The sequence below is a fragment of the Sminthopsis crassicaudata genome, chromosome 2 (assembly GCF_048593235.1).
Source record: "Sminthopsis crassicaudata isolate SCR6 chromosome 2, ASM4859323v1, whole genome shotgun sequence".
Classification (NCBI taxonomy): domain Eukaryota; kingdom Metazoa; phylum Chordata; class Mammalia; order Dasyuromorphia; family Dasyuridae; genus Sminthopsis; species Sminthopsis crassicaudata.
In genome coordinates, this window is record NC_133618.1 from 418,625,901 (window position 1) to 418,914,258 (window position 288,358).

Below are 288,358 nucleotides of genomic sequence, written 5' to 3' on the forward strand. Positions count from 1 at the left end.
TTTAGTCCACCAAAGACTTTTTCCTTTTTATGACTAATTCCTTTTTAGTCCATACTCCCATCTCATGGCATCTTTCTCCTTATTATAACTCATTCCTTTTGGGGTTAGTCTGCTTGCTAAACATCATAAGAGCCAACACCTATTAGGACCCTAAAATCCTTTCAGAGTTAGTTAGGCCCATAATCCCCCACTTACCATGCTTTAATGGTGTCTAACTCTTGGTTAATTGTGAGTTTTACTAGGGAACTTCTCTTAACCCCTGTTAATTGCTAAAACCCCTTTCCTTGCTAACTTCTCTTGGAAGCAAGCTCTTATAGTGTAATAAAATCTTTGTTCCTTGTTTGAAGTTCTATGTTTCCAAATTCTTTCAGGATGATGTATACTTTTGGGGTCTCACTTTGCATCCTATCATTTTAGGAATTATTTAGAGAGAATCTGATTATACTCCATAACATCAATAAATCCATTGCTCAAATGTAAGCAAAATATAACTACAGTATTCCTTAGATTACCAGTTTAAGAATGCTTATCATATGAGAAAGTCTCATGAGTGAGAGAAAGACACACACAGAAAGGAGAGACAGAAAACACACACAGAGAGAGAGAGAGAGAGAGAGAGAGAGAGAGAGAGAGAGAGAGAGAGACAGAGAGAGAGAGAGAGAGAAGAGAGAGGGCATAATCTATTCTTGATAGACTGATGCTGATTTTGGGAATAGCCATTTTCTTTTGAAATGTTCACTCACATGATCTCTTCTAGAAGCTCCCCAGAAAACAATTTTACAGTCTCAAGTCCTTCCTTCCTTCCTTCCTTCTTCTTTCCTTCCTTCCTTCCTTTTTTTTTTCCTCTGAGGCAATTGGGGTTAAGTTACTTGCCCAAGGTCACACAGTAGGAAGTGTTAAGTGTCTGAGGCCAGAATTGAAGTTATGTCCATCTTACTTCCGGGCTAGTGTTCTATCCACTGCACCACCTAGCTGCCCTTTCTCTCCTTAAAAAATAAATAAATAAATAAATAAATATTGAGGCATCCTTTGCCCTCATGCAATCTTGTGTTGCTTCTCCCATTTTTTACAGTCTTATGGATTTCACAAAATATTGATCAACAATCACATTTACCTTTTTAGTACCTAATGACATACTTTATGTGAATCTATCACTGTTTCATTTCTTTTCTTCTAGGGCCATTGACATACTTAGAGAAAAGGAGATGAATAAGAACTGGCTAAATGATTTCATTAGAACAGGAAATTCCTAAGTGAGGAAACACTCTCTTCAATTGCAGTATTCTCTAGAACTTATCTATATAGTCTTGGAAAGTTGCCTAGAGCATTGAGAAATAAAGTGGCTTTATCAGGGTCACACACCCAGTATGTACCAGAGATAGAACTCAAACTCAGATCTTCCTAGCCTCAGCACCAGCTCCCTATCCATCACACTAGGGAAAAAAACAAAAATAAAAACAAAAACAAAAACTCTGAAGCATTTAATTCCTTATATTGCCTATATCCTAGGTTCTTAAACTGTGGGTTGCACCCTCATATGAGGTTTTACAACTGAATGTGGCAGTCATGAAATAATAATTTGTTATCAGCAAATGTTTGATTTGCATACCTGTGCATATATATCAATCTTTTCTGATAATTCTATTTTTTCTTCCTCATTGGAATTATTTCTATATCCCTTTAGAGTTCCCTTCTTGCATATTTTCCATCTCTCCTACACTGATTTTCACTCAGGAATTTTAGTTCATGGGGTCATAACTATCCTTATTCTGAATCCTTTGATTTCCTCCTCCCCCCACCTAAATCTGGGGTTCTTGTCAGATTTAGCTTTATTTTTCTTCTCTATCACAAACTCTATGAAGATGTAATCTCTTTCCAAAAAAAAAAAAAGTCATATTTCTTGTTATTCTGTTCTAGTTCTTCCTTATGATAATCAAACTAAGAATGATTATGGAAAGGAAAGAGTCAGTAGACAAGCATTTAAGTGCCTTAGGTGGTACCATGAATAGAGCAGCAGTCCTGAAGTCAAGAAGACTCTTTCATGAGTTCAAATCCAACATGACACATGTACTACTGAGCAAGTTACTTAGCCCTAACTGCTTCAGTTTCCTCATGTGTAAAATGAATTGTAGAGGAAAATGGAAAACCAGTTCAGTACTCTTGTCAAGAAAATCCCCAACTAAAAGTCAGACATAACTGAAAAATGACTCAGAAACAACTATATGCTAGGCACTATACTAAGAGTGTTTTAAATACTATGCTATTTGATTCTCATAGCAAACCTGGGAAGTAGATATAATTGTTATACCAGTTTTATAGTTGAGGAAATTGAAATTGACAAAAGTGATTTGTCCAGGATCATACTACTAGTAAAAATCTGAGGGCCACATTTGAATTCATGCCTTCCTGATCTCAGGCTGACACTCTGCTATAGAGAAAGCCAGAGGGAGACTTTTACCAAAGCACATATCAACACCCAAGGCCCTGTGATCTAGCCACAACAGACTAGTACAGTAAGACACCTGTGAGATTTCTAGCCCCAATGCAGAAGTGGAACTTTAACATAATAAGTATGTCTAAGATGGGCCATCCTGATACAGGGAACAAGCTACAAGCCTCATAAGCTCTGTTACAGAATCTACTGTTACAGATCTACTGATCCTAACCCCCAAGTCAAAAATCTTGGGACAATGCCCCTTATGCACAGGAGCAGAGCTCAACTTAAAAAAGAAAAGTTTAAAAAAGTGTTTGAAAAATCAAATAAGAGAGGTAGAAGAAAGATTAGAAAAAAAAATGAGAGTTTATGCGCAAAAGTTATGGAAGAAAGAGTCAACAACTTAGGAAAGGGAAGCAAAAATTGAAGAAAACAACTCCTAAAAAAATAGAATTGGTCAAAAAAGGGGTGAGAAATCCATTTTGGAAAACAACTCCTTTAAAAGTAGAATTGGCCAAATAGAAAGGCTGTGTACAAAAGCTAACTGAGTAAATAATTTTTTAAAGAAATATAATTAGCAGGTTTTGGGCATTGATAAAAATACAAGTGCCAATTTCAATGCAGATCATGAAATTTTTGTTGTTGTTTTGTTGATTAGTCCTCTCCAATTTTTCATGATCCTATTTGGATTCACTTGGCAAAGATATTAAGAGTGGTCTTATCAATTTGATTTCCACAGTATATTTTGAACTATTCCTTTGGCTCTATTCACAAGTGTACTGTCTTAATTCAGAACTTTTTGCCTTCTTAGATAGCTTTTGCACAACGTCTTGATTAGTTTCAGGTTCCAATATTTTTCCTTCTGCTTCAGTCTTCCAGATGGTTAATAAAGTAATCTTTAAAGAATTTCTAAGTAAGTTACTCCAAGACTTCGGGATTTTTTTTTTGTTTTTTTGTTTTTTTTATTACTGAATCAATTTTCTTTCAATATAATAATGATAATAAAGAATCATATAAATATTATCTCTTTATTATCCCAATAATCCTAGGAGGAAGATGCTATTATAATTATCCCCATTTTATAGATGAAGAAATTGAGGCAGAAAGTAATTAAATCACATACAGAGTCACACATCAAGTACGTGTCTGAACCAAACTTTAATTTCTGATTCTATTCCTTATGCCTTTCAGATGCATAAAGTTGTCATTTAAAGTATCTAGCTCTAATTTTCCTTTCTAAAATTATTTTTTATTACTTCTTTTTATATATTCTATCCTGTTGATAATCTCCAATTTTGAGATTACATCTCTCACAGACTTGTCTTTGCATAGTTTGGCAGCACTCACTGCCTGGAATGTACCTTCAATTCTACCTTTTACAATCTATGGTTTCTCTCATGAGCCACTTCCTACAAGAAGCATTTCCTAATCCCCCTCACTATTAGAATTCTCTATTTTCTCAAATAATAATTTGTATAATTTTCTATGTAGATATTGTGCCCCCTTATAGAATTAAGCTCTTTAGGGTCAAGGACTTTTTTTTTCCCTCTTTTTGTTCACAATGCCCTACAAAGAGCTTTGTATATATTACACAATTAACAGATTGTTTGATTGGATAAATCTAGGAGTTTTTTATGTTTCTCTCATCTTAATATTTACCTTCTTAGTAGAATTGCTAGATTAAAGAATATGAACAGTGTAATTTTTCTTGTAAAATTCTAAATTGTTATCCAGAATAATTATATTATTTCATTTCTCTAGCAATAGTGAATTAGAGTGTTTATCTTTCCATAGCCTTTATATCTGTATTTATGTTTCTTTTTTTTTTTTTTTGGTCAGGTTGATAGTTAAGGGAATAAAGCCCCAGAGCTGTTTTAATTTATATTTATTTTATTAATATTTTGGAATTAAAAAAAAACAATTGTTAAAAGTCCACAATTCTTTTGAAAATGTCTATTTAATGCTTTTATTTTTGTTAGAAGATTAAGACTAATAACATTATTGCAATGAGTAAACCTCTAGTGAAATTTACTTAGCCCTGCCCAAGAAGGATGTTCAATAAGGTTAAGCATTGAGATCACCTTGAGTTGATTCAGCAAGAGGAAAAATGATTGACAAAAAAAAACAAAAACAAAAAAAAAACAGTTGATTCATTAGTTATTATATCAGTATTCAAGATAACTTTTTCAACAGAAAACAAAAATATGCATTTCAAATGCTAGTTAACAGTCCTAATGATCAATGTTCATCTGGCTACTTCTTAGGTTTTATAGATAGCAAGTAACAGTTAATAAGCCAATTTTCCTTTCCTAGAGGTACATATCATAATTCACCAACCAAGTATGCTGCCCTTCTGGCTTCTTATGACTGGTTTTATTTAAGCAATGAGGAAACGGTGTCAATTAGTTCCTTGAGCCACTGAGTCTCAAGAAAGGTTTCAATATCTTTAAAGAAAAAAAAAAAAAAACTAATCTAATTTGTATGACATGTACTTTACTTTATTCCAAGAACAAACCTAAACTACCAGAGAGAGAGAGAGTTGACTTAGGGTTAGCCCAAAATAACTACTTTAATCCTCTAAGATTAGAACATGTTGAACTCTATGAAATAGGGGATGGGTAGTCAGAGGAAATGAGTCTGTACTGACTTTTATGCTTTTGATGATGCCTTCAAAAAAACTTGGTGGAGGATCACATTACCAGACTGAAAACCCAACACACTTGGAGGGCTTAAAACATAGTTTATTACAACTACCTTTAAAGTACAGTTTATACAGACAGAAAGCATATATACATCAGTTTCTCTGTATTGAATCACCACAAGAAACTCACTTCTAATCTGTAGAAGTTGGAGAACACCTCACAATAAGCCACAACTATATTTAAAGGCAAAAGCATAAAGGGCACACTACAGGCTTTTATCTTCCTCTGACTACCTATCTCCTATTTCAAAGAGTTCAACATATTCTAATCATAAAGAATTAAGGTAGTTATTTTGGGTTATGCCTAAGTCCAACCTTTCTCTGGTAGTTCAGTTGTACTCTTGGAACAAAATGAAGCACAAGTCATATGCCATTTAGCAGTAAGCAAAGAGAGTTACTTAAGCCCTAGTAGGAAGTTTACTCAACAAGGATAGACATTAAGGATATTTAATTGACTCAGCTTGGTAAAGCTTCCTTGTTGGAGTTACTTATTGTGATTCACCACTCAATCATTAAGTGACATTACAATTTCAAGGAAGTTCTCAATTCCCTTAAAAAATTAGCCCAATTTGCAAAGGAGAAGGGATTAGGATATTGCTCTTAACTGTAGATGATATTGCAAACATCTATTTTCATAATTATTATAACATCTCAAATTAAAAGTCTTCCATTTTGCAGATGAGGAAACTGAGGTACAAAAACTTTAAATGATTTCCCCAAGAATGGTTAGTAAATAAAGGTAGATTATGAACAATGATCATTTGACTCAAAAGTCTATTCACTCGCCTATGCTATTTTCATTAAAACATTTTCAGCAACTTTTAGTTTAAAAGGGAGTAATTACCCTATAAGGAGGCAGCTAAGTGGCTCAGTAGAAGAAGCATCAAGCCTAGAGTCAGGAAGACCTGACTCCAAATCCAGCCTGAGATACTGTTTGATTCTGGAAAAGTCACTTAATTTCTGTCTGCCTCAGTTTCCTCATCTATAAAATAGGATTATTAATAGCACTTACATCCCACAGTTGTTGTGAGAATCAGGAGATAACTGTAAAGAACTTAGCATAGTGTAAGGGTTATAAAAATGTTAGCTATCATCATCATCATCACCCATTTTTTTGTTCTCAGCTTTATGTCTGATAGAATTCAAATAGAAAAAGTTCTGATATAAATTATTATACTATTATATGTAACCATATCCTATAATTAATATTTGACAAGATTTTGAGCAAGTGAGGAAAGTGGTTATTTTTTGTTTTAACCTGAATTGGAATATTGAGATTAAGGTTTATTTACTATAGACTATTCAAAGCATTTTTGGGACAATTTGTGTAGTAGATAGAATATTAAGGAAGATAAGTATTTTTTCCTCTTTCAATATGGCTTTGATCATTTCACAAAGCCTGCATATTTTTAAATACTTTATATATATATGTATATATATGCACATATATGTATATTATGTTAACTAACACATGAATTTATTTTGTTTGCCTATATATATTTGATACAATCATTTGATTTGGCTTTCCATTAGGAAGAACAGGCAAGAGAGAGAAGATAGATTTTTATTCACTTAAAAAATTAAATTGGAAAAGAAAGGATACTATTTATTCTACGTAGCTGGGAAATTATGTGTTCAGCTTTGACAACAGCTATTAAAATATTGTATTTTAATTTTTATGAGTCACTGTAACATCTAAGCAATATTGAGCAAAGATTTGTTGTTAGATTGTGAAGAATAGGGAGCTTTTAAAATAAAATTCTGGATGTTTGCTATATCTTTCTGTTATTTCAATAATTGCTAGATTTTGCAAAACAGTAGTATTTTGCACAAGTTATACTCTTTACTTTGAAAATCTGTATTAGTTACTAATCTAGACTCCTTTTGAATGAGTCTTCTGTAGTATCTGATAGTAATGTCCTAATTTTACATTAAGCCCCTCAATTCTGTAAACAAAATCACTATACTGAGTCATCTTTTTGTTTCTTTGACAAGATATTAAGGTTTGAATAAATGGTAATGTTGCCTCTGAAGAGCTTTTTTCATTTTATTCTTAGATCTCAGATATTCCATAGGCTCCTTCTGTGGTGAAACGATATCAGTTGCTCAGTAATTCCCATGGTGTATAGCTACTATTAGCCATTACTATTATTGCCTTTGAAATAGTGTTTGTTTGGTGTTTTGTTAAAATTTGTCATGTATTTTGAAAACATCTGTCATTCTTTTTTGTTGAGGGAGAGTTATTCTTTCTGAATTCATTCTGGATGGTGATATCTGAGTTTTTTATATTACATTTTTGTTTTTGAGTATTTTCTCAATCTATTTTGATATAGCAAAGATTTACTTACTATTAACAATTCATTCTCATCGTTTTTTATTATTACCATTCTTTTAATTATTGTTATTACTAAAATCCTTGTAATGTATTGCATATATATGTGCATATATATTTGTGTGTATGTGTGTGTATGTATACATACACTTTTTTTTTTTTTTACAGAAAAGGAAAATGATATTTGGTTAAACATAGATAGATCTGAGGAATTGAGAAAAAAAAAAAGCCCTTCAGATAAATGTACTGAAAGGACCTATTTAAAAGCAGCTCAATAGCAAGAGCACTGACTGATGTAAAGAAAGCTGCAATTCATTGTGTCCCAAGAGCTAATTTTAATATGACTGTTTTTAGGACTTTGGAATTTATTAAAAGTAAACTCTACATTTAAAAGTCCCTACTTTGGGACTATGGGATTATCATATGATAATCATTTGTATCACACCTGAAAGAAATATGGATTTGGTGTTTCTCATCATAAGGAAGAGATGAATCACTTCACAGCAAGAGAGACTACTTTGGAACAGGCGAGTCAGAAAACAGAACTGTGAGGATAAGCCAACTGGCGAGAGAAGACAAGAGAAGATGCTACAACAAGCAGAGACAGAGACAGAGGCAGAGTGGAAGAGTGGCTGCACTGAGACTTGAGAAAGAAAAACTGTACTGCCTGTACTTTTCCCCTGATAAACTGAAAGGATTGGGAAGACCAGCTTTGTTATCAGAAAGTGATGGAAGAAAAATCTCTGATGCTGTGATATGATTAGATGAAAACAAGTGTGGGGTAAGAGGACTCGGAATTATCTACCTTCATCTTTAGAGATATCTACAACTACAGTGCGTGGTCTGGAAGCTGATTTGATTGGAGGACAACTTTGATGCTGGGAATTGATTGGAGGAAATCAGAATCCTCTATATTCTAATTTTTAGAACTGATTGGGCTTGCCAGCCCTGCTTCTAAATGTCATCTGTAGATTAAAAAAAAAAAAAAAAAAAAAAAAGGAAACCCCCCTCAGAGGTGTGATTACATTGTCTTCTACTCTATGGTGTGAAACAGAGATACTCACAACCAAGAGAACTGGTCTGCATTATTCTGAAAGTTTAAGGGAATAGCTTGTCTATAAAAGAGTGTAAAATTACCTTTTTTATTAAAAGGAAGAAGAAAAAAGAAAAGAAGAAGAAGAAGAAATATGAAAAAGAAAGAAGATGAAAAAAAAAGAAAGAAGATGAAGAAGGAAGAAGATCAAGAAGAAGAAATAGGAGGAGAAGAAATAGGAGGAAGAGGAGGAGGAAGAAGAGCATGAGGGAGAGGATGGGAAGGGAGAAGAAAGAGAGAAGGAGAGGGAGAGAGAGCAGGGGGAGAGGAGAAGGAGGAGGAGGAAGAAACTGCTGCTTAATATGGCTTCCATGACCCAAGAGTATCAGTGAAGCAGTTTCATCCAGCAATAAAGTTTAGTGATTTAGTAGAGGGCTGGTCCCAACTACTATGTGACACTTGGTACACACTGTTCTTTAAAAACCAAGAACACAAAAATTTACAATTCACAGTTATGAATTAAAATAAAAAAATGTATTTTCCTATTCACACACCTCACCTTTAAGTTTCTTCTCCAAACCCTTGGGTCACTTATAAATTGGAAAAACAGTGTAACAATTATAATATATTGACAATTCCTACCTTTGCCATCTGCCAAGTGAATATTATGATTGTTCTTGCTGAGGCCTTCTTATTTAGTAAATTGTTGTTGGTCTTCCTTCATTTTTGAAGAGGACCAGTGACATCACAGGTAATATCTTGAATTCCATGTGAACTAAACTTAAGTGAGGCAGAATTGTTCAAAGTCATCCACTCACCCTCTCTTCCAAAGTCATCAAAGTCCAGTGTCAGGACAAACGTCAAAATGCCTGGTGATGGCCTAGGATAAAATAAAGTTGGCATCTTCAGGGACTTACCAAACCCTAAGCACTCCATAACATCTGCTTCAGCCATCTTCAGGACCTTTGGAACAAATTGTTCTCATCTTTGCATGCTGCTGGGAAAATCCTCACACGCTTGGATAGATTCCCCCCTAACTTACTGTTAAATCATGTTTAAGAGTCAATGGCATCATTGTGACTAATTTGTATAAATGGAAAGCACCTTAATGGGAACTGCTTACCTCTTGGCTATATTAGGTTTAGCCCTAGAATTTTGAGACTGAGTCATAACAACATTGAAGCCCTGATTGACCCCCTTCCATAATTTTCTGTTAAAATCTCTCTCAGATCTGCTAATATCAGTATAGTTTGTCACATATGCAACATTGTTAGATCCTTTTTTATAACATTTATTATTATTATTATTATTATTATTATTATTATTAGCATTTCTTTATCATTTCTATGCAGTTCACATAAAAATAATGATTATACAGGTCACTATTCTGCTATGATTTATGTTTCATGTCCTACTGTTGCACTGAAAGATAAAATAATTGCTTTTTGTAATTGAATAATGAATAACTGTTAGCTCATCTTGTATAGGCTTACTGAAATTATCTTAAGGACAAGGTCAATAACAGACAAGACAAATGGGCTAATATATACTTCGTTCTTTTGCCACATGTTGATTTTTTTCTATTGTTTCTTTATAAATTTAAAGTTTTTTATTACATGTACTCTAGAGATAGTCTTTCTCACATGATGACATAAATTTAAAATGTTCTCATTTTTTTATGAACCAATGTAATGTTCAAGCAGTTGTGGAAAATAATCACTATTTGAATCATACATTAAAATAATGTGGACTCAATATTTTTTCATAAGGTGGAAGTGAATCTGTTTTCCCTCTATCTAATGATATGATGCTGGTGATTATAGTTTATTTATTGAATTTTCAGAGGTATTCTGACATTGGTATTTGTAGCATAGAAATTTGCTATCTATTAATTTGTGAAAGATTTGTATGCTTCTTGCAGTATAATTCTAATCCCGAGATCATGTCCTGGTAGGAATAATAAGTACTAATTTTTTGTAACTAAAAATAATGTATATTCTCTTTCTTTTACCATTTCTTTGCAGAATCTTCATTTCTCATTAAGTCTGGGTTTCTTAAGAATAATTCATCTATAAGTTTTTGTGGTGATGTTTCTGAATTGCCATTTTTAACTCTTTGTTTTACATAAAGTTATATGTATGTTTTTGTCACCTTATTGAAATGTCTTTATTGAGTATTATTGAGTAATTCATGTGGATGTTATCTACATAGGGAATTTTAATTCCAGTTATGGGTCTTATTTATTTTACTATCTACATCTAAACATGAAGCACTTCCAGTTACACCTGGATAAATTGTTAGTTTGTACCTATTTTTAGCCTTCATTACTGCTCAAAGAAGTGACTTTCTCTTCTTATGAAAGTGTTTATGCAAATTTTTTTCATTTGTTCTTAGAATGTATATTAATAATTCTTCTCCTTTTAGGCAAAAAAGTACTAATCTTTCCAAAGCTAGCTTAGCAGTATGATCTCTGTATTTCATTATTATTGTATAACTTTTTTGCTATAGGGTCATTTTTTGTGATCCATTTTACATTTCTAAAACATGACAATGAGACTGCTATTGCATAGGTCCCAGTCACTTTAAAAGTGACTTTCCTATTGATCTTTGATTCAAAGATACAAGTAATTCTCTTGATATAACCAGCCATGGCTTTCTCCTTGAAAATTTTAGGGGCAGCTAGGTGGTACAGTGGATAGAGCACAAGCCTTGAATTCAGGAAGACCTGAGTTCAAATCTGGTCTCAGACACTTAACACTTCCTAGCTGTGTGACCCTGGGCAAGTCACTTAACCCCAGCCTCAGGGGGAAAAAAAAGAAAATTTTATATGTGATGTGTCATGTCCGGAAGATCCAAAGTATCTGTAATTATCACTTTCATCCATTGATTCAATTTTACCTTTGAATTCAAGTGTGAAACCTTTATTCTCTATTTATTCTTGATGTATATTAAGAATTTTACATTTATCAAATTTAAGTGATATTTTACAATTAGAGAAAAGTTACATGTAAAGATGAATATATTTAATATGACTTTCACTGGAGCTATATTACTCTATACTATACATGTACATGAAACAATTCATAAGATATTTTGTTATGAATAATTCATTAACTTGGTAGCTATAATCAGTTATATTTAGGAGGGATAAAAAAGTAGTTTTAAAGGTAGGCAGAACTATGAGGGCTTTAAGCTGTCCCCCTGAAAAGTAGCATATTTTATATAAATTATTCTTGATGTTATTATGTTAGTGACATGTTTTAAATAGAGAAAAGTATCCCATATGCAGATCAAATAATCCAATAGTCTCATTATACTTGGATCACCTTTATAAATTTGCAGTATGCATGATTGAATTCATGAGTGAAGAATTGGGTCAAAGGCTTTGCAATAACCAATAGAGGCAATTTAAGTGTTATTGTACATTGGGGCAACTTTTTCAATAATTATTGAGTAGATAATAAGTTACTCTTTGTACCTATAGGACTTTTTGATCCCCAGTCAACATATTTCCTAGTAAGCATTTTTTTTAGATACAAGCTGTGAAATCTTTGTATGAAATACATAAACAAATAACTGGTTTATATTTATAGGAATCGTTGGTGTCCTTATTTACTGGAAGATATATAATTCTTCCTGTTAAGAATCAAGCTTGTTTCTGAGAGGAAGCTGATAAAGTACTTTACTGGTAATTTATGAACCACTATGAAGTATTTTAACCACTATTTATGGTCATATTTACATGGGCCTGCTACTTTCCAATATTACAGAGAAAGCAGTTTCTCTCTGGGAAGTTAGGTGACACAGTGGATAGAGTGGGGTTGTGCTTGAAGTCAGGAAGGCTTGTATTCCTGAGTTCAAATCTGACCTTAGATAATTACCAGTTGTGTTAACCTGGGCAAGTCAATTATCCCCTTTTGCCTCAATTTCCTCATCTGTAAAATAAGTGGAAAAGGGAAATCACCTCTCTCTTGGAGCTTGACACTTATTTTTAATGGTATTTTTTATATGTACATCTTTTTATAATTCTTCTCTGACCTTGACCTTCATAGCTACTGTTTCTTTAGGTACCAAAATGTTTTTATATTCTCTGTCAAATGTTAGAGATAATGTGTTCCTCCATGAAACTTAAAACAAATGCCAATTTAAAAAATTTCTGTCTGTTTCTCTGTTTCTGTCTCTGTGTCTCTGTCTCTGAGTTTCTGTCTCAGTCTCTCTGTGTCTGTGTGGTGTGTATGTGTGTCTATGTCTTTCTGTCTCTGTGTCTATGTGTGTGTTTCTCTCAAAATTCCTGTCTAAGTATGCTCATCTCCTCTTCAAAATTCTTTGAGATTAAATATTATGTTTGTTACCAATTTTTTTGACAAGGTATAATTTCTGAAGTTCCATGTTAAAATTTGAAAACATCTTGTGTTCTTAATTTTCCCTCCTTTTAAAATTTTAGTAGTGCTGTTATTTTACCTTTTTATTTCCTCTAATCTAGAAGACAAAATTACATCTTATGCTTGCCATTCATTGGTCTGTAATATATTACTGGGATAATTATAGCTAATAATTTTCAAAAAGCCCTTGCCTATAATTGGTATGATGATCACAATTTTGTTATGATATAATACTAGTAAATAATGAAAGTATTCATATCCTTTGTCCATTTCATGCACACCCATGGTTTGCTTGCTATGTGACCAGAGTCATCTATCTGAAGCATTTCCAGAAAAATAGATATTAATATATTTTTTATTTGTTCCAGTAAATCTTTTCTTCTTCTCATATCAGAAAATTAAGGAGTACCATTTGTTCTACTGTTTTCTTGGTCATGCTGATCATCCCAATGCTTTCAATTAGGGTTTATCTGCAGCTTTTTCCAACCTTATTACTTTGAGGTGCAATTTCTTCCTTTTGGCTAGAGTAGTGTCTCAATCAATGGTATTGTTCCAGCCCAATTCTCAACATTTCAAGATTCCTCCTAGGAAGTCATATCTTTTAAGACAGTCTAAAGGTAGGTGAATTCTTCTGGCCAGTATTCCACTTCTTTTCCACTGTGTCTCATTCACAACATTCATAAAAATATTTGCTGCTATTTTATTCAGATCTGTGATTTAATAGGTATAGGAAACTCAGTATGTAGTCACTCTTCACTGATGAGAAGCTAGAATTTCATTGTCTATAACTTAGTCCTAGAAAGTTGCCCAGAAGTACTCAGAAGTTAAATGAATTAATTTCTCATGATTCCATAGCTGTATGTGTCAGAGACAGGACTTAAACTCAAGTCTTGATGAATCCAAGGCCAATGCTCTATACTGTGTGCTTTATCATTTAGCACATCATAATTACAAAGTATGTTTTAGTTGTTCTAAGTAGTTTTACAGTAAGTTACTGAAAATTGGTTCTTTGTCAGTTCTCTGAGCAAAAGTTAGGCCTATTTCATTTTAGCTAACCATTTTCAAAAGATTGAGTTTAGTGTATCTGAGGTCAGTTGCCCTTATTCCAGGTGCATGTGCTTTTAAGTGTATAAACCTTCCTGCTACAAAATTCTAGTTTATACCTTATATTCTTGTTGCCAAATATTTACAATATAAGAACAGACTAGTTTATTGTTAGTATTCAGGAAATGACATAATCATGCATGTTGATTTTATGGTTGAAGATTATTAGGAAATAATATAATTCATTATTGGTTAATTCTAGTTTTCAATTCTGTTTATACCTTTTCATATGACAGTTGAGACTGATTTAATTGAAACTCAAAGACTTGGTCACTTAATAAAATCAAGAAATTCTTGGTTTCTGGCAAAAAAAGTGAACAAAGGACAACTTTGGTAAAAATTAAAATTATAAGAACTTTATTTTAGCAAGTAGTGTGTTCTTTTGAATGCAATAGTAAATCTTCAGATAGCTTATAGAGGTGAAATCTTAGAAAAATACAATTTTTTTATTGCATTATATGATCTATATGAACATCCTCTACTATCATGAAATCATGCTGAGCTCTTTTTGTAGTGAGAAATCCTAGCAGATAATAAACAGATGCTAGAAGATTAGCAGCTTGATTCAAGAATCCCTGTCTCTACCTTTAAGCAAGCCCCAGGATTTTTAATCCAGTAAGACTTAATGGCCTTCACATGCTTATGTTTGACTACTGTCCCAGAAGAGGGGATTTTGAAAAGTTGAGTCTCTTGATTCAATAGGGGAATGAGAATTATTCAAGTCTTTCTTGCTGTCCTTGAATCTGAAGCCTCTTTCATTAAGCAACTGCATCTTTAACCTCCTTCTCACCTTTTCTTTGCCTTTTAAAAAGGACACCAAGTGTTTGGACAGTCAGAGAGGAAAGGAATAGGATGATCCACATTCCACCTTTGCCCTCCTCAACTAGTGGTTTCCAAGCAGTTTCCCTCTCTGTTTGGAAACATAGCGTAGTAACAGGGGAAGAGAGGCAGCTGTGCTTTGGCCCACAAGAGGTAATTTGCAGACACATTTTAATTGCCTTTTAGGGAGCATGAAGGAGTTCCAAATGGTCTAATGAGTTCCAGCAAACACCTGTGAAATGCTTTTAGAAGGCCATGCAAAACTGAAATTAAGAATGAAATGGAATACATAGACAGCATGGTTTGCTCACTAAAAGGAACATGACTGTTCTTGCCAGTTTTAAGGCTGGTACTTCTCTCTGTTGCCTTTTCCCCCAAATCAAGACTTCTGCTCAGAATATTGAAAAATAAGTTTAAAAAGTAAGAAGGAGTGTAATATATAGTATATATGCACTAAAACTAAAGGTTTCAACTTCTTGAAAGGTCATAGAACCTTTATGTTAAAAATCCAATATCACATGGTGAAGTTTTAATGGAATGCTACAAGATTTTATATCTTGAGGGCAATGTAGTGATGTTTTGATCTAGCATGTCTATGTTACAGATAAAGAAACTAAAATTATGAGGAAAGAAAATGATTAGCCCACACTTAATCATTTAATTGTTGACAGCCATAACTAGAACCTAGGTTTCCTGACTCCTGAGCTATAGATCTTTCCCCATTGTTTCAAAAGGCAAATACATCCAGCTCCTAAAAAATAAAATCTATTGTAGCATGCTTTCACAGTTACATTATGGTATGGCTCCATCAGTCTCACTTTGATTTTTCTTATCTTTTAAGCTTTCAACCCCCCACCTAGAATGCTGAGGATTTTTGTTGCTAAAACATCAATAAAACAGCAAAACAAAATAAACAAAACAAAAATATCAAATGAAAATTCAAGCTTCTCCCACTCCAGTCCACCCTAAAGGATTTTTCTACCTAATCTTTAATGAATGGCAGCTGCATTAGCTTTTAATAATGTAGAGCAAATGAGGCATTGCCAATGAACTCAGGACAGACTGACAGCCTCGTTCAGTAAGCCATAATTCAGATAGGGATGTGGGGCATTAATAACAACATGTGTCTACAATCCAGTTTTGCAATAACAACAAAATTCTTCTTTGAAAAGAAAAAAAAATTATATAGGTAGTAATCCCAGTTTAGAAGCTCTTCTGAAATGATAATAAAATATGAGCAGATTTTTTTATTAATTTGATAAACAATGGAAATTTTAGGGATTATAATTAAATTTATTTTTCATCTTTCTATTTTTCCTTATCAAGGTCTGAATCCAATAAATATAATCAAATATTTACCTATGGACACGGGAGACTATGCCATCATACAAAGAAAGCTGGCCCTAAGGTCAGGAGGATCTGCATTCCAGTCCTACCTTTCCCATGCTGGCTATGTGATCATGAATTGACTCAATGCAGGACCCCCAATTAGCTTATCAGCTTAGCTTGTGGTTCCAACCTGCCAAAACATCAGCTTCCTAGTAGCAGGGCTTATGTCACCATTCCAGGGCTGTACATCTTTCCTACAAAAGCCTATGAAAGATCATCTCTTTTTGGCCCTTAGAGCACACTACTAATTTATATTGAGTTTGTTCTCTAACCCCTGAATTTTTCTATAAGTACTGTGTAGCTATACATCTTCCATCTAATATCTTGAAAGTTTGTGCAAGTCCTCCTAATACATTATTTCAGTTACATTTTATCCTAACAGCTGACTCATTATTATAGCTAATATAAATCATTTTGAGTTCTGAGCTTGTCATCTGCTATCTTTGCTAACTCGAACTCCTGGGTTTAGAGCATTGATAGGCATTCTTTATTTGCTTTCATACAAACCATTGATGAAATAGTTGTGCAAGGATCAATCCCTAGTACACTATTAGAATTTCCTTCCAGAGTGATTTCAATAATTGGGATCTTTGAATCTAGTCAATCAATCATTATCTATCTTGTAATCCTATCACTTCAGGAAATGAGTTTAACATCATTAATAAAGCTATGTTAACTATTAGCAGTTACTGCTTCCCTTTCTAAATGGACACAAACCATCAATTTTTCATAATGTGTTCTAGATTTTTACAAAAGTAGAAGTCAAGTTCATTGTCTTTATTTTGCATCTTTATTCCTCATAGTCTCTCAGTGCTCTAGAATGAAGTTTTCCAAGTCAAGTGACTTAATTCAGAGAACAACTAACTAGATTTCTTTTTTGTCATATCTACATCACCAATATCCAGTTTCATTACTGCTCAAAATATTTGCCCTCTGTTTCCTAATCCAAAGATCATTCTTCAACAAATATAATAGCATATTTAAAAGCTGAGTAGTTTAGCCTTTTCACTGTCCATTATTGTAATTCTATCTCCTTCAAGCATCAGTTTTTTCCCTTCCTTGATCCAAGTGTAGCCCTGTACATAAATAAAAATCTCTTTGAGTTGGGTTTGGATTTCATTGTCAGACTCAATTCTTTATTTAGTATTTCTGAAACTATTCTTCTGGGATCATTTTTCACTTTTGTTTTAATCTTCATTGTTTTGTAGTTTCTCTGCAAATCTTCTAAAAGTCTGAAGTGATAGAAATTATCTTTGTGCCCAGATAGCTTGTATGTGCATGTGTGTGTGTGTATGTGTGTGTGCAGTAGGGAAAGTACACACTGTCGCCTGTTGCTTGTAGCATATAAAGTACCAAACTAGATGGTACTTATTAGGTTTTAATAAAAATTGAATGGAGGAGAATATCCTTTCCAATCTCAACATAGCAGTTTCCCAAATCCATGTTGTTAAAGATTTTTATCCTAAATTATGATTTAATAAAAATCTAGGAAATGAAGGGAGAGAATATTTAGATGGTCAAAAGGATTTATATGTATATGTGTGTGTGTGTATATATATATATATATATATATATATATATATATATATATATATATATATATATATACTATATATGTGTGTGTGTGTGTGTGTGTGTGTAGTTAGGTATTCTGCTTGGACAAGGGAACTGGGGGATATTATGTGGTTACTCTCCATGACATTTTCTTTGAAGGTTAGCCAAGTACCCTGAATATCCTAATTTCCCTTTAATAACAAATTATTATTTTAGAAATCAAGAAGTCATGATAATTAAATCTGCCCCTTATATTGGGCAAAGATGATTGTATTCCAATCCATTACATAAGGTACACCTGAGGTGTTTGAAATATTTTATTACCAATAGTAGTCTACATAGACAGAAGTAAATAATTTTAGGGTAATGAAAAATGGTTACACAATTCCCATGAAGGACCCTATCTCTAAAAAGAAGCTTTCTTTGTAAACTGTTCTCTCTCAGCACAAAGCACTGTTGCCTGTTGCTTGTAGCATATAAAGATGTACATTAAATATACAGTGAATAATACCATTTTGACAGACAAAAGTATGTGTTTGACAGTTTGTATTTTGTCATTTGAACTTGTGGATTGATTGATGACAGGCAATAATGTTGTTGAAGGCCTTTTTGGGAGGGGGAGGGGACAATGTTAGAGTTCTCAAATGATGAGAACACTGAATGTTTTGCTTTACAGGGAGAGAGCAAGGGAAGGTAGCTCTTTGAATGACAAGAATGAAATGACAGATCATCTCCAGAATAAGACGCTGTGCCATGAAGCTGTGGTATCATTACTTCCTCAGCAATGAAAAATTCCATTAAAAATCATCTCTATCATACATTTTGTCATAATGTGTAGTCAGCTTGGCTACCATGGACAAAGCTGTTTAGAAAATGAAAGTTGAAGGAAAGATTGCACACTACACAGATTGTCCCATAAAAAGAGCTATTGCCCTTGTAGAAAGGAAGATTTAAAACAACTCATTTCTCTGCTCTGAATAATCTCCTCAGAACATTGTTTTACTTTATTTTCATGTGTCTTAGACATATTCGGAAAGCAAGCCACTTCATTTGCTTCCCCTGAATAGTGAGGCTATCAAGCAAGATAGAAGGTTTATCTCTGCCATGTATAAAGAAAATCCTGATAAGATTCCAGTTTGCCAGTGATTTCTTGCCAATATCAGAGCTTTCCATTATTACAGGAACAGGTGATATCAATGCAGCCATTAGGAAGACTCAGGACAGCATCATAACCAGCAGACAAGCCAATAGGCTGAAGGTACAAAAGACAGAAGATGCCAGAGGCAGGCAGCATCTTGGGCCCTGAAGGCTGAGATACAGAGAGCACAACAGAGGGAGAAGGTGTTTAGTATAGTGGCTAAAAGTTCCTTAATAGGAATCAATTCAACTTGAATTGAATTGAAGAATTAACTTCTTAAGTCAAATCCCAAGCTACTATTGAAAAAAAAAAAAAAAAGGAGAAAGCAGAGGATACTCTATGGACTAAATATTTCCTTAATGTAGTATACTTTCTCCAATAAAGAAAAGAAATTTTCAACCAAATCACAGAGAAAGGGTCATTTCCCACTGAGCAAGAAGAATTTTTTTTTTTTTTTTTTACCAAATAACATCTGAAAAAAAGCCAAATAGCATCTTCCACATCTTTATTGCCTTGTGGTTTATTCATCTTTTGGACAGTATATCAAGGACAAGGCCGAAGCAAACTAGAGAGAGACTATCTCTAGTGATCAAACATCTGGCCCCTTTCTTACCTTTCCAGTCTTCTTAAGTCTTCCCCCTTTCCACATATTTTATGATCCATTGACCCTGGGTTTTTTCTATCCTTCACATAAGAACTTTCTCCTGACTTCATATATGCTCACTGGCTGTCTCAGTCCTGAAATTCCCTTCCTCATTCTCTCTACTTCTGGATTCCCTGGCTTTTTTCAAGGCTTAGCTAAAATCCAATCTTCTGCAAGAACCCTTTTTCAATCCTCTTTAATAGCAGTCAGTTCTTTCCCTGTGAAATTATCTCTACTTTTATCTGTATAGATTTTGTTCATACATAATTATTTGCATATGTCTCCCTCTTTAGACTGAGCAACTTGAGGACAGGAGTTATTTTTGCCTTTCCTTTATATCTCTTTATCACAAGGTCCAGCACCTGGCAACTGCTTAATAAATACATGTTAATTGACTGACTCAAAGGCTAAACAAAATCCCCACTTCTAAATTAAAAACACTATATTTTGTTTCTATAATCCAAAGATAAAATGTATGTGAGAAATGAGAAACAATTGATAAGCCAGTTTTTATGTTAAAATATTTTTTCTTTTATATGAACTTATAAAACACAAGCTTTGAAACCCACCAGAAAGAGGCTCAATGAGAAATGTTGAACTTTTGTTATATACTGTTTGTTTTTGGGGAAGAATGTTATTTATATTTCATTTAATAAGGTAGCATGGAAAATGATATCTATAAAAGTACAAGAATTAGCAGATTTCTTAAAGAGTTATTGGTATATTGTTATTGTAATAAAACCAATGCCATAGTCCAACAATGAGAAGCAACATGCTTAGTGTCTAAGACTCTGTCTTATGTCTGGGGTACTTACAAACTGTGTAACTCCGAGCAGGTCACTTAAGTTCAATAAATCTGAGTTTTCTCAGATATAAAATGAAAGGACTGTGCCCACCAACCTCTGATATTGCTTTTAGTTCTAAATCTGTGCTGTTGTGAATGGAATTAGCCAATAAGTAGCAATTAGACCATGAATTCAGAAAAGACATCTTGGATATGGTAGATGAGCTTTGTTCCCATCTAGAAGTTCAGTCTCATTAAAGTGCAATTATGATGATGGTGATGATGATGATGATGATGATGATGATGATTGTTATCCTAAGTCATATGTATGTAACATTTTGGGAAAAAAAACACTGAGGTTATATGGACTTTCCTGTTTGACTCTCACAACCACTCTTTGTAGTAGATAGTGCAGTTATTAGCATCCTCATTTAAACAAATTAGGAAACTCAAGCTCAGAAAGGCTCAGTGATTCATCACAGTAAGTAACAAAAGTGGGACTCCAATCTATGACCTCAAGTTCAGTGCCCTTTGCTTTATTCTACATGGCTCCTTTAGATTAAAAAAAATCTTTGGATCTTGATCACCCTGGCATATGGGAAGAAAAAAAAATTCCATGACACCTTCTGAAATGACAGGCTATGGAAGTACTAATTTCTCTAACCTGGCCAGTTCCACCTTGGTAATTACATTCTGCCCACCTAAATTTCCTCCTGTAGCTTTCAGAGGAGATGGTGTCCTTCCTCATTTAAACAAAACTCTGTACTGTCTCAGCCCATTATTGCATTGTATTTGGGTTTCATCTACAACTGGCTCAGTTTCAGTGAAGGCTTAAGTTACAACTGCATAGAGTGCAGATCATTTGCTTATTACAACATTTAGTTTGCAAAGAGTCTGAGATAGAACCTTGCATTCTGAAAGATGTCATCATAGAAGTTAAGAAAAGTACTTCTCTCGGCATAAAATAGTTACTACGATAAGATGTTAACATTTGCTTCAAAATTAGACAAGTATACATGACATATAACAAGGAGAACCATGAATTGTAGTGATTTGAGAATTAGTAGTGGTTATAGGAAAATTCAGTTTAAGTCCTATCTGTGACAAATGTTGGCCATGTCACCTTATTCAAGTCACTTTAAGCCCTTAGTGTCCTAGAGTCTGAGAACGGAGTAGGTTTCAGTCTATATTGGTATAGGGAGAGGGGGAAGGGAACAAACTCAAAATTCCTAATATGTATCACACCTTGTGCTAATTATTTTATGAATACTAGCTTATTTGACTGTCATAAAAGAGAATATCTTTACTAGGAATTTTTTGCACTGACAAAACAAAAAGTCCTGCCCAAAAACTGTAATCATCATTTATCTATTGTTATAACATGTATAATATGGTAGCATAAAGAGAGCTAAGATCTAAGTATTTCTTATGAAAATCTAAGCAAATGAAACACACACAACTCAAATGTTTTTCTTACTGTCATTATTCTATCCTGCCCCTGACTCCATTCTATCCCACATTACTCCATCCCAATTCTATTTCTATTCTACTTTTTATTTTGCAATGCTTATTAAGGGCTTACTAAAAACTTTGAGCTAGGGTATGAACAAGAGATGAAGGTGAGTAACACACGGTCCCTTACAGTCAAGGAGCTTAGAGTGCACTAGAGTAGTAACATGCACACAAACATAAGTAGAATAAAATAGGGCAGACACATTAGAGGCAATATGTTAGATGGAAATGGAGGTAGGAAAGAATTTTTCAAACTGGCATCATAAGAATTTTTTTTTTTTTGTTACAGAGGAGGTAACAGTTGAATTGTGCCTTAAAGGATTTCAGGAAGCAGAAATGGGGGAGGCATTTTAAGCATTAGAAATAGCATGAACAGAGGCATAAAAGCAGTAGAGTACAGGAAATGTATAAGAGATTCTGAGTAATCTAGTTTGTCTAGAACATACAGAATGAAGGGTATGGGGAAGCAGCCAGAGATCAGACTGAAACAGTAGGATGATGCAAGATTTTGATGGGACTTGAATTCTAGGCTCGTTTGAATTTCATTCAGTGATTAATAGAGGTAAGGAACTAAGGAAAGGTTTGGAGCAAAATGAGCTGATCAGGTGTCTATTTAAAGAAGATTACTCTGATCATAGTGTCAAGGATGGATAAGAGCAGGAAAAAGCTAGGACAAAGAGAATGGTTAGGATGCTACTGAAGTGTACTAGGGAAAGGAAATTGTTTAGCAGCACATAAAATTAGGGTTGTTTTGGAGAATGATCCAGCTACCAGGGGTTTGAGTGAGTCTAATACCTTATGATATCCATAGAGAATAATGAAAACACTTGTAGCCTAAGTGGAGTCTTCAGACTGATAGAGTTTTGGGTAAATTGGAAGAATGAAGTTAGCGCTGCACAGTTTCATTTAAAACTTACTGCACCAGTGCTGTCTTTGAGAATGATAATTGCATGCCTCCAAATTCTTGTAGCCTGAAATCTAGATTATATCTCTTATTACCCCTCTCTTTAACCTTGCCTCTAATCATCTCTCCCTCTTTCTTTCCCTCTTTCCCTCTCTCTTTCCCCCTCCCTGCCCCTCCTCCCCCCCTCCAGATCTTGTGGAACTGTAGTTTTGACTACCATTTCTGACATCACCTTCTGTCTCTCTTTGTCCTACAAGTTTGTCTGTCCAAATTAGAATGCCCCAGTTTTTCCCCTCACAAAGTAAACTCAACTGAAATTGGAATCTTGGCTCTTTTGGGGTCCCTCATGATCTTGTGGCTCTGAGTTCTTAATCCTGTTTCAATAAACTTTATCTGGTTTTTCCTTTCTCAGCCCCAGCTTAGATCCCTCCCAAGAATCAGACATGCCAAATGATACCATAATTAGAAAAATGTCAAAAGACTCTGATCATTTCAGAGTACTGAGGACCTAGCAACTGATGGGACATTAGAAGTAATGATCTAAAGGGAAATTTCATATCTGGGTCACTGTGTAAATCATAGATTCATAGATTTAGATCTATAAGGATTTTGGAGGCCATTTAGTCCAACTCCTTTGTTTCATTAATGAAGAAACTGAGACCTAGAGAAGTTAATTAACTTGTCCAGTTAGGAAGTATATGAGCTGGGGGACTTGAACCCAAACCTTCAGCTGAGTCTTCTTTCCATTCCACCATACTACATAAATTCTATACTTTCAAGAAGATTGCCTAAAACACATACAATTGTGGTTATAGTTTATCAATAACTCAATGAAATTCAGCAAACCTCTTATATGTCAGGAGCTATGCTAGATGCAGAAGATACAAAAACAGAAATAAAAACTCTGCATGTATTTTGTGAGCTTATATTTTCCTAGCAGTAAATTAGCTTACCTTTGATAGTCCTCCATTCTCATATTGGTTTTCACTCTTTTGCCAAAACTTTTTTTTTTTTTTTCAGACATGTTTTCTTTATTGTGGAAATTCTAAGAGTTAGAAATAGTATTGTGACTTTGAAGTCATCGTGTTTTATAACCCAGCTCTTTGAATAAACCAAGCACAAAATGTCAGGATTGGACCAAAGAACTCATATTTAAAATAAGATACCATTGAATTTTTATCATAGAAGCAGATGAATGCTTGGGATAAGTATACCTTGTATGTAATTGAGTGGATTCACAGGGTTGCCCTGTGGTTAAAATATGGGTGCCTAAGCAAATGTCACTGTGGGAAATGGACTTTACAAGAGGAAATGTTATAGAGAATTGGTTTATGAAAAGGCCTTCAGATATTCTGAGAAAGGAATAAGTCATCTAATTTTGGGTAGAACCTGATAAGTTTTCATAGCCCCTACAATGCAGTTCAACAATCAGGAAAATCCTTTTCTCATTATGTTCTACTGGAAGGAGAGAGTCACAATAATACCCCAAATCCAGGCATTTCTCCTCCTCTGGCACCACAAGGTCCTGGACTAGGACAGAAATGTGCTTGGTGAAGGAAATGGGAACAAAAGTTCAGGACTAAGTATTTTCATCCTGCTGTCATTGAGTCTTGTTAGGCTGGTAAGTCCCTCTGCCCTATACTATTCGCCTTGTACTGGTCAAGAACTTCTACAGGCATAATCCAAAGCAAAGCATAGCCCTCCCAAATTATGTTGAATAAATGGTGAACCTATCCACTCATGGAGTCCTCATATTTGCCGACCGAGCCGCCCACAAACAGTGCTGTACCCGTCATTGATTACCTAATTACACAATCACTCCATCAGTAAATCAGCGCAACATCTGTGACCCTATATGTCACCGCGGCAGCCTCCTCCTCCTATTCCCCTGGAGCTTCACTGAGGCGGTTCTACTGACATAATATATTCATTATCCATTAGATCTGGCAACCGCTCTGCGGTGCTCAATTACAATACAATCGAGCGAAGGGTCTGGTGTCAGCCAATGTAATGACTTTCTGATTATCTGTCTTTAAATGATGAATGAAATGAAAATGCACTGCTCAAACCAAATCTGAGATGGTTAGGATGCCAAATGAAAATTGTACATAGGCCTCCTTCATGGGGAGGGTAGAGAAGTGTGGCTAATACATAACAATAATTCAGTAGGGATTTTTTCCAAACCTCTTCCAACCCAACGCACTATCTTTCAGACATATAATTATTATGTGTCCATTAACTCTAAGCTCTTAATTGGTAATTGGGGTGGGGGAAGGGGAAAGGGGTATTTTTATAACTCTGACTAAAGATTTAATTTAGGAGGACTTTCAATTACTTTTGTCTTTTCCTACTTTATTAGCTCTAGCAACTTAAACTGACCTCTTCATGATATTATTCTTTCCTCGAGTTCATCACTTGACTCTGATTATTTTCTAAATGTGATTTTTTTTTTGCCTGTGTTTTTGTGTTTTGGGGTTTGGGGTTTTCTTTTCTTTTCTTTTTTTATGTTTTTTTTTCTTTTTCTATTTTCTTTTGGTATGGAGGAGAGCTGTAAAATAATTAAGCAGATTGATACATAGACAGGCATTTGGGAGGAAAAAAAAAACATGCCAGGATTATAAATAAGTAGGAGACTCAAAAAACATTTTGTTGTTCAAATAATTATGAAGCAGGTGTTTGATAGTACAGTCATTTCTGTTTCTGTTTACATCTTTAGTTATTATTCTGTTAATTATAATTGAAAATCCAATAAAGCTTCATATTGGAGCACTCATGAAACTGACTTAAATTACAGCTTCTCACTTTACTCCCTTAAATAGAACACATTGGGCTTTTGATTGTTGGATAATTTTTAAAATTTCTTCCTCTCTCCAACTCTTCAATCTCTGAAAATGTTTTCACTTGATGGAAGAAGAAAGAGGAAAAAAAGCAAAGGACTATGACAATGACCAAGGAAAAGACTCTGTGTGGTCAAAAGAGTAATGGGCCTGAGTTTTAGTTCTTATTCTGACACTGACTAATCTAGACTTTAAATTAATTCACACCACCTCTCTGGGCCTTGTGCTTTCTTAATCCATAAAAGAGGGACTCAGAATACATGATTTTAGGGTAACTTCGAATTCTATGATTATATTAATTTGTTTTTTTCTATTATCACCCTGGGCTTTATATTTCAGATTAAAGTGTTCTTTTGTTTGATTAGGTTTATTCAAAATTAGACAGGAGATAAATCTGGTATTCAGAGTAATAGGGAAAGAACCTTAAGAATTAGGAAAACTGGTTTTACAATCTCTGGAGATATAAAAGAAATATTTCCCATATTTAAGAGCTAAGATTTAGAGATGCAGAAGAGAGCAGAAGAAAGAGATCTAGATCTGGAGTCAGAGATCAAATACCGGTTATTCCTTTCAATAGCTGTAACCTTAGGTAAATCCCTTTATGTATTTGAGCCTGTTTCTTCCTCTGTAAAAGGAGAGAGTTGGACTATTTGACATTTAATGTCTCTTCCTGTGCTAAATATATAATTGTAAATTTCTCATGTATGCTTTCCTTCACAGGAAAAGGTAGTTTGTTGTGAGGAAGATTAGATAGAATTCTTTTGCTTAGAACATGCTTTGTAACATCTTTTTTTTCTGTTTAATTTTTTTAAATTTTTAAAATATTTTTCAAAAGGATGACTTTTTTGACATCACCAAAATTGTCCCTATGATCCCTAACTCCACCTCAACAAATAGCCATCCTAATAAATAATTTTATAAAGATGTTTTAAAAGGAGAAAAAGAGGGGAAAGTGGAAAAATTACATTTAGAAGTTTGAAAAAAGTTAAAAATTTGAAAAAAAATATGCAGTGTACCAAACTTATAGACTTCAAACCTCTACAAAGAGATAGGTATGTCTTCTCAGATTTCTTCTTTGGAGTCATACTTGACCTTATAATTTTGTGGTATTTCACTTTTAATTTATATTTGTAATTTTTCTTCAGTTTGCATTGTTGTAATAAGTCATTATCTGTATCATTTTCTGATTAGTTCACAATGTATCAATTCATATTTCTCTGCATTTTTTATTTTTTTTACTGCAGAATAATATTCTATTATATTCGTGTACCATAACTTTTTTGACCTTTCTTCAATTGATGGGTATCTACTTTGTTTGCAATTCTTTGCTGTCCCCAAAACTGCTGTCATAAATATTTTAGTGTACATGGAAATTTTCCTCTTGTCAATAGCCTCTTGTATAAGCCTATTTGTGTAGTATCTGTCTCAACAGATATGGCCATTTATTTTATTCACATAATTCCTAAATGCTTTCCAGAATAGTCATATTAACGCAAAAATGCTCTAAGTTACTAATGATAAGAGAAAAGCAAATTAAAACAACTCTGAGATAACATCTCATACTGATCATATTGGCTAAGATAGCAAATGCTGAAGGGGATGTATGAAAGTAAGTTCACTAAATCATTGTTGCTATAGCTGTGAAATAGTCCAAACATTTTGGTAGAAGAATGATGCAATGCCTAACTACCAAGTCTTTACACCAAGGAGATTAAAAAAAAAAAAAACTCATCTGTGCAAAAACATTAATTGCAATCTTTTTTGTAGAAACAAAGAATTGGAAATTGAAAGGATGTGTTGGGATGTTATGGTTCTGTAAGAACTGATGAATAGATTGTTTCAGAAAAATCTGGAAAGACCTATACTAACTGTTGCAAAGTAAAGTGAACAGAACCAGGAGAACAATCTATATAGTTACTATAATATAAGAATAATCAACCATGAAATTCTTAGTAATTTTTATCAATGAGGAATCATAACTCCAAAGGACTCATGATATAAAATGTCATATTTTCGCACCCAGAGAATTAATAAACTTTATTTTTATTGATTTTTTTGTAAAACACGGCTAACACACTCACAAAAAATACATTTTGCATACCTGTGCATAGATAAAGATATTGTATTTCCTGCATTCTCAATAGATAGTGGCAGAATAAAGAGAGGAAAAGAATGTAGAACTGAAAATATTTTTAAAATGACTATTTTACTATATAAACAAAGCAGTAGCATACTTATCTTCTCACAAACCATCTAAAATTCATTTTCCCCAGCTTTCTCCATTTTTGTCAAGTTGTAGGATGTAAAGTGAAACCTAAGGGGTGTTTTGATTTTTATTTCTCTGATTAGTGACTTGGAGCATTTTTTCAAGTGATTGCAAATCATTTCTAATTATTTTGTTGAGAATTGTTTGTTCCTGTCCTTTGACCATTTATGAGAGAATGCTCTACCAACTCATCTTCCAGTCATTTTAATTGAAGAAAAAATTGTAAAATCCTTGTTGTAGGCTGTGCATATTACTGGAAAAGATCCTTCAGGGGACATTGTATGAGGAAATGTGGTATAATGGAGTGAAAGTCAACCTTCAAGTTAAGAAAATTTAAGGTTCCAATTCTGCTAAGACTTACTTGCTGTGAGACCCTTTTTGAAATCAAAAAGCAATAAATAAAAACAAAGTTATTCAGTTTCTCAGGATCCATAGGCAACAAAGATTATTTTCATGCTGCCACACTAATGAAACCACAAGTATGGTCAAAAAATGATTACAAACAAAAAGAAAAAAAAATATGGCCCCACAGGAGTTGGTGGTGCAAAGGATAAAACACTGGACTTAGAATCAAGAATTCTAATCTAGCCATTGATACTCCCTAGCTATATGATCCTAGAAAAATTACCTACCTTCTCTTTGCTTCAGTTTCTTTAAATAAAATAATAATAATAACACCTATCTCTCAGAAGCATTGCAAGGATTAAATGAGATCATATATATTCAAAGTACTTAACACAATGCCTGCTATGTAAAATGTGTTATATACATAATTTTTCTCTTTTCTTCCCTTCTCTACTCTAATGAAGCATACAATTAAATATAGAGAAAGGACACATATTAAAATACTCTGGTGCAAAATATAATATAATTCTTATATATAATAAAAATTGTTTTACTAGATCTTTAGTAAGGCATAATAAAAGAGTAATGTGACACTTATTAGGACATCTGAAATTCTCTTTCTGCCTAGAACTGAGCAGCTAAGAATTTTTAGACTTGATTTAAGGTAGATTTCACCCTTCAGAAGACTAAGGAACTAATACAAAGAGATAGCATTCTTGGGTGATAAGTGAACACCTAGGAAAACACAGTGGTAATCACAGAGTCAGTATGGCTTTATCAAGAATAAATTTTACAGATTGACTTTATTTTGTTTGAGTTATTGACAAAACCTTTTTTTTTTTTTTTTTTTTTTTTTTTTTTTTTTTTTTGGTGGGACAATTGGGGTTACCTTGCCCAAGGTAACACAACTAATAAATGTTAAATGTCTGAAGGCAGATTTGAACTCAGATACTATTGACCAGAGCTGGCATTCTATCTACTGTGACATATGTATTGTATAGTGTTAGGGTTACTTAACTGGAAGATCACAAAAATGTTAGAATTTATCTGCATTTTAGCAAAATATTTGATAAGGTCTCTCATACTATTCTTATTAATTGTCTAGAGGAAGGAAAGTAAAGTTAAATGATTTCATATTTTGTTGTAATCTCACACCAAAATTTCAATCTTACCTTGGAGAATTATTTCTAGTAGAGTATCATAAAGATCTGTACATTGCTCTGATCATTTCCTATTTTTATCAGTAATATATAAACTCCGAGAAGGCATATTTATCAAATTATCAGATGGCACAAAGCTGGTAGGGACATCTTACACAATGAATAAAAGAATCAGAATCCAAAAAGATCAGAACAGAGTAGAACAATTGATCCAAATTAAAAAACAAAACAAACAAACAAACAAAAAAAAAAGACAAGGTCATATTCAATAAGAGTAAATACATTCTTACACTTGAAATACATTTTTAATTTTACAAGTCCACAATGAGGGAAGTTAAGTTGCAAATGCTGCTGAGTTTTTAGGGGCCACAATGATCATTAGGAATCAAACGTGTGTCATGGCAGCCCAACAAGCAAATGGAATCTTAGGCTACATTAAGCAAAGGCACAACAGCCAGGCATTAGGAAGTGGCAATAATCCTATTGCTGCCTGTTCAAGTCAGGCCATATCTGAAACATTGTTTCCATTTCTGATCTGCTGGCAAGAGAGAAGAGCAGATATGGTAATATAAAGCCTGGAGATCATTCTGATAATTGTCTTCAAATATTTGAAGGGAAGTTACAAAGAAAAGAGATTGTGTTTTTTGTTTATTTTTTTTTTTCCTGTATGTCCCAGAACAATGAGTAGAAACTTTTCTTCTCTTGTCTACACAATAAAAACAGTAACAAAGAACAGCAGTTACAACTAGACAAATTTAGATTTGATGGAAGGAAAAACCCACTAATTAGAAGCTACCTAAGGAGTTGGTAGATTGCCTCTTATCAGAATGCTTCAAGCAAAGTCTGGATGACCACTTGTCATATGTTGTAAAGAAGAGTCTTTTTTGATTTTATATAGATGATCACTGAAGTCCCTTCTCATTATGAAATTCTGAGCTTCTATTATATAATTTTTAGCAATAAAAAGATATTGAGTGATTGAATGAAAATTCTGGGTGAAATGTTAAGGGGAAAAAGGAGAAGAAATGGGGTGTTTTGTGATATGCCTCCTAGAATTTGAGAGATAATTCATAGTGTTCAAGGAAATGGATAAGTAGGATCCCATGGATTTAATTCTACAGGGGAAGTATGCCCAGGGAGAACTTCTTATTGAAATTCTGATGACCCAAAGAGAACCAGTTCTATTGAGGAGGAAAAAGAGAAGTAGTTGAATGTGGATTCATAGGGAACATAGCAATTGGCTGATATTTTTTACATTTATAAAAGACATGTATAAAAGTTGGAAGTAAGGTTAAGAGGACAAATACCAAATTTTGGAAAAGTCTTTTAAAAATAGTACGAGAGATGCTAAATTTTAGAATGAATAATTTTGGACAATGCTAAAGACCATTAAAAAGTCAGATTTTAATTTTTTTTTATTGTTGGTATTAGATATATTGGGAAAAGAAGAGAATACCATTTCTGAGAATTTAAGAAACTTTTAAGTTGATGATAATAATAGAAAGTTCAATTCATTTTGCTTTGGTAAGGAAAGTGATATTTAACCTAAAAAAGATACAACCTTTTTAGATCTGTTTCCCTATCTCTAATATGAATGGGTTGAACTAGTCAGCTTCTGAGATTCCTTCTAGTTCTAAATATCTTATTTTAGCCACCCCTGCCAAGGGATATCACAAATAATCTAAAAGCATCAAATACATAGCAGGTGCTTCATAATTACTTATTGACATGCCTGGTTTAATTGTTAGTTTTTTGGTGTCACCATCATTCCTCTTAACAAGAATTTCTTTCATAATCTTAATTGTTATTCTCTATGTACTACAAATAAATTCAGATATATTCATTGTTATGTTGGTCTCAGTTCTGCCAGTACCACCTATGTGGCCATAGGTGCATCATCTAATTTCTCTGAATGCCTTCAATTTCTCATTTTAAAATAAATAAGTTGAATTAGATAGTCTCTGAGATCCCTTTGAGCTCTAACTGCAATTGTTTAAACAAATTTGACAATGCCTGTCTTGACTTGGGGAAGAGGAAATTAGGGAGGAAGTTTGTGGGTGAATTGTCACATAGCTTTTAGTATTGATTGGGAAAAGTTGTACTGTCAGTCTTAGAGCACTACATAGACATGAACAATTCTTGTTGTTTCAGTTTTCAGAAACAATGTGGTATACAAATTAAGATTTTTTTAAAAAAGAAAGTAAATCCCTACCACCACATTTTCCCTGATGATTAATGTGATCAAATATTTCCAACATTTGCTCATGCAATTGAATAGCTGAATTGATTTATTTTTGGCCATAGCTTCAAAAACACTGATGAGTCAACCCTAGGAAATGTTCATTTGGCTGGGATGCCCCAGATGTGGTGCCTGAAAATATATGATCTGCCCTGTTGTTTTCTTTGGTGTTTTCATTTTCACCCCATGCATTCTTTTCTCCCTCCTTCTCTTTGAAAACAAAGTCCAGTGGTCCTGGAGACAGCACCAATTTGCAGGCTTAGGTAGTAGCCCTGGGATCAGGGGAGTTGCTCTGAAACTAAGGCTCTTTCTGAGACAAGAAACACTAGTGAGGATTTCTCAGTGGAAAAGGTTTACAGCTCTAACTCTGCACTGCTGCCCTGGGCTTGTTAAGACTCCACAACGTATGCTCGTTAGAAGGAACTGCCACTGGACCTGATCTCAAAGGTGATAGACCCTAGAATGACAAGGGCCACCAGAAACTATTCTGTGTTGGACAGAGACCTCTGTGCAAGGCTACACAGTCACTGCCATCAAGGACAGATTAAGGAATAAAACTGCTGAAACCTCAGGATTTTTCCTAATTGCCTAATCACCTAATTAGTGCTAGCAGTTGAATAACATAATTGCTCTGAGAAACTTGACATTTGGAGACAGAGCATGCCATGCCATTCAGGTGTTAGAGGTGGGAGGGGGTAACAGTGGAGGGAAGACAAGCAGGAAAATACTTGCCAACCACTATGTGCCAGGGAAGACAAAGAATTAGTCCCTGGCTGATCAACACCAGATAGTCAAAGCTTGCTTTTCACTCCCCTTTCAGCTGAGGAGAATGATGCCCATTCTAGGTTGCTCTTCATTGAGAATGTAGAAAGGGTAACAGTTTTGAGTGTGGGGTCTCTCTATAAGATAATTCAGTAAGCAGAATCATAGAACTAAGCCTAAAAGAAATCTCAAAGAGCATTTAGTCTAATAGACCACATCTAATATGGGTTTTTAAAATCTTTTTTAAATCAACCTTTATACATGATTATAAACTAGCTTTCTAAGTTACCCTAAGATGGTTACCTAACACTATGCCTGCCTGAGGTTCCAACTATAAAATGGGTATAATAGTAGTACCTACTTTCTGAATTTATTGTGAAGATCAAATAATATAATAGTTGTAAAACATTCAGCACAGTGTTTGGCACATAGTAGATATATAATAAACTCTTGTTTTCTTTTTTTTTTCCCTTTTCCCTTTCTTCCTTCTTTCCTCCCTCTCTCCCTTCCTTCTTTCATTCTTTTCTGCCATCCTTTCTTCCCTCCCTCCCTCTTTTCTTCCTTCATTCTCTCTTTTCTTCCTTCCTATCTATGCATCTTCTTTCCTTCTTTCCTTCCCTCTCTCCCACCCTCCCTCCTTTTGTCCTTTCCTCCCTCTCTTCTTCCCTCTCTCCTTTCCTTCCTTCCTTCCTCCCTCCCTCCATCCCTTCTTTCTTTTCTCCCCTTCAGAAGTCTGATAAAGCCTATAGACTCTTTCTCAGAATATTTTAAAGACATAAAATATATGACATTATAAATAAAAATAATTACACTGAAATAGTTATCTAAATATAAATCCAATTTAAAAAACAAAGAAAAAAGAATGCAAAAAGAAATATTGTGTATAGAATCATTTCTTATTTGGTGATGATCTAGCTTTGTACCTATGTGAAGTGATTAGATAGAATTAGCCATGGTGGAAGAGTTCCTGACTCATCAGTCTATTAGATACAGTTTAAGTTTCAGTATTATATGACCAATGTATTGTGAGGGCTGTCCTTCATATGTATCATGGGGGTATTTTTTGTGTAAATGAATGGAAGAGAGACTAGATATCTTTGGCCTTTTCTCTCACCTTTCTCCAAATGAGACTCTAATTTTATCAAGGAGGGAAAATAGAAAGTTGAGGCCAGAGGCCATTTTGCTTTCCTCAAAAATATAATTATATATCTATTTTCTTCCTTAAACATTATTAGTCTACTCTAGGGGATATGATTTTCGTGTTCAATCTAACTTCTGACTACTATTTCATATGGGAGTAAGTTGGAAAAGAAGGTCCCAAGCTCTGAAACCAATGCTTGACCCTTTTCCCACCAAATACCAATTCCAGAACAAATACACATAGGACTTAGCCAAGAAACCCATTATTCTGAATCAGTAGCAAAACAGAAATCAGAGAAAGAATACATAAAAGAATACATAGCAGACAATTAAAAATGAAGAAATTCTCTTATTTGAAGCAAATTAATGCAGCTCAACAAAAAGAGAATATGCTAGATCTCAGCCAAAAGGAAAATTGCCCAAAATCTTTAATGTAGCAAGTGACTAGAAACTTTAAGAAACAGAGAAGACTAAAGATCTCCCTCTCTCACCAATCCCTACCTGTTCCATAAACAATTAAGTTCCACCAAAAAAGGAGATTCCATGGGCTTTGAAACTGGGATCACAGATACACACACACACACACACACACACACACACACACACACACACACACACACACATTTACAAATGTGTGTGTTTTAAAACAATGCCATAGACCCGAGATTAAGAACTCTCCATCTAGTTCCATTTTGTTATCTTACAAACAAGGAAACTGAGCCTATATTGGAGACTAGATTTAAAAATCAGTTCTCTGACTCCACAGTCAGTGTTCCTTTTGTTGTTCCAAGATATGTGAATTTAACAAAAATTGTAGCAGCAGTCACATAAATATGAATAGTGTGTGCCAGGTATGTGCTAGGCACTTGTGAGGAAAAAAATAAAAATTGAAAGTAGGTCTCTACTCAAAGAGTCTGGCTGGAACAGGAGAAGATCTAAAAGGCAATAGTAATGTGGAAATTCTCAACTACTATAAAAGAGATAGTAGTCATGGGAAGCATATCATAAATGTGAAGTCCTTAACATTTTAGGTGCTTTGGGAATTCCATTTGTGGCAAATCCTATCTTTTTTTTAATCCTATTTTTTTTTTTACTGCTTTATTACTTTTTAGTCATTCTCCTTTCCATTAATCAAGGCCTGAGAAAGACCTTCATCATCTTGAAATATCTTTGATCATCTTGAGTTTTATCACCATTAAACTTCAGTGTCTCTGGAGGAGAACATGAAGCTGATAACTTTGTACAACTCTGCTTCACTTAAATCCAACTCATACACCAGGAATTGTTAGGATTACTAGGTGAGAACTCAGGTTGTCTGGACAGTGACAAGGTGAGAATTCAGGTTGTCTGGACAATTACAAGGTGAGAACTCAGGTTGACTTGATAGAAGGAGCAAGATCATTGGTTGAAGTGGTTCTTCCCAGAAGCCCTTGCATTATCCCACGCCCATTCTCTGGGAGGATAAAAGAGGACTGCACTCCAGAAATAGGAGAGGTCTCTGCATTACATCAGGCCTGACGGGGCTCTCTGCAGGAAGGGAAGTCACTTCTCTGGACAAGAGTTAACAGCAACTGCCTGGAGACAACGGTTCACTACAGGAAGAAGAATCTGTCTGAGAGATTTGAGTAGACACAGCAGATCTCTTCCCAGAGAGCGATCCAGCAGCTTCTGGAGACGACAGCTAGCTACAAGGAATGATGTCACTGATTGTCTTTGAGAACAAAGGAATTTTACAACAACAACTTAATTTAGCTACAGACCTTATTTGTTGCACTGGCAAGAGTAAAAGTTCTGGAGTCAAATGACTCAAGTTCAAATCTTACCATGAACAAGCCACTTCTCTTTGATTGTGTCCTTATCTACAAAATAAAAGGGTTATACAACATGACTTATCAAATTATTTCCAACTCTAAATCTGTATGCCTATGAAAGTAAACTCCAGAGTTTTGAAAATACCAGAGGCAGCGAGGTGGAACAATGGATAAATAATTGGCCTGGACTCAAGAAGTTAATATCCAGTCTTGTATGCTTACTAAACTATATGACCTTATACAAGTCACTTAATCTCTACCTGCCTCAGTTTCTTTAACTATAAAATGGGAATGATAATAGCACTTATCTCTCAAATAAACTGAGGAAATATTTGTAAAATAATTTGCATAGTTGCTGGCACATAGTAGATACTTAATAAATGCTTATTCCATTTCCTGAAAGCCAACTACTTTTCCAAAAGGTTCTTTAGCTTTCATAATTGTGCACCCTTTCTAAATTAAGGAAATTTGATGACTTTATACAGAGTTTATTTTGACATTTCAACTTTACCAGAGAAATGCTAAATCTTCTATAGACAGTGATACATTATTATATTCTGTCTTCCTTCTTCTCCAGGTTTACTTAAAGGCTTGTTTGTTACCAAATGTATCTCTTGGGATGAGAATTCCTTCTTTGGGCTTATCTCCCATGTGATCAGGGGTATGAAGGGGAGATATGTGGCTCTTTTAGCAGTATTTAGTTTTGACTGTTGGACAGTATGTATTGTAAATTTATTTTTCCTTATATTTCTGCATTTTGCACGCATCCAGAAGCTATTGTTTTCATAACCATTTTTATAGATCCAATGAATAATCAATAGGGCATAGCCAACATATTCTAGGGGAACTTTAAACCAATTGGTCTCTGAAGAGAGAATCATGGGACATTTTTAACATGCAAGAGAGTGACCTAACCCTTCATGTGCTTCCAGCTGCAACATTTCTCTATACTTATGATAAAAGCATAATAAAGATAGAAAAAAATGAAGTGTAAGGGATTTATCAATAAGTACCCCCAAAGGAAGGGATTTTATTTCATTTTCAGCTTTGGTCCTAGTCTAACTACTCTTACCACTCAGATGAATTGTTCTATGTAGAGAACTTGTTTCCATTGGGAATCTCATCATATGGAAGTCTAAGCTGGCTGAGCAGATTTAAAAATTATCTAAAACTCCCTGAAAGTCAGGTAAACTGAGTTTTCTAAGCAGCATTATGAAAATACATCTGTGGGGAAGTGTATTTTTGTGCATATTTGTTCATGAACATTGGGAAGCTATGTGGTATCATTAAAAGAAGAATGGAAGGTAAAAAAATCTGAAATCTGAGATTCTTTCTCTAGTTATATGAACAAATCAAATAATTGCTTTGAGTTGGGTTTCAGTTTCTTCATTTATAAATTGATAAGTAAGAACTATCCTGACTAGGTAAAAGCTACCTGACAAAAGAACAGACTACTTTTTGAAATATTGAGTTCTCATCGTTCAAATTTACTTAACTATCTTTGAGGGGCATTGTCAAAAATCATCTGAACTGATCCTGTTGAAGAAATGGCTACTGTTACTCTTCTAACTTCAAGACAAAAGGATATTTGTTTTACATATATTAATTCTTATATCAAAGATACTCATTGAAGTAGCTCCATGGCAGAGAGAGAGATAGCAAGAATATTTCAATATGGTTGAACAAAGCAAAATGTTTTATAACCATGAGGAAACAGAATCAAAGGATGAGAGGAGCAGAATCAAACAAGAAGTGGCAGAGTACAGGTGAGAGAGGGAATAGATCAGTCGATCTTTAGAACTGTTCACAAAGTCAATGGACATCTTTAAAGATAAACTACCAAGACCTAACAAGTTCTGTGGGAACATCAGACTATTCAGAAAAAAGATAAAAGATTACATATACATGTAGCATAAATCTTTCATTGCTTTGCCTATCAGGAAGGACCTTTCCCAAAGTTCTCTATGGTTGAAGTGCCTAGACCACACAGCGCCCTTTGCATTAATGTTAAGCATGAAGCAGTTCAATAGTAAGATTGGAATCTAATGAGCAAAAAAGTCCTGCTCTAGGGCTAGCTACCTCATCCAACATTAGAGATGAGCCTAGCCCTAGGAAGTTAGATCATAGAATATCAGAAATCTCTCCAATTTCATAATTCCATGTCTTTTTTGACTGAAATTGATAATTTATTCTGGCCTTATTATCAAGACATGATTAAATTCCCTGAATAAAGAATGTGGAGAGTCAGTGAAGCCTCAGTTTCTGGAATAGAAATATAAGGATCCTCTCCAGATGAATGCATCCATAGTTTCAAGGCCCAGAGACAAAGGTTCACATTTGTTTGACCTAAACTGTGTGGTTTAATGGAATACAAAATCATTGACTGAATAAACAATAGTGTTATTTCATATCTCCAAATAATTTTTTCCACTACTTAAATCTTGATATTGATTCTAATACTGATAGTTTTATTGAAAGAATTCCCCTCTGAGTTTTCCAGGTTGATCCTCAGTTGCCCTACAAAGTTAAGGCCTAGATAATGCTAAATTAAGATAGACAAAGCCTTTTATAAATATACCAAACTAGTATAAGTAAATCCGTCATTACAGCTATTATGAACTGGCCAAAAAAAGGATAAATACAGTAGGTAATTTAAAGGCATATTTTAATAGAATAAGTTCAGAGTCTTTTAGGGTCAAGGACTATATTTAATGAGCTTGTCTGTTTTTCTAGCTGTTTATAGATAAAACTTCACTTACTACCCACATTTTTTATCCTCAAACCCAATTCCCTCTGGGCGAAGAGTATAGTCCAAGTTTATATCTTGAGGGGATATGGTCACTACATCTTATTAATTATATTAGAGAAGAGAAAAGATGAGCATCGTCTGACACCATAAACTTTAAGTGAAATTTCAAAGGATTCAGAGAAAACATAGATAGGGTCACAGAGACTAAAATTCTACAGGAAATATTAGTCCAGAAGAGATGGGAAGCTCTCAGTGATGAAGAGAAATAATTCTGCAAAAAGAAATAATTCTGCTGGAGAGGAAAAAAAGGATACATCTAGAGAGACCAATGTGAAAGTATAGGGAACTCATCAGCCAACTTAGTTTTTTTTCTTTTTTAAAAAAAGACACGTATTAATGATGGAAGCTAGAGTAGGTAACAAAGGATGAATACAAAAGAATCAAGTATCCTGTAAGAATAGTGTCAGGAGTGGTAAAACTCCAAATGAGCTGAGGTTGTTGGGGAAAGCTAAGGCCAATAAAAAGGATTTTTAAAAAAGTAATGTTGAGAAAAAAGGATGATCAAAGAAGGGATAAGATAGATCACTGCTTTAAATGGGTGAAACATAAAGGATATTGAAAACACAAAGTTTGCTCTATTAATTGAGCTTCTGCTTCTCTGCAAAAGGAATTATATTTGGACTAGAAAGAAAAACACAAAAGGCCAACAGGATGTTGGTAAGGTAAGTAAAGATATGGTACGGCATTATCTAGGTTCACTTAACAAGTTCAAGTCATAGTCCTAAATGAACTTCATCCTCAGTCACTGAAAGGCATATTGTTAAAGCCTCTATCAGTTTTATTTGAAAAATCACCAAAAAATGCCTGTGAGAGCTATTTCAGGATCTGAGAAGAAATAATGTCTTAATTTTTTAAGTGGAGGGAGTAGATAAAAAGAGTCTACAAACTATATACCTTTGAATTTAATTCTGGTTCCTACAAAATTATAAAATGTAATACTAAAGGTATATAATTAATAAGCATTTATGTAAGGGAGTAACTACTCACTTGTCTAGAGCATAAGCATGTTTCTACTTAATATGCAGAAACAATAAGCACTTATTTACTTAAGTCTAAGGTGATCACAAGGTTTTGCATGGGTGAATATGAAAACTATCATTCCATGCATTTTGAAAATAAAAAAGTTATTTTTTATAAAAAGACTAACATGACAGTTCATTTGTCTGGGGCATAGTCTTAAGAGAAGAAATTAATTTCAATCATAGTTATGAAACACCAAATGTTCAATTTTGAATGTTATAAACAGAAATATTCTAATTTCTAAGTGATATGTCTATATGTATGTTTATATATATGAGCAATTTGAGGAGTTTTGAGTTAATTACTAGGAAAGTGTGGGTAACTCAAATATTTGCACCTTATTTATACCTTAAACATTCATGGGAAAATTTAATTTACCTGGTAATAAACAGAAAGTGAGAATTTGGTTACTAACTATAAGATTAGGTCTTTGGCAGAGACTCCACAGAATATGAACCCATAAAGATAAGAAAGAGGAAAGGATAAATTTCAGAGTTGCATCAGCTAAGCTTGAAGATGGAAGTGACAGATATTAGAGTAGCTGTTGAGAAATAAGTTCAGCTAAGCAACTAAATTTCTTGAAGATGAAGAATCAGAGAAGTCACTGAGCAGATTGAGTACTTTGTTTCAGATGACATGCTCAATAATAATTTTAGTCAAGTACAACTTAGATCAACTCATTTCAGCAGTAGAAGCATCTGTTTAACACAGAAGTTTCATTTATCAAGAATGTATGGACAATTTTGATGAAAGTAGACATTAAAGTTTACCATTTCAGAATTATAAGTTACTCTAAATCAAATGTTTACTGTTGTTGTTGTTTTGTGAACTCGTGGATTTCCTTTTTGGAAGGTTTTTACACATTCCTACTTTGTCCCATAGATACCAAGAGCATTGTTGGGTTGGTGTGGATCATTATGTATTTATTATTTGTGCTTTATTCATAATGAATATCTGCAAGATATATACATATATATATATACCTTATTATTAAGTAGATTATTATATTTACAATATAAATATGTCATCATTTTGAATGGCTCATTTTGTGTAAATTAATTTATATTGGTTGGGGCTCAAAAGGTGAATAGGAAATTTGTATAAACTGAACAATTTTGTTACTCCTAGGACACTGAAAGAGTTTAATTGTAGCTATATAATAATGGTTGTCCTCTGATGGGAAACAAGATCTAGTATATAAAATTGGAATAAATAAGAGTACCTAGAGAGTAAGGAGGTATTCACATACAACTCTTTGTGAGAAATGTGGGATGCAAAAGTATAAGTAGTTATCCTATATACCTGTTACATCTAGAAGAGGAAGGAATGGTCATACAGAACTATCATAATTTCCTTAAGAAAAGTCCATAGCAGACTCACAGGGCACATTTACCTCATTTCCCTTTTCTATATGTCCAGTAGGTTGGTTGTTAGGATTACTAAGTGAGAACTCAGGTTTTCTGGACAATTACAAGGTGAGAACTCAGGTTGACTTGATAGAGGGGACAAGCTCATTGGCTGAGGTGGTTCTTCCCAGAAGCCCTTGCATTATCCCACGCCCATTCTCTGGGAGAATAAAAGAGAGGACAGCACTGGGCGCAGAGAGCAGATTGGCCTGGAGAGGATAAGAGCTGGAGAGATTCAATAAGAAGACTCTGCATTGCATCAGGCTTGACGGGGCTCTCTGCAGGAAGGGAAGTCACTTCTTTGGACAAGAGTTAACAGCAACTGCCTGGAGACAACGGTTCGTTACAGGAAGAAGAATCTGTCTGAAGATTTGAGTAGACACAGCATCTCTTCCCAGAGAGCGATCCAGCAGCTTCTGGAGACGACAGCTAGCTACAATTGGCGTCCACACGTGGGGCAAGGACTTTTGCTTATCCTGACAAGAGGAGCTAGACCAGACCTTCGCAGTTGGTAAGTCAGAAAAATGTGTTAGATATAATTTATCTCAATTTCAACAAATATTTCGCAAGTTATCCCTCTGGGAAAGATGGAGAAATGTAAACAATAGGCTAAGCAATAGTATAAATATCATATGTAGATTTAGAATGGATTCAGTGGTGAGACTCAAGGGGGAGCCATTAATACTTTGTCACTGATTTGAATAAAGTCATGAATAGTATAATTATCTTCAATTCTGTTCTAGTCTCTCATCCTCAAAAACCCCTCATCAGTCTGCTTTGTTGAGTCTTTATTCAGGTTATATCCCCTAGGTGTGTGGTTGTCTCATAGGAATCTATTATATGTTCTTTTCTCTATGTCATATTGTTTGGTGATCTCATTAGCCCCCTGGGATTCAATTATCATTTCTATGTTGATGATTTTCCAGTTTGTCCAGCTCTAATCTCAGATAACCTCTAGTTTTACATTTCCAATTATCTATTTCTTAAACTCAACAAAATGGAATCCATCATCTATCTCTAACAAATTATATCCTCTTCCTAACTTCCTTATGTTTTAGGGTACTTCTATCTTCCCAGTCCCTGAAGTGTTTACCCTAGATGTTATCCTTTATTCCTCATTTTTTCATACCTTATATCTAATCTTTCATCATCACTTGTAGATTTTATCTTTTCAACACCTCTCATACAATCTCTTCATCCTTCCTTTTCTAATCACTACACTAGTATAGGCCTTCCTCACCTCACATTAGACTAGTGAAAAAGCTGGCTGGTTCCTTTCCCTTCACAAGTCTCTCCCCATTCCAGTAAATACTTCACTGACTTGATGCAATAACCTTCCTAAAGTACAAGTCTGACCAGAATGATCTGGTCAATAAATCCCATTGGCTTCTTCTTATCTGCAGGACAAATATTTGGCATTAATAGTTCTTCATAATATTCCCCCTCACCATTCCAATCTTTTTTATACCTGACAATGATGCTTCAACATCCCTGTGTTCTCTACAATCAAGTAACACTGGCCCCTTTCTGTTTTTTTTTTTTTTGTTTTTGGTTTGGGTTGTAGTGTTTTTGTTTTTTTTTTTTTTGCACAAAATACACCTTTCCTTGATTCTGGGTATTTTTATTTGCTGTCCTTCATGTCTGGAACACTCTTTCTCTTCAGCTCCTCTTCCTCAAGTCCTAACTAAAACACTATCTTCTTCTTCAGGAAACATTTGCTAATCCCCCTTAATTCCAGTGCCTTCTTTTTGCTATTTTTTATTTATCCTGTATATATCCTGTATATATATCCTTGTTTGTACTGAATCATTTCCATGTTGTTTCCCTCACTAAACTTCGAACTTCTTGAGAGCTGGGACTATCTTTTAGCTTTTTTTTTTTTTTTTAATTAATTTTTTTACTGAGGCAATTGGAGTTAAGTGACTTGCTCAGGGTCATACAACCAGGAAGTGTTAAGTGTCTGAGGCCAGATTTGAACTCAGGTGCTTCTGACTTCAGGGCTGGGTCTTTTAGCTTTCTTTACATCTTCAGCACTTAGTATAGTTCCTGGAATTAATAAATGTTTTTTCAATAGACTGGAGGTATTTCTGACATACCACATGAAATATCCAGGACTTCAAATTACAGTGAAGCTAAAATATTGGATTGAATCAATATGAAGAAATTTAATAAAGATGAGTATAACATTATGTACCTAAGTTCAAAAATGTGACATCATAAATACATAGAGAAGTATGTCTAAATATCAGTTTATTTAAAAATCATAGGAAAGTTTTAGGAGACTATAAGTTTAATACAAGGAAATAATATGATTTATCATCTCTAAAACAAATGCATTCTTAAATAAGCTGCATTAAGTGAACTATAAAGTCCAAGAGCAAGGAAGTGGTAGTACCATGATATTGTGACCTCATCAAATTATATTTAGGACATTGTCTTCAATTCTGGATAGCTAAAAAGGACACTGATAAGTTGGAGAGAAGGAAGATAAGCAGGGTAGTGAAGGGTCTCAGGATTATACTATATGACAATAGGATGAAAGAACATGACATCCTTAGACTCAGGGTAAGAAAACTTAAGGAGGTCATGACCGGTTTCCTTAAATATTTCAAGGACTCTTCTATGGAAAAGGTATTAAACACATTCTGTTTGACCTCCAAGATGAAAACTTGGAAGAAAGAAAGGAAACAAGCATTTGTTAAGTACCTTTTATGTGCCAAGCACTTGTGCTAAGCACTTTACAAATATTATCCAATTTAATCCTCATAAGCAACCTGGAAAGTAGGTGCTATTATTATCCAGATTTTAGAGTTGAAAAATTTTAGATAGATAGAGATTCAGTGACTTACATAGGTAGGAAGTAGCTAAGGCTGAATTTAAAACAGAAGGCTTACTAGTTTTAGTCATTGTACTACCTATTTAACTCAATGGCAGTGGGTAAAATTGGCAAGGATTAAAGCTAGACTTGATGTAAGAAAATATTTGTAACAACTAGAGTTATTCAAATTGGGCAAACTCAGGAGGCAATGAATTATACTCTTTGGAAGTGTTTCAGAAAATACTAGACAGCCAATTTTTTTTTTCAAATATGTTACAAAAGGACTTTTTTCCCCTATATATGATAGACCTTGGGACCTTAGAAGTTTTGGTGAACTCTGAGAGTCTATGATTCTGTGAACATTATTGCTTACCTCACATTCCTGTATGATGCTATGGTGGTGAATTTATAGGCACTTAATGTTAGAGTATCAACTACTATTCAAAAAGTTTCAATAAGCTAAGAATAAATGCTGTAAAAATGAAAAATAGCTACAGGGGAAATGTGTCATTAACTGAGTTCATTGGTGCTATCGTGGTAATTTACATCTGTCAACTCTATAACCAGATGTATTCCATTGAAGCCAAATGAATGTTATTCAATGGAGAGACTTACTTTTAAAAATATTTATTTTACTTTTTGTTCACATGCCAAGCAAATAAGTTGGCAAAAAAAAGCAGCCAAAATTTATCAAACAAAAATATGAAAATTATGCCTTTACTTAGCTTCCTATAAACCCAAAGCTGCCATCTGATGTCCTGTAATTCCATTTTGATTAAATATGTTATGATGGGAGGATTTTCCTTCTGAAGTCACTAGGACAAGAGAAGCTTGATATTTCTATGTGATAATAGTGATATTTCTATGGATCAGAAATGTAATGAGTATGAGCACTATCACCAAATGTGCAGATGCAAGTCAAATCACATCTCTTTCTTAACTTTGGTTTCCCATAAGTCCTCTTCAAGGAATCCACTCAGTTTAGTGAGAACCTTCATACATCTGATTTCTTGACATTGATCACTAAAATGTAGCAGGCTAGCTATTTATCCATCCTCCTTTATTCTACTTTATTGTCTCCATTTATTTTTCTAATCACATTTTTCCAATAAAATCTTTTATTGTAATTTTTATGTAGAATTCTAAGTTGGGAATATGTTTTAGTGAGTTTATATAAACTGTATTCCTCTCTATTAACCACAGTTGTGTGATCCACAACTTAATTCTTCAAAACAATTTTATTCTATAGGCCATAACTAGATGACATCTCCAAAAAAGATGGGTCTTGATTTTAAGGAGCAATATAGGATCATTAAAAGTACTGCCCAATTTCCTAAAGGCAATCTGGTATGTTCTTTCCTTCCTATTGTAATGCGGGAGAAATTGAAGCAAGATAGAGATTAGAGAGTTTTTAATATTTTATTTGGGAGGGAGAGATTGTGCTGGAGGCATGTTGCCTCCAGGGCTGATGCCTCAAAGCATCCAGCAGCCAATGTGAGTTCTCAATGACATATATATGACTTTAAGCTGGGGTAGACAAAGGCAGAGGTGGGGGTTGAAGTCCAAACTCTGGTGAGTAGGAATCTCCAGACAGGGACCATCAATCCAATTCTGATAGGTTGGGGGGTAGAACCATAACTTCTTACAAATTAGGAAGTCTTAGGAGGTGTCCAATTAGAGCCAGGAAGCCTGAAACTTAGAGATATAGACAATGCCAATTAGGTATTTGAGATAGGACATCTGAAGGCTTATCTTTTGGAATATCAGATCTCTACAATCCTAATTATCTCAGTTCTAATGGGCAGAAAAGGGAGGTTGCATGCAACCAGAGACATTGAGGCAGAACAATTCAAGTAAAGTGAGGCAGAACAATTAGGGAAACTGAGGCAGAACAATAAAAGGGAACTGTGGCATTTCCAAAACCATTTCTTTGTCCATTTGCCTTGTCCATATTGCCATGTAAATCCAAGGAAGATACATATATTGATCAGAGTTTTGGTGCTAGCTGGGACAGTGTATCAAAGGTTTCATATGGAATCAGGAAGACCTGAGTTCAAATACCATTTTAAATATTTCCTAGTTCTCTAATCATTGACTGCCTCAGTTTTCTTGCCTATAAAACAGGAATAACAATAGTGTCTACATCTTAGGGCTATTGTGAGAATCAAATGAGTACATGTTTCTGAAGTACTTAGCAAATCTTAATACATTATATATGCACTAACCATACCTATTCTAGCATATATTATAATCTGGACAATAGGCATTCTTTATCTACTGTCTGTCTCCCATATGGATAGTTGGACTGAACTCCTTTGCAATGATTATATATCTCTATTTAGAAGATTGGCTAGTGTTTAGGCTCTTGGTATAATTAACACATTATCCTTAAATAATAGCGTATGGGAAACCCTACCATCTACTGCAGGAATATCATCTATTAAAATTCTTACTATTATAGACTAGGTTAGTTTTCCTTAAAAAGGTAGTGATACTATCCTTAATATTTAATTGGTCCGTGGAATTAAGACTCTGACATTAATACTTACATAGCCTCCTGGTCACTTAAGCACAAAAAATCCAGTGCAATGAATTACTGGGTCCTTAAGCTTGATACAGATGTAGCAAACAGAATGATTACCATTATACCAAGTGTAGACACAAGGGAGTTGAACCCAATGTAATCAATACTATACCCTTGCTGAATATCCTTTCCAAGTTATTACTAAATTAACTTCATTTTATTAAATGTTAGATTGTCCACAAGTGTCTCATTTTCTTCTAATCCAGAGAGTGAATCATTTAAATGACCTGAGTCAGGAATCAGAACACCATATATGGAAAATCATTTTAATTTTGTCTACATATTAGGTATCATGGTTCAGAGGCTATATGAGAACTACATTCTTTCTTGGTAAGATCTTCCTAACACCCTTTTAATATGTATAATAAGAAAATAATTGAATGAAGCTGTTTATGATGTTATAACTTATGAGAAATCTTGTATGATATAATATATGCTTGGGGTTTCCTTAGCAGAAGAAAACTTTTAAAGAGGCCATTTTGCTTTACTGATTTAAATACTTCTTCTTTAGTCATCAATCCTAGAGAACCATTTTTCTGCTCTTTTTAGACAATTGAAAAGAAACAAAAACATGGTCTATCAGGGAATATTGTCAACAAAATTGCCAAGTATTTTTTTCATAACTTCAGCAAGTATATTCTCAGTATAGTTAGAGATTATGTTCACAAATATTTCACAGAAATGGGAGTTAGTTTATGATCAAGTAGTTATTAATATGTAATTGATTGCTTTTCTTTAAAATAGCAAAGTATATGATTTTTATAAGCATATTTAAATATTCTATTCTACTTCAGATATTTAGATAATTTATCTCTCTATATCTTCCAAAATCCATGCCCTCCAGCACAGACTATTTCTTCCCATTTTTGTTTTCTTGACATCAATTTCTACTTCATTTTAAAGTTGATAAAGGACCAGGATACTAGATTCCAAGGATATACTACACTAATATTGATGGGGAAAATAGTTTTCCATAGATTATCTTGATAGATATTTTCAGTATTTATCTGGTTCTTGTCTTCCAATTTTATTCTTAACAGCTCTCATGATAGCTGGTTTATTTTAATCTCTCACTGAGTAAATATAAACATAACTTTTTTGTGCCACTTCTTGATGTTTTATGAAAAGATATTGCTCATAATCTTAATGCATCCTCTTCCATAAAGTAGAGGAAGTTTATATTCTAATCCAGTTCTGTTATCTCAATTTTTGGTGATAGGTTTGCATTAAGATTTCCTTAAGAAAGGTTTGTACTTTGTAATGATATATGTTCATTTCTCCATTCTTATTTGGCAACAAAATTTCTTTTAAGTATGTCAGGATAATTTTTTTCTCTCACACAAATTGTGACTTTTACTATACAAAACCAACTGACTCAGAAACAATTCCTACATGAGCAACTAATTATTACATAGAATGCAATCAAATTTTTTTTGTTATTTCATCAAGTATTTGCTATATACTGTACTCCTAACTTCATTTTTGAAGAACATGTTCATGATCTGTTAATGTAATATTCTTATGCAGTCTACAAGTTTTTAGTTTTTCTCATTTTTTGCTCCTGAAAATATTTTCCAACATAGTTTCCACTGTCTCCAGATTTTTTAAAGTCACCAAATAAATTGAAGTACATGTTGTTTTAATAAAGAAGACCTAATCTTCTTCATAATTGTTTTCTAACTCCATATCTTCTGCAACAGCATGTCTCCAGAGTGAACCATCTCTGACATGTAAGTAAGGGAAGTCAGCAAGATGTATTTGTAACTTGAGGATAGAGGTCAGTGATGGGATGGGGTGAATGAGAGTTAGGGGGAAAAGGTTTAGAGAAGATCAACAATTACCAGATTATGCTGCCTCTCTTTCTTAGACTCTGCCTCCCAATCTCTGCTTCCCTTCCTTCCTTCCTTTTCTCTTCTTCATAGGGGGAGAAGAGATGCCCTCTCAGAACTAACTTCCTTTCAAGACTTTTACTCAGAGTGTAATGGCAGATGAAATTGACTCAGTTGTTTTAATGCTATGTTCCCTTCACTCTTTCTTTCTTCCCTCTTGTTTTCTGTCAACCTCTCTCTCTCCCTTACCCATTCTCTTCTCCTCCCAACTTTTCTCTTTTTCCCCTCTTGCCATCCTCCCTCTCATCATTCCACTATGCATATATATGTGTGTGTGTGTGTGTATGTATATATATATATAATATATATGTATACATATACACATGCATGTACATATATTCATATACATGCATGCATACCTGGAGACATTGGAGAATTCACAATGGAAATACTTTAGTAGAGGTCCAACTATAGTAATTCCCTAATTCCATTGTTTGAAAATTCTCTGTAGGTGCTCTTTAGGTAATTAGTTCATTAGAACAGTTTTAAAATTTTTTCTGTTCTTTTAATTTCCTGTTCTACTTAGTGATTATAGGTGTAAGCAGAAGGCAGAAGAATACCAGATCTTTCTACTATTTGCAAGATTAGCACAATCTATTGTCATTTAGAGTAGGGAGGAATTTCAAGATTAAACCAAGAATGAAATCACTTTATTAGTGAATGACAGTATTTTAGTGCTTGCAAAAAATCCTCCTCAAAATCTTCCAATATGGTAATACTTGAGGGCTGTACTTCAGGAATATACACTCAGACACATTTTTTCCCCCAGGCTCTGAAATGTGATCCCAACCACCAAATACTTTTGCTTTTGGAGAGCCATTCTAGCTAAATACAAGAGAGGCTTATCACCAGAAGTTTGACCACCTGGTGACATGTTTTTTGGCCATAGCAACCCAGAAAAAACACAAAAGAGAATACATAATGATCTTCAGTCCTTGAAGTCCCCTTATATTTATACAGTGATAGTGAGAGAAAAGTGAAAAATAGGACAGAGTACTTTGAATAAGAAACATTTTTTAACATTATTAGAAATGTTGTTTGTACTCTTTAAGCTTTAAAAAATATTTAGTTTAATTTTATAATGTTTGTAGAAGTTGGTATTCAAAATGTGATATTCTTATCTACTGATCAATGAGTGAATATAAAAATGGAAAAGTTGAACCATATGATTTATAGTATTCTTGTAATAAATGAAGTTTGTCTATAAAATGTAGTTGTAATTCAATAAAAGGATACATCATGGGTTCTCATGGGAGAAGCAGATAAAGTCAAAAGATTTGACTGTGTCATGTGTCCAAACATCATTCATAGGACAGTTGGTTATTTTGTATTGTAGGATTCACTGTGATGGGAGGGGAAGGAGGGTAATGTGAATATAGTTGTAGCTTAAATGCTTTAAGGATTAGCCTATTATTGAGTTAATTAGGTACTAATTGAAAGAAAAATGGCTCTCCATGTCTGACGTGTCATGGCTCTATAGTTGATCCATTTATGTACCAAGAAGTAACTGTGAATCCAATACCAGTTTAGGCAACTACATTTATGTAAGAAATTCAAGACTTCTCCATTCACAATAATTTTAGCAAACTTCTCTAATACAAGTGTGCAAGGTTCAAAAACTTCATTAATATCAATACTCTTTTAGTGAAGAAGAGTCATGAATTGTATGGTTCTCATTCATTGACTGAGCTATTATTTTTGTGCCCATATGGATGTAAAACTGGAGAGCTACATGCTTGTATCTCTATGAATAATAAACTACTTTATGCCTGGTCCTTTGAGCACTTGTACTTTTTCTTGGTTTTATATCTATCTCCTTATATCTACAAATATCTGTCAGAGGATGAGAAGAAAATGAAATTCTATAATGCCCTCCAAATCAAATCAATATATAATTTAATGCCAACTTAAAGGCAAAAATGAGAATATAATAAAATATGATTTGAAAAATATGGATAAAAGTAAGAAATGAAAAGGGACAAAGGATATTTTGGATATTATGAATACTTGGCTCAAGAATAGAGTTGGCTAACACTGGACATTGTGATCATTGAGTAAAGGCACAAATAATATTATATCTTAATAGATGAGAAACATCTGTTTACTTCTGTAGGAGTCATTTATAAAACAATAGTTTTAGACTATCAAATTTGTAAAGGAAAGATTGAAATCAATTCAAATTAGAAAAGAAAAAGTGAGATCATATGTCAATAAATTAAAATTACTACGTTCTTACCTATTTAGACAATTATTGGTGATGAAAAAAATGGAAATGGATACAAGAACAGGCACTTACATGGATTATCACTGTTTTCTAAGGAAGTTTAATCAATATAAATCAGCCATCACGATGAAGATATTAAAAGAACATAGAAGCTACTGTAGTAAGCAAACATTTGATCTGTTTACCTAGGAAAGAGATATAGACACTAAAGTCAACAGTGATTTACAGTACTACTAAATTTAGAATTGTTTTTGGTAGAAGGTCATGAACTATATTGTCTCAAAAGCAACAAAACATAGTGAAAGAGAAGCACATTTGGAGAAATTTGACAAGAAACTCAAATTTGCCATATTATTCTGGGAGCATTTAAAGATGAAACTAGAACTGAAATCATAAACATATACAAATTTTAATAGATTTGTCATTATAACAATAAAAAACTAGTTTTGCCTTCCATCAGTGAGAATGAAATTACTACATTTAAGTTTTACCCTCACAGCTTCTGATTTTTATTTTGAGAAAATGAAAATGTAGCACAAAAAGTGGAAGATGAAAATAATAGTTGGAATAGTAATAGTCAAAGTATACACAGTCAAGTCAACAAGCATTTATTATATGCCATCATTTGCCATGCACAAAAATATACAAAAATAAGCCCTGCTTGCAAGAAGTTCACAATCTAATAGTAAATACAAAATGCCGAAACTATACACAAACAAGATATACATGGGGAAAATTAGAGAATCTCAGAGGGAGATTAATGGAAACTGGGAAAAGATTTCTTACAGAAGATGGGGCTATAGTTGAGAAGTAAAGAAAACAGGATAAGTAGGCAGTCCATCTTCAAAGTCACATAATTTGGAGGCCAGCAACAGGTCAATTTGCAAAATATCTGAAAAAGAAAGGACTCAAATTTGTTTGGAAATTGAAATAATAAAATTTATTATTACCCCTGTTCTGACTTTATTTTTCTCCCACTCCAGCATTTACATAATAGTTATCTATTTCAACTTTACATTGTACTCTGCTCTTGAATCCCTTCTTCCTTATCCTCTCATCATTATTCTACCAATCCTAAGACTTTGATTACTTCTGCCATCTGCTTTCCCCACTCTTGAAAAGAGCTGGAGGAAGTGTTAACAACCATGAAAACAGCATATTACAAAATTATGTTCCCCAATCTCAACTGACCTATTCCTGTTGCAATACAGTCTTTTTATTCTTTCTTAATAATTTTCTTTTCACTTCTCAAAGAAAAATCTCCAGATCTGTCTTCCCTCCTCAAGATTTCTACATTTCTTCCTTCCACCCTAACCCTCAGCAAAGGACCTTAACTCTTAAATTTTTCAGACTATTTGACATGAACTACCTCTTCTCCCATTATCTTAATGTCAAAACCCCTTGAACTCATCATTCTTTTCTACAGTCTCTGACAAGGAGGCAGCCCTTCACCTTATCCATCTTCTCTAATAAATTGTATACTAAATCATTCTATGATATCTCTCTCTCTTTTTCTCTCTCTCTTTCTTTCTTTCTCTCTCCTCTTTCTCTTTCTATTCTCCAACTCTTTCTATCAATTAGTTCTTTCCCTACTACCTTAAAACATACCCAAGTTTTTATCATTCCCCCCAAAAAACTTCACTAAACAACCCTTCTCTAACTATACATCCTGCACTTCTTTTTCCTTTCTCAGCCAAACTCCTTTTCAAAAGTCACCCTCATTCAGTCATAACTTTCTCTTATCTCACTTCTCAACATTTTGCATTCTGACTTGTCACTTCATGAATCAATGAAATGGAAGGTCTCCTCCAAAGTTTCTAATTATCTATGATTTCTAAATCATATGGTCTTCTCAGTTGTAATTATTCTGGATCTACATGCTACATTTGATACTGTTGAATATACAACAGTGTACTACAAATGAGGTGGATCTACATGGATATTCTCTCCTCTCTCTTCCTTAATACTCTTTCTCTTGGTAACTTCATCATTTTTCCATGGGTTTAACTATCATTTATATTAAAATAACTTCAAAATTTATGTATTTAATTTTGATCTTTCCCCTGAGTTTCAGTACTGTATCAACAATTACCTATTAAAAATTGCAAACAGGACTTCTAGAAACATGTTCAATTTAACATGTACAAAACTGAACTCAGCAACTTTCTCTTGTATATCTTATCTTCTTCCAAACTTTCCTATTTCTTCTGAAGGCACCAGTGTTATGTCAGTCTTTCAGGTTTGAAACACTTTTCTTTGACTCCGTTTATCAATTAATTATATTTTGCCATTTCTACTTTCACAATATTTCTTATTTAATCCTGTCTCTCTACTCACACAATTGCTACCTTAATTCAGGGCTTCATCATCTCTCATTTGCAATAGTCTCCTAATTGGTGTGAGTAGAATTTTTGGCTGCTGAATTAAATGTATTTTTTATAGTTAATAAACTATGAACACATTGGGATTTTGTATTTATATTGTGTCTTGTGTCTGACTCTTTGTGACCCTTTTGGGGTTTTCTTGGGGAAGATATCAGAATGATTTGCATTTCTCCAGCTCATTTTACATATGAGAAAACTGAGACAAATGGTTAAATGACTTGCCCAGGATTGTACAACTAGTGTCTGAAGTCATATTTGAACTCAGGTCGTCTTGATTCCAGGCCCCAGTGCTCTATCTACTGTACTTCTTAAATAGATATATTTATATACATATACACATATATACACATATATGTTACATGTGTATCCATGTGCATATATTTACAATCTTTAAGAAACTGAACAGTGTTATTGATTGACTCCAAACTTACCCCTGGAACAAAAGTCTGTCTTTTAAACACATAATTATTTCAATGATGCTATATGGCTATAAGGAATAAATTACCAGGGATACCAAATATTTATAATTTTAGGCCACACAAAAGATAATTAAGGGGCAAATGATGAGATTAATAAGTTATAGCATATCATTAATGAAAAACTGCATAAAAGAAGCACCAAAAGTTATATGTCAAGGATCTATAATTTTATTGGTGTAGGAAATCCTTTGATCTGGTACAGATCACAATCCATCTGTCATTTGTAGTACAAAAGAATTGTCTGAGGCTCTGAGAATTTAAGTAAAAGTTAAATGTCAGCCACAGAATCTGAACCTAGCTTTTGGCTCTATGTTAGTTAACATGCTATCTATGGCATAATGAAATTATTAAGTAAGTATATGACCACCAGAAAAAAGTGATTACTCTAGTGGTCACTAGAGAGTAAGGAAAAGAAAATCCATGTTCTACATTAGTATGATGATCATGTCAGATCTAAAGGAAAACTACCAGCCCATTAGGTAGATACCTTGTGGAGGACTTTGAGGAGGACATCAAGAAAAGCCATACAAGGTGAGAAGGCATAAATAGGTTATATTGCAGTGAGTACCCATATCAACGAAATGATAGTCTTCAAAATAGTTCATAGGCAATGTATAATGAACTGAATCTGGAAGCTATATCATGGACCCTTTTGATAGTTTCATCAGAGAAGCTAATATTCAATACAGAGAAAGAGGCAGGGGTTCTCTTTTTCATTTCAACTATAAAAAAGATCTCTTTGCTGAAACACAATGAACAGTGACTACCTGCAAAATGTCTGAGGTCCATTCCCTTTACTAATAGATAGCCAATTTTATAATAGTTCACATCAAGAGAATTAAAATCTGGAATCTGTAGTAACACAAAGCTGATTTTAAGAGACTTTCTTCCCTCCCCATAAAATCATTAATTTTGAAGAAATAAATTACTCTACCATTTCCCAATTTTTTTTCATAGATACCTTTGAATCTTTACATCTTTACAAATGACTTTGTTCTCTCTTTTTTATATAGTTAAGCATTATAATTAAAATTAAGCATTATAATTAATTTTCAGGTCACCAAGTTGTTCAAGAAAAAAAAAAAAAAAAGATGAGACAGCAATATTGACTCCATTCCTCAATTCAAAAAAATTAGGTAATGTCTGTCCAAGATAATACACAAAACAATATTTTTCCTTTATGCAATTTTTTTCTCTTTTTTGCCCACTTCTCTTCCTTGCCGAGGACCATGTGCTTAATACAACAGGAGGCCTCATCTTCTTTCCTTTTAGTCTGGGCACTGATTATCAAGCAGACTGTGTTGTGCTGCTTGAACTCCTGTCCAAATTCCCCTGCAGTCAATTCAGGGTATAACTGAAAGGCTATGTTAAAAGAGCACCAACCTTCAAAGTCTTATGTAGAAAATATTCATTTTCTCACTTGGTGATTGAAGTCAGAGATGTCTTACTGTCAGAATTCTCAAATGTCACTTCTTCTGTGACAGAATCGAGGTGTAGGAAGTGTGTGAAACTTTCTTCTTAAAAGCACTTCAAGTGAATACTTAGTGGCAATTCAAGGCGCCAGGTTGAGAAATGAAAGCTACTAAGCCTCGTGAATAAAAACAGAGATCTAGGATCCCACACTTGTTGGTTTCCATAATGATATTGTCTCAATGTAATGCAGTGTTCATGATTTCATTTCGCAGACATAGCCATGGTAACTGGGATTCCAATTCTATTAAAAAGCAATTTTCAAATGTTTTGATTATCCTATAGGAACATGTTTTGGGATCTGGAAGGAAATTTAGAATTCATGTGGTTCAATTTTCTTTGGTTTACATAAGAGGAAATTGAAATCAATTATACACTCTCCAAAACTCTATTGTATTGTGGAAATACTAATAAATTGTGGTTTACCAGGTAGGAAACTACAAGTAGAAGGAGAAAGGAGACTGGGCTTCCAAAATTGACTCTGTCATTATTTGGGTATGTGCTTTGGCTAAGTCATTTTTTTTTTTGAGTCACTCAAAAAACATTGTTGAGTACCTACTATGTGTCAGACACTCTTGCTAAATGCTGGAGATACAGAGAAAAGCAAAAGACACTTCCTGCCTTCAAGGACTTCATAGTCCAGTGGGGAAGACAAGCAAGCAAGTACACACAAACAAGCTATATACAGGTAAACCAGAGATAATTAACAGAGGGAAAGTATTGAAATTGAGAGAGATTAGGAGGTCCTTCCTGTAAAAAGTGGGATTTTTAATTGAGACCTGAAGAAAATAAGGAAGCAGATATAAGGAGTCAAAACATTCCAGTGGGAGATGACCAGTAAAATTGTCTATTCAAAAAACTGAGTGTCTTGTGCAAAGCACAGCAAGATGGCCAGTGTGATTAGATAGAATATTTGTAAGGATGCAAGGTGTAAGAGGAATGGAAAGGTGGGAGAAAAAGTGTAAGTCATTTAATTTTAATGAATCTCAGTTACCTTACTTATAAAATGACAAGATGACTTCTTAAGGTCCAACCTAACCCTGAAGTTCAATGATTCTATATTCCAAATTTACCCATTTCCCAAGCAATCCTGTTCCCTCAAGGTCTTCTCTTCCCCAGGCTGAAAAAAAATCCGCATTTGTTCAGCACATGGTGTCTCTTGAAATCTTTTCAACATGCTAGCCTTTCTGTTCTTGACCATTTCCTCACTGAAATGTGGAATTGAAACTCGAACACCATATATGAACACCATAGCAGTATAAATAACTGGGGTTTGGGGTAAAAAGGGGCATCTGAGGACATGGATCATCATGAGTTTTACTCAGATAAAACGATTGCTAGCATCACACAAACAAGGAGGCTGGATCTATGATTTCTCTGGTATAGGGAACTCCAGGTAAGGAAACTCTTTACAATTCAAATTGATACCTTTTCTGCTACTTAGAGAAATTATTTGTCCTTCATTCTCAAAAGAGGACCATGATATGCAAGTGAATTGGATTTAAATGAGGGAAGGCTGTGCAAGATCATCTGCCTCACTTTTCCCTGCCAGAGGCCAGATACAGATCAGGATGATTGGAGGTGGCCCTGAATGCAATGGGAGACATTCACCTTTTTTAAGCTAAAATCTTCAATAAGTCCTTAGGAAAGAAATCTAGCCAGTGAACCCTAAGATATCTTGAAGGTGTTCAGTGAGCCAAAAGAAAAGGAAAAATGCTTTGAAGAACATCTGTAGGTAAGGGTATGATACCCTATGTGGACAGAGGAAGGGAAGGGATGAGAAAGAAAGGAAGGAAGGAAGGAAGGAAGGAAGGAAGGAAGGAAGGAAGGAAGGAAGGAAGGAAGGAAGGAAGGAAGGAAGGAAGGAAGGAAGGTATGAATTAAAGAATGATTCGAGGAGTTTTGCAACTGACCAATTGTAGTTTGTGGCCAACTTTATTCACAGAGGTTGTTGTTTGTTCTTCCTTCTCAGAAAGGACCATGACATCATAGTGGTGATATCATGACATGCAAATGAATTAGATTTAAGTGAGAGAGGACTGTATAAAATCACCTGCTTCTATTTCCTGTTTAGAGTCATTTGGATCCAGTGGACTGGTGGTAGCCCTGGATGCAATGGGAGAACTTGGCCTTTTTAGCTAAGGAAAGTCTTTAACAGGTCTCTGCTACTTATAGTCTTAGAGAATACCCTAGAGTACTGAAAGTTAAACAAGCTCAAGACAACAAGCATTTGTTAAATGTGTACTATGTGCCAGGCACTGTGGTGCATTATTCAGATAATGGCAAAAACAGCTCTTCTTAAAGAACTCATAATCTAGTGCAGTAATTCTTAAATTTTTGAGGATGTAACTTTATAAGTTACATTTATAACTATTTATCATATTTGAAATAAGAACTAATTTTGAATTTGTAGACCTTATGAAAGGGTTTAAGAGACCCCCAGGGTTCTCTGGACCACATTTTGAGAACCATTGATCTAGTGAAGGGAGGCAGCATGCCAAAGACCATGTCCAAGCAAGGATAATTGGTAGGTGATCTGAGGCACTAGTATTAAGGGGGATCAGGATCAGGAAAGGCTTCTTGCAGAAAGTAGAAATTTAATTTAGACCTGAAGGAAGCCAGGAAGAAGAAAAGAGGAGGGAAAAAATACCTGGCATGGGGGACAGCTGGTGAAAGTGCAGTCAGGAAGTGGAGAGTCATATGCAAGGAAACAATTGTCACTGGATCATAGACTGTGAAAGCTAATTAAAGTATTATAATACTCTAGAAAGGTAAGAAGAGCTCAGCATGTGAAGGTCTTTAAAAAACAATTGGAGGATTTTCTCTTTGCTCTTGAAGATCATAGAGAACCCCTAGATTTTTAAAGAATAAGGGAGTGACATGAACAAATAGGCTTTAGGAATAACTATTCTGAATGAAGAATGGTCTCGAGTGAGAAGAAATTTGAGGTCAAGCCCAACCTGAGGGCTATGACAATATCCTGGACATGAAGTGTTGAGGGCTTACCCCAAAGGAATGACAATATCAAAAGTTATTCTGAATTTACACGTTTACACAATCAATATATATTTCTCCACATTGTTCCTAGGAAAATGAAGTGTTTATTGTTGAGTTATTTCAGTCATGTCCAACTCTCCATGATCTCATTTGGGGTAAACTGGCTTTAAATGCTTTTCAGGATCACTGGGAAAACTAGAAACAAACACATTATTAAAGACAATATATACAGGGCATAATTGGTAGATGATCTGATATGAAACTCCTGATATGGAAACTGCCTCTACAACTCCAATTTAACAATTTGTTTAACGTAGACACTCAGAGAATACACTGAGAACTTGAGAATCAACTGGCTTGCCTTTGGTCACATAGCTAGTATGTCAGTGATAGAACTTGGACGTAGGTCCGTTTGACTCCAATGCAGGGGTACAAAAATTAGATGGCAGCAGGAAAGGATAACTGAGAATTGCAGTGATCAAAGAAGATTCATAAAGGAAATAAAACTTTACCTGGTCCTTGGAGGAATATAGAAATGAAGTAGAAGAAAGGACATATGTGTGTGTACGTGTGTGTGTGTGTGTGTGTGTGTGTGTGCATGCAAGGTGCTTGTTACAAGGTTGGGAAATATTGCAAAAATGGGAATATAAGACTCCTTTCTGGCACAATGAGTAGACCATCTTGGCTGAGTTGTTTGCTTTTTTCCCTTTTAATTGTGATAAAGTCAAGTCACTTTAGGGAGGTATGCCCAATGACAATACTTGGCAACATTGTCCATGATAATTTTACTGCCCTCAGACTCCACAAGAGAGGAAAGAGTCACTCACATTTTCTTGACTGAGCCTTTCTCTCCCTTCACAAGGTGCCAAAGAATGTTTATTTTTCAGTTATGCTCCCCACTTACTTTCCACTTTCCACCTTCCAGACCACTTTCTCCAGGTTCCCCAATATCTTGCATTTGGCACATGAGAAGTGAATTGTACCTTCACTTAGGCTCTAGGGAGAGATACATGGATATCCTGCAACACAACAGTGTGATTACATTGTGAGAAAGAGAGGTTCAGTGAAAGGATTGGTTACAGAACAAGGATTCTTTATAAACACTATTAAAAGTTGGATTTTCCCCCTTCAAGTTTCAAGGTTAAATTAGCCTTTTTTAATCCAAGAGTATTACAGACCTCTACCTCCCCTTTGCTCCTTTGGCCTATTTTGACCAACAAACACCATTTTCCTATACTTTTTTCCCACTTGCAAAATATCATAGGCTGGATATTATGCATTCCCAACCTGTCAGCTTTGGCTGCATTACAGAGTGCTCAATTATGCTCTAATCGAATAGCTGCCCAATGCAGGCCACATAATGACTTCCTGATTATCTGCCTTTAAATGATGAATGAAATGAATATGTAACATTCTGTTCAAATATAGCATACTTAGCATGCCAAATGGAAGCTGGTTTTGTGCTCCTCTCCCTGAAAAACATATATTTTATTGTAATTTGGTCCAACAGTTGTTCGTAGCTTGTTTTCTTGTCATCAAGATAAACATTGAATGAGCTATCTCGGAGAATATTAGTGTTCATTTTTGCTTTCTAACAGATGCTAAAGGTGTTAAACATTGTTTAGTCTGCTTAGGTTCCTCTCTTTACATCACCCTGTTGATTTAAAAAAAAAAAGGTCAGATTTATATGAATAGTTCTTGTTGGGTATATTCCAATACACATTGGCACAACAGCAAGTCTGTTATGAGTAATGTATTGCAAAGACAACAACATTAAGGTTTGAATAAATTATTTATTGGCAAGAGGACTATATTTTAATAGCAATTCACAATATTAGCACCAAATGATGAGGACAGGATTTGAAAACTCCACTGCTGTCTTTACCATTTCTAGGCCTAAGCATGCTGGGTCTGTTAATTTTGTTACATTCCCACATGATTGTTTTTTCTCCAGTGACATCATTTCTAAAAGCATATTCCAAAGACTATTGGACATTATAATCTCCAAAAAATTATCACTTTAAAAATATACAAGATACCTTTTCAAATTATACTACTATTTAGTTAACTATGCACTCTTTACTGGGTAAATTAATGTTTGTGAAATAAGGTAGTTTCAACATTATTTACTGAGAGTCACCATCTCAATGGTCTTTCACCTAACACAGACACACATGCACATACTACCACCACCACCACAATCACCAACCTTATTCCTAACAAGAATAATATTCTCATGTATAGTATTACTTACTACTTTCGTTTTATCTTTTAATTTATTAAATTGTATTAATTTGCTAAATTATGTCATCAAGCTCATTACTAATTAATTTAATTTTTCATTATTGCTGTATGAATTCTTTGTTCTATATTCTCTTATAAGTCTGTATTTTCTTTACACTTTTTGGTCCGGATTCCATTTCTTTTCAATCTTCTATTCAAATTAATATAATAGAAAAAAAAATGGGCTTTGAAACAGAGAATTTGGGTCTAAATCTGGTCTCTGATGTTAACTGTGTGACTTAGGAAGTCTTTGAACTGCCCTTGGCTTCTGTTTGTTCACCTTTAAAATGAGTATCCTGGACTAGATGATTTTTCCAGCTTTACATCTATGATTCTATTTCTTGTCTGTTAAACTGATAGTGGTGAACAGGAATTGTAAGCAGAGGAATATAGATAGATAGCACTGAAAGTGTTACACAATTTGTCACATCCATCTTAATCTAGAGTTCAGGATTGGAGTCAAGAAAATCTAAATCCAAATCCTGCTTTTGATACTTATTACTTGTATAACTATCTATGTCACAGTCTTTGAGACTGTTTCCTTGTCTGTAAATGGACAAAACGATACCTCTAGGTTTTAGTTCGCAGGGTTGCTATGAAACTCGCTTGCTTGGAAACTTGTAAGACGCTAACAAACATGTAGTTTTTAGCATGATGGAGATTTTATGAGGTATACATTTCTTTGATTTTAAGAATTGTACTTTTATGTATTTCTTGATAAAGAAAGTTGACTAGATCCAAGTTAGGGAGTTACTTTTTTATTTGTTAATTTTCCCCCTTTCTTGGTCCAAATAATTTCTTTAAAAGTAGTTATATTTTTTTATTTTTATCTCTCAAAGTGAAGAATTTGAATGATGAAAGAAAAGTAAAAGATATACAGCGAAACAGAGAAAACTTCTTTCCTTGTTTTCTTGACTCTAGATTTTTCAGTAGCCCTTAGGATTCAGATTGCATTCAATTATGCAGTTTCAAAGCCTTAGGTATTATTTCTCCAGCTAGTATCCTCATGATGTCTTTTTATTTAATTAAAGTTTTTTTTTCAAGATATATGTGTGACCAATTCTTCTACATTAGCCCTTGCTAATGTAGTTCCAGTTTCTCCCCCTTCTCTCCTGCCCTTCCCTGGATGGCAAGTAGTCTAATATATGTTAAACATGGTAGAAATATATGTTAAATACAATACATATTTATACAATTATCATGCTCTACAAGAGAAAAAGTGAAACAAAATAAAATGCAAGCAAATAACAACAAAGAATGAAAATGCTATGTTGTGGTCCACATTCAGTTCCCCCAGTTCTTTCTCTGGTTATAGATAGCTCTCTTCATTACTGAACAATTGGAACTGTTTGAATCACCTCATTGTTGAAGAGAGCCAAATCCATCAAAATTGATCATTGTATAATCTTGTTGCCATGTATAATGATCTCCTGGTTCTGCTTATTTCACTTAGTATCAGTTCATGTAAGTCTCTCCAGGCCCATTTGAAATCATCCTCTTGATAGTTTCTTACAGAACAATAATATTCCATAACATTCACATATCATAATTTACTTGGCCATTCTCCAATTAATGGACATTCATTTAGTTTCCAGTTTCTTTGCCACGATGAAAAGGGCTACCACAAACATTTCTGCACATGTGGGTCCCTTTCCCTCCTTTAAGATCTCTTTGGGACATAATCCCAGTATAAACACTGCTGGGTCAAAGGGTATGCACTGTTTGATAATTTTTTGAGCATAGTTTCAAATTGTTCTCCAGAATGGTTAGATCTGTTCAGAGTTCCACCAACAATGTAGTAATGTCCCAGTTTTCCCACATCCCCTCCAACATTCATCATTATCTTTTCCTGTCATCTTAGACAATCTGAGAGGTGTTTAGTAGTATCTCAGAGTTGTCTTAATTTGCATTTCTCTGATCAATAGTGATTTAGAGCACCTTTTCATATGACTAGAAATAGTTTCAATTTCTTCATCTGAAAAGTTTCTGTTCATATAATTTGACCATTTATCAATTGGAGAATGGCTTGAATTATTATAAATTTGAGTCAATTCTCTATATATTTTGGGAATGAGGCCTTTTACAGAACCTTTGAATGTTAAAATGTTTTCCCAGTTTATTGCTTCCCTTCTAATCTTGTCTGCATTAGTTTTGTTTGTACAAAAACTTTTTAACTTAATGTAATCAAAATTATCTATTTTGTGATCAATAATGATGTCCAGTTCTTCTTTGGTCACAAATTCCTTCCTTCTCCACAGATCTGAGAAGTAAACTATCCTATGTTCTTCTAATTTGTTCATATTAGTATTCTTTATGTCTAGATAATGAACCCATTTCAACCTTATCTTGGAATATAGTGTTAGGTGTGGGTCAATGCCTAGTTTCTGCCATACTAGTTTCCAATTTTCCTAGCAGTTTTTGTCAAATAGTGAGTTCTTATGTCAAAAGCTAGGGTCTTTGGATTTGTCAAACACTGGGTTGCTGTACTTATTGACTATTTTGTCCTGTCAATCTAACTTATTCTACTGATCATGATGTTATGATGTTATCCAGCTTCTCAGATTCTTTTTTCACATTGCCTAAATGCCCTTTGGATTGTTCCCCCAGCCCCAATTCTTTCATGTACTATTCTATTGAATAAAATATTTTTGTAAAAGAAAGTAGAGGAAGAGAGAAAAGTTCTGCAAAACTCATCAATATATTGAACAAAGTCTGATAATATATGCAATGTTTCATATCCTTGGATCTTCCAACTCTGAAAAGGGGTGAAGTGAAGGTGAATTCTCATATTTTCCCTTTGAGTCCATGCTTGTTTTTTATAATTTTACAATATTTATATTTTATTATTTTTTTTTGTTTTTCTTTTCATCTGTGTTCTGATGTATAGCTTGTTTTTTATCTTTGTTATCTCCAATTCATGTAAATCTTTCCTATTTCTTCATATTCAGTACTTCTTGCAACACAGATTACTATTTCATTACATATATGTCCTATAATGTGTTTAGTCATTCACCAATGTGTGAGTATCTGCATTTTTTCAAGTTCTTTGCTGCCACAGAAAGTGCTGTTATATATATATTTTATTGTATATAGAGATTTCTTTGCATTATTAACCTCCCCATGTATAAATGTAGTAGTGGAATCACTGGGTAAAAATGCATGGATATGTAAGTCACTTTATTTGCATAATATGAAGTTCTTTTCCAAAATTATTTTACTAATCTACAATTCTATCAACAATGCAATGGTACACTTATGTTCCCACAACCTCTCCAACATTAACTATTCCCAAAATAAGGAGACTTCAAAGCCATATAATAGGCAAGAGATGTAATTTATAGTTGTACCAAAAAGTCATCTTTGGATTATGCATACACTTAAATCTAATTTTGAACTTACCTATACTGATGTCCCAGGAAACCAATGGCAGAAAAAAAACATGTTTCTGATAAATTAAGTCCTGACTCACATATTTTAAATTTTCTAATTACCTTGAATAGTCTCTAAGCTGATCATATAACAAGACTACATGTGCCATTTTTTAAGAGATGTCTTCTTTTGCTTGAGCTAGAGAGTAAGGCTTAGCTCTTCAAATAAAACCTTACTTAAATTGTCCTGTAGAATCTATGCACAATAATTGTCTTTTTTTTATTTACATACACATATATACAAGCAGGTCTGCAATTTTCTTTAGAATTCAAAAATCTTTAGATATAACTGGAATTAGATGGAAGAACAAAGAAGCCATAAGATTCAGAAGAAGAATTAGACAATAGCAAGAAAGACAGGAGAGCAGTAAAAGAAAGAAAAAAAATGAGATCTAGAAAGAAAAGATATTGGTATCTGGAAAACTATGAAAACTTGTCTTTATTGTCAGAGTTCCTTCTCTTCCTCTTGATTTCTCTGTTACTCTTAATGTCTCTCTATTTTCCTCAGATATCCATGTTTAAAACAAGTTAGCTTCATATCCCGTTCTCCTTTGCAGATCACAACCAGTCATCAACTCTTGTCAATTCTAATTCTATGCTAACTCTTATGTTTATCTTCTTTAACTACAACCTAGTTCAGGCTTTGGACAGCTGCAATTGTCTCCTAACTGCCTTTTCTGCCTATCGTCTCCTTATTTTAAATCCATCTAATACATAGCTGCTAGATTAATGTTCCTAATCAATAAGTTTGATCACATTACTCCTTTCTTCTAGAAATTCCAATAACTCCATGTTGTCTAACAAATAAAATTTATTTTCCTTAGCCTGGAATTTCTTCATGCTCTGATCCAACTTTCCCTTTTCTGTCTTTATTTCCCATTCATCTCTCTTAGTTATTCTATGCTACAACCAAACTAATTGTGTCCTTTAATATATCCTGTGTTTTCCTGTCTTCCTGTTTTTACTCTTAACATTTTATATATCTAGTAAGAATTCCCTCCCACTATCTGCCCATTAAAATTCTGCACACATAACACTTTGATGCCAAACTTAAGTAAACCTCTTCCATAAATCCTGACCCAAAAGTAATGACTACATGCTCATAGGAATTCATATGCCTTCTTTGTATATATTACATTTCAGTTTCTATTAATTAATACCTTATATATTTTGTATGTCCTCCATGAGATCATAAACTCTTAGAAGATAGGAAGTATGTATGTTATACATTTTTGACATTCCTTCACTCCTTCTCTAATTTCTCAAAGGTGTTTTATATATACAGAAATGTACACAGGTTAAAGTACATATGCATATCTTTTATATCTTGTATATAACTTATACATATACATATACACATATGCTAAAGGGCAGAGGATACCGGAGGTCTTAGAGACAAATACAGCTTGTTTCTGCTTCATGTGCAGTGCTTACAAAGATGTCCCTGTGGTTCATAAATCAGAGCATTTTTTCCCAGATTCCATGTGTAGTGGTGGGTGTTCCCTGTCTTGCATATAGAATGCCCAGAAAGAATGTCCATCTTCAAGACATTTGATAAGTCTGTATCAATTCAACCAAACTATAGCTCTTAAATCCCCACTGATATATTTTCCTCTTGATAATAAGTGATATGACACAATTAGTTCAAAGCAATGACAATTAATGAAATCAGATAGAAAGAAAATCAGATATCAGTAGAATATTCCACCATATAAACTGAGATCATACTATCCCCAAAATACATACACATAGGAACACAAAATACATACACGTAGGAACAATGATATCATGTAAGGAACTTTCAGGAGATATGTGTACATAATGAAAATGTGACCAAGATGCATATATCAAAAAGCATCTCACACCTCCATCATTGCTGGGTCTCTAATGTCTTCTATTTGCGTCATAATACTTCCACTGGGCTTTATCTCCACCAGTTTCCCATAGCAGATATTCTTTGAAAATGTGTATCTTAGCCAGAAATATGTGTAACATATAGTGAGTATGGCACATGCTATATTGGGGGCACTGCTCTGCTAATCTCATGAGCACTGCTAAGCAATTGTCTAATGATTGTGGTTTACATGTTATTGTACTAATTCTATAGATGTAAAGCTTCTCTATGCTTCTAGTTTCTGTGTTCATCTGGATTCCCTAGCTGAGGAGATACCTTATAAATCCAAAAGATTTAAATTTCAACTCTTTTGAGAGGGAGATGTTGTACTTTCATATACCCAGTATCAAACTAGGAAAAACCTTGAGTTATTTTTCTTCCTGTAAAGAGAATTTATATTGGTTCCCAGAACAGAAAGTGTATGTAAGTGAGTTTGTGTGTGTATATATGTATGTATGCACATGTGTGCACATCTGTGTGTGTTTCTCAAGAGTCTCCAACTCTCAAGAGCCAAGCTCTTTTGGAACATATTAGTCATCTAGGCCAGTGAAAATTGCAAGTATCTAAAATGTCTTTTAAACTCACTATAACTAGGGCTGAATTCTAGCCTTTTGTTCCAAATATCCAATTTAGAATTAGAAATTCCTAAAATACTATGCAAATGAAAGGGGGCATATGGGACATAAGAACAATAGCCTTTTTGGAGAGTCACTCTGAGCTATTATTCTATATTCACATTCCTGCATTTATTCTGTATTTATGAACAGCATAAACTTCTAGATTTGAGCATGTATTATTTCTTCCTCCTACTTCCAATCTTGGAGAAAAAGAAACAACTTAGGGCAATAGTCTTCCAATGAAGGGTGCAACACTGAAAAAAATAATTGAGTCTCATTTTTATCTACAACATAAGGGAGAACTTATAATGAGTCTGCCGCAGATTCAGCAAAAGCTACATATATGGGAAGTATGAGATTTCTCCCATTCTCATCAGGTCCCAAACATAATAGAATAAGATATGATTCTCAAAGGTTTTGCAATATCTATTGGCTATTATTTATTACCATAAGATAATGTAACATAGCACTTTTTTTGGAATCAAAAAGATCTGGATTTAGATCCCATTTAAAAGATTTCCTGGCATGTAATCTTACACAAGTTATTTATAATCTCTATAAACTTTATTTTCCTCATCTAAAAATAATAATAGCAGATACCCTAAAGTATCATTTTAATGATAAAATGAGATTTTATATATATAAAATGCTTCACTGATTCTAGGCAAGATGTAACTATAAGCTAAATATATTGTTGTATTAAAGGGTTGGTTGCTAGAAATCTCTCAAATAGAACTTAAGATTTAAGAAACAATGCTGTTTTTGGAAAATCAACAAATACAGAAAATAAAAATTTTGATTAGTGTAGAAATTAAAAAGAATATATAAAAGTTTTAATATAAAGTTTAACTCTAGGTAGATAGGCTAGGAGATGAATTCAGTATATGAATCACCATTTCTTGGAAGAGGACTCAGGAAGATTATATATTTTAATATCTGTGAAGGAAGTGATTCAACATCCTAGAATATTACATGGAATAGAATAGGATAAAACATAAAGGGGGGAAGTTAGTGGAACATACTGCTGTTATGACTTCTGTATTTGTTATTGATGGAGAGAGGATAAATCTCATTCTCTAAAATTGTCTCTGTCAATAGACATTGAGAAAATACAGTAATTTGGCATCTTTCATCAAATATTCTGAAATTCTTATAAAAATGAGTTCCAAATATTTAGGATGAAATCCAATTAGGATCTGGATGAAGTAGATTTGATTTGGGGCTCCATTATTAAGTTTGCTCTGCAGTCATTTAATGTCTTGATGTTTTAAAATTACACCTGTAAGGGAATATGGAAAAAGCTTCAATTGTTCCCACTACAATGCCTATCATAGAACACATACTTGTGAGAAGTACTATGCATGTTCCCAGTGTGGGAAAAGCTTCAGTTAAGAGTTCTGCCCTTACTACACATCTGGGAGTTAGTATGAGAAAGAAGTTTTTGACTTAGTCAAGGCTTAATGTAATTGAAAAAAAAATCATAAATATTTTATGCTTGGGAGAAAGGATGAGAGAGAATTCTTAAATCACAGTTGACTAACAGGTGCTTGTTAAGGTTTTCTTAACATTCTCACTGAAGCTGATCCATATCCTAGGAACTATCTCTGGTTGACTTTGTACAATTAAGGAATAGAATCAAGAAATCTTAATGAGAGTGCTTAATTCTGCCTTAAATATGCTCCATTATTACATAGTTTCACAAAGTGATGCAAAGAAATGTGATCCATTTGGATTTTCTTTCTGTGATCCCACATGCACTTAACAATGTGCAGACAAACCAACAGAGGTGACAAGTATTTCAGGACTAATCTGGGTGGGATTTATTTATTTTTTTTTAATTTAGAAATATGATTCCATCGGTATATGGAATCTCTAATATGTTAACTCTTTCTACCAGTATGGAAAAAGCAAGTTACATTTAACTTAGAGTCTTAGAAATTTCTTAGGTCACTAAAAGGTTGTGTGTGACTTGCTCATGGTACATCACGTATCTATGTTGAAAATATGACTTAAATCCAGGTTTTCCTCACTCCAAGACCAGGATATGTGGGATCATATATCTTTCAGGTGGGGATACTATAGCATATTTTCTCCTTCTAATTCAAATATGCATTCAGAATTTAGCCATAGGACCACATGTGCAAATATGTTTGTAGCAGCTCTTTTTGTGGTAACAAAGAATTGGAAAATGAGTGGATGCCCATCAATTGGGAATACCTGAATAAACTGTGGTGATATGAAGGTAACGGAATGTTATTGTTCTATATAAAATAATGAACAAGCTAATTTTAGAAAGGCCTAGAAAGATTTACATGAACTAATGCTGAACTAAACAGGCAGAAACAGGAATACATTATGCACAATAACAGCAAGGATGTGTAATGATCCCTATGAAAGACTTGGTTCTTCTCAGTGGTTCAGAAATCCAAAGCAATTCCAATAGACTTTGGACAGAAAATGTCATCTCTATCCAGAAAAAGAACTATTGAGATTGAATGTAAATCAACATGTGCTGTTTATCTCTTTTTTTCTGTTTTTTTTTTTTTTTCTCTCCCATGGTTTTCCCCTTTGTTCCTTTTTTTCTCTCCCAATACAATTCATAAAGTAATGTATATTAAAATAAATTAGTTTTTAATTAATGGCAAAATGCCAAATATTTGAGCATTTTGCCAGCAGTTAAATGGAAATAGGGTGCCAGTCAGTAATGTCACTAGTGGTTAACACAGACTAGGGAACAATATTAATAAGAGTTTAAGCTAATGATAGTCAAAATATTACGACTGTGTCTGGATACCCTTAGAACAAATCCTGAAAAGGAAATGTAGCAGGACTCACTGTGGGAGAGTAAGCCCAGAACATATTTTACTATATAATTTAAGATTTTTTTAACTTATATTTCGTTGATTTTTATTTTATTATAACTTTCTAATTTGCTTCCCCCTCCTTCAAGTAACCTTTACTTATAGCAAATAAGTAAAATTAAGCAAAATAAACAATAACATTGTCCATGTTTATATATTTTTTTAAATTGTTAACTAATAATTCAGTTTTAGGTTCTTGAGGATCTTTGGTTGATCTCTATTGAGTAAAAAGGGAGAGATTCACAAGTGCATTTAGGAATAGGATCAAGCCAATAGGGAATAACTTAGTCTTAGAACATATGCGATATTTGGTTTTGCCATATTAAAAATTGGAACAAAGTAAAATTTAGTGATCTCTTAGTTTGTCTCAATTCTAGCTGTTAGGAATTGGCTTGCTTTTCCTTCCACAAATGTTTGTACTGGTTTGCAAACATTACTGTTTCTGATGAAAATAAACATTCCCCCCCAAAAAAAATAAATAAAATTATAAACCTGTAAATTGATCTTTTGGCCCAGTAATTACAATTCAGTGGGGTTATAACTTTTTGAGTTACTACTTTTATGCCTATTTTGGATTTAAGATTTCAAGGAATATAAACAAATCTTTACTCTAGTTTATCAAAGCACAGGGCTTATTGATTTATGAAAAACCACCTGGATCACTTTTAGTTTCTATGCAAAATAAAAGGGTTGAAAAATATTGGCTCAAAATCTCTTCCAGTTTTAAATCTATGTTACTATAATTATATTTATAGTATGCTTGTAACTTTTCTTCCCCAGTCAATTTGACACCAAAGCAAAGTGAGTTGCACTGAGGGTGGCCTTCTATAACAGTCCCCTCCTGCTTTTCACTTCCTTTCTTGGGTTCATTACTGCCCTTTTGAGACCTATTTTCCTGTTTAAAGGCATCCTTGATGGCCATTTAAGCCAAATAGAAATATTGGTAAGAATGCCTACATAGTGTAATTTCCCCCAGGTCCGGCATCCCCTAAAGATCAAATTGAAAGAATAGATGTTTAGGAATCCAGTGTTTATTGCACATGAAGGACTGGTCTTAGCAATCAGACAGTCCATTACTGTCTTTATATATATGAGGAAGCATAAGTCTGCATGAGCATTTTGTCAAAGACCACCTTTTTTATTCCAAATTCTTTTCTTTATCCCACAGGCTACATATGGGAACAATTGTTCATTCTATATTTAATCATTTTCTAATAATCTAGTTTTCTTGTAGAGGAAGAACACAATCAAAATGTTTTTTTTTTTATTTTTTTAATATGAAATATTTTGCTCAATTTAAAATGGCCAATCAATGTGTATCTACATTGTCCATCAAAGTGTCATATTTTCAGGCACTGTCACCTGGGGCTAGATCTACTGAAATCAATTGGAATCTGAATGTGCTGATCCAAGTAATATTAGCTCCACCTTTTGTGTTGTCAAGCACCAGATTGAAAAGAATACTAGAATTTCAGTTCAGAAAATGGGGAAATAAGGGAGTATATAGCTTGGGTACTCTGGTTTTGTTGCTTCATATAAATTCACAGCTAATGAAATAATTTTATTTTTAGTTAGTTAAGTCCCCTTAAACATTTTGTTGCAAGAAGTTAGACAGCTAAGTAGTAATTGGTAGTAGTGTTTTCCTAATGCATTCCTAAAAGAATGGAGGAGATTAAAATTGCTTTATGATAATTTCTGCCTTTTCAAAAATAATAGTTCCTGTTTGCTAATTTTTTGCATGTTTTTCTAAGATCTATTTTTTGATGTCAGTCCTCATGACCATCACGTGCTTTCCTACAGAGTAAGCAGCTGATCATCCTTTCTTTTATAGATCTAAATTTTTTTTAAATAAGAAATTGAATGAAAAAAACTATCACCTAACAGCAGTTACCTTATGTGTACTCAGCTAAATCCTGAACCTATACAATATATAAAGATTACTTGTAGGTGGATATACCAGCATAGAATTGCTAATGGCATTTTGGGACTTTGTTTCAATTTGTTAGCTAACAAACTCCTTAAAAATTTGCTGGTTTCAGAAAAAAGGCAAACCTATCTCCTGCACATCTGGCTGCTACAATCTGTTTTCTCGACCATTCTAGTCAAATTCAAATTTGCCATCCACAATAATTGGTGCCTCTGTTATGTCAATGTGACAGCTACACACCATGCTAAGCTCCTTAGCATTTCATTTGTATTTTGTAAATGGAAATGTTATGAAAATCCATGGCCTCTTATTCCCCCCCTTTGTATTTAACACTTCGATGTTCCATTTTTAGAAGTATTAATGAATTCACTGTGGCTTCCAAAGCACAAAAATCTAGATATGCCTTTATTGTGTACATACACAAAGACTATTGCCTTTTTAGCCCCCTTTGCAAAGGACACTTTCTATAATAGGCAGACAGTGAAATGAAGATGACCTGGTTTTGTTTGTGTTCCATTTGTGTTTGGTTAACATTTTTATGACTAAATAAGGACATTCCAAGGTTTCCTAGCATTTTAGGAGCCTATATTTTTTCTACTTTTTTTTTTTTTTAAACAGAAAGAAGCTTCTTTGTAATTGGTTGGAACCAATTTTTATTGAATAGTTTCATCCAATACAGGTTTTGAGAAATATATTTTCAAAATATAGCACATCAAAAAATCATAGAACCTTCATAATCTCATCTCACCTCCCATTTTATAGATGAAGGAACCAATGTTGCAATGACCTGCCCATTGTCACTAAACCAGCTAATGGCAAACCTAAGCTCTTTTCTCAGAACTTTAGACTCCCAGTCCCTCAGATGATCCCAATGAGCCAAGCTCATATTGTGTGTTGGAATATTTGGATGAGAACAATAGAGATCTATATTTATCCATTTGCCTGGCATTTGAGGTCCAGCTCCAAAGGAATCCAACCAGAATGAGGCTATTCATGATCTGAGTTTCTAATCAAAAGATCAGACTACAGAGGGGAGAGAAGGAGGTTGGATGGGGTGGGGTTCAAACAGAGGCAAAATTAGGTGTGAGGAAGATAAAGAGCTAAGAAGCTATGGTGCAATTTTTAAGAAGTAAAGAATTATTATGAGCCAGAAGAGGAAAGAAACAATGACCATCAAATCAGACTTTGTCTAAAGGAATTGTTATAAACCAGTAGATCTTTAGAGCTATTCAGGATAAAGCAGATAGAAGAAAGGAGAAAAGGAGCTGAAGTATAGGAGGTGGCTGTGATAGTAGCAACAGCCTTCAGTTTTGTCACATAAGGATAGGAATGTAGTCTAGCCCTGTAAAGGATATGTCTCACATATATTTGGTTCTTAGTAGATGAACAAATAGGAATGAATGAAGGGCATTGTCAGAGTGTAAGGATTCACAGCCATTAAGCTGTTCCAATCAGATTTCTTCAGCTAGGGAGAGAAAATTAAGACTGGATTAGATACCTGAGATCAGCAGCTTGACAGATCAACAGGGAAAGCTATAAGGAAGAATTGAGTGAAAATAATTGCTTGATGAAAGAATTGTTCTGCTGAAGATACTTTCTCAATTCTAGTCTGTTCAAGAATTTGATTGTTCCTGTTCCTAAAGACAGTTGTGTGTAAGTGGTTAGAATTCTGGACTTGGAATTAGGTTAAGACCCATATTCAAATCTTGCCTGAGACAAATACTACTTATGTGACAAAGTTACATAACATGTTGTGCCTTAACCTTTTTATTAGTAAAATTGAAATAATAGCAGCACCTATTTCACGCAACTTATATCAAGTATCAAATATGATAATATATGTAAAGTGTTTTTTGCAAACTTTAAAGCATTAAGTGCCAGGTATTATTGTCATTACTAAAAGGCAAGTTCAACTCTAGCAACTGTAATTTTCCAAAGAGGAAAATGCAATCTTTGCCCAAATTTCAATGTCTTGGAGTAAAGGGTTAAACATAAGGAACAATTGGAGGAATGAAAAACATAATTGAGAAGTTTAATGGTCCCCACCCTACCCCAAGAATAGCAGGGTTGCCATTTGAGGCAGATAATGCATACAGTTCTGCTTTCCTTAATTGAAAGTCTCTGTCCCCCATGACTAAGAAATAGGACTCAATTCTGGGTTGTTTGTAGCGTGATTGAAACAAAAGAGAGAAGATATAGGTTTTAGTCATCCCCCCCTCCATATCTCACTAATACTGTGTTACTTTTAATAAATTCCTCTCCTCTCTGGGCCTCATTTTTCTCCTCTGTAAAAATAAAGAGGTTGAATTTAAGAATGCTTCCAACGCTAAAATCTTATGATTCTATTTTCAAGGTTTAGAATTTCTACATGCTTACTTATTCTTTTGAGTTGTGACACTTCCAAGATAAACTCACTACTACATACTACATGTATATATTACTACTACATACATATGTAGCAAAATTTTTCCTCCAGTGCTCCTTGACTTTCCCATGGGTGCTAGAGATTTCCCTCTGCCTTATATTGTTTTCTTTCATCATAGACAACAGAGAGTGTTTTGTTTTAGAATACAAATATGGATAATGTAATTTTTAATTTAGGTGAAGACTCTGAAGAATAGTAGAGAGTCAATGAGGAAGTTGATAGTGGACTGGCTCTGAGATCAGAAATCCTAAATTTAAGTGCTCTCTCTAACAAATACAAGGTACAACCTCAGAGCCAGTCATTTAGCATTCCTACAGTAGTGTAGGGAATATCTATACCAGAATTTCCCTACCCTAGTGTAGTCATGGGAATAGACCAAAGCAACCGCCACCCTAAACTTCATGAAAAACTATTAAAATACTTTTTTTTTATAAATTTAAGCATATATATTTCTTTTAAAAGTTAATTAAAGAATTATTTTGAGAATTTAATAATTAAGAATTTTTATTCTTTTCCATTCCAAATTTCTCTTTCTCCTTTCCCTTTTCTAAAAACTTTTCCTAAAAACCTATCCTTTCTAATAAAGAATAAAAAAGAGAGGGAAGAAAAAGTGATTCAACAAAACTAGCCAATACTTGCATCAAGACATTATACATGATATTAGATAGTTAGATATTCCAAACCCTGCAAAGAAAGAAGGGAGGAGTATTTTTTCTCCATCCTTTGGGATAAGGTTTTATTTCTTTATTTTTTCTGTTTGCATTGTTATAGCTGCTTTCACTTTGCATCAGTAAATATATCTTCTCATGTTTCTCAGAATTCTTTCCATGCATTGTTTCTGGCAGTGCTTTGATATTCCACTCCATTCATCTAAAGAATATATACATCTGAATAATTCCATATCAATTTCCAGTACAGTGAACTCCTGGACAGTGTCCACACTTGTTTCTTTTATGACTAGCATTGAATTTTGTTGATAGTTATTTTAATAAATGAGTCATTAATTCAGAATTGGAAATTTGCATTATTTGGACATTGACTTCATAAAAGGTTTGACCTGCAGACCTCTTAAAGCTTGTAGCAGCTTGAAGCCAAAGTCTAAAGCACAAAATGTTATATTAAAGTCCAGGTGTTCAAAGTGTAATAAATAGTTCCCCAAAGATTAGAAAATGAATATTTAACCAGATGATTCCATTTGATTTGCTTCATTCATTTTTTTTTTATTATTCTTGTGAAAACAGTGAGGATAGAAATCATATTGACAGGATTTTAATATCTTCTGGTAAATGAAAGCTATAATGCCAATAGGTGTCAAGTTCTTTTGCAGGAGTACCATTTGGCAATCTTGGTTGGAACAATAATGGCCTAAGACATGACATAGCAGAAATTCATTTCATATATAAGATTTAGAGAGTTCCTTTCTGATCAGATGGAAGAAGTTTACTGAATTTGTACTGAGTAGTTGATAATTATGGTCAAACTAGTTAAATTAATTAGTTTCTATTTGCAAAAGCCCAGAAACTGAAAAGCATCATCTATGAAAGCTTTTAAGTACTTAATTATTATTATTTTACTTTCAAATAAGGAGAGAATTTTCAGAGAGTGATCTGATTGTTGGAGTAGCTTGATGTTAATGCCCACTGAAAGACAACTATTCTGCAAGTCTTTTAATAAGGTTTACTTGATTAGGTAATCCCATTTTTAAGGCCCTATTTCCACAGTTTAAGTGAGGTACTATATGTATTGGGGTTATCTTGACCAGAAGAGAATTCCCTTCTTCTTTCATTTGACTTGCATTTATGTGAAAGTTTAGATTGGGTGGGAAGGGATTTATTTCTGAGATCTGATTTCTGCACTTGTCCACTGAGTGCTGCTGATCCTGTTACTACCTACTGTCCCTCTATTTTCTACTTTTGCCATCTGCGAAAAACAAAACAAGACAAAATGACCTTGAATGATCCCTATTACCTGCTGAATAAAATTTAGACTTCTCTATCAGCTTGTCTGATTTTTAAAATTCTCTACTCTTTTATTTGTGTTATCTTCTAGGCTTCTAAGCCCTCACCAAGGCTGATAGGACAAAATATTTTTGTTTTGTTTTGTTTTTTTATTTTATTTTTATTTATTTATTTATTTTTATTTTTAAAATTAATTTTATAATTATAACATTTTTGACAGTACATATGGATAGATAATTTTTTACAACATTATCCCGTGTACTCCCTTCAGTTCCAAATTTCCCCCTCCTTCCCTCCACCGCCTCCCCTAGATGGCAGGCTTTCCCTTGCATATTAAATATGTTATAACCTAGATACAATTTATATGTGCAGAACTAAATTTTGTTGTTGTTGTTATTGTTGCAAAGGAAGAATTGGATTCAGAAGGTAAAAAATAACCTGGGGAGAAAAACAAAAAATGCTAACAATTTACATTCATTTCCCAGTGTTCCTTCTCTGGGTGTAGCTGATTCTGTTCATCATTGATCAATTGGAATTGGATTAGCTCTTCTCTATGAGGAAGATATCCACGTCCATCAGAATACATCCTCATATAGTATTGTTGTTCAAGTGTATAGTGATCTCCTGGTTCTGCTCATTTCACTCAACATCAGTTGATGTAAGTCTCTCCAAGCCTCTCTGTATTCCTCCTGATGGTCATTCCTTATAGAAAATTATATTCCATAACATTCATATACCATAATTTGCTCAACCATTCTCCATTCTAGTTACTAGCCACTACAAAAAGGGCTACCACAAACATTTTGGCACATACAGGTCCCTTTCCCTTCTTTAGTATTTCCTTGGGATTTAAGCCCAGTAGTAGCACTGCTGGATCAAAGGGTATGCACAGTTTGATAACTTTGGGGGCATAATTCCAGATTGCTCTCCAAAATGGTTGGATTCTTTCACAACTCCACCAACAATGCATCAGTGTCCCAGTTTTCCCACATCCCCTCCAACATTCATCATTATTTGTTCCTCTCATCTTAGCCAATCTGACAGGTGTGTAATGATATCTCAGAGTTGTCTTAATTTGCATTTCTCTGATCAATAGTGATTTGGAACACTCTTTCATATGAGTGGAAATAGTTTCAATTTCATCATCTGAAAATTGTCTGTTCATATCCTTGGACCATTTATCAATTGGAGAATGGCTTGATTTCTTATAAATTAGAGTCAATTCTCTGTACATTTTGGAGATGAGGCCTTTATCAGAACCTTTAACTGTAAAAATGTTTTCCCAATTTGTTACTTCCCTTCTAATCTTGTTTGCATTAGTATTGTTTGTACAGAAACTTTTTAGTTTGATGTAATCAAAATCTTCTATTTTGTGATCAATAATGATCTCTAGTTCTCCTTTGGACACATTCCTTCCTCCTCCACAGATCTGAGAGGTAAACTATCCTATGTTCCTCTAATTTATTTATGATTTCGTTCTTTATGCCTAAATCTCGGACCCATTTTGATCTTATCTTAGTATGTTTTGTTAAGTATGGGTCCATGCCTAGTTTCTGCCATACTAATTTCCAGTTTTCCCAGCAGTTTTTGTCAAATAATGAATTCTTATCCCAAAAGCTGGGATCTTTGGGTTTGTCAAACACTAAGTTGCTATTTTTATGCACTATCTTGCCCTGTGAACCTAACCTATGCCACTGATCAACTAGTCTATTTCTTAGCCAATACCAAATGGTTTTGGTGACTGCTGCTTTATAATATAGTTCTAGATCAGGTACAGCTAGGCCACCTTCATTTGATTTTTTTTTCATTACTTCCCTTGAAATTCTAGATCTTTTGTTCTTCCATATGAATTTTGTTGTTATTTTTTCTAGGTTATTAAAACAGTTTCTTGGGAGTCTGATTGGTATAGCACTTAATAAATAGATTAGTTTAGGGAGTATTGTCATCTTGATTATATTCGCTTGCCCTATCCAAGAGCACTTAATGTCTTTCCAGTTATTTAAATCTGACTTTATTTTTGTGGCAAGTGTTTTGTAATTTTGCTCATATAATTCCTGACTTTCCTTTAGTAGATATATTCCCAAATATTTTATCCTCTCCACAGTTGTTTTGAACGGAATTTCTCTTTGTATCTCTTGCTGTTGGATTGTGTTGGTAATGTATAAAAATGCTGAGGATTTATGTGGATTTATTTTGTATCCTGCAACTTTGCTAAAGTTCTGAATTATTTCTAATAGCTTTTTAGCAGAGTCTTTGGGGTTCTCTAAGTATACCATCATGTCATCAGACAAAATCTTTAAATGATATAGTTGCTAGGTCAGGAAAGGTTATCATCATCATGAATTGTGCTTAATGCATCTACTATACCAAGAGCAACTGTAATGTACAACATCCCCAAGGAAGAAAGAAGAACAATGACATAACACAATTAGTATTCCTGAAATAAATGCATAGTGTCTGTGGAACAAGGTTCCAAAGAATCCTCACAAAGCAGCTATCTTCTTACCCCAGACTTTAGTGGTTCTGTAGCATTTGAATCATCTTGTCAAGGCAGCAGAAAAGATAGCAATCAATCAACAAGTATTTATTATTTAGTATTACCCATTGTGCTAGATGTTATTTTGTGCATTTTTTTTGTCTCCATTCCCTTTGCCATTGTCTTAGTCTAAACTTTCATAACCTCTTTGACTACACTATTTTCAGTAGCTTTCTAACTGGTCTTCTTGCCTCAGTTCTTTCCATTTCAATTTCTCCTCCATTCATTTGCTAAGATCATTTTACTATAGCATTGGCTCAATCATATCACCCTTAGTAAGGACCAATGGTGCTTTTGGGATAAAAATATAAACACCTATTTTTGATACTTAGAGTTCTTCATATCCTGGGCTTTTCCTATATTTTCAGTTCTCTTAAACTTATACTCTTCCATATACACTATTATCCAACTTCTCTGACTTTCTTTGAATCTCTCTATCTCTGTTTTCTGTCTCTCTCCCTCTCCCTTTCCCTCTCCCTTTCCTTGTTCCTCTGCCTTTCTTCTCTCTCTCTCTCTCTCTCTCTCTCTCTCTCTCTCTCTCTCTCTCTCTCTCTCTCTCTCTCTCTCTCTCTCTCTCTCTCTGACTCACACACACACACACACATAAAGAATCTGAACTAGAAAAGACTTTAGGCATTGTATAGTGGAATGTCCTTGAGGAACAGATAAGAACTGGGAACTGTGTCACTTCCCTTCAAACCTCTTCAACCTCTGGCTCCAGCACTTCCCACTGTTCCTGTGACATTTAATTCTACTACAATAATAAAATTACATATTTAGATGTACCCTCACTTTAAAGATAAGGTGCCCAGGAAGAGTATTCTTGGAAAAATTCCCTAATGTTGGAAAAAATAAGGATCCAAATTCAGGTCTTTTGACTCCAAATTGATTCTTTGCACCATACCGTATTTTAAAGTAAATCTATAGGTGTCTATGGGTTCAACAACTTATTAAAACCCCAAAGTGACTAGGGAAACACTGCATATATTATTTATTTAATTAGTATGTTTTCATATACTTAGGGATTCTAGGATAGAATTGAGTATAAAATATCCATATAGTAGATCATGTTAATCTCTATTTTTCACTGTATTTATAATTTACTGCTTGTTACATCAGAATAAAGCACAGGTCCAGCTTTCAGTATTTAAAGCATTCTTGCCTATAAATAATGAAATTAAATGAATAGAATCATTCAATAGTGTAAAAAATGACTGGCTGACTTGGATCCTACTTTCTTTATGTGAGAAAATGACACATTTTAGGGCTTCAATGATTTTTCTTAGATCTTTTTTTTTTTGGATGGGGGGAGATAGGTTTGTTTTGCCCTCTTTACGCCACATCCTCTGCCATTCCTGTCCATAAATATAATGTAAGCATTATTTTTTTTTAGCTAGCCTTTCCATCATTGTGGGAAAGGAAGCATTAGAGCCTGAAGACAAACTGGAGTTATTAGGTTAATCTATGATTTCCAAATTGAGTTGAGATAAAAATAAATAAAAAGAAGTCCCCAGTTATCAATGAAATATATTTATTAATAGGGGCAGGTGCAGTGGATAGAGCACCAACTCTGAAGTCAGGAGGACCTGAGTTCAAATTTAGCCTCAGACACTTAACACTTCCTAACTATGTGACGCTGGGCAACTCACTTAACCCCAATTGCCTCGCAAAATAAAAAAATAAAAAAATAAATTTAAATAAATAAATAAATAAATAAATAAATAAATAAATAAATAAATGAATGAATAAATGAATGAATGAATGAATAAATGAATAAATAAATAAATAAGTAAATAAATAAATAAACAAATAGATAGATAAATAAATAAATAAATAGATAGATAAATAAATAAATAAATGAATGAATGAATGAATGAATGAATAAATAAATGAGTAAATAAATAAGTAAATAAATAAAGATATTAACATTATTCTCACAAAGTTCCTTTACCACCAGCTCCATTGTGGTATTTCTTAAATGCAAAAATCTGTCATTTTTTAGATAACCTTGACATGTTCTCTTTTCAGTTGGTGATTTTGAGGGAGGTGGGAACTATGGATAATTCCTATCACTTATTTACAGTATTGTTATTTTTGTACTACAAACTGAAAGCATTAAACCAATCATTTTTTTGTTTTCCAGATTCAACAAAAAGTCCTTATGTCTCCATATGACATTTTCAGAATATATCCCCTGCTGGAACTCTTCTGCCAGGTAATCCTTCTGAACAACAATATGTTCTATGAACAAAATATCTTGCAACTGTTTCTTACCTTTCCCAGTGTTTGTGAATTATCTGTGATATAATAATAATCAACAGCAGTAGCTTTCATTCAGGCTTCCTGGTAAAAACTTCTCCCAGTGTTTCTTCTTTCTTCCTGTTGTTCTTTCTCCTTTATGTTTTATCCAAGGATCCAACTTTTCCTGTGGCTCAACAGGGTTTGATTATTGCATATCCACAATTGAAGCATGTATTATTCTTTTGGGGCTTTCCATCTAGGCAGTTGTCCTGGTCTTGCTGTTTCTATTACTTCGGAATCCCTCTGATGTTGTGACTTGCATATGACTCTGTACTTACTTGTATAAATCTGCTTTTGAATATTTAGGAATATGATATTTCTTGTGGAAATTTTATTTTGTGGAAGGCTATCTTTTAGTTAGTAATATATGTAATGTAAATTTAACTGTGACAACATTCAAGGTCATAGAAAATGGGAAATGAAAAATAACTCTATCAAGTTTGTTTTTCCCCCATTAGAAGGAAAGTTCCTTGAGGGCAAGGACTAACTTCAATTTTGTAATTATATCTTCAAAAATTAGAACAGTGCTTGGTAAGCATGCATTAAGTGCTTTTTTTGTTCCTCCAGTTTGCCACTTACATTCTTAAAGCCTCTTAAGTTACCAGTTAATACTTTTCCATATGCAAACAATTTGGTGAATTGGTGAGAGATCTAAAATATTATTAAGATTTCTTTCTATGTTGTTGTTTTCTTTCTGTTCTTGCTTTACATTTGTAACCTGTGCTAATTTTGTGAGTTTCTGTTGACTTACTGTAGTTATACTCTCTCCTCCTCCTCTTTATCTTCTTCTATTTCTTCTTTGGAAGTAGAGAGATTGGGAAGGGTTTTCCTTTGTACATTCCCTTTCTAGTTTTCAGATAAATTTCTTTGACTTTGGTTTTCCTCTGCACATTCCCATTCTAGTTTTCAGGTAGATTTCTTTGACTTTGATTTTGCTTATTTCTATCCCGATATGATGAAAAAATTAATATTTCAGCTCTAAAATGACAAGTCTCTAGTATATTTTTAAAGGGAAATAAATAAATAGTCTAAAGGAAAAAATGACTAGCCTATCAATACTATATATTTGAGCTATGGAAAAAGATTTTGAATCAAAACATTGAATACTAGATCATTATAAGCCAGAATCAGAGGAACTAAAGGAAATGATAGGTTTCAGATAATATTGGATGTTTTATTTTCAGGCTTTCATAAATGGATTCCGAAGTAAAGTTCTCTGTAAGATAGATACCATGGCAGCTTCAGTAATATTGACCTATAGAAGACAAAGAGAAATGTGTTCTGATAGGTGTGCTAAGGAGTGCTTGCTTCCTGGGAAATGCACAGTCTCATCTTTGCAAACTTGTTGTTGCTATTGTGCTGCCCACCTAGGAAGATGGAAGCTTGAATTATTAAAAGAAAGTGAATTTTCAAGTCTTGAAGGAGAATTTTCAATATTCTGAGAATTCTACATCATCTTAGATGGAAACACATCATTTTCCATCATTCACTTGAATATATTTTAAAAAAGGACTCAGGAGCAAGAATAAAAGATGAAATAATCTTGCCAATACTGAAGCCATTTAAACTTAATTTAACATTGAAATATGATTAGTTATTAATAAGCCAATTAAAATATGTATCATTTTTTTCTTTTTCTTTTACTTTTCTTTCTTTTTTTCCACCCTGAGGGAACTGGGGTTAACTAATTTGCCCAGGGTCACACAATTAGGAAGTGTTAAGTATCTGAAGTCATATTTGAAACCAGGTCCTTCTGACTTCAGGGCTGATAGTCTATCTACTGTGCCACCTAGCTGCTCTAATATTATAGATTTCAACCATAAAGTGATAGTGGTAGGAGTAATACAAATAATAAATAATAAAATAAATAATTTTAATAGTCTAAAATTATTGTGATATAATTATTTATCTTTTAACATTCACACTAGAAGATTTTACACAAGAAAACATTATATTTACAAAGAGGATAACAATATTTTACTGCAAAACTAAGTCATCATTGTCATACTAAAAGAATAATGAAGTTGTGAAATAATCCTCCTTCTGTAAAAAGACAATGGACTGCAAGTGGGGAATATTACCTATGCTTTCAGCACAGGTCCTACTTTGACTGGTTTCAATTATATGTTTTTCTTTGCTATAAGGAAAAGAAAGAAAGAGAAAGAAAGGAAGAAAGGAAGGAAGGAAGGAAGGAAGGAAGGAAGGAAGGAAGGAAGGAAGGAAGGAAGGAAGGAAGGAAGGAAGGAAGGAAGGAAGGAAGGAAGGAAGGAAGGAAGGAAGGAAGGAAGGAAGAAGGAAGGAAGGAAGGAAGGAAGGAAGGAAGAAGGAAGGAAGGAAGGAAGGGAAGAAAGGGAAGGAAGAAAGAAAGAAAGAAAGAAAGAAAGACAGAAAGAAAGAAAGAAAGAAAGAGAGAGATAATGAGAGAGAGACAAAGAAAGAGAGAGAGAATGAGAGAGAGAGAATGAGAGAGAGAGAAAGAAAGAGAGAAAGAAAGAGAGAAAAAGTAAGAGAGAGAAAAAAGAGAGGGAGAGAGGGATGGAGGAAGGAAAGAAGGAAGGAAGGAAGGAAGGAAGGAAGGAAGGAAGGAAGGAAGGAAGGAAGGAAGGAAGGAAGGAAGGGAAGGAAGGAAGGAAGAAGGGAAGGAAGAAAGAAAGAAAGAAAGAAAGAAAGAAAGAAAGAAAGAAAGAAAGAAAGAAAGAAAGAAAGAAAGAAAGAAAGAAAGAAAGAAAGAAAGAAAGAAAGAGAGAGATAATGAGAGAGAGAGAAAGAAAGAGAGAGAGAATGAGAGAGAGAGAAAGAAAGAGAGAGAAAGAGAGAAAAAGTAAGAGAGAGAAAAAAGAGAGGGAGAGAGGGATGGAGGAAGGAAAGAAGGAAGGAAGGAAGGAAGGAAGGAAGGAAGGAAGGAAGGAAGGAAGGAAGGAAGAGAAAAAAAGAAAAAAGGTCCTACTGGAGAGAATTTATTGAGAAATGACTGCTGCATGAAAATATAATACTTCAATTAGAAATTTGTTTATGAGTTAGTCACGTAGAAGAGAACATTTTATTTCTTATGTTTTTGTTGTTTGTGAGAGCTTTTGGTACTTTAAAGACTTCAGGGTTTCAAGAAGAATGAGATAAAACAGTCATAAATGACTTGGAAACTCATGAGCTATGCCATTTTCTTTAGAGAAATGACAAATTTACTAAGATTAGTTCTAGATTTTTCTACCTATTTCTTTTAAGTCCAGTGAGGTTGACAAATACTATTACAAGAAAACTGTACATGACTCTAATCTAGAAGTTCTTAACTTTTTTGGGAAGATTATAGTCCTTTTTGGCAATTTAGTAAAGACTTCTCAGAATAAAATCTGAAAATACATAATAAAAGAAGATTGCAAAGGAAACCAATTATATTAAACTGTTGTTTTTCCTTTTGCAAGTTCACAGATCTTCTAAAATTTATTCACAGACTCAAGGCTAAGAATTCTTAGTCTAGTGATTTTTGAAAGTCTTGATAGAAAATTGAACTAATTTGGATAATAAAGAGTTATTTTCATTTTTTGGTTGAAGGCTACACTTTTGGGGACGCTTAAGAGAAGGCATAGCTAGGGAAATGAACCACTGATTATGCTAAAGAACAGAAAACCAATCTGGTTTTCTGGACCCTAACTTCTTATATATACCAAACAAAATGTCCCTGGCCAGGGATTCTGTATAACTTATGAGTTAGGGGAAGAATGTACTTAATAGACTTTTTGTTCAAATCTGAAGAACTTTAAGCTTAGATGTATAGAAGACAAAACACACACACACACACAAAAAAAAAAAAAAACCTATAAAAACAAAAACTAAAGAAGATAATTTGCAACACTTATGAAGAAGAATATGATTTGAAGCTATGATCACTAATTCACAGGATTAAAAAAAATCATAGATGAGGAATGGATATTAATACTACAATAGCACAAAAGGGCTATGGATATTAGAAAAAAACATTTAAAAAAATTAAGCTAAAAAGGAATAATTGCATTGGTATTATCAATACTTAGAAGAATGGGAATTTTTTTTTTACTAGAACACATTGATAGCATAATATTTATTATTAAAAGGAAAGAAATCTTATAGAATAAATGTATAAATTGTTTATTAAGCACTTACTTGGAGCTAAGTACTGGTGGTACTAAAGAAAAATAAGGCTATCAAGTAGTTCACATTTTAATTCAGGGATCAAAGCACAGGGAAGTTTTCAGCTATAAGTTACATGGAAGAGTTTCAGAATCATCAGGAGTCATGGTAAAAGCAGATAGCAATACCACTTCTTAAAATTTCAATGACAAAATTGTACTAGTTTCTTCAGTTAAACCATTTGAATAATACCAAGAACTTTTATGACTAGAAAAGAACAGTTGAGAAAGTCATTCTATGGACCACCATTCTCCCCAGAAAAAGCATACCTTTATGAAAATCCATGAATCAAACTGGAGAAGAATATTAGATAGCATTGGACAAAGTTGAAAGGAGAGAGAAAACAAATAACACTGTACTAAGAAGATATTGCAAATCGACCAGCCAGATGAAGGATATGGATCATATTTTCCTAATTCAAGTTACATAATTGGGACTGAAAGTCAATTATCTCCCTATCCACTATAAGTTTCATACTATTAAAAAGAAAGAAATATATGAATTATTGACCAACTATTAATAATTTAATCTCTTATAAGATAAAATGATGAATAAAATTATTACACTTTATATCATTCTAATGAACAAGGCAATGGTAGAATAAAAATAATGAAATGTATTAGAAAAAGTGAGTGTATCATCTCTGGGTTTTTAATAAACCAGAAAGAGAATACTGAGCTAAATAATTTTTCTGTGGTAGTAGAATCAGGATTTACACTCAGATTCTTTGACTCAAAACCAGTTTATTTTATCATGTTCCACAAAATCTAAATGAAAATATAGGTATAGAAAAAGAAGAGGCTTTCAAAAATGAACTTCTAACATCAAAATTGCAAATTCACCAGATGAAGAAAAGGATTCATCAATGGCAGAAAGTGATAGCATAAAGAGCTTAGATTTTGAAAAAGTCATATATGAAAAATGGAAGGAGGGACATATATAAAAGAGTGGCATGAAGTTTTGCCTAACACATAGTACCTTACAGAAGTAGAGCAAAAAATATTTAATTGAATTACAAATAATGTATAAATGCTTAATAAGTTAAAGATTTTTTTCCCAAAAATTCCAATGATAAAAAATGTAAAGGCTTTTAGAAAAATATGAACTTAGAAAAAGAAAGTGATATTTCTTCTTCTTTGGGAATGTGGTATGATATGAACAGCTGACAAAATAAAACTAATCAAGATCAAGTTTGTAGCTTTCTTCTCTATTGAGAAAAATAAGCATGGTGGAACAAGTACATTTAAGAAGGAATAGAAGGCCAACATAGGTTAAGTAATGTTAGAACAACTACCTGTAAAAAATGTAATTGCAATCACCAAAATCCAGATAATTGCAAACCCAGGATACTAAAAGAACTTGCAGATATGAATTCAGCATTATATCAAAAATCTTTGAAGAAGGGGTGGGGAGTGAGAAAGTGCAGACTATGGAAGAATAAATATTCCAGGTTTTTTTTCACTTACTTCATTTTTTTTCCCCAATTACATGTAAAGTAAGTTTTCAACTTTCATTTTTGTAATATTTTGAGTTCCACATTTTTTTTCTCCCTCTAGTCTCTTTCTCCTCTTTAAGATGGAAAGCAATATGATATAGGTTATACACATCCAATCATCTTAGGCATATTTCTATATTGATCATGTTGTGAAAGAAGACTCAGAACAAAAAGGAAAAAAAACATAGGAAAAAAAAATCCCCCAAATAGAGAAAATAATTTTCTTTGATCTTCATTCAGACTCCATAATTATTTCTCTGGATTTGATAGCATTTTCCATCATAAGCCTTTATCAAAGTTGATCATCACACTATTAATTCTGATGGACATGGCTCTTTTAGATACACAAACACCTTGTAATGACAAAATAATATGATTTACTTTTTGTTTGAATTTTTAGATGAGTAGATCAGAGGAAATACTATAGATATCGCATAACTATATTTCAGCAAGATAGTCTATAGTCTCTGTCACAATACCTTTGTTGGGACAATGAAAAAAAAGTGAGATGAAAAGGTGGATTTATTTATAGTGATATTTATATATCACCATATTGATGTTGAGCCCCCAGCAGTGGGGTCACTAGATTACCTACACAAGAGGCAAAATGGAGAATCTCAAAGCTTTCATGTTAATCAATTGTAGGATCGAGACACTGGAAAATCCTGGAACTGCAAGTCTGAAATCATTAGAAAACATATATGAATATTAATCAAAAAAAAAAAAACCCTAATACAAGATGGCAAAAATAATGCTCAGAATAAAAAATATGACTATCCTATAGTTTTTCCTCCCTTTTATAGTCTAGACTTCTAAAAGAAATAATGCCAAAACTTATTGCCTTTACATTTTCTATCTCAAACCCTTGCAATACAACTTGACACCTTAGATAAAAATTTGTCTTTCCAAAGTGATCTCTTAATCATCTTAGCCAATGGTCCTTTCTCAGTTATGAAACTTTTTTTCTTCTCTGTAATAGTTAATACTTTCATCATCCCCTCCTCCTAAACAGTCTTTCCTCCCTAGATTTTTATGACTGAGTTCTATTTCAGTTTTGCTGTTCCCTATATCACTGCTCTTTCATTCACTTTTCTGAATGATCTATGTCTACCCTCAAACTGTGAATATACCCCAATGCTCAGTACTAAACCCTCTTCCCATTTCTCTCTTTACCTTTTCTTCTGTTAATCTTATCAGTTCCCTTAGGTTTAACTATCAGTTCTATGTAAATGAATACCATAGCTATATATCTAATCCTATGAATGGTTCCTGAGCAACATTCCTACTTGACTTGTAATGCTGGAGAAACTGAGGCAAGATAGAGATTAGAGAATATTTAATAATTTATTTAAAAGGGAGAGATTTACTGGGACCAAATGGATCCATGGTTTGGTCCCAGAGTTGAATGAGACTATTGTCTCCAAGATCCAGCAAACAATGTGAGTTCTCAATGACCTATATATACATGGCTCAGGCTCAAGGGGTAAACTGAGGCAGGGGTGGAGTCAGAGTGCTGAGAGTGAGAATGGCACTTTGACAGGGTGGGGTGAGCCACTGGAGATGGGGGTGAAATAATAGGGGTAGGCACCCTGGAGATGAGGAGAGGCATCTTGATAAGACAATATCTGATATTCTGAATAGTTTGGGATGGGGAGAGGCATTCTGATATTATCCTTATCATTCCAATTAAGAGGGAAGGGTGGTTTTGCAGGATTAAGCAGAACAATTATAAACTGAGACAGAATAATTAGGGAAACTAGGCAGGACAATTTAGGGAAACTGAGACAGGATAATTAGGGAAACTGAGTCAGGACAATAAAAGAGAACTGTGGCATAATAGTCCTATCACCCATTACCTTTCAAATATATGTTAATGACAACACAAACTACTAAAATCTTAAATTCTTAAAGTTAATGTGTCCCAAAGAAAATGACTTGTCTTACTCCTCAAAACTATTCATCTTCCTAACTTTCTTTCTAGGATACCACCATCCTTCCAATTGCTCACATTCACAATTTCATCATTGTCCTTGACTTTGTATTCTTCCTCACTTTCTGGATCCAATATTACCAAGTCTTAGCAATTAGACCTCCACAAGATTTCCCACATCTATCCCCCTTGTTTCCCTTAACAAGGTTATATCAAATTCATACCCTAATTAACTTCCATCTAGTTGATTGCAATATTATTCTAGTTGATTATTCTGCTGGTCTCTATTTTCTCAATATATCTTCTACATGGATACCAGAGTTATGCATCATTCCTATGCCACATACTCCCTACCATCTTCATCAAAAAATTCAGTAAAATATAAAGAATATAATAAACAGTCCTGCTTGCTGTTCCTCATTCCATCTCCTATTTCTGTGCCTTTACATAAGTGCTTTTCATGCTCTCCCTCCTTATCTCCTCCTTTTAGAATCTCAGTTAATTCTCATTAAAACTCAGCTCAAGTGCTATCATCAATATGATCTTTCCTGATTCTCCTCCCTCAGGTACTAAGACGTGCAAGCATACACACACACACACACACACACACACACACACACACACACACACACACACACACTTTGTATTTACTTATATATGTACTTGCATTTACTTATATGTACATGTTGCTTCCTTTTTAGGGCATAAACTCCTTGAGATCTGAGGACAGAAACTACTGTATTTTGTATTTATATCCCAGCACCTAGAACCAAACCAGGAATATAGTTAACACTTAATGATACTTGTGGATTGATAGATTGGTGAATCCAGAAATCTTAATCCAAATCATACTTCTGGTATTTATTGCTTGTATGACCTTTAGCAAGTCAGTTGACCTTACTGAGCCTTAATTCCTTCATTTATATAAATGGGAGGTAAGAGAAGTGTGTAGAAAAATTTAAAGTGATTATATATATACATATATATAATCACTTTAAATTTTTCTACACACTTCTCTTATACGTATATATATATATATATATATATATACACATATACATACATACATGTGAATTATTATTTAAATGGTAATACATTCAAAACAATCAAAGCAACAGTCTCATTGTATTCATTCATTCCACATTTATAGCACTGTATTCATTTTGGAAAATGAAATTTCAATCTGCAGCATGACAATGATCATGAGGGGACTTGAAATTACATCATATAAAGAATGGTTGAAGGGACTCAGTATATTTAGTTATGATAAGTGAAGATTTAGGGGGACTGCACTAGTCATTTTCAAATATTTAAAGGGGCTAGAATGTGGACGACAGATTTAAATAATGGAGTGCATTCCAGAGGGCACAGCTAGGACCTATGAGTGGAAATTATAGGGAAATAAATCTGAACTCAATGTAAAGAACTTCCTAATAATTGTAGCAGTTCAAAAATGGAATAGGCTATGTTGTAGAGTAGTAAGTCTGCTTTTACAGGAAGTATTCAAGACAAATGGACAATTCTTGTTGGTAATGCAATAAGCAAATTTCCATTTAAAATACTCTGGAGTCTTTCAGATTGGAATATTTCTACCTTTCCAGTCTTTTTATTATACCTTACTCTCTCCTTCATGCATTCTGATCTTCTTTGCCAAAACAAAACATTTTATATCCTGACTGTGTGTTTTCACTGATTGTTCCCCATTCCTGGAATTTGCTCCTTTCTCATCACTACCTCTTGGTTTCTTTACTTTTCAAGTCCCAGATAAATACTTATCTCTATAAGAAATCTTTCCCACTTCCTCTTAATGCTAATGCCTTTTCTTTATTGCTTCTTTCTACCTTACCCTGTGTAATATCATTTGTATAGTTATTTGGACTTTGTCTCCATCATATTAGACTGTGAGAAACTTGAGATTATGGAAGTGTCTTTTACCTTTTTTTTTTTTGTTTTTTTAACACTTAACACAGTGCCTGGCACATATCAGCTTTTAATTAATGTTTGTTGACTTGACTTGAAGAGACTGGGCTAGATCCTTTTCATCCCTAGTATCCTATGATTCAGTGCTTCTGCTGGAAATGTTCATAAAAAGAGAAAAAGTTGAGAGGAAAAGAAAACATTTTTTAAAAAACTTGATCAGTTAACAAGATATATTTTAAATAGGACCTTTTATTATTTTCCATTAGGGGTTCTATAAGAATGCTTTGATCCCAGCTCTTTCTGGGTTGGAAGTCAGACCTGGTGGCTCATAACTGTAGGCAGAGATAGCAGTGTGACAAGGTCTCCTCTCTGTACAGACAGAAGTGCTCATTAGTGAGTGCTAATGAGACAAGCATAGGTCAGAAGCCAAATGATCTGTACAGCCAGGGTAAGCAACAGGAAAAGTCAGCAGGCCTAGGTCAGCTAGCAGGAATTCCAGTCAAGACATCACTGTAGGGACTCTAGTTACCAGGATGCAGGTGGTGATGTCATGGAAGAAAGCTGACTAAGCTGTGCCCTTCTGAGAAGAAGGGATGGTCCAGATTGGTTGTGGCAGCAGGGATGAATTAGAGCAGCAAGTTCACTGGCATCAGTCAGAAGATATTCAAGTGGATAATCATCTGGGGGCAGGTATAAAGTTGGTCCCAGATATTGGAAAAATTATTATGAATCAAATAATTTGCCTTTGTATTGTGGATTAAGTCCCTTTTAGAGAATTGCAAAGGAGTTATACTATAGTAGGAGATATTCAGGTTTTATTAAAGTTGATAATCCAAATTTAAGAATTCCATTTTCTTATAACTGTTCTTGAGCCCACCAATTAGCATTTGCAGACTTTGTGGAGAAACAAATAGCTCAGTGATTAAAGAGATCTCTGCCCATTGTTGGATGCCCTTTTCTTTTGTTTCTGTTATATATAAGGTAATAATGTAGTTTCATATCTCTGAGATTTTCACCTTTAGTTTTAAGGGGTATTTTATTTGATCTATTCTTATAAACTTATCATACTCTGCTTTATATTATAATCATTTGTTTCTATGTTATGCCCTTATCCTCTGGTGACTAGATCATAAATTTCATGAGGAAAATACTTAAATCTCATATTTCCATCTCCTCAGTGCATAGCAACAATATGGTACTCTGCATACAGTAGGGTATTGGTCTAAATAACTTCTAGGGTTCCTTCTAGATCACTATGTGTGGATGTGGGTGTATATGTGTGTATAAATACATATGTACATATTTTTAAAAATTTGTGAAGATTTTATATATGTATATAGACATATTTATATAGCACAATACGTTGGCGGGGATGTTGGATTTGGAGTCAACATAAAGGAGAGACTAGGTTTCAAATCCTGTTGTATAACCATAAACAATTAAATTAATCTTTCTCTTATTCTTTGTTTCCTGCTTTGCATGTACTTCATAAATTCTTATTAATTGATTGATCTCTAAGATGAAGACAATAATTATTGTAGTGCCTGCCTCATAGAGTATTGGAAAGAAGAAAGGACATCATTTATATAAAGCACTTTGCAAATCTTAAAGAACTCAACTTTTCACTTGTTATTATTAATCTTCTTGTATTCCAGTACTTTAGAACTGAATAAATGTTGTGTATTAATATATGTCCTTTTAATAGCACAGTTTTGTCACCTAGTGATGACATCCGGCTGTGTTCCATTGACCATCCCAAAAGTTTCATCCTCCATTTTAACAAATCAGGATGAATTTGTGAATATAAAAAGCTACTTAAATTTTCAGAGTTTGCTCCTTACATTTGTAACCTTGAGGTTGCCTTTGATCCTAAATCAGCTTTTAATTACCATTGTAGTTACATTGGGGAAAAATGATTCTATTATTTCCAGAACACAGCAAGGATGTGACCAATGCTATCTCATGAGTACAGTTATTTTAAGGCTTTTATTACTAATTATAGTTGGTTTATTATAATTCATTGTTCAGTGGCCTTCCAGGCTATTTACTTAAGGTTCTATTCAGCATACAGCTGCTGCTGCAGCTGTTAATCCTCTGAGATTCTCTGAACTTTGCCCGAATATCAGGAATCCTATTTGGAAAGGGTATAATTAGGCCCAAGGGAACTGCTTAACTTGGTGTCCCCTGAGTTGTACTACAAGAGGGTGCATTAATTTCTCTCCATAGATAAGGTTAAAGTATTAGAAGAATGAGGGAGGTGAATCTTTTGTCCATCAAGACCAGATATAATCAACAAGAAATGAAGTCAATGATATTCTCATTTGAGATTAGTAATTTATTTCTCCAGCAAACAACTTTTTCTTTGAATTAGCCAATCCAAAGGTTTGCAAAGCACTTTATGTATGTTACTTCATTTCTTTCTCACTAAAATCTGTGAGATACTGATTATTTTTATCCCAATTTTACAGATAAAGATACTGAAGCTAAAAAATTAACTTACAGAGGATCATGCAAGTAGTGTCAAGACAGAGTTGGTACTCAGGTCTTCTTGACTCCATAACCTATAACTCACTGTACCATTAACCTATCTTAAAGGTCAATCTACCTTCTTGGCCAATGCTTATCTCTCTCTCTCTTTTTTTTTTTTTTCTTGAATGGTATCCATTAGATATAGAGTTAAATAAATTTTGTGTTCTTTGACTTTTCTTATCAAGATGTGCAAATAGTTTTATTGTAGAAAATTCATCTTTCTTTTGAATTAAATTAAACTAAATTATGCTTTTATCCTGGGTAGGAATTTAATCTGGGGATTTTTAGGATTACTGCTGTGTTAATACTAACTCATTTGTTTGTATAATTTATAGAAAAAAATTTTAAATAAAGTGTGAAACTGAAAGTTTTTAAATTGCCTAAGATTGTTTGGAATTTAGGAAAAGATGAAGAAGAAGAAAGAAGAAGGAAGAAGAGAAAGAAGAAGAAGAAATCAGAAAGAAGAAAAAAGAAAAAGAAATAAGAAGAGGAGGAGGAGGAGGAAGAGGAGGAGAAAAGAATATGGTAGAGTAGACTGAGGGCATAAAATAATTAATTTCATTTAACAGAAACACTGTGCAAATTTAAATAGTATTAATACTTTCAATTCTTCATAGTCAATATTTGCTTTTATTAATGGAAAAATCTGCTAAAAAATTAAATGAATCATGAGTCTGGCCTTTGGCAATTGGAGATTATTTAGACAGAGAATTTCAGACTTAGTTGCAGAACCCTTTTTTAAGGTCAAAGTTCTAAAAGTGTGAATATTAGAGTTCTGATACAGTCTGTCCATGTTGTCTATCATATATCAATGTGAGTCAATCAGGACACTTGGAACCAATAAGCAGTCTAAAGTTGTTCTTTATTTAGAACTGACTTTGGTCGGCAATTGAAAAACAGGAACATAGGCAAAGCTTTTAGCAGAGCTATTTTTATGATGTGAATTATTTAAGCAGTTTCTTATTTGGTGTTCTTCCACCTTCTCCATAAAAAAGTCCCTCAAAATCAATAGTATAGAAATAGAAATGTTTTTACCCATTATTAAATCCTGAATAAAAAATCTATTAATAATATTAAATATTATTACTTTTGGAAAAAGTGACAATTATTAAATTCCATATGAGGTCTTATTTTTTATTAGAAAAAGTGGTACAGTGGATAGAGTGCCAGACGTGGAGCGAGAAAGACTCATTCCTTAATTCTAATTCAACCTCAGACATTAGGTGTGTGACCCTGGGCAAGTCATTTCACCCTGTTTGCCTCAGTTTCCTCAATTGTAAAATGAGCTGGAGAAGGAAATGGCCAAAAAAAAAAAACTCTAAAATTTTTGCCATGAAAACTCCAAATGGAGTCATGAAGAGTTGAACATGAATGAAACTTAACAACAAAGTGAGAGAAATAGTGTGATATAATGGATAGATAGCAGGGAAATCATCTTAGAATCAGGAAGATGTAGGTTCAAGTCCCATCTCTGTTCAGCATAATTAATACAAGTTCTAATAAAATTTACTGAACTGGGAAAACTGGAAATTACTATGCCAGAAATTAGATATGGATACACACTTAACACCATATACCAAGATAAGATCAAAATGGGTCCATGATTTAGGCATAAAGAATGAGACCATAAATAGATTAGAGGAACAAAGGATAGTCTAGCTCTCAGAGTTGTGGAGGAGGAAGGAATTTATGACTAGAGAAGAACTAGAGATCATTATTGATCACAAAATAGAAGATTTTGATTACATCAAACTAAAAAGTTTCTGTACAAACAATACTAATGCAAACAAAATTAGAAGGGAAGTAACAAATTGGGAAAATATTTTTACAGTTAAAGGTTCTGATAAAGGTCTCATTTCCAAACTATATAGAGAATTGATCCTAATTTATAAGAAATCAAACCATTCTCCAATTGATAAATGGTCAAAGGATATGAACAGACAATTTCAGATGATGAGATTGAAACTATATCCACTCATATGAAAGTGTTCCAAATCACTATTGATCAGAGAAATGCAAATTAAGACAACTCTGAGATACCACTACACACCTGTCAGATTGGCTAAGATGACAGGAACAAATAATGATGGATGTTGGAGGGGATGTGGGAAAACTGGGACACTAATACATTGTTGGTGGAGTTGTGAAAGAATCCAACCATTCTGGAGAGCAATCTGGAACTATGCCCAAAAAGTTATCAAACTGTGCATACCCTTTGATCCAGCAGTGCTACTACAGTGCTTATGTCCCAAAGAAATACTAAAGAGGAGAAAGGGATCTGTGTGTGCCAAAATGTTTGTAGCAGCATTTTTTGTAGTGTCTAGAAACTGGAAGATGAATGGATGTCCATCAATTGGAGAATGGTTGGGTAAATTATGGTATATGAATGTTATGGAATATTATTGCTCTGTAAGAAATGACCAGCAGGATGAATTCAGAAAGGCTTGGAGAGACTTGCATGAACTAATGCTGAGTGAAATGAGCAGAACCAGATCACTATACACTTCAACAACAATACTGTATGAAGATGTATTCTGATGGAAGTGGATATCTTCAACATAAAGAAGATCCAACTCACTTCCAGCTGATCAATGATGGACAGAAACAACTACACCCGAGAAGGAACACTGGGAATTGAATGTAAAATATTAACACTACTGTCTATCTAAGCAGGTTACTTATACCTTCGGAATCCAATACTTAATGTGCAACAAGAAAATTGGATTTACACACATATATTGTATCTAGATTATACTGTAACACATATAAAATGTATGGGATTGCCTGTCATCTAGGGGAAGGAGTAGAGGGAGGGAAGGGAAAATTTGGAAAAATGAATACAAGGGATAATGTTATAAAAAATTACTCATGTATATATACTGTCAACAAATTTATAATTATAAAATTAATAAAAATAATAGTGTAATCTAAACAAAAAAAAAAGATTTACTAAACTGGTATATTTTTCAATATGGGTCTGATGATGTGGATTTTCTCCAAGGATCAGCCTAGTTGTACTGAGAGAAAGACATCATCAGAAAGTTGAAGAGATCCAAAGGTTGATCATGTACATTTGGCTAAGCATTCTTTTTTCCAGTATGCAAGAATGATATCAGACTGTATTATATCTATTTGTATCTACTTCAGATATTTCTGGGAAGTCTGGGTGCAGAGGAAAAGGTACTTCTTCCCTGATCACACAGGTAGTGCTTAACTTACCAGATAGTATCATTCCTAATAAATGCAAATTAAACAAAAAATCATCATAAACAATACCCAATAAACAAACAATAAACACTATCCATTTAATCAAGAAAAGTAGCAATGAAAAATCAAAACTGATATACAAATCAGAATATATCCAAAAATATATAGGAATGGAAGAGCTCTTAAGCAGGGAGTAAGAACCCAGTTCAAACCTGAATGAAGGAGTATACTTACCCATAGTGGAGTCCTCTCTATTAAGTCTCCAGGAGGCATAGTGAAAGTCAGTGATATCAAACAATTAGCTTCCCATAAATGTCTGCCATCTCTCTCTCTAGATATGTGGCAGCACACACAATTTCCTAAGCTTGGATGAAAGCCTAGTTCCAAAAACAGAGAAAAGGAGCCAATCTCAGTGAACTGAAGTTTGCAAAATATTGCAGTTTATCTCTTTATGTGTTAAAACATTAAATCTGATTTTGATAGAAATCCTTCTATAATGTATTGTATAATCTCCTCAGGTCATCATTATGAATATCCATTATGGTATGTTGTTATTGTTTTAATTGATTCTTAATTCTCAGAAGACCATGACTTTAGGGAGGTGATGTCATAAAATGCAGGTGAATTAGATTTAAGTAAGGGAGGGCTGTGCAAGGTCACCAGGCTCACTTTTTCTTCCAATGCTAACTGAGTGGATATGAGAGACATTAGCTTAAAAAGGCCAAGATCTACTGCATCTAGTGCAATCTCTAGTTGTCTTGATTTAGGGCTGGCCATTATGATGTATTATTGTGGTAGAGCAATATGTAGAGCAAGCCTATTTAGGTATATAAGATTGTTTACTTCTTCACTAAATGACTACAGGATATTTTAGTCACCTTTTAGAATATAGTAGAGTCCAAATAGTGGGACCTTCACAATGCTTCTCTGCTATTTGTGAGCTTGGACAAATTGTTTCATTTTTCTGTGTCAATTCAGAGCACAGTCTTATAAGTCCATTAAACGGTAAGCTCCTTCAGAGCATAGACTATTTTTTGCCTTTCTTTATATCCCTAATATTTAACATATCCTAGCATATAATGAGTGCCTAATAAATGCTTTTTAACTTGATTTAGTTTTAGCTTTAATTTCTTCAGTGGTAAAATTCTAGAGTGGGACCTCCACAATTTTTTAGTTATGTTTGAATGTTAAATCAGGGTACTATGATCCCATGGAATAACTTTTTAATTGGTTTCTCTTCCAGCAATTTTTTCCTTAGCTAGTCCATCATCCAAAACTATCAAAAGGACTTTTCCAAAACAGAGACAAGAGCATAATTTCCCCCAAAGTCCCTTTTTGCCTTTAGGATATAAAATGCAAGTTTTTTGGCTTACCTAGAAGGTGTTATATAATTTGCATCTCATCTACCTCTCTTACCTTATTTCGTATTTGGCTATCCATACATTCTCTAGTCTTGTCAAATCTACTAATTGTCTCCCAAAACAATTTTTTACTTTCAGAATCTGCCTTTACAGAAATGATCCTCCATATCAGAAACTCTCTCATGCCTTGCAAAATCCTTATCTTTTTTCAAGACTTAGTTCACATACTTCCTTCTCCATATAGTCTTCCCAAACCTTCCCTTCTGTTAGTTCTCTCTTCTTCAAATTACTTTATATCATCAATATCTGTGCTTCACAGTCCTCCAGCAGAATTACCCTATCCTTAAAGAAGAAATTGTTTCATTTTTTTCTTGTATCTATAGCAGGATGCCTTAAATGTACTGGGAAATTAATAAATGTTTGATGAATTGAATAATTAAATATTATGATTGTGTCTAAAATAAGAGTACATTGTTTTTGAATGAGGAGCTATGGGCTATATATTTATATATATACATATATATACATATATACATATGTATATATATATATACATACATATGTATATATATATATATATATATATACACATATGTGTGTATATAAGTATTTAAAAGACATCATTATCTGCACTGGGGAAGTCAAGTAGGTAGCAGATATGCTTAGAACTGGAATAACCCCTATATATCATCTCCTCCATACTCTTCATTTTATACATGATAAAACTGGCAGCCATAGCTGAGTGAGTAGAGTGTTTTCTGGAGGAGAACACTGAAGAATAAAAGGGAGAAGAACAATACTGAATTCATATTTTAAAATAGTATTTTAGCATTAATAAGTCTCATCAGAAGCTACACTTCTTATAGTGTAGATTTTTTTCCATCTCTATAGCAAAAATATAAATTCAAGAATCTGAAGAGAAATAAAACAATTATTAAAAGACAAAGATTAGAAAAGAACATAGGAAAATAGTCAAAGCTAGGATTTGTTTCTCACATATTTTTTAAAAATTTATTATCTTATTCAATAATTTAAGTAGAGACAATGGCAATGGACTTGCAATATCTGATCATTTCTTCATATTTCTATTAGAGTATCTCAGGTATATTCATCTTAAAAGGACAGAAATATGTATCACACAAGTTACAGTGATGATGTTTATAATCTTTAAATATATTGAGTAATACTTTGCTGATTTTTGAACTATATCCATAAGCCCATAACAAAGGATAAATCTAGTTCTTTATCTCTGTCACCACCACCAGTACCACTACCACTAAAAATAGTCAGCACTGAAAAATAAAATTCATAAATATTTTTGATAGTTATTTGGATGTGACAAATTCCCAGATCAGTTGCAATATTGAATGTCAATGTTCCAATATAAGTCTCTAATATTGCTTAATTTTGCTTTCCCTTCTAATTCTCATCCTTTGTTTCCTTCTTATTTTTTTCTGAAGTCAACCATGGTGTAGTTACCTCCACATTTTCTCTTCCCTCTTGCTTCTAAACTTTCTAATATATTTTTTTTTGCTTTTCTAACTTTTGCTTTCTAAACTTTCTGTCTGGCCTCTAATCTCATTCTTCAAAGAAAAGTATTTCTCCAAAGTTATCAACTATCTTGCAATTGCCAACCCCATTGGCTTTTTCTTGGTCTTCATCCTTTTGGATCTCTCTGAAATCTTTGACTCTATCATCTTCTTCTCCTGGATACTCTTTCTCTTAAAAAAATGAATTTATTTCTTTTTAATACACATTACTTTATGAATCATGCTGGCAAAGAGAAATCAGAGCAAAAGGGAAAAAACATGGAAGAGACAAAATAGAAAAAGAAAAAAAGAAGCGAACATTGCATATTCTTTTCTATCTGAAGTTATTTGATATTTTTCTTTTTTTCCCTCCTGCCTGTCTGACCACTCTTAACTTACTGGTCCTGTCTACATAGTATAATTTTCTGGATCTTCATTCAAGCCATGTCAACTAACCATGGATTTCCCCAAGTCAAGATTAAGACCTTCTTTTGTTCTCCCTCTGTACTATTTCATTTGGTGATCTCATAATTTCTATGCAAAAGATTCTCACATTTCTGTTTAGCCTCAATCTTTCAGCTTTCCTCTAGTGTCACATTTTTAGCTGTCTACTAGTCATCTGGAAGTGGATGTCCTGTAGACATCTCAAACTCAATATGTTCAAAAGAGAACTCATTAATCTTTCCCAAAATCTTCCTCTCCATTTCAATTTTTCTATTGCTAGCAAGTATATAAGAAACTTTTGGATCATCGAGGCTCACCATCTGGACATGATCCTTGACTTTTCACTAGTATTCACCTCACATATCAATCTGTGAACGAGTCTCATTATTTTTATCTCCACAGCATAAATCATATACATCCTCTTTTCTTTATTTGCATAACCTCTCCCTTTGTGCAGACCCACATCCCCTTTCACTTAGACTATTACAATAGCTTTTTATCTAATCTTTGTATCTTATATCTCCTTTCCTTACTTCCCTACTTTCCCTCCTGCACACACACACACACACACACACACACACACACACACACACACACACACACACGCGTATATACACACACACACACACATACAGTTCCCTTATATTTTCACACAATCAGATATAGAATCTTGTTTGGCATTTAAAGCTGTTCACAAGCTGATTCCTTCCTACATTTCCAGTTTTCTTATACTTTGCTCCCTGATACAAATTCTATTATCCAGCTGCACTGACCTACTTGCTATTCCTATCTCACAATACACCATTTCCCAACTTTTTGCCATTTCACTGGATATCCTTCTTGGCTTGAATGTTCCACTTCTTTACCTCTACCTCATAAATTTATTTTCTTCAAGACAACTTAAATCCCACCTTCTACATGAGACTTTTTTCATATCTTTCTCCACCCTCTTCCCTTTCTTCTGACATATCTAATGTCGCTATATCTTATGTGGATCTGTATACAACAACTTAGTTTCTAAGTTGGTACAAAGAGATTAGTTTCATTGCCTAGTTCAATTCCCATAGAAAACAGTGCTAGTTTCAAATTCAAAACATTTCTCAGGTTTGAGTCCCAAAATTTCCATACCGAGCTGGCTGGCTGCACAACCTTACCTACAATCCCAGCTCTAAGATCACAAAAACTCCAAGTTCTGTGGGAATCAGTTTGAGTATCTCAAATGGATGACAAATAGCACAGAACATAAACAACTCTTGTCCCCTCCTTACCACCCCATTTCTCAGAATAGAGAAAATCAGAGGCAAGCAAAATCACCCTCTTCCACAGTTCTCCTCCCCCCACCCCAGCCATTGTATTCTTACTGAACATACCAAATAGGAGTTGCCAAAAAGTCCAGTATAAAGTTAACAGAAATGAGACAATGGTTAAATTTAGCCAATTTTAAAACTTCAACAGCCAATCAAAAGAGATTACCTTACTCATATGTTAGGGGTGCAGGGATTCTGTACTGGACAAATTGAGCATGGTCATAACAGGTCCAGAAAAGCTTCATAAATTCATAAAAGATACACATCTCTCTGTGTGCACATAAAATTACATATATATATATATATATATATATATCCTGTATGTGTATACATATATGTTTGTATGTACATATATATGCATATATGTATAATTTACATGCTTTTTCTGTCATTAAATTTCAGTTCTTTAAAGGCAGGAACTGTTTTTTGATTTTCTTAAGGTACTACAAGCCCTAACACAGAGTTTGAGCACATAGCAAGCATTTAATAAATATTTGCTGACTGACTCATTTTGTCTTAGAAAAGAAATCATCATTGTATTGTGTAAAAGACCATCATACCAGAAATCATGTTTGTTTTCTTAGTGTCTTCTCTTGTTCTTTATATTTTGATATAAACATGAAATTAATCAGTACTGTGGGTTGTTTTTGAGGGCCTTCCATGTTTCTGATACAGTTTGAATCTATATGTAGATATTCCCCTTTGCCCTCTAGACCAGAAAACATGACCTTAATGACAGTAAATACATTATAAATTGATTATCAGCAATAATTGCTCCATTTCTCTATTTTCTTAACTTACCTTCATTCATTGTCTCTTTTATCATTTGGTTTTTCAAAAGCAGGACAACTACAATGTTTCCCTTATGTAGGGAATTTAAAAACATTGAATTAATATTGTGTACCTTTCTGTTTTAGTAATATTGATGAATAGAATTTTGTCTGTTGATGAATCTATAAACTGGGATTCATGATAAATATGTCCCAATTGATTCAAAAGTCATATGAGAGAAATAAAAACCTCAAATCTTCTTCCAAGTATGTCTCTCAGTTCTATGTGATTACTAGCATATACAAATCTCTATTGGAATATGTTAATAGAAAGCAAAGAAAAAAGAAAGACATTCAGCTGTTGTCATTACTTGGTTATTTTTCATGAATAATGTACAATACATGATTATCCAGAATTATGAAAATTTCAAAAAAATTCATCACATGAGAAGTAGAAGCAATTGAAAGCTAACTAGTTGTCTATGGCAATCTGAAAATAAGTTAAGCCTATCAAACAATGAGCACAGCAGCTTTCCTTGAAAGACTGCCACCAAAACTTTTGTCTCCTGTCCATGAGTTTTAAAAAGAAAACTAGAAATACCGGGTTTATTCATTTTTCCCTATCACAACTATTTTGTCCTTACATATGTTTTCTTTGTGATTGTGATTATGCTACTTCTCTGTGTGATAATGTAAGAAAAAGAGTTCAAGGGTAGATGTCCTTCAGATAATTCAAAATACATGTTTTCCTTACAAAAATTCAGTTCCAAATGAATAACCTGCATTTAGTATAGAGTGACATTTAATTTAGATGTTCTGTAGTATAGATTATTGGTTCCAGAGGGTTATACCTTAGCCAGTAATGAGTGCAAAAGTGACATATGACTGATGTTATTGTTTGCAAATTATTATACTGCCAGTGAAAGTAACTATTAAGGACAATCAAATACATCCCAGAGGTATAGTGAAATCATTACTTTCTGTGGATATCTTGTGATTTATCCAAAAGCCCTTGCATTATGGAGCACCAGGGAATTCAAGAGACAGCCCACCATAATCTGTGAGGTCATGCCCTCATAGATTAAATGGAATGATGAGTTTCTGTTGTGACAGTAAGTCTGTCCTGAAGACACAGCATTGGCGGTACAGGTTAGGTTGATGAGATTAGAGCTATGAATGGATTTCCATAGTATATGAAATGTTGGCAAAGGATTTGCTTTCTCAAATGAGATGTTGACCTCCTGAAGACTAATTTGAAATTGGAAATATTTGTATTCTGTCAAGTACTAAAAAAGGCACAAATCTTATTAATAAATCCAACTTTCCAATTTTTTGAAGAGAAATTTTGCTCATGTTACATTTACATCAACTGAGTTCTTTTGAGGAACATAAAGCACTAAAATAATTTACTGTATTAACTGCCACTTTACCTTGTTTCCTAGAGATGACAGATGATAATAGATAGATAGATAGACAGACAGAGAGAACAGAACATTCATAAAGTATATGTTATTTGGCAGACAGTGTGCTACATGCTGGGGTTCCAAATGCAAGAAATCAAGATAGTCCTTGCTCTTAAGGTGCCAGCATTCTAATAGAAAAAGACAATATATTAGGGGAAGTTGGAAAGTGGGCACGAAAGGCTCTAAGTATACTTAAATATTATGAAGATAGGTGTGAATATTAGACTTTTTAGTCATTTCTTGGTAAACACTTCTGGATCTTAGCAGTGGGGTATCAAATTTTAACAATATGAATTATCAAATAACTGAGGGCTTTATTATTATTATTATTATTATTATTATTATTATTATTATTCTAAATACCCTAATTCTTTTTGCCATTATGTCACTATAAGGATTCCTGGCATATTTACATTTTCAGTTTTCCAAAAGAATGTTTCATTGTTCTCTATTCCACCACAGTGCTGAGCTTGTGTTTAAATGTTTTGCTTTGTGCATTCAAGCTGTCAGACTGAAGAAATACCAATAAGTGTGTTAGGTTTAGATAATCGAAAATTCCCTTTACTCAGCTTCTTAGTCTATATTTATCTGTCTGGCTGTGAAATCTATTCCAAGAGTATTCATCTACCACCCAAATCTATTCACCAAGCATCAAGACTCATCAGTGAGATGGAATAATGCCATTTAATTAGTCTTTGATATACAGCTTAATTAGGTCTTAATAAGGGGTAGTGCATCCTAAAATCAATTATCTTGCTCTTTTTAATAAGAGCAACTAATTAGTAGGAAAAGCACCACAGTTCTTCTTTTATCCTGCAGCTTTCCATGGTGCTAAGAAGAAGGTTATGATGAAAAAAAATCCTTGAAAATATCTGGAGGAAATTTCCTCTGACACCTAAAAAGGTCTATATGAAACAAGTAGCAGTAGGCTTAGAAACATTTTCCAGAAAATGTGGTGTGGTTCTGAATTATAATTCAGAATCCTTTTTTAAAAATAGTGATGTGGTATCAAGATGAGAGAAAATAATAGTGATCCTTTTGGTGGTCCTCCTTTTATCATATTTATATATATGTTTATATAACACATATATGGGAATATATATACATATATATGAACACAGGTTTTGTATACTCATTCTTTATAGCATTGGCTGGCTACACAAGTCAAAGAAAATACTATGTTCATATAATCAGTAATATCATATACAAAGCACTGAGGAAAACACAAAAATAAGTGAGATCTTATATCTGCCTACAAATAGTCTACATTCTAGCAAATAAATTACCTATTTTACTTTTCTAGGATTTGATTATTGAGGAGCAGTCCACTTTATAGAATCTGTAACATGATATGATTGATTTTCTTTTTCTTCCCAGCAGAGTACATCTTCAGTATGCATAAAAGTACCAAAGAACCTAGATTGTCTGATAATGATTTTCAAAAGTATGACTCATATCAGTTATTCACCAAACTCCATTGCTCTGAGAAGTTGGCCATGATTTTATAGAACCAAGTCTGAGGAGAGCTGTTGTAATTATGCCCTGCTGCTAATGAAAGGAAGAAGACACATATTAGCTGCGCAGTTGTGTGAGATTCATTTTAACTCAAGCTTGCTCAAGGATGCATGAGGAAACTGGAAACCACTTTCAGCATGCTTCTCTCTCCTCTGGGAAAGTTATCCACCTCAACAGGCAAAAAGCGTCTGTGCAGTTCCTTAAGAGAGTTGGCTAATCACAGCTCTTTTGCTGCTAACAGCATCTTGGAAGCACATTTTCCATGAACACAGTAACATATGATGAATCACTTTGAAGTGCCTATAATTGACCTCAAGAAGGTAAAAATCATGGACTCTTGATCTGTCCTACAATGACATGTGTAATTTGTTATTTAATTTTAAGAAAAAAAGGTAATTCAGGGCAGCTAGGTGGCTCAATAGATAGAGCACCAGCCCTGCAGTCAGGAAGACCTAAGGTCAAATCTGGCCTCAAACACTTAACACTTCCTAGCTGGGTGACCCTGGGCAAGTCACTTAACCCCAATTGCCTCAGCAAAAAAAAAAAAAAAAAAAAAAAAAGGCAATTCAATGATGTTGTCCTCAGTGATGATGATGATTCCCCTTAAACCAGGAAAAAGAAACATATAGATAAACTCCCATCATGGACACCATGGGGACAAAAGCACTGATCTTTGATGCTTCTCTGAAGAATATGCAATTAAATGATCAAATAATCAATACTTAGTTAAGCACTTACCATATATGAAGTATTTTATTAGATCTTACAGATATAAAAATAATAATGAAACAGTTCCTGTCCAAAGGCAGCTTACATTTTATTGAGAGACAGTCTGTGTGTATTCATACCCATGTGGAAGATATGTTCAAAATATATAAGTTAAACAACCAAATAGATTGATATTTTAATGCTCAGAAAGCAGGAAATATCATAATCAAATAGCAATTATGTAACTAGGTTTTTTTGTTTGTTTGTTTTTTCCCTGAGGCTGGGGTTAAGTGACTTGCCCAGGGTCACACAGCTAGGAAGTGTTAAGTGTCTGAGACCAAATTTGAACTCGGGTCCTCCTGAATTCAAGGCTGGTGCTCTATCCACTGCGCCACCTACCTGCCCCCTATGTGACTAAGTTCTGCAACAGATTGGCTTAATTCTCCATTGCCCCAAAAATCTTTAGGGAATACCTATTTTCCAGTTGGATCTTATTTGGTTTTTCCTGAATGATTCAGAAGCTTAAAAAGCCCCAAATGGGGCATGTCAATGAAAGAAGAATATTTTTATTTGGATATGTCATTTCCTCAGAAAAAAATGAAGAAAGACACATTAATACTCAGAAACTCCTCTTCGCTGGACCTGATTTAGTCCTGTCTTCTAGTAATTTAAACCCAGTAATACAATGAAGACAATCAGAGACTATTCAACAGTTAAAACTGTTAAAGATTTATTTAGCCAAAGCAAGGGAAAGAATGTTTAAAACAGTTTGACTCAGTTGAGTAAAGTTCCCCTGACTCTGAGTTGCCCATTATTTGTTCATCAGCAAAGCATCAGAGAGCTCCTGTATTTCCTCACAGATGTTTTTATACTAGTCAACAAGGAAGTAATGTCAACAGCTTGAGACTTAAGTCCCCTGCAAAATTGCTTCTCAAAGATGGTTTAAATTCTTTTAAAGAAAAAAAAAAAGTGAGCCTAATTTACATAGGGCTAGTGAGATAGGATAATAATATGGAGAACAGAAGCTAATGTTATTTTTGGTCATTATTGACAGATCTTTTTTTTTTTTTTTTTTTTTTTTTTTGTATAGCTTCCTTTAGCATTTAACAGTACATTTATTTTCTTCTGCCTGCCCATGATAGCCATTGATTACAACATATCACTACTATTTTTAAAAAATCTAACATACCATTTTGCCTCTTTGTTTTTGCCCTCTAGTGTGTTAGTCATGCTTCTTTGAGGGAGGAAAGAATTGTTCTAAAAGGCCAATCCCCCTCAAGGGGCCTGGTAAATGGTTGCATTCCTTTGATAGCTAATCCTGATTCAAATGCTGATCCCAATAGTTCAATTCTTGGCTTAACATCCTTGAGAGCTGTGCTGCCGAAGTGAAAAAGCAATGGTTCTACTGTGAAACAACTACTTCTGAGGTGCCATAGAATAGGGTAACAGATGTCTGGGCCCCATTTAACATAAACAGAGGAGCTTTTAATTTTTTTTCAGAGGGGGATGGTTGCTGAAAGATCTGGGGAAACACTTTTACATCTTTATGAGAGAAAGTTTCAATTGAATATAGAATATACAGATGCCAGAAGGAGCTATGAATCTCACCTAAATATGATCAAAGAATTTAGGGAATATTTTTTCTGTATTTTCAAAATTAGGAAATTCAGAGAACTAGGCTAAAAATGATCAACATACTGATATACTCTCTGTTTTATTTAGATGCCATTATTGAAAGTTATGTTGTTTCAATGACCCAATGTTCCTAGACCTACTTCTCAATCAGTTTTAGGGGAAGCTGACAATTGCAGTTTGCATCTATTTGCAGTACCTGGAAATTATCAAGGACTTTCCACCTTCTGAATTTTGCCCTATTAATCAAGGTCAAAGTCCAAAGGAGGAAATATCTTTGTAATACTATCCATCCTATTAATCCAGTCTATAAATATGTTCAATATGCATCAATAATGACTGATTAAAATGAAAATGAAGAAACTAGAGCAAATGTTTTTTTTTTCATTTCTTTGTTTTTTTTTTTAATAAAGCTTTTTATTTTCAAAATACATAAACATGGATAATTTTCAACATTCATCCTTATAAAACCTTGAGTTCTAATTTTTCCCTTCCCCCCTCCTCTAGATATCGAGTGATCCAATATATGTTAAACATATGCAATTCTAGAGAAAATCTTGATATTTTTGCCTTCTGGGAATTAATTTTGCCTATACCACTTTGCCTACACATTGAAGCTCTGTGATTCCTTGAAGGCTCAATCTAGACGATTCTTTTTCCATGATACTCTCCATGATAGCCCTAAGCTAGAAGCATTCTAAGACACTTCAGTAAGAAATAAATAGGTTAATTTGGAAATAAACAGAGAAAAAGATATTAAAATTAAGGAGGATTGGAAAAGACCATATTTAAAGCTGTTCCTACATGGTAGAATATGTTGGAATTTGCCTTTTGCTGAGAAGAGTTTTTGAGAACTCTGAAATAATCTTGACACCATGATAATGATGAGATATATATTTGGAGTACCTAAATCAAATTAGGTAATTGAGGTCTAGTGGCAGGTTTGGGGTTCAGGGAATCAAATGGAACTCCCCTGCAACCCCTCAGGACTCTGTGCAAGGACAGGGAGTTAAATGAGGTCTAGTAGCAGCACAAGAGTCCCATGTAAAGGAATTTACAGATGCAAAAACCTAGATTGATAAAAGAGGTTTATTATGAGGTTTGGAAGAAAGGTTCATGTAACGTGCTCTCCTGGCAGTTACAATTACTAGTCTGTCCTAGACCCACCAGAGTACCTTTGACCACTGTCCTCTGCAGTGTGAGCTCTACCCGGCTCGCCTCCTCTGAGGCCTTCTAAGGTCTCTGGCCACAATCTCTTGAATCTATAGCTTAATAACCGGTAGCGCACTCAAGAACAGCCACGTGTAATCTTAAAAGCCTTTATTATACCTACTCACATAATGCCCTAACTGATGCCCTGACTTGTTGGTTCCCGAGTGAACACCTGGTCAGAAGACCCATGTGTTCACTACCAAAACCCTTACCTCTTTTGGCTATCCATCTTGGCTTGGCCACCCAGGCTGGGAAGCCAGGGTGAACAGCACGAGGTTAAAGAGGGCGGTTGCTGCCTGCAGTGGGCTTACATAGGGCCTGTGAGGTCACACACACAGCCAATCAGCGAGAGAGTCACCCATTACGAAACTATCTCAATATGGCCAGGATCCCGCCCAAGGGCAGTCCTAATATCCACAGAAATTACTTCTGGGCCACTCAATCTCCCGATGCACTGTGTCCGCCCATTTAAAGGGCCCTTACAGGTTCAAGTCTAGTTAGTAAAAGGTGAAGGTAGAGATAAAAGGGCATCGTATTCCAGTGGGCAGAGATCCTTGGCACACCAGGTGTAAGACTTCCATGTTTGGAACCTCTGCAAAGAGAGAGGAGTCCAGCGTGGCTCTTTTTATACTGAGAGATTTAGTTAAAGGGACCCGTGGGTGGAGTCCCAAATTGGTTCTAATCCGATGGGGCTGGGAGAGCCTAAGTTGGCTCAGATCAGATGGTGGCTGGAACAAGCCTGGATCTTCTACTGGAATTCAAAAGGATGCTTTTGACCAGGATTTGTGAATCAAAGGTCATAACTTCCTGAATTGATACTGCATTAGCTAGGAGGGGTTGGGAATCAGAAAGGAACAAATCAATCTGAAAAGACTAGTTTCTTGAAAGGACTAGTTTCTTAATGAAGTTCAATGAGACTGTAAAATAGAACTTTAGGTACTTTTCCTTTGAAAATTCCTTTTCACAAGATGGTGGCATGGAGGCAGACAGCTGCTTGAGCTCTGCATTTTCTCTCAGGATTTACTTCATGACAAGTCTCGGAATTAATGCTTGACTGGAAAAGAAACCCACAAATAATCACCAACAGAAGACATCCTTGAAATTCGCCAGAAAAGGTCTGTTTTTGCTTGGGGGAGGGGACGAACAGACTGGGCACAGACTGAGGGCAAGCAGCCAGTGCAAGGCATGCAGCTCACACAATGCAGACCCGAGGGCGAAGGTGTGCAATCTCTTCCACGAAACGACCTTTAACCCAGTGTGGATATTCCATTTTGGCAGCAAGCCAGGATCAGCAAAGAAGGTATAAACATTGGAGGTAAAGAATAAAAACCCAGAAAGTTAGAGTCTCTCAGGACTCCCCCCAACCCCCACCCAGAGTGACTCAGTGAATTCTTAGAGCCAAGAGTAACTTACCCAGCAAAAATGAGCATTGTTTTCCAGGGAAGAAGATAGACATTTAATGAAATAAATGAATTTCATCTATTCTTGATGAAAAAAAACAGGTCTACACAAAATGTTTGATCTTCAAATACAGAACTCAAGAGATTTCTAAAAAGGTAAAAAGAAATCTTGAGAACTATATTTCTTCCATAAAGATATGTAAAGAACACATGTATAATTTGTCCTAGAAACTAGAGGTGGAAAGGAAATTATATCATAAAAAATGGTAAAGTGGTGATACTACATCTCATGAAAAGGCAAAGGCAACCTATTATATCTGAGAGAAAGAAGGAAAGGGGATGAACATAGTATGTATCAATAGACATATTCAAATTATGGTGAAACTTCTTCCACTTCATTGAAAAGTGGGAGGGAAGGAGTAAGCTAAGGGGAAGGGAATACAGAAATTGTAAGGAAAAGAGGTAAAATAGGGGGAGGAACTTTAAGGTGGGGGAGGGATACTAAAAAGGGAAGGCTGTGAAAAACAAGTGGTGCTCACAAGTTTAATATTGGGTAGGGGGGTAAGAGGGAAGGAAAGAAGAAAAGCATAAGCAGGGGTTAACTGGATGGCAAGCAATATAGAATTAGTCATTTTAACCATAAATGTGAATGGGGTAAACTCCTCATAAAGAGGAAGCAGTTAGCAGACTAGATTAAAAGCCAGAATCCCACTATCTGTTGTTTATAGGAAACACACCTGAAACAGGGTGATACTTCAGAATAAAAGTAAAAGGATGGAGCAAAATCTACTATGCTTCAGGTAAAGCCAAAAAAAGCTTGGGTAGCCATCCTCATCTCAGATCAAGCAAAAACAAAAACTGATCTAATTAAAAGAGATAAGGAAGGGCATTATATCCTGCTAAAGGGTAGCATAGGTAATGAAGCAGTATCAATATTAACCATATACTCACCAAGTGGTGCAGCATCTAAATTCTTAAAAGAGAAATTAAGAGAGCTGCAAAAAGAAATAGACAGCAAAACTATAATAGTGGGAGATCCCAACCTTGCACTCTCAGAATTAGATAAATCAAACCACAAAATAAATAAGAAAAAAGTCAAAGATGTAAATAGAATACTAGAAAAGTTTGATTTGATAGATCTTTGGTGAAAGATAAATGGAGATAGAAAGGAGTACACTTTCTTCTCAGCAGTTCATGGAACCTATACAAAAAACTGATCATATACTAGGACATAAAAACTCAAAATCAAATGCAGTAAGAAAGAAATAGTAAATGCATCCTTTTCAGACTACAATGCAATGAAAATTACATTTAATAAAAAGCCAGGGGAAAATAGACCAAAAAATAATTGGAAACTAAATAATCTTATACTAAAGAATGATTGGGTAAAACAGCAAATCATAGACATAATTAATAACTTCACCCAAGAAAATGACAATAATGAGACATCATACCAAAATGTGTGGGATAGGCCAAAGTAGTAATAAGGGGAAGTTTTATATCTCTAGAGGCTTACTTGAATAAAATAGAGAAAGAGAAAATCAATGAATTGGGCTTACAACTAAAAATGCTAAAAAAGGAACAAATTAAAAACCCCCAGACAAGCACAAAACTTGAAATTCTAAAAATAAAGGGTGAGACTAATAAAATTGAAAGTAATAAAACTATTGAATTAATTAATAAAACTAAGAGTTGGTTCTATGAAAAAAACCAACAAAATAGACAAACCTTTAGTAAATCTGATTTAAAAAAAGGAAAGAGGAAAAGCAAATTGTTAGTCTTAAAAATGAAAAGGGAGAACTCACCACTAATGAAGAGGAAATTAGAACAATAGGTAGGAGCTACTTTGCTCAACTTTATGCCAATAAATTCGATAACTTAAATGAAATGGAAGAATACCTTCAAAAATATAGCCTGCCCAGATTAAGAGAGGAAGAAGTAAATAGTCTAAATAGTCCCATTTCAGAAAAAGAAATAGAACAAGCTATTAACCAACTCCCTAAGAAAAAATCCCCAGGACCAGATGGATTTACATGTGAATTCTACCAAACATTTAAAGAACAACTAACTCCAAGGCTATATAAACCATTTGAAAATATAGGGATTGAAGGAATCCTACCAAATTCCTTTTATGACACAGACATGGTACTGATACCTAAACCAGATAGGCTGAAAACAGAGAAAGAAAATTATAGACTAATCTCCCTAATGAATATTGATGCTAAAATCTTAAATAAAATATTAGCAAAAAGACTTCAGAAAATCATCCCCAGGATAATACACTATGACCAAGTGGGATTTATACCAGGAATGCAGGGCTGGTTCAATATTAGGAAAACTATTAACATAATCAACTATATCAATAACCAAATTAAGAAAAAGGATGTGATCATCTCAATAGATGCAGAAAAAGCATTTAATAAAACCCAACATCCATTCCTACTAAAAACGCTTGAGAGTATAGGAATAAATGGACTATTCCTTAAAATAATAAGGAGCATATATTTAAAACCGTCAGTGAACATCATATGTATTGGTGATAAACTGGAACCTTTCCCAGTAAGATCAGGAGTGAAACAAGGTTGCCCACTATCACCATTACTATTCAATATTGTACTAGAAATGTTAGCCTCGTCAATAAGAGCTGAGAAAGAGATTCAAGGAATTAGAGTAGGTAATGAGAAAATCAAACTATCACTCTTTTCAGATGACATGATGGTATACTTAGAGAACCCCAAAGACTCTGCTAAAAAGCTATTAGAAATAATTTAGAACTTTAGCAAAGTTGCAGGATACAAAATAAATCCACATAAATCCTCAGGATTTTTATACATTACCAACACAATCCAACAGCAAGAGATACAAAGAGAAATTCCATTCAAAACAACTGTGGAGAGGATAAAATATTTGGGAATATATCTACTAAAAGAAAGTCAGGAATTATATGAGCAAAATTACAAAACACTTGCCACAAAAATAAAGTCAGTTTTAAATAACTGGAATGACATTAAGTGCTCTTGGATAGGGCAAGCGAATATAATCAAGATGACAATACTCCCTACACTAATCTATTTATTTAGTGCTATACCAATCAGACTCCCAAGAAACTATTTTAATGACCTAGAAAAAATAACAACAAAATTCATATGGAAGAACAAAAGATCTAGAATTTCAAGGGAAGTAATGAAAAAAAAATCAAATGAAGGTGGCCTAGCTGTACCTGATCTAGAACTATATTATAAAGCAGCAGTCACCAAAACCATTTGGTATTGGCTAAGAAATAGACTAGTTCATCAGTGGAATAGGTTAGGTTCACAGGGCAAGATAGTGCATAAAAATAGCAATCTAGTGTTTGACAAACCCAAAGATCCCAACTTTGGGGATAAGAATTCATTATTTGACTGGGAAAACTGGAAATTAGTATGGCAGAAACGAGGCATGGACCCACACTTAACACCACATACTAAGATAAGATCAAAATGGGTCCATGATTTAGGCATAAAGAACAAGATCATAAATAAACTAGAGGAACATGGGATGGATTACCTCTCAGATTTGTGGAGGAGGAACGAATTTGTTACCAAAGGAGAACTAGAGATTATTATTGATCACAAAATAGAAAATTTTGATTACATCAAATTAAAAAGCTTTTGTACAAACAAAACTAATGCAAACAAGATTAGAAGGGAAGTAACAAAGTGGGAAAACATTTTCACAGTTAAAGGTTCTGATAAAGGCCTCATCTCCAAAATATACAGAGAATTGACTGTAATTTATAAGAAATCAAGCCATTCTCCAAGTGATAAATGGTCCAAGGATATGAACAGACAATTTGCAGTTGATGAAATTGAAACTATTTCCATTCATATGAAAGAGTGTTCCAAATCACTATTGATCAGAGAAATGCAAATTAAGACAACTCTGAGATACCACTACATACCTGTCAGATTGGCTAAGATGAGAGGAACAAATAATGATGAATGTTGGAGGGGATGTGGGAAAACTGGGACACTGATGCATTGTTGGTGGAGTTGTGAAAGAATCCAACCATTCTGGAGAGCAATCAGGAACTATGCCCCCAAAGTTATCAAACTGTGCATACCCTTTGATCCAGCAGTGCTACTACTGGGCTTAAATCCCAAGGAAATACTAAAGAAGGGAAAGGGACTTGTATGTGCCAAAATGTTTGTGGCAGCCCTTTTTGTATTGGCTAGAAACTGGAAAATGAATGGATGCCCATCAATTGGAAAATGGTTGGGTATATTATGGCATATGAATGTTATGGAATATTATTGTTCTGTAAGAAATGACCAATTATGGTATATGAATGTTATGGAATATTATTGTTCTGTAAGAAATGACCAACAGGATGAATACAGAGAGGCTTAGAGAGACTTACATCAACTGATGCTGAGTGAAATGAGCAGAACTAGGAGATCATTATGCACTACTACAATGATACTGTATGAGGATGTATTCTGATGGAAGTGGATATCTTCATCAAAAGGAAGAGCTAATCCAATTCTAATTGATCAATGATGGACAGAATCATCTACACCCAGAAAAGCAACTCTGGGAAATGAGTGTAAACTGTTAGCATTTTTTGTTTTTCTCCCCAGATTATTTTTACCTTCTGAATCCAATTTTTCCTTTGCAACAACAACAACAACAAAATTCGGTTCTGCACATATATATTGTACCTGGGATATACTATAAGATACTTAATATGTATGGGAATGCCTGCTATCTAGGGAAGGGGGTGGAGGGAAGGAGGGGAGAAATTCAGAACAGAAGGGAGTACAAGGGATAATGTTGTAAAAAATTACCTATGCATATGTACTATCAAAAAAAGCTATAATTATACAATTAGTAAAAAATTAAAAAATAAAAAAAATAAATTCCTTTTCCCCAAAATTTTATTTATTTATTTAATTTCTCTGCTACCCCCCATTCACCTAAACACTTTATTTATTCATTCATCCATTCATTTATCTATGTTTCTATCTATGAACCTATGTATCTATCTATTTATTCATTCTGAGCATTGATTTATTTATATTTTTATTTATTTATTTTAAACCTTATTTCAATTTTCCTATTATATGTGAATCTTCTTGAGGATAAGGACTGTGATATTTATATGCATAATGTCTCACACTTTGTAGTTGTCAAATAAATGTTGCTGATATTACATATTTATGATACTCTGTAGAATTTTCATAATTTGCCTTTATGGTTGTAGTTATTTTTAGGTCTCAAAGAATTGGATAAAAAGTTGTCAACCATATTCTTACTAGTTGTAAAATATATGGTATTTTAAAAGTCTTCATGAAGTTTAAGATATTAATGCTTAAAATATTAATAATTGTTACATTATTAAAGCTTAAAATTACATTGAAACTTTTGGAATATCCTGCATAAAACTGATTTGGTCTGCAGTTAGAACAATCCTTAGTGTAGAATGGCCAATACTAAGGATATATTTTTTTTAAGTCTTAAATTTACCATGACTGGAGAATCTTCTCTACCACTCCAAGCACTGTGATTTCCACAGATCCTCTAAGGCTTTAATTGCAGATCCTGCCTACTATCTTCCTCTAGACTTACAGCTCCTGCATTGTCACTGAGCTGGTACATCCGATAAAAATCTAAAAAGGAAGATGGAGGGAGGAAAAATGTCATGTGCACCAAGTTGAATATCAAAGAGAGCAGCTACAGTCTTTGAATATAGGAAGAATTGTAGTTGAGAAATTCAATAGTTCATAGGAGACTATCCAAGAAAATAAACAACAGTAAAAGCCATCAATCCTTTTGTCTTTTTCAGATACATAAAATATGCTCAATAAATGAGATTAATGGAAGATCCTAATTCAAGGAGACAAATTTAACTTCATAAGATATCATTGAGTTTTGATGGGATAAGGACTAATAACCAGAATTTTGCTCTAGAAAGTTATATATTATTTAAAAGAAACAAGATAGGCAAAGGGGAAAGAGAATCAGCCTCATATGCTAAGAATATGTCCTTCTGGGGCAGCTAGATGGCACAGTAGATAGAACACTGGCTCTGGAGTCAGCCGAACTGAGTTCAATTCCAACTTTAGATACTTAAACATTTACTAGTTGTGTGACCTTGGATAAATAACTTAACTCCAATTTTCTCTCCAAAAAATTAATCAGAACACACAAACACAAAAGAATATATACTTCTGCAAAGAAATCCAGGATTCAGAGGAGAGAAGGGAAAAGTACAGTAAATGCTGAAAAACTTATGCAAGGATGTTATTGGTTTATGATTTTTTTGTTCTGCCACAGCTAAGTAACTATTATAAATACTCCAGAGGTCAATCTGCCTCTTGGAACAAAGGACAAAGGGGCTCAAAGAGTATGTCTAAACTCTCCAGGTTTTAGGGATGATGTACTAAAGGTTACACAAAATGAAGCTTCAATGGGGACAAAAGGAACCTGATTTAATAGAGTCAAGGAGATCTGACATGATATAATGTTAAAGGTAGATAAGTATTACAAAGAAGAGAAATAGGAGGAAAAATATACTTTTACACTTAAAACTTATTAACAGATTTGAGACTCTTAACTGAGGAAGAGGGATCTAGATACTCTGAGGAAAAATTATTCTCTAAAGAACATCTCCTGGAGAGATTATCTTCTAAAAAACATGATAGATTTAAACCATAGAAGATATTAGAGAAGAGCTCATGCATCAAGGGTAAAAGAAAGAAAATAGAAGTAGCAATTAATGGTTCCCTGCTCAGGATATGCAGACATATCTTTTTGTTGATTTGGTAACAACAGCAGAGATGTCTGTTGTCTTCCTGGATCATATATCTAATAAATATCAAAGAGTTCCCAAGGCTTTTTTTTAATGGATGAAAGATAACCAATTCCAGAGGCTAACATACACACAAATGATTCTATCAAAAAGAAGCAAAAATTGAACATATAAAATCTCATTTAATTTCACTACAGCCATCTGAATTGGGCATTATTTTTATCCCTATGTTACAGATAATGAAATTGAATTGCCCAGGGTCATACAGCTTCTGGGACAATATTCCAACTCATTTCTTCCTGATTTGAAGTCCAGAATTCCATCCACTCTACCATCAATAAACATATTCTAATGGGAAAAAATGCAATATCAAAATATATACAACATAATTTTGAAGTAAAAAAATACAGTTATTTGAAAAGTATTTAAATAAAGGTCATTTGGGAGAGAAGTCATTAGCAGTTTGATAGAGGGAGATCAGAGAAGGCCCCATGCAGAAAAATACTTCTTGAGTTAAATTTTAGTTAAAGATAGGAACTCTGTGGATAACATTGGAGAGAAATGAGTACCAAGCTTATGGAAAGCCAGTGCAAAGGTATATAGACAGGAAATGAACTATCATGTGAGAGAGGAGTGATTTATCTGGATTGCAAATGATGGGAAGAAGAGAATATTCAGTGAAGGAGACTATTCATTGTCACCACAGCATACTACAAACCACCTTAGTAAAAAGAGGATTAATAGATGAGGAGTTGGGGGAAAAGATAGCAAGCATGGCCCAGAGGATTATATAAATAGTGATAGAGCATTTTCATCCTCTTGGAGCTCTCTTCCTGACAAAACCAGAGCACTTAATAATTTCTTGATTTGTATTAGTGATAATTTCATTTTTTAAATGATGGAAGAAATGCAAAGGGGATATTCTGTTCTGAATTTGATTCTCACTAACAGAGAGTACCTGGTTGCTAGATCAAAAGTGATGGCAACCTTGGAAAGCAGAGTGGAGAGGAAATTACTACTTCTTTCTAGAGATTATACTAGAGGAAATTCAATCATACTCTGATCCAGTCATTATCTGACAGGTGAGAAATCTGGTCCCTCCAACTGTTAGTGCTGTCACTTCCAAAATTCATTGTATTTAACTATCTTCTATAAAATTTTTATTTGTAAGTTTTGTATTTATTTTATTTCTGCATTTGCATATTTGTGCATATGTGTGGGATTGCTTTTTCTTCTCCCCCCTTAGATATCTAAATGCACATTTAGATAACTAAGTGCACAAAGAAATTGGTGCATTCTTTATACTTGAATCCTGGCATCTAGGATGTTGCCTAGAACATAGTAGGTATTTAATAAATTATTGTTAGTTGATTGGTTGATCAAAACAAATGTAAAATAATTCAGAGGAAAGATAGGTTGGATTGCTTGAACTAAAATTCTACCAGGGAAATCATTCTAAGATGGGTAAGAAATCCTCAAGAATATGATTGTGAAGAGACAATGAGAGGAAAAATAGAAGTTGTTGAGAGACTGATGTGGAACAAATCAAATCATGTCAATAAGCCTATCTTTTTTTTTTTTTCAGTTGGTCACTAAGTATTTATTAAACATCTATTATCAGGCATGGTGCTAAATATTAAAAATACAAAGAGGGGGGAAAGATACTCCTTTCTCTCAAGGAATTCCTTTTTTTATTAATTTTATAATTATTTTTTGACAGTATATATGCATGAGTATTTTTTTAACATTATCCCTTGTATTCATTTTTCCAAATTTTCCCCTCCCTCCCTCTACTCCCTCCTCTAAATGACAGGCAATCTCATACATTTTACATGTGTTACAGTATTGCTGTTAAGAATTGGATTCCGAAGGTATAAGTAACCTGGATAGATAGACAATAGTGCTAATATTTTACATTCAATCCCCAGTGTTCCTTCTCTGGGTGTAGTTGTTTCTATCCATCATTGATCAACTGGAAGTGAGTTGGATCTTTTTTATGTTGAAGATATCCACTTCCATCAGAATATATCTTCATACAGTATTGTTGTTGAAGTGTGTAGTGATCTTCAATAAGTCTATCTTAAGGACTTATCATATCCAAGCACAATTTTTTATAATCATTGGGGATTTATAAAAGAAAGAAAAAAATCAGTTCCTGATTTTAAGAAACTCACAGTCTAATGGCAATCTTCAATGTAGCATAGTTGATAGAGCACTGGGACTGGAGTGTGGAACATCTGAGTTCAAATTTGACCTAAGGAATCAATTATATGATTTTGAACAAGTCATTAAATCTCTGTGTGCCTCAGTTTCCTTTAGTATAATATGGGACTAATAATAAATCTGACAGAATTAAAAGGATCAAGGGTGATAATATTTGTAAAAATCATAGCACAATTGTTTATATATTACAGATAATATATAAATACCTATTTTGTATGAGTAAACAAGAAACACATTGGATAAATTGAGGGTAGTCACAGAGAAAAAGCACTCTTATTAACGAGAAGTTCAAAAAATCTTCTTATAGAAGATAAGAGAAACAAAATTTTAAAGAAGTCAGAGAAAATAGGAAGCAGCAATAAGGAGAAAGAGAATTTCAGGCAAGGTAATCAGCCAGTGAAAATGCCTAGTGTAGGGAAATAAGGTATCTTTTCAAGGAAAAACCAAGAGACCGATATCAATGGACCACAAATTATTTAGTAGTAAGGCATAAGAAGCCTGGAAAGGCAGGAAGGATCTAATTTCAGAAGGGTTATAGAAGGCAAATGAAAGATTTTATATTTGATCTTAGAAGCAATAGGGACTGACTAGAGTTAATTGAATAAAAGAACATAGTCAGGCTTGCATTTTAAAAGTCAATTTAACAACTGAAAGTAACAGGTGGACTACACTGGGGAAAGACATTGAAGGAGAGAGACTAACCAACAGGCTATTGCAATACTCTTGACATGAAGCTATAAAAACCTATACCAGAGTTGTGGTAGTGTCAAAGGAATATATAAGATATGGAAGGGAGAAAAAATGAAGAATTGCATATGACACTTCTATTGAGTGCCTGGGTTACTAAGAGGTTGATAGATCATACCTTTAACAATAATAGGGAAGTTTTAAAAAGGGGTAAGTTTAAGGAAAAGATGAGGAGTTCACTTTTTAATATGTTGAGTGTAAGATGTATATGTGACATTTAGTTCAAGAAGTTCAACAATAAGTTGAAAAGATAAGACTAGAGCTCTGGAGAGAGTTCTGGAGATGGATAATAGATCTAAGAATCATCTGAAAAAAAAAAGATAGATGATTGGATCTATGAGAGTTGGGGAGATCATCAAGCTAAATAATTTAGAAGGAAAGGATTAGATATTCTAGGAGAGAGCTAAACTTTAGTGACTTCCAGTCAGTGGATATGACCTTGATAAAGATGCAGCAAAGTACACTTACAAGTAGTCAGACAGGTAAAAAGAAAACCTAAAAAAAGAGTGATTGACAATGTCAGAAGCTACAGAGAGTGGTCCAGAAAAATGAGGATTAAGAAAAAGCAATTAGATCTAGCAATTAAGATATCATTAGTAACTTTAGAGGAAGAAATTTCATTTGAACGATGAGGTCAAAATCCAGAATTTAGAGAGATAGAAGAAAGGCAGGAAGGATCTAAGTCATGAAGGGTCATAGAAGCCAAATGAAAGATTTTATATTTGATCTTGGAAGCAATAGGGACTGAGTAAAGTTAATTGAATAGGAGAAGAACATAGTCAGGCTTGAATTTTAAAGAAGGTCAATTAAATAACTGAGAATAACAAGTAGACTGGGGAGAGACATTAAGGGAGAGTGACTAACTAATAGGCTATTGCACTACTCTTGACACTAAGGTATAAGAACCTATACCAAGGTGATTGTAGTGTCAAAGAAATGAGTGAAAGAGCCCTATTGTAGAGAGTCTTCTCAAGAAGTTTGGACACAAAGGAGAGATGAGATTATAGCTAAAGGGCCCATATGGATCTAAGATGCATTTTCTGAAACTTGTAGAATATAAGGCTGCAGCCAGTGACTAAGGAGAGATTGGAAATGAATGAATGGTGAGGATGGAGATGGCAATTTGCTGGAGAAGATAGGACAAAATGAAACCAAATGAACTTGGCAAAAAGAAAAAGCATCATTTTGTGAGATATTAATGAAGAAACTGATAGTGATAAGTGGCATCTGAGTGATATAAGATAGAGTGGGAAAAATAATCTCTTGGCAATGATCAGTTTTATTCAGTAAAATGTGGGGCAAGGTAGGGAGATGGGAAGTCATGGAAGACTTTAGGAAGTATGGAAAGCCACTATAATGAATATTATCATGAATTAATTGAGGAGGGAGCAAAGGATAGGATTAAATTCTGGTGAAGATCCTATGGAGCTGATATAACATAGATGTATAATGGACCTGGTCATCAAAGTTTCATGATTTTTTTTAACTTCCTTACCAAAGAAAGTGGATAATGGTAAAGATCCAAGGCTCAGGATTGGCACAGAAAGCTAGGTGATACAAGAAGGCAAAACATTTAAAAGAGGAGACTGTTGAGGTTAAACTAATTCACCAGAAGTAAAGAAAGATGTGGGGTATTACAGCCAATGTGAGGATAATGAACCGGGAAAGAACTTAGGGGTAAAGGGATTAGTGATCACAGTGAGGATGAAGAATGAGGTTTCAGTTTGCAAGGCAGATGGAAGGCAAAATGACAACAGATTTTTATTAGATAAGGGAATTTCAGAATTTATGAGTATGGAAGAGGGACCCTTATAAGTGATGGCAAGATTCAAGGATCTAATCAACTTTATGTTTATGGTTTATCTTTAGCCACAGGGAGATGGAGGAATAGATCTTTGAGAATAAGTAAATCTTTGTAATTGGGAAGTTAAATTGTTTGAGGGAATATGATTATATATGTTGAATTTTCCTTTAGTATGAAATCAGTTGTGGAAAAAAATTTACTATGAGCCAAGCAGTGAGATCCTTGAACTAGGAAGGAAAATGTCTTGCTGATCAATAGGCAACAGCTTCCAGGATCTTAATTGAACAATATAGTTTCAGTGAACCTTAAAGGAATATCATTGAGTGATAAAGGTAAAGGGAGCTTGGAAATGGTAGTGTAAAGTAAAAAGTATTCCAACTCTCCCACAATGACACATTGAGAATAAGAGATTCACAGAGAACTAACCAAATCTGGGCAGGTTCAGAGGATAGAAACAAGGGAAAGCAAGAATAAATTAAAGAATATAGCATGGTCTCCTAAAAGAATATCAGGAATAATAAAGGTCTGAATAAACTCAGAATAAAGGTGAACTCTAAGGACAATTTTTTTTGTGTCATTTTGGGAGAGCAAATGGAAAGAAAGTCAAAGATCAAAAAAAGGATAGAACCGATACATGGGATAGATAGGATGATGATCATTGACCTTAAAGAAAAGACAGCAATGATTAATTTTTACTTTGCTTGTTTTCTCTGTCAAGAATAATGACCTTTAGTCTAGAGGTGACAGAACAAAAAAAATGTGAATAAAAGTAAGGAGATAGTAAGAAAAAGCCTAGCTAAAGTTGATTAATTCAAGACACATAGACCTCATGATCTGTATTTTTGAGTATTGAAAAAACTGTTGGATTTGAGTTAAGCAACTTTCAGTGATATTTGAAAGACTATAGAGAATAGGTGAATTATCAAAGCATTTGGGAATATCAAATGATGTTCTAGTTGTCAAGAATCAAGGGCAGGGGAGGAGGCATGTCAGAGAATTGTATAGTGAGCTTGGTTTTGATTCCTAGGGAAATTCTTGAATAGATCATTAAATGGTTAGTGAACATCTAAAAAAGAAAATGGTGATTACTGAGATTCTGAAGCACAGCCTCATCAAGAACAAGTCATGCCAGACCAATCTTACCTCCTTTATTAACAGCATTCCTAAACTTTTTAAATTGGTTGAATGACCTGATTCAAAGAATAATCACATTATGATTCAATATCAACTTTTCAAAAGGCCTCCAGTGGATAATCCCAGGGATCTATCTGTTAAGCAATTAGCCAACAACTAAGTATTAAGTGTTTTCTATGTGCTAGCTATTTGCAATGCACTAAGGAGTTGAGTAAAAGGAGAAATGATATAAAACAAATAAAAGCAATCCCTCCCCTCAAGGAGTTCACATTCTAAAGGGATCCAACTATAAAAATAATTGGGTGCCTATAAATATGTACAGGATAGATGAAAGGTGTAGACTGAAACTCCAAAAAGGTATGCTTAAATCAGACAACCGAGCACTTAAGGCTGTGTACTTTACAGAAAGGGAATAAGAAAACTATCTAATTCTCATGTCTTTTGGCATATTTGCCAAATGCCATATTCTCATTACAAATGGGGCAGAGGGGAGAACAACAGAGAAAATTCTATCCTGGAAATAATTCTCACCTAAAAGGAGTAGCAGGAATGTAAAAGTGGAATTTTTGGGAGAAAGTCATCAGTCCCTCTTAGCATCTGTGATAGAACAGAATAGTCTGGGATGTACTTCAGGTTTTGGGTGAATGAATTTGAAAGTGCTTTTAGAAGAAGAATGAATATGATCCCCTAGATCAAAATTCTACAAGAGGAGCCAATATAAAGGATATGGAAAAATCTCAAGAATAAAATTCTAAAGATAAAGATTTCAAAAATCTGAGGAGAAAAAAAGCCATATATAGAGAGGAGTTTAGGTACAGAAAACTCATCAGCAAATATATTTTTCAAAGGATATGTTGAAAAGATGAAAACAAAAGATTGATCTGGTTCATAATCATGATATCAGGAGTTATAGAACTCACAAAGTGTTGACATCATTAAGGAAATCTTAGATTTTTTTTTTTTAAGTTACTTTTTGAAACTATAGAAAAATGTCACAGGAAAGAAGGGATAGGACTGTTGCTTAATTTAATAGGGAGAACGACACCATGGACAATGTAGGAAGAGGAGAAAAGTAATGTTGTTCAATTCTTACATTTGATATTGTTTTCTTTGCCTAAGGACAATGACTTTTGGACTAAAAAGAGTAAAGCATTTGTGGCTAATAGGTAATCAATATCTAACATATTTTGGATAAAAGTAAGAAAAACACCTACCTGATCTTGATATATTTGAGTTATGTAGCCCAGATGACCATTTACATCTTGGATACTGAAAGATCTGATAGATATGATAACTTATCAATAAAAAGATTTTTTTTAAATTCTGGCAAAGAGGAGGGGAATCAGAGGACTAGAAAAGATCAAACCTTGTTCTAGTTTTTAAAAAAGAAGATAATTTGGTCTTAAAATTAGGACCAGTGAGTCCTAATTTTCATGCTGAGAGATTTCTAAAACATATTGATAAAAGATTTTTAGTAAACATCAAGATTATGCCGCAATGATCACAAAGAGATGGCATGATCTTCATCAAGAACAAGCCATGACAAACTACCTTTACTTCATTTTTGGATATAGTTACTAAGCTGGTTGAATATGGGGGTGAAGGAGGCAATGCCATGGGCATAATTTAGCTATATTTTTAAGGCTTTTCATTAAATCTCTACCGGAAAAAAAGCAATGGATTCAGAACTGATTGACTGGCCAGATTCAAATATGGAAAAAGGCAAAGGTGTCATATCTAACATATGTTCAAATATATGAGGGAAAGTTGATACAGTACAATATTCAGAATCAAAAAGTCCTTGACTGGTTAAAACAATGGGCTTAATTGAATGAGATGAAATTTAATAGAACAATATAAAATGTTACACTTGGTTTTAGAAAAATTGATTTAAGTACATATTGGGAGAGAACTGCTTAGATTGCAGTTTATATTTAATTGTTCTTAAGTTGTTTCAGTCATGTCCAACTCTCCTTGGACTCCTTTTGGGGTTTTCTTGGCAAGGGTATTATAGAGGGCTGGAACTCTGAAAAGTATATTTGAATCTAAAGACAGCACAGTACTTAAGGCTAATTACCTGTTCAATGTGAGATAATGGTTCTATATGATATTGTAATGTGATGGCTCTCCTTAAGATTGGTGCTTATTGAATGTGTTATGATGAGGTAATCAGAGGCAAGGATTGGAGGGCTGAGGGACAGGATCAGACTCTCTGGACCATAGTGCTGAGGAGAGAGGACTTTAGGCTCTACACTCCAGATTCCAGGATTCATCTTTAATGAGCCGAATAGCAGCTTGCCTGCCTCCTTCACTTCTCCTCCTAAAGACCAAGGACTTTGACTGATCCTGAGGCCCATCAGAGAGAGACATTATAGGTATAATGGTGGTTTCCCATTTCTTTCTCTAGATCATATTACACATGAGGAATGGAGGCAGTCAAAGTTTAAATGACTTGCTCAGGGTTATACAGCTAACATGTGCTTAAGGCTTCATTTGAACTCATGAAGATATCTGCCTGATTACAAGCCCAGTGCTCTATCCACTGTGCCATCTATCTGCCATTGGAAACCTGAGGGAATTCTAGTGGACTATCAAATTAATAAAAGGGAATACCATAATATGACAACCCAGAATATCAATGTGATATTAAACAAGGAACATCTTCCAAGAATGAGAAGGTAAAGCACATTCTTTACTTTGCCTGTTGAGATGACTTCTTAGTAGGATACTATTTTACGTCCTCTTTGACATATTTTAAGAAGGACATTAATAAGGTCCTAAACAGAATAATCAATCAAAAACAATCAAAGATTTATTTTAGATCATTGTGCAAAGTGCTAGGGGACTCTGAGAAAGACTAAAGCATTGTCCTTGTCCTCAGAGAGCACACATTTTCTTTTATTTTTCCTCCTAAAATATTTTTTATTGAAGCTTTTTATTTTCAAAACATATGCAAAGGTAATTTTTCAACACTGACCCTTGCAAAACCATGTGTTCCAATTTTTCCTCCCTTCTCCCCACCCCTTTCCCTAGATGGCAAATTATCCAATATATGTTAAACATGGTAAAATATATGTAAATCCAATATAGGCATACATATTTATACAATCTCCTTGCTGCACAGGGAAAACCAGAACAAAAAGGAAAAAAATGAGAAAAAAATAAAATTCAAGAAAATAACAACAAAAGAAGTAAAAATTCTATGTTGTTATCCACACTTAGTTCCCTCAGGCTTCTCTCTAGGATCTCATCATCACAAGATCTTTGGAACTGGGCTGAATCATCTCATTGTTGAGAAGAGCCACGTGCATCAGAATTGATCGTCATAAAATCTTGCTGCTGCCATTTCACTTAGCATCAGTTCATGTAAGTCTCTCCAGCCCTTTCAAAAACATCTTCCTGATCATTTCTTATAGAACAATAATATTCCATAACATTCATATGCCATAATTTACTAAGCCATTCTCCAACTGATGTGCATCCACTTAGTTTTCAGTTTCTAGCCACTACAAAAAGGGCTGCCACAAACATTTTTACACGTGTGGGTCCTTTTCCTTCCTTTAAGATCTCTTTGCGATATAAGTCCAATAGAAACAATGCACAGTTTGAGTACCCTTTGAGCATAGTTCCAAATTGGAGAGTATACATTTTCAAGGAGAGACAATATGCAAACTATGATATAAAAGGATTTTTTAAATGTCATCAACAGGAAAAGATAATGATAAATGTTAGAGGGGGAAGAGAAAATTTGGATGCTAATTCATTGTTGGTGGAATTGTGAACTGATATAACCATTTTGGAGAGTAATTTGGAACTATGTGCAAAAGGCTATAAAACTATGTGTACCCTTTGATCCAGCAGTATGTCTACAGGTTCTGTATTTCAAGGAGATCATAAAAGAACAGAAATGTCCCACATGTGAGAAAATTTTTGTAGCAGCTCTTTCTGTACTGACAAGGAACTGGAAATTGAGCATATGTCCATCAAAGGGGAATGGCTGAATAAGATATTGCATATGAATGTAATATATTATTATTATTGCTGTATTAGAAATGATGATCAGACTGATTTCAGAAAAGCTAGGAAAGGCTTACATGAACTTATGCTAAATGAACACATCCAAGAAAATATTGTACACAGGACCATGAGATTATGAGATGGACAACTGTGATGGACTTGGCTGTTTTCAACAATGAAGTGATTCAAGGCAATTCCAATAGACTTGTGATAGAAAGTAATATCTGCATCCAGACAGAGGAACATGGAGACTAATGTGGATCAAAAAATAATAATTTTCATCCTTTCATTATTGTTTGTTTAGTTGTTTTGTTTTTCTTTCTTGTGTTTTTCTCCTTTTAATCTGACTTTTGTTGTGCAGAATGATTAATACAGCAATATGTTTAGAAGAATTGCACATTTTAACCCGTATTGAATTATTTGTTTTCTTGGGGAGAGGGAAGAGGAGGAGGGAAGAAGAATTTCTTTCTTTCTTTTTTTTTTCTTTGCAAAAGTGAATATTAAAAACTATCTTTGCATGTATTTGTGAAAAATAGAATGTTGTATTTTAAAAGAAGTCATCTTATAAAAAGTCATTAGCAATGAAATTTTAAAAGGGGGGTTGTGGGAACAAAATAGCATTCATATAGAAGGTGAAATTTGAGCTAAATCACAAGGCAAATCACAGAACCCAGAAGTAGAAGTGAGGAAGCAGAGCTTTCCAGGCATGGGGGACATACAGTGAAAAGAAGCAGAGATAAGACATATAGTGTAGCATGCAAGAAACAGCAGAGAAATTAGTATAACTGGATCTTATAGGATATATAGCAGAGTAGAGTTTAAGAGACCAGATTATAAAGGCTTTTTAGAAGATTGATATCTATATCTCAATATGTACAGACAGACACATTGAGTGATTGATCAAACAGGTAATAATTAGTCACTGAAGTTTATTAATAAGAGAGTCAGACTTACTCTTTAGAAAGATTACTTTGGCAGCTGGTAAAGGAGTGTGTTGTGACAGGGATACTAATCATGAGATGATTTCCCATAGTCCAGATGTGAGGTAAGCTACACTAATGTGGCAATTGTGTGAGTAGAAAGGGGATATCTCCAAGTATTTTTGTGATGTTTGACTTGGGCAACAGATTGGATACACAGAGTAAAAGAATGAAAAGTTGAATATGAACCATTTGTTGGAACCCTGGATAGCTGAGAAAATGTTGATCCTCAGGCCAATATTTTTTTTCTTTTTTTCATATTTTTATTTCTAATGTTTTACACAATGGCATGTAGTAGACAATTAAAAATATTTATGCCACTGTTGAGTTTTCCACAAAAACAGTGAGGTACCATCATCCAATAAAACTTGCATTTTTAGCTATATGGTGGTAATTTTTTTCAAGTTATGCCTTTCATTAGTGCTTTCTTTTTCTATTAAAGTTTTTTTTTCAAAATATATGTGTGGACAATTCTTCAACATTAGCCCTTGCAAAACTTTGTGTTCCAATTTTCCCTCCTTCCCGCATACCCTCCCATAGATGCTATGTTAAACATGGTAAAAATGTAAGTCTCCCCAGGCCTCTCTGAAATCATCCTGCTGGGCATTTCGTACAGGATAATTATACCATAACTTATTCAGCCATTCTCCATTTGATGGGCATCCACTCAGTTTACAATTTCTAGCCACTACAAAAAGGGCTGCCACAAACATTTTTGCACATGTGGGTCCCTTTTGTTCCTTTAAGATCTCTTTGGGATATAAGCCTAGTAGAAACACTGATGGATCAAATTTAATAACTTTTTGATCATAGTTCCAAATTGCTCACAAGAATGGTTGGATAAGTTCACAACTCCATCAACAATGCATCAGTGTCCCAGTTTTCCCACATCCCCTCCAACATTCATCATTATATTTTCCTATCATTTCAGCCAATCTGAGAGGTGTGTAATGATATCTCAGAGTTGTCTTAATTTTCATTTCTCTGATCAATAGTGATTCAGAGCACCTTTTCATATGGCTAGAAATAGGTTCAATTTCTTTATCTAAAATTGTGTGTTTATATCCTTTGAATATTTATCAATTAGAGAATGGCTTGAATTCTTATAAATTTGAGTCAGTTTTCTCATTTTAGAAATGAGGCTTTTAGCAGAATCTTTGAATGTAAAAATTTTTCTCTAGTTTATTGCTTCCCTTCTCATCTTATATGCATTAGTTTTGTTTGTACAAAAACTTTTTATCTTAATATAATCAAAATGATCTCTTTTGTCATCAATAATGATCTCTAGTTCTTCTTTGGTAACAAATTCCTTCCTCCTCCACAGATCTGAGAGGTAAATTATCCTATGTTCTTCTAATTTGTCTATAATATTATTTTTATAATATTATTCTTTATGTCTAGATGATGAACGTATTTCAACCTTATCTTGATATATGATGCTAGGTAGATCAATGCTTAGTTTCTGTCATACTAGTTTCCAATTTTTCAAGCATTTTTTGTCAAATAGTGAATTCTTGTCCCAAAAGCTGGAGTCTTTGAATTAGTCAAACTAGATTACTATAATCATTGACTATTTTGTTCTGTGAACCTAACCTATTCCACTGATTAACTACTGTATTTCTTATCCACTAACAAATGTTTTTGATGACTGCTACTTTAATAGTAGAGCTTTAGATCTGGTAGAGCTAAACCATCTTCATTTGCTTTTTTTTCCCCATTAATTCCCTTGAAATTCTTGGCTTTTTGCTCTTCCAGATTATTTTTTTTGTTATTTTTTCTAGGTTAGTAAAATAGTTTATTGGAAGTTTAATTGGTATAGCACTAAATAGATACAGTAGGTAGTATTGTCATATTTTATTATATTCGATCGACCTATCCAAGATCACTTGATATTTTTCCAATTGTTTAGATCTTTCTTTATTTATGTGGAAAGTGTTTTGTAGTTTTGCTCATATACTTCCTGACTTTCACTTGGACAGTAGATTCCCAAATATTTTATACTATTGACAGTTCTTTTAAATGGAATTTCTCTTTGTATCTCTTGCTGTTAGATTTTCTTAGTGATGTAATAAAATGCTGATATTTTATGTGGATTTATTTTGTATCCTGCAACTTTGCTAAAGGTATTCATTAGTTCTAATAGTTTTTTAGTTGATTCTCTAGGGTTCTCTAAGTATACTATCATATCATCTGCAAAGAGTGATAATTTAGTTTCTTAATTACCTACTCTAATTCCTTTAATCTTTGCTGAAGCTAGCATTTCTAATCAATATTGAATAATAATGGTGATAGTGGGCAGCCTTGTTTCACCCATGAAATCATCGGGAATGGTTCCAATTTATCATCATTACATATGATGTTTACTAATGGTTTTAAATAGATGCTACTGACTGTTTTTAAGGAATAGTCCACTTATTCCTATACTCTCTAATGTTTTTAATAGGATTTTGTCAATGTTTTTCTGCATCTATTGAGATGATCATGTGGTTTTTTGTTAATTTGATTATTGATATAGTCAATTATGCTAATAGTTTTCCTAATATTGAACCAGCCCTGCATTCTTGATATAAATCCTACTTGGTCATGGTGTATTATCCTGGGGATGACTTTCCGTAATCTTTTTGATAATATTCTGTTTAAGATTTTTGCATCAATATGCATTAGGGAAATCAGTCTATATTTTTTTTTCTATTTTCATCTTACCTGGTTTAAATATAAATGTCATAAAAGGAATTTGTTAGGAGTCCTTCTTTCCCTATTTTTTCTAAAAGTTTATATACTATTGGAGTTCATTGTTCTTTAAATGTTTGGTAGAATTCACATGTAAATCCATCTGGAGATTTTTCTTATGGAGTGAATTAATAGCTTGTTCTATTTCTTTTTTAAAAATGGGAATATTTAATAATTTATTTCCTTTTCTGTTAATCTGGACAATCTATATTTTTTGCAGGCATTCCTCTATTTTGCTTAGGTTATCAAAATTATTGGCATAAATTTGGGCAAAATAACTCCTAATTATTGTCCTAATTTCCTCTTCATTGGCAGAAAGTTCTCCCTTTTCATTTTAGACACTAACAATTTCATTTTCCTTTTTCTTATCAAATTAAATAAAATTTTATCTCTCTTGGTTTTTTCCCCATCAAATCAACTCTTAGTTTTGTTTATTAATTCAATAGTATTTTTTAACTTTCAATTTTATAAATCTCTTCTTTTATTTTTAGAATTTTAAGTTTGGTATTTGATTGGGGGTTTTAAATTTGTTTTTTTTTTTTTTCTAGTTTTTTTAGTTGCAAACCCAATGCCTTGATCTTCTCTTTCTGTATTACATGCAAGTAAGCATCTACAGATATAGTTTCTCCTTATTACTGCTGCAGGAAATTTTGGTATGTTGTCTCATTATTGTCATTCTCTTGGATGAAATTATTAATTATGTCTAAGATTTGAAATTTCACTTATTCATTCTTTAGATTGAAATTATTTAGTTTCCAATTACTTTTTGGTCTATTTACCCCTAGCATTTTGTTGAATATAGGTTTTTTGCATTGTGATCTGAAAAAGAGTGCATTTACTATTTCTGCCTTTCTGCATTTAATTTTGAGGTCTTTATGTCCTGATATATGGTCAATTTTTGTATAGGTTCCATGAACTGCTGAAAAAAAAAGTGTACTCCTTTCTGTCTCCATTCAATTTTCTCCAAAGATCTATCATACCTAACTTTTCTAATATTCTATTTACCTCTTTAAGTTCTTTCTTATTTCTTTTGTGGTTTGATTTATCTAATTCTGAGAGTGCAAGGTTAAGATCTCCCACTATTATAGTTTTGGTGTCTATTTCTTCTTGCAGCTCTCTTTTTAAAAAATTTATTTATCTATCTATTTATTTATTTTTAATATGGCTTTTTATTTACGAGATATATGCATAGGTAATTTTACAGCATTGATAATTGCCAAACCTTTTGTTCCAATTTTTTCCCTCCTTCCCCCCACCCCCTCCCTCAGATGGCAGATTGACATGTTAAATATGTTAAAATATTAAATATGTTAAAGTATAAATTAAATACATTATATGTACAAAAAGAATCAGACTTTGAAACAGTGTACAATTAACCTGTGAAGGAAATCAAAAATGCAAGCAGACAAAAATAGAGGGATTGGGAATTCTATGTAGTGGTTTATAGTCATCTCCTAGAATTCTTTTGCTGGGTGTAGCTGGTTCAATTCATTACTGCTCTATTGGAACTGATTTGGTTCATCTCATTATTGAAGATGTCCATGTCCATCAAAATTGATCATCATACAATATTGTTGTTGAAATATATAATGATCTCCTGGTCCTGCTCATTTCACTCAGCAGCAGTTCATGAAAGTCTCTCCAGGCCTTTCTGAAATTCTCCTGTTTGTCATTTCTTACAGAACAATAATATTTCATAATATTCATATACCAAAATTTATTCAGCCATCTCTAATTGATGGGCATCCACTCAGTTTCCAGTTTCTGGCCACTACAAAGAGGGCTGCCACAAACATTCTTGCACATACAGGTCCCTTTCCCTTTTTTAAAATCTCTTTGGGATATAAGCCCAGTAATAACACTGCTGGATCAAAGGATATGTACATTTTGGTAACTTTTTGTTCTTGCAGCTCTCTTAACTTCTCCTTTAGGAATTTCCATGATATACCACTTGTTGAATATATGTTTAGTATTGATATTGCTTCATTATCTATAGTACCCTTTAGCAAGATATAATTTCCTTCCTTATGTCTTTTAATTAGATTAATTTTTGCTTTTGCTTTATCTGAGATCAGGATAGCTAATGCTGCTTTTTTTTTTTTTTTTTTTTACTTCACGTGAAGCATGATAAATTCTGCTATAGCTTTTTGCTTTTACTCTGTATGTATCACTCTTCTTTAAATATGTTTCTTGTAAATAACATATTGTAGGATTCTGGATTTTAATCTAGTCTGGTATCTGCTTCTGCTTTATGGGAGAGTTCACACTATTCATATTTATGGTTAAAACTACTAATTCTGTATTTTCTGCTATCTTATTTACCCCAAATTATACTTTTCTCTTTCCTTTCCTCCTTTTCTTCCTCCCCAGTATTTTATTTATGAGCACCACTTGCCTCAAGTAGCCCTCCTCTTTTAGAATCCTTCCCCATTTTCTATATTGTTTCTCTGCTATTTCTGTTTTTCCTTCTATTTAGCCTATTCCTTCCTTTTTCACCTTTCCCCTCCCACTTTTTTATAAGGTGAGAGAAATTTCTCTGTGAAACCAAATATATCTAATATTCCTTCTTTGAACCCAATCTGATGAGAATAAGATTCACATACTATTTATTTCCCTCTTTTCTTTCCCTCAATTATAATAGGTTTTCTCTGCCTCTTCATGAGATGTAATTTATCTCATTTTACACCACTTTCCTTTTTTCTGGTACGATCCTTTCTCCACCTCATTTCTTTTTTTTATTTTATAACAGTAAAATCAAATTATACATGCACTCTCTAAGTTTACTCATAATAAAAATACAGTTCTCCAGAGTTCTTTTCTTTTTACCTTTATATGCTTTTCTTGAGTTCTATTTTTGGAGGTCAAATTTTTTGTTTAGCTCTGGTCTTTTCATCAGAAATAAATGGAATTCACTTTTTTCAATGAATATCCATCTTCTTCCCTGAAAGAAAATGTTCATTTTAGCAGAGTAGTTTATTCTTGGCTGCATTCCAAATTCCTTTGCCTTTCACAGTATCAGATTACAGGTCCTTTTTTCCTTTAAGGTGGAAGCTGTTGGTCCTAGGTAATCCTTATTGTGGCTCCTAAGTATGTTAATTGTTTATTTTGTTTTGTTTTTCTGGCTACCTGTAATATCTTTTCCTTGGTCCGATAGTCCTGAAATTTAGCCACTATATTCCTTGGAGTTTTAACTTTGGGGTCTTGTTCAGGAGGTGATCAATGAATTCTTTCAATGGCGATTTTGCCTTGGTTCTATGACATCAGCGCAGTTCTCTTTGATGATTTCCTGAAAAATAGTGTCTAGGTTCTTTTTTTAATCATGGTTTTCAGGAAGTCCAATAATCCTTAGGTTGTCTCTCCATATCTATTTTCAGTTGTTTTTCCAAGTAGGTATTTTACATTTTCTTCTATTTCTTCATTATTTTTTTTTTTTTTTTGGTTTTGCTTGACTCATTGAGTCATTCATTTCCTTTTGTTCAATTCTGATTTTTAGTGAATTATTTTCTTTATTTACTTTTTAAAATTTCTTTTTGTATTTGTCCAATTGAATTTTTTAATGAGTTGTTTTGGATTTTTCCTATGGATTTTTTCCATTTCACAAATTCTGTTTTTCAGAAAGTTGTTTTCTTTTTCCATTTTGTCAAATCTATCTTTTAATGAGTTATATGTTTTTTCCATTTTACTGAGTCTATTTTGTAGTGAATATTCTTCAGATCATTTCTATGTTGCTTTTTCCAAACCCTCTTGCAAAGATATCATTTCCTTTTCCCATTTTTCTTCTAGCTCTCTTTTAAGATCCTTTTAAATTTTTTCTAGGAAAGCCTTGTGTAATGGGGTCCAATTTATATCATCCTTTGGGGCTTCATCTGGAGATCATCTGCTTTTACTCTCCAGGGATTGAAATATATTTTTCTCTTTCACCATAAAAATATTTATGGTCAGAGTTCTCTTTAGCTTTTTTATTCATTTTTTAATAAAAGTTGAAATCTGTTTTTAGGGCTAGGGAGATTGTCCAAACTTCCTCTATAAGTGGCAGTGGCTGTGCTGGGTCAGTGCTAACTCACTTCCAGTGCTGGGTGGGTATGGCCAGGTCCCATGAGTTTCTGGCATTTGGAGTTTCACTATTTAACTTTTATATTTGTGTTGGATATTCTGTAACTTCTTTTATGTTCTACTGGCTTGCAACCAGGGCAGAGTAGCCAAGACTATTGTAGATTCCTCCCTGTAGATTCTCCAGCATGTGGAGCCCCCCTGCCCTGGGTCTGCACTGCCTGCAATGACAAGAACAATATTAAAAAATAACTGAGAAGGATGGGGATGTGGAAGGTTGAAAAGGATTTCTCTTTTGGACATATTGAGTTTAACATATCTACTTAACTATAATATGAAATGTCTAATAGGTAGCTAGAAATGTGAGACTAGAGATCAGAAAACAATTAATGTATGGACAAGGAGATATGGTAATCATTTGCAGAGGTTGTAATTAAATCCATAAGAGCTGATTATATCATTAAGTGATAAAGTATAGAAGATGAGAAAAAGCAAGGTAAAGCCTTAGAAAAAACTGGCTAATGGGTATGACCTGAATTAACATCCAGCCAAGTAGTCTAAGAAAAAGTAGTCAGATGAGTGAAAAAAGAAAGAACATAGAGAAGTATCAAGAAGACTTAGAGAAGAGAAAATATGAGGGAGCAAAGAGTTATCAGCAATGTCTAAGTTTTTATAGAAGTCAAGAATGGTGAGCATTGAGAAAATGGTGAGAATCAGGTTTGTCAATTAAGAGATGTGTGGTAACTTTGGAAAGAACAGATCAAATTGAATGCTAATACTGGAATCCAGATTATAGAGATTTTTTAGGAGAGTAAGTGAAAAGTAAGCAAAGGTATAAAGTATAGATAGCTTTGTCAAGGAAGTTAATCATGATAGGAAAATATAGAAATATAGAAATATAGCTTGTATAGATAATCAGGTCAAGTGAGAATTTTTAAGGATGGGACAGATATGAGTAGGTTAAACATTCAGGCTATAGGGAAACATCCCATAGCTGGAAGAGTCTTCTCAGCCCTTAAATATTTCAGTATGATTACATCACTATAGCAACTGAGAACATGCAACTATTACATCACCATATCACATTAAGTATATGTTTAGAGAACCATTATCTCACACTGAGTAGGTACTTAACTATAAGCACCCTGCTGTCCTTGGTTCAAGTACACCTTTTCAGAATTCCAGTTCCCTACATCTCCCACTTTCTTTTTTTTAAGAACACTGAAAATACCAAAAAGGAGGTGATCACACGCTCCCTGACTTCTCAGGAAGGGAGTTTAGAGCACCAAAGGGAAATGGAAAGTCAAATCAGATATTGTTAGAAGGTTTCTTCTGGGCTGAAGGAGCTTACTTGAAAGAGGTATACATAAATCCATCAGCATAGGAAGTATTATACAAGCACACATATAACATAGGCTAGTAGTGATGTAACAAACAACATAAACCAATATGAAGAATTATACATATGTATAAATCCTAGAAGGAGGGTAAATAAATAAAAATAACAATACACCTTCAGCAGCCAAGAGACAGTCCAAAACCAATCTATTTTCCATCACTTCACATGTCAGGGAATCCAGTGATACCTGCAAGTTTTGAAGTCCTTCAAAAGTCTCATCATGTGTCAGGGAATCCAATGATTCCTGCAGAATTTGAAGTCCTGCATCAGTCTCATCAACAATTTTTTTTTTTTAATGTTCATAAGTCAATTGCCATACATATAGGGTTAACTGTAAGGGTCTTTCAGTGGCACACATTGTCAGAGATGGAACCACCAGGTGTTTCTTGGGACTTCTTCGTTTTAAGGATCTTCTCCATTTCTCTCCAATGGACAAGGTGAATATGACTCATTGGCACCCATCTGATTCTTTCTCTATCTGTAGAGATACAAGTAAACTTCTCTCCCAAGCAGTTAACCTATCTGGTCCTCCCATTCACAAGTTTCTGGATCTCTCCATATCACCTGGTGATTATCTGGAACTGCTCACATTGGACACTGCCCTTCTGATGGGTTATAAAACCTGTCTGCTGGAGCCAGTGTACCTTTGTCAAAAATCAAGAAGTTAATTGTATAAAGAGCTAAATTTAGAAGTTCTCTAGGGTTACCTATGGATCCCCCTTTCTTTTGTTTTTGGAGGAGTGTATTGATGACTCTGTTTCTCCTCTCTACAATTGTCTGTCCTTGAGGATTAAAGGGTATGACAGTGATGTGTAAAATCTTATATTGTGCACAAAACTGTGCAAAATGTTTAGAAATATATGCAGGTCCATTATTTGTTTATATTGCTTGCCACACACTCATAATTGCAAATGCTTGTATAAGGAATTCAGTGACCACTTGGGCTGTCTCTTTTGATGCTGATATTGCAAAAGTAAATCCTGAAAAGGTGTCTACTACAACATTGATAAAAGATAGACAACCAACAGATTTATAATGGGTCATATCCATTTGCTAAATTTTGTTGGGTCTCAAACCATGAGGATTCTTTCCTGGAGGGAATATAGAAGTGTGGAAAGGAATACAAGCTGTACAGGCTTTTACTAAGCTTCTAGCTTCCTCTTTTGTTATTCCAAATTGTAAACATAAAGCTCAAGCAGCCTGATGATATTTAGATTGAGATTCTTGGGCTTCCTGAAATAAAGGAGTATTGACTCACATGGTTTCAAGGTGATTTGCCTCTGAATTACATCAAAAATAAGACCTAGAAGTCCACCTTGAGAGTGGACATGCAAAATTAAATCTTACCTGGATGCTTTTTTAGTTGCTCTTGAAATTCCTTAAGGAGATGAGATATAATTATATATATATATATATATATATATATATATATATATATATATATATATATATATATATATATATATATATATATATATATATATATATATATGTATATGTATATATATATATGTATGTATATATATATGTATATATATGTATGTATATATATATGTATATATATGTATATACACATACATACATAGGCTGAATCAATATTATATTTATATCTCCTGGATAATAAGTAAGAGTTAGAATGATTGCATACAATTCATTCTGCTGAGTGGACTTAAAAGGAGTTCTGACTACTCTCTTTATAGTTAAGTCAAGAGAGTGTATAGCACAAATGTTATGTTTGGATGCATCTGTAAAGATAGTTGGTCCTTTAAGAGAAGCCTTAGAAGCTTTTTCTTCAAAAGCCCCATTGCCAATTATTTTCAGGCTATCTTTTATGGAGACCCATGTGGAAAATTTGTAGCTGTGGCCAATAGGATTGGCCACTCTGGGATGGTTTCACAGCATACATTAATTTGTGCATTGGTATAAAAGGTGTATATCTTGCCAGGTCTTATCCCAGATAATTGTACTACTTGCTTAATTGTTGGGACCCTGGATCTCTTAGAATCAGCCGGAGTCAGCATAATTAAAAACCTTTATTCTTGGTCTTTTGTGGTGGTGGTTATGGGATTAGATCTAGCAATCTCCACACCTCCTTCTTCTCTCTCCACTGCCAGGAGAATGAATTAATCTCCTCCTTCTATTATACCCACTCATGTCACTTTCCCTTCTTTGTCCATACCCACCGATCTAGCCAGTATAGAATAGTTGGGGAGGGTCATCCTTCAAATATGTTAATAGAGAATTGTTCAATTGGCAATTAGCCTCACATGCTCCATTATCCAAGTGCATTTGCTCAGTTCTAGCCCTTTACACTTAATGACCTTTAATAAAATTCTAGCCACAAGCACTGGGTAAGGAGTAAGGTTGTGCTGGGAGGTTCACCCGCTCTATCACGCTGTCTCCTTGATGAAGGACTGTTCCCTCTTGTGTAGCAAAAACTAATATTTCCAAGGGTTTTTGAGTGACTCTTTCAACCACATTGGATAAAGCCAGTTCAACTTCTCTCAAAGTCTCTTGAGCTTCTTTTATAAGCTGGAGTGATAAGTTTAAAGCAATGTCTCCCCTTAAAATGTCATATAATGGTTGCAATTGATAGGTAGTCAAGCCTAACGCTGGACACATCTATGGATATCTTTTATCAATTTCTGAAAGTCATTTAAGGTGTTTAGCTTTTGTGTTCTTAAGGAAAATTTTTGTGCTGTAAGCACCTTAGGTACACTTCATATCTTAAATATTGAAAAGGAGCATGCCTTTGATTTTTTTTTTCTGGAGCTATGTGCAATTTAATCTTTGGCCAATGACTAGACCAATTGGCACCTCTAATGATTATATGATCTTCATCCATGTCTACCAATCCTTCTAATGGTATGCCATTTACATAGACAGTGAGCATAGGATGGTCAGCTGTAACAGCTGCAGTCTAGAATATTCATGGTTCTGTTGCTGGGAGTCAAAATCTGGGCTAATATCATCTGATTGCCTATCAGCAGTATGTATCAGTAAACCAGATGCTACTACTTCTTCTGGGTGATAAATCACACATTGTCTACCTGTATTAGTGACTGGGATATTAGCTACCCATTCCCCAGTTTTCCAAATCAGTGTATGGATGGACACTGTTTTGTAAGCACTCTCAAGAGATGAAATAGTCAAGCCTGCTGTTCCTGGAGGCAAAGAATCTATAGGGGATATCTCGTTAGTGCTAGCTGCATACAAATCTATTATCCCTGATTATAATCCCTTTTTCCCATCAAGTTGTTTCTTGGCTGATTGATCATGTCTAAGACTGAAATTCTAAAGACTCTCTGGGTGTAATATTGGCTGCCATCATGCCCCAGGTGTTTTTGTTTGTTTGGTTGGTTGGTTGGTTGGTTTTTTTGCCTGGGGCCCTAGAGTTGAGCTCTGCTTCCTGTTTCCCTGAGTCAATATAGATTCTGATGCCCAATAGAAGCCTTTGTTGCATGTTGTACATGGGGTTTGAGGTCTTGTTCTCCCACCCTGTTTTTTCATGCCAACATTGAGCTTTCAAATACCCTATTTACCACATTGAAAGCATTGACAAGTCTCTGTAGAGACTTGTCCCTCGCCAAAAGGGACCCTGTCTTCCCATGTTCAGATCTTGGGAAGTCTGCATCATAGCCTGTGTATAAATGGTATTTGTGTCCACGGTGGCACAGCATCTTATGATCTCATCTAATGGAGCATCCTTGTGTAGTCCTAGTATAATTCTTCTACAAACCTCATTAGCATTATCTTTAGCAAGTTGTCTTATGATAATTTCTGTAGCTACATTTTCACCATTATTTTGTATGACAGCTGTCTGCAGATATTCCATGAAATCAGAAAAGGTTCATGTATTTTCATGAAGGCTTGCCCTCTATCTTGCCTTCGTGGGAGGGTGCCCTATGCTTTGATAGCAGCAGAAGCAATTTGCTCATGTGCTGCTACAGGGTAACTAATCTGTTCTAAAGTATCTGCATAAGGACCTACACCTGTTAGTTGGCCAAAGGTGACTGATATATTAACTCCAGGTTGCCTATTTTTGTTGGGTTTGTATTCTACAGAATTCATTATACTCAGAAAGTCACAATAATTTTTGTCCATGTTCTAAACATGTCCTTGCTATAGATTTCAATCACTAGAGGTTAAAACTTCAAAAGCTAAATTATCTAATAACATCTTAACATAAGATGATGTAGACCCATGAAGAGTGCAAGCCTTTTTCAGATCTTTGATAATTTCCAGATTAAAAGGAGTGTATTTTCTTTTTTCTTGATGTGAAGAGTCAAACTCTTCAATCTCAGGGTTCATTTCTATTCACAAATCATATGTATCCTGTCTTTCCTCTTTAGCTGTAACTAGTGCCTTGTGTAATAGTGTCATAGGGGTGGACAAAACTGCTATATGAGTGGTGCTGATGGTGTCACTGCCCTTCCGACTCTTCCTCCACCCTCCACCCACAAAGGTAAAATTGAGGGAGGAAGATTAGGAGATGGGGAATGCCCTAAGAGTGTTTGGTGGGGTGTAACTGAGCTGTGAAAGTAAAAAGCACCACACTCCTTAAGTTCATCAGCACTATACTTAACTCCTTTCATGTCCAATTCTCCATGCTTTTCAGCTGCTTTGCCAGTACCATCCCCTTCTGCTCTTTCTCTTCACACTTCCTTGTCTGGCTGTCCATCTTAATTTTTTTCCTTTTTTTTTTTTTAGAATTCATGGGATTCTTTAAAGCCAATTTCATTATGCTGTACATAAGTAGTGTTTCTCAGGAATTGAATCAGGACCCATAGCTTTGTAATATTCAATTAGTTGCTCTCCCACTATTTCCCACATATCTGGCTCTAATTTTTCTTCCTTAGAGATCCAAGGAGATGTGCACTCTAATATATTTGAGTCCACTGATCTGCTTCCAAGTTACCAACAAACCTTTCTTTTTTATTAACTTAACTATGCATTCTACATACTTCCTTCAGAGTGTGGGAGGCTCTTTTCTTAGTATTTGCCCCATTTCAGCTAAAAAAATGAAAGTGACTAGTTTAGCCCTTACCAAAGTTTCCTGCTTGTCTATTTTTATACTCATCCTATTTCCAGGTCACAGGAACTTCACTGAACTCATTGATCCTATGGTATGTATGGTCCTGGCAACCTAGAATAGTGTGCCTAGATAGTCTGGCACAAACTAGGCAATGAATTCATTGAAGAAAGAGAGAACTCTGGAATTCATACATTAAAAACTATCAAAATCTTGATTGTGTAAGAAATTGTGTTGAATGAAATTCAGAGGTAATTGATTACTGATTGATAAATTAAAAGAAAAAGTCTTGAAGTGGCAATGGAAAACAACAACTCTATGAATGGATGTTGGTAAAAGTATATAGGGTACTTGAAAGAATGGTCAGGAAAACTTGTCTTCAGGGAAAAAAAACAAAAACAAAAACAGGCATCAAGCCAGTGAAGGACCTCAATTTCATGTCTCATACAAATAAGTTGAATACTGAAAGTTGTTTATTTGTTTAAATTGGATAAGAAAAAAGTTTGAAGGGGACATGAGAGATATCTTAATGTATGTTCTTGGCTAATATATAGATGAAGAATTTGATTTTATATTTTTGGCCTCTGAGGTCATTGTCAAAATCAATTAGAGCAAATTACCAAAAAAGGAAGTTTTAATCTGTATATAAGTAAAAACTTTGGACTACATTGGGAAGTCTTAATCCATCTCATTGGAGGTGTGTGTGAAAAATGTTTGGAGAAAATTATTTTTTTTAAAAGAAGAATATATTTTCAATACGTATTATAACTTCTTGTGTTTTGGATTAGATAGTCTCTGAGGTATTTTCCAGCTCAAAAATACTATGATTCAATTAAGCAGTCTTCTTGTCCAATATAGAACAAATTATTATAGAGGTAGCCACCTGGCAGTAACCCAAAAAATTATTTTTAAAATTAAAAAAAACCAAACAAACCTTGTTTAGTAATTGTTGGTTTATGTTGTCATTTTTTCTACTTTCTATACCTCTATAGGAAATGCTCCTTTCTTTCATTTTAGACCTTGTCATTGTTCATATAAGGATCTGGAAAATCGATACTTCTTCTCCTGACTGATACTTTTTCAGAATTAGTCTTATTATAATCTACCTTCTATATAATAGTGAAATTCAACAAATATGTTGGCTGGCAAATACTTAAATAAATATATATTATATACATATACAAATATGTATATAATATATATTTAAAGCACAAAAATAGTAAAAGATTGATCCAGACAACTAATAATCAGAAATATTTAGAAAGCATAAAAATAAGAAATGATTGATCAAGACAACTAATAATCAAAAAGTTTAGGGAAAGAGAAATTCACTTCTAGCCAGAGAATTGGGGAAAACGTCATGGAGAAAGTAGTGAGTGGGTTCAACGGATAAGAATTTCATGTGAGCACATTAGAAATGGGTCAGGAAGGGATAGCCATAGTTACAAAATAGGAGAAGAAAGATGACCCAAAGAAGGAGAGAAATAGGAGGCCCTGAAATGACTTGGTTAAGGAACTGAAATATGCCAAGAAATGTAAGGGAGAAGAAAACAAAGAAAAGTTGATCTGAACAAGTCTCAATTGCCACAGAAAGATCCAATAAAATGAGCATTGGAAAAAGGCTATCGGATTTGGTGATTCATAGGATAATAAATCAAAGATTCAGAGACAGAAATCAACATAGAAGTAATCTAGTCCAATTCTTTCTATTTACTGATGGAAAGACTGAAGTCCAGAAAAGTAGAGTGAGTAGCCACAAAGGTCATAAAGAATAACAAATCAAAATTTGTACTCAGGTCTTTGGCTCAAAATGCAACACTTTTTACCTCCCCATTCTGTCTCTCCAATTAATTTAACTAATGAAAAGATCATTATTGATTCTGGAGTGTACAATTTCATAAAAGTTATAAGAATAAAAGTTTGAAAATAAGAGGTTAAAGTGTGAATGGATATTTAGGAGGTGATGGTAGCAAATATAGTCTGTCTTTTTTTAAAGTATAATAAGCAGATAAAAAATTAGACAGCAGCTTGAGTAGCAAGACAAAATTTCATTGTTGTTATTGTTGTCTTCACCATCAAAGGGATCTTCATAGAAAGACTCTTTTCCATGTTCTCTTCTGCTGCCAACATTTCCTGGGCCTCTGCCAATGGTTCTGGATGCTCTGCCTCCTAGTTATGTGTTTCCACCATGGTGAATCCCAGGAAAGCTGTTCAAATTCAAAGTGAGTCAAAGAAAATGATTCCTACCTTAAATAAATAGTAAGGATGAAGGCATAACTGAAAATGAAGAGGGTATAGTCCCTCAGAAGAGCAAGAAGGGCTGCAGCAAAGAAACTACCACTGGATGGACCTTGCATGTATAAACTTTTGTGGAGATGGATTATAAATGTGAGAGTCAACATTTTTTGTCTTTGAGTTACCTTGAGTTTATGATGTTGTTAGGTTGTTTTTTTAGGTCATGTCCAACATTTGAGACATCATTTTGCCAAACTATTTTTCCAGAAAAAAGAAAAAGGAAAAGAGAGGAGAGGAGAGGATGTGACAAAAAAGAAAAGGAAAGCAAAAACTATAATATTGGTATGGCTTCAACCCCATTCTTAGTTTTTGAGCTGCCTTACTTACCCAACCTTCCTTCATGCTGGCAGTTCTAGGGTTACCAGAGAGGGTTACACAATACAGGTATAAGTCTCTATGGATTGCTGGGTTTTTTTTTTGTTTTTGTTGTTGTTCTTTCTCTCTCTGTTTACCTTCCTCACTCTTTTTTTAGTACTACACCACTGCTGTCACTATCACCACCACTATCAATATCATCACCCTTACCACCATCACCATTGCTTCTGCATTGTACTTCCTGAGCTTGCACTTGTTTGCCTCCCAGTTATCTGAAATTAGTCAGTAAGACATCTTTAACTCATAAATATATGTTATAAGATAAAGAAAAATCAAGAATAATTAAAACATCACATTCTGCCCATAAACGTGTCACAAAAATGAATGTAGTATACAAAGTGTGGGAAACACTAATAGAAACTTAGCAAGGAGGGATGCGGGGAAACATTTGCCTAGGCTAGGTCAAAATTCTGAACTGCAGGCTTTTGATGTTATTAGTCTTTTCAAAATTAATCTGCAACTCAGGAAACATTTTTGCTAGCTGATCCCTTTTTTGGTGCTCACTGCTCTTCTGCTAGGGAAAGCTATTTCTCTTCTACTATCAAGCCAATGAAATACAATGACAAGCTCTTATTGAATCCAGCAGTACTTATAGCATCTTTCCATAGTCCCCAGGCAATTATTTGATTTATAAATTTGTCAGTTATAAACTTTAAAACTCTAAAAATATCCATATGCAAATAAGATTATGACCCACAAACTCTTTCAGCCTTAGTTATTTCAGTCATTGCTTTGCTTTAAACAGATTTTTTTTCAGTACATTGATTTGCAGGACACTCTCCTACTCTATACATAATACTTAGAACAGTTTGCATTTTCAACATTATATTTGAGAGAGTGTGTTTCTTCAAGAGTTGATTTTTATCAATTTTCCTTTCACAAAGATTCTCTTTCTGCCCTATTCAGAAACCAAACTGTGGAGATATGAAGTGAAGTACCTTACATTAGGATAGGGGAAATTAGACATAAGGGTACACAGCTGTAATTACAACTGGTGGAATCTCTTGAAATTGAGAGATGTGACATGTATTGGACAATACAGATTGGATATCTGTCCTAAATTCAGCATAAATAATATGAGCTTCTAAATCCTTAGGGAGGGGGGAGTTACTACATAGCCTATAAAGGCATGATGCTGGCCCAGATCAGAAGTGGACAAAATCAAAAATCCTTATTAGATAAGTAGTGGGATCAGTTAATAAGTAGTACCCATATTTTCAGTCTGGAGAAAGTAGGGAGACTTAGTCTTAATATTAAAATAAAATTGATAAGTAAGGGGGGAAATCCTCTTTTCAGGTAAAGGGAAAAAGTCAGAAGCAAAGGGTAGAGATTAGAGAGATAGAAAAATAGAGTGCATGTAGGTAATAAAAAAATATGATTGGAGTAGCAAGATCCTAGAAGTGGCAGAGGGACTAGGTAGCATGGTATCTTGGAAAGAATATTAGATTTCAAGGCACTGTACCTGGATACAAATCCCCTATCTGCTACCTATTAGTTGTGTTATCTTGAGAAAATGACCCAACCTCTCTGGGCTTCCATTTCCTCAAGAAAAATAAGAGAACTGGATTATGTGACTTCTAAGCTCACCCAGTTATAAATTTATTATCTTGTTGTGTCAAAGAAACAAGTAAAGGGTTAGCCTTGGCAAAGGTGAGCTGATATCTTCTGAGAAGGGAGAAAAGAAGGAAAAATGGCCTTAGACATAGAGTGTTTCAGATCTAGAAAAAAAGATAAATAAAATAATAAGCCTCAGTTTTCTGGGGGAAAAAGCAGGAGTAAAATCATCAGCTGAAGAGAAAAAGTAGAGCTTGAGGCTTCAAGACAACTTTTATAAGGAACATAATAAGAAAAAAATAAGAAATGTTTTTAAAGATTGCTATGCAGTGGTGATAGATCATTTGAAATGGCATGGATTTTTAGTGGACTCATTCAACAGAATTTTGTGCCTTAGAAAATTTGGAAATAGGATCAGAGAAAGCAGCTATATGGGTGACTCAGAGTAGGGATTAACAGCATAGCAATATTCTAATGTGAGAAAAGAAAAAAAAATTCAGGGCCATTGCATTTTTTTTTAAATGACTAACTATATCGTCAAAATTGCAGAGAAAAATGTGAAACAAAAGAAGAGATGATGGAGGGATAGAAGGTCACAATAAGGACAAAAAACAGGTTCAAAAGCAGTGAAATGATAAAATAGGTGGGAGGATCTGCAATCATTTTCAGAACGGAGAATTGAACCACAACAATTGGCATTAATCACAAAAATGGTCAAAAGACCAGACTGGTTGTGAGCAGTTCAATTTGATGACTACACATAAAGATAACCTCAGAGCTGTGAAGCTATTAACCAAAGAATAGCTTATTTGCCTATCTATATGGTTTAATTTGTAGTTCATGAGAGCATTTATGTCTTCTCTTCGCTATTCACTTTAATTGATTTCTCATTCTGCAAATAGAACCAATATACAATTAACCTTGTGAATACTTCTTTAAGGGGTACATTTTTAGATTTGATTTGTCTCAGCTTGGTCATTCTCATTGACCTGAAGGTCACAGAAGGAACATATCGGTAGCTTTTGGGTAAGCAATACTGAACTGAATCACTTTAGATACAAGGGTAAGGCATAGGGAAAAATGTCTTCTGACTTAAATAGTTTAAGATAATTACAGTGGCTGGTAACATCTAAAAGACACAGTACAAATTAATATTTTGAACTGGACACTAGCTATATACTTTAAAAGAATTTCAGTTGATAAAATTAAATCAGCGTTTTAAATGAAATTTTCTTTTTTATTAAAACTTTTCATTTACAAAACATACATGCAATTTTCAACATTCATGCTTGCAAAACCTTGTGTTCCAAATTTTTTTCTCCCTTTCTTCCCTCAACCCCCTCCCCTAGACAGTAAGTAATACAGTATATGTTAAATGTGTGCAATTCTTTTATAGATATTTCCACAAATATAATTCTGTACAAGGAAAATTCAGATCAAAAAGGAAAACAAAATGAAAAAGAAAACAAAAAGCAAACAAACAGCAGCAACAACAAAATACTATGGATCCACATTTAGTCCCTGCAATACTCTCTCTGGGTGGAAATAGCTATCTCAGCCACAAAACCATTAGAACTGGCCTGAATCACCTTGTTATTGAAAAGAGCCACATCCATCATAATTGATCATCATATAATCTTGTTTTTGCTATGTAAAATGTTCTCTTGATTCTACTCATTTTACTTACCTTTTATTGATTTACCTGGCCACTTTGGAATCTTCCTTTTTATTGTTTCTTACAGAACCATAATATTCCCAACATTCATATACCATAATTTATTCAGCCATTCTCCAATTGATGGATATCTACTCAGTTCCCAGTTTCTTGCCACTACAAAAGGGGTGCTACAAACTTTTTTGCACATGTGGGTCCTTTCCCCTTTTTATGATCTCTTTGGGTTAAAGGCCCAGTAGGGAGAATGCTGGATCAAAGGGTATGCACAGTTTGATAGTCCTGTGGGAATAGTATCAAATTGCTGTCCAGAATGTTTGGATCAGCACACAAATCTACCAACATTGTATTAGTGTTCCAGTTTTCCCACATCCACTTTAGCATTCCTTATTATGTTTTCTTGCTATCTTAGCCAATCTGAGAGGTATGTAGAGGCACCTCAGCATTGTCTTAATTTGCATTTCTCTAAGCAATAGTGATTCAGAGCATTTTTATATGACTAAAAATGGTTTTAATTTCATCTGAAAATTGTCTGTTCATATCCTTTGCCCATTTATAAATTGGAGAATGGCTTGATTTTTTATAAGTTTGAATCAATTCTCTATATAGTTTAGAATCGAGGACTTTATTATCACCTTTGGATATAATTTTTTCCCAGTTTATTGCTTCTTTTCTAATTTTGTCTGCATCAGTTTGGTTTGTACAAAAACTCACTCAATATAATCAAAATTTTCCATTTTGCATTCCATAATGCACTCTAGTTCTTCTTTGACCACAAATTCCTTCCTTTCCCACAGATCTGAGAGGTAGACTTCATTTGTTCTTCTGATTTGCTTATACTATCACTCTTTTTGTCTAAATCATGAACCCATTTTGACTTTATCTTTGGTATAGGGCATTAGGTATAGATCAATGCCTTGTTTTTGCCATACTAATTTCCAGTTGGTCCAGAAATTTTTGTTAAACAGTGAGTTCTTAGAACTTAGAAATGAGGGTCTTTGGGCTTATCAATCATTAGATTACTATAGTCATTGATTATTGTATCTTGTGAATCTAAGCTATTCCACTGATCTTATGGGAATGGTTCTAGTTTATCCCCATTACATATGATGCTTGCTGACACTTTTAAATAGATGCTACTGATCATTTTAAGGAGAAGTCCATTTATTCCTATTCTCTGTAATGTTTTAAAAAGAATGAATGTCAATTATGCTAATAGTTTTCCTAATATTGAACTAACCCTGCATTCCTGGTATAAATTCTACTTGGTCATAGTATATGGTGATAACTTGCTGTAAATTCTTTTTTTTGTTTTCAAAAAGATAATTATCAATTTATTTTAAATTATAATTTCTGCTTCTAAATTTTCTACTCTTTTAAATTTTTAAAATTCACACTATGATCAAGTAGGATTTATTCCAGGAATGCAGGGCTGGTTTAATATTAGGAAAACTATTAATATAATTGACCATATTAATAATCAAATTAATAAGAACCATATGATCATCTCAATAGATGCAGAAAAAGCATTTGACAAAATCCAACATCCATTCCTACTAAAAACTCTTGAGAGTATAGGAATAAATGGATTATTCCTTAGAATAATCAGGAGTATATATTTAAGACCGTCAGTAAGCATAATATGCAATAGAAATAAACTGCAACCTTTCCCAGTAAGATCAGGAGTGAAACAAGGTTGCCCACTATCACCATTACTATTCAATATAGTACTAGAAACGCTAGCCTCGGCAATAAGAGCCGAGAAAGAGATTCAAGGAATTAGAGTAGGAAATGAGGAAATTAAACTATCACTTTTTGCAGATGACATGATGGTATACTTAGAGAACCCCAAAGACTCTGCTAAAAAGCTACTAGAAATAATTCAAAATTTCAGCAAAGTGGCAGGATACAAAATAAATCCACATAAATCCTCGGCATTTTTATATATCACTAACAAAATGCAACAGCAAGAGATACAAAGAGAAATTCCATTCCAAACAAATGTTGAGAGTATAAAATATTTGGGAATCCATCTACCAAAGAAAAGTCAGGAATTATATGAGAAAAATTACAAAACACTTGCCACAAAAATAAAATCAGATTTAAATAATTGGAAAGACATTCAGTGCTCTTGGATAGGCCGAGCGAATATAATAAAGATGACAATACTCCCCAAACTAATCTATTTATTTAGTGCTATACCAATCAGACTCCCAAGAAACTATTTTAATGACCTAGAAAAAATAACAACAAAATTCATATGGAAGAATAAAAGGTCAAGAATTGCAAGGGAACTAATGAAAAAAAACTCAGAGGAAGGTGGTCTAAGTGTACCTGATCTAAAGCTATATTATATAGCAGCAGTCACCAAAACCATTTGGTATTGGCTAAGAAATAGACCGGTAGATCAGTGGAACAGATTACATACAAAGGACAAAAAAGGGTACATCTATAACAAGCTAGTCTTTGACAAACCCAAAGATTCCAACATTAGGGATAAAAATTCATTATTCGGAAAAAACTGTTGGGAAAACTGGAAATTAGTATGGCAGAAATTAGATATGGATCCACACTTAACACCATATACCAAGATAAGATCAAAATGGGTCCATGATTTAGGCATAAAGAGGGAGATAATAAATAGATTAGAGGAACAGAGGATAATCTACCTCTCAGACTTGTGGAGGAGGAAGGAATTTATGACCAGAGGAGAACTAGAGATCATTATTGATCACAAAATAGAAGATTTTGATTACATCAAACTAAAAAGTTTCTGTACAAATAATACTAATGCAAACAAGATTAGAAGGGAAGTAACAAATTGGGAAAATATTTTTAAAAACAAAGGTTCTGACAAAGGTCTCATTTCCAAAATATATAGAGAACTGACCATAATTTATAAGAAACCGAACCATTCTCCAATTGATAAATGGTCAAAGGATATGAACAGACAATTCTCAGAGGAAGAAATTGAAACTATATCCACTCACATGAAAGAGTGTTCCAAATCACTACTGATCAGAGAAATGCAAATTAAGACCACTCTGAGATACCACTACACACCTGTCAGATTGGCTAAGATGACAGGAACAAATAATGACAAATGTTGGAGGGGATGTGGGGAAATTGGGACACTGATACATTGCTGGTGGAGTTGTGAAAGAATCCAGCCATTTTGGAGAGCAATCTGGAATTATGCCCAAAAAGTTATCAAACTGTGCATACCCTTTGACCCAACAGCGCTACTACTGGGATTATATCCCAAAGAAATACTAAAGAGCGGAAAGAGACATATATGTGCCAAAATGTTTGTAGCAGCTCTTTTTGTTGTAGCTAGAAACTGGAAGATGAATGGATGTCCATCAGTTGGAGAATGGTTGGGTAAATTGTGGTATATGAAGGTTATGGAATATTATTGCTCTGTAAGAAATGACCAGCAGGAGGAATACAGAGAGGCCTGGAGAGACTTAGGTCAACTGATGCTGAGTGAAATGAGCAGAACCAGAAGATCACTGTATACTTCAACAACAATACTGTATGAGGATGTATTCTGATGGAAGTGGAAATCTTCAACATAAAGAAGATCCAACTCACTTCCAGTTGATCAATGATGGACAGAAATAACTATACCCAGAGAAGGAACACTGGGAAGCGAATGTAAATTGTTAGCACTAATATCTGTCTGCCCAGGTTGCATGTACCTTCGGATTCTAATGTTTATTGTGCAACAAGAAAATGATATTCACACACATGTATTGTACCTAGACTATATTGTAACACATGTAAAATGTATGGTATTGCCTGTCGTCGGGGGGAGGGAATAGAGGGAGGGGGGGCAATTTGGAAAAATGAATACAAGGGATAATATTATAAAATATATATATAATAATAAAAAAAAAAAAAGAAAGTGAGGGAAAGGCAATAAATTATGTACATAAAAAAAATTTTAAAATTCAAATTCTATTTTTTAAAAATATATTAGTTTTCAACATTTACTTTTATAAGATTTTGATTTTCACTTTTTTCTCCTTGACTCCTCTGCTCCCTTCCTAAGACAACAATCAATCTGATATAGGTTATACATGTATTGGTTGTGTTGTAAAATAATATGCTTCACTTTAATCTCCATCATTCTTTCTCTGGATGTGGATAGCATTTTCCATCATGAGTCATTTGGAATTATCTTATGTCACTGTATTGTTCAGAATCACTCTTTATTTCTGAATCATGAACCCATTTCAATCTTATCTTGGTATAGAGTTTAGGTATGGGTCAATGCCTAGTTTTTGTCATAGTAATTTTGTAGAGGGCTAAAATTCTGAAAAAAGTGTACTTGAATAAGACAAGAGAGCACTTAAGGCTGATTATCCATTGAATGTGAGATAATGGCTCTATAAGCATATATTTAGATGATGCCTCTCCTCACCATTGGTGCTTGTGGAATACTTGGTGGTGAGATAATCGTAAGCAAGGATTGGAGGGCTGAGGGAAAGAAGTCAGGATCATTTGGTGGCAGGACAAGAAGGAGAGAGGCTGGAGAACCCAGACTCCAGAATCCAGGAAACATTTTTGACAAACCATGTGGCAGCTTGCCTGCCTCCTTCAATTCTCCATCTAAAAAAACAAGAACTTTGATTTATTCTAACTCTGATTCTGAGGCACTCCAGGGAACTAGTCCAGACAATATATAATTTCAAATTTTCCCAGCAGTTTTTGTCAAATAGTAATTCTTATCCCAAAATTGAGGGTCTTTGTAATGAGGGAAAGGAAAGGGGGAACCCCATTTCTCAGCGCATAGATAATAAGATAATCCCATGAGGCATAGTGTCCCCTGTAAATGAATTTACAGGTCTGAAAACCTAAATTGATAAATAAAAGGTTTATTTAGAAATTTGGAAGTAAAGCTCAGTTAAAAAGATGCCAGGGCCAGAGGTGGCTGCCTGGCGGGCAGGAACCCTTACATGGCTGGAAGGATACCATGTGTTGGTGGGGAGGGCTCCTGCAAAAAGAATGCTCTGGCTCATTTCTTTTATACATAGAAGGAGATGGGTGGTACCCTCAAGTTCTTGGTGGGCTTTTCAGTTAGCTAAGATCAGGTGAGGGCTGGGGAAAGCTGAGCTGATAGTGGGGGCTGGGCCCGGATATTCAAAAGGGTGCTTTTGACCAGGATTTGTGAATCAAGGTCAGCCATGTGCAGTCAGAGAGGAATCTTAAAGGGACCTCAACCCCCATCATTTGTCTTTGTCAAACACTAGATTACTAGTGTCATTGACTATTTTGTCCTGTGAACCTAACTTATTCCACTGATCAACTGCACTGTTTTTGTTTGTTTGTTTTTGTTTTTTACCTGTATTGATTGGTTTTAATGACCTTTGTTTTATGATATAGTGTTAGACCTGGTACAACTAAGCTACCTTCATTTTCTTTTTGTTTCATTAATTCCCTTGAAATTATTGACATGTTTTTTTTTCTAGATGAAATTTGTTATTATTTTTTCTAGCTTTGTGAAGTAATTTCTTGGAAGTTTGATTGGTATGGCACTAAAGAGTAGATTAATTTAGATAGTATTGCCATTTTTATTATATTAGTTCCACCTATCCATGAGCACTGAATATTTTTCCAATTCATTAGATCTTACTTTATTTGTATTGAAAGTGTTTCGTATAGTTCCTGATTTTGCCTTGGCAAGGAAACTCCCAAATATTTCATATTATCTACAGTTATTTTAAATGGATTTTTTCTTTATATCTCTTCCCACTGGACTTTGTTGGTCATATATACAATGCTGATGATTTATGTGGCTTTATTTTGTATTCTGCAACTTTGCTAAAGTTGTGAATTGTTTCTAGTAGGTTTTTGATGGGTTCTTTAAATATACCATCATATCGTCTGCAAAGAGTGGTAATTTGGTTTCCTCATTATTTTAATTCCTTTAATTTCTTTTTCTTCTCTTACTGCTAAAACTAACATTTCTACAATTATATTCAATAATAATAGTGATAGTGGTAAACCTTGTTTCACCCCTGATCTTATTGAGAATGGTCCTACTTTACCCCTGTTATATGTGATGCTTGCTGCTAACTTTAAATAGATGTTATTGACCAGTTTAGGGGAAATTCCTTTTATTCCTATGTTCTCTAGTGTTTTTAATAGGAATGAGTGTTGGATTTTGTCAGATGCTTTTTTTTTTGCCTCCATTGAGATAAATATATGATTTTTTTGTTTGTTTGTTTATTGATATAGCCAATTATGCTGATAGTTTTCCTAATATTGAAACAGCATTACATTTCTGGCATAAATCCTATTGGTCATGGTATATTATCCTGGGGATAAATTGCTGTAATCTCTTTGCTAACATTTTATTTAAGATTTTTGTATCAATATTCATTAGATAAACTGGTCTATAATTTTCTTTCTCTGTTTTGACCTTACCTGGTTTAGGTATCAGCACCATATCTGTGTCATAAAAATAATTTATAGACTCCTTTCGTCTTTTTCCAAATAGTTTACATAATATTGGAATCAACTATAAATCAATCTTGCCCTGGAGATTTTTATTAGAGGGTTAATTAATAGCCTGTTCAATTTTTTTTTCCAAAATGGGACTATTTAAGTAATTTATTTTCTCTTCTGTTAATCTGAGCACTCTATATTTCTATAAGCATTCATTTATTTCACTTAGGTTATCAGATTTATTGACATATAGCTGAGCAAAACAGCCCCTCATTATTGCTCTAATTTCCTCTTCATTGGTGAAATGTTCACTCTTTTCACATCTGATACTAACAATTTTATTTTCTTCTTTCATTTTTCCAGTCAAATTAACTAATGGCTTATCTATTTTGTTGTTGTTGTTGTTGTTGTTTTTCATAAAATCAACTCTTAATTTTGTTCATTAATTCAATATTTCCTTTAATTTTATTTTCAAAATTTCAAATTTGGTATTTAATTGGGGTGTTTTAACTTTTTTTTTTCTGGCTTTTTTAGTTGCATGACCAATTCATTGATCTTTTCTTTTTCAATGTTATGCAAGTAAGTATCTAGAGATATAAAGGTTCCCCTAAAATTGTTTTGATTGCATCCCATAAATTTTGGTATGTTGTTTTGTTATTGTCATTCTGTTGGATGAAATTATCAATTGTGTCTATGTTTTGTTTTTTTGCCCTCTCGTTCTTTAAGATTATAATATTTAGTTTCCAATTAATATTTGGTATATTTTCTCTTTGCCTCTTATTGCATGTAATTTTTATTGCATCATAGTCTGGAAAGTGCATTTAATATTTTTTGCCTTTCTCCATTTGATTTTGAGCATTTTTTGTCCTAATACATGGCCACTTTTTGTGTGGTTCCATGTACTGCTGAGGGAAAAAAAAGTATATTATTTTCTGTCTCCATTCAATATTCTCCAAAGCTATATTTTATCTAACTTTTCTGAAATTCTATTTGCCTCCTTTACTTCTTTCATATTTATTTTGTGGTGTGATTTATGTAGTTATGAGAAAGCAAAATTGAGATTTCCCACAAGTATAGTTTTACTGTCTAATTCTTCTTAAAGCTTTCTTAACTTATCTAGGAATTTGGATGCTACACAACTTGGTGCATATATGTTTAGATCTATTTTTGCTTATGCTTGATGTGAGATGAGGATGGCTACCCCTGCTTTTGTTACTTCACCTGAAGCATAATAGATTCTGCTCCAGTCTTTTACCTTTACTCTGTATGTGCCTCTCTGCTTTAAGTGTGCTTCTTTTAAACAACATATTGTAGGATTCTAGATTTTAATCCAGTCTGTTATCCACTTCTGTTTTACGAGAGAATTAATCCCATTCACATTCACAGTTAAAATTACTAACTCTGTATTTCCTGTCATCTTTATTTGTACTTTTCTCTTTCAATTTCCTCTTTCCTGACTCCCCAGTATTCTTCTTCTGATCACAACCTCCCTCAAAAAACCCTCCCTCTTTACAGCTCCTCCCTTCTTTCTTATCCCTTTCCCCTTTCTCCTCCTTCTTCCCTATAGGATGAGACAAGTTTATGTAACAAACAAAATATGTCTGATTTTCTCTCTTTGAACCAAATTCAAGGAAACTAAGGTTCACACAATGCTCACACTCCTCCTTTAAATAACCCTTTTTTTGGCCTCTTTATGAGATGTAATTTACTCCATTTTATTTCCATCTCCTTCTTTCAATACAATCCCCTTTCTACCCCTAGTTTCTTTTTTATATCATTATAAGAAATCAGATTATATCTACATCCTCTAAATATATCCATAACAGAGATACAGTTCTCAAGAGTTAAACATATCATCTTCCCATATATAGATGTGAACTTTTAAACTTTTAAAATAGACAGTTATTTTTCCCTTTCCTTTTTCCCTTTTTATGTTCATCATATAGTATTGTTGTTGAAGTATATAATGATCTCCTGGTCCTGCTCATTTCACTCAGCAGCAGTTCATGTAAGTCTCTCCAGGCTTTTCAGAAATCCTCCTGTTGGTCATTTCTTACAGAACAATAATATTCCATAATATTCATATATCACAATTTATTCAGCCATTCTCCAAATGATGGGCATCCACTCAGTTTCCAGTTTCTGGCCACTACAAAGAGGGCTGCCACAAACATTCTTGCACATACAGGTCCCTTTCCCTTTTTTAAAATCTCTTTGGGATATAAGCCCAGTAGTAACATTGCTAGATCAAAGGATATGCCCAGTTTGATAACTCTTTGACCATAGTTCCAAATTGCTCTCCAGAATGGCTGGATGTATTCACAATTCCATTAATAATGTATCAGTGTCCCTATTTTCCCACATCCCCTCCAACATACTGCATTATCTTTCCCTGTCATTCTAGACAATCTGACAGGTGTGTAGTGGTATCTCAGAGTTGTCTTAATTTGCATTTCTCTGATTAATAATGACTTGGAGTATCTTTTCATATGGCTAGAAATAGTTTCAATTTCTTCGACTAAGAATTGTCTATTCATATCCTTTGACCATTTATCAATTGGAGAATGTTGTGATTTCTTATAAATTAGAGTCAACTCTCTATATATTTTGGAAACAAGGCCTTTATTAGAACCTTTGACTATAAAAATGTTTTCCCAGTTTATTACTTCCCTTCTAATTTTGTCTGCATTAGTTTTGTTTGTACAAAACCTTTTTAATTCAATATAATTAAATTTTTCTATTTTGTGATCAATAATGACCTCTAGTTCTTCTTTGGTCATGAATTCCTTCCTTTTCCACAGGTTTGAGAGGTAAACTATCCTATGCTCTTCTAATTCATTTATAATCTCATTTTTTATGCCTAGGTTATGAACCCATTTTGACCTGAGCTTGGTGTATGGTATTAAGTGCGGATCAATGCCTAGTTTCTGCCATACTAATTTCCAATTTTCCCAGCAAATTTTGTCAAACAGTGAGTTCTTATCCCAAAAGCTGGCTAATCAGTTGAATAGGTTAGGTTCAAGGGAAACAACAGCCAATAACTTCAATAAGCTAGTGTTTGAAAAACCTAAAGACCCCAGCTTTTTCACTATTGATTTTAATGGCTATATGAAGTTTGGACTTTCAATGATACATGTTATATAAATAAATACAAATTTCAATCAAAATTTCTTTAGAAAGGTTTTTTGTTACTGTTCTTTACTTCTGGGTTTGGGGTCAAGTCTCAACTTTTCACGTCATTATTTCAGTTGTTAATCAGTTAATAGCAATAAACTAGATCCTCTGGGCTTCTAGGTGTATAGTGAATAGAACACTCAACTTGGAGTCAGGAAGACCTCAGTTCAAACTTGGCCTCAGATATTTACTAACTGTGTGACCCTAGGTAACACTATTTCCTCAGTTCCTCATCTGTAAAATGAAGCGAAGAAGGAAATGGAAAACTACTTTATCTTTGCCAAGAAAACCCCAACTCATAAAGAGTTGGACATGGCTAATCAACTAAACTATAACAACAAAAAATCCTTCAGTTAAGTTGATTTAGTGCTAAATTCAAGAGAACTTTTCTGCTATGAGGTGCATTTTTCCATGTGTTAGAAATAAAAAAGGAATATTTTTAAAAGTTTGAGAAATTGGAAGGAGCATAGTTATGCAAAATTTTTTAAACTTAGGTTTTGCTATGTTTTGGTTAGGAATTCTATTTAATTGGTATATGGAACTCTTAGTGAGGAAATTCCTCCTATTAACTAAAAACGGTCAGCTAATCTCTAGGTTTATGTTACCAAAGAGTTACCTATATATATATTTTATATTTTAAATGACTTGTGATCACACAGCTAGTAAGTGTATAAGATAGCAAAAGACCTCCTTTTTGACTCCAAACCAGATCACTGCCTCATTATGTTTCTTGGTAAGTTTCCTCTTATACTTTTTAAAAGAATATATCATTACTTAAATTTTCAGTGCCAAGGGTAAAGAAAACAGCAGACACATATATGAGATGCCAGGAACATGGTAATTGAAACAATTCTTGAGAGTATGATCCCCATTCCCTTCAGACCAAAGACTTGCTATCAGAAGGAGAGGACTGATTGCAAGCTAAATATACTGAGCTTAGCAACAATCTCAGTTGAGCAAAGAACCAAAAAAAGTTCTTTCTCCTTCGTCCTTTTATCCTTCCTTCCTTTCCTTATTTCCTTTCCTCTTTTACTTCCTTTTATTTATTTCCTTCCTGTTCTACTTGTTTTCTTTTCTTCCTTTCCTACATTTATTTCTTCTTTCTTAATTAATTTTTCTTCTTTCCCTTTTTTCTTTCCTTCTTCCCTTTCGCTCTCTTCTTTCCTCTTTTTTTTTCTCCCTTTCTTTCCTTCCTTTTCTTTTTTTCTTTCCTTCTGCTTTCTTCTCTTCCTTTCTATCCTTTCTATGATGTTCTGAATTCTCTAAGTTGTAATCCTTCTCTGGGAGCAGGATTTCTTGGGGAGCTTCTGGAAGGCAGCCTTGGCTTCAGTTCAATTATCCCTAAATTCCAATTGTGCATCCCAAAATGCAGCCAGGAGTTAAAGTCTTTTATTGTCTCTTTCCAAATGTTATCTCCTTCACTTGGGGCTCTGCTAGTTTTCTGTAGGCCTTCCTCTCTCTTTGGTTCCCCGAGAGCTCTTGTCCAAATGTCTCCAGCCAGCACGACCTTCAAAATTGGAATGAATCAGACTCCGCCTCCAAGAGTGTGGGATTGTGGGTTTCCCAGAAGTCAATCCTAGTTGTGAATCTCCCAAAGTCCTCTTTGGCCCTGAATCTCCAGAAGTCCTCTCCTCCAAAGTCCACTGAAGTTCTCCTAGGAAGTCCTCTCCTTGACTGAATCCAGACTCTGACCTTCCCCACTGAATCCTGAGTCCTTATATCCTCCCAGAGAATGGGCTTGTAGGTACTCCCTGGGCTTGTGGGGGCTCCTTAAAAGTATGCTCTCTCTTAAAGGTGTGAATCTCATGAAATTCTAATAAATACATTACTGAACTAGAGACCTGTTAAGTACCATGCTAAATTAGATAATTACTGTCTCTATCCATTCCAGTAACTTAGCACCTTGTAAGAATCCTAACACCTTTCCCCCTTGTTTTCTTTCTTTCTACTTTCTTATTTCTTCCCTCCCTTCTTCTGTTTTCTTTCTTTTTTCTTCCCTCTTTCTTTTTTTTTTATTTCTTCCTGTCTTTCTTCCTCCCTTCCTTCTTTCTGCAATTCTGTCCTTGCTTTTTCCCTTCCTTCCTTTTTTGGGTTTCCCTAGATCACTCAGTCTTGAAGTGCTGCACATTCCTAGGCCCAATCCTAGTACTCTTCATTTTCCCCACTTTAGTGAGCCCTGGCTTCTGAGGGGCAAACCTCATATGTATACCCTATTGGGGTATACCTCATATTGTATACCCTACTGCAGCTCAGAGTTCCAAAGTTCAAGTGATTAACTTCAACTTCCCTAAATAATGTACTGAAACACCCAGTTTCAAACTGCTTTCTTCAAAAGAACTCCAAGAGGTAAGAAGTACAAAAGTAATCTCAATTTTATAATGTGGAAATTGAGACTTGGAGAGATTACAGGCTGTGTTTTCCTTTAAATAACTAGTAATTATCTAATTTCTGCCTCTTTCTGCTTGGATGGCTTTGGGAAAACCACTTTATTCTCTGGGTTTATGATACTCTATAAAGTAACATGGGTATCCTAGATGGCCTCTAAGACCCCTTCCAGCTCTAAATTTTTGATTCTCAGGTGATTCTTTTTGGAGAGGTAGGGATTTTGGAGAGGAATCTTTATATTGTTATTGATAAGGGAAATATTTGAGGATTGTAATTAAATTATGAAGAAATCAATTTGAGATTGTATCTCCTCCTTTTTAACCTAGATTTCACATTTCTTCCTTTCTCTTCTTGCTCCTTCATAGTTTAGCACCTTTTCCCCTAGTACTTTCTCCCTCCATCTTTTACTGCAGGTTTTGTTAAAAAAAAAAAAAATCCCTAAAATAGCTGAAACCCCAAGGAACCTGTTTTCTTATAATGAAAAGGACAGAAGTTAAAATTGGGAAATTGGTCTACCTCCACAATCCCAAACTAATTCCCAAGCTAATGTCGAAATCATTAGTGACCTTTTTAAGACCCAGTGGTGAGAGGTTTCATTCATTTCTTGAGGCAGAAAAAGAATTTGACATAGAGCCCTCCAGGCTTCTCCTCCTCCAGTAGGATTATTTGTTGGGATAGGAAGTATGCATCAGCTGCTAACTCGTATGCTTCCCTTAAAGTGAGTCCTATGTGAATTGTCTCCTTTCTCCTAATAGTCCCCTTGTTGACTGAGAGCTCCACTGATTGAATGTCTACGATTTAGATCAAAACCAAGTGAAGTCAGGTGAATTTCTTACTGTAAATTAGTTTACTAAGAAGCAGCTTCTTTTTCCCATCGTCTTGAATTGCTATTTTCCAGTTTCCAAAAGGGTCTTGGGGAAAGCAACAACGACAACAGAAAAAGTCAACAGCTCTAATACAGATTAACAATTTATCAGCACTTAAAATCAAATTTAATTTTGGGTATTATTTTAAACTGGCATTAAGTGCTTACTTCTAGAATAAGCAGTACTATGACTCAGATGTTAGAGATTTAGGGAGAAAATTTCATGAAAACTCAGTAACTGTGTACTGGTCAACAACCAGCTCTCTGAAAAGAATGTACTTAATACATTGTTAAATTTAATCTGCATTTTTGACATTTTCTTCAACACTTTCTTACTTTTGAACAATCAGTAGTCAATAGTAAGTAAAATAATAAGTTAATTTATGACATCTGCACATTTCCAAAGTATAAATGCTCACACAGAAAATTTAACAATTGACTTTCTGGGCTAGTATGAACTAGCTCCAATTTACTCCCACGCCCTCACTAAAACAGCCTCCTATAGTAGAAATAGATGGATCTGAAGATGGAGAATTTAGGATTCCATTCTAACTGTCACTATTATTGTATCATTGAGCAAATCAGTTAACCTTTCTGGGTTTCTATCTTTTTCTTCATTTTCCTTCAAAATAAGGGATTAAACTAGATGATTCTAAGGTTCTCATTCTAAATCCTCTTTCTACAGTATATGAAATAACATACAACTACCAAAAGAATCTCAGTGGATAGCATTTGGCAATTATGAAGCCACTTATTCCTTATGAAATTAGCATTTAAAAAAACAACATTTGAATGAGATTGCAGTACTTATTTGTTCAATCTTGATGGTCATCAGAGTAATTTGTATTGTTTGTGAATACTAATACAAACTACCCCATTAAACACTTTTTTGATCATCTACTTTGTTCAGAGTTTAAAAAAAAATACCATGTTGAAGTTGAAAACAGGACCCTTGAAGTCAGAGAATAATTCACAACTGACACTGTATGTATTAACGTGCCTGTCTTCCTATAGCTACCTTACTCAAAAATAAATAAATAAATAAATAACATAAAAAAAATATTCTTTCTACATTTTTTCATTTTTTTACAGTTTCCATGGTATAAGGTAAAACCTCAAAGGTATTTTAATTTGTATTTCTCTGTATCTGTATTTGTATTGCTGATTTAGAGAATATTCTTAAATGGTCATGTATATTTGTAATTTTGTAATTCTTTTAAAAATTATTCATATTCTCTTAATACTTCTCTCTTATGGCTCTTATATATATATTTGCCAATTCTATATTTGTACTGTATATCTGTGATATTTGCTATAAACATTTTCCCTCCTGAGAGTTTATAGATTTCCTTATGTATTTAAATTTTATATAAACAAAATTATCTATTCTATCCTTTTTAATAACCACTATCCTAAGAAATTTCTGTTACCCAAAATTGGGAATAATACCTCATCTTATTCTCCTTCATTTTTAATATCCTTTCATATTCTGCTTGCAAATCCATCCATTATTGTCATCATCATTATTATTACCATTATCACAAGCAAGCATTTATTAAGCATTCACTATACACCAGGCATTGTGCTAAATTCTAAGGCTGCTAAAAAGGGAAAAAAAATACAATTACTGCCCTCAAGGATCTCACAGTCTAATTAGAAGACATCATGCAATTAGTTTATTTAAATATATGATGTAAGATGCTGAAACAAATATAATTTCTGCTAAATTATCTCCTTTCTCCAGAAGTTCTCATTAAATAGTGAGTTCCATATCCTATATTATTAAGTTTATCAAACTTTGAATTACTGTTTCCAATCAATTGGCTGTAGTTATTGTTTATCTAAACTGTAATTTCACTTTTTTTTCTTTTAACCAATATCAAATAGTTGGGACAATTACTGCATTATTATAGATTATGACAATGCTATTTCCCCTTAATTTCCTGATATTTTCCATTATTTTGCTTAATGAATCTTAGAATAATTTTCCCTTAAATGAACTTTGCTATTGTTTGCTATTATTTCATATAGTTCCATATAAAAATGCTAACCATGTTTTTGTTTTGCCTTTTTGATGAAGCATTTAGGATTAAGTGATTTGCCCAGGATTAAATTATCACTTAAGTGTGAATTGTCTGAGGTCACATTTGAACTCAGATCCTCTTTACTCCAGGGCCAGTTCGTCATGGTGCCACCTAGCTAATCACTTTTATGGATTTATTTTCAATACTACTAATTTGCTAAAGCTATTAGTTGTCTCAGTTGCTTCACCGATTCAAGGAAGGTTTTTGAATATACATTTTATCATCTTCAAATAACAATAATTTTGTCACCTCTTCCCCAACTTTTTTACCTTTATTTTTCTTTGGTGTTAATATTTCAGCTATCATTTCTAGAATCATGTCAAATAATAGTGGAAAGGTAGGCCTCCCAACTAATTATTCAATAAAGGTATGAGATTTTATTTTAATAAGATTATCTTAAAATCAGCAATATCGTTTTTGTTGTTGTTGTTGTTGTTGTTGTTGTTTTTTGTTTTGTTTTGTTTTTTTTTTTTAATTAGCCTTTTTCTACACTTTGAGTGATCTCATTTGTCATTTTGTTGCCTACTAGTTCCTTTTGCTAATAGGCTGCACAAGGCTATGGAAACCAGTTTGACTGATTTAACCACAGCTCCCAGGATTCATTTATATTAAGATTTAACTGACCCCTAGTTCAAGCAAAGCCCTCTCTCCAGCCACATTCTGGATCTCTTCCCTTCATTCCTTCCTTATTAGGCTTCCTCAAGTAGGGACAACTCAGAGAGCAAAGGCATTTAAAGCAAAGTAGTAAAAGTTAATTCTCTTGATAACATATTTTGTAAATGTGCCAGAATAACCTGAAGGCTTCATATAAATTTAGTGAAATTATCTATACTCTAACACAGGATGGGTAAAGTTCTTGGAGGACCTAAAAGACTCCATGATCTTTACTAAATATATAGTTAGTAACATTAACTGAGAATTATCATGATCAGTTTTGCAAAACAAATTTAAGCATCATATGGACAAAGTCTTTCTCAAGCTATTCTGTTTACATTTTTAGGCATCATTAATTCAGATTCTCATCATAGAAGTCACAAGTGTGTAAAAACTTAACTTATTTGTTCTCTTTCAGTTTAGACATGTAGCACAGTGATTTTTAAAAAGATGCTTTCATTGCAATTTTTTGTACATGTTGTCATGATGCTTCCTATGGACACTGAAAGAAATAAACTAACAGCCTGTATTTTAAACGTCTGGTGGTTTTGGTGATGGCAGAAGTGGGTAAATAGATCATATTTTCTTAATGGGGATACATTACATTTTAGACTTTACTCTTGGTTCCTGCATATTTTGGCACTTTATTGTTTTATATTTTAAAGTGATACTCATGAACAACAAATTGTACAAGTATCACAAGACTGTGTTCTTCAATTCTGCTCTAGACTTAAAGCTAATATAAATTAAATATTTGTCTCTGTAGAACTGACTTGGCAAAATCATAAAGAATGTGGGGGGGTTGTACTGATTTAATTTACTTCTCTTTAAAGAATTTCCCCTGTAAGGATCATTCCTATAGATTAATGAAATTGTCAGCTTAAAAAAAACCCTCCAAAACCTGAATTGACAAATGTCTATATGAAAATAAAGCAACCTAAATTGGATCATTTTTTTTCATTCTAAGTTGTTAAAAAAAATATTCAATGAAGTTGAATTCCACTGCCATATATCATTTTGTACTTATGTGTAGATGTATATGTGACTTGCTTTTCTTTCTTATCCCTGAGTAATTGAAAGGTGGACAATAAGGATACTACCACCACTTCTGTGGTCCACCTTTGAGATATGTTTTCCCCTGTAGAACAGTTCAAAAATATCCCTAGGTTAAAATAACCATGAATAGACCAGACCATTGTATTCAATATTCCATCTCTTCATATGCTATAAAAAGATGAATTAGCTATAAGTTTAAGGGCTTGGCTAGGCTTTAAAATGGGCAAATTGATCTGATCCTATCCAATTATCCATTATATTTATTTAAATAAGAGCAGACTATTAGCATCACCAATATTATTTTTTAAAATAATAGTTTCTCTTAAAAAATTAAGGCAACTTTTCTATTAACTGAAACATTAGGAGAGTATTTTTGAAACCTGATTATGTTCGTTTTGTAAATAACAATAAAAAACATTCAATGGTAGTACAAATCAATGACAGCACATAACATTAAAAGATACAGTTAAATTATAATATTTATCTTGCTCCTTATTTGGTATATTTGGAGAACACATAGGCCATTTCTAATTTCTAATAATGAGACCAAATCTCAGAGGTAGAAGAGATCCTGGAGGCCATTAAATTCAATATACATCAGAATAAGAATCTACTCTCCAAAACATTTCTTTCTTCCTGCTACAGATGTTCATTCAAATTCTAAATGAAGACCTGTAGTTATAGGGAATTCAAAACCACTACATAGCAAGTTAAAGGATTTTTAGATAGCACAAATTAAGGAATCTCCCCTATCTCATTCCTTACAATAAAGTAAAATTTACTTCCCTTTAACTTTCATTTATTGTTTCCAGTTCTACCCTCTGGAGTTAAAGAGATTACATTTCCTTTCTCTCTCTTTTATGTCTTATTTTTCCAATTAAATGTAAAAATAATTTTTAATATTTAAAAAAATTTCAGTTCCAAATTATTTTGCTATATTTCCCCTCACCTGTCATCAAGAACTCAAGCAAATATAGATTATACTTATGTAATCATGCAAAACATTTCCATAATAGTCATGTTAGAAAAAAAAAAACAGACCAAATAAAGAAAAAATTTAAATGATGTTTTAATCTGCATTCATATTCCATTTAGTTCTTTCTCTGGAAATGGATAGCATTTTTAATCATAGACCTTCGGAATTTTCTTGAATTTTTGTATGGCTGAGACTAAGTCATTCACAAATGATCATTGTACAGTGTTGCTGTTACAATGAACAAATGCTCTCCTGACTCTGTTCACTTCAATTTATATGAGTTCATTTAAGTCTTTCCAGGCTTTTTCTGAAGTCATCCCATGTAGAGAGCCTGAACTCTGGAGAAGAACACCTTGAAACAAGGTGTTAACTCAGTGGAATTGATGAGATAATGGTTCTCTAGTTTACATATATACTTAATACTGGATGGTGATGAAATGGTTCTCTAAATTCACACATAGTCAGTATTCCTTAATGATGTAATTACAAGAAGGTAGATAAGGACTGAGAAGGACTGGAAGGGAGACTTTCTATCTTTGACTAGCCTCAGTAACTCCCATGCCTCCTGCACTATTGTTCTGATGTTTTCAGAATTGATTCTGGGGGTTACTAAGCTTTCAGAACTTAACAAAAGGTATGGTCACTGCTCTCTTTGCCTTTACTTTGGTCTCTGAGTGACCCATTTTTTTTTTCTGTCCTGGAACTATGGCCAGGATACCTGCTACTCTCTGGTCAGGATGTCTAAGGTGCTAGTTCTTCTCCATTCTTTGGGACTGTAATCTAGAATCAAGTATGAGCAATGCAAAAGCACAGCACCCAATGCCCACTAATAATAATCTCCTTCTGATCAGTCTTCCACCTTCCTTACTATCTGTGGCCTAAAAGCTTTGCCCAAGATTCACTGTCCCCCAGTCCCTGGCTTGCACAAGGCTTGGCCTGCTACTGACTATTTTGTGCAGTTCCTGTAAAATTAGTTTGCAGGTACTCACTACAGTCCTGAACTGTAGCATGGGGCCTCATTGCTGGTTTGAGCCAGGTTTCAAGATCTCTCTTTTTCCCCTAGAGAGAGACAAACCTTTTTTGCCAAGCCTTTTATTTGTTTTGGGCTAGAAGATTGTTTCACCCAGTACTTTTCTTTGTTTTGCTGTTATTTTAAAGCATTATTTTAAAGTTATTTGGAGGGAAACTTTGGAGAGGACAATTAAATTCATGCCTTTATTCAGCTCTGTTTTTTAAGTTGCTATTTTCTTCACTATTTTTCTGTCTCTTTTACCAAAATATTAATTTGTGTGTGTGTGTGTGTGTGTGTGTGTGTGTGTCTATATCTGTATCTGTGTCATTGTGTGGTTTTTGGTTTTACTTTGTTTGCATTTTTGTGAGGCAATTGGGGTTAACTGACTTTCTCAGACTCACACATCTAGTAAGTGTTAATTGTCTGAGGCCACATTTGAACACAGGTTTTCCTGACTTCAGATCTGGTGCTCTAACTGCCCCTATTAATTCTTTTTTATATATTTTTCTTGCATTACTCTCATTTTCTTTTCTCAATTGTTCTTCTGTTACTTTTACTCTCTTTCCTTATCTCTTCCAGGATTTCTTGCTTGTTTTGTGGTCAATTAGTAATTATTTTTAAGAGTTTACTTGTAGCTGTTTCCTACTGTTCTCTTCTTCTAAGTTCATAGTGTTGGTCTTCCTTGACACTGTAGTAGCTTCTTTGTTGTTGTGTTTGTTCATTTTCAAATCTATTTCTTTATTTTGAAATTTATATTAAAGTTGGGCTCTGCTCACATAGGACGGGGAGGCATTAGGATAAATTGAAGGTCATATATATGTGTCCTGCTGTTATCAGAGTTAGTCCTGGGTTTTTAGTAGTTACAAAGTGATTTTACCCTGGGAAAGTTGTAGTCATTGTACTCCTGATCTATACTCTGATCTTTACTCCAGAAGGGTCCCTGTTCCTCTATACTTTTTCCTCACAAAATCTAAGATTAAAAATTAGTATCCATTTTCCTTTTTCTTTTTCAAAATTATTTCTAACTTGGGGGAGTTAAAAGCTGATACACATATATTTTAAAGAGTTTTTAAAAGTGAGCCTGACTCAGGACTGCACATTAAGGTTCAGAGTTGGGATGAAATAAGGTACTCAACACATTCAACAGTGAAGAAATAAAGATTGACCCAGTCATAACAGAGAAATGATATTGAAGAAAGATATTTCAGCACTTACTTTGGGTAGATAGACATGACCCCCTTCAGCACCAAACGGAAACATATCTGGTCATTAGAATAGGAGATGATAACTCTTGTGGTCTTAAGATATCTGCCAATTCTGAGGGCCCCAAAGTCAAATAAGTGAGCCTTTCCATGTCTTTGATGGCCAGACCCCACAAGGAAGCTACATTAAGAGAGGGAGCTGCTAGTAAAGTTCAAGTGACACCTTTGTAATCTTTTAAGGAAAATTAGCTTAGTTCATTTTTAGGGGGAGAAAGGAACACTTTTAGATATTGGTCCTTTCACAGGAGAGGATCAGAAATCCAATCTTTTTTTCAAATACAATCTTCTTAAACAATTGCTTACTTTTTCAATCTGCTTTTCTCTTCTGAAGCCCTTGAATTTGATCAAGAAGGAATATAAAATCATTACTAAATTAACCTTGGAATCTCTGACATACTCAGAACTTACTGTTTTACTAGATCTGGGATTTCCTTCATTGTATTGAGCCTATTACTTCACCTTATTTGTTAATTATGCTTTGCACATTTGTACATAGATAACTAAAACTATGGATTTTTTTTTTTACTCCTTCCTTAGAGTTTGTCTCCTGTAAATTATTGAGCACCTCTGCTGGTATTCTTCCTACATTAACTACTATCTATGGTATTTAGATTGGTGAATGTGAGTTGGAAGTTTTCTTTCTTCTCCATCCTTTTCATTTTAAAATCTTCCTGATTAGATTTTCAAGACTCCAGCCAAATATATTCTTAATATCCCTTATGAGGTGCATTGCTTCCTTGGCCAGGAGCTGTCATTTCTGTATTTTAAATAGAGGTCTAGAAATCCAAGTCCTATTCTCAGATAAAATCTTCTTAACCAACTGTACATTTCCTCAATCTGTATTTTTCTTCTGAAAGCTTGCCTTTGATCAACAGCAGTGATTTAAAAAAAAAAAACCACCTGGACTCAAAAGATTTTTCATTTTATTTTATAAAATTTCATAGTCTTTAGCAATGCTGCCTTCTGGCAGTATCATTTGTGATCATGTGAATCATTAGCAATGGATAGTAGTCATCTGGTTTATGTGTCTTAGGAAGCTATTATGTTCTCATGTCCTGAGAAGAAAGCAACTATTCTGTTATGATCTAAGTAGCCATCAGCAGGGAGTCACCAAGCATTACTACTAATATCTTCCTCTGAATCTCCCTAGATGATCTCTATACCTGACAGCACTCGTGAATACATCTCATCATTCCTTAGATGAAAAGTTACTTCTTTGGATGGCCAGTTCCCTTCTTTTTGGTAAAGCCTAAATTTCTTAATTGGTGGTAAGTATTTAATGGTAACTTCTCTATATCACATTCTTCTATTTTCTAAGAGCAGCAGTATGGTACAATGAAAATAAGAGTAATTTAGTACTTAAGGAATATAGGTTTAAGATACTGACTTAATAATGCTTATTAAATAATTGACTAAATTCATGTTCTTGTGAATCACTGTCTGCTAAGTCATCAATGTTTCTGGTTCTTAAAATTTTCTCTTCTTTGATTTGACAAGAAAATCCTTCATTCCCTTTTTATGACTACTTCACCTTCCCTGATATGTTGGAACTTGGAGAGGCCTTCTCTGAGCCTTTTCATTTTACTTTGTAAGGGAAAGTAGTGTATATTTTCATTATAGATAACAATTATTTAGCCATGAGAAAGACCCATATCCCATTCCCAGCGACAATTAGTACAAATTTTTCCATGGTTTCTGGATTCAAGATCCTCAGGTATTTGTTGTTTTTACTTGAAAAGCTTCCCTCATCTAATTAGCTCCTTCTCCCTTATTAACTCCTTGATAATCACAAGCAGCTTTTTTCTCCTTTGTCTTTCCTTTCCAGACACTTTTTACATCTGCTTTTAAATTCTTTCTTTTTCCCTGCTTTTAACCTTGTTCTTCTTTAATTTTTCTTTGAATCTTTCTTTCCATATATCTCATGCCCAGAATGCATCCCTGACCCTCTTCAAAACTGCAAAATCTTCCAAAACTCCACCTTCATAATCCATTTTCTTTCCCATCCTTCTTCTTCAACACAAGTTTTCAGCAATCATGAAATAAACATACTTCCTATAAATTCAGATAAGCTATAAAAATTATCTGCCCTCTCAGTTGAATGAGTCTATCAAAAAACATAAACATGTTCTATACCATCTAAGCTACAGACCTCACTGTGGAATGCCAGGGACAAACACTCATTCCAGTGAAGTTGATTTGCTGTGAACATTCTAACATAGGGCTAAATGAGTGAATTCTGCTTTGCTGCACCTTACCTGATTTATATCTAGTAATAATTAAAGAATTCACTCCTGGACCTTTTTTTCGATGCCCTCTTTTCACTCATGCATCTTCAGAATGTTTTATTCTGATAACATATTACCTTTATTCATCAGTAGAAAAATTTTAGACAGCAGTACCATTAGGGAGGAAAAAATCAAGGGGAAGATTCAAGTTGAATTATGAGACTATGGACATGTTGTTATCAGTACACTTCATGGCACCACAGAAAAATAGCATTTGCATCCCCAACTAATCTCTATACAGTAAAGAATGAACAGTGCAAGACTTTTATTCCATTTTCTAAGATATGTTTTTGGAACTGAATATGTACATTTTTATTATTTTTATAGCAAGTAAAATAAACACGTGTTTAAAATAATGCTAATTCTAAAGGATAGTACACAATCTACTCTCCAAAAGCATTATGACTCTATATCCAAGCATACAAGAATCTCTAATTGAAGGCAAGACTTTGAAAACATAATTTTCACTAATGCATAAACATTTTTCATTCTAGAAAATCCCCTCAAAACAGGAATGATTGTTTAAGAGGAAAAATGGTAGGTGTCTTATTTAAATCTGGAATGAATATTAGATTCTACATATAGAAATAAATTTCTATATTTATATTCTAGTATAGTTTTACAAAATAATCCAATTTCAGTTATATACACATAGGAATAGTCTGTTATCAGGAGATCTAGAGGGAGGAAAATTAGTTTCCCAAGGAAAGGAATATATGATGTCATGATTTTTACTTAACAAATTCAAACTTCAAAAAATGGCTTGCTATTTAGTTCATAGAAAGCTTTCAACATATAGAATAGCCTCAGCTTCTTGAGGACAGAATTATATATTTTTTTAATGTCTGGTGTTTACCTGGCACATAGTAGGTGCTTTGAAAATATTTATTGAATTGAGTTGCATTGCATTGAATTGAATATAGAGAGAGGTGTGGGGGGGTAGAGTTGAAAACCTGAAACAAGAAAAGTCACAGAGCTCAGGACAATTTGCAGGTGTTGAACATTCTGCTGACAGTTTTTCTCTTTGCAATTGGAATAGAAAGAGATTTTCTAGGGGAAAAAAATCACTTGGACATAGGTGTTGGGCCAGGGATATGCATTGTCTACATAAGGGCCATCTTAGTGCTTGACTATGCAAATTTATTATTCTGATATTATTATTTAAATATCTATTTGGAAATGAATTGCAGCTGTGCACATATGTGAATCAGGAATGGGAAAATATGCTGGCTATAATAAAGCCCAAAGAGCAATTTTCAAAAGTAATTTTGAAATAATATAAATAATCTATTAACCCTCTGAATCACAGTGTAAACACCCCCAAGAGGACAACACTCTGGCTTTATAAATGGGCACAGAGGGCATGTGAATCTTGTTTTTGGAGGTCTTAGGGGGTTTATTCATTACTTAAGTACCATTTAGGTTTTCTGTCCATAGGGTTTAGTTTTTCCTAATTCTCATTTGGGATGGCTAGTAGAGATCCAAAATAATTTTGACCTACGGAGACATGTCTTTGCAATATGCTGATGTTTCATTGAATATAAAAAAGCATTCTCCTGCAGGCACTTGCATTGGCTTTAAAATGCTAGAACTATCCATTTTGAATGTAATTATGCAAAATAAATGAAAGAAATCTACCCTGCTGATATTTATGTAACAACTTCTAGAGTAAATCTTCTGATTTACAAATATACTGGGACCATTAGCTAGAAGCCACACCACATCATTATTTCACAGAACTTTAGGCAACAGCATTCACTTGCCCCAAATCAGCATTACTTTGCAAAGTAAAATAAAACAAAGAAAAGCAATTGACTTTTTCCTGGCATTTTTGAAGAAGAAACAAAGCTGTTTAAAAATCAATGAAGCTTTCACTTTCAGAAATATTTTTAGAAATGCATTTTTTAACTAAGAATTTTCCCCATAATTTATATAATGTCTTAAGCCAACTCAGTATTCTTACATGCTATGTAACTCTGCAGGGACAATATAAAGGGCAGAACTAAATGATAGTTTTTAATTAAAGAGAAGGGTCAGATTAATGGCATCCACTTCACAATAGTGGGCAATCTCTTAATTCCAAGAGGATACAAACTAAGAGATATAAGATCTTCTATTTTTATGTAATGCATAAAATCACAGATAAATTCAAAGGAAAGAAAAGAATAAATCTAGAGAGGTAGAGCAGTTATAGAAATTAGTGAAGCCCATCAAAGACAGAATTACAAGCATGCTAAGCTTGTGTTCATCTTTATCTTTTCTTCCCACCATTTGATATGCCAATTCCTAGCATATCTAAAAGTATCAGTCAAGCAAAAATATTTATTAAGGTAAAGGAAATGGGCCAAGCACTTGGCTAGATATTGAACATGCTAATAAAATTGGACAAAGAATTTACATTCTATTAAAGGAAATAATATTTACATATCACACACTATGCAAAATACCACAAGATAATTATGGGAAGTAGTTTTAGCAGATGTGGAGATTAAGAAAGTCTTTTTGTAGATCATCATTTTTTAGATGACTCTTGAAGGAGATAAAAATTGTAAGAGGCATGAGTGAAGAGGGAGTACATTTCATTTAAGGGGTGAGACTACCTGTGCAAAAAGAAAAAAGAAAAAAAAAGACGTAGACAGGAGATGAAATGTGTGAGGAACAGTTAGAAAATCAATTTTCTGGACCATAAAGTTCAGAAGGGGCAATAATGTACAATAAGGGTAGAAATGTAGGTAAGGGCCAGGTTGTTATGTACCTTAAATGATGAAGCAAGAGTTTATATTTGAAACTAGAGGTAATAGGGAGCTAAACTAGTTTATCAAGTACGGGAATGGCAGGGTCAGAATTTTTAAGGAAAATCACTAGCAGGTACATGAAGGACAGATTTGAAAGAGAAAAGACTAGAGGAAATGAGACCATTTAATTAATTCTATTTAATTATCCTAAGAGTTTATGCAAGAAGTTTTGAGAGACTGAAACAGAGTGGTGGCTATAAGAAAAGAGATGATAGGACCGATGTGAGAAATTGTAGAGGTCAGCATGGCAAGATTTGTGCAGAATGAGTTTGAGTGAGGATGCAATAAGACACTGAGTTTGTAAAAATGGTTGACTAGAGCTTTGTGTTATATTATAGAACTCCTCTTATGGCACTTATATATATACATGTATGCATAAGAAGAGAACCAAATGGTCTGAGGCAATGAAAAGAGAAATACAATTAGTTAGGAGGATTAAGGGCAGCTTCAAGTAGATATTAGACAGTCGTGTTTGAACTTGGCTTTAAGAGGAAAAGGTGAGAGAGAAATGGGATTCATTTATTCAGGCATTCATAATAATTCCCACTTGTTGCTTTACTTTGGGACTTCTAAAACTTCTCCACTATGGCTTTCCATCTTCTGCTCATCCCCCATATCCTCTACTTTCACCCTCTGATTTTCAGCCAGCTTCCTTTGTATGTGTTACCTTCCCTTGTTATACTCCTGAAGGACAGCTATCTTTCTTTTTCATAGTTGTATTCCCATTACTTAGCAGAATACTTGGCAGTGACTTAGTAAATGTTTATTGTCTGTTAACTTAAAAATACTTGTTGAAAAAAATAAATGAAGGAATAAGTGAAAGATCAAGATAGCAAAATGTAGGGTATATATGACTGAATCTTATAAAATGAAAAATGACTAGAATAGTAGACTGGAAGATGAATTTTTGAGAGCTTTGGGTACCTAGCTAAAAATTATAGACCTCAATTGATAGATCATCATTTGATGAAGAGAAATTTTGGAGTGGTATGATTAGACTTGTGAATAAAGAAGATGGGTTTGTTGGGGATGTGCAGGCTTTTGCTTTAGCTTGGATCAGATTAGTTTAAAGTAGCTAAATCTTTCACAGTGGATCATGCTTAAAATATTACTATTATTGTGTTTTCTTGGGCCTGCTTGCTGAACTCTGTATAAGTTTATATGCCTTTCCAGCTTTTTTTTCCTGAAAGCATCCTGTTCATTATTATAGTACAATAGTATCCCATTACAATTATATTCCACAACTTGTTCAGACACTCCCCAATAGATGGGCATCCCTTTGATTTCCCATTCTTTGCCAGCAAAATATATATATATATTTTTTTTTCTACATATAGATCCTTTTCATTTTTTTATTTCTTTGGAATAGCGACCTAATAGTGATATTGCTATGTCAAGGGGACAATTTTTTTTTTTTCAGGCTGGGGTTAAGTGACTTGCCCAGGATCACACAGCTAGGAAGTGTTAAGTGTCTGAGACCAGATTTGAACTCAGGTCCTCCTAAACTCAAGGCTGGTGCTCTATCCACTGTGCCACCTAGCTGCCCCAAGGGGACAATTTTAGAACCCTTTGGTCATTGTACCAAATTGTTCATCTGAAAAATTGGATTAATTTATAAATCCATCAACAATGCATTTTCTATATCCCCTTCAATATTCAGCATTTTTTCCTGTCATGTTAACCAATATGATAGATATGTGGTGATATCTCAGAGTTGTTTTAATGATCATTTCTCTAATCATTAGTGATTTAAAACATTTTTATGTGACTATTGATAACTTCTATTTCTTATCTGAAAATTGTCTTCATATCTTTTGGCCATTTATCAACTGGGGCTTTTATTTTCCTAAATTTGGTTCAATTCCCTATATATTTGAGAAATGAAGTCTTTATCAGAGAAACTTGCTGTTATATTTTTCTTCTAGTTTTCTATTTTCCATCCTTATCTGCATTAATGTTGCTTGTAGGCTTCACTTCAAAAATAAAATAGGAACCCCAAATTTGAATTTATGTGCTATTGCTATTAAATTAATTGCCCCCTTCCCTTTCTTCATATTTTGCCTATCCCCTAAAATATATCAATATAGTTGTATTCATAATTGTATTCCCATTACTTAGCAGAATACTTGGCAGTGACTTAGTAAATATATATATATATATCAATATATAAAATATATCAATATAGCTTCTTACAAATGCTTTTTAGCATTCTAATAGGTTTCTCCTGACTTTTCCAGATTTTTCCAAATTTTTATAGTCCAAATCCTCTTTAGAAAGTAACAATTCTGTGAAGAGTTTTGTTTCTGGCAGTTATGCTATGTAATTTACATGTTCATCCACATCAGAGGTAAACCATAATATTATCCAAAAGGAGATAAATCTAAGGCATTCCAAAAAGGTAGGAGTGGGGGAGTAGGATGCAATGCTTTGCCTTTTCTAATATAATAGTATTTCCCCCAGATATAAAACAAGAAAAATTTTAGCATTCATTTTTATAACATTTTTCTACAATTTACTCCTTCTTTCCCTTGCTCCTTTCCTTCCCCTCTTCCAAAGAAGTACTTATATATGTACTATTAAGTAAAACATTTCCATATTAGTCACAATTGTAAAAGAAGAAACAGATCAAAAGGAAAAAAAAATAAGAAAGACTAAAGGAAGTGAAAAATTGCTCAATTTGTATTCAGAGTCCATCAATTATTTATCTAGTTATACATAATATTTTTCTTTGAGTCCTTTGTACTTGACTTGGATTATTATGTTATTGAAAAGAGCTGAGTCAGAATTGATCATCACACAATGTTGCTGATACTGTGCACAATGTTTTCCTTGTTCTACTCATTTCACTTTCCATCAGTTCATACAAGTTTTTCCAGGTTTTCTGAAATCTGCCTGTTGATTGTTTTTTATTGTATAAGAATATTCCATTACCTTCATGTACCACAACTTATTCAGCCATTGCTCAATTGATGGGCATCTTCTCCATTTCCCATATATTCCCACTGTGAAAAGGGCTGCGATAAATATTTTTTGCAAACAATATATTAATGTTTCAATTTTACTACATCCTTTCAAACATTTGTCATTTTCTCTTTTTGTCACACTGTCCAAACTGTATCAGGTGGTATCTCAGACTTGTTTTAATTTGCATTTCTGTAATCAAAAGTGGCTTACAGACTTCTTCATATGCTTATAGATAGCTTTGATTTCTTTATCTGAAAACTATCTGTTCATATCCTTTAATCTTTTATCAATTAAATACTCAAGTTCTTATGAATTTTACTCATGAGGCCTTTCTTAGAGATACTTACTGTCAAGATTGCTTCCTAAATTTCTGCTTTCCTTATTATCCTGGTATTGTCTCTACATAAACTTCTCAAAAGTATTTACTAAGACACACTTAAAAGTATCAGTTTTGCATTTTGTAATGCTCTCTATTTCTTGTTTGAATAAGAATTTTTCTCCAATAGGTCTGACAGATAGACAATTCTTTGCTCTTTAATTTAGTTTTGGTGTCTCCCTCTTTAAGTCTAAATTATGTCCCAATTTAGACCTTAGTTTGGTATATGGTGTGAGATGTTAATGTCTACCTAGTTTGTATTCTATTGTTTTTCAATTTTCCAGTTTTTATGAAATAATGAGCTCTTACCCCAAAAGCTAGATTCTTGTTTTACCAACCATTAGATTAATTTCATTATTGGTCATTGTGTTTTGTGTACCTAATCCATCCCATTGATTGATTCCTCTATTTATTAATCAGTGATAGATAGTTTTGATGATTAATGCTTTATAATATATTTTGAAATCTGATATTGCTAGGTCACTTTCCTTTGTATTTTTATTTCATTAATTCACTTGATATTATTGAGCTTTTGTTTTTTCAGGTGATTTTTAAAAAGTTTTTCTAGCTCTATCATAATTTTTGGGAGTTTGATTTGAATGGCATTGAGTTAAGTAAATTAGTTTAGGCAGAATTGTTATTTTTATTATATTGGCTCAATATATCCATGAGCAACTGATATTTTCCCAACTATTTAGATCTGACTTAGTGTTTATATTATTTATGGATTTGTCTTGGCAGGTAGAATTCCAAAAATTTTTTATTGTCTACAGTTATTTTTAATGGGACTTTTCTTTCTATCTCTTGCTGCTGAGCTTTATTGGTAATATATAGAAATTCTGATGATGTATGTGGATTTATTTTATATCCTACAACTTTCAAAAAGTTAATACTGGTTTCAAATAATTTTAAAATTGATTCTCTAGGATTCTATACATATACCATAATATCTGCAAAGAGTGATAGCTTTGTTTCCTCATTACCTTCTCTAATTTCTTCAATTTCTTTTTCTTCTCTTATTGCTGATACTTTTCTAGTACAATACTAATACTGGTAATAACAGACATGCTTCTTTCAGCCCTGATCTTATTGGGAATATTTCTAGATTAACCCCAATACAAATTATATCTACTGATGGTTCTAGATAAATACTGATTATCATTTTAAGTAAAACTCCATTTACTCCTATGCTCTCTACTGTTTCTTTGAGAATAGGTGCTGTATTTTGTCAAATATTTTTTCTGCATGTATTAAAATAATCATATGATTTCTGTTAGTTTTGTTTTTAATGTGGGCAAAATTATGTTGATATTTTCCTAATATTGACTACATTCCTGATATAAATCTCACTTACTCATTGTGTATTATTCTGGTGATAAATTTCTGTAACTCTGTTAATATTTTATTTAATATTTTTGTATCAATATTCATTAAGGAAAATGATTTATAATTTTTTCTCTGTTTTGGCTGTTCTTTGCTTTAGATATCAGCATCATATCTCATAATAAAAGTAACTTGATAGGATTCCTTCACTTATTTTTCCAAATAGTTTACATAGTATTGGAATTAATTGCTCTTTAAACAAACAAACAAGCAAACAAGTAGAATTTACTTGTAAATCCAGCTGGCTGTGAGGATTTTTTCTCCAGGGAGTACATTAATGACTTGTTCAATTTCTTTTTCTAAGATGAGATTTTTCTAGGGTTTTTATTTCATGAATTGTTAATTGAAGTAATATATATATATATTTCAGATAGTAGCATATACTTTGATAAACTATTGCCTAATGGTTGCTTTAATTTCTTTCTCATTGCTGGTGATTTTACTCATTCTGTTTTTGATATTGAATATTTGGTTTTCTTTTTTGTTTAACCAAATTAGCCAGTGGCTTAATATAAAGCCAGCTCCTAGATTTGTTTATTAGTTCAATAATGGTTTTGTTTTGTTTTGTTTCAATTCTAGTTAATTCATTTTTGAGTCTCAGGGTTTTGTATTTAGTGCTCAATTGGGGATTTCTAATTTTTTTCTTCCTTGTCTTTTTTTAGTTGCATGCCCAAAATCATTGATTTGGTCTTTTGCCAATTTATATAAGAATTTAGAAAAATAAATCATCCCCAAAGTATTGCTTTAGCTGCATCCTATACATTTTAGTATGTTGTCTCATTATTTTCATTTCTCTTTAATGAAATTGTTGGTTCTTTCTATGATTTGATCTTTGACCCATTTATTCTTTAGGATTATTTAGTTTCCACTTAATTTTTAATCTGCTTTCCCTTTGCTATTGACTGTAATTTTCTTGCATTATAATCTGAAAAAATACATGTAATGTTTCTGCCTTTTTACATTTCATTTTGAGGGTTTTTTTTTTTTGTGCTCTATCACATGTTCTATTTGGAGGCCAAGTGCTGCTCAGAGAAAGGTATATTTCTTTTTGTTTCCATTCAATTTTCTCCAAAAATTTGACATATCTAACTTTCCTAATATTCTATTTATCTTCTTATTTTTTTTCTTCTGACAGGGGACAAACGAGGTTTCCCACTAGTATAGTTTTATTATTTATTTCCTCCTCTAATTCACTTCAGTTTTCCTTTAGAAATTCAGATGCTATACCACTTGTTGCATATGTGTTTAATATTGATATTGCTTCATTATATATGGTATATTTTAAAATGATGTAGTTTTCTTTTTATTTCATTTGATTAGTTCTATTTTTGCTTTTTCTTTGTCTGAGATGAGGATTGTACCACTATTGTGTTGTTGTTGGGTTTTTTTTAACTTTAGCTGAAACAGAATAGATTCTACTCCAGACTTTTATCCTGATTCTGTATCTTTCTGTTTCAAATGTATTTCTTGTAAACAACATATTATAAGATTCTGGTTTTTGATCTATTCTGATGGTCCCATTTTATGGGAGAGCTCATCCCATTCACATTCTCAGTTGTTATTACTATGTGTTTCCCTCCATCCTGTTTCTTCTTCCTTTCACCCTTCCATCCTCATCAATATTTTGCTTTTGTTTACTACCTCCCCTACTCTACCCTTCCTTCTTTCAGTCCCTACCCTTCACCACTATATTTAATGTCCTCCTCTCCTACTTCTTATTGAATAGGAAATTTCTATATTCAACTGATTGTGTATATTATTCCTTCTTTGATCCAATAAGGATTAGAACAAGATTCAAATGATACTCATAGCCTACCCTCCCACTTCCCCTCCATTGTACAGGTTTTTCATGCCTATTCATGTAAAACAATTCATACTATTCTACCTCTCCCTTCATTTTACACCCATATTAGATCTCTTTCTTATCATTTAATTTTTGTCATTCCCTCAAATTCACTTTATTCTCATACCCTCAGTCTATGTGTATTTCTTCTAGTTGTATTCTTAGTGATACAATACTAAGTTTTACAAGCATAATTTTGCCATGTAAGGATGTAAACAATTTAGCTCTATTGAATCCCTTACTTTTTCCTTCCCTTTTTTTCCCCTTTTTATGCTTCTCTTGAGTCTTGGTATTGGAGATCATTTTTTTTTATTTAAGTGTGATCTTCTCCTTATGAAACCTTGAAATCCTTCTATTTTATTGAATGGCCATTTTTTCCCTTAAAATATTATGCTGAATTTTGCTGGGTAGATGATTCTGGTTATAGTCCTAACTTCTTTGCCTTCTAGAATCTGTTACATGACTTCCAGTGTTGCAATTGCTAGGTCCTATGTAAGCTTAATTGTGGCTCCCTGATATTTGAATTGTTTCATTCTGGACATTTGTATTATTTTTCCTTGACCTGGAAGTTAAGAAAATATTTTAAAAAGAAAAATAACAAGACAAGAAGGTAGACACTAGAACCCAAAGGAGAGAACAATTGAAAATGATGAATGGCAATTTATTTAGACTAAAAAGATTTGAGAAGCAAGTATATAAAAACCATTGTTTACAGCAACCAAAAAAATTACATTTATAATCTTTTTAGTAACAGGCTTATTGAACACAAGATTAATTTGCAGATGCTGTTCCAGGAAGAATTATTTACCATGTTTGTTTTGCTTTTGATATTCAGTTGCAATAACAAGCCATGCATGATATTAGATTATTAAAATATCACAGTATCTTAGTATCCATTCCTGGAGCATTAGATGAATGCATGTTGATATCTAGTTCAATCTCTACATGATAAATCATATCAAAATCATTTCTTGGACAAAAATTAAAAGATGGACCAATTTTAAATATCATGCCTAGGCTCTTTGAGCAGGGAGTTGGGCTTCCTTCCATAGTTGGGAAGCCATCCCTCATTGCTTTAAATAATATGCTTAGTTAACCTCCAATCCAGAAATAACGTGGCCCTAGGAAGACACTGGTATTTTTTCTCATATCCTATTTTTTTTTCTGTTTCCTGAGTTTTCCAGGGGAGCTCAATGAGAATGTGGAATGAAGAGACTGAATGTTTAGAAAAACATCTCCCATGGCAAAACCTAAAAACTGTAGATCAATGTATTGGTTTTCCCTCACCTTGTCTTCCTCATATCCCATGTAAATAAAGATAAAGAGCATTCAACAATCATTTCATCCAACCTGCTTCATTTACAACTAAGGAAATTGAGTTCCATGAAAGTATTATGTTTAAGATGTCACAGCGAGTAAATCCATATTAGAACCCAACTCTATTTCCAAGTTTAGTGCTCCATACACTGCCACACCTCTTTCTATATAAAAATCACCTTAAGTTTCACAAACAGAATAATTTAATTCAATTCAGAAGATGTGGCTTACTATTTTTAAGGCACTGTGCTAGGGGATAAGAATACAACCATCATGTTCCAGTTTACTCATTTCCCATCACCAGCTCTTCCACCCCACATTAGCCATATCCTAAAATAGTTATTCCCCTTATATTGCTTTCACCCATAGGTACACCATTTATTTCTATGTTCATTAATTCTGAATTTTTCTTTGTGATCAGAATTTATTAACCTTCTATCTTTGCCTTCCCAAACCAAATCCTGCCCATTATTCTCACTGTGACTGCCAAACCTGTGATCTCCCTCAGTTCTTACTCAGGCCATCATCCCTGCACTAGATGTAAGTTATTCCTTTTTTCATCTTAATCATTTGGCAAACCTCTTCCACTCTATACTGTCCTTATCTCTAGAGTCTCTTGCCCCTTATAAGGCTGATCAAGCTCTGCAAAGTTTCAGTCTTGGATCATTCCCACCATCCACCAACTTTCTTCCATTCACATAATACTGAATGAAAGGGAAGAAAATCACAAAATCATTCTGATTAGGTCTATTACAAATTTATATTACTTCATTTACACTAGGCCCTCATGATTATAAGGAAGTCCTTTTATACCCCCCTAATTAACTCACTATCCAATTAACCACAGCAGTATTTCCATATCTTTTCATCCCTTCTCAATCCTACCATGACTTTTTCACAACCACCCTCTTATTTAAGAACCTTTATTCACATTTTCAGAAATAAAGAGTCCATTTGCTGAGAGCTCCCTCTTCTCATTTTCACATTATCTCATATTACACAGGTGTCCCCTTCTGCCATTAAATCATTTTATCTCAAATGATGAGGTTGCCCTTCTCCTTATCAAAGCCAATCTTACATGCAAATATGATCCCATTCTATCCTGTCTTCTCCATTCGATTACCTCTCTGTCATCCCCACTTTCTCAATTATTTTACCTTTTTCTATTAGCTACTTCCTTCTTGTCACTAACTATGCCCTTGGCAGCCCTTTCTCAATAGAACCTTCCCTTGTCCTTTCATTCACAATGTAATTTCGTTTCTCTTCTGCCCTTTGTGACTATACTACTTGAGAAAGTAATCTACAATAGATTTCTCTTCTTCTCTTCTCTCTCTTCATAAATCTAATAAGCTTTTCTAATCCACATTCTATTTTTATCTCCCTTAATCTCTAACACTATTAATCACTCCTTTTTCCTTGATATTATTCTCTCTTTCTGATCTAACTATTCCTTCTTTATCTCTGTTGATAGATATTTATCTATAAGGGAAATGTTAATATAGGGGTCTCCCAAGCCTTGGTCCCTCTTTTTCATCTATGCTAATTCAGTTGGTGATCCCATTAGCCCTTATAAATTTAATTATCATCTCTATTCTGATGATTCTCAAATGTGTTTATTCATCTCTGCTAATCACCAGTCTAGCATCTCTAACTACTTTTAGACATATTGAACTAGATATCTTGTAGCCTTCATAAACTCAGTATGTCTAAAACTGAATGTATTATCTTCTCTTTCAGATCCTCCCCTCATTTAATTTTATTATTACTGTCAAGGTCACTGATATATCATTCTCCCAGTCCCCAAAGTTTATAACCTAGGTAGTATCCTCCACTCCTCATTCACACTCAGCCATATCATACTTTGTAGGTTTACTGCAGAAGGTAGGTTTTTTATTTGGGATGTAAAGGAAAACAGAGAGATTGGTAGCTAGATTAGAAGAAACAAAGCTTCCCAGGCACGGAATTTTCAATAATGAAAGGATCATAATGTGCTATAAAAAAAAAGAGTAGTTTTAACATTCCTGTAATCCCTACACAGTCCTTCATTCATCTTTCCGTTTAAGTATTCCAAAAAGGCCTCTTCCCAGGCATCAATATCTTAATTCTTTCTCTCTCTTTTAATGTATTTATTTATGTAAAAGTTACATAGAAAAGGAAAAATAAAAAAAAGAAAAAGGAAAACAAACATTGTCATGCGCATAGAAGAACATGAGAGAATTAAAATACATAACAATAAATTTCCATTTCAAGAAAACATAGATAATAATAGCACACTGTTCATCTTTTCTTTGCTTCTTTATAGGTTTTCTTTTGTTCTCTGCTATGCACTTTTTACTTCATTTTTTCCCTTTTACTTTCCCTACCTCTCCCAAGTATACAACAGTTAACCACAAGTATATCTATGTTTACATACATATATGCCTACAAACATACATGTATACACACATACATATGAACATACACACATGCATACATCTAAAACAATATTAGTATGGCTGACATATAATGTGGATTTCTCTCTTTTGATTGTCTAAGATCAATGATTACTACCAGTACTTACCCTTCTTTTTAATAAATTCTATTTCTAATCATTGTTATTGTATTTGTGTATGTTTTATTTCCTATCTCTGTTACCTCTACTTTGCTTCTACCTTCTAGCTTCTACCTACTATTTAGACTCCCTCATTCCAAAAATACTTTACTTATTCTCTCCTCCAACTCACTTCTTCCCTTTTATTTCATTCCCATTAATCTACATATCTTACCATATTCCTATTTCTTTATAAATTTTGGAGGGTTTTATATCCTTCTGGATATATATGTATTGTTCCCTCTTTAACACATTTCTGATGTGAGTAGGATTTCAGCTCTCATCACCCATCAAATTCTTTTGTGTCAGTTCTTGTTCTTATACCTCATTCATATATTAAATACTGTTTTTACTTTTTTCTACAGTTTTACCTTTTGAATCATGTAATGCTCAACTACACCAATCTTCCCTTTGAATTACCTATTTTCTAATAACAATATAAAACATATGGTTTACATTTTCATGTATAAAACAGTTTATACTTATTGAATCTCTTGAAATTAGTCTTTGATGTTGACTCTTGGGTGTCAAATTTTCTATTAAGTTCAGGTGTGTTTGCCATAAAATCCTGAAGATGTGACAATTTATTGATTGTCCATTTTTTCATTTAATATTAATTGTTCTGGATATAATATTTTTGACCAAGACTTAGATCTGTAGATCTTTGATATATAGTATTCTAAGACCTGGAGTCTTTTATTGTAGATGCTAAGAGGTCTTGTGGAGTTTTCATTGTGACTCAAGTATGTTTGAATTTTTTGCTGCTGTAGCTTATGAAAATTTTCTCCTTGATCTCAGACCTGTAGAACGGAACTCTTCATAGGAGAGGATGATGACTATGATACAAAGAGACTGAGAGGCAGTTGCAGTATCTGATCTCTCTCCTCTTCCTTTTGCCTCCAATTTATTTCATTCCCAATCCCCAAAGAATATGTGCATTAGTAAAGGATGTTTTTTTTTTTTATTATACCTTTTTATTTACAAGATATATGCATGAGTAATTTTTCAGCATTGACCCTTGCAAAACCTTCTGTTCCAACTTTTCCCCTCCTTCCCCCCACCCCTTCCCCCAAAAGGCAGGTAGACCAAAACATGTTAAATATATTAAAGTATATATTAAATATAATATATGTATACATATCCATACAGTTATTTTGCTGCATAAGAAGAATTGGACTTTGAAATAATGTAAAATTAACCTGAGAAGGAAATCAAAAATGCAAGTGAACAAAAACAGAGGGATTAGAAATGCTATGTAGTGGTTCACACTCATTTCCCAGAGTTCTTTTGCCGGGTGTAGCTGGTTCAATTCATTAATGCTCCACTGGAATTGATTTGCTTCATCTCATTGTTGAAAAGAGCCACATCCATCAGAATTTATCATCATATAGTATTGTTGTTGAAGTGTATAATGATATCCTGGTTCTGCTCATTTCACTGAGCATCAGTTCATGTAAGCCTCTCCAGGCCTTTTTATGATCCTCTTGCTGGTCATTTCTTTTAGAACAATAATATTCCATAACATTCATATACCACAATTTATTCAGCCATTCTTTGATATATGGGCATCCACTCAATTTCCAGTTTCTAGCCACTACAAAGAGAGCTGCCACAAACATTTTTGCACATGTGCATCCTTTTCCCTTCTTTAAGATCTCTTTGGGAGATAAGCTCAGTAGTGACACTGCTAGATCAAAGGGTATGCACAGTTTGGTAACTTTTGGGGCATAGTTCCAAATTGCTCTCCAGGATGGCTGGATGTATTCACAATTCCACCAACAATGTATCATTGTCACAGTTTTCCCACATTCTCTCCAATATTTGTCACTATCTTTTTCAGTCATCCTAACCATTCTAAGACATATGAAATGGCATCTCAGAGTTGTCTTAATTTGCATTCCTCTGATTCTTAATGATTTGGAGCATCTTTTCATATGGCTAGAAATAGTTTCAATTTCTTCATCTGAAAATTGTTTGTTCATATCCTTTGGCCATATATCAATTGGAAAATGGCTTGATTTCTTATAAATTAGATTCAATTCTATATATATTTTGGAAACGAGGTCTTTATCAGGACCTTTGACTGTAAAAAAATGTTTTCCCAGTTTATTGTTTCCCTTATAATCTTGTCTGCATTGGTTTTGTTTGTACAAAAACTTTTCAATTTGTTATAATCAAAAATTTCTATTTTGTGATCAATAATGATCTCTAGTTCTTTGGGTACAAATTCCTTCCTCTTCCACAGGTCTGAGAGGTAAATTATCCTATGTTCTTCTAATTTATTTATAATCTCCTTCTTTATGCCAAGACCATGAACCCATTTTGACGTTCTCTTGGTGCTTAATGTTAAGTGTGGGTGAATGCCTAGTTTCTGCCATACTAATTTCCAATTCTTTCAGCAGTTTTTGTCAAACAGTGAATTGTTATCCCAAAAGCTGAGATCTTTGGGTTTGTCAAACACTAGATTATTAAAGTTATTGACTATTTTGTCCTGTGAACTTAATCTATTCCACTGATCAACTAGGCTATTTCTTAGCCAATACCAAATAGTTTTAGCAATTACTGCTTTATAATATAGTTTTAGATCTAGTACAGCAAGGCCACCTTCATTTGATTTTCTTTTTCATTAGTTCCCTTGAATGTCTTGACCTTTTGTTCTTCCAGATGACTTTTGTTATTATTTTTACTAGATAATTAAAATAGTTTTTTGGGAGTCTGATTGGTATAGCACTAAATAAATAGATTAGTTTAGGTAGTATTGTCATCTTTATTATATTCACTCACCCTATCTAAGAGCACTTAATATTTTTCCAATTAGTTTGATCTGACTTTATTTGTATGGAATGTGTTTTGTAGTTTTGCTCATATAGTTTCTGACTTTCTCTTGGCAGATAAATTCCCAAATATTTTATACTTTCAGCAGTTACTTTAAATGGAATTTATCTTTGTAACTCTAACTTTTGGATTTTGTTAGTGATATATAAGAATGCCAATAAGTTATGTGGGTTTATTTTGTATCCTGCAACTTTGCTAAAGGTGTGGATTATTTCTAATAGCTTGTTAATAGAATTTCTGGGGTTTTCTAAATATACCATCATATCATCTGCAAAGAGTGATAATTTGGTTTCCTCATTACATACTCTAATTCCTTTAATCTTTTTGTCAATTCTTATTGCTGAAGCTAGCATTTCTAATACAATATTGAATAGTAATGGTGATAGTGGGCAACCTTGTTTCACTCCTGATCTTGTTGGGAATGGTTCCTGTTTATCTCCATTACATATGATGCTTACTGCTGGTTTTAAATAGATACTACTGATAATTTTAAGAAAAGTCAATTTATTCCTATACTCTCAAGTGTTTTTAATAGGAATGGATGTTAGATTTTATCAAATGCTTTTCCTGCATCTATTGATAGATGATCTTATGCTTTTTATTAATTTGGTTATTGATATAGTCAATTATGCTAATAGTTTTCCTAATATTGGACCAACCCTGCATTCCTGGTATAAATCCTAATTGGTCATGGTGTATTATCCTGGGGATGATTTTATATAATCTTTTTGCTAATATCTTATTTAAGATTTTAGCATCAATATTCATTAGGAAGATTGGTCTTTAATTTTCTTTCTCTGTTTTCAGCCTCCCTGGCTTAGGTATCAGTACCATGTCTGTGTCATAAAAGGAATTTGGTAGGAGTCCTTCATTCCCTATTTTTCAAATAGTTTATATAACATTGGAGTTAATTGTTCTTTAAATGTTTGGTAGAATTCACATGTAAATCCATCTGGTCCTGGGGATTTTTTCTTAGGGAGTTGATTAATAGCTCATTCTATTTTTTTTTCTAAAATGGGACTATTTAAGCAACTACTTCCTCCTCTGTTAATCTTGGAAGCCTATATTTCTGAAGATAGTCATCCATTTCATTTAGGTTATCAAATTTATTGGCATGAAGTTGGACAAAGTAACTCCTAATTATTGCTCTAATTTCGTCTTCATTAGTGGAAAGTTCTCCCTTTTAATTTTTAAGACTAACAATTTGATTTTTCTCTTTCCTTTTTCTAATCAGATTAACTAAAGGTTTATTTATTTTATTGATTTTTTTTTCATAAAACCAACTCTTAGTTTTATTTATTAATTCAATAGTTTTTTTTTTTACTTTCAATTTTACCAATTTCTCCTTTAATTGTGTATTCCTTTCTGTTTCCCTTCAATTTTCTCCAAAGATCTATCATACCTAACTTTTCTAATATTCTATTTACCTCTTTAACTTCTTTTTTATTTGTTTTTGTGGTTTGATTTATCTAATTCTTAGAGCGCAAGGTTGAGATCTCCCACTATTATAGTTTTGCTGTCTATTTCTTCTTGCAACTCTCTTAACTTCTCCTTTAGGAAGTTAAATGCTATACCACTTGGTACATATATGTTTAGTATTGATATTGTTTCATTATCTATGCTAACCTTTAACAAGATACAGTTTCCTTCCTTATCTCTTTTAATTAGATCAATTTTTGCTTTTGCTTGATCTAAGATAAGGATGACTACACCTGCTTTTTTGATTTCACCTGCAGCATAATAGATTCTGCTTCAGCCTTTTACCTTTACTTTGTATTTATCTCCCTGATTTAAATATGTTTCCTGTAAACAACATATTGTAGGGTTCTGGTTTTTGATCCAGTCTGCTATCTGCCTCCACTTTATGGGAGAGTTCATCCCATTCACATTTAGTAAAGGATGCTTTGTAACTCCTTCAAGTGTTATGATTCACAGCTGTGGAGGCTCTTGGAGAATTGACCTGCCCCTTCAATTAGGCATTGTTCTTAACAGTTATCATTGGATTTTTTTTTACTTACACTTCCCCCTCTTGTTCTGACAGTTCAGGACCATTTTGTAATTATTTCTTATATTATTGTATTCCAAATATTTTTAGTCAAAACTTTCAAGTAGTCCAATTACTCTTAAGTTTTGTCTTCTTGATCTGTTCCAAAACTATTGGTTTTATTATTAAATGTCTCACATTCTCTTCTATTTTTTCTTTCTTTATATTTTGTGTTATTATTTCTTGGTCTCTTATAATTTCACTAGCAACTTGCCCTTGTCCAATTCTAATTCTCAGAGTCATCTTCTTCCTTAAGACTCTAGATCTCGTAAAAAAAGGGAAAAGGATGCACACATGCAGAATGTTTGTAGAAGCTCTTTTTGTAATGGCAAGAAACTGAAAACTGAGTGAATGACCATTAGTTGGAGAATGGCTTAATAAGTTATGGTATATTAATGTTATAGAATATTAATGTTCTATAAGAAATGATCAGTAATATGATTTCAGAAAGGCATGCAGAGACTTATATGAACTGATGCTAAATAAAGTGAGTAAAACCAGGAGATCATTGTACACAGCTACAGCAAAATGATACAATGATCAATTCTGATGAATTTGGCTCTTTTCAACAATGAGATGATTCAGGTCAATTCCAATAGATTTTTGATGGAGGGAGCCATCTCCATCCAGAAAGAGGATTGTGAGGACTGAATATGAATCACAACATAGTACTGTCATGTTTTTGTTATGGTTCTCTTGCTTTTTTTTTTCTTTCTCATTTTTTAAACTGAGTTTTCTTGAACAGCATGATAAATGTGGAAATATGTATAGAAGAACTGCACATGTTTAACATATATTGGATGACTTGCTGTCTAGGGGAGGGGTAAGGGAAAAGGGAGAGAAAAATTTGGAATACAAAGTTTTACAAGAGTGAATATTGAAATCTATTTTTGTATATATTTTGAAAATAAGCTATTTTTATTATTATAGCTTTTTATTTATACAACATATGCATGGGAAATTTTTCAACATTGACCCTTGCAAAACCTTGTGTTCCAGCTTTTCTCCTTCTTCACTCCACCCTCTCCCCTAGATGGCAAGTAGTCCAATACATGTTAAATATGTTAAAGTATATGTTAAATTCAATATATGTATGCATATTTATACAGTTATCTTGCTGCATAAGGAAAATTGGATCTAGAAAGAAAGAAAAAAAAACTTGAGAAGGAAAAAATGCAAGCAAACAATAATAGAAAGAGTGGAAATGCTATCTTGTGGTCCACATTCATTTCCCATAGTTGGCTCTCTGGGTGTAGCTGATTCTTTTCTTTACTGAACAATTAGAACTAGTTTGAATCATCTCATTGTTGAAGAGAGCCACATCCATCAGAATTGATCATCATATGATTTTGTTGTTGCTGCATATTATGATCTCCTAGTTCTGTTTATTTCACTTAGCATAAATTCATGTAAGTCTCTCCAGGCCTCCCCGATCTTATCCTGCTGGTCATTTCTTACAGAACAATAATATTCCATAACATCCATATACCACAATTTATTCAGCCATTCTCCAATTGATGGGCATCCACTCAGTTTCCAGTTTCTAGCTAGCACAAAAAGGGTTGCCACAAACATTTTTGCACATGTGCATCTCTTTCCCTTCTTTAAGATCTCTTTGGGATATAAGACCAGTAGTAACACTACTAGATCAAAGGGTGTGCACAGTTTGATAACTTTTTGAGCATAGTTCCAAATTGCTCTCCAGAATGGTTGGATTCATTCACAATTCCACCAACTATGTATCAGTGTCCCCAGTTTTCCTACATCCCCTCCAACATTCGTCATTATCTTTTCCTGTCATCTTAAAAGCTATTATTTTTTTTTAAAGACTCTGGATATCCTTTTTAGTAGGTTGAATTTTTTTCATAATCTTTTTGTTTTCTGGGATAGGGGACTCAAATGACCATTTAACATTATTCTTTGGGATAAGAGATATTTATTTTTCTTCAAGAGCTTCCCCTGAAGATTAACCTTAGTCTTCCATATTCTCATAGTAACTTTCTATGGGGTTGGGTTCTTTCTCCTTTGTCTGCTTATTTATTTTTTAAATAACAGCTTATTAGTATAATCACCACTCTTTTCATAGTGATGGTGCAGGGGTGCTTCTGACCTCATGTCCTCTTAAGTTCTCCTTTCTGGTTTGGAATCCACCCACTCTACCTTCTTGTACATGCCAGAAACCATCAATGTTTCTGCCTCACTGCTATATTCACCAGGAGTGTGTGGGTTACTTCTCACCCTGGACTACATCTTCACAGCATGGAGTTCCTTTTCAGTAAACATTCCCTCAATCTTCCCCAATTACAATGCTGACTGCCTATACTTTTTGGAGAGCAAAAGATAGGACAGAGGTAACCTCCCAACCCAGGTACCTTCAGTGGAATTAGCCTGGAAGTGGTTATATTTCTCAGGGACCAAAACCTCTGTCCTGATTTCTTTGTTCAGATTATTGTCCTGATTCTTTCATGAGGAACACTGTTCTCCCCCAACTCCTATTTGTTTTTAGCCCTGAGATGCAGTTTTCTCTTGTTTGTAGAGGGAATTTGGAGAGTTTAAGATGTTCTGACTTATTCCAACATTTTCCCAGAATCCTCTCCTTAATCTTTTCTCAATGGAGAAGGATGGATCATTTCTTCTGGGCTTGGACAAAAATGATATTATTCATGGTAGAATCTATAGCCTTACCTCAAGTGATAAGGGAGTATATTCTGAATAAGACTTATCTTTGTTCTAAGTTTGATTACTACCCATAATTCCTTTCTTAAAAAAGACTTTTTGCCCTCAACCTGTTTTTTTGCCTTTCCAATGAAGTTCTGTCTCTGATTCTTACTATTCCCATGTGGGTCCTAGTTTCTTCATTCATACAATGTTGGACTATTAGTAGATTATTATTTATAAGTTCATTTTCAAATCCAGACCTTTAATCTTGCAAGGGATTAGCTTAGATATATTGGCACCTGTCTCTAGATGGGCACTGTGAATGTTTTTTTAAAAGAACAACTTTGGACAAAGTTTTCTGGTTAATCCTTAAGATAATATACCTGTCTATCTACATAAACTGACATTTCTTTTCTCATAATCCTTGTTCATGTCCACTACCAAATGACTAGGGGAAAAGATCACATAAAACAAATTCAATATACATATGTTAATGGACTTGGTAACATTTAGTATTGGCAAATTGCAGAAAATTTGTCAGGTAATATGATTTTGTTTTCAATTTATGCCACAGAAAAGTAGTATAATATATAATGCCAGGAAGGGAAAAAAAACATTACACTCTATAAAACTGTATTACTCTATATGGGTTTGGCATTTGGGAAGCAAATGAGAAAAAGTTGCCCTTTTCTGAATTTCTTAAACAGTGTGTAAAGTTGTTAGATTATGCTGTAACATTTTAAGAAATCATTTATGCTGCAAGAAAATTGCATTCAAAAGCATCATATTGTATACCAAATACAAAGGGTGTGTGAAAGACATCTTTCAATGTGATATAGTAGAAATAAATTAATGTTGAAGACAAGAAATTTTTATTTGAATGCCAGCTCCACCACCAATTAGCTGCATAATCTTGAGCATTTTATATCATCTTAATGACTCTATATTCTTATCTGAAAAATGGGAATCAATAAAAAGTGAACCATATTATTTAGAATTATTTTAGCTGGATATCTTTCCTTCTTTTCATTTCATAGATTAGGAAACTGAGTCTTATTTAAGTTGAATAATTTTTCCAAAACTATATAGTAAGTTAATTACAGAACAGAATTAGAAGAGTAGAAAATCTGATTCTCTAAAGTTCATTTTACCTACTTCCTATTTCTCTTCTGAGAATCAAAGAAAATAATATGGAAAAGTATTTTAAAACTGTTTGGAAATTAAAGTTATTAAAACTATATTTCTAAGGCATGTAGAACATATTTGAATGTTGTTTTGTGAGCTAAAATTCCTTTATTCCCAAGAAAAATGTGATAGCTAGTAAGTGCTAAGTACCTGATGCTGGATATAAACTCAGATCCTCCTAATTCCAGAGTCAGTGCTCTATTCACTGTACCATCTAGCTGCTCCATAAGCTAAAATTCTTGATTTTTTTTTGTCTGAAGTCATTTAGATGCCCAAATATTGAGGTATAAAATTTTTAATTCAGTCATTAAACTAGTTCAATCTGTGACAAAATGACCTGACTGTGGGAAAAACAAAACAAAAACCAAGTACCAAAATTAGCCAGAACTGTATATTTTTCTTTAATCAGATGTTTATTATACAATTTCCCCCCAAGATTTATAAACTTTAAGAAAAGATTTTAGCATATCTACCCATTTTGCACTCACTAATCTTACATCATCTTTATATACATCCTCATAAAATGGAAAAAAAAATTCTGGCCAAATCTTTAAAAATACTTTCTTCATATCTTCTCAAACATAAATAAAATGGATCATTTTTTCATATTGGCTCCTCAGCCTTTCTTTATGTCAAATTGATAGATCATAATTCTGTTTATGTTTCCCTTTTCACTCCACCACCACCTTCAATTTCATGTTGAATCATTCATAGGAGAGATTAGCAATTAATGTCCAAGAGTCCAAAAATTTAACATTTCTACATTGGCATCTATACTATTTTATTCTATTTCTCCAATTCTTTTTTTTTCCCTAGCCCTTAAATTTCATCTTTATATGCAAAGCACTATTACCTTATCTGTAATATATAATCTTAAAAAGAGCTCCATGGATACAAGCCATTTTTCAAGTGATACAATGGTCAAAGGATATAAACAAATAATTTTCAGATGGAGAAATTAAAACAATTTCTAGTCACATGAAAAAATTCTCTAAATCACTATTGTTCAGAAAAATGCAAATTAAGACAACCCTAAAGTAACACTATATATCTCTCAGATTGACTAAGATGACAGGAAAAGATAATGATCAATGGTAAAGAGGATGTGGAAAAACTGGGACACTTACACATTGTTGGTGGAGTTATGACCTGATCCAACCATTCTGGAGGGCAATTTGGAACTGTGCCCAAAGGGCACTAAAACTGTACATACCCTTTGATCCAGAGGTTTCTCTACTAGGCTTGTATCCCAAACATATGCTAAAAAAGGGAAAAGGATTCACATGTACAAAAATGTTTGTAGTGGCAAGGAACTGGAAATTCAGTGGATGACCATAAGTTGGAGAATGAGTGAATAAGTTACAGCATATGAATGTTATGGAATATTATTGTTCTGTAAGAAATGATCAGCTGGATGATTTCAGAGAGGCCTGGAGAGACTTACATGAACTGATAATAGGTGATGTGAGTGAAGCAAGAGAACATTGTACATAGCAACAACAAGGTTAGGTGATGATCAATTCTAATGGGCATGACTCTTTTCAACAGTGAGGTGATTCAGACCTGTCCTAATGGATTTTTGATAGAGAGATTCATCTGCATCCAGAGAGAAGACTATGGGGATTGAATATTGAAGGGAGGGAGGGAGGGAGGAAGGAAGGAAGGAAGGAAGGAAGGAAGGAAGGAAGGAAGGAAGGAAGGAAGGAAGGAAGGAAGGAAGGAAGGAAGGAAGGAAGGAAGGAAGGAAGGAAGGAAGGAAGGAAAGAAGGATGAAGGAAGGAAGGAAAGGGGGGGAAAGAAGGAAGGAAGAAAGGATGAAGGAAGGAAGGAAGGAAAGGAAGGAAGGAATGAAAGGAAAGAAGAAAGGAAGGAAGAAAGTATGAAGGAAGGAAGGAAGGAAGGAAGGAAGGAAGGAAGGAAGGAAGGATGAAGGAAGGAAGGAAGGAAGGAAGGAAGGAAGGAAGGAAGGAAGGAAGGAAGGAAGGAAGGAAGGAAGGAAGGAAGGAAGGAAGGAAGGAAGGAAGGAAGGAAGGAAGGAAGGAAGGAAGGAAGGAAGGAAGGAAGGAAGGAAGGAAGGAAGGAAGAGTTCCCTGGAGCTCATGCAGAGTTAGTTGACTTACTCATGGTAACACCATGAGAATGTATCACAGTTAAGATATGAACCCAGGTCTTCTTGATTAGAAGACAGACCTGCTATCCAGCATTCCATACTGATCAAATTCTAACTTATATTTTCTTTATATCAATTCATTTTGAATGGTGCTACTCTCTTGAAAGTGCCTGCATTTTCTTGTAATTATTATATTAGATCACTGGATTTGAAATTCAGAAGATTTGACTTTAAATGTGGCCTTAAATACTTATTAGCAGTGCAGCCCTAAACCAATCACTTAACCTTTCTAAATCTGTGAGTGTACAATTTTACATAATAAACATGAATCTGTTGTGTTCCATAGCCCATTTTCAATTTACTAAGTTTCCATTATTCTTTCATAAAGTAAAAACAATTATTATTTTTTTTAATTTGTAAAGCACTATATTAATTAACCTTAGTTTCAATTAATTTCTTTAAGGAATAATTCTCTCAAATATGCATAGGACTTTGTCAAGCTTTACCAATTAACCAAAGGTTAAATATCACACTAACCAGTGTCTACATAGGACAATCTAAAAAGTTGGTTTAAACAATTTATTCTGATGAGAACTTTCCATTTTCATCTTTTTAAAATTGTTCTTCCTATTTGTTTTCTGTTTACACTGTGGATTTAAGCTCCTAGCATTACCAAAACACTGCAAATTAGATTAAACCCATTGAACTTTTTTCTTTCATTGTTTCCAGTTACCTAAAGAAGTGACTTTATTCTTTTTTTAATCATCAGATTCTCTGTGGATTCTTTTATTGTTCATCTCTATCTTTTTAATCCACCTAAGCCTTTTATCATGTCTTAAATTATTTTCAATTTACTGTTATTCTCTGAACTGTTACTTTATAAAGATTTGCTTTCTCAATTATTTACTTGTATTTTAAAGTTGCCCTTATCATCACTTCTTTCATTTCAGCTTTTTCTTTAGTTTCTTTCAACTTTCTCTTATCCTTTCATCTTTTCACAAACACTTTTGCAATTCCATCATTCCTTTCTGATTTACCATTTAAGTTTATGCATCAGTTGCTATCTGTCCTTTTCCAGTTTCTTGATCAGATTTTTATTCTCTGTACTCAGCACTCTGTCAAGTTTTGTTTTTAGTTTTTCTACTTTTTCCACTTTCTTCTCCCATTTTCATTTTCTTTCCCAAATGCTGCTATTTATTATCATTGGTATGTTGAAGTTGGGAATGTTCATTGTTCCTTTAATTCTTCAGAATCAGTGATACCTCTTTTCAACTTTTTTTCAATATTTCTTAGGTTTTAACACTTTTGTCATTTACCTTTTCAGAATTTCATATTATCCTTTTGCCATGTTTCAATTTCATGCTACACTGAAGTTGTAACTCTTCCTGAAGCCCTTTCTCTTTTTGTCATTATTTACTTTCCTTTATCTGTTTTGGTTCTATTTTTCACCTTTTCCTCCTATACCATTCCAAAATAACTTGGACATTTTTGTCATTGCTCCACTTGTTAATTTTTACTACTGTTCTTTCTACTCCATCCCTCCTATCCTTGCAGCTTCAGCCTTGTGGAAAAATCTATTAATACTGACAAAATATGTACCATTATTTCACCAAAATTTTACATGTTTAATTTGCACTTTTACTTAATTTCATCTTTCAGAATTTGCTGGTAACAGTTTCTTTTTTCACCATTTTACTGTTCCACTGACAGTTTAAATCAAATTTAAATCACTTTTTTTTTTTTTTTACTTTTCTACTTGGATAACATTTTGTATCTCTCTTTTTAATGATGGTATTTCATACTATATTTTTATATATTTGGTGTTTTATGCACATTCTTTTATTTATTATTAATAATTTGATTTTTGCTTTTCTTCATGTAATGAAGTATAAAGATTCTCCATTGTCATTACATGAACAGTCACTGAAGTTGGAGAGGAGAAATGGAGGGGAATGGTAATGGCCCACCATTTGTGTAGAGTACAAGTCATAATTCATCCCTCTTCTCAATATTTGAAGAGTAAAGAATATTTTCTATAAGACAAACCTTTTTATTGAGCTCAACTTATGGCCAGTAAAATAGATATTGGTGTTTTTTTAATTTCCCTTTAAAAAAAATTAACATTGCATTTCAAAAACTGTGAAATCCCCTTCATTTGAAATTTCATAAAAGAAAACAGTAAAAAAATTCCATATGAAGTTAAGTAGAAGCAGAGTAGTTGAGGGGAAAAACAATATATCTTATAGTAAGGAAAAACTGAGTTCAAATTCCACTAATCTTTTATTTTAGATAATCACTTATATCCAATGTACTTCCAATAATTCACTAGTACTTATTTTAATCTTGTCATAGATGAATTATCTGCTTAGTCATAAAATAAAGTAATCCGCATATTATATCTCAGTAAAACATTTAGATGTGGCTCTATAGTCTATGATCACAAGTAATTCTATAAAAAAAAAGTAAAGGAGAATGTCTGTGTTTGGGTTTTTACTGGAAAGAAATTGTTTCCACATATTCAATTTTAAGATGTATTCATTTTTGCTTCTTCAGAATGCTGTGCTTATGGAACTCATTCTCAAAGTGTGAATAGCATCATTTCTCTTCCTGGATCTTCCTTCTGCTTCCCCCTGACAGATTTTGACCCCTTGTTAAGTAAGTGGCATCTTTCCAGAGAAAATGATTAAATTAAGCGCCTGCTTTGCAATCAGAATCATTCAAAATAAAAATGCTATGTTCTTAATGTAGGATATAAGAGAAAAGAACCTGGAATATGAGAAATTGATGCCTGTGGCATCAGGAGAATTTATTTTTATGGATTATTTTTAGCACTGAACTTTTAAACTCTGTTCACTATCATAAAGCGCAGATAAAAATCCTGGTGAAGTGGCTTTTCTATTTTCACACATGTAGTGAAGGAGAAAAATCAAGATTTGAATCCAGATCTTCTGACTCTAAATATATTTCTCATTACCCTACTGAAGGACTCTATTTTTTTTCCTGGAGTCATGAGGATAGGAATTACACTTCATTTCCACCAAATCTTTCTGTCATCAGAATTAATAAAGGACAATTTAACAGTAAAATCCATTAATCAAGCAAAGGAAGGATGTAACTTCTGATTCCCCTAGGAATACCAGCAGAGATACAGTGACTAAATATGAAGATGTAGCAAGACTGAAATTTCTCAAGAGATAAAAATCTGTTGACTAGAAACTTTTGGTCAAATCAACTGAAAATATTTATTATCTCTATAGAACACTGGATTTAGAATTCCCAGGGATTTTAGAGGTATTTAGTCATCACAGGATCATATTTTTAAAATCAGAAACCTCATATAATCTAGTTCTCTCATTTTATAGACAATGAAGAGAAAGCCTAAAGAGGTAAAGAAATTATTGAGGGAGTAATTCACAGAATCCAGTGTTGAACTCATGTTCTAAATCTAGCATCCATTTCATAGTTCCATACCATCCTTGATTGGGATGGTCATAAGTATTTAACATGAAAAAAAAGATGGGGTTTTGCTCTTGACTTCTCATGGCCTATGCAAAATTTTTCTATTTCTATCTTATATTTGTTGTCACAATCAACAAGCCAAAACAAAATAAAAAAGATACAAAATGCTTCAGAATATAAATCTAACATTTTAAAGCCTATTTCCACTTTAAACAAAGAAGAATTTTCAGAAAAACTTGGAAGATCAGGGTTTTTGTTATTTCTTAATATTTTGCCTTTTTAAATACTGGTATTGTCTTAAATTTATACATAGTAGTTCATTAAGGTATTGCAGTAGCCATAGCAATCTATACCTGGCTTATATCTTTCTTTCAACAACACTCAAGAAAGCAGCCTTGAATGTAATTAATTAATTAACTAGCAAGAGATAATAATATATAATTTGTTTCCTAGGTGATATCATTTTTTTTTGCTTTTAAACAAAATATAACAGTACCTTGTCAAGGGTCCAACAGAATATCAGGGAGGATTCAAAATATATAACAATAAATTATCAGTTCAAGAAAGAATATATTATAGTAGAAACCATTATATTCATGAGTATCCATTTTTTCTTTGATTCCTTTATGGATTACTCATTTGTTCTTTCCTGCACACTTTTTTTACTTCATTTTTTTTTGCCCTTTCATCCCCCTCCCCCACCTTCCCCAAGGAGATATAGTTAAATACAGATATATGTTATATATGTGTATTGATATATACATACACATATAGGTGATACTATTTTCAATTCACCCACTAAGAATAGTGACAATTTAGGACACATTCAATAGTTTTCCCCATAGCTATACTATCTCCATAGCTTATTGAAAGGCACTAGACTATAAGATCCAATACTACTTCCTCACCCTAGTGGAAATAGAACTTGGAAACACTCTTACACACACACTCACATTCTCTCTCACACTCACATATGTATGCACTTATATATTCTAAGGTCAAAAAGGTAAATATTTCTTTGAAATATCAAAATAATGACAATTTTTATTTGTTTCTCAGTGGCCCCACAATAAAAATATCTTTAGGAAAATTTTACTTACTAATCTCATTCTTAAAACTCAGAAAATTGAATTTTCAGTGAATGAATAGTTCATTATAACATAGTAAATTATAGGATTATAAAAGAGCTTTAATAAGCAAGCCATGAAGAAATCACTTCACCTTGGCATTTTCCCCAAATGTCTTTCCAGCCTGTAGATGGGAGAAATGGTAGGGAAGAGATTATATAGTTGGAACCTGTGGAGATTTCTCTGCTTCACCAAGAAGCAGAGAAAACAAGAAGAGAAAAAAAGAAAGTATTAGCACTTCAGAAGAGTCTCCCAATCCCATTTCATCAGGAATTAACATTTCTTGGTAGCTACATATCTAGTAGTCCTTCTCTGACCCTTTATTTGTGTGTTTCCAGCATCTTGAGTTGATTATCTTGGTAATGTCCAAGAAATTCCTCTGCTAAAGAGTGGCAGAATTGGGGTTTGATGGCTACTGTGGTGATTGTGTTTGTGATAGACATCATATTGACTTCATTAAGTTCAAAAAATGTTATAGGATCTCCTCAGAAAGATCTAGGATCATACAAAAAATGCTCCACTTAACAATGCAAAGAAGAAAAACTGAAGGGATGAAAATGCTTATTGTCCAAATTATGATATGCTTCTGAATGCCAAGTCTATTGAGTTAGTTTTCATCATTCAACAGGATAAAAAGAACAGGGTAGATTGCTTTGGAGATATTTCTTGATACTTTTAATCATCATCTAAATAATTATCATGGCTTATATGTACAAAATATTTTACAATGGTCAAAATTCTATATATCATTATTTTATTTGGCCTATATGTCAATGGTGTGACATAAGTATTACAGGCATTATTTTCCTTCTTTTGTATGGGAAAACTACATTTCAGAGTAATGAAGTTATTTGTCTAGAATCATATAGCTAGTATGTGGTAGAGGTGAGATTCCCATCTAGATCTCATCTAAAAACAAATCTAACATTCTTTTTTACTATACTATATTGCCTCTTTAATGATCTCATATTGCTCCATAAGGTAAAGACCCACTTGACAAAAAGAAAGAAAAAGAAATAGTTTTCCCAATTGAACTCTATGAAGACTATAATATCTGAGAAATAAAATTTGCTGAAAATATAGATACAGAGTGATCATCGGTAAATTCAAATAATCTAAAAACTTTTTTCATTGCTGACCTATGTTGAAGAAATTACTTATAAAGGGATATATATATGTATATATTCATATTAATATATCTATATTTGTATGTGTAGATATATGTGTAAATATATGTAAATACATATGATAGATATAACTATATATAAAATCAAAAAATAGAATCAGAATAAGGAAGTAGGCCAATAATCTTTTAAGAGAGAGGACAGAAGGATATAACAAGTGTTTTGCTGATGACCATATATGTAAGAATTAGAGAAAAGTCTCTAGCCTGCTGTATCAATATTTGTGAGGGATCTTTGCAAATATGTAAATCAGACAAAAAGAAAAGGTATGAGTAGTAGGTTCTCTTACTTGATTGAGAGAATATGACACGGACAAGTTCATAAGCCCACTAAAATATGGCAGTAATGAATTTACTTGTTAGATTTGTTCCATTGTTCTGTACTACTGTATTCTTTTAGGAATTTTACAGTGCATTATTGCAACTCTCCCTATCAGTTTCATACCATATGCAGATTTGATAAGTATGCCACCTAAAATTTCTTCATGGCAATTAGATTTACAGAACAAAAAAACAGCAAAATAAGTAAATTATTTGATCTTTTATTAAAGATATGAATGATCAATACCAGCAAAATAATCTAATTCATAGAAATTATAAGGAACAATTGTAAAAGAGCTGTGTAATGAATTAAATCATTGTACTAAACTTTTGGTAAAGCGTCTAGTTAAGACATGGGCAGTAAAACTCAAGGACCCCTGAGTGGAATTTCAAAGTCTTAGATAAAAATAATCTACAATTCGATCTAAGTTCCTTATAAAAGTAAAATACAAAACGATATTTGAAAGAATAGGAACGTGGGAAAGGGGACACAGGAAAGATCATAAATACAGAGAAAGATTGGGAAAGACTTCCTGGATCAAGCAGCATTTCAGTTCATATTTCAATTATTGAAAGCCATAATTTGATTCCACGGGCAATGTTAGATTCTACTCCATGTCCCTTCAGAAAGCTACTAAGAATACTTTATCTCCACTTAATTACTTAGTATCTTGTCCCTCTATAGCCTCTCTCTGCTCCAGTTCCTCTTCCACAGAGCTGACAAAGTAATATATCTACAATAAAGAAGTCACCATTTCACTTACCTAAATAAACTCTTTTGCCAATGAAATCTCTTCACAATCTGTGTCCCGTCTATCTTGTCAGGTTCGCTGCACATTACTCCCCCTTCATACACTCTAAGGTAGAACTAAATTGGACTTCCTACTGTTCTTCACAATCCACTTTCCATTAATATACCATCTCCTCCATGAGGCCTTTCTTTCCCCACCTAACCACAGTTGCCAGTATATCTTCCCTCCAAAAATTACCTTGTTTTTTTCTGTATTTTTAAATTTACATATATACATATGTGTATATGTATATATATATTTATATACTTATGTGTATACATGTTGTTTGCCAATGACTGTTTATTTTTCCAACCTCAGCTCTTGACATAATGACTACCAAAAAAGTGCTTAATAAATGCTTATTGATTGATTGAAAACTAATTCCAATTTTATGAAAGTACTTGCATATTACTAAGAATCTGCATATTTTTCAAAAAAAAATCATATATTTCAAACTAGAGAAAATAATTAGGGTGATGGCACTATAATTGAGGGGGAGTTAGATTTTCATCAATCATTAATTATTTGAAAAAGCAAAGGACAACTACCAATAAGCCTGGATCATTCCATTAAAGTATTTAGTGAATTAGGAAAAAAAAAAAAAAAAAAAAAAAAAAAAAAAAACTTTGCAATGCTGTAGAAACTCTAGATGAATATAAGCACTTTAGGGAATTGGGTAGTTCATAAAATGTAATCAAGATAAATGTGAAAAATAATGGACATTGGCGAAAATAGTCTAAAAAATTCTTATATTCCTTGATGGACTCTGATCTGAAATTTCCTCTGAGGAAAAAATGTCTTGGAGTCATTTTGTCTATTCAGTATACTTTGGATTGTATTCCCAGTTCATGTCAGCAGTTAAAAACAGAAATAATAGACTAGGTACATTAAGAAATGGATAGAAAATTCTTGAAATATTGTAAATTAATGTCAAGATTGAACAATGGAAAAATAATAGCTAGATTAGTGGGTTCAACTCCAGCTAGCTTCCTCTTATAGAAGCTTTAAGATATTCACGGAAAGAAAGCATATATAATTGTGAGTTTGTGCATAGACAATAGATGAAAAACTAAAAACTCAAAATTTGCCCCCAGTATCCAAATTTGAAAGAGCATAATGTCTGCCCACACTCCACATCTCCTAGTATAAGAAAAATAGGATGTTATTTACAACCAAAAGGCCCATATGGCTATTTCCAATGGAAAGAGAATTAAATACTCCTAAAGCTTTAATTGTGTGGTTAGAGATTTCAAGTCTACATGGAAAAGAGGTCCAGCAATGGTCTCTAGGAAACCAGTGAATTTGGATAATGTTCACTGTGGGAAGTTTTCCAGTCAGAAATGTCATCAATCTTATTGCCCCTTATTTTTAGTGGTCTCATCGGAAAGCTCAGGAATTGACTAATGCTCTAACTTATACTCAGAAACAAGTTTGGAACAAAGTGTTTATTCAGATGTTTGTTTGTTTTTAACAAAAATATTGACTATTTTTAGCAACACATTGCTTTATGAAATTCAGCTGTTTTCAAAAATAACGATGTGTTAAACAAGTTTACTTATTTTCTCCCAACCAGTTTCATATAGAACCAATCTAAATGAAGCATATCCTGAGATACAAATTCTACCTAGGCAAAAATAAGTTAGATTCTTGAGAGAAAGGATTCCTTCTCTCCCTCTCTTCCTCCCTCTTCTTCACTCTCCCTCCCTCTCTTCCTTTCTTCCTCCCTCTCCCTCCCCTTTTTCTCCCCTTACTCCCTACTCTTCCTCCTCTTCTTCTCTTCTTCCCCCCTTCACTCTCTCTTCCTCCCTCTCTGTCTCTCTCTATCTCTGTTTCTCTTTCTCTGTCTTTCTCTGTCTGTCTCTGTCTCTCTCTCTTTCTCTCTTTCTATCTGTTTTTCTCTTTCTTCTTCTCCCCCACTTTGCACATAATGGTGATTCTTAGGTGCTTGTTGATCAATCTTGTAATTCTAAAAGTTAGATTTTTAGAGAGGTTCCATAGTTTCATGTTTGTATGTATATGATATATGTATATGATATTCAAACATATAGATGAAAAGTGAAAAATACAAAATTGGATATTTGGATGACTTGTTTACAAGATATTTATATGACTGTAAGCAATTTCTAATTCACATATACACATTTGGCATTACACAATAATTTTTAATTTGTTTTGGGAAGAAAAAAACTTTACCATACCAAGATATCACAAAGATTTTTTTGTATTATATATTCTGTCTGGCTAGAGGTACTTTATTTTTGAATGAGACTATAATGCCATGACCAATAATTATACCCTGAATTATATAAATTGAAATAGACAGCATAAAGATAATCAAATAGTAGGTTTATGGGATGAAATAAGCCTGTACTATATATACTCATATCCAAGTTTCATGTATTTCATTCTAATTCTATCTTCTAGGCTATGAGTTCCTTTAGAGAAGGGAATACTTTTTTTATCACAATGTTGGGCACTTAGTACATGATTAATAAATACTCTTCAATTCATCCATTCATTTGCTATAGAAATACATAGTTTATGAAATACATATATATATATATATATAACTATACATAGATATATGTATGTATATGCTTAACCAAGTTTAAACATTTAATTTGAAATAAAAGAGTGACAAGCCCATTTTCCACTCCAGTGAGGCAATCTTTAAAGCTATGTCTTTCAGGAAAAGTAAACCAGTTTAAAGTTTAGTAGCCCAGAATTAATATTTTTCTACCATTAAGTATCCAGTTTTTAACTAATTGGCCATCATCAAATCAATAAAGATAATCAAAACATATTGTAAATAGATTCAGTTACAGACAGGATAGGCTTTTGTTATGATTACCTCCTGATACTTTTAATTAAATTGGCCTTCATAAGGTTATGGTGTTATGTTGGATAAAGTGTTAATGAAATCAGGAAGGGCTGAATTGGAAAGCTTCCTTAGACACTTATTGACTGTTTTTCATCAGGCATTTAATTTCATCTTTCAGTCTCAGTTTCCTTATCTGTTAAATGGAGACATTAATCCATAAATTGGGAATTGTAATACCTCTCAACACAGATTAAAATATGTAAATTATTTTACAAATTCTGAAGTGCTGTATAAATGTCAGTTATTCATTTGAGTTTTGTGTGCTTTTTTGAGGATAAATTTATGACTACTATATATAATAGAAGTTCTGTCTATGTTTGCAAAAACAATATTGATTCAGATAAAAATATAACAGGCAGATGAATTAGTGATGCCATATTAGATTCCAAAAATGATTATTTGTTAATTGCTATTATAATTTTTCAGGACTTATTTATGCCATTTTCCACTATATTAACTTGTGTTATTTATGACTTAAAAAGTCAAGCAATGGTCTACATTTTCAATTTATACCAGGCTAAGACTCCAGAAGAGTTATAGAAAAATATAAATGTATCCAATAGATAAAATCAAAGATACTTTTTAGAAAGCAAAGAAAGCAAAAGAAGGAAGGGAGAAGGAAGAAATGGAAAGAATAAAGGAAGGCAGTCAGAAGGAAAGGAAGGAAGGAAAGAAGGAAGAAAAAAGAAAGAAGAAAAAAGGAAGGAAATTGTTTGAATTCAGTTTTTTTTTTTTAAATTATGAAGTATCTATCATAATATAATGGTGAGTGTTTTGAGGCCAAAGAAAAGTTTCTATTTCTGTGCCTGAAACATTTACCAGATTATTTGGGGTTACATTTAGGGTGATGTGAGCCTGGAGGTGAAGGTAATTCAAATAAGACTAGTCCCAGAAGAATAGATGATTGGCAGCATATTCCAGAGAAGATAGCTAGAGTTTAAGCACTGAGAATTGCTTAATTAGCCTAACCTCACCCAAGATCTGTTAGCCTAATTTTCTTTGTTTGTATTACACACTATAACATATTTTAGCATCAACCCATCTTTTTTAGCATCAAGCCCCAAGACTCTGAAAAAGTGGTTTAGATAACCTATGAGGCATTTCATTCTCTAAAGAAACCAATTATATTTGAAATTAATAATTAAAAATTATAAATAGAATGAACAGGAAAACAGGCATACTCCATATCCTGCGGGTAGATTTTTTTAGTATAGTGTATGGAGAATTAGGTGCAAAAAAGCCATTTATGTTAATGGGTGTTGCATATCTAATTTTTCATGGACCACACTGCAAATTTTCCCCTAGGATCTTTGTTGATACATGGGACCAAGAAAAAGGGGCAAAGTGAATGATTTATTTGATAATCTGTCAATCATAATGACAACCAGAAAAAAAAAAACCTAATGCTGGAATTTGCTTATTTAAAATTTTATTTTTCCTAATTGCATGGCAAAAAAATTTAACATTTTTTTCCAAATTTTGACTCCAAAACTCTTTCCCTCCCTCCCTCACCCCTTTAATTAAAAAGTCAAAGAATTTGACATAGATGATATATATATATATATGTACATATACATTTTATTCTATATATGTATATAGTCATGCAAACATATTTCTATATATGCCATTCTGTAAAAGAAAATACAGACAAAAAATAAAAAGGAAGTAAAGAAAAAGTTTCTTTGATATGCATTTACCCTCTACCATTTCTTTCTTTGTAGATGTATAGAACCTTTCATCATAAGTTCTACAGAATTGTTTTGGATAATTGTATTGCTGAAAATAGCTAAATTACTCAGAGTAGATCATCATACAGTATTGCTGTTACTGTATACAATGTTATCTAGGTCCTATTCATTTCACTTGGCACTAATTCTGTAAGTCTTTCCATATTTTTGCTGAGATCATGCTGCTTATCATTTTTAAAGCAAAATATAAATTCAGCACAATCATACACAATAAAAATTTCATCCATTCTCTAGCTGATAGTCATCCCCTCAATTTCTAATTGTTTTCCACCACTAAAAGAACTGCTAAAATACATGGGTCCTTTTGCTTTTTGGTTTCTTATGTCTTTGGGATACAAACATAGAAGTCATGTTGCTTAGTCAGAGGTATACATGATTTTATACCTTTTTTGGCATAGTTCCAGATTGCTCTCCAATATGGTTGAATCATTATACAATTTCATTAATAGTACCTTAGTGTTTTATTTTTCCCACCTCCCCTCTGACATTTGTCATTTTCCCTTTTCTGTCTTGTTAGCCAATCTGACAGATGTGAGGTAGTACCCCAGAGATGTTTTAATTTGCATTTCTCTCATTAATAGTGATTTGGAGTATTTTTTTCACATGACTATAGATAGCTTTGATTACTTTATCTGAAAACTGTCTCTTTCTATCCTTTGATGATTTATCAATTAAGAAATTGATTTTATTTTTACCAATTTGACTCCATTTTCTAATTGTTTAAGAAATGAAGTCTTTATCAGAGAAACAGATTGTAAAATGTTTTGTTTTGTTTTTGTTTTGTTTTTTTTCCGATAATTATTTCCAGCTGTGCTGTTCCCTCCATCCTATTTTCCTTTTTTTATCCTACTCTTCTTTAAACTTGTCTATTCTCAAAAATGTTGTGGATTCAGAATTTTGATTTCATTGTCTTCTTCTGAGTGTGTGGTTTGATCTTCCTTATCACCATAGTAACTCTATGGTCAGAATTTTTTTTTTCTGTTGTTTCTCATATTCCAGCCTATTCTTTGACTTTTAATTCTTTTCTAAAATGGTGCTCTGCTTCCCAAGTGGAGAGAACATTGTCTCAAACTTCAGGTTTTGTGTGCAGATGTTTTTTTTAATTTTTAATTTTTTATTCTTTTAATTTATGAAATAAAATGAACATTTCCATAACAAAATAAAAGTAGAAAAAATATATTTGCACATGAAACTGGAAATTTATTATATACAACTTGCTATTCCTTTTAAATATATAATAAAATTGTCATGTAATTTGCTTTTTTCTCCTTTTTTTCTTCCATTCCCTTCCCTGCCCTGGAGATGGCTAATATTAGACACAAATATGCATGTGTGCATACATATATACATAGATATAGATATAGATGAATGGATGTAAAATCATTCTATACATATTTCCATTTATCATTTCTTTGGGTGCAGAGAGTATCTTCATTAATAGGTTCTTTATAGTTAATTTGGATATTTATAATTACAAAAAATCCTTAATCACTAAAAGTTGTTCTTTTTTAATTATGGCTTTTTAATTTCAAAATATATACATGGACAATTTTCAACATTAACCTTACAAAACTCTGTGTTCTAATTTTTCCCTCCCTCCCCCCCCCAATTTCATCCCCCAGTCAAGAAGTGAACCAATATATATTAAACATGAGCAATTCATCTATACATATTTCCACAAATATCGTGTGTATAGCTATTTTCAAAGGTAATTTTGGGGTCCTGGAACCTTTTGGCTCTTCTAAAGTCATATGATCTATGAAGAGATTTGTTTACTATTTTCCTATACTGTGCACTGGTTTGCAAGGGACTAGAAGTACTCTTCACAGCCTGGGAACTGTTACCAGGGTTCCAGCTCCCCTGAGGCTACAAGCTCTGCTGTGCCACTGACCCATTGTAACATCCCTTAAAATCTGTGGGCTGAGAGATCTCAAAATTGTCACTGATACCATTGATTGAGTTGCCCCAAAAAGGCCTGCTCCTGGTTTGCTGAGGCCATGGGCTAGACTTCTCTCATTGTGGTGTAAGAGAGCTTTCCTGCTGACCTTTTAAGTTATCTTGAGCTAGAAATTTGTTTTACTTCATCTTTTTTTGTGGATTCTGCTTTTTCTTGAAGTTTAGAATCATTATTTTAAGGTATTTGGAGGGTTTGGGGGGAGAGCTCATGTGAGTCCCTGTCTTTACTCCTCCAAAGCTGTTTTTAACCTCTGTAGAAACAGCTAGTTAGACCATATGCTTTTTTTCCCCTTCCTGCCAGATGCTGTCATTCATCAATTTCCTATTAAGAAAATAGGATTCTGCAAAAATCACTGAAGTTTTCTTCATTTGTATATAAGCATTCCAGAAAAGATTGTAGAGCTATTTGCTACTTCTGCAAAATAACTTCTGACACTCAGTAATCTTCATATTAATTTTCTGTGACCTTTAATAATGTGCATTATTATGTGTAGCCAGTGTACCATTCAGAATTATTATTTTAAAATTATCTTTAGCTTACTTCTAAGCCTAGAGGTTAAAATATATCTGTTTATGATAATCCAACCTGTAAGAATCATAGTAACTTAATGGTTATTTAAAAACCTCAGTAACCTCAATAAAAACACCCTACAGAGATTCAAGACAGGTAACATAATGTTTGAACGTGAAAGTAAGCAGCATTAGCTGAAAGTTGATTACCCAAAGGATATGGAAGAAAGTGAATAAAAAATTGTAGATAGTTTCTTTTATTTTTTTTAAACCAAGTGAAAGTCAAATTGATTAGTTGAGAAGCAAAATGTAAATGATGGTAAGTCCTGGGTCTTTTTTGTCACACTTGAAAACATCTGCAAAATCAGAGAATTTACTTTTTTAAAACTAGAATGAAACTCTTCCTCTTACAAATGGTATCAACATGATATAAATGTTTAACACTGTTGTAGAGTAATTGCATTTTGTTAAGATTTGAGTGTTCTAAATGCAATAATATATTGACACACTATCATTTCTAATTTAGGTTTTCTTGAAGTAAACATATGTGTGTGTACACATGTGCATGTGGGTATATATGGTTTTTCTTTGTAGGTTTCGTTTGTTTGGGTCCCTCTCTTCCCACCCAATATCTCTGAGTGTTTTCAAATATTTAGCTGTCATGGCATGTTCCATCAGCAAATCAGCTAACATAGGAGATTCAGAATAGAGGCCCTTCTTTACCTAACTCCAATCGGCATCAGTTTGCCATGCCTTATTAATAGGAACTGACTCATTGACAAACAAGGCAAATAGCATTGAGAGCAAAGGGATGCTCTGAAATTCAGGATGAATCTCTTTCAATAGTTAAGCACTGTTCAAAATTCTGAATTTTCCTTGGCTGACAGCCAGTTTCAAATACACAGGGACTGCTTATTGTTTAAGATTTTGGTAGAAAACCACACACACACACACACACACACACACACACACACACACACACCCATAACTTTACAGCTGTCAGACTTCGTTGTATCTGCTGTAGCCTAATAGTTTCAAGCCTAATTTTTTTAAAGGTCATGAACAAGCTATAATATAGTTTTTAACGTTTTAATTTTCTCTTTTCTCCCCTGCTGTTTTTTCCCCTGCTGGGATGACTCCACTTGTGAAGGTCAGGGGAATGATAATGCTGAGGCAGCTATGTCTTTTTATTCATAGGCCAGGTAGAGAGTATAGATACCCATAAATGTATGCCTCCATCCCACTGCATTGCTATTGACCCTTGAACTGAGCTAAAGACAGCATCCTCTCTGGGGAGGACATGTGATTCACTTTCCAGGTAAGTGGGGTCCTGAAGTGTGCTTTGCCTAAGACTGCCCATTGTATCAAATGATCTCTGGTGACTAATTTCTTGATATAAACTGCCCCTTTTTGAGGATACCAACAAATTCTGCTTATTTCAGTGTTTTTCTTTAACAAAAATGGTTTCCTTAAAGATGAAATAGTTAATGTTTTCTCTGCCAAACTACACATTATAATCTCAGGTTAAAAAAAAAAAAAAAGAAAGAGAGAGAGAAAGGAAGGAAGAAAGGAGAAACAAGGAATGAGGGAAGGAGGGAGGAAGGGAGAGAAGGAGGGAAGAAATGAAGAAAGGAAGAAAGAGAATGAGAGAGAGAAAGAGAAAGAAAAAGAGGGAAAGAGAGGAAGGAAGAGGGGAAGGAAGGAAGGAAGGAAGGAAGGAAGGAAGGAAGGAAGGAAGGAAGGAAGGAAGGAAGGAAGGAAGGAAGGAAGGAAGGAAGGAAGGAAGGAAGGAAGGGAGGGAGGGAGGGAAGGAGGAAGGGAGGGAGGAAGGGAGGGAAGGAGGAAGGGAGGGAGGGAGAGAAGGAGAGAGAAAGGGAAAGAGGAAGGGAGGGAGGGAGGAAGAGAGGGAGGGAGGGAGGGACGGAGGGAGGGAGGGAAGGAGGGAGGGAGAGAAGGAGAGAGAAAGGGAAGGAGGAAGAATGAATGAGAGAAAGAGAGAGAGAGAAAGAGAAAGAAAAAGAGTGGAAAGAAGAGGTGAAGGAAGAAGGAAGGCAGGGAGGGAAGGAGGAAAAATTTTATTTGGCTTTTATGGAATCTTGTGAGAACCTTGAAAAATATCTTAAGGTAGAAGTTTTACTTTTATTTTATAGGACAAAGTGAAAAATGGAGAGGTTAAATGGCATTTCCTTCTAGACACAGAGCTAGTTAAGTACTTGAAGAGGCATCCCCTTTAATAGCAGCCTTAAGAAGTGATCATCTATTCTCTACTGGATGACTTCCCACAAAAAGGAACCTACTGCTTCAAGAGGCAGTCCATTTCACTTGAGGCAAGGTCAAATTGTTCACAAATTTTCTTGGCCTGATTTTCCTCTTAAACCCAGTTTAAATCTGCCTCTCTATAAATCCCACTCATTGATATAATTTATACCTTCTAGAGCGACTCTGGACAATTTAAACTCTCTTCCATATGACAACCCTTTAGATATTTTAAGATAGCGACCAAGTTCCATTAATTGTTCTTTTGAAAATTTTAAACCCTCATTACATTCAACTTTTTCTAATAATGCCATTAACAAAATGTGCTTCACCGTTCCAGTTGCCTTTCTCTAAATATTGTCCAAGTTATCAATGTTCTTCCTAAAATGTATCACTTATAACAGAATATATATATATATATGATAATAGTAAATATTTGAAAGCCAACAGAGTGTCTAAGCACCTTTTTGTGTCTGCTATTATGACTCTCTTAAGGCAGATCATGTTACCATTTTTGATTACCATATTACATGAATGACTCATTGAAGTTATAGAAAAAGTAAAACCTCCAAAGTTTTTTCTTTTCTTTTTTTTTTAATTGTAAGTTTATTTATTTTCAATATACATTGCTTTATGAATCACATTGGGAGATAAAAGTCAGAGCAAAAGGGAAAAAACCTAGGAGAGATTAAAAAAAAAAAGAAAAAAATTGAACATAGCATATATTGATTTACATTCAGTCTCCTTAGTTCTTTTCCTAAGTGCAAACGGAATTTTCTTTCTAAAGTCTATTGGGATTGCTTTGGATCACTGAACTACTGAGAAGAACCAAGCCTTTCATAGTTGATCATCACACATTCTCGCTGTTTTTGTGTACATGTATTCCTGGTTCTGCTTGTTTCTCTCAGCATCAATTCATATAAATCCTTCCAGGCCTTTCTATAATCAGCTTGCTCATCATTTTAAAAAGAACAATAATATTCCATTACCTTGATATACCACAGCATATAAAGTCATTATACCTTATTATAATTGCATCATTACAGCTTACTGAGTGTGTGTGAACTTAGAGAAACATTTCATCACCATGCTAACTACTAAGTATATATGTAAACTAGATAACCATTGTCTCTTCAATTCCTCTGAGTTAACATCTTGTTTCAAGTATACTTTTCCACTCTGGCTCTCTACATCTCCTGCTTTCTTTTGTTTTCGAATGTAGCTGGTCCTTCCCTCCCTGACTTCACAGGAAGAGAGGTGAGAACCCCAAAAAAGAGGTGAAAGAGGTGATAACACCCTCCCTGATTTCTCAAGAAGGTGAGAATACCAAACCAAATATTAACAGGTTTCTCTAGATTAAAGTGTTTTACTTGAAACAGGCATACATAAATCCATCAGCATGAGAGGTATTACACAAGCATATAGTAATATAACATGCGCTAATAGTGGATGTAACAAACAATATGAATCCATAAGTCCTAGAAGGAGGATATAAAAATCACATGTACACCTCTTTCAGCAGCCAAGAGATAGTCCAAAATCAATTTATTGTCCATTACTTCACACGTCAGGAAATCTAATGATTTCTGCAACTTTTGAAGTACTGCAATAGTCTCATCATATGTCAGAGAATCCAATGATTCCTTAATATTTTGAAGTCCTGCAACAGTCTTATATGGCTCAGGGAATCCAATGATTCCTGTGGGTTTTGAAATTATATAAAAGTCTTATCAACAATTTTTTGATGTTCATGAATCAATTGCCATACACATTGGGTTAACAGTCATTCTTTTTCAGTGGCACATGTAGTCAGAGCACCTTATGTTTCTTGAGTCTTCTCCTTTGTTTTGAGGTTTTTCTCTTTTTCTGTCTTTCTCCAATGGACAAGGTTAAAACAGCTTGTTAGCACCCATCTGATTCCTTCTCCATCTGTAGAGATATAAGCAAACCCTCTCCCCCAAGCAGTTAACCTCTCTGGTTCCTTCCATTCACCACTTTTGGGATCTCTCCTCATCACCTAATGATTATATTGGAGCTGCTCACACAGGAAACTGCCCTTCTGTTGGGTTTTAAAATGTGTATTCTCACCAATTATAATACCTTTCTCCCATTAGATTGCTTCTTGGCTGATAGATAAATAGATCATGTAATCTCTTTCTTCTATCAGCTTTCTTTTTTATCAGCTCATTTCCCTGAGTCAATCTGTATTCTGATGTCCAATAGAAGCCTCTGTTGAATTTTGGACATGAGGTTTTTGGTCTTGTCTCCCACTCTGTTTTCTCACTCTATCTCTATGCCAACATTGAGCTTTCAGATGCCCTACTTTACCACATTGAAAGCATTGACCAGTCTCTCTGGAAATCCCTTGCCAAAAGGGACCCTGTCTTCCCATGTTCAGATCTTGGGAAGTCTGCATCACAGCCTGGATATAAAAAGCATTTGTGCTCACTCTGACACAGAATCTTCCCTAAAGGAGCATCCTTGTGTAGTCCTAGTATAATTCTTCTACAAACCTCATTAGAATTTTCTTTAGCAAGTTATCTTATCATAATTTCTGTTGCTACATTTTCACCAATAGTTTGTATGACAGCTGTCTGCAGACATCCCACAAAATCAGCAAAGGGTTCATTTGGACCTTGCTCTATTTTCATGAAGGCTTCCCCTCTATCTTGCCTTCCTGGGAAGGTGCCCCATGCTTTGAAAGCAGCAGCAGCAATTTGCTCATATGCTGCTATAGGGTGATTAATCTGTGCTATAGTGTTTACATAAGGACCTAAAGCTGTTAAAGGTGATCACAGGTGATTGGTATATTAACTCTAGGTTGCCTGTTTTGTTGGACTTGTATTCCACAGAGTTCATTATATTCAGAAAGCCACAACAAGTTTTGGCCAGGTTCTAAATATGTCCTTGCTATAGATTTCCAATCATTAGAGGTTAAAACTTCAAAAGCCAAATTCTGTAATAATATCTTAACATAAGATGATGTAGATCCATAAAGAGTACAAGCCTTTTTCAGATCTTTGATAATTTCTAGATCAAAAGGAGTGTATCTTCTCCTGGCTTGACCTGAAGAATCAAATTCTTCAATCACAGGAAAATTGTTTATTCTTAAATCAGATATATCCTGTCCTTCTTTTTTAGCTTTAACTAGTGCGTTTTGTGATCATGTCATAAGGACAAAGCTGTTGCATGTGTGGTACTGATTGTGTCACTGCTCCTCCCCCTCTCCCTTCTCCTTTCATCCACAAAAGGGATGTTGTGGAGGGAAAGCAATGAGATGAGGAATTCCCCAATGGCTCCTGCTGCAAAGCACCATTTCCTTAATTTCATCAGCACTGTACTTAATTCCTTTCTTGTCTAATTCTTCATGCTTTTCAGCTATTTTGTCAACACCATCCCCCTCTTTCTCTTTCTCCTTTTTCCTTATTCTAATACTTATGTAATTCCTTAAAGCCAGTTGTATTATGTTGTATATATAGAATGTTTCTTCAAGAATTGAATCATAACCATTATCATTATAATATACAATTACTTGCTCTTCCACTAGTTTCCACTTATCTGGCTCTAATTTTTCTTCATTAGAGAACCAAATATACTATAATGTTTCTAAGAGTTCAATGATCTGCTTCCAAGTTATAATCAAACCTAGCTTAACTATGCACTCTACAAACTTCCCTTGAAGTGGGGAAGATCTCTCTTCTAGTCCTTGTTGGCTCTTATATATCTTATTGTAAGTACGTCATCATAAGTGTCAGTCTTGTAGAATAAGTGTCAACTTGTAGAATTATACTAAGTAAGAAGTACATGTAAACTAGAGAATCATTATCTCAATTCCACTGAGTTAACACCTTTTTTCAAGTATATTTCTCCAGAGTTCTGGCTCTTCACAAGTCATTTCCCAACTGATGGGTATCCATTCCTTTTCTAATTCTTTGCTAACACAAAAAGAGCTGCTACAAACTTTTTGGCACATGTACATCCCTTTCTTTCCTTTATGGTTTCCTTGGGATACAGACCCAGTAATGGCACTGATGGGTCAAAGGGTGTACCATTTTATTTGGGCATAGTTCCAAATTGCTCTCTAGAATGGTTTGATCATTTCACAACTCTATCAACAATATATTTATGTCCCAGTTTTTCCACATCCCCTCCAATATTAATGACTATCTTTCCCTCTCATCTTAGCCAATCTGAGAGATGTCAGGTGGTATCTCAGAGATGTTTTAATTTGCATTTCTCTAATTCATAGTGATTTAGAGCATGTTTTCATATAAGTATAAATGACTTTAATTTCATCATCTTAAAATTGTCTGTTCATATCCTTTATCACTTTATTTATCACTTGAGGAATGACTTTTATTCTTATAAATTTGACACCCTTCTTTAGATATTTTAGAAATGATACCTTTATCAAAAATATTGTCTGTAAACATTTTCCCTGCTTTGTATTTCTCTTTTAATCTTGTTTCTGTTACTTTTGTTTGTGCGAAAAAAAATTTTTTGTAATCAAAGTTGCCCATTTTACCTTTCATAATGTTCTCTATTTCTTCTTTGGCCAAAAATTCCTCCTTTCTCCAAAGATCTGATAGGTAAATCATTTCTCATTCTCCTAATTTGTTTATGGTATCCTCCTTTATGCCCAAATCATGTTTCACTTTTGACCTTATTTTGTTATGGGGAAATTATTTTCTTAAGAATAATACTTAGGGGTAGCTAGGTGGTTCAGTAGATAGAGCACCTGCCCTGAACTCAGGAGGACCTGATTTCAAATCTGGACTCAAACACTTAACACTTTCTAGCTGTGTGACCCTGGCTAAGTCACTTAACCCCAAGTGCCTCAGTTTAAAAAAAAAAAAAAAAAAGAAGAAGAATATCTAACCACATTGTCTCTAACATATACATATGCATATTCAAAATATAAGACAGAAAATTTATCTCTATTAAATTTAATTTCCTAGATGAAGCTAAGTTGCCTCCATTTCTATTCTTTCTTACTCAACAAACAGACCTTTTCAATCTGGCTTCTGATGTCATCTGATGTTCATTCAACTGAAATTGCTCTCTCCAGAATGGTCAATGATCTCTCAATAACCAAAGATCAGGTTCCCCCCTCCCCCCCACCAGGATTTGGCCTTCTTAAAATACCTACTACATTAAACTGTGTGGACTACTCTCTCCTCTTGAATGTTTATCTCCTAATGTCTCTTTTGAAAATCTTTCTGCTGGATAAATATTCAGGTCACATGCCCCCTCAATGTTAGTATTCCACAAATCTCTTTTTTAAGTTCCCTACTCTTCTCCCTTTACAAAATTTCTTCTGGTAACTTTATCAGCTCTCAGGGGTTTAGCAGTTTAGCTATCATCATTATGACACCAGCCATCAATTCTTTCTTTCTCTCTCTGTCTCTCTCTGTCTCTGTCTCTCTGTCTCTCTCTCTGTATGTGTCTCTCTCTTTCTGTCTCTGTCTCTCTTGCTCTAGCTCTCTCTCTCTCTCTCTCTCTCTTTCTCTCTCTCTCTCTCTCTGTATGTGTATGTGTGTGTGTGTGTGTGTCTCTTTCTGTCTCTGTCTCTCTTTCTTCCTCTCTTTTTTCCCCTCCCTCCTTCTCTCTCTCTCCCCCCACTCTACTTATTCATTCTCATCTCATATTTCCACTCAGTTGCTGGATCTTGCCTCAGTTATCTCATGTGCATTCAAAGACTAAACAAAAGGTAGGCAGAATCCCTGTCACATTTAAAAATATATACTTACATATATCCCTCTTTTTTAATCATTTTAACTCAAAACCATAGCCTAGCCAGAGAAGACAATTTAGTCATATACTGATTAGGTTCTAGGAGTTTATGTTTGTTTTAAACAAAGGTTCAATATGCTACAAGTGTTATCTACTGAATATTCTACCATGCAATCAATTAATTGAGGAACATTTATTAAGATTTTACTGTGTGCCAGGAACTACTTTACATGTTTCAGATAAGTAAAACAATCCATGTCTTCATGAACCTTACAATCTAGCTAGCCAAAGTAGCAGTTGAGGAGTTGTTGGAGGGAGGGAGGGAAGAAAGCTAGGAGATTTCATAGATAAGGTAATGCTGGACAGTATATTGTTCTGTGTGGGGAACATCAGAATCAAATTTGATAAAAGCAGAATGGGCCAAGAAGGAAATAATGTGTAATAAGGCTAGAAAGATAGACTGTGTGAGGTTATAAAGCACCTTATGCCAAACTAAGGAGTTTGTATTTGATCCTAGAGTTAATAAGAAACCACTGATGTTTTTGAGTGACATAATTTTGATATGTGCTTTAGGAAAACTGTCAATTTGACAGTTGTATAAAAGATGAGTTAGAGAGACAAATTCAAAACATCTAAAACTAAACTTGTTTTCCTATCCAATAATCCATTTATTTAAAAAAAAATTAAGCTCCTCTTCTTGAATTTGTTATTTTTGTCTTCTCAATTAACAGTAAATGACTAAATACAAGCAATATTTTCACATAACTAATAGTGTTGTTCTCATTATGGTGGTAGTATTTTCATGGGAGTGGATCTGTGATTCTATTAGTATATAAAAGCATAGGAAATCTTTTCTACCACTATAGATTGGTCATCTTTCTGCTCTTCATAGGTTTGACTACTTGCTTGAGTTAAGGAGGAAAAGGAAGAAAAGGAAGAGGAGGGATTTACATTGTAAAGTTTGAAAAATGCTTTATGTATACTTTAAATACTTTAAAAGTATAACTTTAAAAATTAAAAAAAATACTTTAAAAGTATAACTTTTAAAGAGCTCCAAAGAACACATAAATTATCATCTTATTAAAATTAAGAAACTAAAATCCAGAGAGTGACTATTTCTACTAAAAAAAGTGCAGTTTTTTACCTGGTTTGCCTACAAGGTTCACACAATCTACCTTAATATAATTTACCAAGTGTTTTCTTTTATTTTGTAGGTTGTAGTTTTTTTTTAATCTTTGCATTTTAAATTTATTTATTTTTCCATACATCCATTCACTCATTTATTCATTTATTTTTCTGCCTATCTATCTATTTATTTGGGGAATCTAATATTCCCCATTTACATTTAAAACAAATTTATACTTGTTTTTAAAACATTTGAGTTCTAGATTCTTTCCCTCATATCCACCCAACCCCTATTAAGAAAGACCATGTCAAGTTATGCAAAACAATTTCCAGAAGAACATGAGAGAGAGAGAGAGAGAGAGAGAGAGAGAGAGAGAGAGAGAGAGAGAGAGAGAGAGAGAGAATATGCTGTAATCTGTATCCAGACAGAAATCAGTTTTCTGGGTTCGCTCTTTCATTAGTCCTTCAGATTGGTCATGGATCATTGTACTGCTGAGAATAATAAAGTCATTCACAGATGATCATCCCAGTTTATTGCTATTATGTTGTTACTGTCACCCTCCCCCAGTTCCCATATCCCATTCCCTCCTATTTTCTTGTAAGATGTCTGTGCCCTTATTGAGTGGGTATGTTATTTCCTATTTAAGCCAATTCTGATGATAGTAAGGTTCACTCATTCATCCTCTCATATTCTAAGCCCTACAGTTCTTTAATATAGAAGCTGCTAGGGGCAGCTAGGTGGCGCAGTGGATAGAGCACCAGCCTTGAATTCAGGAGGACCCGAGTTCAAATCTGGTCTCAAATACTTAACACTTCCTACCTGTGTGACCCTAAGCAAGTCACTTAACCCCAGCCTCAAAAAAAAAAAAAAAAAAAAAAAAAAAAAGATATATATATATATATATAATATCTTTTATTATTATATTATATTTATATAATAATATATATTATATTTTATATATATATAATATTATATTATAATATTATATATTATATATATAAAAAGATAGATAGATAGATAGATATATATCTATCTATCTTTTTTTTTTATATTTTTATTTTTTTTTTTATATGAAGCTGCTAAATCTTGTGTTATACTAACTGTGGCTCCACTACACTTGATTTTTTTTTTTTTCCTGGATGCTTGCAATATTTTGTCCTTGACCTGGGAGTGCCAGGTAGTTTTTATTTGGGGATCTCATATTTCTCATAGCTTCAATTTTCTCAATTCATTTTTTTAAGAAATTATTTTCCTCAATAAGCTCATGTATCTCCTTTTGCAATTGGCCAATTTTGTTTTTTAAAGCATTCTTTTTCTCATTAGTTTTTTGTATTTCCTTTTGTACCTATCTCAATTCTTTCCCTAATTTTTGCTCCATATCTCTTGAGTTTCAAAGTCCCTTTTGAGCTCTTCTATGGCCAGAGCCCAAATCTTATTTTTCTTGGACGCTTTGGATGTAGGAACTTTGACTTTGGTATCATCTTCTATATGAATCCTCCTAGTTTTGATCCTCCTAGTCACCATAATAACTTTCAACAGACAGAAACTTTTTTGTTTTTTGTTTTCTGATTATTTTCTTAGCTTATTGCTCTGCTTTTAACTCTTTGTTAAAGTAAGATACTGTTTCCAGAGTGGAAGATACATTGTACTAAGCTTTAGGGATTTTGTGCCTCTATTTTCAGAGATTCTTCTAGGAATCTGAGCACATACTCTTTTCTGCCCTGGACCTTTTAGGTGTGTCCCTGCCTAACTATAGTTCTAAGATCTAGTGTACTGGCCAGGGCTGGGGCTCCACTGACTGAGGCTTCAGTAGGACTGCCCACCAGACCCCAACTCTGTTACCACAGACCCTTTTCACTGGTGTCCTCCCTGGTGTCCTGGAGCTGAAAGGTCCAGAAGCCTCAGCACTGTTGCTAATTCAGTGATCTTCTTTTATGGATGCTGGTGTCTGGGCTGGAGCTGGGTGCAGGGCCAGGCCTGCATTAGGATTGCATGCTGGGTTACCCCTCTAGTTTCACAACCTTTTCTACTGACCTCCCAGGTCTTCTTTGGTGTTTCTGGGACTGAGAGGTCTGGAACTCACCAGTACTGCTGCTGATTCAGAGGTTGGGCTTGGGCAGAGATTGGGGCTGAAGCTAGGGCTGGGGCTGTTTTGTTGTCCCCTGTCTTGAACTGAATGCTGGACTCCCACACTGGTGTCACAGAACTTTTCTGCTAAGCTTCTAAGTTGTTCTCAGCTGGAAAATGTTCTTCTCCATCTTTGTGGGTGTTCTCATAATCTAAAATATGTTTCAATTATTATTTAAAGGAATTTGGAGCAGTTTGGGGGAGAAGTTGGACAAGTTCCTACCTTTACTCCATCATCTTGCTCTTCCTAGGGTAACTTCAATCTGTGGTTCAGTCAGTGTAGGGAATTTCTGGAATGGAAATTTTTTCTACCAGTTAAGATCAAAACTTTGTAATTGAAATCTGAGAGAGATACCTAGAATCTTGAGAATTTAAGGAACTTACTCATGGTCCCTCCAAAATAGAATTGGAATCTTTATCTTCCCCCTTCTAAGGTCAAACTTTTACCTAATAAAACAAGCTCCTTATGAGCTTAATTTCTTATTCTTCTACATAAAACTTCAGTTCCACTGGCCTAACATTTCTTCATTCAATTTTCTTGTTCCATTTGCAGGCAGTATAATATAGTTCTGAAGTACCATATTTGGTGTCAAGATCTGAGTTCAGATCCTAGTTCTGACACTTATTGGTTGAATAATGATAATATCATTACATAACTTCTCTATATTTCTTTTTCTTCATGTGTAAAATGGTAATATAAAAACATTCTTTACAAAAATTTGTGAGGGAAAACGCTCTTGGTGCCTTTCTCCTTTCAATTCTTGTTGTCGTTTAGTTGTTTGTCAGTCACATCTGATTCTTCATAATTTTGGGGGTGATTTCTTGGGGAAAATACTAAAGTCACTTGCCATTTCTCCTTTCTATAGGCTTTCCTAAATTCCATCTTCATTTAAAGCCAAGTTCAAGTCCCAATCTCATCAAGAATCTTTCTGTGAATTCTTTAATCCTGGAACACCTATTATTAGAATTTTTAATATAGCACCTTGAACTATAAATTCATTTTTCATCCATATATATATTTTTCTCTCCCAAACAATGTTTCAGCTTCTTGAGGTCAGGGAAACAGTCTTAGACTTCTTTGTATTATTCAATCTGGCAAACCAGGACTTCATACATAGAAGTACATAGCACATTCCTGCTGATTAATTGATTATCAATGTCAAAGTTTGAGTTTAATTGGAATTGGTGACAATAATGGGTTCCAACCAAACTTGCTGTTTGGTACAGTCATCCTCAACAATCTGGCAAGAAATATATGTTTCAAACTTGAGCTTCTTGCATTAATATTCAGGAGAGAGTTATTATCTTAAAGCAAACTAAACTTTGCTGGCTTCAAAAGCAAAGAGATAACAAACTACAGAGACCACTAAGGGCAATGAAGTGTTTTTGAAGTCAGTATACAGGAAAAGGGGAATTAATCATCAGCATTAACTATTTCTTGGTTCAGATAGTAGAAAAGAATGTATTTTGTTTCCAATAAAAGAATGAATATAATAGTTCTTTGAGAACCCATAGAGTTTTACTTGGTCCATTGTAGACACTAGGATATCAAGAGATTGTGATTCAAAGTACCCAAGAGACTGAAAATTAATTCCTAATTCCTAAAGTAAGCAACCGTTGCACAGGAAAGAAAGTGAAGGAAGACACATAGGGCAGTGTGAATATACTGAAATAATAGAAAGAAGAGGACTGTAATTAGACAAAAATCATATTTTCTTTTTTTCTTCCCTTCTTTAGTTCCTATAGGCATTCTTGTTTATTTCTTTTTAATTTGTTTTGAAACTGAGTTTTCTTCTGCCTAAGCTGAAATGGGAACCCATACCACTCTGTATGAGAATTTTAACCAGTTCTATGTAACCAGTTGTATTTCTATTAACCAATTCTAGCTCTAATCTAAACCAGTTAGACCTTAGCAATCTGGAAGCTCCCAATCAAACTCTGCAATCCCAATAATAGGGATTGCAGGCCTACAGCATCACACCCAGATGACCAGGGACATTTTCTAAGCCAAGTTTGTATTAACAAAAAGAAGCAGAAAAGGAAGACAATTATTTATATTATCAAAATTATTCAAATGGTATGTTTGTTCATGTTTTTTAGTTGATTTGTTAAGTATGTATAAGAACAACCTAATCAAGTTGAAATATGAGAAAAATTATGTGTTGGAGGTCCATCAAATCTCAACAAATACCATACCCACAATATTGTTCTTTCTTGTTCTTTCTTGATTTTTAAAAAGTGTTCTTAGTACTGTCATTTTTCTTTGGGTATGTAGGAATCATGGGTTATGTAGATCATTAAACTGCCACCCTCCACAAACACATAATCACTCTATCACTGAATGACAAGATGGGGGATAGAGCTGCCAGAAACACTTAAGGGATTGTTCATTTTGTGGCTTGCTTGTATTTATGTTTCAGACATTCATCACAGTGCTTGGCACATCGTTCATGCTTAATAAGTATTTTATCTGTCTTTCAATCTATATCCAATCATCATTGTTTTATGCTACTTTATCTTCAGTAAAATAGAAAAAACATCATAGACAAGTATATAAATGGCACTGACTGTTACAATCTCATTTTTATTGCGCATGATCTAGGGAGACAGGAGAATTGAAGCTGGGGAAACAAGGTAACTTCTTGTTTCATAATTGAAACTAGAAATTCATCTTATCCAACTCCTTATTTTTCAGTTGAGGAAAACAAGGCATCTTCAGATTAATTGAACTATCCCAAGTCACACAAGTATAAGCAATAGAGCAAGTATTTAAATGTAGGTCATCTTCTATCCTCAAGCCAGTGTATTGTCTCATGTTGAATTCCCCTATGCTGTATTCTCTTTACATGTAAAAAAAAAAAAAAAACCCTGTGTCCCAATGTTATTTTTTCACTGATATGAACCACTGACAATCTTCTATTTCTTCTTTCCCCAGCAATTACATGGTCCCTATGTGTTAATAAAATTAGGTAAATTTTCTATTCAAAAGTATTTCTATTCAGTATATCCTACATAGCTAAGTATTTTATAACTATTCAATTTTAAAGTTCTCTCTTTTTAAAATGAATCTTTTCTTAGATAAGCAATTACAGAATGGTTGAGAAGTGTCATTTGAAACCCTTTGCAATTCATAAATATAATTCCTCATTATCCAGGACAACATGTATGAGACATTTAAATTTTAAAAGACAGCCTCACTGGTTTTACATGACACCAAGAAAAGACAAGAACTAGAATCTTGAAAGGTAGCACACCGTGTTATCAAATGCTACTTTTCCCTTCTGGGGAGTATTACTTACATTGTGCAAATGTGTTATGCAAAATAATGTTAAAACTGATTCTTCCTCTTCCCCTCAGGTTCATACAATATTCAGTGAAAGTTTTACAAAACATAAATTAATTTAGGATAAAAATCAAGCATTTTAAAATGCCCATATATATTAAGGCTCAAAACATTTTTTAAACGGATATACAGAAAAACAAGATAGAAAGATCAATCCAAGATTCCAGGTATCTCCTTACTTACCTATGCATATAGTTCATTTTTTAAAATACCACAAATTCAATAGAATCACAATGAGCATCAGTGTCTACCTATCAAGGAAGGCATATATGTGTACATGTTAACACACCCACAGAGAGAGAGAATTAAGAGGGAGGGAGAAAGAAAAAGAGAGAGAGAAAAAAAAAAACAGAGAGGAGAGAGAGAAAAAAAAAAACAGCAGTAGCCAGTTTTATTTCTCCTTTGACTTTCATAGGTTTTGCTAACAGTCCTATAAATGAATACTTTTCTTGAAAAGTTTTTAATTATTTTTTTAAATTATCAAATATGTATCAAATATATTCTATCCCCACAAATGTTATATACATTCAATATCTAAGGTTTGTAAATATTATATTCCCATGTTTGCAGTTATGTGGGTTGAAAAGGATTACATGATTCTGAATCACCTTATATAAGCAAATTTCAGATGAAGTTCCATTGTGTATTTTATCTTATAATCCTGAGATGTAAAATTACATCAGATGCCTCATCTTTTTGAAATAGATTTTTCATTAATCCCTTATGCAAATCAGAAAATGAAGTTTTAAAAATTCAACTAACTCTCTTTTATGTTTTGAGGATGGTGATGGAGGGGACAGCTTATTTGTACAGACTTTGTAATTTTTTTTTTTGTTGTTAAAGAATTCAGGTTCTATACCTTGACTTCCATGTTGTTCTTTATAAAAACATTCCACAAAAAAAGAAACAAGAAATATATGGATTTTTTTTCTTTTGAGCCTATCTTAATGTTAAGTGATCATTCTGCCTTTCACCAGATCTCTATAGTTAAAACTGTTGCTGAAGATAAGAAAATTTTCCCCAAATCCCGATCTGTCATTTATATTAAAGCTTCTTTTTTAAGTAATATTTTTTTTAGAAATCTTGCTAAATGTAGCATTTCAAATTCATTTTCACTTATCCAAACAGAATTCAACCAATCAACATGAATTTATTGAATTTCTACTATATATCTAGCAGTGTGCTAGGTGCTAAGAATACAAAATGACCAGTACCCACTCTCTAGAAGCTTACATATCTCTTTTACAGATGAAAAAAAAATCAATTTATCAATCAAAAAGCAATGTTAAATACCTACCAGGAACTGTTCATTCATTGTTTGTTCTTCATTCTTCAAGAAGATGATGGTATCAGGAATTGGATGTAAATTAATTAGGGTTATGCAAAGTCATCAGCCACACTTTCTTCTCCATAGCCATTTGGGTCCAGTGAGAAGATAGAGATCAGGATAGCTAGAGATGGCCCCAGATGCAATTAGAAACTTTGGCCTTTTTGCTGAATGCTGGATAACAAAAATGAAACCTTCTCTGACATCAAGAAACTTTTATTTGCTTGATAAATGATATGTATATAACACAAACATACAGAATATTTGTATGTGTATACATTTTCTGTGTGAATGTGTGCCTAGCATATATATGTTTGTGTGTATATGAACATGTATATACACATGCACATGCATATTACAGACACATACATACATGTACCATAATTTTGGCAAGCAGTTAGGGATTGGGACTTGGAAAGGTCTTTTTGAAAGGAGGTCTGAAGAATCCACAAATCAGACGAAAGATGAAGAATTCAATCATCCAGATGTTTTGCAATCTTAGAGACTGAGCTTTTGTATCAGCATTGACATATATATATATATATATATATATATATATATATATATATATATATATATATATATATATATATATATATATATATATATATATATATATATATATATACACATGTGATTCACCAGTTATAGGACTCATTGGCAAAGGTAGCTGCACTAATCCTTCTGCCCCAGGTGCAGAAGAATCTAATTGAAATGCACTGCCAGGAAAAGTCAGGGTTATTACCCTCGCCTACAACTTGCAGTGTGACATTTTGTTTTATGGCATTTGGAATCTTTCACCTCCCAAGAACAATGAACTTAAAAAAAAAAAAAACAGTATGGAAGGAAGATTGTTTTTAAAAATTTAATTTCAAAAATGATTCTTGAAAGTACTATTAAATGAGAAAGTTTGGAGAAAAGACAAAAATAATATTCTACTTATCTTGTATTGATTCACATTTAAATCTAATGTAAAGTTCAGATGTTTAGGGAAGGAAAAAGTAAGTTGATTGAATGAGGTAAGTCAGAGCTAGTATCAGTCTGCCTGTTTGCTGGGTAGTTTTGGTGGGAAGTGGGGAGAGGGGAGAGGCGCAGTAGTCATAAAATATGTCTTAGTTTTCTGCTATGGCTAGCATAGCTTCTTAAAGAAAATGGATACTATTATTAGACAGATAATTTTTAAATCAGACAAATAATCTCTATGCTATATGAAAGTAGTTCAAAGTGAATTATCACATATAGGAAGAAATACATAAGGGGAACTGAGATGAACTATTGTCTTCAGATGACTGAATATAAGCAAAAAACTTTGTCTCTTCAGCATATTTGGCCTCCACCTTCCTTTTTACTTCTTTTCTTTCTTACATTTTCTTTTATCATTATTTTAAATAGCCATTGGAAAGTTTAGTCTTTCTTTTTTCCCCCTCTCTCTTGAGAACAAAAAGAAGCCAAATAAAAATTCTGAAACTCACCTCTTACCACCAGAACAAAGACTGACCTGTTCAGTAATACTGGGCTGGAGTCCTAAGGAGCAGAGGGGCTAATCGACTCCAGCATCCCAGCTCCAACCCAACATGCCATTTCCATAAATTGATTATGTTAAAAAAAAAAATAAAACTAATAAATGCTCAGAGTATGTGTCACATTACTTTAAACTTAACTCTCTGCCCCTTATTTGCCTTGTGAAATTGAATAATAAACCAAATTTTGAAAATGCCTGAGGACAAGGAGGGGAAATCTGCACTACCAATATCAGACATTCCTTCAATTCCTTTTCTATGAGGAAATTGCTAAATGATGAGATGCCCTGGAAGCAAGACCATGCTGAAAGTTTTCTTGATACAAAGATAAGAAATGTTATAAATAAATCAAAAAATGAAAAGTAGAAAACCTGCCCATTCCCTTTCCACCCTTTAATGCTGACCTCTAAAACATAAATTCTAAGAATCATTATCAAACCAGTACGTCATCTTGAGAACTACTGGGAAATCAGTTCAGTAGATGTATTATAAATTCAACTGCTATGCTAAGTCCCCTGGACCAAGAGCCGGGCAGCCTTTTATTGTAATAAAATGTGATCCTCTACTTCTATGAAGATTGGAAAATCAAGCTCTATAACCTTAAAGTAAATGATGAGGAGGCTAATAATATCATATGCCTTAAATCCACAATCAGGCTTTTCATATTTTCTCAATGTGGAACACATCTGAATATCTCTGAAGTTCATGCAGTAATGGGTTAGAAAGAAGAAAATGCATTTTTTTTGACATATATGATTCTTCAAGGAGAATACTTAAGAAATGAGAGGCAAAAATATATGAGAAGTTTAAAAATGGAAGATAACCAACAAGTAGTCTGCAGTATAAGCAACAGTTAAGTTTTATAGCCAGCTGGCATAGTTTTACTCAAAGCTAATGCTCTTCTCTAAAGCAAGAAGTACTCAAGTGGTCATCTGGGAGACCCTATCAAAGTAGAAGAGCTGTGCAATGCCAGTCATGGGCACTATAAAAAACAGACTTGGGGCCCGCAGAAAGAGCCATAAAGAAGTGGCCTGACTCATTTGTTCCCATATGAAGCAATGGCCTAAAAACATAGATGCCCCAAATAGTAGCATTCCATCTTCAGATCTTTCTTCCCATTTGGTTATAATGCAGTAAATATTCTAAGAGGATTCACCTTGTCAAATGACATAGAACAATAAGTGACATACTTTATGAATTTTTTTTGGGGGGGGAAGCCATGTGGAGGTGGAAAAGGAACCATCTTCTTAGGCCTATAGGTTATCATTTTGGCAGGGAAGCAGTTTGTCTATCTTTATTTTGTTATTGGTTTGGATTTATGCTATTCTGTGTGCGTGTGTGTGTGTGTGTGTGTGTGTATGTATGTGTGTGAGAGAGTTTAATATGAGAAGATTCTATATTCAAAGCAGAAGAAAAATATTAACAATCCCCAAACCAACCCTCCTTTTTTCTTCTTTTATAAACAATTGAAACTGGTTGTGGCTTATTTGAGGATCAGATGATAAGGAAAATTGGCTCCAAGGATAAGACAAACTATCCCAAATCCAGCCCAGAAGGGGTTTGGCTTTTATGGCTTTAGAAACGAGGGTTAACAATAAAAGTGCCCTCCTCAACTTTCTCTCTAGCGTTGCTAGGGTGACACTGTAATTCAAAGAACAGAATATCAATAAAGCCAGGATGTACAGGAATGTAAACAAGCTTTTAAAAAAAAAAAAGTCCAAGTGTTTGTTAAATAGACCACAACAGGACAGGTCCATTATCACTGCAAAAAGCCCTGTACTTAGTATGTCCAATTATTTAAATAGCTCAAAAACATAATCAATCCATCAGTAGTATTCAGCTTTCTAGTGCTGATATCTGATTGTGAATTCTCTGTGTTTATTCATATTTCTGCCAAATGTCGATCCAGAAATGTATTAGCATCTGCCAGTGATGAATAAACATGAGACCATGCTCCTTAAGCAATTCTTAGTCTAGCTGAGTGGAACAAGGGCTAGTCCAAATCCATCCTCGATGGATATTTCTTTATATCCCAGAACTGTGTTCTTTTCTTTAATAGCATCTATATAGTCAAGGAGGAGACTCACCTTGACTCTCTGGCCTCTTGCAGCAGAGCTGGTTCTTCCCCCTTTCTTTCTTCCCCATCCCTACCTGCTCAGAGTTATACATTTTAAAAGACAGGTCTCATTGCTTTCTTGTCCTTCAAGTTTTTTAAACGGGTAAATTCTTGTGGGAATCCAGAGAGATTAGTTCCAAAAACCTCTGTGGGTTGAAGGCATGCAACAATGCCAGTGGGAAAGAAGATAGGGTAAGGAAAGGGAGAGAAAAATTTCTTGTGGTTCTTAATCTTTGAACCAGTGGCAAGGCCCAGCTGCTGGCTGCTCCTGGTAGTGAACGTGCTGCAAGCCACTGTGAGTCTTTCTTTTCTTGTTTGACATGCTGTGTGTTATGCTGTGTGCCTGTTAATTAGCCCCTTCCATACATATGTTGTGGGATCCAATTGTTCTAGTGACAGTGCAACAAGAGGCAGGAAACATTAGTGGTGATAAATGTGTCACAAGGAGAATTTTGTGGACTTTTCCAGTGCCATTCATTTCCTGAATCCCCTTTGCATGGGAAACCTCAACCATAGCACTCCAAGTATACACTGTCAGTGACAATGGATGAATCGAAGAGAGATATGTACCTTTATTCCCATGGCTTTTGTCTCAGAATTATTTTTTTCCTTTTAGCACTAGCAGAGGGGCATCAAACCAGAAGTCCTATCAATCAGCCTCCCATTTACCAGCCTTTGCTGGTAAAGCACCTGTCACCATTGATGTCACTCAAAGTTGTTAAATATTCTAATGCCTTCAGTTTACTAGTATGACTGCCAGTCTACCAATGACCTAGAAGAGGTAGTCCAAAGCACACTGACTCATAAAGGAAAGGACATTCTTTGTGGAATGTCTTACCTCCTTGCAGAGGATGTCATTTTTATTGTCATCATTGTCATTTAGCTATGAAGGTTGGTGGATTCAGGAAAACCCAAATGCCTCTTTAGACAGCCTTAGAATATTAAGCATGTTACTCTATTATTCACAAACTTTCATTGACTCCCTTATGTCTTGAAGATAAGATCAAATTCTCCAGTTTGTGATGATGTCTCACCATGATATGGACCTATTGTACCTTTTCAACCTTTATCTCCCTCCACTCATTTATTTGTAGGGGGAAAATTGTGTGCTTATTCCTGCTATATGCTAAATGCTATGACAATTTCATAGGTGATACAAAAATTAATAAACCACAGTCCCTATCCAAAGGAATTCACATTTTAGTATAAGGCAAAAAAAAGAAGAAAAGAAAGAAAAATATCCATAATACAATGTAGAAGCACCATAATTGGAGGTATAAAATATTATAGGTAAATTATATATCTATAGGGATGCCAGAGAAAATTTTGTGAGAGGGATGACACTTGAGGTGGAATTTGCAAGTAAGGTTAAGGTTTCAATATCCAAGAATACTAATATCTTCTTTATTCCTCAAATTTGTTGTGTTCATTATTGTCTCTTAATTTTGTATTTGGTGAGTCCTCCATTTGCAGTGCTTTCATTTATTCATCTTTCTATTCATCCTACCAAACCTTTAAGATCTAACATCTTCCAATATAAAACTTTTTTTCATCTTTTCTTATAGTTATTGAAGGAATGCCATTTGTCTGACATGGACAGACTTGGAAGGAGCATGAAATTTGTATTAAAATATTTGAAGTACCATCACATGGAAGAAAAATTAAACATTGTATATATTTCCAGAGAGAAAAACTGGGATCAATAGATGCTAGTTATAGAAAGTCAGATTTAAGTGTAATATAAAGGAAAACCTTTGAGAAGACAAAGTTATAAAAAAAGAAAAAAAAAAGAGATAAGAGTATCTTTTGAATATTGAATTCCCCAGCACTGGAAGTAGGCAGAACTGTCAACTAGCTGGAGCTAGAGAAAGCTAAAGAAAGTGCTAGAGCACTTTCATGGTCCCTTAAAACTCTAAGATTATATTATTCTAATTTAACTTGCATTGCTTTGTTTCCTTTCTCAATTCCTACAATTTGATAGCTTGTTCTATATAATTTAGGAATAAATTATGTATTAGCTTATATTAATTCCATATGTGTATATTTTGCACCCCATTCAGACAGACTATAAATTCTGAAGTCAGGATGTATTTATCTTTACTTGCATTAAACAATACATATGGTACAAAATCAGATTCTTTTGAACTGAATTGTATTAAACTTAATAGAAATTTAACTTTAAAGATAATATTTAGCATATTGGATATTACTAAATCTATCTTCAAAAGATGTGTGGCTTCTTTTATGTGACTACTTTCACCACCAAAACTAATTACAAATCTTCCATATCATAAGATATAGTTCTCGTGAGCTGTATGACAAACAAATAAACAAGGGGGGAAAAAAAAAAAAAAAAAAAAAAACTTTGTCACTTGTCAGCCTTCCAATGATGGACTGCTCCATTTGCCTTGGACAAAATTTGGACAATTTATTATTTAACCCATATCCCAAGCCTACCTGGGTTGGTCAAATTTGCCAATTCAACTTAATATACATATAATAAATCCCTACTATGTGCTAGGCACTGAGTGAAGCACTAGGGATATGGATAAAAATTTTTTTAAAAGATAGTCTCTTCCTTCAAGATTACATTCAAAAGGGATAGACAACAAGTGAAAGGAAGTGAAAAAGCATAGGATGGGGGATGAGATATCTTGTTCTGTGGAGTTGAAACTAGGTAGGGCAACAAATGCAAAATGGAGCCAGAGTTTTGTTCTCCATTGTCATAGTGCTAAGAATCATTTCTGTACCATAATAAGGCATCTCAATAGGAATTCAGGAGAGCACCACTCAGATGCATTTGTAGAGGCTTCATCACAGATTTCTTTCTGTGGTCAGTGTGCTGAGCTGACACATAAGGCTAGATATTTGAAAATCTGTTATTATCTTTGCTAAGAAAACACAAGCACAATTTTGATACAGGTCTATAAAAAGATGTTTTACTGAAGATTTTTCCAGTTATGAAATTTCAATTTGTTGCCAGGCCAGAGTTCTAGCACCTGAGATAAAAACAAAAAATATTTTTGTAGTTTTAAATTTATTTTTAAACTCTTTCATTGATGCCTTTTGTATTTTAATCATAGCTAATACCTCACCCCACACCCTATACCCCATCTAGATTGAACCTTCTCTTGAGACAAAGAATATCAACTAAGAAAAAAAAATATATATATATAGATATAGATATAGATAGATAGATATATCCACTACTATTATCACAATTAGCATGGCATACAATATATTGCCTCCATAGTTCCCCACATTTCTGCTATAGTAGTGGACATTGTGCTTCATTATCTTATCTCAAAAAGCTCCATTAGTTCTTCCATTTCAAATTCCTTTCCAAGGCATTTTTGCTTATATTGTTGTAGTTTTTGTATATAAAAATTATTTTATTCCACAGAAGTTCATAAAATATTTTCATGTTTAGTTATTTGAGACTTGAGGGCAATTATCTCTGTTCCAACAATAATCAACAAACCCTTATTAAATTCCTACTAAGTGCCAGTCCAATATCTACTAATATCCAATTTAAATTGATCTTCTTCCCCTGGAACTTATTACAGTGCCCGGCACATTTGCAATCTCCTCTGTTTAGCATGAAAAACTCTTCACAATCTGATCCCAACCTATCTTTTAGCCTCATTTTATACTCCCTGTACTCCCTTTCCTTCATTGTATCTATCCTTCAATCAAACTGGCTTTCTGTAGCCTCCACACATAGAATTACATCTCTTATCTCTGTGTTTTTGCATTGATCATCACCCATGTTGATGATTCACTCCTTCATCACCTCTACCTCACATCCCACCTGCCATTCTGGCCTTCTTTTACTTTTTCACTATGACCACAGGAAATTCGTCACTAAGAAATTTCATCATTCCACAAGATCCAATCAGCCATAGTGCTCACACCTCAGTAGTACATTCTTGCCTATTTTATTGGAGAGTACTTCTCATCCTCCTTTATGGAAGGTTCACAAAACAGCCATCTCCCCATTTTCTACTTGGCTTCATTTATTTTGTACTTCTTTATTTACTATCTCCCCATAGTGGATACTTTCCCACTTTAGCCTTCTCCCCACACACACTTTTCAGCTTTCCTTTGTATATTATTTTCCCTATTAGATGTAAAGCTCCTTGAAGACAGAGATTGACTTTCTTTCTTTCTTTTTTTTTTTTATTTCTGTACCCAGCATTTAACACAGCATCAGGCATATAGTAAGTACTTAGTGCTTATTGACTATTGACTTACTTCATAGAACAGAATTCTTCTTTTCCTTCAAGACACCATTTAAGTACCACTTTCCACATAATCTATTGATTCTCTCACCAGCTAGCACTCTTCCCAAATTTCCTTAATTTTAACTACTTTATATGTCTTTGTATTATTCTCTTTATATTTGTGGTGAGTACACACACAATAAGTACAATATATAAATATAACTTGATATGTAAATAAATATAATATATATGTTATGTACATACAATAAATATAAAAAGAATAAATAAAATAATATAAGCATAGGTAGAAATACAAATAAAATGTGAATATATGTGCATAAGTGTGAATATATATACTAATTTGGCATTCTAATGGTGAAAATATATGCATTCATATATATATATATACATATTATATGTACATATATATATATATATACATATGTATACTGGTAAATACGTGTATGTATATATACAAATATGCACATATTGCATATGCAATTAAAGTTCCTTGAGAATAAGAAATGTTTCATAATTTATATTTGTATCCATAAAGCCAAGTACAATATCTGGTTATATAAAGTATAGTAAACAAAAGCATAATGATTGATTTATTAATTGGTTAATTAACATAAGGAACTTTAAATATCATCTAGTACAATGAATAGACTACTGGCTCTACAATTTGAGAACCTGTATTCAAATGTATCTCCAGTTCTACCTGTAAGATATTGTACAAATCACTCAACCTACCTGGACTTCTGTTTCCTCACATCTAAAAATAACAGATTAGATTAGACAAATGGATTCAGAAAGCTCTCCCAGTTCTAGGTCTTTATTCCTATGAACTTCCTGATTGAGTAAACAGGTCAAGTGACTTCATAGGTAGCAAGTTGAAGAACTGAAATTTGAAACTCTCATTCCAAATCAATCACCATTCCTACAGCACTTTTCCTCTCTATTTCTTTTTTTTCACATGACAATCGATATTTTTTCCCCAAAATTACACTAGGTGTGTATAATTAGTCAAGTTGGCAGCCAAAATCACCTAATCAGTCCTTATTTTTAAACATGCTCTTGGCTAAAACCTTCAAAACATTCTTTATTAGTAAATATTCTCCCTCTTCCTCTACATGTTTCTGTCTGTCTGTTTTTGGCAATGGGGTTACCTGAAAGCTCCCTTCTTATGCTGAACACATTTCTTTTTTTGCCATTTTGTTAGCTATCTTACTGTTGAGAGTGTGATGTGTCTTATAGCAGTATTGTTCTCTAAGGCTGTTCAGGAACCTGTGATGTCTCTTACTTGCAAAACCTCTGTAGGGTCTACTCTGTGCTTCCCTTAGGCACATTGGGTTAAGACATGATTTCTAATGGGGGAAAAACAAATTCATTTTACTTCGGTCAGGATGATGTATTGACTTAATCAGTGGTTTTGTGATTTGGGGTATATAACTTCTGAAATAATGAAGCATAGATAGGAATGAAAAAGATTACACTCTTTAGTCTGAAATGATTCCCAAATCAAAAGCTTTCCACATATTATGAAGTCTTTCCACCTTTTTCAATTGTGTTTTTATTTCTGCATCTGCTACAGCAAGTGCCCTCTGGATTTTAGGTGAAAGAGTATGTGAGTAGCATGAGATTTTTCTCTCTGGCTTCTGAAGTGGTTCCCATCTGTGCACATCCTCACTGCATTATGAGCTGCTTGTTCTGGTCAATGACTCAAACAATGGAATCCTATGAGATTGGTGGTTGCCTTCCTCCAAGGTCAGGACTCCTGTCTTAAACGACAAAACATGTTTTCCTTTAGGACTAGATATGGGGGCAAAACCCTAACCAAAACAATAGAAAAATACAGGGAGACATAGAAATTCCAAAAACTTAAGAATATTTAGTGTAAATGCCATCATAAACTCCTAAGGAACTCCTGTGAAGAATAGAAAAGCATAGATTAGTTGAATCAAGATTGAGAAAAAAAGGGAGAAATGCTCTATTATTCTAGTCCATGTATTCTTAACCTTTTTTATGACATGAACTCCTTCAAAAGTCTGTTAAAGCCTATGAACTTCTTTTCAGAATATATTTCCAATGCACAAAAGACATATGATTACAAATGAAACCAATTACATTGAAATACAGTTCCAAAGCATTAAATGAAAAGAAACACAAGTTCATGGCCACCAGGTTAAGAATTCCTATCTGAATTTTTTAAACCCTATATTCCTATTTATGTTCTTCTATTTATCCTCTTTTTCCCAGTTCAAAGATATTTTCCAACTGATATTTGAAACTATCAATTAGTCACAAATGCTTACTGGATCTCTACCATGTTAGGCACAAAGAAATGTAAGATTATATTCCCTCCCCTCAAGGATTTTACAATCTAACAGGGGAGAAAAGGTGAGAACTATGAATATAATCAAGATAAAAGGAGAGAACAGTAAGATGTTCATTCCAGTGTGGGGAAAATCTAATAGGCATACATGGATCCATGGATCATGGATCAGCAGCTGTAATCATTTAGAAGATATACAAAAAGGACAAAAATAGTTCTCTCAGTTTCTCAGTGGTTTCCAAGAGAGGAGAAATTTTGTGAGATTTGTTGATTCTGTGAAAGTAATTTAAGAAAACATGCCCTGCATAGGTATGAACACAGTATTCCAATAGTCTTATTTGAACTTTCATGACTGAATGATACTCAGGGACTGTTCTAAGCTTGTTCAGCTGTTCAAGAAAGACTAATTGAAGAAAAGAAGAAGAAAAAGACTCAACTGATCCAAAAGGACAGAAAAGGTAGTTGAGAATTATTTTTTCCTATTGTGAAAAGAATGATATTATAAAAAAGAAAATATAATGTTCACGAAAATCATAATTTATTCAAAAACCACAGCCATGCCTTAAATAGTATATATAAATATGTTATAATGGAAACCTAATATAAATGTGTTTAATATCCAAATTTTCTTGTATTGCTTAATGTGTGACTAAAATACTGACCACAATAAAAAGGCCCCAGGGCCCCAAAATCACCTTTACCAGATAGTACTTCACCTCCTTGATATGATGAGCAAACACAAGAATGGTTTAGAATACAAAATCATCTGATAGACACTGCAGATTATTGTAGAAAATGATAATAGGTACCATCTTATATGGCAGCAAAAAAATAGTGGAAAAACTTTGCTATAAGACCAATGTAATGAACTGGCATAAAATAGAATGGGCAAGATGAAGTAGAAATGCCACTTTCAATGACAAAGTTAGGAGGAGTAGCTTGACCAGGGAACATACAGGCAGAGGCTAGTGACCCAATCTTGAAAGCCTCCTGGCATCATGTTACCAGATATCTCATAGAAGGGAAAATAACAAAAATATGTCTGGGAGGGAACCTGTAGATGATAATATAGCCCGAAAGTAGACAAGAGGACATTACAAACCACTGTGGAAGCATTTTCCTGGTGACAGAGCCACTGTGGGATAGTGAAAAATTACTAACTTTGGAATCTGAAGGCCTGATGTCAAATCCCACCTTCAGATTTTCTATCTGAGTAACTCATGAAAAATAATAACTTTTTTGAGTCTCTGTTTCATTCTGTGTTGGTCATAAAGAGAAAATGTATGATTTAGCAGAGTGAAATCCAGACTTACTGGTTTTTCTCCAATGAGTTACTTATGTATATCTTAAGATCATATAAGGCTTTTAGGTAAATGCAATCATAGAGATAGTTCTATTCGGGTTACAAGTGATTATTAATATAAAGCCTAAACCATAGAAACATATGTTCTCTGTTAAGAACTATGCCTTGCTCAGAATTTAAACTGAAGAATTTTTCTTGATAATGGTGATAATTTCCAGGGGCTGCTATCTGTGGATACTATTGTATTAATTTCATAAAGCCTCAGCATTATGTAGGGCCTCTACAATGAACCCAAAGTTATTTAAGAGAATTTGGTCTAGCAATAAATCCAAGATAAAATAAAGGGATAATAAATGTCATTTATCATGATAGATGATATACTAAAACATGCAGTTAGATAATCAGTTCATTTAAAACCAATCAATTAATCAATAAGCATTTATTAAGTGTCAACTATTTATTCTAAGAAGGAAGGAAGGGAAGGGAAGAGCTGGGCAGGACAGGGCAGGGAAGGGCAGGGAAGGGCAGGGCAGGGCAGGGCAGGGAAGGGAAGGGCAGGGAAGGGAAGGGCAGGGAAGGGAAGGGAAGGGAAGGGAAGGGAAGGGAAGGGAAGAAAGGGAGGAGTCTTCTAATGGACCAATTCTAGGGCAGCTTTACTTACAAAGGTTATTGTTTGTTCTTCCTTCTTAAAGAGCACCATGACATCAGGGAGGTGAAAAGGATATTCTCCATCAAACAGATCTGTTGAAGACTTTAGCTTAAAGAAACCAAGGTCTCCCACTGCATCTAGGATTATTTACAATAATCCTGATCTATATATGGCCATTGAACTCAGATGGTGTTGAAGGGAAAAGTGAGGCAAGTAACATTGTACAGCCCTCTCTTACTTAAATCCAATTCAATTGCATGTCATGGCAACACCTCCCTGATGTCATGTTCCTCTTTGCATTGGGAATACAAAAATAGGCAAAAGAGTGCCCTTACCACTGGAATTAAGAGGAATTAAAAAAGCCTTCCTTTAGAAAGTTAGGATTTAAGATTAATGAGCTTTTTCTAAAGTCAAAGATAAAGAAGAGATCAAGTGGATTGCATTTGATAAACTGCCATGCTTTCAACAACTTCAAGGTGATCTCAAAAAACAACAACAACAAAAAAAAAACTCATCTATTTATCTTTTTGCATACACATGATCTTTTAGTGATGCAATAGTCTCGAATTGTATAACTATTTATGTGTGCTTAATCTTTAATCTGATAATATCAGAATACCCACAAAATCAAATCAATATATAACTCAAAAAGCAATTGAAAGATTCAAATAGTCAGGAATCCTAATGGCAGGGTTAAGATGTCAGAGTAGATGAAGCACTCAGCTTCACTCCCAACGTTCCCATACAAAAAACTTTAAAATAACATCTCAGATCAAATTCTGGAATGGTGAAGTCAATAAAATGTCAGAATGAGATGTTCTCCCAGCCTACAACAATTTAAGAGATTATAATAAGAGATCTGTGACCTTAGGGTATTGTCTGACTTCATCAACAAGTGATGAAATTTGGTAATGGCAATAGAATCTACAATTGCTATAGGAACTTTCAAGCAAGATATGGTAAGCAAATCTGACAAATGGTTGAAAAGAGATTATAGGAGATTCATGTGCTAGTATTAGGCACAGGACTGGATGTTGCCTGGCAACTTCATTGTTTATACCCATTTACTGATTACATTTTAAGGATGGAGTATTTTGTCATAAAGGAAAAAGGACAATGAGCATCAGCATTGCTTCCTATTCCAAGATAGCCCTCAAGAGCAGTAGCAAGTGTAATCCTCTTCTATTATAAGGAATAGAACAGAGACCAGCAGAGTAGTTTCCTCTTTGGATCATATTGCCTTAAAAATACTAAAAACTTCTAGACCCCTAGGACAAACTCTTAAAATAGTAGTGAAAAAAATGTTTGAAGCTTGGGACAGTGCTCCCACCCAACCACAGCCAAATTTAACATAAAATAACAAGTCAGTGAGTAAGCTGCAAAAGAGAGATGGAAGCAAAAAAAAAAGAAACAAAATCAGAAGAAGAAAAACAAGACCACCACCACCACCTATTATGTTGACAGAGAAGATCAAGAAACAAATTCAGAAGAAAACAATGTCAAAACAGCCTCAAGCAAAGCCTTTAAAAAGTGCAAGTAAATTGCAGTCTATTTACAGTGAGATTTATATATATATATATATATATATATATATATATATATATATATATATATATATATATATGAATAAGAAATTCATATATATGAATAAGAAATAATAATAGGTAGTATACATTTTGTATTGGCAAGCACAAAATGTAATAGAATCAAGTTGAAAGTCTCAATTCTGGTCTATGTTTTCTGGTGAATCAGTGGGAAAATATAGGCAAGAATCATTCAAGATGAATAAGTTGAAACCTGTACTGATGAAAAGGATCAGTTTGATGGGGTCAGCAAATCATTGACAAGAGACAGGCAGATAGTTCTTCATGGCTGAATAAATTAGACATATTTGGACTACAGAGGAGAAAATTGAGTAAGGTCAGTAATTGTTATTTTGAAGTGATTGAAAAATTTACATAGAAAAAATAAATCATTTAGTCATCAAGAATTAAACATTGTACTAGGTGCTAGGGTTTCAAATGTAAAAGCAAGAGAGTCCCTACCCTCAAGGACCCTATATTCTAATTATTTGGTGTAGGATTGTAAAATTCATTTGAAGAGTTAAAAAGGTGCTCATTTACTTCCTAATTCTAACTTTAATTTTCACTTTCTTACATTTAGCTGCAAGTATTCTGTAAACAATCAAATAGCCAATACCTCTTCGCCAATAAAGGGTAAAAAGCAAAACCCAATAAAAGCTCAAATATATTTAAATGCTGTTTCTTCAATTATTTTAATTCAATTAGATCTCAAAAAAAAAAAAAAAAAAAAAAAAGCGAATTTAAAAGCTATTCAAGCTTCTTTGGATACTTCCAAATGAGGTCAAGATCCTCCAGGGCTTCTTTTCATACACCAGTTTTTGCCATAGCATGTTAAGTACCAGAATGCTTGTGAAGGCTCCAAGTCAACTCTTGAGGCTGGATTGATCTTGCTCATATAGTGTAAAAGCTTTGTTTCTAATGATCTTTAAATGATCTTAAAAATTTAACTGTACTAATTGACCAGAATATAAATATGTAAATTGTGGAGAGTCTTTTTCATAGTCAGTCTTTGGAGTAATTTAGGATTTGCAACCATTTAAGGTTCTCATAATCCTAAAATTTATGTACCTGTTATTGAAGAATAAAACAAACATGATGTTGGTTCTCATAATTAACCTAAAATTGTTCTCCAGAATTGTTGGAGCAGTTCACAACTCTACCAACAAGACCCTCCAGTATTGTCCTTTTTCTTTTCAGTGATGTTAACTAATCTGATGGCTTGAGGTAGTAAATCTGACTTGTTTTGATTTGCATTTCTCTAATCAATAACAATTTAGGACAATTTTTTTTTCAAATTACTATTAATAGCTTTGATTTTTACTTCTAAAAATATTTATCCATATCCTTTGTCCATTTATCAAGTGGGGAATGGCTCTTATTTTTACAAATTTGGCTCAATTTCCTACATTTTGGGAAAGTGAGGTCTTTATCAGAGAACCATGCTAGAAAATATTTTCCCCAATTTGGTTCTTATTTTTTTATTGATTTTATTGATTTTGTTTGTGCATGTAATAGATTTTTAATTGTATTTCATCAATAATTTTAATTTTTCTACATTTGATCCTTTCTATGTCTTGTATGGCTGCAAATTCTTCTCTATGTTCTCCTAATTTGATTATGATTATGATTTTATTATGATATAGTCCCCTTCATATCTAAATCATGTATCCATTTCAGATGTACCTTAGTGTATAGTGTGGCATATTGGCCTATATCTGCTTTTTTTCCAAACTGCTTTCAATATTTCTTAGAAATTTTTGTTAAATGATGAGTTCTTATCCAAAAAGCTTAGATCTTTGGGTTTATCAAACATTCAATTTCTATGCTTATTTGCTACTATATATTATATATCTAATCTATTCCATTGATCCACAATTCTATTTCTTAGCCATATCAGAAAATTTTGATAATTTTCACTTTACAGCCTTTTGAAATCTCGCAATATTAGAACAGCTTCCTTCACATTTTTTCATTGATTCTTTTGATATTCTTGACTATGTGTTCTTCCAAATAAATTTTGTTATTATTTTTTCCCAGTACCACAAAATAATCTTTGGTAGTTTGGCATGGCACTAAATTAGTAAATTAGCTTAGACAGAATTTTATTTTTATTATATTGGCCTGTTTTACCTGAAATCAATTAATATTTCTATAATTGTTTAAATCTATCTTTATTTATGTGAAAAGTGTTTTGTAATTGTCTTTATATATTCCCTGGATTTATCTTGGAAAATAGATTCAACTATTTTATATTGTCAAGAGTTATTTCATATGGAATTTCTCTATCTTTTCCTGCTAAATTTTGTTGCTGTTATAAAAATACTGATTATTTATTTATTTAGGATAAAATCATAAAACTTTGTTCACATTGATAATTGTTTTAAGTAGTACTTTTAGTTGATTCTCTAGGATTTTCTTAGTGATCGCATGATATTATCTACAAAGAGTGATAGTTTTTTTTTTTTCTTCCACTGCCTACTCTAATTCCTACAATTATTTTTTTCTTGTCTTATTGCTATAGCTAGAATTTCTAGTGCAATGTAGAATAATATTGGTATTGAAAAATCCTAGAAATTCAACAAAAAGTTCAGTTATAATTTTAGCAAAGTAGCAAGACATAAAATAAACCCACATGAATGATCAGCATTTCTCTATATTATCAATAAAACCCTTTATGAAGAGGTAGTAAGAGAGGTAGATAGGTGGTGAGTAGATGTAGAGCATCAGCACTAGAATCAGGAATACTTGAGTTCAAATCTAGCCTCAGATACTAGTTGAGTGACATTGGGCAAATCACTTAACACTGTTTGCCTCAGTTTCCTTATCTATAAATGATCCTGATAAATTACTATATTAATTGATATATAATTGAACGGAACAATTCCTAATAATTACTTTGATGTCATTGTATTAGTGATACATTCACTCTTTTCATTTTTGATAGTACTGGTATGGTTTTCTTCTTTTTAAAAAAATCATTTTCACCAATGTTTTATCTATTTTATAATTTTCATAGTTTTGTTTATTGTCAACTGTTTGCTTGCATTAATTTTGTCTTTAAATTTTAGGATTTCCAATTTAGCATTTAATTAGGGATTTTTTATTTGTTCTTTTTTTAGATTTTTTTTATTGCAAACCCAATTTAACAAACTGATTGTTTTCTATTTTATTAATATGAGCATTTAGAGATATATTTTTCTGATTCCTGTTTTTGCTACCTATAGGTTTTTGTATGCTATTTCATTAGCATTCCCTTTAATAAAATTATGTAGAGTTTTCTTTCCCTTTCTCTTTCTATCCCTTGCTGCTGAGCTTTATTGGTCATGTGAAGAAAAAATGATAGACTTATGTGAGTTTATTTTATGTCCTGCAACTTTGCTAAGTTTCAAGCAGTGTTTTAGTTAATTCTCTAGTATTATCTAAATATATCATCCTATCATTTACAAAGAGTGATAGTTTTGTTTCCTCATTTCTTACTTTAATTCCTTCAATTTCTTTTTCTTTTCTTATTGCTAAAGTTGACATTTCTAGTACTATGTTAAATAATAGTGGTGACAATGGGCATCTTTTATCCACCCTGATTGTATTGGGAAGGTTTCTATCTTATTCTCATTAATTTGCCTACTGATGGTTTTAGATAGATATGAGTTGTCATTTTAAAATGATATTCCATTTATTCTATGCTCTCTAGTGTTTTTTTTAAATAGGAATGGGTACTATGTTTTGTCAAAAGCTTTTTTATGTATCTATTGAGATAATCATATGAGTCTCTTGTTTTTTGTGTGTTTTGTTTTGTTTTGTTTATTGTTTTTATTTGGTCAGTTACATTGATGCTTTCCCTAATTCTAAACTAAAGCTACCTTCCTGGTATAATTCTTATGTTATATTGCTATAATTGCCTTGCTAGTATTTTGTTTAAAACTTTTGCATCAATATTCACTAGGCAAAGTGGTCTATAATTTTCTTTCTCATTTTAGCTCTTCTTGTTTTGAATATCAGTATCATATTTGTGTGACAAAGGAGCTTTTACTTTGTCTATTTTTACAAATAGTTTATATCATATTGGAATCAATTGTGCTTTAAATGTTTGGTAGAATTCCCTGATGGACCCATTTAGTCCTGGGGATTTTTTCCTAGAGAGTTCATTAATGGCTTTCAATTTCTTTTTCTAAAATGGGGTTATTTAGAGAATCTCTTTCCTGATCCAATTATCTAGGTAATTTACATTTTGGTAAATATTCATCAATTTCGCTGAGATTGTCAGATTTATTGACATATGATTTGGCAAAATATTTCACTATGATTGTTTTAATTTCTTCATTGCCTATGATTTTACTCATTTTATTTTTGATATTGGATTATTTGGGTTTCTCAAAGTAAGCACTGTTTAATCTATCTTTTTTTCATAAAACCAACTCCTAGATTTATTTATTAGTTCATTTATTTTTTTTTTTTTGGTTTTATCTTTTACTTTCAATCTTATTAATCTCACCTTTGATTCTAAGGATTTCTAACTTGGTGCTCTAATTGGGGATTTTAATTGGCTCCTTTTTCAATGTTTTTACTTGCAGGCCCCTTTTGTTGATCTGTTTTCTTTCCATTCTGTTGATGTAAAAATTCAATAACATAAAATTTCCCCTAAGTATTGTTTTGGCAGTATCCCATAAATTTTTGTGTGTTTTCTCATTGTTGTCATTCTCTTTAATGAAATTAATGATTGTTCTTAATTTCTTGACCCACATTCTTTAGAATTAGATTAGTTTCCAATTAATTTTAATCTATTCTTCCACCTCCCTTTTTTAAATATAATTTTTATAGCAGTATGATCTGAAAAGAATACATTGAATATTGACACATTTTTCCATTTGATTCTGTGGGATTTAAGCCCTATTCTATAATATATTTCTTTATAGGGGCCATATGCTACTGAGAAAAAATATATTCCTTTCTGTTTCCATTCAATTTTCTTCAAAGATCTGTCATACCTAACTTTTCTCATATTTTCTTTTTTGTTGTTGTTGTTGTTGTTGTTGTTGTTTTATTTTATTAATTTTATAATTATATATATTTTTGACAGTATATATGTATGAGTAATTTTTTTATAACATTATCCCTTGTATTCATTTTTTCTAGATTTCCCCCTCCCTCCCTCTACTCCCTCCCCTAGATGACAGGCAATCTCATACATTTTACATGTGTTACAGTATAACCTAGATACAATATATGTGTGTAAATCCAATTTTCTTGTTGCACGTTAAGTATTGGATTCCGAAGGTATAAGTAACCTGGGTAGATAGACAGTAGTGCTAATATTTTACATTCAATTCCCAGTTTTCCTTCTCTGGGTGTAGTTGTTTCTGTCCATCATTGATCAACTGTAAGTGAGTTAGATCTTTTTTATGTTGAAGATATCCACTTCCATCAGAATACATCTTCATACAGTATTGCTGTTGAAGTGTATAGTGATCTTCTGGTCTGCTGATTTCACTCAGCATCAGTTCAATATTTTCTAATATTCTATTTAGTTTTCTGTTTATTTTTTGGTTGGATTTATTAGGTTCTGAGAGGGGATAATTGAGATTCTCCACTAGTATAATTTTGCTCTCTATTTCTTCCTGTAATTCACTTAACTTCTCCTTTAAGAATTTGAATGCTTCAGGAGGACCCGAGTTCAAATCTGATCTCAGACACTTAACACTTCCTAGCTGTGTGACTCTGAACAAGTCACTTAATCCCAGCCTCAAAAAAAAAAAAAAAAATAATAATAATAATAATAATAATTTGGATGCTACATATTTAACCGATATCAGATTGCTCACTTTCCTGGGGAGGGGAGAGATAAATGAGGAAAAAAGAAAACTTTGGAACACAAAGTCTTACAAAAAGCAAGTTGAAAACTATCTTTATGTGCATTTAGAAAACTAAAACATTATTAAGTGGGGAAAATTGGATGCTCTATCACTTGGCAAATGATGGTCCAGCTACAGGAGGAAAAGCAGATTGCTGGAAGAGAAGACATTCGTAGGAATAGGGTTGTCTTAAAGTCGATTAATAACTGGAGATAAAATATTCTTTTCAGAGGAAGAAGAGGGGAATTCCCTAATTTTTAGAAATCTATTAAAGACACAAGGAAGTGAATAAAATTAACTCTCATAATTTTAAATGTAAATGGATTAAACAATCACAACATAATTAAAGCAATATTCATAGTTTCCAAGGGAAAAAAAAATCTCTGTTATGTGGTGCTTTATAGGAAACACATTGAAAAATCAAACTCATTCATGAGGGGGGTGTGTGATAATTTTTATGATTTTAAAAATCAGAAAGCCAACAAATAAACCTAAAATATTTCAAAGAGAAGATATTTGAAATTACAGGAAAAATGAACTGGAAACCAAAAATAGAAATAATAGACAAAACTAAAATCTTGTTTGTTAGTTTGTTTTTTTAAAGACTGACAAAATTATGGGACAGCTAGGTGATGCAGTGGATAGAGCACTAGTCCTAAAGTCAGGAGGACCAAAATTCAAATCTGGTCTTAGATACTTAACCTTCTTATCTGTGTGACCCTGAGCAAGTAACTTTACCTCAGTTGCCTCAGGGGGGAAAAGATTGAGGAAATTACTTTTATCTAATCTACTTAAAAAGGAAAGGGAAAAAATCCAGTTAAGAAAATAGCAAAGCATATGGTGAAAATCAGAAGAAAAAAATTAGATCCTACTACAGTTTATGATACCCAAACTTAGAGGAAAGGGAAGGGAGAGGCTCAAAAGTATTTTAATGGGACATTTGGAACATTCCCAGATCAAATGTTTGAGAAGCCTTTGGAACAAGTTTATATCACTTAACGTGGAGGTGCTCTGAGATCTAGGCATACCAAGGGAAGTCCCCTTGGATACCTTCATTTTTTAAAATAATACTTTTTTTATTTTCAAAATGTATGCAAAGATACTTTTCAACATTCATCCTTGCAAAATCTTTTGATCTATATTTTTTCTAATTCCCTTCCCTCTTTCCCCTCCCCTAGACAACAAGTAATCCAATATAGATTGAACATGTGCAATTCTTCTATACATGTTTTCACATTTATCATGCTGCACAAGAAAAAATCAAATCAAAAATGGGAAAAAATGAGAAAGAAAAAAAAAAGCAAACAAACAACAAAAAGGTGAAAATACTATAATACAATTCACTTTCAGTCCCCATAGTCCTCTTTCTGGATGCAGATGGCTCTTTTCATCACAGGTTTATTGAAAATGCTTTGAATCACCTCATTGTTGAAAAGATTCAACTTCATCAGAGTTGATCATCACATAATTTTTTGTTGCTATGTACAATGTTTTCTTGGTTCTACTCACATCACTTAGCACAGTTCATATCAGTCTCTTCAGACCTTTCTTAAATCATCTTGTTAATCATTTCATATAGTACAATAATATTCCATAAAATACATAAATCATAACTTATTCAACCATTCCCCAACTGATGGGTATCCACTATATCCACTATCCACTCAGTTTCCAGTTCCTTGACACTACAAAGAGTTTCTACAAATATTTTAACAAAAATGGGTCCTTTTTTTTTTTTTGTTATGATTTCTTTGGCATACAAACCCAGTAGAGATACTGCTGAATCAAAGGGTACGCATAATTTGATAGCTCTTTGGGATAGTCTGAAATTGCTCTCCAGAATGATTGGATCAATTCACAACTCCATTGATAATGTATTAGTGTCCCAGTTTTCCTACATCCCCTTAAACATTTATCATTATCTTTTCCTGTCATTTTATTTTTTTTTAATTTTTATTTTATTTTATAATTATAACATTTTTTGACAGTACATATGCATGGGTAATTTTTTACAACATTATCCCTTGCACTTACTTCTATTCAGATTTTTTCCCTTCCTCCCCCAACCCCCTCCCCCAGATGGCAAGCACTCTTATATATGTTAAATATATTACAGTATATTCTAGATACAATATATGTGTGTAGAACCGAATTTTTTGTTGCACAGGAAGAATTGGATTCAGAAGGTAAAAATAACCGTTTACATTCATTTCCTAGTGTTCCTTTTCTGGATGTAGCTGGTTCTGTCCATCATTAATCCATTGGAATTGGATTAGCTCTTCTCTATGTTGAAGAAATCCACTTCCATCAGCATACATCCTCATACAGTATCATTGTTGAAGTGTATAATGATCTTCTGGTTCTGCTCGTTTCACTCAGCATCAGTTGATATAAGTCTCTCCAAGCCTCTCTGTATTTCTCCTGTTGGTCATTTCTTATAGAACAATAATATTCCATAACATTCATATACCATAGTTTACCCAACCATTCTCCAATTGATGGACATCCATTCATCTTCCAGCTTCTAGCCACTATGAAAAGGGCTGCCACAAACATTTTGGCACATACAGGTCCCTTTCCCTTCTTTAGTAGTTCCTTGGGGTATAAGCCCAGTAGTAGTATGGCTGGGTCAAAGGGTATGCACATTTTGATAACTTTTTGGGCATAATTCCGGACTGCTCTCCAGAATGGTTGGATTCTTTCACAACTCCACCAACAATGCATCAGTGTCCCAGTTTTCCCACAGCCCCTCCAACATTCATCGTTATTTGTTCCTGTCATCTTAGCCAATCTGACAGGTGTGTAATGATACCTCAGAGTTGTCTTAATTTGCATTTCTCTGATCAATAGTGATTTGGAACACTCTTTCATATGAGTGGAAATAGTTTTAATTTCATCATCTGAAAATTGTCTGTTCATATCCTTTGACCATTTATCAATTGGAGAATGGCTTGATTTCTTATAAATTAAAGTCAATTCTCTGTATATTTTGGAGATGAGGCCTTTATCAGAATCTTTAACTGTAAAAATTTTTTCCCAATTTGTTACTTCCCTTCTAATCTTGTTTGCATTAGTTTTGTTTGTGCAGAAACTTTTTAATTTGGTATAATCAAAATGTTCTATTTTGTGATCAATAATGATCTCTAGTCCTCCCTTGGACACAAACTCCTTCCTCCTCCACAAGTCTGAGAGGTAAACCATCCCATGTTCCTCCAATTTATTTATGATTTTGTTCTTTATGCCTAAATCTTGGACCCATTTTGATCTAATCTTAGTATGTGGTGTTAAATGTGGGTCCATGCCTAGTTTCTGCCATACTAATTTCCAGTTTTCCCAGCAGTTTTTGTCAAATAATGAATTCTTATCCCAAAATTTGGGATCTTTGGGTTTGTCAAACACTGGATTGCTATTTTTATTCACTATCTTGCCCTGTGAACCTAACCTATGCCACTGATCAACTGGTCTATTTTTTAGCCAATACCAAATGGTTTTGGTGACTGTTGCTTTATAATATAGCTTTAAATCAGGTACACTTAGACCACCTTCCTCTGACTTTTTTTTCATTAGTTCCCTTGCAATTCTCGACCTTTTATTCTTCCATATGAGTTTTGTTGTTATTTTTTCTAGGTCATTAAAATAGTTTCTTGGGAGTCTGATTGGTATAGCACTAAATAAATAGATTAGTTTGGGGAGTATTGTCATCTTTATTATATTCGCTCGGCCTATCCAAGAACACTGAATGTCTTTCCAATTATTTAAATCTGACTTTATTTTTGTGGCAAGTGTTTTGTAATTTTGCTCATATAATTCCTGACTCTCCTTTGGTAGATATATTCCCAAATATTTTATACTATCGACTGTTATTTTGAATGGAATTTCTCTTTGTATCTCTTGCTGTTGGATTGTGTTGGTAATGTATAAAAATCCTGAGGATTTATGTGGATTTATTTTGTATCCTGCGACTTTGCTAAAATTCTGAATTATTTCTAATAGCTTTTTAGTAGAGTCTTTGGGGTTCTCTAAGTATACCATCATGTCATCTGCGAAAAGTGACAATTTGATTTCTTCATTTCCTACTCTAATTCCTTGAATCTCTTTCTCGGCTCTTATTGCCAAGGCTAGAGTTTCTAGTACTATATTGAATAGTAATGGTGATAGTGGGCAACCTTGTTTCACTCCTGATCTTAAAGGGAAAGGTTCTAGTTTATCACCATTACATATGATGTTTACTGAAGGTTTTAAATATATGCTCCTTATTATTTTAAGGAATAGTCCATTTATTCCTATACTCTCAAGCGTTTTTAGTAGGAATGGATGTTGGATTTTATCAAATGCCTTTTCTGCATCTATTGAGATGATCATATGGTTTTTATTAATTTGATTATTAATATGGTCAATTATACTAATAGTTTTCCTAATATTAAACCAGCCCTGCATTCCTGGTATAAATCCCACTTGGTTTTCCTGTCATTTTAGCCAATCTGAGAGGTACCTAATGAATGTATTAATTTTTGGCAATCTTAAAATGATACTAATGATCTTTGGAGGTTCTACTTTGGTAGATTTCAAAGGCCCCATTACAATATGATATTATCAGAAAAATAGGAAAAAAACAAGTAAAACAAATTGTAAAAAATATGACAAAGTAGTAAGGGTAAAACTCATGGTCTTTCTGGATTCACAGGAGAAGTTATCAAACCTTTAAAACTATTATTATCAAACTACACAAATTATTCTTAAAAACAGACTAATAGATTCTTTTTATTAGATAAATATAGACCTAAAGAACTAAACCAGAGGAAAATAAAGCATATCATGAGAACTTAAAATGATAATATTAATTAATATATATTTTAAATTTTTAAATTAATCAGAATTATAGTGATTGATCCAAAAAAACTACTCATCATGACCAAATTTGATTTATATCAAGAATATAAAGTATGATGTTAGGAAAAGTCAACATATTTGATTATTTGAGTGGATAGAACACTGGGCCTTGAGTAAGAAAATCTTCAGTTTAAATCCAGTCTCACATATTTAGTGATTTTATGACTCTAGACAAATAACAAAGATCTGATAGTTGGCCTCTAATAGTTACCATGTAAGATAAACATTTTAAGCTGATTCTCTTCCACAGATATACAATCATTTAAAATATATTAAACCAAAAGATTAACAGAAATAGGTACATTTCCATCAAGTATAAGTCAAGAATAAATGAATATTAATAATAGGAGATGAAACTATGTATTTAATTTGGTTATATAATAGAGAATAGTCAAAGGAGACAACCATTTTACTCCTGCCAGTTATTACTTGATTTAGCCTTTCCTTGAGAGTGTATCTGTAACACATAGGGAATAATTACACTGCTGGACAGCAACTTCAGCTGAGTTTAAGAGCATAGGCAGTTAGAAAAACATTCTTTTGACTAAGTGAGTTTAGAAAAGTTATGACAGAAGTCATAAAAAGACAAGACAAGAATAAATATGGAAACCTGCTCAGACATTTTCTCTGGAGCAGCTTTCCTGATGACATATGTACATGTACAAAACTAAAAGTCCAAGAGGAGAAAAAAACTTGCAAAAACATGAAATTGTATCTAATGTATACTAAGTTTTATATTTAATCTGAATAACAGCTAGACAAGCAAATGATATGTCCACATAAATTCCTCTACTATATCACAATTCTCAACAAATGCCTGTTTAACTGAAATATATCAGGAGAACCAGGAGGCATCCATGTTATCAATAACTGCATACTTTGCACTTTGAAAACCACCCACAAATATATCATTGGAACTGCAATTAGATAATCCTCATTATTCTTTTTAATCTCATTATTGTGGTATGAAGAAGAATACTATCTTGTGTGGTAATTTCCAGTTTTCATAGCATTAAAAACACTACTCAAAAAGAGCTTTGTTTTTTACTGTAACATTCAAGAAAAAAAAATAAAAATGAGCAAACATCTTTACATTCCATTTTGTCCACACTTCCTTTACTGTCTTTAAAAACCTATATCAAAAATAAGGAATTATAAAGCTAGCTCTATAATTCCATCTTATGCTTCTAATTCCTTTTTTAACTTAGTTTTTTTTTATTAATATTATTTATTTCTCTCCTAACTACTTTCGAAAATGAATCAAAACCTATATAACAAATATGTATAATCAAACAAAACATATTATCATATTGACCATCTACCCCCAAAAATGGTTAGATTATGCCCAAAGTCCATCATCTCTTTGACAGGAGGCTGGTAGCATTTATCATCATTAGTCCTCTGGAATCATGGTTGATGAGAGTTCTTAAGTCTTTCACATTTGTCTTTACAATTTTTTATTACTGCATAAATTATTCTTCTGGTTCTCAATGCTCCTAATTTCATGTGCTGTCAAAAGCTTCATGCCCAAATGCACCTGTACTTCACTAAAATGAACAATAGACTATAAGCTCCATGGAAGCACGAATTGTCTTATTTATCTTTTTCACAGTGCTTTCCAAAGAGTGTTACACTTAACAATTGTTGAATAATGTATTTATTGAAGAATAAGTGAAATGTTGGGGAAAATACTTTCTATATGGGGAAGAGGCTTTCTTAAGAACATTGGAAATTACAGCCTGCTACTCCTTTCTCCCCTCCCCAAAAAACTATCACTTTTTATACCACTCCTAAAAAGGAGGAAGAATAGAGTAGCTTTCATTTAACTGATATATCTAAAAACTTATTTCTGCACACATATATTATACCACTTTTCCTTAATGTCTTCCCATAAAATGGAAAATTTTTAATATTGCTTTTACAGATGAAAAAATTAAAACTCTGAGAAGTAAATCTAAACAGGTATTAAGAGATATATTTTGGATTCAGCTCTCTAATTGGGGTGAGAGATGTAGAGCAGGATAAAAAAAACTGTTGGTTCTAGATTTAAGGAGACCTAGCTTCAAATTCTGCTCCTGATACTTAGTATCTGTAGATGTTTGGTCAACTCATTTGACTTTCCTAGACTTACTTTCTTCATCTGTAAAATAGAGGACTTGGCCTAGACTGCCTTTTAGTTCTAGATATTTCTAATTTTTTAATTATCAATTTAATGCTGTTTCTCTTTATATATATATATATATATATATATATATATATATATATATATATATATATATATATATATATATATATGTATATATATATATATATATATATATAATTCTAGATATGGGTCCAGGTAGAGTTCAGCCATGACAATGGCTTTATCTAGATGTGTTGTGTTCCTGCATACTTTTGGAAAACAACCAAAAAAATTTGATAGATAATGATAGATAGATACAATCATATGTGTATCTGTGTGTGTGTGTGTGTGTGTGTGTGTGTATACACACACAAATTTGTGGAGATTGCTGACTATTTTTGGTAATTTTCCCCTTCATTTAGATTAAGTACCACTTATCAAACTATGAAAAAGGTACTATGCTGAGTTGTAGAGATAAAAAGTAAGAAGCAAAAGGCAGTTCCTACCTTCACAGAGATTATTTTATGGGAGAATAAAAATGGATAAACAGATAAGTGAACAGGTAATAAGAAGGGGAAGACAATACTGTCAAATGGAACAATTTGTAAAAATTGATGAGAGGACAGACATTTGAACTAAGCTTTGAAAAAAGGTAAAGATTCCAAGAGGCAGAGATAAAAGAATCCATTCCAGATAAGGGGATAAGCCTAAATACAGGCATGGAGATGAGAAAAGTAATGTTGAGTTCAGAAAAAAGCAATAGGCTTCTATTAGTCTGGAACAAAATATGTGTAAAGTGCGTTAAATAAGTTTGGAAAGCTGGATTGGAGATAGACTATGGAGAACTTAATGCTCATAGAAAAGTTTGTATATATTATTTTAGAAATTGTGGGGAATAGAAGTGTGACATAATCAGATATGTGCTTAAAGAATATTGTTTCACTATCAGCAGGATGATTTCAGAAAGGCTTAGAAGAGACTTACACAAACCAGTGCTAAGTGAAGCGAGTAGAATCAAGAGAACATTGTACACAGCAATAATAAAAGTATGTGATTAATCAACTCTGATGGACTTGGCTCTTTTCAACAATGAGGTGTTTCAGGCCAGTTCCAATACACTAGTGATGGAGAGAGCCATCTGCATCCAGAGAGAGCAGAATGGGGACTAAATGTGGCTCACAGCATGGTATTTTCACCTTTTTGTAGTTGTTTGCTTGCTTGCTTTTTATTTCCCATTTTTCCTTTTTTGGTCTGATTTTTGTTGTGCAGCATAATAAATGTGGAAATATATTTAGAAGAATTGCACATAAATTACTTGCTATCTAGGGGAGGAAGGTGGAGGGAAGAGGAGAAAATTTTGAAACACAAGGTTTTGCAAGGGTGAAAATTGAAAACTATCTTTGAATGTATTTTGAAATAAAAGGCAATTATGAAAAACTTTTTAAAAAAGAAATATTGTTTCAGTGACTATGTGGATGAAAAGCTAGGAAAAAATACAGTAAGTAGAGTAAACTCATTAGGGAGCTATTAAAATATCCCAGATTAAACTTGGCAAGAGCCTGAACTAGTATAATGGTCAAGTGAATAGAAGCACTATATAGATAGAATTGAAAAGATTTGAGGATTAAGGAGAGAAAAGACTCAAAGATGACACAAGGTTATACACCTGGAGGAGAAAAAAACATGGTAGTTTCCTAAACAGAAATAATGCCATTTGGGGAAAGAAGTAGTTTTGTTGAAATATGTTATAATCTAAATATACTGAGTTTCACATAATGGAAGAATGTCAGGACAGAAGTATCTTGAAGACCTTGCAATCTTAAGGATTTGATTCATAAAAAGAATTAGAGATAGAGATAACTGATTTTAAAAGAAGCTGAGTAAATAAGATAATTAAACTCATAGTATCTGAGAAGATATCTGAAAGAGAGTGTGTAGAGAAGAGGGCCAAGGACAATATTGAAAGAAACCTGTTATTAGGAAGCAGAAGAAAATAATCCAGAAAAGGAGCATAAGTAAAAACAAACAGATGAACAGGGATATAAATGGAAAAGAACAATATAATGAAAATCAAAATAGTATCTTGGAGACCAAAGTGTTCAACAGGCAAGAAACTGAAGAAGTCAAGGAGGATGAATTCTAAGAAAAGACTTTAGAATTTAGCAATTAAAAGATCACTGATAAACTTAGAATGAGCATATTCACTTGAATGGTTTGTTCAGAAATTATATTATATAATGATAAAAATGAGTGAGGGCAAGGAAATGGATGTATAGATTGTAGATTTTTTTTTAAGCCAGAGGTGCTTAACCTCTTTGGTGTCATAGACTCATTTAGCAGCCCAGTAAAGCTTTTGAAGCACTTTTCAGAAAAATGTTACTCAATAAATAAAATGAAATATATAAAATTACAAAAGAAAAAATATATTAAAGTAAAGTTGTAAAAGTACTTTAAAAGCAAGTTCATGGACTCTAGATTTAAAATTGCTACTTTACACAGCTGGCTGTGAAAGGGAAGAAAAACATTAGATTGAGAGTCTGGCATATTTAAGGTAATGTTATTTTGTTGTTGTTTTCGTTTTCGATCATTGAAGAAGAAAGAAAGAAAGAAAGAAAGAAAGAAAGAAAGAAAGAAAGAAAGAAAGAAAGAAAGAAAGAAAGAAAGAAAGAAAGAAAGAAAGAAAGAAAGAAAGAAAGAAAGAAAGAAAGAAAGAAAGAAAAGAAAGAAAGAAAGAAAGAAAGAAAGAAAGAAAGAAAGAAAGAAAGAAAGAAAGAAAGAAAGAAAGAAAGAAAGAAAGAAAGAAAGAAAGAAAGAAAGAAAGAAAGAAAGAAAGAAAGGAAAGAAGGAAGAAAGAAAAGGAAAGGAAGGAAGGAAGGAAGAAGAAAAAGATGATGATGATGATTATAGTTGTGGTGGGATTATTTATTTTTAAAAATTCAAAAGACTTGATTTACAAAATAAGTACCTACATTTTGCCAATGTTGTTGAAGAACCTGATATGTTATATAATTGAGACTCAGGGATGACTTACATTTTAAAAATAGTATTTTGTATTTTCCCAATTACATAAGACAATTTTTACCATTCATTTTTACAAGATTTTGAGTTCTAAATTTTTACCCTCTTTATTCCTCACCTTTTCCTAAAATAATAAGTAATTTGATGTAGGTTATAAGTATCCTATCATGTAAAATATATTTCCATATCAGTCACAATTGTGAAAGAAAAAATGGATAAAAAAGGGAGAAAAATGCAAAAAAGTAAGTGAATGAAATGAAATAAACAAAAAATTAAAATAAAATGCAGTGAAAGTGAAAAATAAAGTAAAAATGCAAAAAAAAAAAAAAAAAAGAATAAAGTAAGTGAAAAAAGTACTGCAGTCAGAATCCATCAATTCTTTCTGCATGTAGATAGCATTTTTCTTCATGAGTCCTTTGCATTTGTCTTGGATCATTGTGTTGTGAAAAGAGTTAGTTCATTCATCACACAATATTGTTGATAATATATACAATGTTTTCTGGTTCTGCTCGCTTGACGTTGCATCAGTTCATATATATCTTTCCAGGTTTTTTCTGAAATCTTCCTGTTCATCATTTTTGTATTGTACAATTTCAATTATTATTGCTCTGTTTCCCATATTTTTCTACCATGAAAAGGGTTGCTATAAATATTTTTTCACATGTATGTACTTTTCCATTTTTGTGATCTCTTTGGGATATAGACCTAGTAGTATCATTGCTGGATTAAAAGTTATGCGCAATTTGCTTGCCCATTGAGCATAGTTCCAGATTGTTCTCCAGAATGGTTAGATCAATTCACAACTCCACCAACAATATATTTTGTTCCCAGTTTTCCCAGATCTTCTCCAATACTTATCATTTTCCTTCTTTGTCATATTAGCCAATTTGATAAGAATGAGATGGTACCTTGGAGTTGTTTAATTTGTATTTCTTTTACTAAAATTATTTATATTATTATATTATTTCTTCACATGATTTTAAATGGCTTTTCTTCATCTAAAATTGCTTATTAATATCCTTTGAATATTAATTGGGGAATGGCTGAATTGATATACTAGATGTAACTTTTTTTCTCTCGCTTTCTTCTTTCCTTCTAATCTTGCTTGCATTTGTTTTATTTGTTCAAAAGCTTTTTAATTTTATATAACAAAAAGTATCTATTTTATATTTTGTAATATTCTTTCATTTAGTCATGAAGCTATAACTCACTTAACTTCTCTAAGATTTTGCATGATCTACCACTTGATACATACATATTTAGTACTGATATTAATTCATTATCTATTATACCTTTTAGCAACATATAGTTTCCTCTCTTATCTCTCTTAGTTGGATCTATTTTTGCTAGTATTTTTCTCTGAGATTAGGATTGTTAACCCTACTTTTTTTTTTTTAACTTCAGTTGAAGCAAAATAGATTCTATTCCAGCCCCTTACCTTTCCTCTGAATTTGTCTCTCCGCTTCATGTGTTTCTTTAAAAACAACATTTGTTCTTTGATTCATTCTGCTGCTTCAATTTTATGGGAGAGCTCATTTCATTCACATTCTAAAGTTATTATTACTGTCTGTTTCTTCCTACCCTATTTTTTCTCCTATTTGGTCTCTCCTTTCCCCTTTTCCCTCCTTGAGTGCTTTGTTTCTGTCTGTTACCTCTTTCAGTTTTCCTTTTTGTCTATCAGCACCCTGGCTGTACTTAATTTCCTCGCCAGCTATTTTCCTGTTGGGGAATATAGATTCCCATATTCAATTAAAGATATATTTTATTCCCTCTTTGAGCCAATATTGATGAGACTAGGGATCAATCAATGCCCATCACCCACCCAGCCCCTATTTCCTCTCTTTGTTCTTCCCCTCTTTACTCCTCTCCATGTGATATATTTCAAACCCATTCTACCTTTCCTTCTCTCTATGTATTCTTTCTAGCTGTACTATTTATTAGCAGTGCAGATTTTAAGAATTGTGGGTATCATCTTCCTATGTAGAGATGTAAACGGTTCAGCTCAAATGAATCCCTTATGTTTTCTTTTATCTTTTTAGACTTCTTTTGGGTCTTGGTTTTTTTTTTAATAGTATTTTATTTTTTTCAAATACATGAAAGGATAGTTTTTAATATTCACCTTTGCATTCACCTTATGTTCCAATCTTTTTTCCCTTTTCTTCTCCCTTTCCCTTCTCTAAAAGCAAGTTAACATATAAGTTAAATATGTGCAATTCTTTGAAACATATCTTCATATTCATCAATTTGCACACACAAAATAAGATCACAAGGGGAAAAATGAGAAAGGAAAAAAAATCAAGCAAGCAGAGAACAACCAAAAGGTGAAAATATTATGCTTTGATCCACATTTGGTCTCCATAGTTCTCTCTCTCTGGATGTGAATGACACTTTCCATCACAAACAAATCTATTGGAATTTCTTTGAATTTCCTCATTGTTGGAAAGAGCCAAATCCATCATAGTTGATCATCACATAATCTTGTTACTATATATAATGTTCTCTTGAAAATATTTAGTTCACTTAGTACCAATTCATCTAAATCTTTCCAGGCTTATATTTCTTATAAAATAATAATATTCCATTACACACACAAATCATAATTTATTCACCTATTCCCCAATTGAGGGGCAACTACTCAATTTCTAGTTCCTTGCACTACAAAAATTGGGTCCTTGATTTTGGAGATCAAATTGTTTTTTTTACTTTTGCTCTTCTTTTTATGAAATCTTGAAATCCTTCTAATTCAGTGAATGACTATCCTTTCCCCTTGAAGTATTATATTTAATTTCATCAAATAAATGATCCTTGGTTATAATCCTAGCTCCCTTGCTTTCTGGACTATCATATTCCACAACCTCTAGTCTTTTTAATACTGCAGCTGCTAATTCCTATGCAATACTGATTGTGGCTCACCCATGCTTTAATTGTTTCTTTCTTGCTAGTTACAGTATTTTTAAAGCATTTTATATGACTACTGATGGTTTTGATTTCCTCATTGAAAATTGCTTGTTCATATCCTTTGACCATTTATCAATAGAGAATAGCTTTTATTCTTATAAATTTTGTTCACTATCCTATACATTTGAGAAACTAGACCTTTTTTTAGGAAAACTTAACATAAAGGCATTTCCCATTGTTAGTCTTTTCTTCTAATTTTAACTGCCTTACTTTTGATGATATAATCAACATTTTCCATTTTTACCTCCTCTGAACTGCTCTACCTTTTGTTTGGTCATAAATTCTTCCCCTACTCATAGACCTAACCAATAATTTCCTTTTTGCTACACTAATTTGTTTATAATATCAACATTTATGTGTAAGTCATTTACCAGTTTTGACTTAATATTGATATAAAGTGTGAGATACTGATCTGTGCCACATTTTTGCCATACTACTTTCCATTTTTCCTAGATGTTTTTGTTAACTAGTGAGTTCTTTGCTCTTAATTGAGATTTGGGCATTCATCAAACTATATTTTTGGGTGCATTTGTTTCATATATTATATACCTAATGCATTCCATTGATCATCTGCTCTCTCCTCCCTATTAATTGTTCTTGATGAATATAGCTTTGTAGAACAGCTTGAGATCCAGTATTACTAAAAAAGAAAAGAAAATAAAAAGAAAAAAGAGAGATAGAAAGAGAGAAAGAAAGAGAGAAAGAAAGAGAAAGAAAGAAAAGAGAGAAAGAAAGAAAGAAAGAAAGAAAGGAAAGAAAGAAAGAAAGAAAGAAAGAAAGAAAGAAAGAAAGAAAGAAAGAAAGAAAGAAAGAAAGAAAGAAAGAAAGAAAGAAAGAAAGAAAGAAAGAAAGGAAGGAAGGAAGAAGAAGAGAAGGAAGGAAGGAAGGAAGGAAGGAAGGAAGAAGGAAGGAAGGAAGGAAGGAAGGAAGGAAGGAAGGAAGGAAGGAAGGAAGGAAGGAAGGAAGGAAGGAAGGAAGGAAGGAAGGAAGGAAGGAAGGAAGGAAGGAAGGAAGGAAGGAAGGAAGGAAGGAAGGAAAGAAAAAGGAAGGAAGGAAGAAGGAAGGAAGGAAAGAAGGAAGGAAGGAAGAAAAGAAGGAAGGAAGGAAGGAAGGAAGGAAAGAAGGAAGGAAGGAAGGAAAAGAAAGGAAAATACTCCATCTCTTTTTTTAACATCTTTTTCCTTGACTTCCTTGATACATTTGACCTTTTGATACTCTGGATTAACTTTATTATTTTCCCCCTAACTCTTTAAAGTAATTCCACTGTAATTTATTTGGCAAATAAATTAATTTAGGTAGTATTATTATTTTTATTATATTAGTTCAGCCTACCCATGACCAAAAATATTTCCAAGTATTTCCATCTGTCTTTATTTGTGTGATATGTTTTATAATAATGTTGTTTTAGTTTCTGAGTGTCTTGATGGATAAATTTTCAAGTAGTATATATTGCCTACAGTTACTACCTCTTACTACCTCTTCACGATGTATTTTGTTGAATTAATGCATGTGTATGTATTTCTGAGTGTGTTTGTATGCACACTGATAATACATAGCCAGCAACTCAAGAGCAATATTAAATAACAATGATAACAATGAATACCTTTACTTTATTCTGGATTTAAATAGAAAAGTCTCTAGTTTATTACAGATAATCCTTATTCTTTTATTTAATAGATAACACTTATCAGTGTGAAAAAATAAGCAGAAATTAGTAATGCATTTTGTCAAAAAGCTTTTTTCTGTATCTGTTGAAATAATCATGCTTTTTAATGTTGTTATATTAATTTGGTTAGTTATACTTACAATTTTCCTAATATTAATTAAGTCCTACATTTGTGGCATAAATAAAGCTTGGTCATAATGTATGAGCCTTTTGATATACATTTATAATATTCTTGCTAATGTTTTATTTAGAATTTTTATTGATATTCATTAAAGAAATTATTCTATAGTTTTCTTTCTTTATTTTTATTTTCCTTAGTTATCAAGGGATATCATGTTATCAAGACCATGTTTGTCTCATGAAAGCAGCTAGAAAGGACTACATATTTACCTATATTTTAAAAACATTTATGTAGTACTGGATTTAGTTGACAGATTTCACTTGCAAATCCATCTGGTCCTGGGGTGCTTTTCTTAGGAAGCTCATTTATGGATTGTTCAGTTTCTTTTTCTAAGATATAACTATTTAAGTATTCAATTTCTTCTCTTGGAATTTTGGGCAATTTATATTTTTGTAAATTTTCTTCCATTTCTTTCATTTACACTTTATCTTATTGGTATAGAGCTGGACAACCCAACTCCTTATACTTGCTTTTATTTTATTTTCATTGCTTGCAAATTCACCTTTTTTTTCATTTCTGATAATGGTCATTTGTTTTTCTTTTTAAAGTCAAATTATACAATGGCTTATCAGTTTTATTGAGTTTTTCTTTTCTTTTCTTTTCTTTTCTTTTCTTTTTTTTTTTTTTAACAAAATCTAGTTTTTGTTTCTTGTTCTTGTTTTTTTTTAACTCTTATTATTGTTCCCTCCTTCAATTTTCAGGATTTGGAGTTTATATTTGATTGGAAGTTTAATTTTTTTGTTTTGTTTTTATAGTGCTTTTTAAAGTTTCTTGCTCTTTTTTTTGATCTGCTCTTTCTCTCTTTTATTGATGTGTTTAGAGCTATATTTTTTTTCTTCTAAGTATTGCTCTGATGTTTCCCATAAATCTGGGTACGTTGTGTCATTGTTGTCATTAACTTTGATTAAATTAATAATTGTTTCTATGATTTGTTCTTTGGCCCACTCATTCTTTAAGTTTAGTCAACATAATTTCCAATTAATTTTAATCAGTGCTTCCAAGACTTTTAATTGAATAAAATTTTATTGTATTGTGGTTAGGAAAAATATGTATTTAATATTTCAGCTTTTCTCATTTATTTGTGAGGGGCTTATATCCTAAGATATAGTCAAATTTTGTGAAGGTTTACATTGGTAATATGTATATTCTTTTCTATTCCCATTCAATATTCTGTAGATCTAGAATAGCTAACTATTCATTTTTGAAACTGGTAATATGGTGGGGGGTTTTGGTAATAAAAATCCACTGATGGTCTATTTTATTGTTTTAAATATATAGATCCAAGTTTTATTTATTTGTTCAATAGTTTCTTTCATTTAACTTTTTTAATCTATCCTTTGATTTTCAGGATTTTCAATTGGCATTTAATTGGGGATTCTTACTTTGTTCTTTTTTTAGTGGATTTCTTTAGTTCCAATCCCAGTTCATTTTTATTGAGGTTCCAAGATATTATTCAGAACCTCCCAAGACATGTCAAACCAAATTATTGAATCACTTCAGGTGGTTCATGTGAAAATAAATTATGTTGCCAGATAGAACCTAAAAAGCATTAATAAGATTGCTGAAATCTTGAGTAAGAAATTAAAGACACTATAAGCACAAATGGTATTTTCATCACTGAAGCTCATCAAAAGAAAAGAAATCAGAATAAATGGGCAAATTTGGGGGGAAAAAGAATGACTGATTTGGAAAAAAATAATGCCTTAGAACTAAGTTTTGATTTTGAAGCCAGGATAAAATATAGGAGAAAAAGGTACCTGGCCAGGTATGAAATACACACAAGAAGTGTTAGTATAAATCTCCAATCAAAAGAACTTTTACAGAATTAGATGGATAGGGCAAAAATAAAATGCCAATTCATATACAGTAAGATAGATACCATAAAGTAATCACAATAAAGAACTACTATTTTAGGGACCTCAAAGATCATGATTCAAAACCAGGAAAGGAGATATCAATGAAACTCAGTCTAAGATTTTCATACACTAATGTACAACATATTGCTAACAAGCAAAATATACTAGAAATTCCAATGCAAGGAAGGAAATTTGAATTTATAAATATCACTGACACTTGGTGGGATGATGCCCATTATTCTAGAAAAGTATTTTATTGAGGAGGAGAAAATACAAGAGGAAAGACTAAAAGAAGAGAGGAAAAGAAAAGAAAGGAGAAGAGAGAAGAGATTTTCAGGGAAAAATGTACATAAGGGATTAAATCTGCATCAGAGAACGGGAATCACTAGTTTTTGTTTTTGTTTTTTTGCCATAATCAGGGAAGAACATACAATATGTTGGAGGAGGTATATATGCAGCTGTGATCCTTTTTTTTTTAAGTACAAAACCATCTTCTATGCAATTAATTTACCATGGCAGTGGCTATAGCAGTTCATGGATACTCAAATATACATTTACCTTAAGCTGGTTTTTATAACATGAGATATGGATGACTCTTTTATGTTTATTATAGTCAACAACTGCATTATCTTTAACCTCTATATCCCAGTTCTTCCCAAGTTCATCTTCAATTTGAAGGTTAGTAATTTTGAAAAGTTAGTAATACTGTGGTTTTGAAGACTGCATAGTAAGATTTCCTATAGTAGGAAGATTGGACGAAGAGGAAAGAGGGTAACACTACAAATTAAGAAGATTAATCAAGGAAATGCAGGAACATTGTTGAGAAGAGATCATTATTGAAAACACTTGAATCAAGATTTAAAGAAATAGAAAAAAAAGTATTATTATGATCAAACAAAGATGACCTGGGCAGAAAGAAAAAAAATAAATGATAAAATATGGAAAACAACTCCTGTTACAGAAATATGATGAAATAGTGCTGGTGTTTCTTAATTATTTAGACAACTGGCTATATGGATAATTGAGATATCAAGATCTCTCACCAAAACAGAATGATTAATTTCTTATGATTTAATGATTATTTTATCCTTCACAAGATAGAAGAACCTACAGGGAAACTACAATTCTGAATCTGTCACCAACAGTGAGGAACTAGCTGTTGGAGTGGAAATGATATTGAAAACAATTGAAAACAAACCCAAAACCAGAAAAAAGAGTTTTACCAAAAAAAACTTACTAACTTGTAAGTAGAAAGGAGCTCAAAATAATTGTGGCCACCTACATCTCTGTAAATTTCATATCATGTAGGGTTCAAACAAGGGCACAAAATATATCACTACATACAGGAAATGTGCAGAGCACAAAAACACAACTGATTCATGAAAGCAATTTCCACTTGGGTTGCTTGAGATTTATATCAACAGTTAAATCTAAACATTTAATTTAAAACACAAGCTTCAGGTAAGGTTTAAACATAAGGATTGGGTGAGTTCCAAACATTTCAATGAGGGTTATCGCAGTGAAAGATTATAACAATAAAAAGTTATAAAAGTTTGTGACAATTAATTTTTCCCACACTTTGGAAAGTGAATAGTTCATCTTAGAGAAAAGAATGACAAGACATAGATTAAAATGCAAATCAGATTTGGGGAGAGGCTATTTCAAAAGATTCAGAGAAGTATTGGGCCTGTCATATAGTCAATTAGAATACTTGTTGACTTGATGTCATAGCCTAAATTTCTCCAGAAAAAATTCATATAAGAGGGAATAGAAAAAATCAAGAATAACATTTTGAAGACATAAATAGAAATATTTCCTCTAAGGGATAAAAAAGAAATGTTGCCCAGAAGCCAAAATAGATATATAAGGAACTTACTAATCAACAGAAGATAGTCATATAACAAGGATGTTATGTGAAGGATGATAATTCCAATAGATGATGGTCATATAACAAGTGTTGGGAGTATTCATTTTTGCAATAAGCTAAGATCAGTTGAGAAAATGAATAATAAAAAAAGGCTTTTAAAATATATTCTGGAAAATAGTAAAAAAAAAAAGATATAAAAGAAAGGAAAGGACTGAAATCAGTGATAATGGAGAAAATCAGAATTACTCAATTCAATATCACTTCTGTTTTCTATGCCAAACAGAATAATCTTTGAATTATAAACATCAAAAAATTAGAAAGTTTATACCCAAAAAGTAATCACAGTAAGAGGATATCTAAATGTTCTTGTTTAGTTTAGGTCAGTTAGCCTCACTGAATTATATTCCAAGGTACTGAAAGAGCTGGAAGATGCAATTAATGAGTTCTTGTAGCTCATAAAGAACCAGAAAAGTACTGAATGACAGATGAAGATTACATGTCATCCTGATTTTCCAAAAAAAGGAGAGGAGGGAGAATAGAATTTACAAACTACAGACTAATGATGGTGACTTTGGTTCCTGGTAGAGTTCTCTGTCAATGTTACTATTTGAAAAATAACCACTATATTTAATATATGAATATGTGTGTGCATAGACATATAATTTTTACATATACACATACATATATACCTGAGTGTGTTTGTACTTTAAGCAATATTTTAAAGTCCTAAAGTAGCCTTTACTTGGTGTATCATTTGATTTCAGTGTGACTTTTAGCTCCCAATGCAGATACTATTATCAACCACTATTGCTCCAATGATATTGCTACTGATGTTTATGGAAATATATTCAAGCATTTCTTTGTTCACAAGGTCATTACCTGGTCAGTTGAGGAAGGAAGAAAAGATAATTGAATCTTAGGCAATAGCTTCTAATACCACTTAATTGATCTGTTACCAAAATGCAAAGTTATGACAATTAAAATTACCTTTGCTATATTATATTTTGTTCCAGAGATATATCTGATTCTTTAAGCAATTTACAAGATATTGTTTCTTTGATGTCATTTACCTTCATCTAATGCTCAAGACATTTCAGTATTCCCAGATTGATTAAGAACTTGTTCACAATTAGTTTGTATATTTGATTGATTCAATCTAGCTATCTAGACCTCCTATGGTTAATTGGATTGGGCAAAACACTCACGGAAATATTTAGATTCTCTTGGAATATTACCATTCATCTTTATGACCATAAAAGATAAGCCTTAGATTTGCCTTCTTTTAGTAAAAGCCAACTGACTGGATTCTACCTAGGGGACATGATCAGCAAAATCTCTTTCACATCATCATTAAAGAAAATGTATCACCATCTGTTTTGCCCTGAGGCCTACTGGATTTTTTTAAAATATTTTTTTTTTTACAATTAAATCTTTCTATATATCTTATATCCTCTGGATTTATCTACTTTTTAATTTTTTTATCCATAGTACTTAGCACAATATTTAACAAATTCTTTTTTATCCATCCATTCATTCATTTCAACGTTCTCAAGACTTTTGGGGAATTTTAGTCTCCAAGTTTCTCCCTTCCTGCTTGTTAATTCCCCAGCCTCACTGGTAGATTCCTAGCTCCTAAACTAGTCTATTTGATTCAAAATTATTATCTATAGGCAGGTTCTTTTTTTATTCTATCTTTTTGTAATTTCTTTATTAAGTAGTGGAGGCATGTTCCTTGATCTCTTCCCTTCTATTCTGTCCCTTTAAATTGTGAAAAGGTTCTCTTCTGCTCAAAGACAAAACTGGTATATTCTTGGGAATATTTAAAAAAATTTAAAAATATATTCTTCCCCAATACTTTACCCATTGAACCATGTCTTATAAAAAGAATTTTAAAACAAACAGAAAAAAATGTTCATAAAAACTACCAAACCATAGAAAACAATTACGTTGCATAGTATTCCATTTCTTAAAAGATTGAAAGGAGATATTTTTTCTCAATTCTATATTTATATATAATTACATTAGATATGTTTTAGAATTATATTGTAATTACATCAAATTATTTTCTTCTTTTTTTGGTGGGAAAAAGGTTTCTATTTGCATTGTTATAGTAATTATGTTATTACTTTCCCAATTTACTAACTTCACTTGGCATCAGTTCATAAAACACTTGTTATATGTTTCTGAGTTCTTCATATCTTTCTTTCTTACAACTTAGCAAAATGAAATAAACCAATCCCAGCAGCAAGTGATAGAGAAATTCCATTGAAAATAATTGTATATAATATGAAATATTTGGTAGTCTACCTGCCAAAACAAACCCAGGGACTATCTGAATACAATTATAAAATGCTTTTCTTTTTTCTTTTTTTTTTCCCCTGAGGCTAGGGTTAATTGACTTGCCTAGGGTCACACAGCTAGGAAGTGTTAAGTGTCTGAGTTCAAATTTGAATTCAGGTCCTCCTGAATTCAAGGCTGGTGCTCTATCCACTGAGCAACCTAGCCCCTATAAAACACTTTTCACACAAATAAAGTAAGGTCTAAACAATTGGAAAAATTCAATTGCACAAGGATAGACTGTGCTAATATAATCAAAATTATATTTCTCTATAAATTAATCTATTTATTCCATGCCACATCAATCAAGCTGCCAAAAATGTTTTTAGAGCTAGAAAAAATAATAACAAAATTCCTCTGAAAAAAAGAAAGGATAAGGAATATTAAGGGAATTAGTGAAAAAAAAATGCAAAGCAAAGTAGATTAGCAGAACCAGACCTAAAACTATAGCAGGTCTCAGAATTATTTGGTACTGACTAGGAAATAGAGTGATAGTTCAATTAAATAGGTTAAGTGAACAAGATCCTATAATAAATGATTGTAGTAATCTACTGTTTGCTAAACTCAAAAACTCCATCTTCTGAGATAAGACTCACTATTTTACAAAATTGCTAAGAAAACTGGAAAATAGTATGTTAGAAACTAGGGGTAAACCACCATTTTACACCCTAAACCAAGACAAGATTGAAATGGGTACATAATTTAGACATAAAGATTGATAATATAAACAAAATATGAGATCAAGAGAGTTTACCTATAAGGTCTTTGGAAAAGAGAGGAATTTATGACCAAACAATAAATAGAGAGCATTATGAAATACAAAATTGGTAATTTTGATTATATTAAATTTTAAAGGTTTTACATGAACAAAACCAATGTAGCCAAGATTAGAAAAGAAGCAGAAAGTTGGGAAACAAATTTGCGGTCAGTGTTTCTGATAAAGATCTCATTTCTAAAATAAATAGAGAACTGAATCAAATTTATAAGAATACAAGTAATTTTTCAGTTGATAAGTAGTCATTGGATATGAGCAGACAATTTTCAGATGGAGAAATTAAAGCTATCTATTGTCAAATGAAAAAAGTTATCTAAATCACTATTGATTAGATAAATACAAATTAAAACAACTCTGAGCTATCACTTCACAGATTAGCTAAGATGATAAGAAAAATAATGATATGGGAAATCTGGGACACTAATACATTGATGGAGTTGTAAAACTGATTCAACTATTCTGGAGAACAATTTGGAATTATGCTCAAAGGACTATCAAACTGTGTATTCTCTTTGATCCAGCAGTGCCATTATTGGTTTTATATCACAAAGAGATCACAAAAGAGGGGAAAGGACCCACATCTGCAAAGTAGCAGCTTTATTTGTGGTGTCAAAGAATTGGAAAATAAGTGTTTGCACATCAATTGGAGAATAGCTGACTGAGTGGAAGTATATAAAAATAATGGAATATTATTGTTCTATAAGAAATAATGAACAGGCTGATTTCAGAAAAGGCTAAAAAGAACTACATGAATTGATATTGAGCAAAGCAAGCCAAATCAGAAAAACAGTGTACTCAGCAACAGCAAGGTTGTGTGATGTACAAATATGACAAACAGCTCTTCTAGCAATTCAGTGATCCAAGACATTCCCATAAACTGGGTAGATAAAACCATCCACATCTAGAAAAAGAACCATAGAGACTAGATACAGATCAAAATACACTGTTTTGACCCTTTTTTTTTCTGTGTTTTTTTCCTTTCTAGTGGGTTTTCTCTTTTGTTCTGATTTTTCTGTCCCAACATGATTTATATGGAAATATATAAAAATTATTTACATGTATAACCTAACAAAATTAAATTTAAATATAACTTAGTAACATGTTTGCCAAATTTTATTTAGCTATTCCCCACTTAACAATCTTCTACTTTATTCCTAGTCATTTGCTAACTTAAAAGAACTAAAAGTATTATATTTCTTTGCTTCTTTGAAGTCCTTAGTGTATATATCTGTGAGGATAGAATTTTATTTTACTTCAGATTCTCAAAATATAGACTTTTTTTCCATTTCCTTCCAATAGTGACCATTTTTAACCTACAATAAAACCAGACTGTTCCATAGTCACTAAACACAATGGTGTTTTTGCTTAAATAAGGACTATGTAAAGGTCCTGAAGACTTGATGTTATATGATGTGGACACATAGCATCTTTTCATTACCTGAATAACTGGTGGCTACATATATAAATGCAGCAATACATATGTATATATATATATGAATACCCACAAATATAAACATAAATATGTATATATGAATATGTATGTATATATGTATACATGTGTGTGTTTTACTTGATATGCATGTACATACCTTTATGGATAAGATAAAAAGAAAGCCAAAAAAATGAAGTTCATATCCCACTAATGCTATTTTAAAATTATTTATTTTTAATTTTTTTTAATTTTTTATTCTGAGCTTAAGCAATAAAACAAACATTCCCACAATATAATAGAATAGGTAATATGATTTCACATGAAACTACAAACCTTGTATGTACAACTTGTGATTTCTTTTAAATATATAATTGTCTGGATCTACTCACGGGAGTACTTTGGTACCAGTCTGAGCCCTGGTTTTGGATGAGGAGTGAAGAGGCAGAACTCAGGAGGATTGTAAACATTATGATATACAGGCAATTGATACAAATATATAAGATCAAGATGTAGCATTAATGTATATAAACATGTAAATCAAATTTTTAAAGTGAGGGTTGTAACACTCATAAAAAATGTTGTTAATTACAAACAAGGAAAATTCTAACTAAAATAATTCTGAATTTCTATATCACAAGCATCAAATTAAGAAAGACATCAAAAAGGAAAATTATAATTGCTGGAAGGGGTAAGTTCCATATTTCCAATATTTTGGAAATATTGCACCATTCTAGAAAACAATCTGAAATGATAACTTAGAAGTGATTAATTTCTGCATACCCCTTAAGCTACCAATATTTCTGCTAGGCTCATATCACAAAGAGGTCAAAGAAAGAACACACACACACACACACACACACACACACACACGAAAATGTTGTTGTGGTGGTTGTGTTGAAAAGAAATGGAAATAAATCAAATACCCAACAACTGATGATGACTGAAAAAAAATACAGTACGTGAAGAAGTTAATTATTGTTGATTTCAAAAGAAGAGTACATTCAGAGAAATCTGGAGATATTTGAATGAATTGATTCAGAATAAACTGAGTAGATCCAAGAAAACAATGTGTAAATAACTACTACAATGTAAAAAAAAGAACAATGGTGAAAGATCTTTGTTTGATCAACACAATGACCAGATATAACTCTAAAAGACCACTTCTTAGCTGAGAAATAATGGGTTTAAGAAACACAATGAGACAAATATGTTCTACTATAGTCAATATATACTTTTCTTTTCTGGGAGTTATTTGTTTTAAAGGAAGACTTTTATTTTTGGAATAGGGGACAGTTGAGTGACAAATAGAAAGTGACAAATATAATGAACAAAGAAAAAGTGGAAATAATTAATGAAAAGATAAACAGAAGATAACTGAAGTCCAGAAATATATACAGCTTGAAAAATATTGAAAGTTCTGTGATAAGTTGAAATACAGATTTAAAAAACCCAAGATACACATAGAAGAGATTCATAACTTCATATGCATATGTGTTCCAGGTACTATAGTACACACAGGTGTGTGTGTGTGTATAAAAGATCAAACTAATCATTTTCAATGAGGAAATCCTGGAAGTCTTTAATGAATTTATTTGTATTTAATTTTTTTCTTATATACTTTTGTTATTCCTGACTTTAACAGGGGAAAGAAAACATTTTTGATTTATTTTGGATTTTTAAAAGACTTCCAGGATTTCCTCATTGAAATTTTTTTTTTCATTCAAATATTGGGACTATATTTGCCTCAAAAAAGTTTTTTTGGGGCAGGTAGGTGTGCAGTGGATAGAGCACCAGCCTTGAATTCAGGAGGACCGGAGTTCAAATCTGATCTCAGACACTTAACACTTCTTGGCTGTGTGACCGTGGGCAAGTCACTTAACCCTAGCCTCAGGAGGAAAAAGAAAAAAAAAAGTTTTTTGGCCATTTATTTCTCAATTTTAAGACACATTAGTTAGATTTTATAGACTTTTAAGACACAATTTACTTGTAAATTCATCCAGACCATAGTGTTGTTTTTCTTGGGTTGTTTCTTTAGTGTTAAATTTCATTTTTATGTGAATTAATTTCTTCAGATTTCTATTGTTCATTCAATTTGGATATTTTATATTTGTAAAAAATCTTCAATTTCATTAAAATTTTCAGTTTTGTTTGCAGAAGAAGATGTGTTACATGTCTTGAGCATTTTATCTTTTTCTGCTGTTAACTTTTATTTTTATCATTTTCTTCTTTTTTATTAATTAGCTAAAGATTGATTTAATATTTTGAAATAACCATCTTTCAGTTTTCTTTATCAATTCTCATATTTTTCTACTTTGATTTTTTTTTTATTTTGCCTGTAATTTTTTGAAATGTCCTATTTTGTATTTAGAGTATATTTTCTTCCTTCCCTCCTTTCTTCCTTCCTTGCTTCCTTCCTTCCCTCCCTCTCTTCCTTCCTCTCTCTATCCCTCCATCTCTCTTTCTCTCTCTTCTTCCTTCCTTCCTTTCCTCCCTTCATCTCTCCTTTCCTTTCTTCCTTTCTTCCTTTCCTTTCCTTTCTTTTCTTTTTTTCTCTCTATCTCCTCCTCTTCCTTCTCCTCCTGAGCTACAGTTAAAAATGTTTTTAAAATAGGCTATGAACCCAATGGAATTTATTTCTTTCCTTAGTTTTTCTTGATACATGTACTTATTTATTTTTCTTTTGTTTCTATTTACAACTAAAATATTTGCAAACCTCTGGGATTTGTTGTTTTATTTTGGCATGGGTTTAGTTTGTCCTTTTAGGCATGTCTCAAAAACATTTGAGTGAATAAAAGTCAGTCTTTATTTTTTAAACTGCTAATTAGACAGCTTTGTAGGGTTATTTGGGATTACTGTATAAGGCCATTTGCTTTTTAAAATATTTTTTTTGCCCTTCTCAGAATTTCTGATAAATGCAGAACAATCCCCTATTATTCATATTGCCTTTACTTCATATTTAAAGATTTTTGTCTAGGCTGCTTTCAAAATTTACTATTTGTTATTTGATATAATTAAATTTAACTGTAACACAAATTGTAGTTTAAACCTAGTATTTATAGGTTTTTTATAGATTTCTTTATTAGACTGATCTATGAATAAGCAGATTTAGTTAGGTAGTAATTTCTTGTCCATGGTTCAAAAATTCAGCACAAATATCTTTTACTCTTTTCTAGAGTATGATATATAGGGGTTTTTTTGTTTGTTTTGTTTTTTTTGTTTGTTTTTGGGTTTTTTTGTTTTGTTTTGTTTTGTTTTGTTTTGTTTTGTTTTGTTTTGTTTTTTTGTTTGTCATCTTCTTTTTGATCTGTGATCCTTGTTATTTGTGTACATTTAATTTCCAAGATCAGTGACTTATCATTTCCATAAAATGCATGTGTTCTTTTAATACTGCTTCCTTCTTTTTTGTTAAATTTTCTCACACTCATTATTTTCCTGCTTTAAATCTTCTCATAGTCTTTGATTTTTAAATTCTCTATCACGTAATTTACTTTTTCCTACTCTGTTGTTTATGGAATTTTTAAAAAATGCCTGCACAATTCTGACTTCCAACCTACTTTCCTCACTAATAGTTTCTTCCATTTTATTTCTCTTTTGAACAAGACTTATTTATTGCTATTATTCAACGATCTAGGGGATGTCTTTGGCATCCTTTTTCATTTGGTCATTTTGGTTCATTTTGTCTTCATAGCATAATATTTATTCATGATATTATACACTCTTTTTGAGGTTTTAATTTTTTTTTTCTATAATTTCTGTGATCCTGACTGCTGGTTTATCAAGGTAACATAATCAATGAAAGTCCAGTTCTGGGAACATATATAGAAGAACCATAACTTGGTGCAACCATTTCCAGGAATATTTACTGGAGTGATCTGCTCTCCATTTCATGAAATTTCAGGAAGATAATAGACTAAATATCCATGGTTGATACTTTGCACATGCTGTCAAGATTCAGCTGTCATTGGCCAGGCCCCACTACATCATTACATCAATTTGTAATCTAGATTATTATTCTCTCTCTCTCTTTCTCTTTATTTATCTCTCTCGATCTCTCTGTCTCCATCACTGTCTATCTCTGTCTCTCTGAGTCTCTATCTCTGTCTCTCTGTATCTCTCTCTTTGTCTCTCTCTCTTTCTCTCTGTCTCCCTGTCTCTTTCTCTCTGTCTCCCTGTCTCTCTATCTTTGTCTCTCTTTGTCTTTCTGTGTGTGTGTGTGTGTGTGTGTGTGTGTGTGTGTGTGTGTGTGTGTGTATGTCTTCCTCTCTCATCCTCTTCTCTGGACTTTCATCTATTTCCTTATTCTTTGGTATCTCCATTTTACACTGCTCCATAGCCTTATGGCTTTGAGAGTGCTTATTGTTTTCATTTTCCACAAATTTATTAATGTAAGAGTAAGCCAGGACTTCCGGCCTAGATGGCGGCATGGAGGCAGACAGCTGCTTGAGCTCCGTGTTTTCTCTCATGACTTACTTCATGACAAGCCTCGGAGTTAATGCTTGACCGGAAAAGAAACCCACAAATAATCACCAACAGACAACATCCTTGAAATTTGCCAGAGGTCTGTGTTTGCTCAGGGGAGGTTCAAAAAGACTGGGCACAGATTGAGGGCAGGCAAGCCAGAACACGACAGACAGCTCACACAGCTCAGACCAGAGTGGGGAGGTGTACAATCTCTGCCATTTCTGCAAAAAAAGACTTTTACTCCAGTGTGGATATTCCATCTTGGCAGCAAGCCAGGAGCAGCAGAGAAGGGGTAAACACTGGAGGTGAAGAATAAAACCCCGGAAAGCTAGTGTCTCTCGGGAACCGGCCACCCGCAATCCCCACCTGGAGTGACTCAGCTCGTTCTCAGAGCCTCAGAGTGCAGATGCAGCACAGCCATCGCTGTCCTGTTAGTGGCTCGCTGCTGCCCTCCCCCCCCCAGTCTGTAGAGGAAGCCCATTAACACCATCCAGCCCCATTCCCCCCAAAACAAACCAATTGTTTCTCTTGTCAATTTGTTTTCTTCTATTTCCACTCTGACAAAATGAACAAAAAATTCAAAAGGGCTCTAACCATTGACAGCTTCTATATGGAGAGAGAGCAGACTTCAAATACTGAGGAGACTAAAAACAGACTGTCCCCAGAAGAATCCCCTAAGGGGGATATGATCTGCTCCTCAATACACAAGACTCTCATAGAGGAAATCAAAAAGGCTCTCACAAGAGAGCTAGAAGAGAAATGGGAAAAGGAAAGGGAAGCTTGACAAGAGAGCCTGGAGGAAGTTATCCAGAGTGAATAAAGAGATCAAATCATTGAGAAACAAAATTAGTGAATTGGAAAAGGTAAACAACTCTAAGGAAAACAGGATTAGTGAGCTGGATAAAGAAAACAGCTCTCTAAAAAATAAAATGGATAAAATGGAAAAAAAAAATCCATAGAAGAAAAAAACTCACTTAAAAACACAATTGGACAATTACAAAAAGACATAAAAAAAGTGAATGAAGAAAATACATCATTGAAAATTAGACTCGAACAAGTAGAAATGAATGATTCAAGGAGAAACCAAGAAATAGTCAAGCAAAATCAGAGAAATGAAACAATTGAAAAGAATGTCAAGTACCTTATTAGAAAGACAACAGACCTGGAAAACAGATTCAGGAGAGACACTTTGAGAATAATCGGACTCCCTGAAAAATGTGAGGAAAAAAAGGGCTTGGACACTATTTTCGAGGAAATTATCAAAGAGAACTGCACAGATGTTTTGGAAACACAGGGTAAAATAGACATTGAAAAAATTCATCAATCACCTACTGAAAGGGACCCTAAAATCAAAACGCCAAGAAATATAGTGGCCAAGTTCAAGGACCATCAGACAAAGGATAAAATATTGGAAGCTGCTAAAAAAAAGCAATTCAGATATGGAGGAGTCACAATAAGGATAACCGAGGATCTAGCAGAGTCCACATTAAAAGATCAAAGGGCCTGGAACACAATATTCCAAAAGGCTAAGGAACTTGGTATGCAGCCAAGAAAAACTTACCCAGCAAAAATGAGCATTGTTTTCCAGGGAAGAAGATGGACATTTAACAAAATAAATGAATTCCATCTAGATGAAAAAACCAGAACTACAGAAAATGTATGGTCTTCAAATACAGAACTCAAGAGATTTCTAAAAAGGTAAAAAGAAATCTTGAGAACTATAATTCTGCCATAAAAATATATAAAGAACATATGTATAATTTGTCCTAGAAACTAGAGGTGGAAAGGAAATTATATCATTAAAAAGTGTAAAGTGGTGGTACTACATCTCATGAAGAGGCAAAGGTAACCTATTATATCTGAGAGAAAGAAAGGAGGGAGATGAACATAGTGTGTATCAATAAACATATTCAATTTATGGTGAAACTTCTTCCACTTCATTGAAAAGTGAGAGGGAAGGAGTAAGCTAAGGGGAAGGGAATACAGAAATTGTGAGGAAAAGGGGTAAAATAGGGGGAGTAACTTTAAGGTGGGGGAAGGATACTAAAAAGGGAGGGCTGTTAAAAGCAAGTGGTGTTCACAAGTTTAATACTGGGTAGGGGGGTAAGAGGGAAGGAAAGGAGAAAAGCATAAGCAGGGGTTAACTGGATGGCAAGCAATATAGAATTAGTCCTTCTAACCATAAATGTGAATGGGGTAAACTGCTTCATAAAGAGGAAGCAGTTGGCAGACTGGATTAAAAGTCAGAATCCTACTATATGTTGTTTACAGGAAACATACCTGAAACAGTGTGATACATTCAAACTAAAAGTAAAAGGGTGGAGCAGAATCTACTATGCTTCAGGCAAAGCCAAAACAGCAGGGGTAGCCATCCTCATCTCAGATCAAGCAAAAACAAAAATTGATCTAATTAAAAGAGATAAGGAAGAGCATTATATCTTGCTAAAAGGTAGCATCAATAATGAATCAGTATCAGTATTAAACATATATGCACCAAGTGGGGCAGCATCTAAATTCTTAAAAGAGAAATTAAGAGAGCTGCAAGAGGAAATAGACAGCAAAACTATAATAGTGGGAGATTTCAACCTTGCACTCTCAGAATTAGATAAATCAAACCACAAAATAAATAAGAAAAAGTCAAAGAGGTAAATAGAATACTAGAAAAGTTTGATATGATAGATCTTTGGCGAAAGCTAAATGGAGACAGAAAGGAGTATACTTTCTTCTCAGCAGTTCATGGAAACTATACAAAAATTGATCATATACTAGGACATAAAAACCTCTAAATCAAATGCAGTAAGGCAGAAATAGTAAATGCATCCTTTTCAGACTACAATGCAATCAAAATTACATTTAATAAAAAGCCAGGGGAAAATAGACCAAAAAATAATTGGAAACTAAATAATGTTATACTAAAGAATGATTGGGTAAAACAGCAAATCATAGACATAATTAATAACTTCACCCAAGAAAATGACAATAATGAGACATCATACCAAAATGTGTGGGATACAGCCAAAGCAGTAATAAGGGGAAGTTTTATATCTCTACAGGCCTACTTGCATAAAATAGAGAAAGAGAGGGCCAACGAATTGGGCTTACAACTATAATGGCTAGAAAAGGAACAAATTAAAAACCCCCAGACAAACACAAAACTTGAAATTCAAAAAATAAAAGGTAAGATTAATAAAATTGAAAGTAAAAAAAAAAACTATTGAACTAATTAATAAAACTAAGAGTTGGTTCTATGAAAAAAAAAAAACAAAAAAATAGAAAAACCCTTAGTAAACTTGATTAAAAAAAGGAAAGAGAAAAAGCAAATTGTTAGTCTTGAAAATGAAAAGGGAGAACTCACCACTAATGAAGAGGAAATTAGAACAATAGGTAGGAGCTACTTTGCTCAACTTTATGCCAATACATTCGATAACTTAAATGAAATGGAAGAATACCTTCAAAAATATAGCCTGCCCAGATTAATAGAGGAAGAAGTAAGTACTCTAAATAGTCCCATCTCAGAAAAAGAAATAGAACAAGTTATTAACCAACTTGTTAGGATTACTAAGTGAGAACTCAGGTTGTCTGGACAGTGACAAGGTGAGAATTCAGGTTTTCTGGACAATTACAAGGTGAGAACTCAGGTTGACTTGATAGAGGGGGCAAGCTCATTGGCTGGGGTGGTTCTTCCCAGAAGCCCTTGCATTATCCCACGCCCATTCTCTGGGAGAATAAAAGAGAGAGCACTGGGCCCAGAGAGCAGATCAGCCTGGAGAAGGATAAGAGCTGGAGGAGATTCAGAGCCAGGATTCAAGGAAAAGACTCTGAATTGCATCAGGCTTGACGGGGCTCTCTGCAGGAAGGGAAGTCACTTCTAAGGACAAGAGTTAACAGCAACTACCTGGAGACAACGGTTCACTACAGGAAGAAGAATCTGTTTGAGAGATTTGAGTAGACACAGCAGATCTCTTCCCAGAGAGCGATCCAGCAGCTTCTGGAGACGACAGCTCGTTACATTTGGCGCCCAACGTGGGGCAAGGACTTTTGCTTATCCTGACAAGAGGAGCTAGACCAGACCTTCGCAATTGGCGCCCGAACAGGGACCCAGACACGGTCCTGATTCCATTGGAAAAGCCTCCCATCCAGATCTCAGTCTCTCTGACCCAGAACCGTGAGTAACGAGGAAACTTTGTTAAAGATTAAGTGAGCGTGCTAATAGATAAATAAGGAACTTAACTTGTTAAGGGCTAAGCCAGGAATCTCTTATAGTGAAATGGGGCAAACACCTTCTGTTCAAGGAAAATGTTTAGAGAGCATCATCAAGGGTATGAAAAGCCAAGGATTGATTATAATTTTAGAGGAGATTACTGAACTTTTAAGAACTGTGAAGGTCATATGTCCTTCTTTTTCTCTGGAAGAAGAATTGGATCCAGATGAATGGGAATTAGTAGGAAAGCAATTAGGTGAACACTACAATTCCAGGCCGATCTGCTCTCTGGGCCCAGTGCTCTCTCTTTTATTCTCCCAGAGAATGGGCGTGGGATAATGCAAGGGCTTCTGGGAAGAACCACCCCAGCCAATGAGCTTGCCCCCTCTATCAAGTCAACCTGAGTTCTCACCTTGTAATTGTCCAGAAAACCTGAATTCTCACCTTGTCACTGTCCAGACAACCTGAGTTCTCACTTAGTAATCCTAACACCAACTCCCTAAGAAAAAATCCCCAGGACCAGATGGATTTACATGTGAATTCTACCAAACATTTAAAGAACAACTAACTCCAATGCTATATAAACTATTTGAAAAAAATAGGGATTGAAAGAGTCCTACCAAATTCCTTTTATGACACAGACATGGTACTGATAACTAAACCAGGTAGATCGAAAACTGAGAAAGAAAACTATAGACCAATCTCCTTAATGAATATTGATGCTAAAATCTTAAATAAGATATTAGCAAAAAGACTTCAGAAAATCATCCCCAGGATAATACACTATGACCAAGTGGGATTTATACCAGGAATGCAGGGCTGGTTTAATATTAGGAAAACTATTAGTATAATTGACCATATTAATAATCAAATTAATAAAAACCATATGATCATCTCAATAGATGCAGAAAAAGCATTTGATAAAAACCAACATCCATTCCTACTAAAAACACTTGAGAGCATAGGAATAAAAAGACTATTTCTTAAAATAATAACGAGCATATATTTAAAACCTTGAGTAAACATCATATGTAATGGCAATAAACTAGAACCTTTCCCTGTAAGATCAGGAGTGAAACAAGGTTGCCCACTATCACCATTACTATTCAATATTGTACTAGAAATGCTAGCCTCAGCAATAAGAGCCGAGAAAGAGATTCAAGGAATCAGAGTAGGAAATGAGGAAATCAAACTATCACTCTTTGCAGATGACATGATGGTATACTTAGAGAACCCCAAAGACTCTGGTAAAAAGCTATTAGAAATAATTCAGAATTTTGGCAAAGTTGCAGGATACAAAATAAATCCACATAAATCCTCAGCATTTTTATACATTACCAACACAATCCAACAGCAAGAGATACAAAGAGAAATTCCATTCAAAATAACGGTTGATAGCATAAAATATTTGGGAATATATCTACCAAAGGAAAGTCAGGAATTATATGAGCAAAATTACAAAACACTTGCCACAAAAATAAAGTCAGATTTAAATAATTTGAAAGATATTAAGTGTTCTTGGATAGGCCGAGCGAATATAATAAAGATGACAATACTCCCTAAACTAATCTACTTATTTAGTGCTATACCAATCAGGCTCCCAAGAAACTATTTTAATGCCTATAAAAAATAACAACAGAATTCATATGGAACAACAAAAGGTCGAGAATTTCAAGGGAAGTAATGAAAAAAAAAATAAATGAAGGTGGTCTAGCTGTACCTGATCTAGTACTATATTAAAAAGCAACAGTCACCAAAACCATTTGGTATTGGCTAAGAAATAGACTAGTTGATCAGTGGCATAGATTAGGTACACAGGGCAAGATGGTGAATAAAAATAGCAATCTAGTGTTTGAAAAACCCAAAGATCCCAACTTTTGGGATAAGAATTCATTATTTGACAAAAACTGCTGGGAAAACTGGAAATTAATATGGCAGAACCTAGGCATGGACCCACATTTAACACCACATACTAAGATCAAAATGTGTCCAAGATTTAGGCATAAAGAATGAAATCATAAATAAATTGGAGGAACATGGGATGGTTTCCTCTCGGACTTGTGGAGGAGGAAGCAGTTTGTGTCCAAGGGGGAACTAGAGACCATTATTGATCACAAAATAGAAAATTTTGATTACACCAAATTAAAAAGTTTCTGCACAAACAAAACAAATGCAAACAAGATTAGAAGGGAAGTAACAAATTGGGAAAACATTTTTACACTTAAAGGTTCTGATAAAGACCTCATCTCCAAAATATACAGAGAATTGACTTTAATTTATAAGAAATCAAGCCATTCTCCAATTGATAAATGGTCAAAGGACATGAACAGACAATTTTCTGATGATGAAATTAAAACTATTTCCACTCATATGAAAGAGTGTTCCAAATCACTATTGATCAGAGAAATTCAAATTAAGACAATTCTGAGATATCATTACACACCTGTCAGATTGGCTAAGATGACAGGAACAAATAAAGATGAATGTTGGAGGGGCTGTGGGAAAACTGGGACACTGATGCATTGTTGGTGGAGTTGTGAAAGAATGCAACCATTCTGGAGAGCAATCTGGAATTATGCCCAAAAAGTTATCCAACTGTATATACCCTTTGATCCAGCAGTGCTAATACTGCGCTTATGTCCCAAGGAAATACTAAAGAAGGGAAAGGGACCTGTATTTGCCAAAATGTTTGTGGCAGCCCTTTTCATAGTGGCTAGAAACTGGAAGATGAATGGATGTCCATCAATTGGAGAATGGTTGGGTAAATTATGGTATACGAATGTTACGGAATATTATTGTTCTGTAAGAAATGAACAATAGGAGGAATACAGAGAGGCTTGGAGAGACTTACATCAACTGATGCTGAGTGAAACAAGCAGAACTAGGGGATCATTATACACTTCAACAATGATACTGTATGAGGATGTATTCTGATGGAAGTAGATATCTTCAACATAGAGAAGAGCTAATCCAATTCCAATTGATCAATGATGGACAGAATCAGCTACATCCAGCAAAGGAACATTGGGACATCAGTGTAAACTGTGAGCATTATTTTTTTTTCTTGTTGTTGTTGTTGTTGTTTTGTTTTGTTTTGCTTATCTTCCCAGATTATTTTTTACCTTCAGAATACAATTCTTCCTTTGCAACAACAACAACAAAATTCGGTTCTGCACATATATATTGTACCTAGGCTATACTATAAGATATTTAATATGTATGGGAATGCCTGCCATCTAGGGGAGGGGGTGGAGGGAAGGAGGGGAAAAACTTGTAACAGAAGGGAGTACAAGGGATAATGAAAAAAAATTACCTATGCATATGTACTGTCAAAGAAAATGTTATAATTATAAAAATTAATAAAAAATGTACACATGTTGAATTTAACATCTATTTTTAACATATTTAAATTGTATTTGACTACCTGCCATCTAGGGGAGGGAGTTGGAGGAAGGAGAGGATAATTTTGGAACAGAAGGTTTTGCCAGGGTTAAAGCTGAAAAATTACCTATGCATATGTTTTGTAAATAAAAAGCTTTAATAAAAAAAAAATGTAGCCTTTAAAAAAAATGTAAGAGTAAGCTAGGCTAGATCCAGTCTTAAGTAATCTCTGGGAAGAGGAAGTATATTACCAGCCCCCTTTTCACTCAGGTATTTCCTTGTAGCCTATGATCTACACTGTATTCTATGCTGCCCATGTCTTCTACAAGCCTTCCCTCTTTCGATATCTCTTATTTTTCTTCTTCATGTGTCTGTACAGAATCATTGTCTGCTGCCACTTGTGTGGTGTTAGAGGTGTAAGGGATGAGTCATTGTTGTGAAGGAAATAAGTAGGTATCCCCACAGCTAAACACTAAATCATAAGTCTGGGAACTTGTTAATTCTCCCTATGCCCACTGCATATAGTGGGTTGTAGGGTATGAGAGCTGAGTGGGAAGTGTAAGTATTTAGGTTATTTGATATGGTTTTATGTATTTGACTTATACATTATTTCTATCTTCTTATCATGAGAATTCAGCTTTGGTTACTCATTGGTACATAATTCCTTTTTATGAGGTATTTGGGATGTTAAAGACGGGGGAAAGCAATCATTCTGATATATTGCCAGTCACATGATGATTGGTTTCTTTGTCCTTAAAAAAACCTTCCCATAACTCTTGTCACCCCATCAGTCCATCAGTCCACCATTATGAATCTTTGTTCTCTTTCACTATTAAACTCTAAGAAATAGTTATTTCTTCTCTGCCTCTATTTCCTCACCAATCTTCTCATAGCTTATGTTTTTTTGCAATCTGGTTTTCCAATGCAGTTTACTAACACTGCTTATTCAAGAATTATCAATGAACTTGACAGGCTATACCAAGGAAAATATGTGGCCATTTTGTATACATGGAGAGAAAATTAAAACTTGTGCTATAGGACAACTAATTTCTTATTTTTGTTTGTGTTTTTTTCCCACTAAAATCAATTTTAAAAAGATATTTTGAGAGAAAGAGACAGAGAGGGAAGAAGGAAAGAAGGTAGGAATGTAAAAAGGAAGGAAGGAAGAGAAGGAAGAAGGGAGAAAATAAAGAAAGGAAGGAAGGAGGGAGGGAGAAACGGAAGGAAAGAAGAAAGGAGAGAGAGGGGGAGGAAGGAAGACATAAAGGAAGGGCGGGAGGGAAGAAAGGAAGGGAGAGATGAAGGAAGAGAAGGAGAAATGGAGGAAGGAAGAGCAAGAGAGAAGGAGAAATAAAGAGAGGGATGAAGAGAAAAATGAAAGGAAGGAGGAAGGGAAGAAGTAAAGAAGGGAGGAAGAGAAGAAAGAAGGGAAGGATAGAAGGAAGAAAGGGAGACATGTAGGAAGGAAGGGAAGAAGGAAGAAAGGAATGGAGGAAGGGAGGAAGAGAAAAAAGAAGGGAAGGAGATAAAGGAAAAACAAGAAAGAGGAAGGAAGGAATAGAGGGATGCAGAAAAGAAGGAATGGAGGGAGGAAGGGAAGAATGAAGGGAGAGAGAAAGGAAGGAAGAAAAAAAGAAGGAAGGAAGAAAGAGAAAGAAGGAGGAAGGAAGGTAAGAAGGAAAGAAGACTTCCTAACTATAATATCTACATCATTTTAATCTGTAATGTAGAAACACTGTTCTCACTAAGGGATCTGCTGACCCTCTTGGATAGCCTTTCTGGACTCCTCTCCATTTAGAGGCAAATTCTTGGCCTCATTCACTTTCTTAATATATTTTTGTCTTGTCAAGGCCAGCTCTCTCTCTCTCTCTCTCTCTCTCTCTCTCTCTCTCTCTCTCTCTCTCTCTCTCTCTCTCTCTCTCTCTCTCTCTCTCTCTCTTCCCTTGTGGTGTCTTCCCTTTTTTCTTTAAATTAAATTTTATTTTTCAATTAGCAAGCATTTATTTTCTTTCCATTCCATCCTTCATCCAATTTAAAAGCAAAAGAAAGAAAAACAAAATCCTTGTAACAAACAGTGAAACAAGACAAATTCTCATGCGATTTATGTCCAAAAATAAATAAATATCCTTTGTGATCTCCTGTCTATTCAGTGAATAGGAATGAAGGAAGAAGAAAGGGAGGGAAGGGAAGGAAAGAAGGAAGGAAATAAAGAGGTAAGAAAGGAAGGAAGAAATTAGAAAGTTAGCTAGTTGAAAAAATAATAAACAGAGAAGAAATGGTATATTTGAAAAGCCCTCATACATTTGATTATATTATCCTTCTTGCTTTACCAACAAGCAACATAAAGCAACAAAACATAAAAAAATAAAAATTAAAAAAAAAACCCTCAGTCATTCTAGAATATGGAAGGAATATGCAAGGAAGATCAACTTATGCTGGTCCTGTCATTAGCTCTCTCAATCTACATAGATTGAATATATTGTCCATGGATACAATGAAGAGGACATTCTATAATCAGCTTTAGCAGAGAAAGATGGTCACATTATAAATAGAACCTGGGAACTGATGAAGGATGAGAGAATTGCAGATTTGCATCTACCATTTTAGACATATTCCAAGGCACACTTCCATTAAGTGAAATGGAAGATAAAATCAGCTGCACTATTGAAATTACATATTTGTCCCTCCTTTCTCTTCTCTGCCCTTCTTTCTCCTCATTTTCTTTTTTCTCTTTTCCTTTCTTCTCTCCTCTCTCTTTTTGATTTATAGCCTGAAGGCTAATCTACATAGCTTTTGGTGAGAATGGCAGCCCCCCACACACCCTGGCTTCACACTAGGAAAAAAAAAAAAAAAAATCTCAGCTTTCTCTTATAAGGAGAGAAGTCTGTCAGCATTTAGAATTTTAGCCCCAGGGATTAAACTCCTTTGGAACACAGATGAGCCTACCAGATAATTAGAGCCAGCAGGCATTTAGTGTGTGTTTGAATCAACATTCTGCTGCTAGCAGGATGAAAGTCCTTGTCCAAAATTTCTTATCTGATTTAGGGTTAGTCATTCCCCTTTAACTCCAGTGGATTCCTCATTTTGAATCAGCATTCTCCCTCTAACTATTTCGGGGGACTGCATTAAAAGAAACCACAAATGACTGTGTGTCTGAGTCACTACAGATTCTCTCAGCACTTTGAATCCTGTAGTTCTACTGAGAAGGCAACAGATAGGGAAAGGAGGAAAAGGAACAACCAGTTATTAGTAACCTCCTACTATGTAAAAAGCACTATGTTAAATCTGGTATTGATATTATCTCCTTTGATTTTTACTATTATTTCCATATTAAGTGAATTGCCCAGGGTCACATAATTAGCAATGTCTAATGCCAAATTTAAATTCAGATCTTCTTGACTCAGTCCAAATCTCTATCCACTGCACCACCAAGTTGAACAATAACACAAATAAAAAGGCTAGGTGAACCTATTATGAGGCTATGCCCTTCAACTACAAATGCTTTCTTTAAAATTTCTATTTTTTCCTATATCGATGAACATCCTGCCCCACAAAAAAATCTCACAAAATTTTAGTTGCTCTATGAAGATATCTGATCATGTCACTAAACTGCTCAGATACTTTCAGAGTGGCTCCCATCATCTACTGAATCATTCAGCTTTTGTATTGGCATTCAATACCATACTAAGTATGGCTTCATCCTATTTTTTTCAGACTTATTAATACCTAAGTATACAGCATTCCTAAAATTCACCATGTTTTACTTCCTTTGTGCCTTGGCTCATACTGTTTCCTCCACCTGAAATGCCCTTCTCTCATATCTCCGTCATTTCAACTCCTAATCACCTCACCTCAAATGCATCTCTTTCATGTAGCCCTCTCTTATTTCTTCAGGTATAATTAGCTCCACCATCTAGTGAATTCTCATAGCATTTTGTCCCTCTCAGTTCTATTGCATTTTGTGGGGTTTAAAAAAATTTCTTATTTCTTTGTACTAGATTTAAATTCTTGAGAGCACAAATGATGTCTTAATCATCTTGATATGCTGTACAGCACCTAGTATATAGTGAGTATTTAACAAATGTTTGATGAATTGAATATTTAACTTCATTATAGTTATGACAACAATGCTAGTAATTAACTACAAACTCACAAATATGCATGGGTGACAGGTGTCTAGAATGCTATGCCCTCCCATTGTATTATGTTAATTACATACACTGTGTTTTGGCACCATAAGAGTAGCTCTAAAGTATGAATGGCTATCTTTTTTTTTTTCATTGCTCAAATTAACCTCCTTTTTCTTTTCTTTTCTTTTCTTTTTCTTTCTTTCTTTCTCTCTCTCTCTTTTTTTTTTGTTTTTTTTTTTTTTTGTTGTTGTTGTTGTTGTTGTTATCTTAGTTTCTAAAGACTCTTCTGCATATTTTCATGGCCAGCTGCCAGCATTCTGGAAAGTTTCTCTCTCTCTTTTTAAAATACATTGAATAACTCAGTAAGAAAGTGACCTCAAAGTTTGTCATTATCTTGCATTACAAGAAAAAGTTTGGTTGAAAGGAGCATTGCTATTAACTGCCCATGAGACTTCCTCACATTTAGAATATTCATGGTTACTCTTTCTAGGGAAATTCTCCTTTCTAAAGATCAGAAACTGTTTCTCCTATCCTCTCTCCCAATTAGAGTAGAAGTTAATCTATATTTACCAACATGATCACACTAGAGATGCAGAAAGCTATGCTTCTATACATTTGTCTCTGACAATAGTGCTCAAGTCCCCCCAGTTAGAATAACTTTCATAATCTACATAGACAATTTTAATCCCTCTAACTCCTCAATTTTTAAAAATAATACTTCAAATTTTGTCCTAATTCTGTTCTTGGATCATCTGAACAAACCTCCCCCCTCAACTAAATCCTCTACTTTGGCCAAATCATAAAGGCCAAGAAAAAAAATTGTGAAAGGTCACCTTCACAATGGGTTTTCCAGGATTATTTAGATATAATGAATAAAATTGCAAATTCTATTGAGGCTTTTAGAACTAATGAAAATTATCAATGTGTTACACAGCTGCATTTCAGTTTTGTTTGTCTGAGCCTGGAACAGAATAGATTTTATAAAAATAGAACTTAAATGTGACCACAGAGCGTGCATGCTAATCAGTTCATTTTAAGATATTGTTTTGCAATACTTTTAAGATACACACATGCTGGGAAAAATTACTTGTCATAGGAACAATGTAGAGCAATTTCTTACTAAAGTTGCTAATGGAACTACATTTTCTACATGAGGCATCGAATATTATCCATTCCTTCTTTTAGGTAAGTGTTAAAAAAAAGTAGAAAGGATTTTGGGGGGTTGGGGAGAGGCAGGTTTATTCAAGAACTTTCTTTAAAAATATGAAATGTACAATCTATTTGTAGGAAAGAGCCCATTAATCTAGGAAGGTTTAGATAAAAGTAATCAAAATACATTGGTTATCACATGCTGAGCTGGGTCATCTTTCATATACTTTCTCTGCTCGAAGAAATGTAGAGGGGCTTTTTCAGTACCACAGAGATGGAAAGCGCCAGGAAGGGGCAGAGTGTTGAGTGCTCCCCCACTGAAGGTATTCTCTATCCTCTACTGATTTCCTCTAAGTAGGCAATCCCATCTGAATAGTTCTGATATCCAGATTGCATTCATTCTCCTCATACTGCGCATACCTCGGCTGGAAAGCATTTGTTTCACTTGTTTGAAGGTAGAAATCTCAGTGGTGAGTTTTGATGTGGGATGAAGCGCCAAACCCAGGCCTTCCCCTTAAAGGTGAAATGCAAAGCTTTTCACCAATAAAATAAAATAAAATAAAAAGAGAACTTCCCCAATCATTAACTGGAACTTTTGTGAAGATGTTAAACTACAAATGTGTCTAAGAACTGAACAGAGCCTCTGAAAAGTTGGCACACCTTCACTTGCCTGCCAGGCCTTGTTAAGAAAAATCTAAGGTTTCCTGGGAGTATCCAGTTCTTAGAAGGAGATTAGGGAGAGGGGATTACAATAAACTCAATACACTAGGAAAACATTAGGATATTATAACCTTACAGAAATACCTGACATAATAGAGAAGGACTTGGAAGCTGTCATCCAGGAAACGTAGCTGGCTTAGTGGACAGAGAACTAGACTTGGAGTCAGGAAAAAAAAATGAGATCATTTCTTGTCTCAGAAACTTACTTGTTCTGTAGCCCTGTGAAGTCACTTAACCTCTATAAGCCTCCATTTCCTCATCTGTAAAATAAGGGAATTGGATGTGAAAGCCTCTAAGGTTCCCATCAAGGTCTAAACCCATGACTCAGGTATTACTGATCTTATATAAAATGACCATTGCTTAGTTTTCTGATCTTCTCTATGCCAAACTCTTTGATATGCTTGCAATACAAGACTATCTCAGGAACACATACAAGCCAGGAGATCACAAACACAGACACACAGAAAGATCCACCTTGAATCCAGAGTACTTTGTCACAAAGGGGTCCCATTTGACTCTTTTGCTCTTTCCAGTGAAAACTACTGTGTCACAAAAGGAAAATGGACCAATCTTGCTCAGCTATTCTGGTTCTATGTGATTTTATTTTTGCCTATAAACAATATCACAATCAATGTGGCTGTGGGCCTCAGGGATATTGGCAGAAGCTACTTCCTTCTTGTCTTCACAGATAAGCTGCCTTGACTTTCTGCTAATAATAATAATTACTCAAATTTATATAGTTCTTACTATGTTCTAGGCATTATAATTATCATATCATTTGATCCTCAGGACTACCCTGCGAGGTAGGTACTATGATTATCCCCATTTTACAAATGAGGAAAATGAGACAAACAGAGGTTAAGTGACTTTTCCATGATCAAAGAGCTAGCAAATATCTGAGGCCATTTTTAAACTCAGAACTTCCATTCTATCCACTGAGCCATGTACCTGTCCTTTATGATAACAAAAATGACAAGGAAATATAAAATCCACAGATTGTCCAGATTCCCAAAAAGGGAATTGTCAAAAAGACAATTTTATTCAACTTTTTGTACCCTCAAACTTACTGAGAGTAAGACATAGAAAAACTGGATTTTTATTTCTCATTTTTCTTCCTCAATCAAAATAAATCATTATGAATAAGCTGTACTAGAAAAGCTTTAGCATTTTTGTCCAGTAGCAGTCCTGTAGAACAGTGACTAGGCATAAAGTCAGGGTACGGAAGAAAAAAGACAAAAGATATAACATCCACCCCACCAAAAAAAGTAGTTCCTAAATAATTAAAGTTAGTAGGGGAAGGACATATTTGATATAAAACTAGGGCCCAGAGTGGTATTGAAGTAGCATTTACATTCCTTTTCATTGGCTTCTTTATGGTGCATTTAAGAGAAATGTTTGTTTACCACTAAATTATATTTATGTAAATTTCTTTATGATGTCAGAGGAACCAATTATTTTTACAAGATTATAAAAACCCCCAAATTCATAACTAACCTAATCAGTATTTTCTAGCTCCTTGTCCTCTCTGACTGTATCTTGAGAGCTTCTCCCAGAATCTTCATTTAAGAAAGATGCCCCAGCTATCTTTTCACTTCTCATCCAGGTACACATATGAGGAGTTCTCCATCATCCTTTCCTCCGTTTATTTTCTTCCCACCTCTACTTTTTAGCTTCCTTTTCTGTATTATCTTTCTCCATTCCATCGCAAACTCCTTGAGGACATGTATTATCTTTCTTCTTCAGCACTCAGCACAATCCCTGGTTCATAGTAGGAGATTAATAAATATTTATTGACTGATTTCTATGAAATATTTGAGGTGATGGGTTTTTTTCATTGTTTTTATTTTTGACCCTGCTCAATACAAAAGTAATCTTGTTCTAGTCTGTCTTTTCCAGAAGATTATGTCCTCTATCATCTTCACTTTTCTACTTGCCCTCAGTCTTGTTCTATTAATTAATTGTTTTCTGGCTGTCTGTCATATGCCCATTTTTCTGCATCCTCTAGAAGACCTCATATGATCACATCCATCCCCCCAACTATTGTCACATTTATGTCCTTTCTTTTGTGGCTAAACTCCTTGACATGTCTATCTACAATGAATACTTTTAATTCATTTTCTACCTCTCTCTTAACTTTTTTCAATCTGGCTTCCAGGGTCAGTCAATTGACATTCCTCTCTTCAATTACCAATGCTGTCTTAATTGCCAAATTTAATGACCTTTTCTTAGTCCCCCTTTTTACTGACCTCTATCCTAGTTATCTGTCTACTGATCTAATAGATCTTCCTCAGTCTCCTTTGCTGAATCTTCATCAAGGTTATACCTGCTAACCATGGGTATCCTATAAGGATCTTCCGATACTTTTTCTCATCCTATCCCCTCTCTCTCTAGACTATTTTACTTGGTGATCTCATCATCTCATATAGATATAATTTTCATCTCCATGGTGATGATTCTCAAATAAGTTATTCCATTTTTTACATCTAGCTGCCCTAACTTCTCTTCACCTCCATTTTTCTATCTTCAACTCCTCACTGATTATTTCTGACTGAATGTCTTATAGAAAGCTCAAAGTCAACATGTCAAAAGGTAAAGTTATTATCATACTCCATTCCCAATCCTTCCCTCTTCCTAACTCTTGGCTAATGGGGAGAGTACCACTATCCATCTTCCCAGTCACTCAACTTAGTTGTCATCCTCAGCTCTTTATTTTGACCTGTCCTACAACCTGTTTTATGGCATTTTCATTTACCTTCAAAACATCTCTCACATATGCTCCCTTCTCTTCTAGATACTGCCACCACTCTGATTCTGACCCTATCACCTAACATCTGGACTATTGCCACAAACTGCAGATTGGTCTCTCTGCTTCAAGTATCTCCCCTCCTGTAGTCTATCTTCCATTCAGCTGTCAAAGTGATCTTCCTAAAGTGCATATCTGACTATCTGACTATCTCTCTCTCTCTCTCTCTCTCTCTCTCTCTCTCTCTCTCTCTCTCTCTCTCTCTGTGTCTCTCTCTCTCTCTCTCTCTCTCTCTGTCTCTCTCTCTGTTCTCTCTCTCTCTCTCTCTCTCTCTCTCTCTCTCTCTCTCTCTCTCTCTCTCTCACACACACACACACACACACACACACACACACGCACGCACACAAAATAATCCTGTGACAGTGGCTTCCTTTCATTCTTTTGCTCTTATACTCTAATGCTGGCCCTTTCCAGTGGCTGCCACACAGTTCTAGAATTTTCGTTCTCAACTCCACTTCCTGTCCTCCCTGGGTTTCCTTTGTGGACTAGTTGAAATTTTGCATTCTACCAGTGATTTTATTTCACTTTTCTTTGTATCCTTAGAGTGTAGAAAAGTACCTTGAACATAGTAGGTAATTGATAAATATTGACTGCCTCAATAATTGCACCTTGTAAGTTGAAATATTGCTTCTTCCAAAAATCTTAAAAAAAAAAAAAACTTCCAAAAGCTCCTACTTATGGATAGCATTGTGTTAATTATTGCAATCTTCTAAAGGAAATTTATAAATATTTACAAAAGTTTAACCTAACAATTCACACAAAAAAACCAAAGCAATTTGACACCATACAAGGAAATTAGGATATGATGTCAGGGAACATGAATTTGAATTTTAGTTCTGCTTTTTACTAATTGTATGCCTTTAGGGAAACACAACCTGTCTGGACCTCACAAAATGAAGAAAGATGAATTAACTGTTGAGGGATCTTCTGGATGCAAATCTTTGATCTATGAAAGTATTTTGTCTATATTATGATATGCAATTTAATGGATAGTCTATTGAGCTGGTCATCAGTCTCGATGGACAATACACTAGGACTAGAATTTAATAATGAAAAGATAACTATCTTGCATTGGGAAATTAGAATTTTTGAAATGCTTTCAAAAATCTAGTATTCTTAAAACAAACATCCTTCTTTTTAACATCAATATTCTTCAGACACAAATACAGAAATTTAAAAGTCAGGGTAGTGTAGTGGATAGAGAATCAGCCTTGGAATCAGGACATTCAAGACCTTTACCTAATTTATTCTAGCTATGTGCAAATGCCTTTAGATAACTCAAGAAACACACACACACACCCATACACACAAATACACACACTATAAATGCACATCAAAAAAAATCATTGGGGAGGATTCTAAGAAAATGGAAGAGGAGGGCAGAAATTAAAAAATCTCCAGATTTTCCTCACAAATAAAAACAAATTTATATTTCAGGGTGAATATAGACTGGTGAAAAATTCAGATGATTTGGAGCAGAACAAGAATTCTCCTCAGACAACCTGAGAAGACCTAAAGGAAAACCCCCATATGGGATTTAACCAGTGTGCAGTGTAAACATGTCCAAGGTAGCTCCACAGGAACAGCAGGTGGGGTACTCTGGTTCTAATAGGTTCTTCTGAAGCCTCAGATGGAACCACAGGAAGTTTCACCTCCCAGACAGCTGGGAAATGGAGGTTTTGTGTGCTGCTTAGACATAGCCCTGGGCAAGAAGGAACCAGGACACCCATGAGTACAGAAGCAGTGCTGCTGGCTATAGGTACTTGAAGGAGAGTGGAATTTTTCATTTGAGGTTCCATGTCAGAGGGAAGAACTGAAGTGAAGCCAGAGGCACAATTTCTTCCACCTCAGAATTAGAGGTGCTTACACTAATAGTTCTTCTTTTTTTTAAAGGAGCAGACAGGGAGAAAGAATCCAACCATAGCAACTTGTGGGAATAGGGAAGACTGGAGTTCATCTCCAGAAGAGAACAGTGAAATTAAAAAAGATAATAATAAGTCTCTTCTACCTCAAAGAGTAAGGCTAAATAGATACCTGCCTAGAAGGAATTGATAGAATTCAAAAAAGACTTTTTAAAAATAAAGTGAGAAAAACCCAGGAAAAACTAAAATAATAAAATAAAATAAGAACCATCCAAGAAAAACAAGAAGAGATGAAAGAACCGTAATGGACTAGAAAAAGGAGAGACAAATATTTTAAAGAAGAAAATAATTATTTGAAAATTAGAATTGAGCAAGGGAAGCCAGTGAAGCTACAAGAGGCCAATAAATAACAAAGCAAAATATAAAGAATGAAAAAATAGAATAGAATGTGAAACATAAGAAAAACAACAAATTTAGAGAACAGATCAAGAAGAGAACATATAAGAATAATTGGACTACCTGGAAGCTGTGACCAAAAAAAAAAAAAAAAACCTTAACATAATAATGCAATGATGCAAGAAATAAAGAAAATTATCCTGGAGTGGTTGAACATGAGGGGAAAGTAAAAATAGAAAAAATACACCAATCACCATACACATACCACACACATGTGTATGTGGAATACACCTAGGAATATTTTTGCCAAATTTCAAAAACACCAGATAAAAGAAAAAAATTTGCAAGAAACAAACAGTAACAATAACAATTCAAATATGCTAAAGCTACAATTAGAATCATACAGATTTTGTTAGCAGCCACAATAAAAGACTATAGGTTCTCCAAAAAAAAATTTTAAAAAATAACTAGACCTGAAGCCAAAAATATCATACCTAGCATAATTATCCATACTATTAAATGGAAAAAATATTCAACAAACTTGAAGATTTTCAGATCTTTCAGTCTCAACTAAACCCAATCTTGATAGAAGACAACATATAAAACTCAATAAATTAATTTTAAGGAAGTCAACCTGAACAAATTGTTTTATGGTTTTTACATAGAAATGTATTTCATATGTTTAAATTTGATATCACTAATTGGGTAACTCAAAAAATTGTTGGGGCAGAGTTGAGTATGATCTGATTCTAAAAAAGCAAAATAATAATGTTATATAAATGAGATAAGAGGAAGAAGTGACACAAAGTTATTAAGAGGGGAGGAGAATTCATAATTCTAAAAGCCTATTCACATTAGGAATGGGTAAAAATAGGAAGCAACACACACACACACACACACACACACACACACACACACACACACACACTTGAAGAATGAACTACCTCCAAAATCTATAAAGAAATAAGGGGGCAGGAGAATAGGATAAGGTGGATATAGAAGGATTTGTAAATTTATGGTAGGAGGACAAGATGTGAAGATTAATGGGTAAAGGATACAAGATAAAGTGGGTTATGAAAGGCTGTGTAGTTATAGTAGTGTATAGATTAATGGGAAAGGGTAGAAATGGTGCATAGGATAAAGTGGGGTACAAAAGGGTATTTAGATTAATAGGAATGGAATAAGGTATGTATATTAATGGGAATGGGAAAGAAGGGAGGAAGGAAAGGGTAGAGGTAGAAGATAGGCAATAATTCATGGTTGGGTAAGGGATGTTAAATAATAGCAAGGCAAGGAGTAGAATTAAAGTAGAAGAGTTAGTAAGAATAAGAAATAAGAGAAATACATGAACACTACAAGAAGGATCAGGAGTAGAATTTATTAGAAAAAAA